The sequence below is a fragment of the Pistacia vera genome, unplaced genomic scaffold (genome assembly GCF_008641045.1).
Source record: "Pistacia vera cultivar Batoury unplaced genomic scaffold, PisVer_v2 Contig320, whole genome shotgun sequence".
NCBI lineage: Eukaryota > Viridiplantae > Streptophyta > Magnoliopsida > Sapindales > Anacardiaceae > Pistacia > Pistacia vera.
Genome location: NW_022196136.1, coordinates 2,630,247 through 2,918,604, shown reverse-complemented (window position 1 = coordinate 2,918,604; position 288,358 = coordinate 2,630,247). Strand labels below are relative to the sequence as shown.

Sequence of the window (288,358 nt, the reverse complement as noted above, 5' to 3'; positions counted from 1 at the left end):
CACGAGGCTAATCATGTCATGTGTTAATAAGCCGTTTTAGCCAAGTGTTGTTTATGTGTGAGGACAAGTGATAGCCGAGATGGGATCTGTTGACTTGGTATAGATTGATATCAAGTTCCTAGACAAATGTCAAGATGCATTGGAAAAGGGAAATCTCCGGCTAGGGTATATAAAATGATACCTGAAAGGTTGTTTCATGGTGACACGTTCCATATGTATTGATTGTCACTTTAATATAAAATTAAGATAAGGATTTTGACATACCATGAATCCATTTTCAATTAGGATTAGACAACATAAGGATTTGGTTATACAGTGCGTATGATTATAAAAGGGTTCATTGGAATATATCTTCATTGTGACTTAGGGGTTATGGAGCATTCTATGATATTAGGCCCATGGCTAGGCCATAGTGAACCTAAGAGGTCACATATAAAAACTAAGGAGAATGGAGAAATAGCCAAAGAGAGTTGATTATCCAAGGTTGGCTAGCACCTGCCAAGGGTAATAAAGTTATTTATATTATTATCCTTGAATTAGATTCAATGGAAGGTTATATTAGTTGTTATGAATAATATAAGAGTTAAATTGCTAATTGGAATTAAATAGAATTCCAATTCATAATTAATCATTTTCTTTTTATTAAATTGAATTTAACAATGGGTTCTAATTGTAAACATATGAACAATTTAAGGGTTAAATTGTTATGTAAACAATTTAAGAGTTAAATTGTTAATTGCGATTAAATGTTAATCCAATGTTTTTATTTAAAGAAGTTTAATAACTTCATAATAATTATGGAATTATTTACAACTCCAAAACAATTATAGAATTGTTTAAGGAAGTCCAAAACAATTATTGAATTGTTTACAAGGCTACATATATAAAGAAAATGATATATATATATATATATATATCAATTTTGAGATAGAGATCAAAAATTTCTAAGAACCCTAAATGTCTCTCTTGGCCTAATTCTTCTTTTACCTTAGTGTAAATACTCTTTTGTTTAATTTCTATTGAAATTAAAAGTCTCCAAGGTTGCTAAGGACTTAAGGTAAAAAGTTATACCTTACTTGTTTTCAATTTGATTGAAAATTTTTGCAAAATAAGAATATACATGTTATAGTATCACATGCATTATTCTGCATGCAGTCTATCTTTTGGTATCTTCATCATTACATACCACTGATGAACAAACACTAAATGTATTTGTTTTACCTACTGTCTCTATGTCCCCTGTTACTTCTCCAATCTTGTCCACAATTGCTCAGCAAGACTCAACAATGTTTAAGTGACCCACCTTAGTAGATCAGCTTACTGAGTTTTCCTCATCTAGTTCCACTTATCCTTTTGGGTCTACTTCTCCCAATCCCACTGATACTGTTCATATTATAGTTGATTTACCTCTTGATAACCAACCTTCTACACATACCTCATTGGATAAATCCCCTAATAATTTACATTTTACAGTCGAGCTACCATTTGATTCACAACCCCTAAACACTCGTCCCATGCTTACTAGGTCCAAAGCTAAACTTCATAGTTCTATGTTAGTTACCTCTACAAATTCCCTTTCTCACCTTGACTCAAGTGAACCAGTAACTTTATCTAAAGCATTTTCCCATCCATCCTGGAAAGCTGCTATGAAAAGTGAATTCACTGCCTTGCTCTCTAAGAACACTTGGGAACTTGTTCCAGTTGAGTCCCACATGAATGTAGTTGGTTGCAAGCGGGTTTTTAGAATCAAACACAACACAGATGGTTCTATTCAAAGATTTAAAGCTAGATTAGTTGTTAAAGGCTTCCAACAAAACCCCGGGAGTTGATTATCTTGAGACTTTTAGTCTTATCATCAAGTCCTCTACAATTAGGTTCTCCTAAGTGTAGCTATTACCTATGGATGGGATATTCAACAAGTAGATGTCAACAATGCCTTCTTGAATGGAGAACTTAGTGAAACAGCTAACATGACTCAGCCTATAGGGTTTGTTAATCATAAAAATCCCCTTCATGTTTACAAACTGGTCAAGGCACTATATGGCCTTAAACAGGCTCCAAGGGCTTGGTTTGAGAATCTCAAATTGCTTTTTTGAAGTGGGGTTTTGTAACTTCTGTGGCAAATTCTAGTTTGTTCATCTACATACATAATGATCAAGTTCTTTATGTAGTTGTCTATAGGTAGTAGACCAAGACATATTGCACAAATTAAATATTGAGTTTGCTTTGAAAACCTTGGGTTCCCTTAAATATTTTCTGGGTTTTGAGGTGTATAAAACTGATTTAGGCATTCATATGAGTCAAGAAAAATATGCTTGAGATCTGTTAGTTAAGATTGGAATGATGGATTCCAAGTCATGTTCTACTCCTATGGCTTTAGGTAACAAGCTGACATTTGAGGACAGAGACTTATTTGACAAACCATCACTTTATAGAAGCACAATTGGGGCTTTGTAGTATTTGACATTGTCAAGACTTGATATTGTGTACTCTGTAAACAAATTGAGCCAATTTCTCAAAGCTCCTACTCAACTACACAGGCAAGCCTACAAAAGACTTCTTAGATACCTCAAAGGCACCACAAATTTGGAGTCAATTCAATAAAGTTCACAGATTCAATCTGGAATGCTTCACTGATGCTGAATGGGCAAGAAGTATACAGGTTAGTGTTAGTAAACGATCCATTGAGGCAGCGGAAAACAAAAATTAATAACAATACGGATCGTTACCATAGAACCAAGATCAGGGTACAGTTTTACTGTAATAGCCGTTTTCTACTCAAATACTCACAAAACATGTACATAATAAAATACATATAAGGTAATAAAAAAGGTTGGGCCCAAATTTTTCTTTTATTAAACATATATATGTACATAATTATTCTTTTCACAAACATTGTAACATGTACAAAACATCAAAAAATAAGATGGACAGTGTAGCCATTTCCCTTCGCTTGCCGACGCCCATCCGACCATGTCCTCACCTAGATCCTGCAAAACATGAAAAACAACGGGGTGAGCACAACTAATGCTCAGTAAGTAAATCCTCTACTCATCTATCCCCGTAACTTTTTCTCTCTAATTCTTTCCTTACAATTCTCATTTATTCTCTCTTTATACTTCTCACTATTTTCTCTTTCTCATAACTCTTTTTACTAACTCTCTCTAGTAGTCACGGCCTCATCTTACCGGAGGCACGGCCNTTGAAATAAATAATAATAAATGAAGGGACTGGTGCCACCCAAGTGACCCAACCGAGCTACTGCTATTCCCGATAATTTTGCTCGTCCTTCCTTTTCCTATGTCTAAATATATTTTGGGGCATTTGGTTTAAAAATGTTAGATTATTGAGAATGTTAGCTTATTAGAAAGATAGATTATCCTAAAAGATTATTAAAAATCTTTAAGAAAATATATTTAGTTAGTTAGTGGGTATGTTATATTAATATGGTTGGTTATGAGGAATAAATTAGTGGGTATATTATTTAAATTACTAAATTATCCCCTTTACAAATATTAATATAATATTATTTTTATTATTAATTTTTGAATAATTTCTTTTAACTCCCAATATTTCAGGTTTAGTTAAAACACCCCTGCTTATATAAAACTTTAATTTATTACAAAATCACCCCCACCTTCGCCTGCTGCCACCACAGACCACCGCCGGAAGTCTCTGAAAGTCCCCATCAGCAACTCATCGTGACCAAGAGGCTTCAATATGACCGTTTCCAGCCATATTGATGGTAAAAAACGGCCATATCAGGCCAGATCTAGACGAGATCTGGCCGTTAACGGCCATATCTGGCCTAATATGGCCGAAAACGGCCATATCGATGACTCTCGGAGCCTCCCACCGAAACTCGTTCTTTTTTAGGGACTCTGACGAGTTTTTGGAGGCGGTCCGTGGTGGTTGGCCGCTGTAGGCGGTGGTGGCTGGGTGGCAGTGGTGGTGGTGGCTGAGTGGCAGTGGTCTATAATTGTTTTAAATACAAGGACATTATTGTCCAAAATTTTAGTTAGACAAGGGTAAAATTGAAATAGGATATTAATGTAAATTTATTTTAAAATGAGGGCATTATTGTCCAAAATTTTCATTAATAAGGGATAAAATTGTAACAAAAAAGGATAACCTTGGTAATCTCAGAATACCTAAGAAAATCGAGGTAATCAGATTACCTCCAATATTACCAATAGTAACTACTATTGGTATCTGAAGATTACTGGAATCTTATATTACTTGACAATCAAACGTGGTAATCAAGTAATATAAGATGACATTACCCCAATAATATGATATTACTGCCCACCAAACGCCCCTTAGGTTATATCCATTTGTTCGGTTGGTGGATACATTACCTTGTTCCAATTCTTATTCGTTTACTTTGTATAACTAGAAACACTTTATTTTATTAGACAGAACAGTATATAATTTATTTATTGACGTTTAAACACATATAATCGAATCAGTAATCTTAATTTTAAAAATTTAAAATTTAAAACATTAAAAGTCCAGTTGTTGAAATTAAAAAATTAAAAAGAAACATATGAGTCTTCCATTGAGAATCCAATATCGCTTCCTCCATGCGGAATTCCGACGATTTAGAGCTCACACCTGCACCCCAAAGCCTTTGGAAGAAAAGAAATCAGCTCGTAAACCTTATTATAAGACCCACTAGTGTTAATTAATACGAAGCGAGTGATAATCACTTTGAAGAATCGAAGCCATCCACAACATCCGGCATTATTTTAGCCTTACTCCTGAGTCTTAATAGACCAAACTGATCATGCCTCACAAACATGCTTAAAACTCAGAAAATAATGGAAAAAAAAAGACCCACAAATCTATCTTATGCAATTTTGGTTTTGACGGGTTTGGTGGTGAGGTGCGGGTTAAGGTTGCGCGGGGGTGGGACTGTGAAGCAGCAGAAGACCTGCTGAGTTTTGTTGAGGTGGGGGTTGGGTTTGGGGGGGGGGCGGGGTGCTCCTGGGGTATGGGTTATTTTTATATTCCTTATCTAATCTAAATTCATTTTATAACTTCAAATGTTCTAATTTTTTTTTTTTTTTTTTTAAATTCTGATTTTAAATTCCTTTAGTTATGTAAAGAATGATTTGCTCATTATTTTAAGCTCTTGGAGTTAATAAGAGTAATGTTTCTACCATAAAAACTCTCTCTTCAAACCTTGACGTGAAAACTAGAATTAGTCAGTCAATAATTTATGGGGTGAGACTCAGGTGAGATCCATTACGATTGACAATATGAGTTGCACGTCGAGATGTGAGATAAAGTATTCAGAAAAAGGTTATGAGTGTAGTTTGATTAGTAAGGGTGCTGTTTGAGAGGAAGTAGTGAAGAAATTAGAAAAAACATGAGGGAAAGTACTTGAGGATTCTAAAATGGGTGTGGTGTTAATTTGAGAAAATGAAACCTCAGGGGAGGGGTACTTGATAATAAGCCCAATTTATTTAAAATTAAAAAATTAAAATAACTTAATTTCAGATAAAAAATAATAAAAAATTAAAATTTTTAGGTCATTAAAAATGATAGAAAATAATTTTAAAATATTATTAAATTCTCGGATTATACTAACTACTTTGTATTTTAGTAAGGAGGTGTTTGTCTGAGCTTATGAAAAGTAGCTTATAGCAACAAATTACTTATAAGCGAAATTAATTATAAGCATTTGAAATTTTTAAATAATTACGTGTTTGGCTTAAAGTAATAGAAGGTGACTTGATAAGTAATGACATGTTTGGTAAATGTGGATTATAAGTACATTTATTAAAAATTACTAAAAAAGGTACGACATTTTAAACATGGCATACCTAGGAATTTTTAAATTAAATAAGGATAATGTGGTAATATACTTGTCAAACTAGCTATAAGCAAAGTGCTTATTAAGCTAAAAAAAACAAAGTTACCTCCCCCCCAACTTAGTTTGTTAGCTTATAAGCTCAACTTATAGCTAGAAAAAATTCTAACCAAATAGGTCAGCTTAATTTAGAGCTTATTTTATAAGTAAGTTTGACCAGCTTATAAGTTTAGGACACAACACTCCTAAACCTGGTACCAGGTCGTGAAAACCGTATTGATGACGTTTTCTAGTAAGTGTCCAAGTGCCAAAACAGCCAAAAGGGCGTGGAGGGAGCTTCCAAGGCCCCGAATCCAGTTGGGACCAGGAAGGAAACTTCTTGCCAACATGACTCGCCTTCGTCAAACAAACTTTATTATTTTAATGTCTATTATTACTTACTTAACCCTTTCCCAACTTAAATACAATTCAACTTCTCTCTTCCGTTTTCAATTCATTATTTCCTCTTTCAATTCAATTCCCAAATTAACCATGAGTTCCAAGATCTTGAAGACGGGGTTGTACGCCGACAAAATGCTTCAATTCAAAGCAAAAAAAGCCCAAACACAACAACTCCAAGACCATTCTCACGCGGTGGCGCTGCAATTTTCCGTATCAACACGCTGTTTCCTCCTTCTCTCGCCTCGTTAATTCCCTCGGAACCCCCAAAGATACCTCGATTGCGTGCTTAAATGTGGAGCTGTTTCCACTTAATATGCTTCCTTTCTGGTTTCTCTTCGGGGTGTCTTTTTTTTTTTTTTTTTGTCTTTTAACGTAGCATGGGGGTTTTTTGTATTCGGGTTCCGTTCTTGTGGCTGAATTCTTTGAGTAGGGACGTAAATTAGAGCGTTTGTGGTACTACAACATCCTTAATCTTTAATTTCACATTTTGGTTTGCTGTTTGTTTTAATTCATTAAATAGATGGAATAAGCTATTTTTTCTGCATTGCATGAACAGGAAAATTTTCAGTTGCTTTATTCTAGAGGTACATAGGCAGAAAATGTGCATTATGTTCATTTTAGACTTTAATATGAATTGGTTGGTGCGGCACAGACAAGGCTACATATTGGGGAAGCTGGTAAAAAAGGACACTTCAACTAAACTTTAAGCAAGCGAGTGAAGCCGATCAAAAACGTGGAAGTCAGGTAAGTGAACATGCAGTATTTATTTCTTATATGTGAAGAAATGGAGGAAATGTTGTAGAGATGGATATGAAACTGAGTAAATACTGTGGACGGCAATTTATGTCATAAAAATTACAGACTTAAAATAAACATGAGCAGAAAAAATTGCTCCGCCTCCTTGCTATGAGTTCCAACTAATGTAACTTTTAAAGACCTAACTTATTACTAATATGTTTATATACAATAATACTCTGACATTCCTTAGTAAGAGCCTTCCTTCATCATAAACTTCAGAATGGCGGAACTCTCCATTTTCATCTTAGTCAAAAGACCCATTTAGAACTTTTCCAGTTCCTATTTAATCATGAGATGTGACTTTCTTCTTTTCTTCGTCTCATGGGCAAATTGCCTGAGTAAGATAGAGTCACTTCTCATTGATTTATCACTTCTTGTAATGTTGAAAATGAAACAAATGTGTGATTTATGTCCAAGCACTGAAATTCTCTCATTAAATTGCAGCCATTAAGAAGATGGCTGCTAAGCTTGCAAAAGATTTACAATCAGTCTTAAAGAATTTCAGAAGGCTCAAAGGATTGAGCTGAGAGGGAAACTACCTACACACTATGTTTCCAAAGAAGTTTCCCATCAGGTAATTACGGCCTCTGTTACTGGGTTATCTGTTTGGTAATGGACTTTGGACCATTTTTAGTTAGCCCTAGAGGCTGCCACCACTTTTGGGACATGGTTAAGTATATAAGAGGACAAATGAATTTTTTAAAAAGAATAAAACTGAACTAGAAGTTTAAAAGATGAAAACCTTGGCACAGTAAGAGTTAAGTGTTGGAAATTGATAACTTTTTGAAATTTAAATAAATAAACGTTGATGTGCTGATTATGAATGTCTTACTTAAAAAAAAAAAAAAAAGAAAAAAAAATGGAAGTGTATTAGGATACTTGTTTTCTAGGAAAGAATGAAGGTGTTTTAAATTCAGAAAATTTTGTAATTGTGAACTTGGAATGATTTAGAATGAAAGTTGGGATGAACTATTAAAAGAGTAATAATATTGCTTCTCTACAGTATATCCTTTATTTAAATAAAAAAAGAAGTCAGATTTGTGGCATATAAATTGATAGATTCCACAATAGCAGAACTGGCTACAAATGTAGTGCTTAACAGTCACATGCGTGTCATGTATATAATGTTACTAATAGGGAGTTGTATGTAAAATCTCTTTCGTCTATAGTTCCTTCATGTCGCATGGAGGAGTCTAGTTTTTCCTAGCATGTACTGTGAGAGTGTTGCTTCAGCATCTGAATGGATGGTTTAGTACGCTCAACAGTTACCGCGTGGCAGATAGTGAGTTGGAAAAAAAATTGTGTTAATGATCAGAGGGAGGTTCTTCAGTCTCATATGGTTTTTCCTTAATTAACTTGCATACTGCAATCTCCAACTCAGTAAAGATTTGAAGTATAAACACAGTACTTATACCTGCACCAAAACTAATAACACACATATAATGCTGTTGCATATTGGGCGTGCTCGTGGCTTACAAACCCTTAGACTCACAAGAATGCCCATTGATCCAAACTTGTGCTGGACAATGGCACATTGCCACTGAGGCTGACGCCAGTATAAATTCAGCTGCTGAACTTGTACATACATGTATGTAAAATGAATTCCCATATATTCTAGAGTTACTATTGTACTTTATGTATTATTTTATTATTCATATGTACAGCTACATCCCCAGGCCAGGGATAAGTTATCAAGGAAAATCGACACGCAAGTCCTTCTTCTGAATCAAAAGTAGCCCAATGTTCAACTTCATTATTTTGGTGATGGCAGTTTTACATTCACAAAACGGGGTATACAGAGTTGCTCTGACAACATATGGATGTTCTGCTAGTGTGGCAAGAACATAAAAGTTCTGTCTCAGAATGTCCTTACACGAATAGAGGTGATAAATGCAAATTTTTCCACAGTGTAAAATGAATATGGTATAAGGTTAACTTCACTGTTTCATTGATTACTACCGATGATATTCAACTGTTGGGTTGCTGAGATGGAGTTTGGCTCTGTTTACTTCAGAAATAAGCTGCCATGTCTATATAACATTTAGGTGTGGAGGAATCCGGATATTATATGATCTTCTTTGTTACCGTCATTTTGGGTTTTCTGGCATCCTAGCCAAGAAATCTAAAGCCAAAAGTTTTGTATGGCTTTCCCCAATCGGAATGAGAAGATCTTAAAAGAAGCAAATCTCGAATGCTTACTTGGGATCACTGTCCAACTGTGAGCGTTCATATGAGAATCCCTTTTTCAAAATCAAGTCGTTTTATTGTGTAGCCAAACTTTAGGAAATAAAGCAAGTGTATTTGTTCCGCAGCCTTCTTTCTCCTTCAATCTCTTAATTTAGACTGTTTAAAATGTTGCATTAAGGAAGCACTCTTTGTAAGTTGATTACTAGTCCATCTCATACCTCAATATAAATGCATCAACTAAAAACATTTTTGTTTGGTGCATTATAGATGAAAAGGAATCTTTCCTCACTGTGTACATCCTTGTACCTAATATTCTTCGTAGACAGAAGTGCTACTACTGGACAATGCGAGTTGTATACAATGAAGCCATTATTGAAGAGAGGAAGCAAGGAATAAAGAGATTCAGCGACAGATTGGTGAGGTAAATGAATATTCAAGATTTACCCTGCTTGTACTGAGCAAGGAGTTATTTATCGGTGGAGTTTAGTGTCTCCCAATATTATTTATTTTAACTAATCTCTTGATTTCATGAAAAATTTTTTCAACTCTCGTCATCCAAAGATAAAACACGGTGTTTTTTTCAGATGACATTAGTTCGTAATCATTGAGAGAGCTCTCGCTCCCGAACGGTGTGCAGGTACTTCAACTTGTGAAGGCATCAAGATCAGAAGTCTAAGTTCATCTATCGGTAAATTGATGTGGTATCGATTTTGTTTTTCAGTTTACATGTATGAGAAGTAGTAAGTGCCTAGAATTGTTGCCTTAAGTTTTGGCTGTTACTGTTTTAATTAATCGTATTCGTGGTGGAAAAATAGAGAGGCATCTTGGCTTATACAACAATGGAATGTCGAAATCTTTGGTTAGTAATTGAGCCAGGACAAATCTGGCATCTCTATTCTTTTATTAAATATGCTTCAACTCCACGGTGCTTTCCGCAAAGAACATCAAATCTACATTGAGCCTAGCAGTTTGTGTTTTGAACTTTTGTTATATTGTGTTCTTGAAACTTCTATGTTACTTAATGCAAACTACTCCATTGGTTCTTGAACAAGTTCGGGTTCAGATGTCAAATATAGATTCTATTGTCAATTTGAAGTTCTTTCTGTTCCAGTTTTTTTTGATAATAGAATTTATATTAGAGTTTATGACTGCTTTCTTAATTTGTTTTTAACTTTCCTTCTCCTTTTCATTATGTTCTTAGAAGATGAATTTGATATAGATATATTTATTCATGCAGAGTTGCTGCTGCTAGTGATTTTTGGGATCATTTTGCTTATTGAATCATAATTGTCGTCCGCTAAGTTCACAAGAGTTGATTCAAACGCATAGCCTTCTTGCATTCCCAGCAGTTTCCTTTTACAACCTCCGGCCATCCTGCTTAATCCAAGGCAGCTGGATATGTTCAATCAGATGGCATATAAGCTAGTTATTGTACATAAGAAAAGCTGAATATGGTAAAGTAATTTGTTCAGATGGTACTCAATCCTCATTACAGTGCTTTAAACCAAATCATGTAAATGATTTCCTCTTATTGACATCAATAAATTTGGAAATTCTGCGTCTTATTACTTTAGAAGGAGGATGGATTTGGTCGTGCGCATTAGCTGCCTTTTTGTTTTTTTTTTTTTTTTTTTTTTTTCTTTTTCTTAAGGTCTCATCAAGGTTCTGGTTTATTTGTATGCTGGGTTTTGCTCTCTGGAACTGCCACATATTTCTAAAATCTAGAATCTGGAACATCACCAATAAAGATTGTGGGAGTAATACATTGAAACTTTGCTTGTATTAATTGAACCCAAGTGAACAGGTGCAAATAGGATAGAGTGAGACCCAGGTGGATGTGTGGTGATGTCTGGTATACGCTATTTGGTTTTGAGAAAATAGTGGATTTAATTTTTAAAATTTTTTAATTACAAGTTATTATTATTAGTTATTTTTTTAATATTTCAAATGATAAATACAATGTTGCACCAAAAATAACCAAAGAGATGCTATAAAATTATTTTAACATAATATCTTTAGTTTAATTTTTGATTGTCTAATATCAAGAATCAATTATTAACATCAAAAAAACAATTCTCAGACATGCATGAAAAAATATAAACATCTTCCACTAAAAGGAAAGTCTAGGTTTTAGATGAATAGAATTTATTTTCTTTTTGTTTTCTTGCTTTAGTAGTAAAATAACAAACAAAAGATTTATATATAAACATTAGTTACCACATAACCATTTAAACAACTAAGTCTGAAATAAGTTCAAGTTCTCATACACAACTCTGATTAATTAAAGTAATGTTTACACATACAAAACTTCATTTCCAAACTATACTTTGATAGAGGTGTGCAGGAAATTAGGATAGATCCGGAAAAAGCGTGAACCTAAGGTTTATAGTTCTGGTTTCCACGTCGGAACCAGCCCACACAGAGTCAATTACGGTTCCCTATTAGGTGAAACCGATTACTATACGGTTTCGGTACCGATTCGAAAATGTTAGGAACTAAAACAGACTAGGTGGAAACCCGGTTTAGGAACCGAGGTCAAATGAATTATATAATTATGGTTATGAATAAGAAATTAGGTTTTGCAAGTTGGGGGAAAAAAAATTGCAATTAGATTGCTCAGTCTTCCCTCTTCGAATTAGTTGCTGCACATCTTCTATTCGAAATTACTTCTTGATTCGCTCTCAAATCCTTGACAGACTGCAGGGTGCACAGTGACTGAACGAAGCATTCCAATTTTCTTTGGAATCGCTTGCTTGTTGTCAATGAAGGAATTTGCACCTTCTTCTCCACTGTCATAGCAACTACGGTGTGTGTATCGACTGATTAAAGGATTAATCGGTAGAGCGAATTCTATGAGATTGGCGTGCCATAGCGAGTTTCTTGAAACCAGTCATGCCTGTCTATTTTGGACGAGCAAGGCTTGATTTTAAAAATGTGAGTTGTTTTTTGAAGTGTTTTTGCTTCTAGGCTGTTTCAAAACTTCGAGATTTTATTGAAAACTCGGGCTTGTCTTATTGGAAGAAAGATGTGATTTGAAACGGAAGTTGGAAAAGTTTTTCAAATGAACTCTCTGCCAAGTAGAAAGGTCTTGCGTATAAGCATCAGGAATAAGTGAAAGTTTTGTGTGTATAAAGCGATTCAGCAATTGACTTTTCCCAGATACCCGAAACCAAAATCAAAAACCTATGATTCAAAGTACCGACTCCAAGTAGTTTAGGAACCCAACCGACCGGTTCACTTTGACATATCATCTATGTAATATCTTAATTTAAAGTTATTCAATATATTAAAACACGATCAATTTTTACGGATATATTTGAATAAAACATTTATTCATTAATTAAAAATATAAATAAAGAGTTATTTACAAGAATTCTTTATAAGATAAATGAGAACAAAGGATACATCAGGATGGTTTATAAAATATTTAATATACAGCGAAAGGAATTTAGAAATACAGGAGGGATGTTATCCAGATTTCAGATAAATCGTCTGGGAATTTGGATTTCCTAAGAAAGTTTAAACATTCCAAAACATCCTGGTTTTTTATTTTTCGCTTTTCTAAATTTTTGTATGGCGAACGACTTACACCTATCAAAGTTGACAACACGATAATTGATACCCAAAAGATTTCAAACGATAAACATATACCTTTTATTAGTGAAAAAGACTAGAATGCCCTTTGAAAAATATTTTAGTCTATTTTTTTAATTACTTAGACCCCTTAAGTTTATTAATTTCATCAAATACCCAGAAAAAAGTTTAAAAATTAATAAAAACACTCTATCCACCTATACTTACCAGATTCCGAGGCCAATGGTCGGTGGTGGTAGCCAAACTTTGTCACAACGGTCTACGCCACACCGTAAATGGCTGATAATCACCGACTGGCCTTTTACGACAAGATCATATGGATCTAGCGGAAAAGGCCAGATTGACGTGAAAAGACCAGATCTGGCAAGAAAGTGACGACCAAAGAAATGGCCGCGTTGACTGTCAACGAAGCAAATCTTGGCCATCGTTGACAGAAACGACAGCCAAATCTAGCCGTTAGATCGACCTTTTCCGGCCATATCCGTGGTGGATCTAACCGAAAAAGGCCATATCACGCCTACCGCCAGATCCGACAATCTGTGGTGCAACGCAATTTTCCGACCAGATTCCGACGGTGGTGGCTAGAATCTGACACTGCAGGGGTGGATGGGGTGTTTTGTCATTTACAAATGTTATGATTAGGGTATTAGTTAAATTAGCAAACCTAGGGAGTTTTTTTTAATATTAAAAAACTAAATATCAAACTTAAGGGCATTCTAGCCTTTTCACCATTAGCAATGTAATTGTCGTTTTAAAACCTTTGGGTACTGTCGTTTTGCCAAATTTGGGTAGGTGTATGTTCGTTTCCCCTTTTTTTTTTAAGTAAAATGGCATGAAACAAAAGCTTGAGAAACACGCTGACTTTTGTGCCGGTAAAGTTTCTAGCAAAGTTACAAAAAATTGTGCATTTGTTACACCAAAAACAAGCCATCAACAAACAAAATAAAGTATATTTGTGCCATCAAGATTCATACATCACTCAACCAACTTGCCTATCCTAAGCACAAGTCTTTTTCGAAAGAAATTTTTGGCAGTTAGTCACAAGTTCTAGACTAAGAATTCTCATAGCCTTAAAACATTCGATCTGGAGATTTTAGGGACAAAATATGCCAAATAGGTTTCCCTAGGAGAGTAAGAAAGATGAACCATTGATCTTTCACCTTCACAAATGAAAACTCAACGCCACATTCCAAACAATTAGAAGGGAATTGAATACTTTCTTTTCCAATCCTAAGTTCAGAACAAAGTCTCAACCTATGTACCGAGCAGTCCTGTTTCTCCATCTAGGTATTAGCTCACTTTCAACATTCCTTTTCATACTATCTACAACTTACTATGGCAGTGGTTCTTGTAGGTAACTCCATGCCAATATCTAACAAGGTTATGATCCATATAATCTTCCACGATGTCCCTGAAACAAGCTTCTTACAGGTTAAAGACCTTAAGGCAGGGAAACACTATACTATGCCCCTTCAACTGAAACAAATAATTCATGTGTTGCTCTCTGAAAAATTCATTTCATTTTACACTCTACAAAACCTATAAATCCCCGGACCTTTCTTTGAGTTCACGAGTTCTGCACAGGGCACAAATAAGCCTACCTACAACCTTAAACTCCTGGCATCTTGGTTGAAATCAGTATGATCCTAATTTTTTCTCTTATAATCGATCCTAATTCTGTGTCTCAATAACATGTTTTCTCTGCCACAAGCTATGGTTTAAGCCACATCCAAAACACTTTAGCAAAATACGCTGTTAGCTAATTTTTATCTCAGGTCCATCAACAACCATCCCCCTCATGAGAAAAATATATATACAGCAGACGACAAGTATGTGACCCCATTATATATCATACGCATATGTTATTTAACTGTCCCAGACCAGGACTCACAAGTAACTTATTAAGAACATATATAAGGGCAAAAAAGTGTTTCATAAACTTCAAGGACATCTCTCTTTCGAAAAAAGCTCAAGTGCCCACACGGTGGAGAATATCAACCTCTGCAAGAACCAGATAAACATACAAAATCGGAAACTCAAAAAATATACTCTTCTAATTATATTTTTGTAATAAATATATTTTTTGATATTTGGATTCAGGGTTTAGAATTCAGCATAATGTATGTCCACTAATAACAGGACAGAAAAAACAATCCTAAATAAACCAGGGTAAGAATACAGACACTGCATTAAGTATATCAGAAAGAAAAAGAAAATCAAACGTGTTTTCATTCACTGTGCTCATAATTTCTTTGGAACAATTGAGAAAATATTTGTGTAGATAATTTTTTGTGTTATGAAGTAAAGCAGTAAACAGGTATACAACATATGCGAAGGTGGGCAAGATATAAAGTAGCCCTAATGTGGGACAACTTTCTCACAAAGAGGAGCACCAAGCAAGTGACAGAGCGAAGAAGAAAAAGATGTGAAAATCTTAACTAAAGGCTGCAAACGTGGAAGCCTGGCAGAACTCTAATTATTTCCTGATAGTGGTATAGTAGGGGTGGGGATGAGGTCATATCAAACATATTATTGTAAAGGCGAGATGAACGTTACCTCAGAACAGCTTGAGACATATATACATTTCGTAAGACATCAGAGCCTTCTACCCTCAGATGCAAGAAGACCCATCGCTCAGTTAGATGATTCAAATGTTGAATCTTATCCCATCCATTCTCTGCCGACTGTAGTTCTCGCTCATGGTCATGCCAGCTTCCAATGAGCTTGAAATTATTCATCCGTGGTCTCCTGTAGTGGGCTGCTGTAAGAAATTGTCCCAAAAACAGAATCAATATCCGTGAGGCTTAGAGATCCCATCTGGCAAATGTCTCCATCTTGATCAGGGGAGAAAGACATCAGCTTCTACAGGCATTGAAGCATACAAAACAGCTGCAATTGGATCCATATTTTCTGCACTCCCATTCTCGCACATTACAAAAATTCACATCAGGGATCCAATAGTGCTTTCTGGTACAATTCCTGGTAATTGAGAGTTACGCAAAGTTGCATCTTCCCTAGCACTGTGCATTCATTTCTCGAATTTTATCCACCTGACACGATCTGTTGCCAACACAAGGGGGACCTTGTGATCTCAGACATGGCAGAAGATGGGCAACTGACAGGAAATTTGACTCAGCTGACATTAAGACTGCCAGAAGTGGGTGGAACTCAGCAAGTGTTACTCCTGATATTTACTAGAGGAGCTCTACTGTCCAAAGTATTAGCAGAAGCAACATTATCAATCAGGAAAGACCCAAGGTTGTCATGGATGGTCAAGCCTAGAAGATGCATTCATCTTCGAGATCTGGTGCAGCATGGCTTTGGCTGCTCATTCATTGAAGGCGGAACTTGATAATTGTCCATTAGGGGCATTATATGCACCAGCACATTTTCTTCATCCTCTCTAGGAAGTTCTCTTTTTGTTCGCACCAGAAATGCGCTCGTTGCGTCATTCTGCTGCTGTACAAGTGGCTTAAGAAGCCTGGGCTGTGCATGGCCTTTGCGAGAAAAGAATCAATTGTTGCTGACGCTGCTCCATCCATCACCTGTACACGCTGCCCCCACAGTTTGCAACTGACGATCCGTAGCTTGTGCTGTCTGCCCAACCTAACAAGTTCTGCATAAGAATATTCTTGGCCTGCTTAAGGATTTCAAACTCTTCCTCAAGCCCATATTTCCCTACTCAACACATGCCCCAACTGTGGAGTCTGAAGTTGAGCTGGTTGTTGACCATGACCTTGAGCTGATTTTCGCCGGAATATTCTTCAAGAGATGCTTCTGGCCCCTTAAAAAGCCCTCATTTGCAAATTCATACGATCTGGGTCAACCTTCTAAAACCCTAATTAACCAAATCATGAAAAAGATTTTAATAAAGGCTTATACAGTCATGATGAAGTTACAAATAATATTTGCCCAAAAAAGAAAAAAAAAAAGTCACCACTGTAGACACACATTTTAATGATTCACTACTTTTTTTTTTTTTTTTTTTTTCCTTTTATTCAGTTTTCTTTGGATGGTCAAACCCAACACATACCTGGAACCAACTAGAGACTAAATCACAAGGCATATATCTAAACCTGCAGATAATACACCATAGTGACTCAAGTACATTTCAAGCACAACGAAACAAAAACAAATAAAAGAAAAAAAAGGTCAGAAACTCCTATCTATCATTTAGCATTGACAATCATTACCTCGCTATAGGCAAGGCTAAACTCAAATAACAAGCCATACAGCGCTTGAATAATGTTAGATGAATGAACAGCTATATTCGTCAACTGACGAGCATTTTCAGATGTACAGCAAGAGAAAGTATGGAAAGACGGACCCCTTTCAAGCAACCCCAGCTTCGCAAGTTCATGTGGGGAAAGTGCAAATGTGCCTGCAGATTTCGTGACTGTTTCTTAGTAAGCATGAAATATCTAATATAAGGTGCATTACTTTGAGATGCAATCTCCTTTGTCCTTCATGTGATATACAATAAGACAATGCGAGCACAAACTATCTTCAAATCAATTCTCAGTGCTGGTAAAAACTGAATGTGTTTCTACAATTTTAGTTTGTTTTATGGGAAATGAAAAAACAACAAACCATCTTTATTATGACTCATCTTCCTATCAGAGTGGCAGTAAAACTTGTACAGACCATCAAAATAGCACTTAAGGACAACATAAAATATCCATATATCAGCAACTGGTGCAAGAAACACTCATAAGCATGCAATAGCATGTCTGGAAAAATAAAAAAAAAAAGTAAAACAAAGCAATAAGCAGCATGTCAAACGGAATAAATTAATAAATAAAAAATGAAAGTAATTAGATATGTATAAACAGACACAAAAATTCGAGAAGCAACAAGCAACAATTCCTATTAAAATTATTAATGAAAACTATATTGATGAAAAACCTTACCCAATAGAGAATAATATCCCCATAAAATCCTGGAGCAAATCCATGAATCTTACCACATCAAAGAGGCTTTTTGGTCTAGGACAAAGTGTCCTTAGAAGCTTTCAGAATCTCTCTAAATACCAGTCTTGTTTAAGAAAGTTATCAATCAGACCTGTTTTGATTCTTTACTATTTTTTAATTATTTTAGAATGCCACTGAGTCTTACTGAGTCTCGTTAATTACATGGAATTTAATTTGGCTTTACATAGATTAATGTACAGTTTTCTCATGTGAATCCTTATTCTCGTAAACTGTAGGAGCCCTAGTACTAATAGGATGAGCAAGACACAATCCATAATATTTCTATGACTGATTTAGCATACTGAGGCTCTCAGAGAGTGATTTCTTCCTTAATCTTTTTCTTCCCAAAATATAAAACTTACGTTGTTGAAAATACTTATTGTTACTATGCTACCATTCATCTCTCAAGACTAAACATTACACATCAACTCAAAATCCATAGTTTTCGAAGTACCCAAATAGAATTATTTAGATAATTACCACATCAAACTGCTAATTTTAATGATATAAAATTCGGGGCAAGCACACAAATATTCACACACAACTCGTACAGGATTCAAGCATAATCTTCGCAATACAACAGTTCACAAAGCAACTACAAAATTTCAATCAGCAGCAATCAAGATATGACATTATGCTATCTAACACTGATTAGAACCTAAAAACCATTCCCTCGCAAAGCATTTATTGTCCACCGTAATTGGAAAACATATGAATCTTATAAAGAGGACAAGAAAGAGGAGAGAGATAGAGCAAGAGCAAGAAGAAAAAAGGAGATAAGGGAAGAGAATCAAATCCTGCATAGAATTCAGAATATTCTTCCATAGTAGTGACTAACGAGAGTTTCCAAGGATGCAAAAGAAGTATGATCACAAGGAAAAGCAGAATGATAATATATAGTATTCAGAAATAATAGATGCAAAATGAAAACAGGAGTGAAAAAAACAAATATGGATGAGACATCAGAGTGCTCCTTCAAGGACCATTCTTCAGCAACACCAACACTAGCCATGATTATTTCATTTTTGATTTTATGTATCACTAAGAAAAACTGAAACAGAGCTATGCTACGAGAATAGATAGGACAAGACCAACACTAGCTGCATATTTGATGAACAGTAACAAATAACTTAGGAAAACTCACAATTCAGTACTTAAAACAACCATAACGATAAAAAATCTCAGCTCCCTGTCATCAAATCAGCCGCCAGCGTGTACAAAGAATTGAAACTCATGCTCATATGAGATCACCACTAAAAAAAGAAAAAGCTCTTTACATAAAATATATAATAACACTTTATACACACAAGACGATCCTGTCACTTAACCTAATAAGTTATCTACTAATACAGATCAAATCCAACCAATCCACACAAATTTCCCAATTCTTTAACCCTTTTTCGCAGCATTTCATTAAAATTGATTCAAATTCAGGACTAGATCATTAATATATATTTAGCATCACTTACAATTCAATCCAAACACAAATTCACTTCACAAAGAATTCAAAGAATCACCGAACGCAATCAAATAAATAAAAGAACAAGAAAGAGAGCGATACCCATAAGTATTAAGCTGGCGGACGAAGCTGGAGAAGTTACTGTGCTTGAAATACTTCGGCAAGAGGTCCCTCGAAAAACTCAGCGACTTTCCAAACAATGAAACTGTTATTACACTACTCACGAACGTGTCATCTGTGGAGGAGTCCTCCACAGGTCGTAGATTTTGCTAAGAAACGGCGGCAGCGAATTCCCATTTGAGATGGAGGCCATTTGAGAAATCACCGATGAATTGAATGGATTGTATGAAATTTGTGTGTATTTAAATAAAAGAAAGAAAGCAAGAAGAAACTGGGGGGGAGTGAAAGGGGTTTTAGATTTGGAAGAGAAAGAAAGAAAGGGAAGGGAAGGGAAGAGGAAAAGAGAAGTAACAGTGGCACGTAGTGAGAATTTTTTTTTTTTTCGGGCCAACCCGGCGGGTTGGCCGTTGGCAACAGCCAACCCGCCAGTAACCCGCCGGGTTGCGGGCCTCTTGCAAAGAGGACAAATCAGCAACCCGGCGGGCCGCCGGGTTACCATTGTGTAACCCGGCCCGCCCGAGGGTTGCTGGCGGGTTGGGCTCAACCAATGGCGGGCCGGTTTGAGCCCTCTTTTTTACGGGCCGGGTTAGGGTTAGCCCGCCTAACCCGGCCCATTATTTCCACCTCTACTCAAGCATCACTCTCTTGCATTCATTTGTAAACCTCTAAGAGTATTGCTCTTATTGTGTGTTTAAGCCTAGTTTAAGAGGCAATCTTTCTCAAACTTTTATTCAAACACTTTGTGGGCAAAATTCTATAGATCTAGAGGTGAAATCCTATCAAACATTGTAAGAAGCGAAATCCTATCAAACTAATGTAAATGGCGAAATCCGATTCTAGTGGAACTTCAAGGAGGTTGCCTTGAAGAAGTTGATGTAAGAGGCTTGTGGATAGAGCTCCGAACCACTATAAATCTCTAAACATTTCTTCTCTCTTAACTCATTTATTATTCCATTGTATTTATACTTGAAGAATTATTATTATTTGCACTCAATTCATTGCTTCATTTATAACTCTCTCTCATTTATTGCTTAACATTGCTCAGCCTCATTGTTTAACACCATTCTCATTTATTGTCTATCTTTGTGGTGTTGTTTGTTCATAAGTTGTTTAGGCTGGTCAAAGTTTTTATTCCGCAATTATTTTTATAGTTTCCTATTCACCCCTTCCTTCCTTCCCCTCCCCCACCCCCGGTCTAGGAATATTTTCCATGTAGGGTTTTACATAATATATTTCACATGGAAATTTAAAATAATAATAATAATGATATATTGTCAATGATAATAATAAAATAATAGTTATATAATTAAAAATAAATTATTATTATTATTATTATTATTATTATATATAATGTCAATACAAATTTATATTAATTAAAAAAATTATTTTGATTTTCGATGTAAAACATTTAATTATTTCTAACAAATTTAGTTTACTTTTCATTTTTCGATAATTTCTTTGTTTTCTTTAATTTTTTTCTTAATTGGATCAAATTTAACATATATAATAGTTTTCTTTCTTGATAGAACCTTGAGCGTTAAAAAAATCATAATAAATTTTATGTTACAATAATACATTTTTCTAAAAATTGAAGGTTTTTTATTTATTATTTTAAATACTTAGAAATTAAAGGTTTTTATTTAGGGTTTTAAATACTTAAAAGAGATATTGAAAACATATTAAAATGTTCTGGAAAAAAACACTAAAATTTAAAAAAATTTGAAAAAAGTGTGAAATATCAAAAAATATTTATATAATTAATAAAAAAAAAAATATATATATATATATATTTTATAAATAAATACTTTTCAATAATTGAATTAAATAATCTATGATTATGGAACATTTCCAAAACACTTTTTTTTTTTTAATTAAATCAAATTACAGTTTGACCCTCCTAGCAGTTAGTTTTAACGGCCAACACTAACAGTAGGGGAGGTGTTTGTGTAATATGTCATACTTTTGGGCCCAATAACTGCCGCGGATACTTCAAGGGAGGTAAATAGTTTAAACCCCAGANATGGTTACTCTCTCTCCCCTTCAATTACAACCATGTGGAAGTGATGAACGATTATGGTTGAATCCTACGCGAAAGTATTTTACTGTAAATTGATATTCGAATCATCGCTAACCATCTTTGGCTATTCTGTAAGTTTCTTTTGGAAAACCCTAATACTTTGTTTTCAATCCATCGTGTGACATTCTTGGGGATTTCCTTCAAAGATTTTGACACTACCTTTCGGTGTTTCAACTTCTTCTCTAGCGTTCTTCTGACTACCTTTGCAAAGGTAAGTGCACCATTCTTCTTCCTAACCTTCTTATGGACTTTATCTTTGTTATGCTTGCTTGCATTAGTAGATTTATGCTCGGTAGTTATATCAAGGCTAGGAAAATTATTTGGTTGGCTAGAAGTGTAGTGTAGGTTCAGGGTTTTTACCTAGGGTTTCCTTTGACATTTGTCATTCATGTCTCAAATGTCTAGGAACTTGTTGGAAACAGTAGAAGAGATGGCTCACTTTGACAAAGTCAAGATTGACCCATGGACAAGGAGGTTGAGCAAGTTGAGCCCTTATCAATAATGTATTGGTTGGGACCAGTTGAAGGGGATTTAGCCCAAGTCATGGAGCAATACGGGATCTCCACCCTATTACGCCATAATTTAGGTCTCTCACCTCAGCAACCTCCTATTGCATGGGGTACAATAGTTGAACCAATTTCAAGGTGTGGGGTATCCATTCCTTTGCACTCCCTTATCGAGGCAGTGCTACATCACTTTGATGTAACACCCTTTCAGCTAACTCCCAACTCATATAGATATATGATTGGGATGTATATTGCTTTCTAGGAGGGTGGTCTGGGCGAGCTCTTAGTCAACAAGCTTGTCAATGTATATTACTTGAAGAAAGGCAGCGATCTCACCTATTATTTGTCCAAGAGATGAAAAAATATATAGTTCGAGTACCAAAAAAAGTTAGCAAGTGGGATTCCAACTATTTCTTCTTTGAATACGAAGGAGATGGTTCCTTCCGAGAAGTTAATAGGGTTTGCTTTTCATTTCTTTATTGTTGCTTAGCAGTGCTTGAACTGTTTGTCTAATGAGTTTTTTTTCCCTTTGCACTAACAAAGATCAACCTTTTGTGCCCCTATCATCTTAGGAGCACATATTTGACTTTAGCTCGCTCCCTAAGCATCTTCGTGACACGACTAGGTTGATTTCAATTTAGAACTTGCCGAAGTATAAATTATTTGTACCTTCTACCAGTAAAGACTGCTCGCACTTTGTTTATAGCTAGCTAACAAGCTTCTCTTTTTCCTTTTCTAATCAGAGGTCCTTTGCAATTTTGCAAGAATGTCTGATTTCCCAACAAGACCAAAGAGGGCTCCCAAAGAGACGTCGTCGGGCCCAATGGCTAAGAAGCTCGCACCCTTGATTGCTAAGAAGATTGTTTCCATTGCAACAATTTTTGGGAGTGTTGTAGCCATTCCTAGCCCTCTTATTTCACCCAAACAACCACGCTAAAAACACGTAGTGGTGAAGCGGCCTTTCAAGACCGTGAAGGAGTCTTCTTTGACCATTTAGAAGAAGCAAAAATAGTAGGATCCTCCTACTAGGAGAGAGGTCATCCCCAAGATATTAAAGGTCACCTCTAAGAGCCCCCTTCCACCCTAAGGCGAGGGGTTACGATGAGGTTCTCCAGGACAAGATTTTGGAGCTCCCCAACTGAGTTTCTATTGGGACAGCAATGCTGAATGAGTGCATCTTAGAAGAGGAGTGTGACAAACTCAAGTCACTACCTCGAGCGAGTTTACTACAACAAGTCACTAACTTGCATGCTTGGGTAAACATCTTTTCTCCGCCCTCATTGCTCGCCATAATACAAGTCTAACGTCTCTCATCTTTAATGCAGTGTTTTTTCGGTCTCTCCATGCTCTACCATGATGGAATTCCAGCTCTTTTAAAGGTGGAAAAAAATGAAGAATGTATTACCTAGCTTGAGAAAGAGCTTGTTGGGGCAAGGTAGGACTTCGACAATCTGAAGGCGAAGTTTGGTGAGGAAGCCAAGTCATAGGAGGCTCGCTTGTAAGGATGAGCATAATACCCACTCCCGTAGGGACCCGTCTCGAATCGCACAGAGTTTCCCCGAATTATTCGGGGTTTGGGTCGAGCTTAGGCCGAAAATTGATCCCCGAATTCAGGACGGGATTGGTCTTGCCCTGCCCCGCCTTGTTATATATATATATGTATATATATTGTTAGAGTAGATGCCCTAGAGCCAATCAATTATTGTAGAATTGACTCTTTGAAATAATGTTCATTAATCAATAATAAAAGGCATTTTATTCTATATAGTGTAAATCATTATTATTGCAATATGTATTGATATATGTCCTTAGAATGGTAGAACCGTGACGAGGGTATCAAGTGTTTCAAATCTTGATAGTGAGAACCTTATGAGCACATATGGTGGTCATTCTAGAAACGTCCATAGTCCTAGTATTATTCTGAAGTAAGAGCACAGATAATACGGTAAGGCTATCGTAGTGTTGAACGACCTTGTCGAAAAACAGTAATTGATCTCACTTGTCAAGGTTGTTTGGTGACAACCTGGTATAACACATGGGTACTTGCTGTAGGCAAATATACCGCAGCAAGTTCACTGGACTGACCCACTAGAGTATTCCATATGGATGGTAACCCTAGTGTCTATGGAATAAATCCTCTAACGAATAGTGATACATGTGATCCTTAGACTTGAGATCACCGGAGTGCCTTGTGCACCGATTGGTGCAGTTTGACACTAGTCTAACACAGTTCCATTCAGAGCTATCAATACGGTGGTGATTGGCTGCATCAAGGAGTGTATCAAGACTATGATAGATTGACAGAGGATTCATCACTCCTGGGTATGGGAGAAGTTATCTCACGGCGCAATTCAGTATATGACGATGACACTAAAACTGTGGCCACAGTGGGATTGAGTTGTTGCTCTATCCAGATTATAATACGGGTCATTGGTCCAGAAACTGAATATATAATATCGAGAGTAACCGAAGGTTGACACTATTTCTATGCCTTCGTCTCGTCGAGATAACGTATGATGAAAGGATCGAATTGTACGGTAACCATATCGTTGACAGGTAGCTACTTTGCTGAATCCGAATCTATCGGGTGGCCATGATGCCTTGCTAGGGGCCAATCTTGGTCTGTGTATTAGTGAGACGATTAATTGGTGTTAATCGTGATACGTACATTGCCGATATATGAGAGCCTATGGTCACACACATAGAAGATAATTTAGACTCATAAGAAAGATGACGTTTTCATCTTTTTAGGCGAAGGGTATTTTAGTAATTTTACAGTGCAATTAAATTTGCTGAGGTCTAGCCTTTATTTAATTTATTAGAAAAATTAAATAAGTGAAATTACGTTTAAATATGTGTTCGCATATATTAATTAAATCATCATATTGTTAATGTTAATATATATAGATTAAATATATATTATTGATTTTAATTGAGATATGATGAAATAAATAATATCTAATTGGGAGTGTTTGGTAACATGGGTGTTTGGTTGGAGCCCAGTCCATTCCATATAAGAATAGGGCATTAAAATAACACTATAAAGAAATATTTTAGTTGGAAAATTAGAGAGACTTTTCATTCATTCATTCTTTCATTGAAAAGGAGAATACACAGCCCAAAACACACTCTTTCTCACGCAAGTTTTGCTTTTGCAAAGAACAAAGTTCTTCTTTGATTTTTTCTTCTTGTTTCTTAAGGCTAAAGAGGATCTAGTAAATCCCTTCTAGTTCCTTGCGATTGTCTTTGTGTGGACTCGTCGTTTGATCCTCCACTTGGATCGGTAGCAAAACACGTTCAGAGACAACTGGAGGAGCCTCCAAACGTGCGTACGTTTCTTAAACCTTGAACTGATTTTCTGCAGATTTGATATTTTTTGTATAAGCTGTGATTTTTGTACCCGATCTTGGTTCTAAGGACCGATCCATGTAGTTTATGTTTTTGTTTTTCGCTACGTAACGGGTTGTTCACTAACATGTATATATATATATATATATATATATAAAATCGGTCCTTGAATCGGGGACAAGATTGGTCTTACCCTGCCTTACCCCTCCCGATGAACCACAAACACCCCCCCCCCCCCCCCCCCCATTATATATATATATATATATTTCACAATTTAATCCTTTATTAATTTTAATAGTTGAAAATCAATAATCAATCAATGAAGCCCTAAATTATACAAAAACAAATTATAATTGTGTGAGTATTTTATGAAACCATATACAAATAGGTAATAAATAAAACTAGATTAAATATAATAAATCATTATAAATATTTGTAATACATAATAAATATGTTTTATAATGTATAATTTGTTATATATATATATATATATATATAAATAAATAATTTTAACAATTTAATACTATATTAATTTTAATAGCTGAAAATCAATCAATGAAGCCCTAAATTATACAAGAACAAATTATAATTGTGTGAATATTTTATGAAATCATATACAAATAGGTAATAAATAAAACTAGATTAAATATAATAAATCGTTATAAATATTTGTAATACATAATAAATATGTTATATAATGTATAATTTGATATATATATATGTGTGTGTGTGTGTGTGTGAATGCTATAAAACAAAAGTTATACATTAGACATTAGACATTATATATTATACATTATATATGTTATATATGTACAATGTATATAACATATACATGTTATATATTATACATAATATGTTATTATCTATAATAATATGTTAATACATAATATATATGTTATCTATGTATAATGTATCATTTAATAAATCATTATAAATTTTTTTTGGTTCCTCATTGAAGCATTATTTCAATTCCATTACTTAATTGCCCTTGTTATATTATAGTAGCTATTTATTTAGAATTTATTATAATATATATGGTAGTTATTTATTTAGAATTTATTATAATATATATGTATCATGTATCATGTGCAATACATTATGTATAATGTTATGCATTATTTAGAATATTAATGAGACATTATAATATATATGGCATAATTTAGAATTTATTATAATATATTATATATTATACATAATATGCTATTGTCCGTAATCATAATATCATATATTCATATGTTAATAGTTGTTACTTAATACAGTAATACATAATACTATACTGTTAATATATAATATATTTACAGATATGTATAAATATAATGTATTATAATTATAATTTTGATTCATTATAATAAATCATTATAATTTTTTTTAATCATTATAAATTAAAAAATATATAATGTAAAACACCCGAAAAGGGAATTCGGGGAATCCCCTAATTCCCTGTTTGAGGATTGGGCTTAATTCAGGGATTCCCTAAATTCCCTATTCGGGCTACGGGCTGGGACTGGGGAATCCCCTTGGGCTTTTAGGCCGGGGCCGGAGACAGGGGTCCTCGGCCCCGCCTTGGCCTGTGCTCATCCCTACTCGCTTGGCTAAGAGGGATCAATCGCTCTTCAACATTACCAAAAAATGTACGAAAGAAAAGTTGGAGAGGCAAAGATCTGACAAGCTACAAGAGGAGATTAATGAGGCACTGGTGCTCCACCAGCAAAAGGCACAAGACTACACGGTCAAGTTGAAGATATGAAAAAATGAGTTGGCCAGGTCGAAGGCCTGTATGGACCGAACTTGGGAGGAGTTCAAGGATATAAAGAAAAAGCTCGAGTTGGAGAAGGGCAAGCTAGAGGAAAAGCTTGTGGAAACTGCCTATGAAGTCGAGTTGAGACTTATGACAGGACATTGAAGGCTGTTAAGGCCTTGTGGACTCGGTATCCCAACCTCGACTACTTCTTCTTCCTTAGGACTATTTGGAGGAAATAGAGAAGTGAAAAAGAAAAGCTACTACTAGCTCTATCCCTCTAATCTCAGTCCTTTTGGAGTCGGTCTCTGTTGAGGTCATTATTGACCCTGCTCCTCATCTTGCAAGCATTGAGAAGCCTGTTGCTAAGCCTTCCCCCCAACCTTCAAGCATCGAGAAGCCCCCTACTGAGAGCTATTCGAGCTTGTTAATGATTTCTTTCTTGTATATATATATATTTTTTATGATGTACAGAACCCTCTTTTGAAATGAATATATAATCTTCATTTTTTGAAATAAGCGAATAACCTTTCGTTTTTCTTTTGTCGTCTTTGAATGTTTGTTAATGCTAGTTGTGAATGTTGCTTGTGTGTGCGTTGACTGAGTTATGTTGATCTCAAGTTTTTAATACATCACTACTCTTAAAAGTCTTAGGTTGTCACTTTCTTGTATCTGGGTACGAGTTTTGACTGAGTCGTCTTTCTCGCAGCTTCTTGTGACTTATGATGAGCAATTACCTCGAAGCATAACTCTTGAGTTATGACCTTATTTGTCTCTCAAGTAGCCTTACTTGGAGTTAGGGCGTGAAGCTCTTCGCAGGATGTCGTCTAGTTTCAATCAAGCGCCTTTCTCGAGACTTAACCACCAAAGTTAGGTTTTAAAAGCTTTTCTTAAGGAACTATAGTTGAGTTATGGTTCACTAAGAGCTCATCTCGTGCCACCTATTGTCAAGTTATGAGGCTGTCCCTTGGAGTTCGAGTTATAACGATGTTATTTTATCAAGGAACAATCCTCGAGTTATAACTGGATTGCCTTCTCGAACCATTAAACTTTGAGTTGTAGTGGTATCTTTTTCTCAGTCGTGGTGCGGTCGTTTTCCCAAAGTTTGATCTTCATGTTGTAGTGTGATTCCTTTTCTCAAAGCGTCATCGTTGAGTTATGAAACGTTAAGCTAGACTTCACACTCAATTTACAAACATTTTCAAATAAACCTTACTCATCAAAGTTAACAAGTCTATATCTACTACTTCACTGATTCTAGACAAGCTCTACTCTCTCAACCACTATGGTTTGGGGTCGTTTCTCTTTTAAGGCGATTTTAATCGCTTGGTTGTAGCATTCTCTAGAATTTTGTTGCGACCCTTCAACTACTTCAACCCCATTCTCAAAAGATTGTCTGGATGACGTTAATCACATCATGGGATCCTTCTTGCTGCTCTCTTTGACCATCCTGCTCTTGATGAGCTCACGACCTATCCACATAATCTTTCAAGTGACCCTTTCTAATAAAGTCTTCCATTGTATTCTTCAGAGCTCAACAATCATTGGTATCATGACCGATGTCTCTATGATATATGTAGTACTTCTTGGGGTCACACCTCAGGCTTTGGGAGTAGCCTGCCACTTTCTAACATTGCAAGTGTTAGTGTAGGTACCCTAGAGCCAATCAATTACTGTAATATTAACTCTTTGTAAGTCATGTTTATAATTAATAAAAGACATTTTTCTATATTGTGTAAATTGTATTTAATTATATATTGTGATGTATGTCATTAAAATGGTAGAACTGTGACGAAGGTATTGAGTGTTTCAAATCCCGATAGTGAGGACCCTATGATCACATATGGTACTCATTCTAGAAATGTTTGTAGCCCCAATATTGTTTTGACCATGGACCCATATAATGTAGTAAGACTATCTTAGTGTTGAACGACCCTACCAAAGGGCAGTGACTAATCTCACTTGTCAAGGTTGTTTGGCAACAACCTGATGCAACACATGGGTGCTTGCTATATGCAAGTTCACTGGATTGACCTGCCAGAGGATTCCATATAGATGGTAACTCCAATGTCTATGGAATAAATCATTTAACAGATGGTGGTGCATGTGATCCTTAGACTTGAGATTATTGGAGTGCTTTGTACACTAATCAATATAGTTTGACACTAGCCCAAATAGTCTTATTCAGGGCTATCAGAACAGTAGTGATTGGCTACATCAGGAAGTATATTGAGACTATGGTGGATCAACATAGGATTCATCACTCCCGGGTATAGGAGAAGTTATCTCACTATGCAGTTCAGTTATATTGGCAATGACAATAAATCAGTGGCGACCATGAGATTGAGTTGTCGCTCAATCCAATTTATTATTCTGGTTGTTGGTCTAATAACTGAATACCAATATATCAAAGATGATATCTAAGGTTGACACTACTTCTATACATTAGCCTTGATGGGATAACAAATGATGAAATGATTCGATTGCACAGTAACCATACTGTTGACAAGTAGCAGTTCTTCATTGAATCTCTATCTATTGGGTGACCATGATGGCTTATTAGAGGCCAATCTTGGTCTGTGAACAGTGTAGAGAGCCTACGGGTCACACACTAAGTGTTGGAGTAGGTGTCCTAGAGCCAATCAATTATTGTAGAATTGACTCTTTGTAATAAAAAACTTGATCTATTTAACAAACCAAGTCAAGGTGGGTGATTTTGGAATTTTTAGTGAGAGGGGTATTTTGGTCTTTTTGGACCCAAGGGTATTTGGTAATTTTGTTGTGCAATTAAGTAAATGTAAAATATTTACTTAATTATAGGTTGTTGCTCTACCTATTTATTTAAGAAACAGAATACAAAAATTACATATATTAATTAATTCAAATACTTAATTAAATTCTATTCCTACTTGGAATAGTGTTATAAGTGTGCATATATAACACACTTATGTTTAGAGAATTGTACGATATTAATTGTGGAAAAATTAATTGAGAGCTAACCCTAGACGACCTCTTTTCTAAAATTCCCAAAATCCAAATCAAAACTGATTTAGCAATCAATTGCATCTGCGTTTCTTGGGTGCCTTTGTGTGGATTCGTTGTGCAACTCTATTCTTGAGTTATTTGCCAAGAGATTCAATTTGGTAAAGCCTCCAACATTGATGAATCTGAAACCTGTATGGTTTTAATTGTTCTGTTGATGTATAAACACATATAATCAGCACCGATTCAGAGATTAAAAGAAATAATTGAAAATTTTTATTTTCTGTTGTGTTATTCAATTATTTCCTTACAGCGAGACATGATCAAGGGTGCGATCAAAGGGGTAACTCGCCATATCTAGGGAGTAATGTCGAAGTTTTTCTTTACTCTCTCATACTCTCCCTGTGCTTTGTGCACTGCCTTTTCAAGGACTGGTGCTTATCCTTTTCACCTCGGTCTCGGTTGTCCCTCTTTTCTCTTCATCTCAAACATGGGCTCTGCTTGAATTCCTGATGTCGCATGCTTTAAGGCGGCTAGTTAGTTCTCAACTCGCAAATGTTTCTTGCCACTTTGTAGAAGTGAGGTAGAGACAACACTGTCCTCAACTTGAATTCTTTCCACATGTTGATTGAGGATAGACTTTGGCGATGAGGATCGTACGAATCGACTCATGTGGGCATTGGCGACTTAACTCTTTTCTCGGTTGAACCTCTCCAAGTAAGATCTTAAAGTCTCGCTCTTTTCCTATTGGATGATGTTTAGGTAGTTTAGAGGCATGGAAAATTGCCTACTTGCTTGGAAGTTTTGGAGGAACAGTGTGGCAAGCTATTTCCATGACACCATCTTTTCGCTCCCTCAATTAGTGTGACGGCCTCACACGACACTTCAATGAGATTTGAGACCTGATGCAGCTCTATCAAGTCGTTTAATGCATCCAAGTGATCTTGAGGATCATATCTCCTATTAAAATTTAGAGGGAGGGGTGCTGAAAGAGGGTATCCTTTATGCCCCTCGTATTGCTCATCTTGGTGGCCTCGAAGGCCTTCAAGAATTTGCTGCAACTGATCCAGCTGACTAGTTGTTGGGACTCCACTTTCTACTCTTACGGCAGACTCATTATGAGCTTGTGATGCATTTAACCGAGTACAAAGATCTTTGCTCAGTGCAGGTTGATCCCTCTTCCTGATTCGATCAAACACACTCACGTAATCATCGTTGTGTGAGGTTGTTGTGTATGGAAGCTTGGGTTGTATGTGGGGTCTGCCGAGGATGGAGAGTTTACCTTTTCTTGGTGTGAGGTGCGCTAGTTATAGGCGGACTCTGGGAGTTAACCCTTTCTTGGTGCAAGGTATGACTGCCGCTCTAGTTATAGGCGTCTTTCTATCAATCTTCTTCCGACACCTTGCCCTGGCGCCTTGGAGGATTTTGCTCCTTTCTTCTCCTCGAGATTTTCTTGCTGATCAAACCAAAACTCTCAGTTGGTGTTGCGATGCGAGGTGACCAAGGTGGGTCATCTCTCACTCCCTGAGTTATGTTCTACTGATTTGGGGGTATTGCCCCTTGCAAAGTGACCATCTGTTGTTGCAAGGTTTGGACCGTTGTGACCAATGCTCTAATCATATCCATCATTTGTGGATTGGCTAGTGGAGAGGTTGAAGGCCTTGGAAGATTTGGATTTGGCAGAACTGCTGGATTTTTCGGCAGAAAAGTCGACATCTCCTTATTGATGGCTCTAAGATTGTCAGTGTCGACATGACTAATTTCGGTCCTACTCTTTGATCTAGTTGTGCTAGCCATGATTGATATTGCCTTATTTCTCAGGGAGTAGAACTGGATCTACTAGAAAAACACAAAGAGCTTTTGCGGGGGCCCTCCTTTTAGCACCAAAACATTGATGCAAAAAATCACACCAATTAGAGCTACGTGATTAACAATGTTAGAGCCACATAGGATGTGTGCGTAATCCTGATGGATTAGCGATGGAATGATATGATAACAAATGTGAAGTAATTAACATAAAGTAACAAAGAACAAGAAGGACATTTTAAAGTGGTTCGACTGCTTATCATAAGAAACCTCATCTACTCTTATGTTATTGAGTATGGGATTTCAGCGATCTGATTTACAAAGAGCTATCTGGTTGATTTTCTCTTTTTCGAGTTATTTCTCTTGGATCCCCTCAAAACAAATTATAATTGGGTTTATATAGTATCCTTTCCAAGGTTGAGTCGGAGATAAACTCAAATTCGATAAAATGGGAAGTTGCATGATCTTCGGCCTTGAATATGAGATTTATATCACGAAATATTTGCATGCCAACTAGAGATTTATTTGCTTCGGATTTCTCGCACAACAATCTCAAATAAAATAATAAATTATATGTTCTCTAATATTTCATGCTAGACTAAATTAAACTCAATAATTTAGCTATGATTAATAGTCTGATTAAAACATGTTAGATTTAATAGTCTTAACACATTTCGGCCATGTTTGTCCTTATTATTTTTCATCAGTAGTTATGATTTTAGGTTATTTATGTTTTTCAATAAGAAGCTTGATATTTTGGGATCTAGAATTAGTGATATGACTACACAAGGGAATTACTATTATTTATTAAATAAAATTTTATATGATTAAGTGTTTATTTTAAAATAGCCAATTATAATATTGACAAAGTAAAAAGAGAGAACATAAATGTATTGAGCAAAGAATGCCATTAAACTGATGCATGAATGATGTGATACAATTTAGGGATGACAATTTGGTTGAAGGGCATGTGAACCCCAAAGGAATCAAATCCTTTTCGTCAAGGTTTGGTTTTGAACTAGTAGGATCCACTACAAAGGAAGTAAAGGTATCACGAGTTTAGGTTCGAAAATGAGATTTATGATATATTGAGTCATTCCAATAAAAAAGATTAATACAATTACAACGTCAACTAAAATAAAAACTTTAGTTTGTTATTAGTGGGATCGTAACTAGACCCATTGACTGAAATAGATAAATCTGAATGGGATGGGTTTGGTATTATATTAGCGGGAATGAGGAAGGTTAGGTATCATATTAGTAGGACTTGATTTTGTAGTATTGAATTAATACAAGATACGACCAATTGTCATCCTTGTACAATTGTTCTACGAGAGACTTTTTCGTGTTCACAAAAGTAATATATATTCATAAAATAATAAAATTTATACAATACTTGACGATGTAGCTACGACTTGAATTGATATTTGATATGGGTAAAGATGTACGCATACATTCTTTTTTTCTATTTTATGAATTTTGTTTTCAATAAGGTAAGGTAATTTGCACCAAATAAAAAATATTTTTTATTTTTATGTTAAATATACCTATTAGTAAGTTTGAAAATTAGATTCTTATTTCACATTTTCATAATTCCAACATAAACTTAGTAGACCACTTCTTAATTTGAATAGAAAAATATAATGGGAATTGGAAACAAAAACTTTTGTTTCCGTTCATAAAAAAAATCAATTATAAAATTTTAGTATGTACTTAACCTGTGAAATACATTTTTAGTATGTGTCAGAATTTATTATGCTAACAAATAAAGCAAAAAAAAACTAAATAATAGCCCAAATAAAAGTCGAACGGGTAAAGCTCTATCCAAAGAAACCTCTTGTTATCTTTCATGGAACTTCTTGTTATATATATATATATATTGGTAACCGGATGTCTGACTCAGTTTATACACCTCAACTTCTTATTTTATTGATATGATTCATTAAAGAAAATTGTTAATTAAGTGATATCTCGTATTTTATAGATTGGGATGATTATAACTTCACAGGTTATTATCATGTAAAAGGAATGAACCATAGACTAGAATTGAACAATGTGGGATTTCTTAGATTAGCAGTTTGATTTTTAAACTTAGTTGTTATCTAGTTGAGGATTATTCTCTATAAATTCTACAATGCCATATAAATTTTATTAAGAAAATAAATCATAAATTCTTCCTGGTTTCATAGTATCAGAGACAGCCCTTCTTTAGCCATAAATATTAATGGTTAAAACAGTCATGACCGACACCGGCGGTAACTTATCGTCTATTAATTCATCATCTAGATAGACATACATCTAGTCCACTTCGGTTCAAGGCAGCAAAGAATGACAAACATTCCCTTCATATCACAATGCATAAACTGAATAGGAAAAATTACCTTCAGTGGTCTTAGACTTTGAAGTTAGTGATCCGTGGATGAGGAAAATTGGGTACTTGACTAGTTCAATCAAAGCCCCAAAAGAAGATGTCCAAGCTAACAAACGTGGGATGTTGAGAACAACACAATGGTGGCATGGTTGATAAATTCAATGGAAAAAGAAATCAGCCAACTTGATTTGTTTCTTCCTACTACAACAAAGGACGTACTCAAATTTAGTAAACTCAACACGCGTTTGAAAGGTACTATGTTTGTGACTTAATATTATAATTTGTTGACTAAATTGTGGCAAGAACTTGACCAATCTATGAGGCAAATTTGAGTTGTCTTGACGATAATGTCAACTATAATAAAAAAAAGTTGTTTATAAGTTTCTTGCAACGCTAACTAAGGAGCTAGACGAAGTGAGATGCAGAGTTTTGGGGATAAAACCTCTACCTTCCATACATGAGGTGTTCGCTTAAGTTAGAAAGGAAGAAAGTACAAGAAAAGTAATGATGGGAGACCCAATAACTCATCGACACACTCGGAGCCTTTTGCACTCGTGTTTAAGTGTATGGAAAATCAGAACAATTCTAATGGAGAACAAAGAATGTTGAAAAGAGGAGAAAAAGTTTAGTGTGAATTTTGTCATCGCCCAAGGCACATCAAAGCTACTTGTTGGAGGCTACATGAATAGCCCCCGAATTGGAACCCTAATAGATCTACTTAGTGATGGACCCAGAATTTTTGCCGAGGAGGGGCCTCTGTGGCTCCGCCATTGTTTGTTAAACAACTAGCAAAAAATTTAAAAAACTCAATAAACCTTAAGCAAAAGAAATAATATAATATCAATAATCTGAAAGAAAATAATGCAACAATACAATACTTTACCACTTGAATAAATTTATGAGAAGCAAAACCTTGAGTAAATTATGTTGAAAATAACATTCAATTCATGAGGAAACATAAAAAAAAATTTACGTGGAAAAACCTCTTCAATTAAATAGAGCGAAAGACCACAGGAATCTAATGATCCACTTAAATTTAATATAATTAAAAGAGTTTACAACAATCACAATCCACCAAAAATGTTCTACACAAATTTCTTATTTCTCCTCTTTTTTTTTTTTTTTGAAAGATTATAATATAAATTTTCATGATTTTGATCAGGCCTAATTTAAGCTAAAGTCAACCAAAACTTAAATTAAGTCAACGTTGTCTTGACTTTTAATATGAATTAATTAAAAAAGGAAAAATTTTCTTAGTATAAACATAGATAATATCTCAAACTTCTTTAATAATTTTGAGCAACTAAACGGTGACGTTTGAAATATAGGAAAGTGGTGGGTGAAGGGCGAAGAATAACGTTCAGTAAAATATAGTTAAGATTTAATTTGATAAAGCAAAAACATTATTAAACACAAAACACAAAACAAACTCACAAGATCCATGCATTTGTCCATCAAATTAGAATAAAAAGCCTCCAAAAAATAAGCACGATTCAACCCTAAAATAAACTAATATGAAATGAGCAATACACATACTTAAAATTGAGAAAACGGAAAACGAAGTTAATTGTGACACCTTAATGAGTGAAAGTTTCAACAATTTCAATCTTCAAAAGTTTTAAGAACCAATAGCATAAAGAAAGTAAAAGAGAGAATGAAAGAATAAATAATTTTAGGGATAAAATCATAAAAAACATATGGACGTAAAAAAGAGTGAAGAGAGTTTTAAAACTTTTAATAAGATATAGGTGTGGAATATATATATTAATAGCAAGTTTTTTATGAGTTTGGATATATGTATAATATTTTTTATTTTTTTTTAATTTAAAGATAAGTCTAGATATATAATTATTAATAGATTTTTTTTATGGGAATGGGACTATATAAATAATTTTTTTTTTTAAAATGTGGCCTACCCTCCAAGGGGCTGGTTCCGCCCCTGGATCTGATGATTAGTCAGGTTAATTCTAATTCCCTAGTCCTTCTTGTTCAGTTTCCCAAATTGGTCATTCCTTTATAACTTTACATGCAAATTTCGAGACAAAGAGACGTTGGGTTATAGACTCAAGTGCCTTAAGTCACATAGTAACTCAGATGTGTTTGTGTTGCACAGCCCATGTTATGGTAATCTTAGAGTCAAAATAGATGATGGTTCTCTGTCAACTGTTGCTAAAAAATGAAAAGTTCAGATTTCAAAAAACTTTGATGAAAAGTTCAGATGATGGTTCTCCATGTTTGAAGTCTTTCCTGTAATCTCTTATCTATTAGCAAGCTAACAAAAGAATTGAATCATGTGGCTAAATTTTCTTTTTCAAATTGAGAATTTCAATATTCACTCTTAGGGAGGATGATTGGCAATGTTCAGGGAAAAAAAGGGTTTTATTGCTTTGATGATGGAGAAATCGAGAATAAATAGTTCTAGCACCTAGTTGTAATTTTGTTTTTGCTTCTAGTCGTAATATCCTGACCTACTATCAAGATATTTTTTGCCTTCGGCCTAGACCTGCACCACTTTGTTTTTGGGCTTCATGCACACATCAATCACCCAAAATGCGGCTTGACAGCTTAGGTACTCATAAGATATTTAGCTAGCCTTCATTTAACCTTCCCAAGGGAGACGAGGTATCACAATTCACCTTTTTTGGATGCAGCATCCTCGTTAGCATCTCTGGCTAATCTAGACCATGCATACATTTTCAGTTGGGCTTTGCTTTGATATCTACTGAAACACGCCGACCCATTGTTGAGATATTATCTTCATATTTGTCACAATTAGGAATTTATAGAAGAATTTGGATAAGAGAATTCAGTAGGCAAATGAATACTTTAACGTTAAAATAAAATTTAAAGATGTCTGAATATATTCGCACATAATAATATTTGGAATGAATATGGAATTTGAAGATTGTAACCTTTGCTGTGATACAAATGGTACCATTGTCAAGATATTGTCCTCAAATTTGTCTTTTACCCATCTCAAATAGTGGGGTTTAGAGTGCATCCCATTTGTTCAAGGTTTGATGAGCTTTGATGTAAAGGAAAAATTAATGCTAACTAAGACTTGTGCTTTTCAAATAAACATATATATGTAAACATATACATAAACTAAGCTATTTGAATTTTTTGACCATTTTTAATCCAAGCTTCTCCATCTTCCCTCTTTAGATAATCCTTGCTAGAGAAAGTCTATCTTGCATACTAAATATACACTTAAGAAAGAGTCATTTGTCCAAATGCTTGTTATCATCAAAGCAAGGGCATTATGACTCATTGAGTCAACAAAGGAAAATAAAAAAAAATGAATTGAATAATTACTCTAAAAGCTTTAAAAAAAAAAAAAAATTTATATTAGCAATGCAATTCAATTGAGTATGACTGTATGAGAAGTTTCAATTGTGAGACTAAAGCCTGAATTTATGATTGTTGAGATAGATTTGTGAATTTTATTTGTCAATATGTGACATATACGAGTCAAATAAGTTGAATTATACAGAGATATAAAGTCTTGAAATTCTAAGTGATGATAATGTAACCTTTATTAAAGTTTTTAGTGATACTATCAAAAATATTTTATAACATAATGATGGTCCTCATCAAAGTTATTTAAGAATGTGTTTCAAACTAGATAGATAGGCCAAAAATTAAAATTACAATATTTAGTTTTATCAACAGAGAACCAGCCTAGGGCAATAGAAAAAGTCCCTATGTCTAAGATGAAGACTCAGATGGGGGACAATAATGGTTTCCACGTTGTTTCTCGAAAGGGCAAAGTAACATCATCTTTTGGGTCCAACGAGGGTCCGAAAGCCTTTAATAGGTCCAGACCTACTAATAAGATTAACAAAAAGAAGCTCCCTACCGCTCACCTTGATGGGGCATCTACTTTTTCTAGACCCAAAAAAATTTCCCACCCCTCAAAAGGTTAACTTTGGTCGAGACCTAAGAGGCATGACGGGAGTGAGTATGGAGAATTCCTTTCTTTTGCTTTACTTCGATCTCGAAGGAGGTAGAGGAGATGGAGACAGAAGGTGAGGCAGATTAAGAATGCTCGGTTGGACTTTAGAACAAAGGGATTGATGAAGAAGGGAATACAAAGAATTGAGTGTTCCTATGAAAAAGGACGACCGTTCGTCAGGCAGTGGTTGAGGACCACTTAGGCTTTTGTTGTCTAAGCCTTTTTGTAAAGGCTAGTGTCGTGTTTGGTTGTGGGCTCTTTTTGACCTTTTAGCCTTTTGTGTTGAGCCTAGGTGTGTTTTTGTTTTGTTTCTCTCCTTGGGCTTGTTCAAGGTTGTTGTTGTGCTTTCTGATTCTTCTTGGGCTTCGCCAAAGTGTTTTGTGTTTTTTCTCTCTTGGGCTTGTCCAAGATGGAAAAAAATTACCCAACCACCACTGCCAGTGACTAGCGGCGGCGATAGAATGGCACATAACTGGTCGGATCTGGTCAATTGTACACCTCTAAAGCTGTTTTCAACCATGGATCTATGATCCACGGTCAGAAATAGCTAGATCTGACCTTTCATAACTAGATCAATGACCATTTCACAACCAAATATGTGACTGTGAAACAACCACAGATCTATTCGTGAAACAACAACCTTTTCACATCCAAAGATCTGACATTTCACGACTAGATCTTTACTGTTGACACCACCAGCGGTGGTGGCAGGTTCTTGGTAATGGCTTGGGGTAGGTGGGAGTGTTTTTGTTAAGTTTTAAATTTTTTTGTTGGTGGGGTGTTTTAGTTAAATTTGAAATGTAGGGGGTTAAAAGAAGTTATTCAAAAAATAATAAAAATAATATTATATTAATATTTAAAAAAGAGTGCAATTTAATAATTTATATAATATACTCACAAATTTATTACTCTCAATCAAATATATTAAAATAACATACTTACTAATTTATTCGAATCAACCAAACACATTTCTCTACATATTCTCAGTAATATTCTTTAAGGTAATTTATCTTTCTATTAATATAACATTCTCAGTAATATAACATTTTTTGAGCTAAACACACCCTAATAAATTTCATTAACAATTGCTAATAACAAAATTGAACCTTATTCCAAATATAAATACTTTTAACCAAACCATGTATGAGCACTTATCTTGTTATTGTTAGGATTAATTGACCACGACTTTTTCATTCCATAACAATTTTAACAATAAAAAAAGAAAAAAACCTATAAAAGAAAATTAATATTGTTACAAAAGCTAATTATAGTAGACTCCTTAAAAGTTTGAAACAGGCAAACAACTTTGTAATCAATATAACATGTATAAATTAATTCGCACACCAAGTAATACAATCTCATATTTGAAGATGGTTTACAAAAGAAGTCCTTATGGGGTGTTACTTTGTTGCTTACTTCTTTCAGTCCTTTTTAGATGACATGCGAGGTCTTGGAGGCCAAAGCTTCGGAGGAGTATGATGACCTGGAAATGTGTAAACAAGATTGTGAAAGAAAGCACCTAGGGTTTGATTGTGCTAAACAGTGCTTATTCTTAATTTGGAAATAGCCTTCTCGTTGTACAAATTTTGAATTCATTTATTATTTTATTATTTGAAAGTGTTTATACAATTATGAGTCTGTTTGACTAAACTTATGAAAATTATCTTATAAATAATTAGTGTTTATAAAGTAATTTAAACTTATAAGCATTTGAAATTGATAAATAGTTAACATGTTTAATAAAATATTGCTTATAAGTACATTTTATTATTAAAATGACTAAAAAAGGGTATTACATTCTTTTATCTAATAATAAATTATATTAACTTAATTTTTTACTATAATATTATCAAAATATATTTCGATCATATTACAATATAATTTAATGTTAAAATTAAATAAACAAATACTTTATAGAGACAAATATATTTATTAAAAATTTATATGAATAATTTTTAGATTCTTTATATAAAATAAACTAATGAACAAATATAATGAATTATAATTATATTCAAAAAAATAAAGTTTCAAGCAAAATATTAAATAGGGGTAATGTGGTAATATATTTAATCAAAATAGATTATAAACACAGTACTTATAAGCCAAAAAATAAAAAAATAGATTCCCCCAACTATATATATATATTTTTTTTTTGTGTATAAATTCAAAAAAGTTATAAACAAATATGGTAGCTTGATTTATAACTTATAAACTAGTTTGATTAGTTTATAAACTCCGACAAACATCTCCTGTATCTCATATTTTATGTGTCTTTTTAATGTTATGTTTCAAATCAATAAAGTATAATAAAATTAAATTCAAGCATAAATTTTTCTCATCAAAAATTGTGTTTTATATATGGTAATTGTTATTCTTTCTCTTGTTTTCAATAAAGCACCAGGTGTCAAAACTCATGTTAAAAAATTAATTGGGTTCCAAGTAGGTGAAACCATGGTATTTGCAGGTTTATAAATACAACCATATACAAACTCTGGGCATCCAATATTTTTCCTTACTCAAAATTGTTAATGAGAGTTTGTAAGCATTTCAAATTGTACCAAGATTTTTGCACATCATTACCAACCTTGCAACGATTTCAAAATCCTGTTTAAGACTTTATATAGGCTTAAGATATCACTGACCTAAAGTTCTTTATCAAATTCGAAATAAAGCTTGGTTGCAAAAGACATCGATCCCGTTCTTGAAGAGCAAACATCCCGATCATTTTTCAAAATCCCAATCACTATTCTACACATTATAGATTATATATGACGTGTTAATTTTATTAATGTACATATATAAGACTTTGAAAACTTTGCTAATCATGGATATGTAACAAGTGTTTGTTTCATTTAAATAGAGTTGTTGGATGGTTATGTGTTTTATCATGTTCGATAGTTTAGAAAATCATACCATCATCATAGCATGACTTTATCGTAGTTATAATAATTTCATTTTATAAGCATATCAATTACAAAGATACAAATACAATATATAATGGGTAGGTAATAAGTCTCATGTGATCAGAAAGTTATTATGCCCTAAACAGGGAAAATGAGCAGGAATAAGAAAGCCTCCTTCAATGAGATTTCTCTAAAATAAAAAGAAAAAAGCACAACATCCAAGGGTAACTCTAATTTTGGCAAGTCTACTTTGAAAATATTTATCTAAAAGATTCTTTTTTCCTTCAATATTAATTTAAAATTTACTTCAAAGAATCCAAATTCACGAGAGATATTGAACTAACTTGAGCATTGGTGAGAAAACCCACCTATTGGCCAGAGCAAGAGTCTCAACCCATACTTCAAACACATCGAACTATCAAAACACGTTTGACTTCAGATCCCAGAAAAATGGAAGTAAAAAATAAGCATGGCCATAGTCAAGTGAAAATCCACCATATATTATGTCATACTTTAATTGTATTTATGTCTATATTATTTTTTAACATGCTATGTTATGGCACTCAAAATGCATAATATGGGCATAAAACAATTTTATAACAGAACATTTAGCTTATTTCAATGTTTTGGGAAACTTCTTTGATGTGCCAACGATAATTATGTGATAACTGTAAGTGTAACCCATTATTATTATAATCTCCCACGCCAGTTATTTGTAACTTTCCATCAGTTATTTTGTGGTAACCACCCTTTATATAAATTCTTCTTCTTTGATAGATAAAAAGATATATAGAGCGTAAAAACTTTACGTTAACAAAAATTACACATATAGAGAAACAAGGTCACTAGTCTATAAGAAAGTTTGTGATTTTCTATTGATATATGGAATAAGAGCTTGGATAAATTAGAATTGATCCCAAGCGTCTCTTACAGTATTTGGAAATTGATTGCTATGGCTGGAGGTATATTCTTAGGCTTTCGCTTTTGATTTATTAAATTGATGATATATTGCTTACATTTGGTATTAGAGCAATATCTCTAGTGTGGTATTCATTTCCTTACAATTTAATTAATGCATATACATATGCCACGTTTTCCAATGTTTGATTGAAATTGGGATGAATTCTATTTTGAATACAATGATTACGTATATTAATTTGGGTTCTGATTAGCAATTTTGGAATTATGTATTAAAACCTTCTACTAGTTTGTTGCAAATCTGCGATTGATTTGTGCATAATCTGGGTTGATGTGCCATATAATTGTATAATTCCAAATATATTAGTTCTGGTTAATCCAAATTTATTTTTGGGAATATTTTTTTTGACAAATATAATTGGAGAATTAAATTCTTTGTGAAATTATGAGAAAAATGGCTTTTGAATCGTAAAAAACAGAGTTAAAATGACTGATTTATTGCATTTTGGAGTATTGGGTTGGTCGGGTATCTAATTGCAGACCCGACTGGAGGTTGAAGACTACTAGAGCTGAGAAAAACGACACGTCCGTTTATTGAAGTATTGAAAACGACATGTCGTTTATGATAAAAAAATAAAAATTCGAATCTGATCGTTCCAGGACTTTAACCTATGACGTACTCACCTACACATTAAGTGGTTAACCCACTGAGCCGCACAGGCCAATTAATGTTTTGTCATTTTTTGACAAAAGGCTGTGTTATCACTTCTGGGCTGAATGTTTAAGCTAAATTTCTTAAACATTCATATTGTTAAAACTCTGTTGTTGAGAATCGAACCGGGGTCTCCTGGATAAAAAGTCGTGTTTGTTTGGTTATTTGAAATAGTATTTTTGGAATATTATTGGTAGGTAGAGTTTGGTGATTATTATGAGGTAGAATTTAAAAATTAACAAAAAAAAAAAAAATCCCTAGGTTTGCTAATTTAAATAAACACCCTAATATATACAATTTTTGTAAAATGATAAAAAAACACCCTCACCCACCCACGGTTACCAGATTCTGACCACTATCGTCGGAATCTGGTGTTATGACACACGATCGATCGGATCTGGCTGGTTGTGTGCTGATCTGGCATTTTTCGGTCAAATCCACCACAGATCTGGTTGGAAAAGACCAGCTCTATGACCAGATTTGGTCGTCATTGATTGGCGTATTACTAGCCATTTTTGGTCGGTAATGCGCTGTTGTGATAGATTCTGGCCACCATTGATGGTGGTTGCTGGAATCTAGCAATTGGGGGTGAGTGGGGGCTTTTTTTTTTTTGTCAATTTATAAATTTTTTGGTTGGGGTGTTTTTGTCAATTAAGAAACCTAAGGGGTTTAAAAAGTTTTTTAATTTAAGATATGATTTTGAAAATAGGAAAACAAATGTGCATTTGTATTTGGAATAGGGACAAGATAGTGGTGAAATAATGAAATATATGCAGCCAACCTCCTGACCGCTGGACTCAATTCATTATGCCACTTTGTTTTGCATTTTAAGCCTATTTCTCCGGTTTTCTTTATTTAGGATTCTTATGCATAATTAATTTTCTATGCATATTTTAGTTTTCGTAAATATAAAGAATTCATAATTGACATTATGATTAGTCATTAATTTTGATGTCATACTTAAGTTTACATTTGAGTAATTAACAAATAGCCACAACATTCTTATTCATAAAAATGTTTAGGGACATTATGTATAGTCACATAAAGTTAATGACATCAATAATTGTAATTAAGCATGAAAATATAATAATTTAGTCCCACAGGGTAATTGTTATATCTAAATGTTTAATTAGTATGGGATAGAATTTTTAAAAAAAAAAAAAAATAATAATCTAGTTGCCCACAGGTCTAGAACTTTATTTTAAGAATAAAATGCTAGTCCCATCATAAAGTAATTTAAATCACTTATATGTTATAAGCTATGCCCATAGGAACGATTATAATGACATGTTGATTTAATTGTTTGGATTAATTTACGTGGGTAAATAATCCATATTTGGCTTCATTGCATGTTTTAGTAAGCTTGCAGTTTATTTTGCAGTTGTTCAAACTTTTTCTAGCTGTACCGAATTTTGATTTCTCTCATATTACTCCTCTGAGTGGTGATAACTATGTTCTTTGGAAGGAGAAACTCTCCTGACATTAGGGTGCATGGACCTTTGTTTGACACTTTGGATGGATGAACTATCAAAGACCACGAAATTAAGCACCTAATATGAGAACAAAATCATATGATCTTTGGGAGCTGAATCACTCGAGTTTGATGTTTATTAGGTCTTGTATTGGGAAAAGTATTCGTGGATCAATCCCTGATTGTGCTAAAGCAAAAGAATATGTCAAATTTGTATAGGATCAATTGAGACTTTTGATAAGGTATTAGTAAGCACCTTGATGACAAAAAAATGTGTTCCATGAAATTTGATGGCAACAAAGGTGTGCGCAAGCACATCATGCAGATACGAGACATAGCCGCTTGACAGAAATTGTTGGAGATTGAGATGTCTATGTCATTTCTGGTTCACTTCATCTTTAACTCACTCCCGTTTAAATATGGACCTTTCAAGATCTCTTACAACACACATAAGGATTAATGGTCAATTAATGAACTCTTGACCATGTGTGTACTAGAGGAAGGGAGGTTGAATCAAGAAAGGATCGAAAGTGCACATTTGGCGACTCATGGCAAGAAACAATCCATGAAAGGGAAAGGAAAAACACCACTTAATTAATCAAGTTAATAAGGGCGATGTTAAATGCTTCTTTTGCAAGAATAAGTGACATATAAAAAGTCTTGTCCCAAATTCAAGCATTGGCTTGAAAGTAAAGTTAATCTCATCTCTTTAGTATGTTTCGAATCTAATATGGTTCATGTTTCTCATAACACTTAGTGGATTGATTCTGGTTCTACAATCCATGTTGCCAATACTATGCATGACTTTTTAGACCAAAGGAAACCGATGAACATTATGGTTTTAGTTTCAATTTTGCTAGTACTTCCATTGATTTGTATAATGACAATGTTCTTGTTGGGAATGGTATTTTGGATGATGGGTTATTTAAACTTCATTTAAATTCTACCCTTCATTATAACCTTACAAATGTACATGGTAATAATGTTGGCATTAAGCTTGGTGTTATAAATGAGAAATCCTCCATATTGTGGCATAGGAGATTAGGTCATATCTCCATTAATAGAATTAAGAGATTGGTAAATAATGGAATCCTTGAGATTCTTGACTTTACTAATTTTGGTACTTGTGTGGATTGCATTAAAGGAAAGCAAACTAAAAAGTCCAATAAAGGTGCTAGGAGGACTTCTAATTTTTAGGATTATACATATTGATATTTCAAGTCCTTACGAAACGTGCTTTAATGGTAAGAAATATTCCATTACTTGATTAATGGCTATACACGATATATGTATCGTTTTTTGCTTTATGATATAGGTGAAGCACTAGATGCTTTTAAAGTCTATAAAGCGGAAGTAGAGAAACAATTGGGCAAATGAATTAAGATCACGAGGTCAGATAGAGGTGGTAAATATTATGGAAGGTACACTACAAAAGGGATAATTGCAAGGTCCATTTGTGAGGTTTCTTGAAGAAAAAGGTATTGTGGCATAATACACAATGCCAGGCTCATCATCTCAAAATGGTGTGCCTAAAAGAAGAAACCGAACATTGATGGACATGGTGAGGAGTATGATTAGTAACTCCAATTTCCTGTTGTCTTTGTGGAGTGAAGCTCTAAAATCTACGACATATGTACTAAATAAGGTTCCAACCTAGGTGGTTCACAAAACACTGTTTGAATTATGGAAACGTTGAAAACCTAGTTGAAGACATGTACATGTATGGGGCTAGTTGTAGTTAGGGTCTACAATCCACATGACGCAAAGTTAGACTGAAAAAAAAAAAAAAAATTAGTCAGTGGATATTTCATTGGCTATAAAGAAAATTCTAAGGGATACAAATTTTACTGTCCATCTTGTGCAACGAGAATCTTGGAATCTAAGAATGCGAGGTTTCTTAAGAATGAGGAGATTAGTGGAAGTAGCCAACCTCAAAACTTTGGTTGGGTTCTTAATAATAATCAAGATTTGATAACTCAGGAACAACCAATAATTGAAAAACCACATCATCATGAGGATATTCCTATAGATCTAGTTACTCACCACTCTCTAGTTGACGATGTTGATGTAACATCGAGAAGATCTTCAAGAGTTAGAAAACTTGCAATTTCTTTGGATTATGTTGTGTACTTGCAAGACTATGACATGGATATTGGTGCTGAAAATGAACCTATTACATGCTACGAATGGATATAAATCCACATTATGCCATGAAGGATGACTTGGATTCCTCGGCTAATAACCAAGTCTGGGATCTTGTTGAATTGCCTAAAGGGGGGAAAATTCCATTAGGTGTAAATGCATCTTTAAAACCAAATGATACTTTTTAGGGAATATTAAAAGATATAAGATAAGACTTGTCGCCAAAGGATTCACTCAACAAGAAGGAATTGATTATTATGATACCTTCTCTCCTATTTCAAAGAAGGATTCATTTCGAATAATCATGGCATAGGTGGCTCATTTGGATATGGAGCTACATTAAATGGATGTGAAAACGACATTCCTCACTAGAGATGTAGAGAAAGAGGTTTACATGAAACTACCAGAATGTTTCATTTTAGAGGGGAACAAACACTTGGTTTGTAGGCTTAAGAAACCTATATATATGGGCTATAACAAGCCTCCCGTCAATGGTATTTAAAATTCCATAATGTCATTTCTTCATTTGGTTTTACGGAGAATATTATAGATCAATGTATATACCATAAGGTCAATGGGAGCAAAATAATTTTCTTAGTCCTATATGTAGATGATATCCTATTGCTTTAGGTGATTCGGGCTTACTTCATGAGGTTAAACGGTATCTCTCAAAACAATTTGATATGAAAGATATGGGAGAAGCTTCATTTGTCATAGGTATAAAGATTGAGAGAGACAAATCCCGAGGAACATTAGGATTGTCTTAAGAAGCCTATACAATAAAGTTTTAGAGAGATTTCATATGAAGGATTGTTCATCTAGTGTTGAACCTATTGTCAAAGGTGACAAATTCAGTTTGGAACAAATCCCAAGAAATAATTTAGAGCGAACAAATGAAAAACGTTCCTTACTACCATTGGGAGTTTAATGTATGCTCGGGTTTGCACAAAAAAACCTGAAATTGCATATGCAGTTAGAATGTTGGGTAGATATCAAAGTAACCTAGGTTTGGACCATTGGAGAGCTGCAAAGAAAGTCATGCAATACGTTCAAGGGACTAAGGACTACAAGCTTACATATAGTCGTTCTAATCATTTAGAAGTATTGAATATTCAAAAATTGACTTTGTTGGTTGCCCTGACTCCAGAAAGTCAACATCAGTATATGTCTTCTTATTAGCAGGAACGACCATTTCTTGGAGAAGTGCAAAACAATTTTTGGTTGTTACTTCTACCACTGAAACAAAGTTTGTATCATGTTTTGAAACAACATCACAAGTTATATGGTTGAGGAGTATTATTTTTGGGCTTGGAGTTGTTGACTCAATTGCCAAGCCATTGAGGTTTTACTGCGATAATTCCGCTATAGTGTTTTTGGCCAAGAACAATAAAAGCGAAGTCGTAGTAAAAATGTCAAAATTAAGTATTTAGTTATTCGAGAACATGTCAAAGCAATCAATGTGGTTATTAAGCACATCTGTAATAGACTGATGATTGTTGATTAGTGGACAAAAGGTTTACCACCTATTGCTTATAAGGGACATGTTGAGCATATGGGACTTAGTTATATTGTGTAGTTTTTATGTAACTGAGATACCCTTTATGTTTGTATCACATTTCGTTGATCTGAAAGACTCCATGAATTTCATACTTGTCTTCTCTTATTTAGTTGTATACATAAAGGTTTGGAGAATGAAAATGTAGGTTTGCAGAATGAAAATGTATGTTTGAACTTCAGTTGTTGACGTTGAATGAGCATTTGGAATTTCATTCACAAAGTTGTTTACCACATATGGTTCTCACTCAAAAGAGAAAGTTGTATTGTAATACATGGAAGGTAATACTTGCTCTAAAGGACTTACCACCACGATGCATGCAATTTAAACTCTTTCATTTGGGTGTAAGGATATTATATCTATGGGAAATTTTGAGGATGTATCAATATTGAATTGGTACATATTCGGTGTCGAATTGGCCAAGTGGGAGAATGTAAGTGTGGCCCATTATTATTTTAATCTCCCACGCCAGTTACTTGTAACTTCCCATGAGTTATTTTGTGGTAACTACCCTTTCTATAAACTATTTTTCTTTGATAGATAAGAAAATATATAGAACGTAAAAACTTAATGTTAACCAAAATTACACACATAGGGAAACAAGGTCACTGGTCTACAAGAAAGTCTCTGATTCTCCATCGATACATGGAATAAGAGCTTGGATAGACTAGAACTGATCCTAATTGTCTCTTACAGTATTTGGAAATTGATTTCTATGGCTAGAGGTATGTTCTTGGGCTTCGGCTTTTGATTTATTAAATTGATGATATATTGCTTACAATAACACCCAAATTATTGGCTTTAATACTTGATGAACCAACCATTGATTTGTCAACGTGAGAACTAAAGAGGAAATTGTTAAAATGTAATGGCTTAAACATATGAGATAGGTTTATATATTATGTTTACAATCAATTAAGTTTTTACTAGGAAATTCCATCAAATTATAATAATGTAATGGCATCTATATATGGTCAAAATCATTACATAGGCTTGAACTGTCTTAAAAATGGAAAATTAATCAAATGTTCATCATATATTTCCTAAGATTAATATTTTGCTCTGAATAAGATAATTTATCTGTAAGTGTGAAGACTGAAACGGTGCCGTGTTACTTAAACTAATACGCTGTCGTTTCAAGAATGAATATGGACCATCAGTTTTCAAGAGATCTAATGGCTAAGCTCAGTCCATCCTGGTCAACGCTATATAAGCCAATTTTTCTCTTCAGTCTTACACGCATTCTATTCAATTGTTATTGTGTCAGGTTTGCTCTGCTAGGGTTCGTAATTTGTTCTGAAATCGTGAGCTTGTGTAACTGGTTGAGTGATTAGTTTGTCATTCAGGTTGAGGGGTTTTGTCTCTCGGTGTGCTAGGATTCTTTGGGTTAGTCTCCTAGGCTATTAGTTACCAGGTTGAGTGATTTCGGGTTTTCTTGGATCTTTTGATCTTGTGTTAGTAATATGTAAACTGATTAACAATTAGTGCAGTGAGCTTCGTCGTTCCGGAGCTCAACGTGGACGTGGCCTTCCTAATCTTGGAAAGGTGAACCACAGTAAAATTGTGGTGTTCTTGATCTTTTGTGGATGTGTGTGTTATTGATTATAATATGTGCTTTTAGGAGTGTGTTATTACAACAGTGGTATCAGAGCTTTTCACTTAGAGCCTATAGTGAGTTTGAGATCCGAATTTGAGAAAATTAAAATTCTAGGGTTTCATCGAAATTGGGGGTTTTCTAAAATTTCGAGTTCTAGGGTTCTTAAGAGTCTATAGGTTTTCTCCAAACCATAAATAATCAAGAAACGACACCGGTTTCTGATTATGAGCACCATGAGTTCAACCCGCATGGAAATTGCGCAGTACAACGGAAAAATGTACTTCAATTCTTCGAAGAAGAAGATGAACGCTCTACTTTCGCACAATAAAGTAGGGATTGCACTGGAAAAGGATGCAGAAAAGTGGCCAGCGGATAAGTTAAAAAGAAAGGCAGAAATAGACGAGGAGGCATACAACTTAATCGTGATGAACTTGGCAGACAACGTGATGAGGAAAGTAAACTGATTGGAGGCTCCAATCGCACTCTGGGGTAAACTTGAAACTCTGTATGCCTTACAAACAGCACCAAATCTTGCTTTCTCAAGGGGTGTACTTTTTTCATATAGAATGGACAGTAGTAAGTCAATAGAAGATAATATTGATGAATTCTTGAAAATGACTATAATCCTAAAGGGCACTGACCAAGAATTAGGTGAAACGAGTTTAGCAATGATCCTGCTAAACTCATTGACAGAGGACTATCGAGTAGTTAAGAACGCTTTACAGTATTCTGGCACTGTCCCTAGTGTAGATCTTATAGTATTAGGACTAAAGGCTAGGGAGTTAGAATTGAAGGTTCAGAAAAGAAGTGGCAATAATCTGTTTGTAAACGGAAAAAATTGATCTAGGTAGTTCCTCTAATGGCATGCAAAGAAACACTTGGTCTAAGGCTAAAAAGAAAGGAAAAGGGGCTAACAAGAAAGGGGAGACTAGAAAATGTTTTTACTGTAATAGGCTACGTCATTTAAAAAAGAATTGCTATGATTGGATTAGGAACCAAAAATCAGTGAACACTGAGAGCAATGTTGCCTGTGCTGATAAAAATATTACTGATCCAGAAGTTCTCACTGTGTCTAGGACAGATCAAACTCATGACTGGGTATTAGACTTAGGATGCTCCTTCCATATGAGCCCTAACAGAGATTGGTTTCAGGACTTTAGGGGTGGTGAATATGAAACTGTCTATATGGGTAACAATAACACTTGTAGAGTGTTAGGATTAGGTAATATAACCCTAAAGTTGGATGATGGAAAAATTGTTGTGTTATCAAATGTTAGGTACATTCCTGAACTAAAAAGGAGCCTAATAGCCCTAGGTACCCTAGATGAGTCAAGCTGTAGCTATAAGGCTGAAAGGGGTTGTATAAATATGTTTAAGAATAACCATATTGTTCTAAGGGGGTTGAAGAAGAATGGGCTATACCTTTTGTGTGGCAGTTATTACCCTGAGAATGGGAATAGTGCCCTGGTCTCCACAAATCTGAATGATACTGATAAGTGGCATTTAAGGTTAGGACACATGAGTGAAAAGGGTATGAGTATTCTTAGACAACAAGGGTTATTTGGTAAAGATAAAATAACAACCCTAGATTTCTGTGAAACTTGTGTTTTAGGAAAACAACATAGAGGTAGTTTCACCAAAGGTATACACTTATCTAAAAACTGTTTAGACTATCTCCATGCTGACCTTTGGGGGCTTGAAAGGATTAGATCTCATGGAGGGAATTCATATTTCCTTTCAATTGTTGATGACTTCAGTAGAAAGGTTTGGGTATACCTACTGAAGTCCAAAGATGAGGCTTTGTCTAAGTTTAAAATATGGAAAACACTTGTGGAAAATCAAATTGATAGAAGAGTGAAAACCTTAAGAACAGACAATGGTTTGGAGTTCTGCAATATGGAGTTTGATAATTACTGTAGGGATCAAGGTATAAAACCCCTCAGCAAAATGGAGTTGCTGAGAGAATGAACTGAACCTTGTTAGAGAAAGTCATGTGTCTCCTGTTCACCTCAGGTCTCCCAAAAACTTTTTGGGGGAAGCTTTAACCACAGCTGCCTACTTAATAAACAGAAGCCCAAATAGCTCCATAGGTTTCAACTGTCCAGAGTCAAAACAGTCTAGAAGAGAATTAAACCTTAGTCACCTAAGAGTGTTTGGATGTGCAACATATGCACACACTAGTGATGGGAAATTAGAGCCCTGGTCCATAAAGTGTATACTTTTAGGATACCAAGAGGGCACTAAAGGTTACAGATTGTGGGATAGGACTGCACCAGGGGTTAAGATCATTATTAGCAGAGATGTGATTTTTAATGAAGGGGATTTCCCCTGCAAGTTTGCTAATGTTGATGCAGGTTCTCTAAGTAAAAATGTAACACAACCAGACCATCTAGACACTAGACCAATTGAGGTGGAGGCAACCATCAGGCAACCAGAGGATACCTAGACTGAAGAGGATCCTGCACCAGAAGAAGGAATAATACCTGATGAACTTGACCAAAATGAGGATGAGACAGAGGAGGCCCAAGGTCTCTTGCTGGATGATCTGCAGGATTACCAACTGGCAAGAGACAGGACCAGGAGAGACATAAGGCCACCAGCAAGATACTCATTTGCAGAGCTGGTTTATACAGCCTTACTAGCAGGAACTGAAATACTGAGGACAGAACCAGAGTCATACTCAGAAGCAATCACCTCAAAGGACAAACATAAATGGTGGCAAGCAATGACAGAGGAAATGAATTCTTTACAGGTAAATGGGACATGGCCCCTGGTTCCTAAACCTAAAAATAAGAAAATTATTCAGTGTAAATGGTTGTATAAGATTAAAGAAGGTGTAGATACTAATGAACCACTTAGATACAAAGCTAGATTGGTGGCCAAGGGGTTCACCCAAAGGGAGGGCATAAACTTCAATGAAGTCTTCTCTCCCGTAGTTAAGTATAAAACTATTAGAATGATGCCGTCTGTTATAGCTCACCAAGACCTAGAGTTAGAGCAACTTGATGTGACAACAACATTTCTTCATGGGGATTTAGAAGAACAAATTTACATGGCCTAACCAGTAGGTTTTGTAGACTGTCTTAGACCAGACCGTGTATGCAGACTACATAAGTCCTTGTATGGACTTAAACAGTCACCCAGACAGTGGTATAAAAGGTTTGATACCTTTATACTTAACCTAGGATTCACTAGGAGCAAATATGATAACTGTTTTTACTTTGCCTTGAAAGATGCCATGCCTATTTACTTGTTGTTTTATGTAGATGATATGCTCCTGATTAGTAAATCAAAATAAAAAATAACTGAACTAAAGTCTAGACTCAGTTCTGAATTTGATATGAAAGACCTAGGAGTGGCTAAGAAAATACTGGGAATGATGATAGACAGAGACAGAACCAGGAATACCCTAAAAGTTCATCAAACACCATATCCAAACTTGGAATGTCTAATTGTAAGCCTGTAACAATGCCTCTTGCTAACCATTTTATTTTGTCTAAGTCTCAATGTCCTAAGAATTCTGCTGAAACCATAAAAATGGAGATTGTCCCTTATTCAAATGTGATAGGGCCTATGATGTATGCAATGATTAGCACCAGACCAGATTTAGCTTTTTCAATTTCTTTATTGAGTAGGTTCATGTCAAATCCAGGAAGTGATCACTGGATTGCATTGAAATGGGTACTCAGATATATAAACTATACTGCATGTATAGGTTTAGAGTATTGTAAAAGAACATCTACACTTGATCTTGTGGGGTTTGTGGATTCAGACTTTGCAGGTAACAGGGATCGCAGGAAGTCAACCACTACATACTGCTTCACCCTTGGAGGGAACTGCATCAACTAGAAATCACAACTCCAGCCTCTAGTTGTCCTATCAACGACTGAAGCAAAGTATGTGGCACTGGCAGATGGTTTCAAGGAGGCTATATGGATGCAAGGATTATTGACAGAAACTGAATTAACTGACAACAAAGTGACTATCTTCTCAGACAGTCAAAGTGCTATACTGTTAAGTAAAAATCCTATCTACCATGAGAGAACAAAACATGTGGACGTGAGATTTCACTTCATCAGAGATCTAATTACCAGAGGGCAGATTGAGTTAAAGAAGGTTCCCACTAAAGAGAATCCATCAGATATGGGAACAAAAATTGTCAGTCTAGCCAAGTTCAAGCACTGCATGAACTTTCTATTCCTGAAGTAATCAGAGTACCAATAGAGCTATGAGGGAATCCGATGAGGCAGACTGCACTAAAAGGAAATCAGTAAGAGAGTTGGCTTCATTTCTTCAAGGTGGAGATTGTAAGTGTGAAGACTGAAATGGTGCCGTGTTACTCAAACTAATATGCTGTCGTTTCAAGAATGAATTTGGACCATCAGTTTTCAAGAGATCCAACGGCTGAGCTCAGTCCATCTTGGTCAATGCTATATAAGCCAATTTTTCTCTTCAGTCTTACACGCATTCTATTCAATTGTTATTGTGTTGGGTTTGCTCTGCTAGGGTTCGTAATTTGTTCTAAAATCGTGAGCTTGTGTAACTGGTTGAGTGATTAGTTTGTCATTCAGGTTGAGGGGTTTTGTCTCTTGGTGTGCTGGGATTCTTTGGGTTAGTCTCCTAGGCTATTAGTTACCAGGTTGAGTGATTTCGGGTTTTCTTGGATTTTTTGATCTTGTGTCTGTAATATGTAAACTGATTAACAATTAGTGCAGTGAGCTTCGTCGTTTCCGAAGCTCAACGTGGATGTAGCCTTCCCAATCTTGGAAAGGTGAACCACGATAAAATTGTGGTGTTCTTGATCTTTTGTGGATGTGTGTTATTGATTATAATCTATGCCTTTAGGAGTGTGTTATTACAACATTATCATCTGGCAAAATGCAATAACATATGATCTTCCACATTGCAATGTCATTTGACCATAACCACACAAAAAAAGAAAGGCATTAAGAAAATAGATAGAATATTTCTTTTATAAGACTTGGCCAAATCCAGGCACTACATGTTTGATAAAGAAAAATTATTTATGTTTTTATTGATTGTTAAATCTTTATATTTAAATACATACTTTCTTGTAAATATGTATAATATAAAAATTAATTCAAACAAAATTATATTCACTAAGGATACAAAAATAATAAAAATAATAATGATATCAATTTAAAACAATACATAAAAATAAACTTATAGAATAATACAATGTCAAATTCTAGGATCAAGGTGACAAGAATTGAGAGAATTTCTTTTTATGAACTTAAACCTAAAAAAGATTAACTTTTAAATAAGAGATAAATATTAATAAGCTTGATATACATTAGTATTATTTCAATCAGTTTTAAAAGAAGTTAATATATATATATATATATATATTTTTTTTTTTTTTTGGAGAAACGAATTATTGTATATTCATTTATCTTAAGAGATAATGATAATAATTGATAAGTTTGAAGACTTTAATTGAATTGAATTTCAAATAAAATAGGTTACTGAAAAAAGAAGTTATTGAAGATAAATTTGACTTTAAAATATTAATTAGACTAATAATAATGTCATGTAATTTAACTAAACAACACCTTAATTAATAAAAGGTCTTTAATTTTAATAAAAAAATATTTTATAAAATTTTCAGCAAGGATTATTTTGTTAGAAATATTTTAATTCACATAAGGTGGTCCACGGTTGTTTTGAAATAACTAAATTGGCTAAGGGGCATGATGATTATTTACCTTTGATGGAGAGGTTATTTCAGTTAATAAAATAACTCCAGTTTGATAGTTAATAAAACTGCTATATAAAAGGGGTCTTCTCTCTCTATTCCTTATGTAAGTTTTCTTTATCCATCAAAAGAAATAAGCAATTGATTGAAAGGGAAAAAAAGGAGAGATACATTGCCTTCTTTCACATCATCAATAAATTTAATCATGGAACCAGGTATGTATAATAAATAGTGAAAATTCGTTATGTTTTAGATACTAGGATTTATGTTTATGCAATTTAGGGCATAGAAATATAATTATATTATTGATTCTTTGCCATTGATGAAATTGCTAATAAGTTTTATATGTGGTATTAGAGCGAATACAGGTTTAGAAATTGATGTATTTTCCATTAAGTTGATTTTTTATATATTAGGGTTCTTATGGTAAAAAGAAATTAGATTAGGTTTGGAAATTGACAAATGAGAGGGCTATCAAATTATATTGGGTTTGTAAATCTCTTAAGTCGGGTTCAATTATTTCTAGATATTTGGGTCAAATATTGACCGACATAATAACACTGTTCCTTTAGTTGATCCAGCCCATTTTTTAAAGCCTATTTTTTTAGTTTATAAAACCTAGAGATGACAATGGGCCCAATATTTTCGGGTACCCGGTCCAAAAAGGTTGAGCTTTACCCGATGTTTGCGGGCTTGGGCCTTGACCTGTTTTCAAGGCCCGACCTTGGGTACGAGCCGGGCTTGGGTATATCTTTAGGCTTGGCCTGGCTTGACAATTTTAGTATTAATTATACTAAATTACCCTTATACTATATATTTAATTACAAGATTATCTTATATATATAAAATCATCTTTCCCAAACCCTACATGGATGGATGGATGCACTTTGTGGAAAGTTATTTATATATTTGGTGAGTATTCAAATTAAAAATTGTTTCTAGAATTAAAAATATATATAAAAAAAATGAAATTTGTTAATATTTAAAAATTCACATTATAAAAATGGATGGGCTTAGGCCGGGCTTGAGGTTACAAAAAGCCCGTCGGGCTAGGCTTGGGCTTTACCTGTCATACTAGTGACGAGCTTGGGCCGAGCTTAGGCCTTTGTCATGAGGTCAGGCTTGGGCTTGGGCCAAGGGGCATCCGGTCCCGGCCCAACCCATTGCCATCACTAAGAAAACCCAAATAAAGAAGCCTAAGCCTATTTATTAAGTGAGCCATAAAAGAAGCCCAAGTCCTATTTATTAGGCGAGCCTAATTCAACCCAAACCCATTAAGAATAACCCATAAAAGCGCAACCCGTTTAGTATAAATGGGTTAACTAGATCTGGCCAAATGGAGCAACCCAACCCGGTTACGGTCCGAAAAATAAACATGCCAGTCAATAGTTCAAACTGATCAATGGGTCAAATCGGTTCAGACCATTGATTAAACTGGTCAAAGGGTCAAAATGGGCTAACTGGCGCATCACACATGCGAGGGCTCGTGGTAGCTTGTGATGGTGCATGGCAGCACATGTAGCAGTGCATGACAGCACGTGTGGTCACGTGAAAGATGTGTATAGGTTTCTAAAGTATAAGTTTCTTTAGAGAAAGATAGAATGTCCACTTAGGATATGATTATAGTTATTATTTAAGTTTGATAACTATACTACATTTAATTTGTTAATCACCAAATTGGCCAAATTAGAATGATTATTCCATAGATATCAAACTAAGCTAAATTCAATTACTCATGATAGTTAGATGCTTTGTTGAGATGACATGATATATTGGACATGAGTAATTTGAAGTTCATAAATTATAAGGTAGTTAAGGAATGCCCAAAGGAAGATTAGTTAATCCTATATTTATGAACATAACTAAGGTTAATTAATGTACTTGATTGGGTGTGATTAATATATCCAAAGACAACGAACATGTCTAACGAAAGTACATTTGATTACCAATTAAGAAAAGTGCATCAATTAAGTTTAATTATCGTATATTGTTATATCTCACAAATGAGATTTTCAAAATACATTTATGTTTTAATATTAATGAATTTTAATATCTAAATCTAAAATTATGTATTAGGTATAAAACTTAAAGCATTAATGTGTAAGTGTAATTTTGTTTTTGCAACATCTACTCTTGATGCCTTATTTGTTGTTAAGTTTAATGGGTTCAATTGTAATGAGTGGAGTGAGCAAGTCGAGTATTACTTGGGTGTTCAAAATCTCGACCTTGCACTCATGGCAGAGAATCCAACTGATCTCACTAAGAACAACACTGATACGGAGAGGTCTTTCCATAAAGAATAGGAGAGATCGAATAGATTGAGCCAGAAATTTTTACGGATGACAGTGGTGAGTGAAATTAAGACTTTATTTCTTGCCATAGAATATGCTAGGTAATTTATGAGATTAGCCAAAGAGACTTCTTAGTCTGAGGCTACTGACAAGTCACATATTGGGGTATTAATGAGTAGGCTGACCACCATGAAATACGATAGTTCTCTTAGCATGTATAATCATGTGACTGAGATGTCAAATATAACAGCAAGAATTAGAAACATGGGAATGTCTATGGACGATAGCTTCCTTGTTCAGTTTGTCATTAACTCTTTACCTCCCCAATTTAGTCCATTTCAAATTAACTATAATACAATTAAAGGTAAATGGAATATGACTGAACTTCAAATTAAGCTAGTACAAGTAGAGGAAAGATAGTACAAGTAGAGGAAGGATTGAAAAAACAAGGAGTTTATTTAGTTAGTATCATGGCTCGTATGGAGTTAAGAAGAAATCCAACAGGAAGTGTGGAAAGGGCAAAAGGCCACTAAAGATTAATGAGTCTTCTACCAAAATCCATAAGAAGGATAGACTAAAGAGAAGTGTCATTTCTACAAGAAAGTTGGACATTATAAAGGGATTACCTAAAACATAAGGAATGGTTTGAAAAGAAAGGTAAGCTTAGTGCTTTTGTATGTTTCGAATCATATTTATCAGAAGTTCTTTATAATACTCGATGGATTGATTTTAGATGTACCACTCATATTTCTAATACTATGTAGGGATTTCTTATGACCCAGACCATAAGTAATAGTGAAAGATTTGTATACATAGGAAATCGGGTCAAAGCATGAGCATAAACCATTGGAACCTATCATTTAATTTTAAGTACTGGACAACATTTAGATTTGTTTAATACTCTTTGTAAAGTTTTATTGTCGACTTATAAACTTTGTGTGCGTTTTTGTTTTTAAGCACAGTTGTGAATTCTTTGTTGGTTTGCACATGTGGTAATATCCTGTGAATGTGCATACATATTCTCTATTTTCTTTAATGTGAATGAACAGAATATGTGGACACATTTCTCTTATGTGCAAACATTTCGTTTCCCAGTACAGGTGGCACTTTTCTTTCTTGATTATCAAGTTTTATTTTATGCATGATATTTGCATTGCCTTGTCTCTTTATAGGTGTCACTCTTTCAAAAGAGTGATCCAAGGATCCTTATTGAAAAGTGGCTTGTACAGTAGAGATGAATTTGTGCAAGGCTTTATAAGATTATCTTCTTCCTTGCTGTTTCTTTCAGACCTGATATTCTTAACTTCCATTGTTGCTCTAAAATTTTCAGAGTGCCTTTTTTAGGTTCTCTTTGTGATTTATCTTTATCAATCACTTTGTTGATCTTTAAGTGTAGGAACTTGGTTCCTCATTGTTTGTGAGCTTAAAGAGAGTTAAGCCAAGGAGTTGAAGGGAAGCTTCAACCATCAAAGCTTAAGGGGAGCTCAAGCTGTCCAGGAGGATTCTTGAAGAAAGCTGATCGTGATAGAACCTTGAAGCAATCGGAGGGTGAAGTTTAGTGTATCGCAGAATAAGAATTTTTACTTTGTTGTATCTAAATTCAACTCTAGATTGTTTTGTAATGGTTTGTTTTATAGTGGATTAGCTTCGATCTGGACCAGGTCCATGGATGTAAGCTAAAAATGTTTTCAGTCGAACCATGTATCTCCTTGTTTGCTTTATGTTTATGCTCATGGTTGATTGATATTTTGGTTGCTTTATGATCATTAAACAAATTTGTTTAACCCCCATCAATAACCACGTGTGCACCAGCGTGCGGTTGTTGTGTGTTTTGCACATGACAGTCACCTATTGCCGTGCGTGGAAGAGGGGATGGTTATGTGTTTCAACACGTGGCCTTGGCCATCACCCATCAGGGTGTTCAGGGGTTGTGTGCTAAGGCACATTACCACTACCCCTAACAGCCACGGTTGAAAAACACTGGACTGCTATCACATTTACTGTAATGCTGTTGTGTATGGTGGCTGCCTTAGGCCAATCGTAATCGCAAACGGCCCAGCCTTGTCGGCTATGTGTTTACCCATGTAGCCTTGACCTTCATTTTTTATTTTCACACATGTGTTTGACATCTTGTGCGTTTTTTCGCTCAACTATCCTATTCTAGGCAACTTGTGATTTTCCTCCAGGGAAATTGCTCTCATTTACACTACAATGCTTATTTTTGAGCTATTCAAAATCTCACATGTTACTACATGTGTGAGGATCGCTTCATTAGTTTTTGGACTACTGAAGCATGGGGTTTTAGTCTATTTACAATTAGTAGATGCTGGTGTGTGTTAATTCACCGCAGGTTTGTAAATAGGTCATAATTGATTCAATAGTGAGTCAATTGCTCACGGTTTGCACTTGTGGATTGTTAACATGTTGGCACATTTTTAGCAAGTCTTTATCGCTACTGCCCATATGTGGCGACGCACATAAAACTACTATTTCAGGCAGCTTATGCATTAGTGTAGGTGGGCTTCATTTTGGGCTATTTTGGGCATTGTTGCACATAGATGTTGGTCTAGAATTTAATATAATTGTTGTTTCATATTATAATCATTCTGGAGGCCCAACAACAAGGGACTAAACTAAAATGTTTACAACTTGTTGGGTTTAAACACAACAAGGTATAACATCAAGGGGTAAATGGATAAAAAATTGTTGTTTTTGATTGATTGTTATATGCATATTCTTGAGATGAAATTGCATGGTGTTTGTTGCATTTGCCTTTAGACCTAGTTACATTTGAGGATTGTGATTTCAATTTAAGTAAGGCATGCGTGCCTTGCCTTTCTTTTAATCTCTTGTATTTCTCTCTCATCTTACTCACTTAGAATGTAAATCGAGGTTTCTCTTTATTGATGTAAAGTTAAATTAGAGTTTATTTTAATTTTATGTAATGATTGAGGAGAAGAAGCATCAGATTGAAGAAGACAGGTTTTTAAATTGAAAGTCCTCTTGTAATTTAACTACCTAGGTTGATAACCAAATTCCTAGGGGCTCAGGGAATTTGGTTTAGTAAAGGAAATGCACCAACACATTTATCTTTATTGCTTACTTGGCATGCTAAAGTTGAATGTTATGGATATAACATGTTAATAAAGCTAATAAAATGATGAGACCAAAAGAGCAAAACCAAAAACCCTCATAAAGGATATTAAGTCTATGATTAATGCCTTCCAACATCATGGGCTTAGTCAAACCATAGATCGTCGTAACCTTTTCGATTAATGAAGGGTATGCGTCTATCAATGGGAGGCTAAGTTGCATTGGAGTTTTTCCTCAATGATGTTGGGTAAGACTTAACTTGTAGTTTGGCTTTTCAATCAATGAAGGTTGAAAATGTACTAGAGGTACACGTAGAGAAGTGCAATTTTACAATGCACTGGATGATATGTAGTATCTACTCTATGGATCCAAGAGTTGCACTTGAGGTCAATGGTCAGTGCCATTGAATTGTGTAATTGGTTGGTTTGCCCAATTTATATTTGAGGATTAGTGGTTGGTGCCATTAGCTAGTACAAATTGAGTTTGTGGCCTACCTAAATCAACCCCCTTTTAACTTGATTCGATCAATAAAGGTTCAAAATGGAATTGATAGGATCTTGGCCCACTAGGAAGACCAACAAGCCTTCCAAGTTTAATAGTGAGGGCTATTAGAACTTGAGTAAAATAGTAGGAGCGTTTAATTAATTAAAAGACCTTGATTAATTAAATTATAACATGATATTAACTCACTTAATTTTGCACTTGTAGAATCAAAATTGACAACTCCACTTTAACATTGCGATTGATCATCGAAAAGTAAAACAGGCTAGATGGTAATAATATTTCAAACTGGTATAGGAATCTCTGGATTGTACTTGAGTCTGAAAGTAAATTATATACCATCAACATGCTCTATTCCAAGATTCTGGTGTTGACATCTCCCAGGGATAGCCAAATAGATGAGAGTGCTGAAGTTGGCCCTCACGTACTTAAGTACATTGAGAGGGTTGAGACTTTGGGTTTTGGTTTGGATAGTGACTTAGTCTTGAAGTACTTACTCGATTCTTATTCTCAATTCATATATAACATGAACATGAGTGAGAGGATTCTCCCTGAGCTCCTAACTAAGACTACGGAGCAGGAAATTAAAAGGTCTGAACTAGTGTTTCTAGTCAATGCTAGCACTGGTGAAAGGAAGGGTAAAGGCAAGGATAAGGTTGAAGCTAAATCCAAGCCCAAACCCTAGTCCCTAGATACTTTGAAGTACGCGGGAGATGTCAGCAAGGAAAGGAAGGCAGTTTGCTTCTATAATGGCAGGCCTAGCCATTGGAAAAGACACTGCAAGACCTTCCAAGCAAATAGGAAAAAGAATGTTGTTACTTCTTCTAAAGGTATGTTCATGATTGATATAAACTTATCTCCTAGCACATCTTAGGTCATTTACACTGGATATGCATCTCACATTTGTACTAATGTGTAGGAACTACAACAAAGTAGATCACTTAACTAAGGGTAGGTAAACCTATGCGTTGGGAACGTAGCTAGAGTTGTTGCTTTAGGTGTATGTGTTTATCAGTTATCTTTGCCTTCGAGCCTTATCTTGGAATTTATGGATTGTTATTATGTACCTTCCATTTCAAAGAATATTATTTCTATGTCCGCTTTGGACAGTTTTGGATATCATTTTGATATATCTAACAGATTGTTGTCTTTTAGTTTGAATGGTATTCATTATGGACATGCTAGATTACATAATGGTTTATAAGTTTTAGATATGGATAAAGGGATATTCAATCTTGAAAATGAGAAAGCCAAGCATAGCAATCTTAACCAAACATTCATTTGGCACTGTAGGGTAGGTCATGTTAATCAAACGCACATAACAAAACTCTATAAGGACGGAGTCTTAGACCCATTTGATTTTCAATATTATGAGGTATGCGAGTTATGCCTTTTAGGCAAGATGACCAGGTCGCCTTTCACTAGCAACAGTGAAAGATCTATAGAACTGTTAGGGATCATCCATAGTGGCATATGTGGTCCAATGACAATTCATGCAAGAGAAGGATATTCTTACTTCATAATATTTACTAATGATTACAATAGATATAGATATGTCTATTTGATGAGAAATAAGTCTGAATCGTTTGACAAGTTCAAAAAGCTCTAGAATGAAGTACATAACAAGCTTGGTACTAGTATTAAAGTCTTTCGGTTAGACTGAAGAAGTGAATACTTAAGCTTGGAGTTTGGTGGATACCTTAAGAAATGTGGGATAGTATCACAACTCACACCTCCGTAAACACCTCAACACAATGGAGTATTAGAGAAGAGGAATCGAACTTTACTTGACATGGTTCGTTCGATGATGAGTTTTTCTTATCTACTCGCAACATTCTGGGGTTATGCCTTGGAGACTGCGATTCACACACTGAACCGTGTGCTACCCAAATCAATGGATAAGACTCTATATGAACTATGGAATGGGCAAAAGCCCAAGTTATCTTATTTGAGAATTTGGTGTTGTAGTGCTTATGTCAAGAAATTGACGTTAAAAACTTGCCCCAAAATCTGACAAATGTATATTTGTGGGATATCTTAGGGAAACCGTGGGATACTATTTCTAGAAGAGCGAAAGGTTTTTGTAGCTTGATTTGGGGTATTCTTGGAAAAGGAATTTATCCAAAGTAGTACAAGAGAGTAGAAAGTTCGAACTTAGTGAAGTTTTGACTCCACAAGATACGGCTGATGAGGAACAGGCAGATGTACCACCAGAAATGGAGGAACATCAGGAGGAGGAAACTTTACAGATTGTGGAAGAAAATGAACCACCTCAGATTACACAAGAGCTACGTGGGTCTAGCAGAGTATGTCGTGAGCCCGTGAGTTATGGTTTTCTCGTGACTTAGCACGATGACGGGGTAGTTTATCAGGATGATGAACCTCACACTTATGATAATGCTGTATCGAATCAAAACTCTGCTAAATGGCTTGAGACCATGAAATCCGAAATGGACTCCATGTACCAAAACCAAGTACGGACATTAGAGGATTTACCTCAAAGGATAACACCCATAGGATGTAAATGGGTCTTCAAGAAGAAGACAGGCATGGAAGGTAACGTGCATACCTATAAGGCACGGTTGGTTGCCAGAGGTTTCAAACAAAAGCATGGCATAGACTATGATGAAACCTTCTTGTTAGTAGCAATGCTGAAGTTTATTTGCATGATGCTTGCAATAGCTGCATACCATGATTATGAGATTTTGCAAATGGATATCAAAACTACTTTTCTAAACGGAAACCTTGAAGAGGATGTCTATATGACACAACCTGATGGTTTCGTTCTTGAAGGACAAGCAAGGAAGGTATGCAAGTTGCAAAGGTCCATATATGGACTTAAGCAAGCACCAAAGAGCTGGTACATTTGTTTTGACGAAGCCATTAAGGAATTTAGTTTCATAAAAAATGGAGATGAGCCTTATGTGTATAAGAAGTTCAGTGGGAGCATAGTGGCAGTCCTAGTATTATATGTCGATGACATATTACTAATTGGGAATGATATACCAAACTTGCAAACAGTTGGTTATCCAAGTGCTTCTCCATGAAAGACTTAGGGGAAGCAGTCTACATCCTTGGTATCAAGATTTAGGGAGATAGATCACATAGGTTGCTTGGCCTAAGTCAGAGTACATAAATTGACGAAGTATTGAAGAGATTCAGTATAAGGGATTCTTCCATATGTCACATGGTGTTTATCTCTCGAAGGACATATGTCCAAACTCATCTGAGGAGAGAGATAAGATGAACAGGATACCATATGAATATGCTATTGGATCCATCATGCATGCCATGTTATGTACTCGAATTGATGTCTCATATGCTTTAAGAATTTGTAGAAGATATCAGTCGGATCCAGGTGAGCGTCACTGGATAACAGTCAAGAATATTCTTAAGTACTTAAAGAGGACTAATGATCTGTTCTTTGTTTATGGAGGAGAGGATGAACTCATTGTAAGGGGATATAGTGATACCAGTTTTCAAATTGATAGAGATAATTTTCGATCACAATCAAGTTTTGTCTTTTGTCTCAATGGAGGTGCAGTGAGCCAGAAAAGCTCAAAGTAGAGTATTGTAGCTTATTTTGCAATCGAGGCTGAGTACGTTGCATTGTCAAATACAACCAAAGAGGCGGTTTGGATCAAGAAGTCCATTACTAAACTTGGTGTGTTCCAAGTATGTTGATCCAGTACAAATATTCCGTGATAACAATCGGGTCATTGCTCAGGCCAAGGAGCCAAGTCTCATCAAAGATCCAAACACATTCTTAGACGCTCCTACTTGATCAGGGAAATTGTTTAGAAGGGAGATGTGCAAATAAGCGAAGTACTTATCGATGAGAACATCTCAGATCTACTTACGAAATGCCTTTATTTCTCTTCTCATTTTCTTTTGGAAACCTTTTTGAGAAAGCACTAGGACTAGACTAATCAGAATTGTTTTTCACAAAGGGTTGTTTACCTTTTCTAACTGCATTTGGTTTTTTCATGTTCTTCCTAAAAAATTTGGCAAAGTTTTTTGTGAGCAATGCAAATTTGTCTTCATTCACATCATTAACATCAACATTTTTAAAAACACTAGAATCAACCTCATGTTTAAGTGTAAGACCTTTACCTGATTTTTGTTTATCCTACCTTTTCAGATTTAGCTCATATGTTTGTAGTGATCCAATCAGCTCCAATGCATCCATATCTCGACATTCTACAATGGAAGTCATCTTCGACAAAAACCTCTTGGGCAGTGAGCACAAAACTTTCTTGACAAGTTCAACATTAGTATAAACTTTTCCCAAGGCATAACATTCTTTAGAAACATCACAAATTCTACCATGAAAATAAGTAATGGTTTCATCATCATGCATAGTCATATTTTCAAAATTAGTGACTAATCTCCTAACTCTTGTTTTCTTAACCACACAAGTTCCCTCATTTTTAACTTGAAGCTTGTCATATGAATCTGTAGCTATCTCACAATTTGCAATAATTTTCATTTGATTAACATTCATAGCATTAAAGATAGCATGTATAGCTTTGGAGTTAAAGTTTGCAAGCTCAAGTTCATTTTTGGTCCACTCATCTATGGGTTTAGGCTTAGGCACATCATCCTCAATAACTACAGGGGCTTTCCAACCATGAACAACCAAGATCAGACCCTTTCATCAGTGGATTTAAAAAACACATGCATTATGGGTTTCCAATAAGGGTAGTTAGGACCTTCTAACTTGGGTGGTTTATTAGTAGACCCTCATTCACTAAAGAAAATCATCTTAAACCAAACCATAAGCAAAACACAACCAAGAAGCAAATAAAAAAGGGCAGGATCATAATCAGATTCAAACACAAGCAAAAACAGAATAGACTGAAACAATGCACAAACATAATCAAAACAGATTGGATCTATTTAAATAACTCTTTAGAATATGCTCGGATACCAATTGAAAGTTTGTTTAACATGCTCATTAAACAATGTGGAATAGGTTAGATTATGTTCATTTTTGGTTTGGAATGATGGCCAGTCGACGTAAACAATATCAAGCATCCAAACAACATAATGTAAAGCACACAAAAGGATTTTTACATGGTTCAGCTAAAAACCATTTCAGCCTATACCCATGGGACCAAGTCCAGCTCAATCAAATCCACTAGCATCAAGAAAATATGTCAATACAAGATAGAAATCAAATACATCAAAAAGTAAACATCCCTGTTCACAAATTTAACTTCACTCTCTTGGTTGAACAAATGTCCAGCCATGATCTGATTGGGTCCAAGCTACCTCTTGGATGGCACAAGCTCCACTCGAACTTGGACAGCTAAAATCACGTTTTAGCTTAATAGCTTGAACTTCCTTCAAGCTTCACCGATGGAACCACATTCCAACAAATACTTAAAAGCAAGATAAACTCGTCAAAATGTTTGAGCAATGAACAATAAAGGAATCTAATTGAATGGACAAACTTTGTAAGAATTTCAAGGAAGAAAACAATGGAATATTCAGGTTCAAAGAGCAGGGAAGAAGATGATGAAAATATATAATCCTTGCTCAACCAATCTCAGCAGTACACATAGCCGACAATTTCTTGCAACCTTTGTTGGACCACTTACAATTTCTAACAACCTTTGCTGGACCACTTTAGGACAAATAGGCACCTATAAAGTGACCTTTCATGCAAGTTTCATGAATGAAAAATATCTTAACCTGCAAGGAAAAAATGACACCTGTACTAAGAGATCTTATCAATAAAATGTTTACACAACCAAGGAAATATGCACACATATTTGCAGTATATTAAGCCATGTGTAAACTATAGACATAATTGTGCTAAAACCACTAATGTGTAGACATCAGAATAAATGTGCACACATACTTCATGAGTTGACAAAAACTCTTACAGTGGAGTAACAAAATTGTTACAAAATTTTGTACAAAATTAGATATTAAAATTTTGGTTTCCTCGAATTTCTCATTATACATAGTTACATTCTTTTATTTCTTATCATAATATTACTTTCTACAAGATAGCTATTTAGTGAAATTTTAGTATTTTGGCTTTCGCTTCATTAATTGAATTTATCATCAGACTTCACATCTTCAATAATTTTTTTTTTTCATAAAAGATATTAAGAAAATGAAATGGGATTCTTGCATGGCATAAAATCACTATGTTCAAGTAGTTGGAGTATGCATAATGCATTTAGATTGTGAGAGAAATATTTTCACTTTATTGTTTGTAGATTCATTTTTATTTGCACTCCTATTATATTTAACCCCCAAACTTCTTGATATAATAAAACCCAAATATTTATATAATAAAATAAATCAAGATACCAAAAAAGGCACTTTAAGAAATTTTGATAGGTTATTGTGGCCCTTTTTTTTTTTTTAATAAAAGAATTCGAAAATCAATCTCATTATTGTTATGCTTTCTTCTCTAATGCATATAGAGTTATAAACTTATACAAACGATTTTAAATTGGTGTAAATTTCTTACGAAATTCTCCATTGTTGCCTTATTTAATGTTTATCTTCACAATAACAATCGGTGAAAATAGTAATAAAAAGTATTTATAAAAAACCTTGTTAAATAAATTGAGTTATTAAATTAAAAAAAGTTATCATATTATGAAAATAATTATCTCTATAATTACGAATTATAGGCCATTTTTTTATGTAATTCAATTTTATAAAGGTAAATAGTGTACTTACAATTTTTGTAATTAAATACTCTCAACAATAGTTAGAAAAATATAATCACTAGAGAGACCAACGAAATAACTAAAGAGTCCTTGTCATACTTGTCATATAATAGACAAGTGAGGACATATAAGTCATTTAATAAAAAATATTGCTTTATAAAACAAGCTAGAGGAGCACGTGGCATTATGAGATATATCATCAAAATTTATATCATTTTAAAATTTGAATTGATACAACTCATCACTATAAGAAATATATTATATTGTGACAAAGTTAATTTTATCAAAAGCTATTTCATCATAAGTAATATATTTATTATGACAAAATAAAAAATATCACATTAAGTATGACAAAGAGAATATATAGTGACTTAAAAAAATTGTCATAATATTTTGGCACAATAAAGAAATCCATAAGAAATATATTGAAGAAAAATAATTTTATCATAATATTTCATTACAAATTTTTGGCCCTTAGGTAAATTGTTTATTATGACAAACATATTTTGTCATAAACTATTTTAGTCACTATATTTAATTATACATGCTATAACTATAAATTATTTTGTCACAAAAGAATTTATTTATTGTTACAAAAAAAAAAAAAAAAAAATTTGTCATAATATATGCTGAAATGAAGGTATTAATGACAAAATGTTTGAGTCAAAATTTAAACGCCGAGATAAATTGTTTATCATGACAAACCATATTTGTCATCAAAAACTTTAGTCTCTATATTTAGTAATACATGCTATAATTACAAACTAATTTGTCACAAAAGAATTATTTATCATTACAAAAAAAAAAAAAAAAAAATTATCATTTATAAATGTTAAAATCAAGGTATTAGTAAGAAAATATTTGACTCAAATTAAATGTGATATTTTGTGACAAAAATTTGTTAAAAAAACATAATTAATATGCGTACAACTATTTGTCATTCCTCTCAAGTTTTTAGCAATAACATATATGTCATTTAAAAAAAAAAATCATTAATAATTTTAGCATACATGTCACTTAAAAAAAAAAACTCATTAACATATAGGATCGGGTACAAGGTCATGGGCTAGGAAATTTAGTTGGGATCGGGGGGTGATTAGGGGCGGGTCAGGTTTTGCTATATCTAGCTAGATCAAATAAATCCATTCTAAATCAAATTACCAACAAATTAGCGATGAAAAAATAATTTGTTTGTAAAATAGTAGCAAAAAATTTCAATCCGTTGCAAATATTATGTACCATTTTCGGCTTTCATGATAAAAGAATACAAATAAAATTTGAACTGAATACAAATATTTACATTTTCGGCTTTAATGTTATACACTTAATATTTAGATCACATGTTAAATATTAATGTCTGTATTGCACATTCACGTTAAAGATGAAATTAAAAAAATAAATCGATTAATCCATAGTATATTCCGAAATTAAAGACGAGGGTTTCTTCAATCAATTGCAAAATATTCATTACAATCAAATTGAAATAAAATACAAATTATACAATCAAGTTTACCCCCACCAAACGATTAGGAAGTATCCATACAATCAAATGTAAAATATTAAAACTCACCATCATCCTCATCCTCATCATCTTCGTCATCTTCATCATCTTCGTTCTCACCATCATCATCTTGTTCGTCATTAGTATCATCGCAACAGTCAAGAATAGTATCATCTCCTCCATCAATAGAATCTTTTTTATCACTAGAATCTTTTTCACTGGAATCATCCTTATCTCTAGAAACTCCATTGTTGGAACCATCATAAGATTTATCAGTTTTATTTTTCTTTCGAACTGATTTCTTGTTTGGAAGGACAATGCTAACATCAATTTCTTGTGGGAGTATCTTCATCAATTTGTTCAATCTCCTTAACATCATTTACCTCATACTGTTGATATGGCTCATTATTAAAAATCAACCCTTCATCTCTCTTTTGATTTTTTGGAACATTGGATATATTCCTAGGACATACTTTTTGAACAATTTTCCAACTACTTTCATTCTTTGTATCACTAATACAAAAAACTTGGTCTGCTTGAGTAGCCAGCACAAAAGGATCATTTATGTACCATTTTCGGCTTGTATTAATACTTACTAATTAGCCATATGCCCTCATTCCATTTTGTTTATCAATACACCATAAAAATAATTTTCTTTGGAATTATGGTCTCCTATGGCCACAACTCCACTATTTTGAGTGCGACGATTCTTATCATGCTCAACTGTGTGAAATCTAATTCCATTAACTATAATGCCACTATACCATGCAACACGAATATCAGGGCCTAACCCTAATACATATAACCGATATTGTGATCCAATTAAGCCATTTGCATTCAAGTGTGTCACCTAAAAAAACAATAATAAAGCAATATGAATATTTATTAGGTATTAAAAATTAATAGTTAAGAAAACATATAATATACTTACATGTTGCTTGAACCAAGATGGAAATTCAGCTTCATTCTTTGTTGCATATTAATCAAACTTTGCTTTTGAATTTCTTCCTTATGCAAATTGTATGTATAACAACAAATTAGCTATATATTAAATGAAAAAGAATATTTATATAAATGAGCTAGTGAAAGCATATTATATATTAAAAATACTTACTTTAAATAGACTTCTATCTCTTCACAGTTATAAAGTATATACCATTGAATTTTATTGAAATCAGATGAAGACAACACTTCATACAAGGGAGCGCCAAAAGTTCTTGCCCTTTGTGAAAAAATTGAAAAGCCATTATCTATATCCATTTGAGGCCCATCATAATTTCTTTCTAAACTATTGTCTTTAGCTTCAACTCCACGTAAGTACATTGAACAAAAATTAATTTTTTCTTTAGTAATATATGTCTCATTGATAGAACCCTTTGGATGAGCTTTGTTGCGCATAAAATCTTTTAAAGTACACAAAAACCTATTCAAAATCATAATATCATTAAGAAGAATGAATATTTATATACATACATATAAGAAATAAATAAAATAGAATTTTTTAAATTACCTTTCAATGAAGTACATCCAACAATAATGAACCGGTCCACCTAATTCAACTTCACGTGGTAGATGAATAGGCAAATGCATCATAATCACAAAAAATGAGGAAGGGTATATCATTTCAAGCTTACACAATATTAATACTATATCAGTCTGCAACTTATTTAACATGGCTGTGTCTAATGTCTTTGAACATAACTCCTTAAAAAAACAACTTAACTCAGACAATAAATTATATAGATCCTTCTTTAAATAACCATGCGTAGTAGGTGCAAATAGCCTTTGTATAAATACATGATAATCATGGCTTTTCATACCTGATATTTTACACTCATTAACATTTACACATCGCGATAGATTTGACGCATACCCATCAGGTAATTTAATTGATTTTAACCATTCAGAAAATTCTTTCTTTTCAGCTAATGACAAAGTGTAGCTTGCAGACGGCATCAAAATTTTTTCCCCATTTTGTATTAAATGCAACTCCTTCTTTATACCCATTGCTTCCAAATCCATACGAGCTTTGGAATTATCTTTGGTTTTTCCTTCCATGTTCATCATCGTCCCCAAAATATTTTCACCTATATTTTTTTCTATGTGCATCACATCCAATTAAATTGTGGTGCAATTTCAATGTTTTCCAGTAAGGCAATTCAAAAATATACTTTTCTTTGTCCAATTCAATTCCTGTTCTGTACGTTTACGTTTCCTTGTATCAGAAGATTTCCCAAATTTTACATCTGGAATATTAGCTAATTGTCTTAATATATCATCTCCTGATAACTCTTCAGGTTTTGACTGAAACTCTATCTTATCGTCAAACTTTTTACTTTTTCTCCACAGATGTTGTTTATCCAAGTATCTACGATGACCCATGTAACATTGTTTATTCCCATTCTTCAAAGTAAAAGAGCATGTCCACTTATTACAAATTGGACAAGCTAATTTTCCCTTTGTACTCTAGCCGGATAGCATTCCATATGTAGGAAAGTCATTTATGGTCCATAGGAGTGCAGTATACAATTGAAATTTGTCACCAGTATATGCATCATATGTTTCCACACCCTTTCCCACAATTCTTTCAACTCTTTTATTAATGGCTTCAAATACATGTCAATATTATTACCAGGAGAATCCTTAGTAGGAATAAGTACTGTTAAATACAAAAAAGGGTCTTTCATGCATTTCCAAGGTGGCAAATTATAAGGCAGCAAAACAACTGGCCACATACTATAGTTAATGCTCATATTGCCGAATGGGTTAAATCCATCACTAGAAAGACCAAGTCATACATTGCGAGGATCTCAAGCAAACCAATAATTTGTTTAGATTTACCAAATATTTCCTGAATATATTGTAATCTCCTAATTTTGTTAGTTTTAGGATACTCATAATTATTTGATATCCCATAATCTCCTAATTATGTCGGTATATTGTAATTGACATAATTAGGAGATTACATAGATTGTATTCTACCTACCTATAACTATGAGTGTAAATCAATGAATTGAATTATCCAATTTTTCCCATNTAGCTGAGTTCGTCTTTCTAGATAGATATAAAGAAACTAAATATATATAATTAATAAGGAAATGAAGAGAACACTAGTTCGAATCTTACTATCCTTATTTTAACAAAAAAATGGTTTTTAAACCTTTGGTCTTTTTTTATTTTTTTTTAAATCCGTTTCATTGATATTTAGCAGCTCCACCAATGATCTTTGCATGTTATTTACTCTTAATTTGGAAAAAGAAAGAAAAAACCCACTTTAGCATATTAGAATATATCCTAATCCAATAAAAATTCAATGATAATCAATGGTTTAGGCTTCTTATATAGACTTACATCTTATCCCAATTCATAATCCTAAAATGATTGTAATAGTATAATATAATGAGTAATATTCATAACCATAGCTAGCAATACTTAATCCTAATACTACTCCAACTTATAATAATAACTCTAGACTTATAAAACTTGACTAAATTAATTAATATCAGAAAAAACCCTACAACCAATATTTTACTATACAGACAGTTGTCTCGTCCTCTTTGGAACACTTTCATTCTTTTAGGTTGTCATGTACTAAAATATATATAGTATATGATCATATGAAATTAGAATATTAGGTAAATTATGTAATTCAAGCTACCCTTGAGGTGAGTGTTTGATATGTAGTTTAGTTAATACTCTACTTTATTTAATGTGCTATTTCTAATTTATTGCAATTAGGACTTCAATTGAATATTTGATTTAAACTTCTAATTTTATGGGACGAGTGAGAATATATATACATGTAAATGATGAATATATATTAGCTTAACATTATAACAAAAAAAAATCAATTATAAGATTTATAGTTATGTCAAATAATAATATATATTTATATATTAAAGATAGACAATTTTGTTTTTTTTATAAGCATAAGTAATTGAGTAATTAAACAGATATAAAAACCTAAAAAAAAACTTAATTGATAAGTATATATTGTTAAATCAATCTAATACAATAAGCATATATAAACTAAGTGGAAAAAAAAAATCTATAATGCAAATGTAAAAAGAGAATATGCATATATTCCTCCATAACATAGAAACTATCACGGACAGGAGGCTCTTTCCCACGAGACAAAATTTGACAACTAATTAGAATTAATCACGAGAGAGACATAACATATATTCCTCCATGTTATATTTAATAATATTAATAATATGATAATTAGTTTGATCTCTGTATGGATACGTTTGTCTTTTACTACAGTAATAATGCACGAATAATTATAATTAATGGATAAGCTAAAGCCATGAAGAAACCAAAATCGTAGAAGAATGAGGTTAAATGTCCTTGTTACATGATTAATTAATTAAATAAACAAGAAATTCTCATTCTCTAAGTTCTTTCTTTTATTGATTAATTAGATTAATTAAATTATTAACTGACGCATAAGGGTATCTTGTTCCATCTCGATCTGCCAAGAATTATGGGAAATTCCAAATTATTAACTGTCCATGTTAATTATTTATTAATGTGATTAATGGAATAATTAATATTTATATTAATGTAGATATTCACTATGTTCAACACAATGTCCGTATGCACATCGATTTGGCAATAATAAACTGAGAAAAAGGTACCCGCTTGCCTTAATTTTTTCTTTACTTTCAAATTGTAAAGAATTACCTAATTGAATAAGAGAATTTCGCAGTGTTCTATAAGTACTATTAATTAATAATAATTAATTAATTAATATCACAATTGAGGCTTAAGTTGCTAGGTTAAGTATGAATTAAAGTAATTATAAATATGCGTACCCTAACCTAAGACTTGTCCCAAGTAGGGATGACGTTGTGTATAGCGCGCATTTTTTTTTTTTTTTTTTTTCAAGGCATGTCCTGTAATAAGATATTCTTGTCTTTGTGTTCCTTTGCTTACTCATTTACTCTTATCTCCTATCATTTATGTGCTTAAGATAGAAAACACAATAAGAGATTAGGTTCTTAATCTATTAGTCTTGTATTTTTGTTCTTATCTAAGAATTTGTCTTGAGGTAGGATGACCAGTTTGTATATTATTTATCTCTTTTAATGTTACTACTTATATACCAAATAATAATAAAGTTGGTTGTAAATTAATAATCACACAAATTTTTAAATTCAAAACTTTAGGGTCCGTTTGGCTTATTATTTATTTTCATATTCTTAAACTGATTTTCTCAATAGTGTTTGACTTATTTTAAATAATATCTTAATATTAAATAATATCTTAATATTTAAGGCACTAAACTGATTTGGTTGCAGCCACTTTTATAATTACACCATCAATTCTAATCAATATAAACACAATAATTAAGCTAACTTTGAACACGTGGCGGTCTGTCATTGATGGAATATTACTTAATCCATGGATAAAGCAAGAATTAACTCTCACACGTGTAAATTTTCTGGTAGCAAGCTTTTTGACCATCATTTATTTTAAGTAACTCTTTGTGTACTTCGCTTTCCGCAACTTGAAGTCAAAGTAAGAAAAAATAAACAAAGTCAATGCACGTGATTTGATTTGATTCTCTAAATCTATATATTAAAAGCGGGGATTTATTAGATATTGATATATACAATTGCAAGTTGAATTTTCCATTTCTCTAAAATTTAGTAAAAATTTTGGAGGCAATTTATCAGGAGGCGGTAATTTTATTTTTTAATTTCCTCTTGAATATATAAAAATTAAAGCTTTATATTATTTTTAAATAGTTTTCCTGTTTTAAACAACTTTTCTATTTTAATTCAATTGTATATATACAATTAAAATTCTAAACAATATTTAAGTATCCTTCCTATTTTAAATATCTTTCTTAAGTCAATTATATATATACCATTAAAAATTGAATTCTATTCTTAAACATATTTCCTATTTTAAATATATTTCTTAATTACCTCTTTACTAACCTTTCATCTTCTTCTTTTGTTTTTTTTGTTTTTTTTTATCTCACTATTGTCCCTCAAAAGTCAAAACTCTCAACTGTTAACTCACATTTTTCTTTTTCTCTCTGTCTTTTCTGTCTTTATAAAACTTATAAATTTGAGAACCAACTACTTCTTTTTGCTTTTACTAGGAACACCTCAACATCCTTCTCAATGAAACTTCTCTGTAAGTCTCTCTTTGCTCCACTTTTATCATTTCTCTTAATGCAAATATTGCTTTTTTTTTTTTTTGTTTTATCGTCTTTTCTCACCTCATCTTCAATCCCTCTTATTTTATTCTTTGATTAATAATGTCGTTTCTCTCTGATTGGGGATATTTAAGTATATATTTAAAGAATGAATAATCTATTTGCCTCTTTTACTAATCTTTTACCTTTTTTTTTTTTCTTCTATTTCAGCATTGTTGTCAATCTTTCTTCATTATACAAACAATCATAGCACCTGGTCGTAAGAAGAAAACTACTTTACCATCGAACATTCATCCTAAACAAATTGAGTCGAACTCAATAAGATTATCTCCAAGAATAACAAAAGGTGCATTGAACTCAAAAAGAGTATCTCCAAGAATATCAAACGGCATCTCACCACCCACATCAACTGAGATTGATGATTTGACCCTTACACCAAATGAACCTATGAGATCTGAATCATTAAATACTAGAGGTAGATTGTTTGTTTTTTGTTTTTTTTGTTAATTCTAATAGTTCATTTTTCTTATTATTTGTATATTAATTTATGTGAAGTTTAAAATTAAATCAATAATTTTTAATTAATTTCATAAAATATAGGAGCAAATGGAACTACATGATCCCCCCTAATAGAGGCCGATCATTCATGTACACTAGATGACTTGGCAACAACTAACAATGAAGGTACACTTTTTATTTATATTTATTTTTGAATATATAAATCATCATTTGTAATTTATTAATTTTTGTTTAATAAATTTCTTTAATTTATGATTTATTAATCATTACAGCTTTCTACAACGATGAAAAGAGGTCGAGGTGTGGCTAGAGGATTTGAAGTTAAGAAACGACTTAAAGAGGGCCAAAAAATTGGAGGAATTATAATTAAACAAGGAGCACATATACCCGTTGGTCCAACTGAAAAAATATTTAAAATGGAAGTAGGTATTATCACTCGATTGTATGCACCAATGTTTAAACTTCATTGGAAAAATTTGGCTGATAGAGATAAGAAATCCCTTTGGGGCAAACTTGAGGTGAGATATGTCAATTTTTTTTTATTTTTCTTAAAAAATAATTATTAGTAGAGATTTTTATATTATATAATAACTAATTTTTATATAAAATATTTGTAGAGTGAATTTAATATATCTAAAAGTGATCCACTTACAAAGAGTGTAGTTGAGAAAGTCATGACAAAGCGTTTGCAACATATAAATATCATTGTCATATACATTATAACTTGTATTCTTCACCTGAGGAGGCTCGTGCAAATCCACCAAATCACATGAAATTAAAAGATTGGGGTAAATTATGTGATCATTTTGAAAGTGAAGAATTTAAAGTAAAAAATTGTTTTTAATTATAATCGTTAATAAAAGTATTCTACAGTACTTTAAAGTGCACACAATATAATTATTAAATTAAATCTTATGTATAGTCTCAAAGCACAGCAAACACAAGCAATCGCGGGAAGGTGAAAATTCCACATACCACAGGCTCAAAGTCATATTGTCAGCGATTGTATGAAATGGTATGATTAATTGCTTACTGTACTTTTAATTGCCCATGCATTTATTTTTGTTATTTATAATTGGTGACATAGGGACTAGAGAATGAGGCTGCTTATTATCATAACTTTAGCTTTGGATATATTTGTAAATACACGTTAAATTGTTTTTGTTTGGTTTGACATGATTTTTCAGATGGGCATCCACCAATAGTACTTAAATTTAAAATTTGTGATTGTAAAACATAAATTTATATATCTATATAATATATTTATTATTGTATTTAATTTTATATTGAATTTCAATAATTATAATTTAAATGTCAATTTTAAATATAGGAAAATATAGAGAGATCTGTAGATGAAAATTTGGAAAAACATGTAGAAGAAAGGGATGAGGAATCTATTGAAATGAAGGTTTACTATGAAACACATCGAAAGAATGATGACACATGGATCCACCCACAAGCCCAAGAAAATTATGTAAGTAATTTTAGACTTAACTATTTTTTTTTTTTATATAGATTATTTTTAGGCTCTCTTCAATAATTATAGAGTAGTTATAAATGATTATTATTATCGTTTTTTTTTTTTTTTTTTTTTTTTTTTTTTTTGGTTTAATAGGAGCAAATGAAAGTAATTCACTCACAAGCGATGAGAAGGGGTATTGATATGACTGGACTGAAATTTTAGAGAAAGTTTTGGGAGTAACCAAAATAGAAGTTCAAAATTAGAGGCTCTTTTACATGCTAAAAAATCGAATTCGAACAACGAAAGTGTCAATTGAAGGAGCAAATACAAGATCACATAAGCAAATAAATCAAAATCAACACAATCAATCTTTACAAGAATCTCATGAACCTCATTCAAAGGTTGATGAATTGATAAGCCAACAAAAGTGACGAGATGGTTCTATTCCCCCGAAAGTAAGATCATTACTTATTAATAGGTCTAAATAATTTTTTAGTTTTCTTCTTCATGTACTTTTTGATATAATAAACGTAATAAAGAAAATTATGTTAATTAAAAGCCTTTCTAGTAATTAATGTAATATATATAGAGGTTATTGTTTTTTTTTTTTCTCCTTCTCTCCTATATATTCCTACGACCTTTTTTTTTTTTTTTTTTTTTTTTTTTTTTTTTTTGTTTTGCAGAATGAGAAATGATAAAGAAGGGACCATCAACACATTAATGCTTTCATATTTATATCAATAAAATAGCTGTAGTAGACTGTCTTTAGCTTTTATGTGTTAAACGTATTAAAATTAAATGTTGTTGACTTTATATTTTTAATAAATTTTTCCTTGATATAATTTCATCTTAAGTTAAAAGTGATATATGGATTCATAGTTTTGTAATGATAATAGTTGTATGTTCCATTGTGGGGAAAAAAAAAAAAGGTCATATTTATAATTTTATTTATTAAATGTGAAATGTATATATAAATTGTCAGATTAAATTGATATAAAATAACTTTTGTTACTTTTTTAAATTGTTGACAAGATATTTTTGTCACTTTTAATATTAACAAAAAATTATATAAGGTTTCAAAATTTAATGACTTAATTTTGTCACTACACTTTTCATGTTTTTGACAAAAATATTTCGGTCGCTATTAACAAAATTTGATAAATATATTTATCACATTTTAATTTCCCCATAATTTATTTTTTTTCACTTGAATTTTTTTCACAAAAAAGATTCGTCACATTTTAGAAGCACAGACATGATATTTTATCATTATTGAGATGTCAAAAATATTTGTCACGCTTATATTATTTTGACAATAAAAATCTGTCATGTAAAAATATTTGTATCAAAACTTATTTGTCTGCTATTAAATTATTTACAAATTATTTTTGTCCACTATATAAGTTTGACAAATAATATTGTCGTATAAACAAACATGTGACGAAATAAATGTTGTCACAATAAAGTCAATAACAAATAAATTTCTGTCACTATTAAAATTATGACCAAATAATTTAGTCACCATTCACAATTTTGACAAAATCAATTTTGTTATAATATATGATTTTTTCACCATAAAGCTTATCATTTGGTCTTTAAATGTAAATCAATTGTGACAAAATATTACTTGTAGGAAAAATAAAAATTGTTTTCTATTGTTACAAACAATTTATCATAATAAACTAGTTTTAAGTGATAAATTATTATTGTCACAATAAATAATTAGGTTATGGTGATCAAACGCTCTTTCGTCACTATACACTTAAGAGTACGAGTTTAATGTAACCAACCTGATGACCAATATAATTCCTCACATTAAAGAAATGGTCACAATTTGACATTTATAGTGACAAATTATTTTGTTGTGAGAAGCCTAAATTCTTGTAGTGCCAGATAGCACTACAAATGTACCAATAATTATCACACTTTTCACACATAATTTTGGTCTAGGATAAGTGGAAAAAGTTAACAAAATTCCTCAAATTTGGAAACTTGCATCTAAATTCTAGCCATGATGTAAACCAAAAAAATACAATTTTTCTTTTACCTTGAAAAAAAAAGGCTTCAATTGGACTAAAGTAGAAATCAACATGTAGGAACTATAATTTAGGGTAGTACGCAAATCAAAGTTTTAAATTGGGAGATGAGAACTATATTAGTTGCAATAACAACGTGAGGTGTTGAATGTATACCCAACAGAAAATACAATAGTTTTTTTTTTAAGTTTCAATAGTATGTGTAAATTTGTTAATAAATTACTTAACAATAAAATACTTAGCTAAAATATAAGAAAAAGAATTTTGTTAAGTGATCACTTGTTTTATTGACTAAACACATTAGTTGTTTGTATCCAGTAATCATCTAAAGAGAATTTTAGTAAAATGTAATCAAGACATCTGTTCTTATAGCCAACCAAACAGATTAATTAGTAATACAAGTAATCTTCCAAAAGGCATTCTAGTAAAAGGCCATTTTAGAACATCTATTATTACTGTCAACCAAACACATTAATTATTAATACATCCCAATTGAATCAAGCACATTAATAATTTAAACCCAGTAATCTACAAAGTAATCTATCTTTCTAGTAATCTTATTACTAAGATAAAAAAACATTATATGATCCAAACGCCCCCTAAAAACTAAATGCTACTTCTCTCTTCTTCTCTTAATGAAACTCCGCGCATTTGCTTCCTCTTCTTTCTCACATGGTATTTTTGTGATGTTTTATTAACTACAATTTCGATATGTCATTTGTATCGAGTCTGCTTTATCATTCTTATCGGTTTACAAATATGGGAGTGTTGTTATCCTCAACATCTTATAATCTGGTTTATTCGAATTAGCCAAACTCAACCAAGAGAATATACACTAATATAATTTTAATAATAATTTTTCTTCTCAATTTTCAACAAAATTTTTAATTTTTATTATACTTTTTTATTCGATTAAATAATATTGATAGTGTTTACATAAAAACTAGTTATTATTTACATTTTCTTTCCTCTTCTTTGTTTATTTATTTATTTTGTATAAAATAACATCAACCAAGAGAACAGGGAAAGAAAGGTAAATTACAATCGCTCTCATGTAATTTACCTTTTTTATACGCTTATATACTTATATTAACATGACTACTCAACTGTAAATATAGGTGAAGCATGTCAAATCATTTTAATTGTAATGTCTTTATATGATATCATTTTATTTACTTTCTTGATGTATGTTTTTTGTTGGAATCTCATACTGACTAGGCACGCTTAAGCCTACTGGTTTACAAGAGGGGGTTATCCTCTCATTCAACAAAGTCTTATTAGGTGAGGAGTCAGACCCACTGCAAATTCTATTAGTTTTCACTTGCGGGCGTGATCGCTAACACTTCCATTATTTTGTCCCTCACTTTTTGGGCATATGGATGCATCAATTAGATCACAAAGGTACGTATAAGCACTCATGCATGGCTAATGTTCTCATGTTTGACAGCGACGCAGGAGAAGATTACTGCAAAGTGTGACAACAGTGATAAAAGGCCTAAGCATTTGGACTTGGAGCATGATCAAGGTATGGATGCTGACAGTGAAGGGGAGATAGGGGACATAGATGTAGACTCTGATTCTAATTCTATGATGGGCTTTATCAAATGAGGAGTTGGCTCAATTGTGTTGAGATTTCTAGAATATTTTGTAATCTCTTATTTTTTTCAGTATTAGGATACTCTTGATATTATGTAATCTCCTAATTATGTCAGTATATTGTATAATCTGTAACTGAACTAATTAGGAGATTCAATGGATTGTATTCTACCTATATAAGGACTGTAACTATGTATTGAAAAATCAAGGAATTAAAACATACAGTTCTTCAATTAAACATGGTATCAGAGCCACTCTCTGATCTAAAAAATTGCTCATTGTAGAGCTACCACCGTTAAACATCCGACGAGTAGTCATTCATCGTGTCATCAATCCAAGAAGGAGAAAACGACATCAACCAATCAACCCAAACACCAATCCAACCACACCACCATTGCCATTTCCTCTCAATACCACCGATTTATCCCGAACGAAAATACCAACCATCAAATCCATCCGCAACAATGCAACAAACTTGCCACCCACCAAGCAACTCTCATTACTAAGCCACACACACAACTAATCATTATCAGTCACCATAAACCACCATCACAAAAAATCAAATACCAAGAAAAAAAAATTCAACTGCAAATCAACCAAGCTGCCACCAATCCACCATCAAACCCATAACTCTACTCTCAAATCCTAGTTGATTTCCTCAAATCTGAACCAGATCAACTACCACCACAAGTGTTTTCAACCATCAAACCCAATTGAAAAACCAATCAAAAATCCATGCCCGAAGCCACCGTCACCACCGAATTCCAAATGTCACCGGTAGAAGCCCAAAGCCGAAACTCTGTACCTCCGACGCCTATGTCATCGATTGTCGCCACCATCTCCGATTGCTGCTAACATCATCGATTTGCCATCACCAACTCTAATCTGTTGCGGGTGACTTTGATCTGTTGCTAAACAGCTGTTGTTGTGACTGATCTGCCACTGAAGACTCCGATCTGCCACCAATTTGTTGCTGCCGTTGTCTCATTTTGCATCAAAAATCGATTTAGTCCAAAGAAAAGAGTTTGTGTTTCAACCTCTCTCGTTTTTTTTTTTTTTTTTTTTTTTTTTTTTTTTTTAATCCTTAAAAAAGAAGAGTGAAAGATAGTCCAAAAAAAAAGTGAAAAAAAAAAAGGAGTCAAAATAGTCAAAGTTAAAAAAAAAAGTTTAAAATAGTCAAAGTCAAAGTAAAAAAAATGATATGTAGAGAAATCCTACGCAAGAACCCGGTTCCAAATTTCAGCGAAACTTCAGCTATGGTAACTCAGAATAAGAGTCAGCATGCACAGATGAAACCCGGTAAGCTCAATAATAACAAGAAGAGAAGTTATATTGCTGTTGTTATGGAAAAGAAAGAAGATGCCAAACAATCTTCATCATTTGTAATGTTGATAAGTCTTTACATATGTGTACATATGTTTCTAATAGTACATGGATAATTGATTCTGGTGATACCGATCATATGACATCTGATTCTAGGCATGTTTCTACTACCAATGGTAAGTCCACTCGAGTCATTGGGGAAGGATCATTAACCCTCAAAAATACTTTACACTTAGATTTTGTGTTAGTTGTTCTATCCCTAAATTATAACTTGTTGCCAGTCTCCAAAATAACCAAAGCTTTATCTTGTGTGGTAATTTTTTGGCTTGACTTTTGTGAGTTTAAAAACATTCAAACAAAGCAGACGATTTGTTATGGTGTTAAGCGGGAGCAATTATATTACTTGGATTTAGAGTCAAAAAATTCTACTTTGTTAAAGTAGGCTTTGACAGTAGATTACTCAAAAAGGGATAAATAGAAATCTGACAACTGGTTATGGCATCGACGCCTCGGACATGCTTCATTTGGTTACGTAAAGAAACTTTTTCCAAGTTCGTTTAAAAAAAATGATATCAATAACTTTTGCTGTGACATTTGTGAACTATCAAAAAGCCATCGAGTCCCATTTCCAACAACATTCAACAAAAGTCCAAGTCCTTTTATGCTTATACATTCAGATGTCTAGGGGTCATCACAAGTTACTACTTTAGGTGGATCTCGTTGGTTTGTTACTTTTATTAATGACTGTACAAGGATGACTTGGGTATGTCTAATAAAATCTAAAAGGGTGGTTAATTTGCTCTTTCAGAGATTTCACAAAATGGTTTGTATGCAATATAATGCACAGGTTCAGGTCCTCCAAAGTGAAAATGGGGAGAATATCAAAGTTTGGATCTTCAACAGTCCTTGGCAACACATGGTATCATTCATCAGACTACTTGTCCCAACACACCCCACCAAAATAGTGTTGCTGAGTAAAAAAATCGGCACTTATTGGATGTCGTTCGTGCCTCATTAATAAAAGCTCACATGTTGTTATCTTTTTGGGGAGAAGTACTTACTTCTGCAGCCTACCTAATCAATCAGGTACCCTTCAGTTCTATTAGGTTTGAGACACCTTTTCAGGCTCTTGGTAAAGTAGTGAATACTTCAGTAGTCCTGAACTTACCGTCTCATGTTTTTGGCTGTATTGCCTTTGTTCACCTCCATAAACATCAATGCAACAAGTTGTCCCCTTGTGTTTTGAAATGTGTTTTCATTGGGTATGGTGTTCATCAAAAGGGGTATCGATGTTATCATCCTCCAACTCAACAAACATTTGTGACGATGGATATTGTTTTTCATGAAGAATTGATGTATTTTTCTTCTAAGTTTGAACTTTATGGGGAATATTGTCAAGAAGAAATTCATACTCTTGATTATGTTGTTCAAGATGTGGGAGACCATGAGTCACAAACTAGCCATATTGTTTGACAAGAAGATGAAGTAGATGATGAAAATGTGGAGGTGGTATCAAACCCGTCCGTAGAAGCTTCTCAGTCTAAGTCTCTCATTCTTAGTATGTCACAACCATCATTTATTGAGAATGTTCATGATTTAGAGTCTGAACCAACTGAGTCTGAACCAATTAGGAAACAATTACCACCACGTAGTACTAGAGGGATTCCTAAACCAATATATGAACTAGAGTTATCTAGTAAGGTCAAATACCCCATGAGTCATTATGTGTCTAACCATCATCTGTCAGAATTGAATATGTCATTTGTGAATCAATTATCTACTGTATCTATTCCTAACAGTGTGTAAGAAGCCTTATGTGATCCAAAATGGAAAGTTGCCTTGAATGAGGAAATGAAATCATTATAGAAGAATGAGACTTAGGAACTTGTTGATTGTCCACTAGGAAAGTAGACTGTTGGATGGCGATGGGTTTACACTATGAAGTATAAAGCTGATGGTATAATTGAGAGATTCAAAGCCAGACTAGTAGCAAAAGGGTACACTCAAACCCATGGGATAGACTATACAGAGACATTTGCACCTGTAGCTAAAATCAACATGGTATGTGTTTTATTATCTTTAGCTGCAAACCTTGATTGACCATTACAACAATTCGATGTGAATAATGCTTTCCTACATGGAGAATTATCAGAAGAGATATATATGGATCCTCCACCAGGGTGTATTTCACAAAAAAAAAAAAAAGCACAACCAAACAATATGTAAGTTAAAGAAATCTCTACATGGTTTGAAGCAATCTTTGAAGGCATGGTTTGGGAGGTTTACAAAAGCTATGAAGTTTTTTGGCTACCATTTGACAGGCTATTCGCAAGTGTACGAAATCGTGCAAGTAGTAAAACTCAAGTAAACGAGTGTCGAATCCCAAGGGAACTACCTACCAAGTACCAAACTATTATATTCTATTTCTATTTGATTAAACTGAAGTTTAAGAATGAATTTAATGAAAAAGTAAATAAACTAAAAACTAAGTACTAAATAAAGGCAGAATTTGTAAACACTTTGAAGTTAAAATCAATATGACTAAACCTATGGCATAGATTTCATACCAATTTAATCCTATGCATTAACATCTGTTGTTAACCTAATTAAGTGTATTCTAAAAGCCAAATCCCCTATTATTCCACTAACTCTCTCTCGAGCAATTAACAAATTAACCATTAAACAACAACTCAAGATATCTCTAAATTGGAGTTAGGAGCTAAGAGATCATTAAGCTCTATGGAATTTACCAGAGCCTCACAGATCGCGGTAACCTATCTCTAGCGTTCGCTCAATCTATGGTTTTATTACCTAAGACAAATCAGGTTTCATCTCTCGATCTCAACCTAACCCTTGATATCATTCAACCCTCGGGCCCTTGAGAATTGAAAGCATTATGCACAGTAATAAAACTTAGAATTATAAACTCAATAAGAATTAACAACAATTCAAGTCAACACATATTCATAAATCAGGCTACATCTTAGCCCTAGAAAAGAGAATTAGTTCATAATGAAAATAACAAAATCCATCATTCTGTTCAATGACATCAGTTCAAGAAAGAAAAAGATAAAAACTTCTCTAATCGGTGAACGAGAGCTCTCAGGATCCCGATCTCCAATTTGATAGCCGTCTCCTTCTTCCTCCAAAAGTCCCCTTTAATTTATTAAAAACTCTCTTTTATATCCCTAGGGTTCTTGGTTGTGCTTAGGAAAAAGATTAGAAAACTTACCCCATTCAGATTCGAATTAGGGTAATGAATTAACACAAACCCGTGACCCATCGCTGCGGTGGTCAGAATGGTCGCCGTGGCGATCGTTCCTTCTGTCCAAAGCATCCATAAACTTCAGAATTAGATGAAGTCATAAACATAAACATTGTAGCTCTCTGAATAAGCTTTCCAACGCCACCAGAATCGTCAAATTCTGACTTCTACAGCTCAAGTTATGACAGGAACATCGAGGCATACTCATGATGAAGAATTTCCAGATTTTCCGTAACATCTTCGACGTACCACAACTCGCTCATTTCGACCCTGATTCTTGTGCCGTTTATTCCTATGCATCGTGAATCCTATTGACATCATTCTTTTCCCTTCAACAACCTGTTTGAGCCTGAAAACACCCAACATGCACCCGTGATCCCATAAATGGTATTTATGAAAGAAATAATCCAAATTCCACACTTTAAACACATTTTTCCATAAATAAACCAATTAAATCACTAACAAAATATCAACATTCAAGCTCTTATCACCATTAAAGCAATTCAGATCACACATTGTTCCTAAAGAAACAACAAGTGAAGATCACTGCACTTATTGTATATGTGGATGATATGGTAGTCACTAGAAATGATCTAGAAGAAAGAAAGACTCTACAAAAGTACTTGTTAGAAGAATTCGAAATGAAAGACTTAGGTTCTTTGAAATATTTTATTGGAATCGAAGTGTCTCAATCTAACAAAGGTATCTTTCTATCACAAAGAGAGTATACCTTAGATGTTTTGCAGGAAACTGGTATGTCAGCATGTCAACTAGTAGATACACCAATTGAAGAAGGTTTGAAATTATGTATCAAGGCTGATCAAGTACCTGTTGACAAAGAGAGATATCAAAGACTTGTGGGAAGTCTGATATACTTGTCACACACTAGGCCAGATTTTTCCTATGCATTGATTATAGTTAGTTAGTTCATGCATAACCCTGGAGAACAACATATGAATGTTGTCATGTGCATTTTGAGATACTTAAAACATGCTCCTTGGAAACGTATCCTATTTACCAAAAATACGGATTACCAAAATGTGAATGCATATACTGATACTGATTGGGCGGGAGCAGTGGATGATAGGTGATCTACTTTGGGTTATTTCACTTTTGTAGGAGGTAATCTAGTCACATGGAAAAGCAAAAAATAGAATGTTGTGGCATGCTCAAGCATTGAAGCAGAATTTAGGGGAATGGCAGTTGGGATTTGTAAAGCTTTGTGGCTACGATTTCTCTTGCAAGATTTGGGCTATCAACCTAATCAACCAATCCGGTTATATTGTGACAATAAAGAAGCATGTGATGTTGCTCACAATCCAATTCAACATGATCGTACAAAACATTTTGAAGTAGATAGATTTTTCGTCAAAGAAAAATTGGATAAAAATATTATTGAATTGCCCAAGATTCGATCAAAAGATCAATTGGCCGACATTCTTACCAAGGCTGTCTCTAAACGTATATTCTCACAAGTTTTAGACAAGTTGGGCATGAGTGACATCTACGCACCAACTTGAGAAAGAGTGTTGAGATTTCCAGAATATTTTGTAATCTCCTATTTTTGTCAGTATTAGGATACTCTTGATATTATGTAATCTCTTAATTATGTCAGTATATTGTATAATCTATAACTGACATAATTAGGAGATTCAATGGATTGTATTCTACCTATATAAGGATTGTAACTTTGTATTGAAAAATCAATGAATTGAAACATACAATTCTTCAATTAAACAAATTGAACCAATGGAAGAAACTGATATGGGAGGAGGTTTGGGGAATCATCTGATTGTTGCCCCTTCTCTTGATTAATATAGCCTCTTGGATTATTAGGGGACTTAACCAACCCTCTAAGTAGAAAGAGGTTCATGTTTTCATTAGGGAGAGACAACTTGTTTTGTGTGCAATTATGGAAACTAGAGTCGCGCCTGCGAATACTAAGAGTATCTTTGATGGAGGTTTCAGGAGATGGCATTGGTTTTCTAATAATGACCAGAGTGTGCGTGGGTGTAGAGGATTGTTCGCAATCATCCAGTTTCTTCTTATTTAGGGGAAGGATTAATTACCTATGGCTTAAGGGAGGTGTCAGATGGATTCTGGAGGAGGGGGAGAATTGTTGTTTTTTCATTTTTTTTTTCTTTGTTGCCTTTATTTGCTCATAAGGAGTGGGGTTGGAAAATTGTTTTTCTCTGAATTAATCACCTTACCCTTGAAGCTTGTTGTCCTTGGTCAATGGAGCAGACCCCACACTCTTCATGACAACTCTTTTTCTGGATGGATATAAGTTTTTTAAAGTGAGCAGTGTATTGATGTGTACAGCCAGCTAATGAAACATTGTTTGGATGGGCAGTCTTTGGTGCTTTTTTTTTTTTTTTTTTTTATTTGTCTTAAGATTATTCTGTTGTGTTGGGAGGGAATGTTTTTCAGTTTATGGAAGATGGGTGTTGCTGGCAGCTATATCAAAATTGAAGGAAGTGAAAATTTGCTGCTAGGTTAGGTGGATCTAGTGTTGGGTCTCTTGCAAGTCCAAGGCTAGGCAAGACATAGGAAAACTTGATTTGTTCATTTAGATTGAAGGAGATTCCCCTTTCCTAGGCTGTATTTGTTTCATTGTTCTTTATAATCATCATTTTATCCAAAAAAAAAAAAAAAAATTGTTCTCCTGATTTTTTATTTCAATACAATTTTTTGGCAGGAACTAATAGTACAACAACATTAGAATAAACGATGGTAGAGGTATGAAAAATCCAAGGGTCGTAAAGAAAGTCCAAGAAATGGTTAGAAGCCCAGGGAAACAGAAATGACTGATAAATATGAATGATATTGAACAGATGAATTAACAACTAGAAAGTAAAAAATTGTCATCAAAGAAACAAACTCTGATCGAGGTTATATGTACCTACTTCTCTCCACAAGAATTATCAGCTACTATCATATTGGGAGGGTACAATATGTGTTTTGGCTAGGGGTGTTCAAAAAAATGCAAAAACCGAACCGAAAAACCGGTTAACCGAAAAAACGGTTCGGTTATGATTCGAAAAATTCAAAAAACCGAATTTTTGGTTCGGTTATCGATTCAGGAGAAATTAGAAACGGTTAACCGAAAACCGGTTTTTCACATATATATATACATATTATATTAAATAAATAAATAATAACCTAAACTAAAATAAATCCCTAATTCACTCAATCTAAAATCCCAACCCAAATTTTTTTTCTTAGTTCCCAATGTATTGTCTATATTGACGTCTGATGTTGTTTTAAGGCATGTTCAATAAGTACTCTTTCTAGTACATGTATTTAACACACATAACTCATCTAATCCTTTTTAATCAAGCCAGAATTTGGAAAAATATAAAATATGGGTAAAACTACTGTACTGCGTAAGCTAAAGATGAGTTGTTATTAGGGGTGAAAATTGAGTCGAGCCGCTCGCGAGCTCCTTGAACTCAGCTCAATGTTAGTAGAGTCAAGTTTGAGTTTGAGTAGTTAATCGAGTCGAGTTCGATCACAATAAAACTCGACTCGATATGTTCGCGATTATTTCCAAGCTCGATGGTTAAGTTGATAGTTTTTTAAGTAATAGGGGTCATATGTAATTTAAAAGTTATAAAATTTGCAAATCCACCCCTATTAAATGAGCTCTTCGAACTCGACTAAAACTTGAAAAAAACTCGATTATACGAACTCGATTTCCAGTTTCAAGTACTGAGTTTGAGTTTGAACTTGATTTCTCAAGCTCGAACTCAAACTCGGTACTGTAGTGATCGAGTCGAGTTCGATTCACCAAATACTCGACTCAACTCGACTCGATTTCACCCCTACGAAGGAATAGTTGTTACTCTTAGGAGCAGAAGAAAAATAAAAAGAAGTGAGTCGTTGGTTTTAGGAGCAGAAGGAATTTACCTCCCTCTCCACCCAGGTTACCAATATCAACAATCTTCACCATCTAGGCAGGCTTGCCCACCACTCTCTTCGAGACCTCTCCCATAAGTATGGCCTTTTGATGATGCTGCAATTAAATAATTAATGAAATATATTATAAATATAAACATAAGAAAATTATCTAGAATGTTACTTATTTATATTATAAGAGTTTAATTACCTATGAACTTAATTATTTTAATTTTACTCCCTTAAAAGCTTTTTTGTAGTTTATAAAATGTTATAATTTGCTATTTTATTTTATATTTTTATTATTTCTATCTTTTCTCTGTTTCCTTCCCAATTAGTAAATCACACTGAAATAGATTTAGTTAGTGTCATTTATAAGATAATTGATTATACATGTTAGGTTAAACAATTTAGTTATTTAAATGTCAACATCACATTAATTATAAAATAATGAGATAAATAACTTCTCCGTAATTAATATAGTGCTGACACATAAACAATCACATCAATAAGGATATAAAATTAAGATCTCAACTTTGTATATATAGCATTATTATAAATTCATTTGTTACATGTTGTATAATTTATTCAAATTTAGTCAATAGACTTTTATATTAAAATCAAATTATATATATAGAATGCTATATATAGTAAAATCAATATGTCATTTTTAAGAGAAGTATATAATAAAATTGAGTTAACGATTCTTTCCCACCCACCTACAGTTAACTTTAATTAAGAATGACAAAATGGTAAATTCAAAAGACAGTCAAAGGGTAATTATGTCATTTTATCCCTATATATAAACTTAGGAAAAAAACCAAAAGCCCTAAATCAAAACCCTTTTACCTTTCTTCCCCACCCCAAAATCCTCCACCCTAAAAGTCAAACCTAGAGTCAACTTCTCCATGCCATAGCCCTTCTCCTCAATCGGTCAATACCCAAATCCCAACAGTCCGTGCTTTATGCCACAACCTTTCTCCTCAATTGGTAAAAACAGAGGATGGTGATTGGACCTTGCGACAATTGGAAGAAGAAGAAGAGAGGTTGGCTACGCGTGAGAGAGAAACAGTTGGCATAGATCTTACCACGTCGATTTGGCCGGTGTGATTTGGGTTGAATTGCATCGACCGAATCAATTTCGGCCAATTGGTGTGATTTTGTTGGTGTTTTTCTGTTGGTTTAGATAAGGGTGATGATGTTGTGTGTTGATTTGGATAAGGGTGAAGATTGTGTGTGAGAAAATCATGGTGAGAAGGGTGGGTGCGATTTCAACTGATTCGCACACGGCCAAGTGCGATTCTGACCAATAATTTTAAAATTTGGGTATGGACTTGGATTTGAGTTCAAATAATAGAGAGTATTTTCGTCTTTACATTGATTATACCATGTCAATTAACAGTTCTTAACGGTGGGGGTGGGAAAGTGTCTTTTTAAAACTTTCTGGGTGAGAAAGTGTCTTTAGGGCAAACATTGGGTGGGATACTTTAATAAAATTTATCAGAATAGACTGCATGAAACACATAGTAAAATTGCATAAAGCACATAGTAAAATACAAAAGTTAGGTATGCTACTATCTCAACCTCAAACTTCTAAGGAGATCATGAGATTGGTTGAAGACGAAGAGGGAACTTCTTATGAACCACTATCCTATATACCTCACTCATGCCAAGGCTTGCCCAACAGCAATCTTCCAGTCAAACCAATATAAGAGGTTGGCAATCATATATTCAGCTGTAGCAAGCACAAAAGATAATCCAGGGCAACCTCTTCTTCTGGCACCAAACAGGATGAACTCGAACTGTAGCCCTTTCAGATCAATCAGGTTGTTCTTGTTGAAGAATGATTCAAAGTTTGACTTGGTCTTTTGGTTTGTTAGTAGTGGTCCATATTTTTCTAGTTCTGTCAGTCAAATAAAGGGTCTGATATTATGGCTAGAATCTCGTTAGTGGCTGTAGTGGTTGAGTAAATCTCTGCTAATTTGTTTTTAGTTGTAAGCCTACATATAGGCACTTTCAGTTCAATAAATATAAGTACGCTTCAATTTTCTACATGTCTTTTTATTATCTTCTTTGCTGCAACTTCTTAAATAAATACTCTACTCTAAATTCCCAACATTTTTGGTATCCGAGCCGTGAGCATTGAGTGAGTAGAGAGAGATAAACACGTGAGTTGAGTGAAACACCTAAGAGACTATGGCTGGCAATGGAAATGCAATGAGTTCTGCACAACCACTCATTTACAGGAAAATGCTATGAATATTGGAGTATCAGAATGAAGACTCTACTCACCTCTCAAGATCTTTGGGACTTGGTAGAAAACAGGTATGATGATCCTGATAATGAAACCAGATTGAAGGACAACAAAAGAAGGATTCCAAGGCATTAGCAATCATCCAACAAGCTGTCCATGATAGTGTTTTCTCAAGAATTGCAGCAAAAACTACATTGAAGCAAGCTTGGTCAAATTTGCAGAAGGAGTTCCAAGATGATTCAAAAGTAAAGATGGTGAGACTATAATCTCTCCGTTGTGACTTTGAAACTCTGTATATGCCAAATGCAAAATCAGTGCAAGATTTTTTGTCTAGAGCAATGGCAATAGTTGGTCAAATGCGATCCTACGGAAAGATGATTTCTGATAAATAATTGTTGCAAAGGTATTAAGAAGTGTGACTCCAAAATTTGATCATGTAGTTGCCGCAATAAAAGAGTCAAAGGATTTGTCAATTTTTTCATTTGATGAACTAATGGGATCTTTGCAAACTTATGAGTTAAGAATCAATAGATCACTTGAAAAGAATGAAGAAAAGGCATTTCAAGTGAAAGAGGAAGCCACTAAAACTGGAGAAATTGAAAGTTCAACCAGTAGGGGCTATGGAAGAGGAGGATTCTGTGGCCGTGGTTGTGGCAGAGGAAGAGGTAGAAATCAATTTGACCAGCAATAAAGGTTGTCCAATGAGCAAAGAAGCTACAAGAACGGTATTTAATGTCATCATTGCAAGAAGTTTGGTCATATGAAAGTAGATTACTGGTACAAAGATCAACAAGTGAATTATGCAATAGAGAATTGTGAAGAAAGTAAGCTTTTTAAGGCCCATTTTGATACTAACTATGAGTCAAGTGATGTGTGGTTTGTAGATAACGGCTGTTGAAATCACATGATAGGCATGAAATCTATGTTCAAAGAGTTTGATGGGACACATAAGATGCAGGTCAAGCTTGGAAATGGTAAAGAAATTCAGGTTGAAGGGAAAGGTACAGTGGCAATCGAAACTAGCCATGGTAAAGTAAAATTGTTACACTATGTTCAGTTTGTACCTAATTTGGGATACAATTTATTAAGTGTTGGGCAACTAATGGCTGGTGGATATTCAGTCTCATTTGATGATGGTGCATGTGTTATTAAAGATAAGCAATCAGGGCAAACACTGATCAATGTTACATGACTTAAAAAAATTTGTTCCCACTAGAAGTCTCAAACGTGGGAATTTTGTTCTTACTGCTGGTGGAAAAGATGACTCAAAGCTATGACATCTACAATACATGCATCTAAACATCAAGGGCCTGGAATTGGTAGGTGGAAAAGGTATGGTTCTTGGACTTGACTTTATTGAATTATGTGAAGGATGCATCTATGGAAAGCAAACTAGAAAGTCGTTTCCAGTTGGAAAGGCTTGGAGGGCTTCAAGTTGTCTTGAATTGATATATGTTGATTTATGTGGGCCTATGGACACTAAATCTTTTGGTGGAAGTCGTTATTTTTTACTCTTTACTGATGATTATAGTCATATGAGTTGGGTTTATTTTTTGGAAAACAAGTCAGAAACATTTGAGAATTTTAGGCAATTCAAAGCTATGGTTGAGAAACAAAGTGGACTTTACATTAAAGTTCTCCGCACAGATAGAGGTGGTGAGTTCTTGTCCAAAGAATTCAACCATTTTTGTAAAGGAAATGGTATCCGTAGAGAGTTGACAACTCCTTACACTCCGAAGCAAAACGATGTCGTCGAGCGGAAGAATCGTACAGTTGTGGAGATAGCAAGAAACTTGTTACAAGCAAAGGGGCTTTCAAATCATTTTTGGGCAAAAGCTATGGCAACAATAGTCTATGTATTGAATCTTTCACCCACAAGAGCTATCTTGAATCAAACTCCATATGAAGCTTGTGACAAGGGTTCCACAAGCGTATGAAATCGTGAAAGTAATATAGTTCAAGAGAACGGATGTCGAACCCTAGAACTAGCTACCAAGTACCAAGATAAACTATCCCATTACTATTTGATTAATCGAAAATTATAAGAATAGATAAACAAATTAAAACAACTAAAACTAAAAGAAAACAAATCACAAATCAAATAAAAGGTTGGTTGTAAAACAATTTGACTAAACCTAGGGCACATATTTTACACCTATTTAATCCTATGTATTGAGAATTATTGATAAAATTATTAAGCTTTTTCTACAGGCCAAACTCCCTAGAATTCTAATAATTTTCTCTCGAACAATTACAAGATTAACCTTTTATTACTAACCCAAGATATCTCTAAATTGAATTTAAGTCTTAAGAGATCATTATACTCTATGGAATTTATCAAAGCCTCACAGATCGCGGTAACCTATCTCTAGTGTTCGCTCAACCTATGGCTTTATTACATTAGACCAACTAGATATCATCTTTCGATCTCAACCTAGTCCATTAGATCAATCAACTCTCGATACCAAAAGATTTGAAGCATTAAGAATCATAATAAAACTTAGAAAAGAATGCTTAACAAATATTAACAATAATCAATCAACACATATTCATAAATTTGGGCTACATCTTATCCTGGAGACTTTATTTAGTTCATAATCAAATAAAAATAAACAACCCTTGTAAACATAAGTTCAAGAAAAAGATAAAAGAAAACTTCCCTAGATGATGAACCAAAACCCCAAGAGTTGTTGTTTTGATTTACAAATAGCGGCTAATCTCCTCTCTATCTTCTTTCCCTCTCTAAATAATAGCTAAAGACATCGATTTATAATGCTAGGGTTTTAGAATTGTGTTTACAACAATCCTAATTAGATTAGAACTCTTAAATCTAGAAAAATTCGTAATTACAAAAATCCAGATTTTTTTAGAAAATCATCGTCATGTCGCGACATGAGTTAATTGTGCTGCGGCATGCGTTGCATGTCTTCAATTCCATCTATCATTGTGTCGTGGCATGTGCACCCTTCGTCAATTCCATCTTTGTCATGAAATTTCTTGGCCACAGCATGACTAAACTTGTGTCGTGGCACACAAAGATGCTCTTTTTCTTGTGTCGTGGCATGCTCTTTTCTTGTGTCATATTTATGAATATGACTAAACATACGAATTGTATATCTCTTTATTAGCTTTCCAATACTTCAAGAATCATCCCCAAAAAAAGGTCTACAACTCCAGATATCATTGAAAAGCCGAGGCATGCTCAATACATAAACAATTTTCCAGATTTTGCAATTAATCTTCAAAACATCATAACTTCTTCGTTTTAACTCTGAATCTCAAACCGCTTGCTTCCAGTTGTCACAAATTCCATCGCTAGCATAATTCTTCATCCGAATATTATTTTTAAGTATTTATAACCTGAAAACACACAAAACATACCTGCGATCCTAGAAAAGACATGTATGAAATAATTAAGTCAAATCACACAACTTGAACCAAATTTCCCACAAATAATACCAATAAACCACTAAGTAAAAGGGTATTTTCAAGCACTTATCCGCTTGGCATTAAAAAAAAACCATATGTAAGTCACCTAAGAGTCTTTCGTTGTATTGCCTATGCTTTGGTAAACTCTAAAATTCGTCATAAACTTGATGAAAATTTTGAAAATTGCATTTTCGTTGGTTATTGTACACAATCCAAAGCATACTAGTTATATAACCCTCTTAGTGACAAGATAATAATAAGCAGGGATATAGTATTTGATGAAGATGCAAGCTGGGATTTGCATGGAAGTGATGAGAAGGTGCAAAAACATATTCCAATACACAATGGGGCCTCTCCAAATGAAAGTCAAGAGCCAACTCCTACCGTGTCACCAAGTTCATCATCCACAACCTTGAGCCAAAACTCTACATTCACCTCCAAAGAGTTTTCAAATGAGACACCACCAAGAAAGATTAGATCAGTGAATGACATATATGAATCTTGTCAATTTGCTCTTGTTGTTTCAAATCGTATAACTTATGAAGAAGCAGCAACAAAGGAAGAATGGCAACGAGCAATGAAGGAAGAGTTGATAGCAATCCAAAAGAATGAAACATGGGAGATGGTGGACATACCTGAAGTAAAAAATGCAATTGGCTTGAAGTGGGTATTCAGAACTAAATATCATGTAGATGGAAGTATACAAAAGCACAAAGCTAGGCTTGTGGCGAATGGATATGCTCAACAATATGGCATTGATTTCGAAGAGACTTTTTCTCCAGTAGCTAGTTTTGAAACTGTGAGAACTGTCTTAGCCTTGGCTACACAATTACATTGTCATGTTTATCAGTTTGAAGTCAAATCTACGTTTTTGAATGGAAGTTTACAAGAAGAAGTTTATGTAGCTCAACCTGAAGGTTTCATAGCTGAAGGCAAAGAAGCAAAGGTATACAAGCTACGAAAGGCATTGTATGGATTGAAGCAGGCTCCACGGGCATGGTATAGTAAAATTGATAGATATTTCCAGCAAAGTGGGTTCAAAAGGAGTGAGAATGAGCTCACTCTTTACTTAAAAAAGAAAGGTAAAAATGATTTCATCATAGTGTGTCTTTATGTTGATGATATCATTTACACAGGCTTTTCTAACTCCCTTGTGGCTGAGTTTAAATCACACATGATGAATAAGTTTGAAATGTCAGATATGGGTTTACTAAATTATTTTCTTAGCCTTGAGGTACAAGAAGCAGAAGATGGAATTTTTATTTCATAGAGAAAATATGCCAAGGATCTTCTCAATAAATTTGGTATGCTCAATTGCAAATCTGCAGCTACACCTGTGAACATTAATGAGAAATTGCAGCTTAAAGATGGGGTGGAAATGGTTGATGCTAAAAGTTTTAGAAGTTTAGTTGGAGGCTTAATTTATCTAACCCACACTTGGCCCGATATTGCATTTTCTATTGGTATGATTTCCAGGTTTATGCAACATCCTTCAAAGCAACATTTTGGAGCAACAAAGCGGGTCTTGCGTTACATCACAGGAACTATGGATTATGGAATTTAGTATTCAAAAGTTCCTAATTTCGGATTATGTGGGTTCACTAACAGCAATTAGGTGAGTTTGTTAGATGATAGGCGGAGTATTTCAGCAATTGTTTTCAGTCTTGGATTAGTATTGATCACTTGGAGCCCAAAGAAACAAGCCAAAACCGCATTGTCTTCTTCAGAAGCAGAATAAGTTGCAACAACCTCAACAGCTTGTCAAGCTGTTTGGTTAAGAAGAATATTAGCAAAACTTCATCAAAAGCAAGAAGGAGCAACGAAAATATTCTGACAACAAAGCAACAATCTCCATGACAAAAAATATAGTTTTTCATGGCAAAATAAAGCATATTGATATTCATTTCCATTTCATCCGAGATTTAGTTGTGAAGGAGGAGATAGCTTTGAAGTATTGTAATACAAATGATCAATTGACAGATATACTTACAAAGCCTCTGCTAAGAGAGAAATTTGTTTACTTTAGATTTCAGCTTGGAGTTTACAACTTTGAATCACGGGGGAGTGTTGAAGAATGATTCAAAGTTTGACTTGGTCTTTTAGTTTGTTAGTAGTGGTTCATATTTTTTTAGTTCTGTTAGTCAGATAAAGGGTCTGACATATATTGTGGCTAAAATCCCGTTAGTGGCTATAGTGGTTGAGTAAATCTCTGCTAATTTGTTTTTAGTTGCAAGCCTACATATATATAGGCCAATTTTCTGCATTTCTTTTTATTATCTACTTTGCTGCAACTTCTTAATTAAATACTCTGCTCTAAATTCCCAACAATTCTCAAACCTCTCCGGTAAAAACTCTTCTGCCTTGTCCCATATTTTGGGGTCTTTTTGAATCGTTCATACACTAACTAACACTCTTGCTTTGGGAGGAATATCATATCCTCCCAATTTGGCACAACCTGAAGTTGCTTTGGGTGCATGTGATCTCATAGCTTCTCTGATAACACATTTCAAGTACTCCAACTGATTGATATCTTTCACATCTATCTTCGATTTCTTTCCCACTACACTTCTAACCTCATGTTGTGCTTTCTTCATTTTATTCAGATTTTTCAAAAGTTCAGCCATTGCCCATTCTATTGTTGTTGCAGTAGTATCAGTTCCTCCCACAAACATGTCCTGAAATTTAACAACATGAAAATAAAACTTTAACTGCCAGTGCGTGTGTATATTGTGTGCAATAGAGAGAAGAGAGAGAAATACCACAAGAATTGCTTTAAGGAGCTCTATCTGAAGATCACCATCCTTTTGAAGTTGAAGGAGAATATCAACAAAAGCTTGTCTATCAGACGGTATCATCACTATTTAACGTCCTATGCTCTTCAATCACTTGATTAAGGAAAGCATAGAATTTTGTAAATGTTGATTTGAGACGACCAATCCAACCTGTAAGAACATCTATCCAAGCCAAAGAAGGAAATATATCTCCAAAACTAAATGCCATAAAATCAACCATAAACCTCCTCAATAATTCTCCAAACTTGTTGGTATTCTTCAACAGCTCTTCGACCCAAAACTCATCTAGACACTGTATTGTTATGGGTCCTGTCTACCCATTTTTGAGCTGACTAATTATGAGCTGTCACATCGGAAATTGTAAGAGAAGGTTGTGAGATAAGGTTGTGAGATAAGGTTGTGGACCTAACATTGTCACATCGGAGATTGTAAGAGAAGGTTGTGAGATAAGGTTATGGACCTAACATTACTCTAAAAGAAAATATTTGGAGTAGATTTTTTGAGCTTGTTTGAGAATACAATATCATGGGTTTTGATCATTTTCTTGGCCATTTGCGCTGATGAAAAGACGAGTTGAAATTTGGCCCAATTGCAACATCATCAAATGGCCATACTCAAGGTGGACCAAACCCTTCCGAGGCCTACCCTCAAATTTTTTTTCAAAAAAAAAAACCAATTTTTTTCTATGGAAAATTCTTCCCCAGAATCTCGCCTTATCCTTTGGAAATCTACTCGTCTTTACTAATTTGACTATTATGTCCTCCCCCTTTCCCAATTTAGTCCATATAATATATCGCAGAAACCACTATTAATTGTGATTTTTAATTTTATGGCCGAGCTTTACTGTTATTTCATCTATACTTACTTTTTTGTCTTTCATCCCTTTACTTAATTAATTACTTATGAGATGTCAATTCCCTCTATTAATAAAATATTTCATGTTGCAACCCCTTTTTAATAGAAATAAAAGTTAATAATTTATAAAATTATAAACTAATAATCTACTTAATAATTATCATTATCTTTCCCTGACTTGAATAAATTTCAAATCATTATGTTATACTTTTTTCACAAATCTATCCTCTAATTAATGACAATGACGTAACATAATTAAAAAAAATAATAATGAGATTATAATTGAATTTGAATCATTCATTGAACTTTGACCATGACAATCTAGTGTTAAGAGCAAACATAATTGTTTACTATTTAATTTTTTAAAGAACTTAATCATATAAAATATTACTTAAAAAGTGCATATACCTCAACTCATTTTTCCATTCGGCCCTTGCTTCTTCCCTTCCAATTTCATCAAAAAATTTCATAAGACATCAATAACATCAATTGGTAAGAGAAGAATTTGAATTGAAAGCAATTTAGGTCAAGATTTAGGGTTTAGGGTTTTTTGCTTTCTTCACATTGAAAAGGTTTTTTCACATAAAAATTTTCTTTGTGAATTGAATGTTATTTTCAACACATCAAGGTTTTGCTTCTCATTAATTTATTCAAGTAGAAAAGTATTGTGTTATTGCATTATTTCTTTTCAGCTTCTTGATATTGTATTATTTTCTTTGCTCAAGGTTTGGTGGTTTTTTTTAAGTTTTCTCTAGTTGATTAGTAAACAATGGCAGAGCCTTGGAGGCCCCCCTTCGGCAAAAATCATGGGTCCACCATTGGCCATACTTGTGGGAAAGGTCTTAAAGACAGTGGTGAGAAAACTTGCCGAGTTGGTGAAGATTACCAACTATTGGTAACTTGGGTGGATGGAGGTAAGTTGAGTTTGGTACATCCTTTGTTCTTGAGCAAAAACAGAAGGAAAAAGAAAACAGGGAGAAATAATAGATTATAGGGAGTGGCTTGCTACAATTGTTCGAGAAAATTTAGCTGCGCAGCCATCTCAAGTTTCCATTTAACAAAATGGCCTTGAAAATGTTTTTCATTTTTTTTTAATTTAGAGAAGTTGACATGGCATAGTTAGGATTCATTAAACAAGTAAAATGGGTTAAAATGAAAAGATTAAAACATATGTGGGCCGAATCATAAATAATGAAAGTTTTTAAAATTTAAAATTTACAAAACAAGCCCCACCTATTCACCTCGCCTAATCGAAATTCATTAGGACAAAAAGCGATTTCTTGAACCAAAGGGAGACACTGCGATTTCCGATCGAACCTGCAAATTTCCATACCATATTCAATCCTAAAATCAATTTCTTAAACCCTAAACGGAATACAATCGCAATTTTTGATGATATAGTCGCGATTTTCGATCGATTTCTTGAACCCTAAATGGAATCTGTGCGATTTCTGATGATACAGTCCACATTTCCAATCGAAACTACAAATTTTGACACCAAATCCAATCCAAAACCATGACTGACACTCACAATGAGGAGGAAAACCCAACGCCACTTCGAATCCTAGATTCCGTTGGCGCAAGCAGTTCAATGGCTGCTTCGGTGGATCATCCAATCAGTAAAGGTGGTCCACAGGTAGAGGAGACGACGGCGGCACGACAACAGAGAGAAGAATCGCAAAATGGTTTTGAAGAGGAGGAGTCAGGCGAGGAGGAGGAGTCCGGCGAGAATTCAGGCCAGGAGGAGTCTTTCGAGGAGGAGGCCGACGAGAATGCAGGCGACGAGGAGGCCGGCGAAGAAAGGGTACGTATTTGTTTTGGGAGTATTGCTTTGTACTATCGCTTAAGCGATCATTTGTATCGCTAAAGCGATTAATCTCTTTTACTCATGGTCGCTTAAGCGATACAAAAGATCGCTTAAGCAATTTCAGATCGCTTAAGCGATCGATTCAGTTTACTTTTGGTCGCTTAAGCAATTTCAGATCGCTTAAGCAATCTTGTCCGAGGCAGAATCATCTTAGATATAAGATCGCTTAAGCGATCCTTTGTATCGCTTAAGAGATTCTTTCAGGTTACTTGTGGTCGCTTAAGTGATTTTAGATCGCTTAAGAGATCTTGCAGGAGGCAGAGTCAAGATCTCTTAAACTATTTGAAATTGCTTAAGCGACCACAGAGGTAATTTTTTGTTACTGATATTTTGTTTATTAGTTGTTTTGGTTTATTTTTGTTGCTGACATTTTGTTTATATCGATTATGCAGATTGTGCGGACCGTAAACTATAGAGACTATGAGTTGAAGTTTGTAAGCAATAAAGTACCCTACTTCCCTGCAAGGGTGACGGTCAGGTCGAGTTGGGATGTTTTTGACAGAATAAAGGATATTTTAGCTGGAATGAGGCATGGTGCAAGAGATTTCGAAGACACTTGTTTCGGTCAGTTTTTAAGAATCGAAACAAATTGGAAAAAGGCGTTTTAGGGGCAGTGAGTGCATTACATGTTGCTACACTTAGTCAAATGCAATAAAAATAAAGAAATGTGGTTCGTGGTGGACAGAAAGCCACTACGTTTTGGGATGATGGAATATGCCTTGGTGACGGGCTTAAGATGTGGGAAATTGCCAGATAAGCCAGAGGCAGACACAATAAGGAAGAGTCCGGGAGCCATAAGGTTTCGTAAGAAGGTTTTGCAGGGGGCAAAGTCTATTACAAGACACGTTTTAGAGAAGAGGCTAGAAACAGTTTGGTTTAATGATGGAGAGAAGATAAAAGTGTGCTTGGTATTGTTTTTACATTCGATCTTATTGGTTGGTGACTCAACAAAAACTGTTGAGAATGATTGATTGTTGTTTGCAAGTGACTTGGAGTTCTTTAATTCTTGTCCGTGGGGACGGATATCACTTGAGCGAACCATCAAGAGCTTGAAAAAACCAGAAATGGCGTTAAAACGGTACCAATGGGTCGGGAAGGATAAACCAAGCACGTACAATTTGTTTAGCTTCCCATAGGCAATGCAAATAAATATTAATAGCTTTTTGTTATATTTTTTGTAATATATGTGTTTGAATTATGATATGGACTGTTTTTTTACAATGTATGCTTGGATGTATGAGCCATCCCTATCTTCGCTAAGGCGGAGGGGAGGAGTAATAGTTTGGATGTGCAACAACAATTTCCTAGGATATTGCGGTGGCATGTCGAGAGGTGTACCCATTGGGATTACGACCAAATAGACATTGAGATTGAAGCGGCTGGGGTAAGATTAAAGGATTAAGCTTTTGAATATGCAGTTGCTTTAAAATGTCGCTTCAATCTGATTGATTTTGTTTCTTATTTCAGTGAGTCGTCTGTCCCTTTCTCACCGCTATTAGGGATGAAGCGGAAAAGGACTATGTCACATCTTTCAAAGCATTGGAGGATGAAAGGGATGAACGGATAAACCGCCTGATATGGGACCTAAAAGGGGTCATGCATATGACGGCAGTTTCAGGGCCACTACTTGACCATGTGGTTGATGCCGAAGATGATGAAGCTCCAATCGGCGGGAGGCCCGAGAGGAGGAGAAGAAGGAGGAAGAGGTTCGTATGCCTCAACAAACCGATACAACAAGTACCGCTTTACCGAGACATCGACGTCAGGAGAATGAGGTGGTTGACCTCATAAACGGCCTATTTGAGAGTGTTACAATAGCCGTTTATAACAGGTTTGATAAGATAGAAGAGCGCATGAAAAAAGTGGAGGAGAAAGTGGATAAGCTGGCAGAGAAAATTGGTACAGTGAATAAGGAAGTTGGTGGAGAATTAAAGGCGGTTGAAGTGCAAACTGGGCTGAAAAGAGAGAGCCGAAATAGCAAGTTTGTCAAATCACCTTACATGGTAGTGACATAGGTAAAGAAGAGGAAAATTAAGAAACAAATGGAGAAAAAACAAGAAATGGAGGAGGTTAAGGAGGTTGGTGGAGAAAGTGGGACAATGATAATGGAGGACGGCGAGGTGGGAGGCGAAAATGGACTCAAATGTCGATTTGTATAGGCCAATAGAGGAAAAGAAAAAACTCTTTTATGCCTATTACAATGAATCAGAAAGTAATGCCCATATAAAGTGTAAGATAAGGCATTATCCCCGGGAATGGTTTGAAAAGTTGTTGACGATGGGCACGTGGCTTGAGGACTCAGTGAGTTATTTTCGCTTAATTTTCTTTATTTTTGCCTATGTTTTCCATACTTATCTTATTGTTTTTATTTGATGCAGCACATCGATGAGATATTGGCACTGATGAGGCTACGACAGACTAGTGATAGTGATCTATTGTATCCCGACTGTGCCATCACCGATGTGGCATTTGGCCAAACGCTTGTTTCGACATATCGCACTTTAATTAAAAATGCAATTGGTAGAGGTGTAGCAAAACGAGCGAAGCGAAAAAGATTGGCCCTAGAACAGTTGGACTGCATCCCTGATGATTTTCAGTTTGATGACAGGATTATGCAGTATGTACGGGGGGAAAAGGTCCAAATATGGCCACGGTTGGGCCTTTGTTAAAAGAGTCTACTGCATTATCCTCGTCAGAGAGATGCACTGGATAGCAGTTGTCGCGCATTTAAAGGACGGGTTGCTGAAGATCCTTGACTGCAACCCAACTATTTGTCGAGACAAGCAGTTGGAGATCGAGTTGGAGCCACTGTCCAGGTTGTTCCCGCAGCTGTTGCATGACAGCAGGATGTTTGGGCACTTCGGTGATCAAGTACTAACCGGAAAGTGGCCACTTAAGCACTCTACCGTCCCAGTAAATGAGTCGAAGTAAATTTTGTATAAAACTAACTTACATAATACAATTGTTCTATAAGTTTATTCTAATGCTAATGTCTTCTTCCTATTGTAGTGCTGAATGTGGGGCATATGCCCTAAAATTTCTTTAGTTCAACATGACCAACACCCCGATGGACGAGTTGAATGACGAAACAATGAGTAACTATCGGCAGCATTGGGTTGTTGAGTGCTTCTATGGGCATATGGATCCGTTTTGAGTGACTAGAACCCAATCAAAAGGTATGAAAGTTGGACTTTGAATTTTGTAGTTTATGTGATGTTGATGTTGATACTTGGGTTGTGGTGCTGATGCTACAGGTGGCATGCTTATATGGAGCTTTACTGAAAGAGACGGACTTAGTGAACTTCTCAATCTCGCACTCTGTAACTTTTTTACTTTTTTTTTAAATTTACAAAAGCTGACGTGTCTGCAGGTGTGTGTCGGATAATTTTACAGGTTCCTGGCAAACAATGAGAGGAAACTTCTCGAAGGCTAGTTGGCAAGAGGAGGCATCTGCAATAAAGGCTGCTGGGAAGGCATGGTACCAAGTAATGATCTCAAACAGGTTCCAGGCAAACAGAATTCGAAAACTTCTCAAAGGCTGGTTGGCAAGAAGAGGCATCTGCAATCAAGGCTGCTGGGAAGGCATGGTACCAAACAATGATCTCAGACAGGTTNGGGAAGGCATGGTACCAAACAATGATCTCAGACAGGTTCCTGGCAAACAGAATTTGAAAACTTCTCAAAGGCTGGTTGGCAGGAGGAGGCATCTGCAATCAAGGCTACTGGCAAGGCATGGTACCAAACAATGATCTCAGACAGGTTCCTGGCAAACAGAATTTGAAAACTTCTCAAAGGCTGGTTGGCAGGAGGAGGCATCTGCAATCAAGGCTACTGGCAAGGCATGGCACCAAATAATGATCTCAGACAGTGATTATACAGAATTCGAAAACTTATTAGAGGCTAGTTGGCAGGTCACAGGAAGGAAATGAGAATGTATGGAAGGGAAATGGTACGAAAAATGATACTTGGAATTGGGTGCTTCTTTGCAATTGTTTGGGTGGAGGAAATTTTATTACAATTAGAACTAGAGTTAAATGTCTTAGGAATTATTATGTTTTGGCACTATTATGGATGATTTTAAGTTTAAACTTTCAATTACATTGATGTCTTTAAACTTTCAATTACATTGATGTCTTTAAACTTTCAACTACATTGATGTCTTTTATATTTTGAGTTGTGATGAATTAGATTGATATAAATTACTTAATGTTCCGATACAAATTCTTTTCGGATTTGGGAGGGAAATGAGTGAGGTAGAAATATATCCCAATCATAGACATTTCGAAATTAATTAACTTAAAGATAGCCATGGTACCAAACAATTACGTATATGAGCGACCACATATATCTCTTAAACGACCAAGAGTTTTCCACAAATGATCGCTTAAACGATCTAAAATCGCTTAAACGACCAAGAGTTATTTTACGAAGAATCGCTTAAGCGATTCATAAGATCGCTTAAGCGATCATACATCTAGGCAGATGTTGATTCTGCCTCGGTAAAGATCGCTTAAGCGACCAAGAGTCTTTCCGAAGAATCGCTTACGCGATACAAACGGATCGCTTAAGCGATCATAGATCTGGGCAGAAGATTCTGCCTGGAAAAAGATCGCTTAAGCGATCTGAAATCGCTCAGATCGCTTAAGCGACCAAGAGTAAAAGCCAGGAATCGCTTAAGCGATAGGTAAAGATCGCTTAAGCGATCATAGATCTAGGCAGATATTGATTCTACCTCGGTAAAGATCACTTAAGCGATCTGAAATCGCTTAAGCGACTAAGAGTAAAAGCCAGGAATCGCTTAAGCGATAGGTAAGGATCGCTTAAGCGATCATAGATCTGGGCAAATGTTGATTCTGCCTCGGTAAAGATCGCTTAAGTGATCTGAAATCGCTTAAGCGACCAAGAGTCTTTCCAAGAATCGCTTACGCGATACAAAGGGATCGCTTAACTGATCCGGGCAGATGATGTTTCTGCCGCGAACAAGATCGCTTAAGCAACCAAGAGTAAAAGCAAAAAATCGCTTAAGCGATACAAACAGATTGCTTAAGCGATTATAGGTCTGGGCAGATGATTCTGTCTCAGTAATGATCGCTTAAGCGATTTCAGATTGCTTAAGCGATTGTCCGTGTATTCTTTGCTCATAATCGCTTAAGCGATCGTAAATCACTTAAGCGACCAAGTGTAAAAGGTTAGGATTGCTTAAGCGATATCATAAATAACACTGGATCTCTTAAGCGACTAAGTCTAAATACACAGGATCGCTTAAGCGATATAGAAAATCGCTTAAGCGATCCTGTGTATTCAGATTTTATTTATTATATTTCAGAAGATCGGTTAAGCGATTAACGCTATCTTAAACATATAAGGTGTATGATTCGTTCTCAGTAGAACATGACCGTTATTGTATTTTAATTAAACATATAGTTCTTTTACGTCAATATGAAATATATAAGGTGTAGGATGTTTACGTCTATGCTAAACATATAGGGTTTACGATTCGTTCAATGGACCATGACCATTATTATATTTATATTAAACATATAGTTCTTTTTGTTTTGCATAAACAAAGAAAGAGCGAGAAGTACCTCATGAAGTTTGAAGGGTTTAAGAGAACTAGGTAACCATGCTAGGTTAACATCTTTATTTTCTGAGAAAAGAAGAAGAATATATGTTCACTAAGCTTGCGTGGTTACCTTCAACCCTTCAAACTTCATGAGGTACTTCTCGCTCTTTCTTTGTTGTAAACAAAAAAAAAAAAAAAAAAAAAAAAAAAAAAAAGAACTAAATGTTTAATATAAATATAATAACTGCCATGGTCCACTAAACGAATCGTACACCTTATATGTTTAAGATGACATTAATCGCTTAACCGATCTTCTGAAATACAATAAATAAAATCCGAATACACAGGATCGCTTAAGCCATTTACGATTCGTTCAGTGGACCATGACCGTTATTATATTTTTATTAAACATATAGTTCTTGTACGTCTATATCAAACATATATGGTGTATAATGTTTACGTCTATATTAAATATATAGGGTGTACGATTCGTTCAGTAAAACTTGACCGTTATTATATTTTAATTAAACATATAATTCTTTTACGTCTATATTAAACATATACGATGCAGAATGTTTACGTCTGTATTAAACATATGTCCATAAACTTGGAAAAGAAATATGGCAGTAAATTACCCTTAATCACTTAGGCGATCCCATCTATTTAGCTTTCGTCACTTAAGAAGGTTACAACAGTTGTGCTGAAAACCTTATTGTGATAACAGGAGCCATTGTTAATAGTCTAAAAGTTTCTGAAAAATTCTGGCAATCTCTTGGTCTACAGAGTGCAGAGCATATTATTACAGAGTTCAATTTTATATATCAGTTAAGCGATCCTATATACATAAGTCATGATTTGCTTAAGTGATATCTCGCATCGCTTTAGCGATCATGCCTAATTTCCTTTGTATTGTACAATAATCTTTCCCGTCTATTTGTTTAATTATTTAGTAAATATTAGTTTATTTTTTAATTACTTTTAGACCCCTTAAGTTTATTAATTTCATAAAAACCGGCAGGAAAAATTTTAAAATTTAACAAAAACAACACCACCTACCCACCACCGCCGGAATCTGGCCAGAAAACGGCGTTACGACGTAGACCTATCGGATCTAGCTCGTAGGGCGTTGATATGGCCTTTTTCGGTCACATCGACTGCGGATCTGACTAGAAAAGGCTAGATCTATGGCCAGATCTGGCCGTCGACGGAGATTTGGCCATTGTTAATCGACAACGACGACCATTTCTTTGGCCGTCTATAACGGCCAAATCTAGCATTTTCCAGCCAGATCCACAGTGGATCTGGCCGAAAAAGGCCACATCGGTGAATTACCGGCTAGTTCCGGTCATTTGTAGGCCGTGGCGACAAATTTCGGCTACCACGGATGGTGGTTGCCGGAATCTGACAAGTATGGGTGGGTGGAGGTGTTTTTGTTAATTTTTAAACTTTTTCCTAGGGGTATTTATGAAATTCATAAACTTAAGGGGTCTTAATTAATTAAAAAAATATACTTGAATCCTATAACCATATGCTCTATAGTCTGTAGACCATGAGAGTACCAGAATTTTTCAAAACTTTTTCACTTAACAACGGCTCCTATTATCACAATAAGGTTTCCAGCATAACTGCTGTAACCTTCTTAAGCAATCGCCTGCTAAATAGATGGGATCGCTTAATTGATTAAGGGTAATTTACTACCATATTTCTTTTCCAAGTTTATGGACATATGTTTAATATAGACGTAAATATTCTACACCATATATGTTTGATATAGACGTACAAGAACTATATGTTTAATTAAAATATAATAACGGTCAATTCCACTGAACGAATCGTACACCCTATATGTTCAGAGTTCGAGCAAGAAAATGGTTTCAGAGTTGAGATACGGATAAAGAAGAAGACGGTTAAATTTTCACTTGGTCGATTAACCGATCTACGATCGCTTAAGCGATCATGTGATGGGCAGAATCAATATCTGCCTAGGTGCATGATCGCTTAAGCGATCCGTGATATCGCTTAAGCGATTCTTCTCTTTTTCACTTGGTCGATTAAGCGATCATGTGATAGGCAGAATCAATATCTGCCCAGGTGCATGATCGCTTAAGCGATTCTTCTCTTTTTCGCTTGGTCAATTAAGCGATCATGTGATGGGCAAAATCAATCTGCCCAGGTGCATAATTGCTTAAGCGATCCGTGATATCCCTTAAGCGATTCTTCTCTTTTTCACTTGGTCGATTAAGCGATCATGTGATGGGCAGAATCAATCTGCCTAGGTGCATGATCGCTTAAGCGATCCGTGATATCCCTTAAGCGATTCTTCTCATTTCACTTGGTCGATTAAGCGATCTAGCCATCATGTGATGGGCAGAATCATATCTGCCCAAGTGCCACGACGCCTAAGCGATCCGTGATATCTTAGGCAATACATACTTTTTCATCTTTTCTCCTGATTTTTGACCAATTAAATTTACAACACATATTAATTTCATACTTTCTCCTCAATTTGCAACCTAATTCCAAACTAAAATCACCAACCAACAATATTTAGGCCATGTAACAAGAATACTAAATATAAAGAATTATTTATTCAAGGTAACAATAAAATTGAAAACATCAATAATTGAAAACAATAACTCACAACGGTTGGCCTTGGAACTCCCTGAATTTCATCCTTCTTCGATCAATTTTCAGGATTGCATGTGATTACTTCTGACAACTGCTTCTCTTGTGGCCAGGTTGCTTGCAAATTGAAACTTATTCATCTTTCGAGGAACTCAGAGGCTGATGGAATGCGCTTAACTCTTTTTCCCTTGCTGTCTTCTGAATGGCGGATGGATGATAATGTCAGCCAACTCTGGCGACACTACCCACTGCTCTTGGGGTATGGATATATCGTTTCTGAATAAGCTAGCATGTAGTGATTTGCCATATACAGAGGGGAGCAAAGTTCCATGAAATTTGAACTAAAATTCGGCTTCCGTTAGTGTTTCAGTGCGCTAGTGCATGAGGACAAGGTAAACATGAATGTCAAGCACTTTACAGCTACAAGTTTTACTAACAAGATTAACTAGGGCATCGGACCATAGTCGCGCACAGTGAACTCTTGAGAATTAAGAAGATAGACAAACAATGCATTTGACAGTTCCATACGTTCTTGCAATAATTTTTCAGCTGACGGAACAAGGGTTATAGTAAAATTATCTGACTCCGTACGACGCTCATGGAACCACCATGACAATGTCCTCTGGATTGCATCAAAAAGTGCAACTATTGGAAACTCTCTTTCTTTAGCAACTTCGAATTTATGGACTCGGCTATGTTCGTGGTCAGACATCAAACTTTTTCCAGGAAAGTAAGCTCTACTCCATCGCTCAAACCAACATCATGCTCAAGATACTTAGCAACTCTATCATCCTTGATTCGGATTTGCTAGAAATGCTCCTCAAACTCATCAACCCGATAGATAAGTTTTGCTGCCATGTAGTATGCCTGAAGAAGGCCACACACTTAAACTTTGTTTTATGTTCTCACCAAAGTGCCTCATACAGAATCGTGATATGCTTGAGGGAAATAGTGGCAATTCACTTCTTTATAGAGTTGTGCCTATCAGAATTATGCACAACTCGTCACTGTCAGGCACTATGTACGTAATTGCTGAAAAAACCAAGTCCACGACTTGTCATTCTCAAAGTCAACCACAACCATGCAAGAGGATATGTGTGATTCTTGCTGTCCTATGCAATGGCCACCAACAATGTCATCAACAGCCAATACCTTTCTCATGTTTACAAAACCCCTTTATAGCAGAACCGTAAGCAACAAAAAAATATTTAAACATCATATTCCTGTTCCACTTCAAAGTCGTCTTGCTACTTCGTTTGTCAACCCAAGCATATAATGATACGCTTCTAATACTGCGTACCCGTGCTCTGTTGTGCCACAAAATCTTATGCACGTTATCTCCCTTTCCAGCATTTCCAGTAACTAACAATACATCCCAACTCTGTGCGCACAAGTCTCTGAATCTCTTTAGGAGATGGACATTTCCCTTCAATGAACTGACTTTTGACAAATTGTCCAATAACATCAGCGGAGGCTTGTCGATGCTCACCTGAAATATGTCTCAAACCACATGTGTGCTACAGGTAATGTACTAAGAATAAATTTTTCGGACTCACCAACTTCTACATAAACCCGCACTTGAACTTTCGGTCAGACATGCAACCGTCACAACCAATGAATTTGACTTTTTGGTGATGAACTTAAAATTACCTCTCACCGCAACAAGTTTTAGCTTCCCACACTTCCTCTTTGTTGTCAAATAAATACCCTATGCGCAACTCTGATCCATCCGTAAAAACATAGTGTTCAACTACTACCTGCAATTGCCCCCTCTGAACCTGCAAAAACGACCATAGGTTCTCTTCCCCACAAACTACACCCTCTGCATAATTTTTATTTAAAGGAATCTTACATCTACGGGAACATGTACGGGGTCCTCCTCCTCAACATTTTCATTCTACCGCCCATGACCAACCTCTTCTACAGTGTCCTCCTCACCACCCAATTCACCATCTACTCTTGATTTTTCAACTAACAAATCATGCCCTCATGTTCAAATTAAAACGAGGCAAATCTCCGCCAACTTCCTGTTATCCCCTCCTTAGAACCAACTTCCAACGGTTTTCCTATAAAGAAAACCTTAAAATGCCTCGAACCATTATCGGCCACATCAATCATATATAACTTCACTTTCATCCGACTTAATATAGTAGGAGGTACCTTATAATGTTTAGGAACTCTGCTTAAAACATACTTCACAACTATATCACTACGTAAGCAACTCAACACCCCTTCTAATTATTTCATCAATCAACTCATCAAAACTAACCTCTGTGCTCACAGCAATTGGTATAATTCTTTGCTTTCCCAATCCACTTCCACCTACTTTCTTCCTCCACCCACTACCAAAATATTCAACACCCAAAACAACTTGTCCCATGTCTAATAATAGCCAACTACCTATAATGCAAGAAAAAAATATTCTTAACTATGTACAAGGGTTGAAATATTTTAAAAAGCATCTGCACAGTCGCTTGACAGATCTGCCGTATCGCTTAGTGATCTGGTATATCGTTTATTGGATCGCTTAAACGATTAATGGATCGCTTAAGCGATCCAGTGTAAATAGGCATGATCGCTTAAGCGATATTATGTCATTTACTGATCGCTAAGCGATCTGCTGCTATACACCAGACTTTAGACGCTTAAGCGATCTTTACAAACCTACCAATCGCTTAAGCGATCTATCTGCTGCATACCAGACGTACCAGACGCTTAAGCAACCATCATAACCAGAACACATTTTCAGTCATCTCCACCTACAATCGGTGCTACCACCCAGCTACCCACAATGCAAGAAAATTTTTAACAAATTCCACTCCTTTCAACGTTCATTACATCAAACACAACCCAACAACTTAAACAACTAAATCAAAATCATAACTCAAACCCAATCCATCATTAAATCTTTGTAAATCAAAAGGGGATACACATAGCTGGATCGCTTTTCAGCAGGAGGAGGAGGAGAAGGAGGAGGAGGATCTGTGTTGGAGAAGAGTTAATGGCGGAGGAATACGTTAAAGTGGCAGGAGGAAGAGGAAGAAGGTGTTTGGGTTGTTTTGCAAGATTTTCGACTCTTTGGAGACTTATTATAATTTTTAAAGATTACCCAATTATTCATTAATCCTAATTAACCCCTAATCATGTTTAATTAAGCTTAATCAAAACAAAGCCATTTAGTTAAAATTTACAAACTCTATAGCCTTTTAATTAAATTTTGTTTAATGGTCTTTTAATAAAATGCCCCAATTGTTCCCACACAGACTGTGGATCATTTTTCCCTCTTTAATTTGTGCTGGAACTCTCTCATTCCTTTGCTCTTATAGCAAATTATCTACTGTATACTTTGTACTAAAACATTGGCTGCTTAACTAGTAAATTAAAACCAATTTGTCAACTATACTTGCAAGTGGGTTAAGAAACAACAAAATTGGAGAATAATGCAGGATTTGAATCCTCTATTAATCTATTCTTATTCTTTCAAGGATTTAAAGAGATGTGAGAGTTAATTATTCAATGGTTGTGATTAATTATTTCAATTTTTTTTCTTTCAAATGGTCGACGGCTTTAAAATATTGTTGACATGATTATCAAAGATGCCATGAAAGATCACTACCGACAATTCCATTAGCAGAAGAAAAAAAAAAAGACTTTAAATAATTATAATTGAGGTGTGCGTGGTAGATATATTTGCTCAACAGCAATATGCCGGTCAATTGTTTTTCTCCAAATAAGCATGAGCTGGATGATAAACGATCCTGCTTCTACAGATAAAGTTTATTTTTAATATTAATTTAACCTTACATGCAACTTGATCAAAATCATAACTATACGAATTTTGTTTATATATCTATCATATTTCAATCTTTAAAACTAAAAGCTTATTGAATTGCAAGCTGCCATTCTTCTTCATTTTTTTTTTAAATTATTATATATATGTTTTATGTTTATTAACCCTCATCCACCCATCCAACTTCCAGAACACTATAGATGACAAGACTTTAGGTTATCTTGAAGTCTTATTATCTCTAATTATTTGAACAATTAGGTGTATTGGGTGTTCAATTATTTGTTTCTTGTTATCTCTAACTATTTGTTTTCGGGTTCAATTATTTAATATTGACATTCTCCAAACTCTTGGATATTTTCATACCAAAATCTCAAATTTCACAAACCAATTGGTCTTTCGGCTCCCACAAACTTCCTGAATTGACATAAAAAAATTACATAAAAAAAGCACTTCATGTTTTTTCTTTGTTTTTTTTTTGTTACAAAAAATTACATAAAAAAAGCACTTCATGTTGTTATTTAATATAGGGTTTAATGAAATAACAAAGTTCTTTGGAAACTTCAGAAGTAACGAAAATCTCTCTATTGTTAGTTTGCTGTTAGTGTACGGTTAGAGTTTATAACATGATAGGTGATTGAATTTTTACTTAATTACCCCTTTGCCATTAAATTACATAACCTGTCTACTACTTTAACTAGCCAGCTGTTTTATTTGCTGAATATGGCGCTTTGTCTCTATGGAGAATAAGGTCCAAGTTATAAGAGCTCTTAGATCGAAGCATAAGAGAACCGAACAAATTCAAAGAGAAAACCATGGCTCTAGGTTATTTGTTTGATCAATGGCGGAAAAATTTGTATACAACTCTTTTCTTTCCTATCTTATATTCTCTTCTTTTTCTTATCATTTCCCTTCTGTATTATTTTGTTAAGCTCAATAGAAGTTTGAAACAACTAAATTTACCTCCATCACCACCAAAGCTACCAATAATAGGAAATTTACATCAGCTAGGCACTCTACCTCACCGCTCTCTGCAAAATCTATCTCAGAAACATGGTTCTCTAATGTTGTTACACTTCGGCTCTGCTCCAACTCTCATTGTTTCATCTGCAGAAACCGCGAGAGAGTTACTGAAGACTCATGATGCTGTCCTCATAGAACGACCTAGAACAAGGGCTGCTCGTGTTCTCTTCAATGGATGCAGTGACATAGCTTTTTCTCCATACGGTGATTATTGGAGAGAAGTCAAAAGGATTTGTGTTCTTAAACTTTTGAGCAAAAGAAGAGTGCTAGAATTTCATTCTGAGATGGAAGAAGAAGTTGCAGATATGGTTGGGAAGATTCGGGTTTCATGTCTCAATGGGGCTTCCATTAATTTTCGTGAGATGCTAGTTACTGTATCTAGCAATATAATTTCAAGATCTGTTCTTGGTCAAATATATTTAGGGGAAGAAAGTAATAAAAGCTTTGGAGAGTTATCAAGGAAGGCAATGGATCTAATAGGTGCTTTTTGTTTTGAAGATATGATTCCAGCATTGGGATGGATGGATGTTCTAACTGGTTTAGTCGCAAATTTGAAAAGAACTTCGAAAGAATTGGATAATTTTCTTGATCAAGTGATTGAAGAACGTCAAGTTTTGAGCATTGAAGACCGCGAGGATCATTATAAGAAAGCTCTTGTTGATATTCTTCTGCATCTTCAACAGGATGATGACATGCTAGACTTCAACCTCACTCGACAAAACATCAAAGCAATCTTACTGGTATCTCTCTCTCATTATCATAAATAAAATTTCACATACACATGCAGCTAAACTATAAAATTCTCGTTGATTTACAGGACATGTTCACCGGAGGAACTGATACTATTTCAGCAACCATAGAATGGGCAATGGCAGAACTAATTAAAAATCATAGTTTGATGAAGAAAGCCCAAGGAGAGGTAAGAAGAGTCATCAAAGATAAAGCAAGGATCGATTTTATGGACATTGCTCAAATGGAGTATATAAAATTTATCATCAAAGAGACCTTGAGGTTACATGCTCCAGCTCTGATTTTTAGAGAAACATCAGCTAGTATTAAAATGAATGGCTATGACATTCCTCCCAAAACAAGAGTGTTGATCAACACGTGGGCTATTCAAAGGGATCCGAAATTATGGGACAGGGCCGAGGAGTTTCTTCCCGAAAGGTTTGAAAATGACCAGGTTGATTATTTCGGAGGCCAAGACTTCCAATTTATAGCATTTGGTAGTGGGAGAAGGAGTTGCCCAGGAACATCATTTGCAACTGCAGAAGCTGAATATGTGTTGGCAAATTTGTTGAATTGGTTTGATTGGGAATTACCAAGTGGCCAAAATGGGGAGAACTTAGACATGAGTGACATTTTTTCATCAGTTTTGCGTAAGAAACTGCCTGTTTCTCTTGTAGGAACATTGCATCATTAAATGTAAGCAGTCTGCAAATCTCCCTTTTTGTATTTATTTATTAGTGAAGTCACCAAGAAGATTAAAATTTTCTCCCATGATCTTATGGAAAACTTCTGTAGGTAGATAATGATCTTAGATTAAAAGAAGAGTAAACGACTTTTTCCCACCCAAATACAAATAGTGACTCAATTGACACTTTACTAACCATATACTTTTAAAATATCATTTTACTATTCAAATTTATATTCCGTTTTCGATTCTGGTGTCGTTACGACTCTACACCATCACTATTTTCTTTCTCAGTCATCACTCATCAATCAAAACCCCTCAAAACATACTTCTGCCGACTCCACCAATCGCTAGCAATCAAGCGATTAGAGTTTACGCAACCGCTCCTCTCAAGTCAAATTCTGATCGATTCCAACCACAAAAATCCAACATTTCACTATTAAAAGACTCATCAGTCTCCCCTCTTCAAAATCCCTAATAGCTTAGGCCGAATTTACTCTCTATTCGCTTTCAGAATATAAATTTGAATAACAAAATATTATTTTAAAAGTTTATGAATAAAAAAATGTCTTTAAACCATTACTTAGGTGGAAAAAATAGTTAACTCTTAAAAGTGAGATAAGGCCTAAGGTTTTCTTTATGGCACTTCCTAAATAAGCGCCTAGATTTGATAGAGCTGGTCCAACCTGGGTAATATTTTAAAATTATTAATCATGCTTAGGCTATCTTGATATAATCGGGATTTTGTTGGGTGTCTGCTGATTACACAACAATCCCATGTGTTTAATCTAATAAAAAAACATGTATTAGACTAGGATCCTAGAAAAAATGAATCGGTCGACACTTCTCTTCCTTAATTAATTACTGGGCCCAAAGACAATAAACATATTCCCAGGCAGTGATTCAGTAATTGCGGATTAATATAAGGAAGAATTGATCAGTAATGAAACGATAACAAATTCCACTCCTTTCAACGTTCATTACATCAAACACAACCCAACAACTTAAACAACTAAATCAAAATCATAACTCAAACCCAATCCATCATTAAATCTTTGTAAATCAAAAGGGGATACACATAGCTGGATCGCTTTTCAGCAGGAGGAGGAGGAGAAGGAGGAGGAGGATCTGTGTTGGAGAAGAGTTAATGGCGGAGGAATACGTTAAAGTGGCAGGAGGAAGAGGAAGAAGGTGTTTGGGTTTTTTGCAAGATTTTCGACTCTTTGGAGACTTATTATAATTTTTAAAGATTACCCAATTATTCATTAATCCTAATTAACCCCTAATCATGTTTAATTAAGCTTAATCAAAACAAAGCCATTTAGTTAAAATTTACAAACTCTATAGCCTTTTAATTAAATTTTGTATTAAATGGTCTTTTAATAAAATGCCCCAATTGTTCCCACACAGACTGTGGATACATTTTTCCCTCTTTAATTTGTGCTGGAACTCTCTCATTCCTTTGCTCTTATAGCAAATTATCTACTGTATACTTTGTACCTAAAACATTGGCTGCTTAACTAGTAAATTAAAACCAATTTGTCAACTATACTTGCAAGTGGGTTAAGAAACAACAAAATTGGAGAATAATGCAGGATTTGAATCCTCTATTAATCTATTTCTTATTCTTTCAAGGATTTAAAGAGATGTGAGAGTTAATATATTCAATGGTTGTGATTAATTATTTCAATTTTTTTTCTTTCAAATGGTCGACGGCTTTAAATATTGTTGACATGATTATCAAAGATGCCATGAAAGATCACTACCGACAATTCCATTAGCAGAAGAAAAAAAAAAAGACTTTAAATAATTAAATGAGGTGTGCGTGGTAGATATATTTGCTCAACAGCAATATGCCGGTCAATTGTTTTTCTCCAAATAAGCAGAGCTGGATGATAAACGATCGCTTCTACAGATAAAGTTTATTTTTAATATTAATTTAACCTTACATGCAACTTGATCAAATCATAACTATACGAATTTTGTTATATATCTATCATATTTCAATCTTTAAAACTAAAAGCTTATTGAATTGCAAGTTGCTATTCTTCTTCATTTTTTTTAATTATTATATATATGTTTTTAGTTTATTAACCCTCATCCACCCATCCAACTTCCAGAACTACAAATGACAAGACTTTAGGTTATCTTGAAGTCTATTATCTCTAATATTTGAACAATTAGGTGTATTGGGTGTTCAATTCTTTGTTTCTGTTATCTCTAACTATTTGTTTTCGGGTTCAATTATTTAATATTGACATTCTCCAAACTCTTGGATATTTTCATACCAAAATCTCAAATTTCACAAACCAATTGGTCTTTCGGCTCCCACAAACTTCCTGAATTGACATAAAAAAATTACATAAAAAAGCACTTCATGTTTTTTCTTTGTTTTTTTTTGTTACAAAAAATTCATAAAAAAAGCACTTCATGTTGTTATTTAATATAGGGTTTAATGAAATAACAAAGTTTGGAAACTTTAGAAATAACGAAAATCTCTCTATTGTTAGTTTGTGTTAGTGTACGGTTAGAGTTTATAACATGATAGGTGATTGAATTTTACTTAATTACCCTTTGCCATTAAATTACATAACCTGTTCTACTACTTTAACTAGCCAGCTGTTTTATTTGCTCAATATGGCGCTTTGTCTCTGGAGAATAAGGTCTAAGTTAAGAGATCTTAGATCGAAGCATAAGAGAACCGAACAAATTCAAAGAGAAAACCATGGCTCTAGGTTATTTGTTTGATCATGGCGGAAAAATTTGTATACAACTCTTTTCTTTCCATCTTAATTATAAACAAAAAAATATTTAAACATCATATTCCTGTTCCACTTCAAAGTCGTCTTGCTACCTTCGTTTGTCAACTCAAGCATATAATGATACGCTTCTAATACTGCGTACCCGTGCTCTGTTGTGCCCCTCACAAAATCTTATGCACGTTATCTCCCTTTCCAGCATTTCCAGTAACTAACAATACATCCCAACTCTGTGCGCACAAGTCTCTGAATCTCTTTAGGAGATGGACATTTCCCTTCAATGAACTGACTTTTGACAAATTGTCCAATAACATCAGCGGAGGCTTGTCGATGCTCACCTGAAATATGTCTCAAACCACATGTGTGCTCACAGGTATATGTACTAAGAATAAATTTTTCGGACTTCACCAACCTTCTACAATAAACCCGCCACTTGAACTTTCGGTCACGACATGCAACCGTCACAACCAATGAATTTGACTTTTTGGTGATGAACTTAAAATTACCTCTCACCGCAACAAGTTTTAGCTTCCTCACCACTTCCTCTTTGTTGTCAAATAAATACCCTATGCGCAACTCTGATCCATCCGTAAAAACATGAGCTGCTTCACTACTACCTGCAATTGCCCCCTCTGAACCTGCATAAACGACCATAGTGTTCTCTTCCTCACAAACTACACCTTCTGCATAATTTTTATTTAAAGGAATCTCTACATCTACGGGAACATGTACGGGGTCCTCCTCCTCAACATTTTCATTCTACCGCCCATGACCAACCTCTTCTACAGTGTCCTCCTCACCACCCAATTCACCATCTACTCTTGATTTTTCAACTAACAAATCAATGCCCTCATAGTTCAAATTAAAACGAGGCAAATCTCCGCCAACTTCCTCGTTATCCCCTTCCTTAGAACCAACTTCCAACGGTTTTCCTATAAAAGAAACCCTTAAAATCTGCCTCGAACCATTATCGGCCACATCAATCATATATAACTTCACTTTCATCCGACTTTAATATAGTAGGAGGTACCTTATAATGTTTAGGAACTCTGCTTAAAACATACTTCACAACTATATCACTACGTAAGCAACTCAAATCACCTCTTCTAATTATTTCATCAATCAACTCATCAAAACTAACCTCTGTGCTCACAGCAATTGGTATAACTTCTTTGCTCTTCCCAATCCACTTCCACCTACTTTCTTCCTCCACCCACTCACCAAAATATTCAACACCCAAAACAACTTGTCCCATGTCTAATAATAGCCAACTACCTATAATGCAAGAAAAAAAATATTCTTAACTAATGTACTAAGGGTTGAAATATTTTAAAAAGCATCTGCACAGTCGCTTGACAGATCTGCCGTATCGCTTAAGTGATCTGGTATATCGTTTATTGGATCGCTTAAACGATATAATGGATCGCTTAAGCGATCCAGTGTAAATAGGCATGATCGCTTAAGCGATATTATGTCATTTACTGATCGCTTAAGCGATCTGCTGCTATACACCAGACTTTTAGTAGATCGCTTAAGCGATCTTATACCACATACCTAATCGCTTAAGCGATCTATCTGCTGCATTACCAGACGTACCAGATCGCTTAAGCAATCCATCATATCCAGAACACATTTTCAGTCATCTCCACCTACAATCGGTGCTACCACCCCCAGCTACCCACAATGCAAGAAAATTTTTAAACAAAATTCCACTCCTTTCAACGTTCATTACTCAACCCCAACCAACACACTTAAAAACAACTACATCAAATCATAACTCAACCCAACCAGCTTAAATCTTTGTGTAAATCAAAAGGGGAAATACACAGAGCTGTCGCTTTTTTCAAGCAGAGGAGGAGTAAAGGAGAGGAGGATCGGTTTTTGGAGAAGATGTGTAATGGCGAGTGAATACGTAAGGTGGCAGGAGGAAGAGGAGAAGGTGTTTGGGTTTGTTGCAAGATTTTTCGACTCTTTGGAGACTTTATTATCATTTTAAAGATGCCCATTAATTCCTAATCCTAATTAACCCCCTAATCAGTTTTAATTAAGCTTTAATCAAAAACAAAGCCATTTATTTAAAATTTACAAACTCTAAAGCCCTTTTAATTAATTTTTAGTTAACTGGTCTTTTAATAATGCCATTGTCCCACACAGACTGTGGATACATTTGTCCCTCTTTAATTTGTGCTTGGAACTCCCTCATTCCTTTGCTCTTATATCAACTTAACTTACTGTTACTTTGTACCTAAACCATTGCTGCTTAACTATTAAATATAAAACCAATTTGTTCAACTATACTGCAGTGGGTTAAGAAACAAACAAATTGGAGCACTACTGCTGATTTGATCCTCTATTAATCTTTTTTCTTATTCTTGCAAGGTTTAGAGATGTGAGAGTATAATTTAATTCATGTTGTGATTAATTATTTCATTTTTTTCTTTCAAATGGTTCGAACGCTTAAAATATTGTTGACATTATACACAGATTCCATGACGAATCACTAACCGACAATTCCATTTAGCAGAAAAAAAAAAAGACATTTAACTAATTATATGAGGGTGCGTGTAGATATATTTGCTCAACCCGCAATATGCACAGTCATTGTTTTTCTCCAAATAAGCATGATCTGGATGATAAACGAGCCTCTTCATACAGATAAAGTTTATTTTATATTAATTATTTTAACCTTACATGCACCTGTGTATCACAAATCATAATATACGACCTTTGTATATAGTCCTATTTCAATCATTGAAAACTAAAGCTTATTGAATTGCAACGGCTATTTTCTTCAATTGTCTTTTTAATTATTTATTAAAATTATTAAATCATGTGTTTATGTTTATTAACCCTCATACCATCCATCCACTTCCAGACCTACGAGACACAGACTTAGGGTTATTTGAAGTCTTATTATCTCTAATTCATTTGAACCAGTGTTGTAGGGTGTTCAATTTCTTGTTTCTTGTATCTTAACTATTGTTTTCGGGGTTCAATTATGAAATTGACATCTCTCCAACTCTTGGATATTTTCATACCAAAAATCTAAATTTCACAACAATGTGGTCTTTAGGCTCCCCAAACCTCCTGAATTGCGAAACTTACCTAAGCCTTCTTTTTTTTGTTTTTTTGTTACAAAAAATTACTATAAAAAAAGCACTTATGTTGTTTTAATATAGGGTTTAACTGACATACCAAGGTTCTTTGAAAACTTCAGAAGTATAAATAACGAAAATTCCTCTATGTTAGTGTTCGTGTTGGAGTTGAGTATACATGATAGGTTGATTTACTTAATTACCCCTTTGCCATTAAATTACATAACCTGTCTACTACTTTTAACTAGCCAGCTGTTTTATTTGCTCAATATGGCGCTTTGTCTCTATGAGAATAAGGTCTAAGTTAGTAGAGCTCTAAGCGAAGCATATGAGAACCGAACAAATTCAAAGAGGAAAACCATGGCTCTAGTTATTTGTTTGATCAATGGCGGAAAAAATTGTATACAACTCTTTTCTTCTCTATCTTATATTCCTGCTTTTTTCTTATCATTTCCCTTCGGTATTATTTTGTTAAGCTCATAGAAGTTTGAAACAACTAAATTACCTCCATCACCACCAAGCTACCAATAATAGGAAATTTACATCAGCTAGCACCTACCTCACCGCTCTCTGCAAAAATCTATCTCAGAAAACATGGTTCTCTAATGTTGTACACTTCGGCCTCTGCTCCAACTCATTGTTTTCTCTGCAGAAACCGCGAGAGAGTTACTGGACTCATGATGCGTCCTCAAGAACGACCTAGAACAAGGGGCTGCTCGTGTTCTCTTCAATGATGGCAGTGACATAGCTTTTTCCTCCATACGGTGATTATTGAGAGAAGTCAAAGGATTTGTGTTCTTAAACTTTGACAAAGAAGAGTGCTAGAATTTCATTCTGAGATGGAAGAAGAAGCAGATATGGTTGGGAAGATTCGGTTTCAATGTCTCAGTGGGGCTTCCATTAATTTCGTGAGATGCTAGTTACTGTATCTAGCAATATAATTTCAAGATCTGTTCTTGGTCAAATATATTTGGGAAGAAAGTAATAAAAGCTTTGGAGAGTTATCAAGGAAGGCAATGGTATCTATAGTGCTCTTTGTTTGAAGATATGATCCAGCATTGGGATGGATGGATGTTCTAACTGGTTAGTCGCAAATTGAAAAGAACTTCGAAAGAATTGGATAATTTCTTGATCAATGATCTGAAGAACGTCAAGTTTTGAGCATTGAAGACCAGCGAATCATTATAAGAAAGCTCTTGTTGATATTCTTCTATCTTCAACAGGATGATGACATGCTAGACTTCAACCTCACTCGACAAAACATCAAAGCAATCTTACTGGTATCTCCTCTCATTATCATAAAATAAAATTTCACATACACATGCCAGCTAAACTATAAAATTCTCGTTGATTTACAGGACATGTTCACCGAGAACTGATACTATTCAGCACCATAGAGGGCAATCATACTATTAAAAATCATAGTTTGATGAAGAAAGCCCAAGGAGAGGTAAGAAGAGTATCATCAAAGATAAGCAAGGATCGATTTTTGGACATTGCTCAAATGAGTATAAAATTTTACATCAAAGAGACCTTGAGATACATGCTCCAGCTCTGATTTTAGAGAACCATCAGCTAGTAATTAAAATGAGATGGCTATGACATTCCTCCCAAAACAAGAGTGTTGATCAACACGTGGGCTATTCAAGGGATCCGAAATTATGGGACAGGGCCGAGAGTTTTCTTCCGAAGGGTTGAAAATGACATGTGATTATTTCGGAGCCAAGACTTCCAATTTATCATTTGGTAGTGGGAAGGAGTTGCCCGGACATCATTTGCAACTGCAGAAGCTGAATATGTGTTGGCAAATTTGTTGATTGGTTTGATTGGGAATTACCAAGTGGCCAAAATGGGGAGAATTAGACATGATGACATTTTTTCATCAGTTTTGCGTAAGAAACTGCCTGTATCTCTTGTAGTGAACTTGCATCTAATGTAGCAGCTCTGCAAATCTCCCTTTTTTGTATTTATTTATTAGTGAAGTCATCCCAAGAAGATTTAAAATTTCTCCCATGATCTTATGGAAAACTTCTGTATAGATTAATGATCTTATAAAAGAGAGTAAACGACTTTTTACACCCCAATACAAATAGTGACTCAATTGACACTTTACTAACCATAAACTTTAAAATATCACTATTAATCAAATTTATATTCGTTTTCGATTCTCGGTCTACGACCACACCATACTATTTTCTTTCTCATATCACTCATCTAATCAAAACCCCTCAAACATCTTCTGCCGACTCCACCAATCGCTAGCAATCAAGCGATGAGTTTACGAACACCTCCTCTCAATCAATTCTCATTTCAAACCACAAAATCAACATTCACTATTAAAGACTATCATCGTCTCCCTCTTCAAAATCCCTAATAGCTTAGCGAATTTACTCTCTATTTCGCTTCAGAATATAATTTTGAATAAAAAATTTTTTAAAAGTTTATAAATAAATAAGTGTCACAAACCATTATGGGTGGAAAAAAATATTAACTCTAAAAGGTAGATAAGGCCTAAGGGTTTTCTTTATGGCACTCCTAAATAAGCGCTAGATTTGATAGAGCTGGCCAACCTGGGTAATATTTTAAAATTATTAATCATGCTTAGGCTCTTGATATAATCGGGATTTTGTTGGGTGTCTGACTGATTACACAACAATCCCATGTGTTTAATCTAATAAAAAAACATGTATCAATTAGGAGCCTAGAAAAATGAATCGGTCGACACTTCTCTTCCATTTAATTACTGGGCCCAAAGACAATAACACATATCCCAGGCAGTGATTCATTATGCGGATTAATATAAGGAAGATTGATCAGTAATGAAACGAGTCAAGCTACAGCCTAGTGGCTAGTAGCCTGGCAAAACCAGGCGATGGATTGGGTCGGGGTCTTGTCAATACAGATATGGGTCTCACGATACGGTCTAATCGGGTAATTTATTCGTTCCAGATATTAGACTTGTACCTTATCCTGGTACGATAGATCTATGGATACCCTTTTTTCTTCACTCATTTTTTTTTATAGTTTTACCCCTAACAGTTTTCAATTATGATATTACATTCGGAAATTCCACGTTTTAATTTTACCAAAATTTACAGTGAGTTCTTTTAGTTGCCTTGAAAAAATCACCAGTATCCAAATTTCATCAAGCAGTCAGTTTAAATTTTGACATTAAATTAAAAACTCAAAAGCACACACAAACACTTCGCACTAAAAAGGGTATGTTTATTCATATGATAGGAGATAATTTATACCCTTAATTATTCATGTTTTTGAGTTTAAATCCAGCAATCTCCATTCTCCAAAAACCCCCTTAATTAGCAGTCAACCATGATTAATTAACTTATATTTTCTCTTCTTTGGACACACAACAATCTAGTGAATAAATTGCGTATTATCTCATAGGCAAGTCACCAATCAGTCGATCACAAAAGCAAGAGTCACAATTTCAAAGGCAATTAAAGTCAGCTTTTCACATCACAGAGCCCAAAGGCAATTAATAAGGCAAGTAAAGTTCAAACTTTATTCCCTTTCGGACTCTTATGTCAAACCCAAACGAGGGAAACACAAGCACTGTGCTTGCTCGTGCTGGGTGGTGGTGGTGGTGGTACTCCCGGAGACAGAGACACTTTGGCAACAGTCCATGGAAGTTGTTTTAGTGACAAAACCAGAGAAAAGAAAAAGAAAAAGACTTTGGGTTGAGGAACACAGGGTCAGTGGGTGAGTCAGGAGTGAGAGAGTGAAGAGTGAGAGACGAGAGTGAGTGAGTTACCATACCTTGGATAAGCGGGATTGATTTGCGTGTAGAGAGTGATACTGTCGACGATCTACTGGAGTTGTGTTAAAGAAAAGATCTACATTTGCAGATGATTTTGGTGAGAGGAGTTGCGTTAGAGACGAATGAAGATCAGAAGAAGACGGCTAGGAGAGTGAATGAGTTAGGGATTTGGAAATGAAGAACAAAAGAAGACTAGTCTAGGGTGAGAAACGTGATAACAAAGTTACAAAAGGGAATTTTCTTTTTTTAAGGGTACCCTGGTTAACCCGTAACCCGTTTGACATAGGGTGCCAGAGTACAATTTCATGGACTCGTACCCTTATATAATTTTCTCAGGTTGGGTCGACCCGCGGTCTAGACCCGTTTTGCCAGGTCCAGTGGTAGTGCCAACTTGAGCTATAATTTTGAGAGATTTCACACAAAGTTATCTAATAGTTAATTTTATAAGTGTCCAATATTTCAAAAAATATTGGCTTTGTAAAACTGAAGATATGCATAACAAATATTCTAATTAAAATCGAATTAATACATCTTTATTATATAATAGTTGTAACACATATTATATAAGGGACTAACATAAATAAAGAAGAACACAAAAGCTCGGATCTTCTTTTTCTTTTCCTGAGAACTCATTTTAATCCGTACAAAACATTGCAAAGAGGGTTTAGTGCTCCGCCAAAATCAGACCGTATCACAAGTATGAGCATGTGACATGTCCATAGTACATTGTAGTTATACAATTATTTTGCTCATCAATTCACCATCTCTCTCTCATTTTTTAATGAAGAGAGAATGGTCAACCTCCACCACCCTTGTATAAATTCCATCTATGACTAGTTAATCTTAGGGAGAACGGCAATTTGCCCCCAAGGTTTGGCCTAATTCATTTCCCACTCGAAAAGTTACAAAAAGACATTTTCTCACCCACCGTTCAGATCCATTAGTAAAATATGTTAACTAACATGTTATAATCAATGTAAAAATGGAAATACCCTTTATTATTTTAATTCAAATCCAAATTCATATCCAAAGTGAAAACAGTTGATCAGAATCGCATCCAACGATTCCGACTAAATCGCATCTAGCTAGGTGCAAATCAGTCGGAATCACACCCAGCCTTCTCACCACAATCTTCTCAAACAAATTAGTACACAAAATCTGCTCTCTTATCCAAATCAACACACAACATCATCACCTTTATCTAAACCAATAGAAAAACACCAACAAAATCACACCATTAATCCACCCCTACGAATCGTCATGTTCTTCATCGGTTCTTAGAGCTCCACCCTACTAGCCTCCATATTTTTTACAGTAGCCAGACCCCTAAAGGACTTCCATTGACCTCAACTTGGTACACATTTTGGCTCCATGCTCAACAATTGGCCAAGATCGCATTCAGCCAAATCGACGTAGATCTAGGGCGGATTTGGTGTGATTATGTTTTCACCATTCTCCGATCCCATCAATTTCCGCAACAATTCAATACACAAAACACAACTCATTATCCCAAATAACAACAATCTAACACTAAATTCGGGTTTGAATTCGGTTGGATGCAATTCGACCGGAATCGCATTTGGCCAGGTACGATTGGACCTGAATTGCATCTGGTTGGGTGTGATTTCAGCCAAATCACACTAGGCTGATTGCGACTTCGGCCAATTGATGAGGGTGGAGGATTTTGGGCCGGTGGGGTGGGGAAGAAAAGTAAAAGGGTTTGAATTTAGGGTTTTTTTTTTTTTTTTTTTTAAGTTTGTATATGGGGGATAAAATGACAAAAGTACCGTTTTACTGTTTTTTGAGTTTATCATTTTATCCTTCTTCAATTAAAGTTAACAGATAGATCTGAACGATGGGTGGAAAAGTGTCTTTTTGAAACTTTTCAGTGGGACAATGACTTAGGCCAAACCTTGGGCGGGAAATTGTCGTTCTCTCCTAATCTTGCTATCATCTGGTGTATCTTTTTCTAGTCTTTCACTATAACACATAAATTAAAAAAAATAATAATAATGAGATTATATCATTTGAATCATTCATTGACCTTTGACCATGACAATCTAGTGTTAAGACAAACATAATTGTTGACTATTTAATTTTTTAAAGAACTTAATCATATAAACATTACTTAAAAAGTGCATATACCTCAACTCATTTTCCGTTCGCCCTTGCTTCTTCCCTTCCAATTTCATCAAAAATTTCATAAGACATCAATTGGTAAGAGAAGAATTTTCACAATGAAGAGGTTTTTTCACTTAAAAATTTTTCTTGTGAATTAATGTTATTTTCAACACATCAAGGTTTTGCTTCTCGTTATTTATTCAAGGTAGAATGTATTGTGTTATTACATTATTTCTTTTCAACTTCTTGATATTATATTATTTTCTTTGCTCAAAGTTGTGGTTTTTTTTAAGTTTTCACTAGTTGATTGGTAAACAATACAGAGCCTTGGAGGCCCCCTTGGGCAAAAATCACGGGTCCGCCATTGCCATACTTGTGGGAAATGTCTTGAAGAGAGTGGTGAGAAAACTTGCCGAGTTGGTGAAGATTACCAACTATTGGTAACTTGGGTGGAGATGGAGGTAAGTTGAGTTTGGTACATCCTTTGTTCTTGAGCAAAACAGAAGGAAAGGAAAACTGAGAGAAATAAGAGATTTAGGGATGGCTTGCCACAATTGTTCCCACACTTGACTGTGGATACATTTTTCCCTCTTTAATTGGTGCTTGGAACTCATCATTCCTTTGCTCTTATAGCAAATTATCTACTGTATACTTGTACCTAAAACATTGGCTGCTTAACTAGTAATATAAAACCAATTTTTTTTGTCAACTTACTTTCAATTGGTTAAGACACATAAATTGGAGCAATAATGCAGGATTTGAATCCTCTATTATCTATTTTTTCTTATTCTTTCAAGGTTTAAGAGATGTGAGAGTTATATTATTCAATGGTTGTGATTATTATTTCATTTTTTTTTCTGCAAATGGTCGACGGCTTTAAAATATTGTTATATGATTATCAAAGATGCCATGAAAGATCACTACCGACAATTCCATTAGCAGAAAAAAAAAAAAAAAAAAAAGGACTTTAAATAATTATAATTGAGGTGTGCGTGGTATTATTTTCTCAACAATAATATCCGGTTAATTGTTTTTCTCAATAAGCTGAGCTGGATGATAAACGATCCTGCTTCTACAGAAGTTTATTTTTAATATTAATTTAACCTTACATGCAACTTGATCAACATCATAACTATACGAATTATATATATATCATATTTCAATCCTTAAAACTAAAAGCTTATTGAATTGCAGCTGCCATTCTTCTTCATTTTTTTTTTTAAATTATTATATATATGTTTTAATGTTTATTAACCCTCATCCACCCATCCAACTTCCAGAACACTATAGATGACAAGACTTTAGGTTATCTTGAAGTCTTATTATCTCAATTATTTGAACAATTAGGTGTATTGGGTGTTCAATTATTTTTTCTTGTTTATCTCTAACTATTTGTTTTCGGGTTCAATTATTTATATTACATTCTCCAAACTCTTGGATATTTTCATACCAAAATCTAAAATTTCACAAACCAATTGTTCTTCGGCTCCCACAAACTTCCTGAATTGGCGCTCTTTTTTGGTTACAAAAATTACTAAAAAAAGCACTTCATGTTGGTATTTAATATAGGTTTAATGAAATACAAAGTTCTTTGGAAACTCAGAAGTAACGAAATCTCTCTATGTTAGTGTACGGTTAGAGTTTTAACATGATAGGTGATTACTTAATTACCCCTTTGCCGTTAAATTACATAACTGTCTACTCTTTAACTAGCCAGCTGTTTTATTTGCTGAATATGGCGCTTTGTCTCTATGGAGAATAAGGTCCAAGTTATAAGAGCTCTTAGATCGAAGCATATGAGAACCGGACAATTCAAAGAGAAAACCATGGCTCTAGGTTATTTGTTTGATCAATGGCGGAAAAATTTGTATACAACTCTTTTCTTCCTATCTTATATCTCTTCTTTTTCTTATCATTCCCTTCTGTATTATTTGTTAAGCTCAATAGAATTTTTGAAAACAACTAAATTTACCTCCATCACCACCAAAGCTACCAATAATAGGAAATTTACAATCAGCTAGGCATCTACCACCTCACCGCTCTCTGCAAAATCTATCTCAGAAACATGTTTCTCTATGTTGTACACTTCGCGCTCTGCTCCAACTCTCATTGTTTCATCTGCAGAAACCGCGAGAGAGTTACTGAAGACTCATGATGCTGTCCTCATAGAACGCACCTAGAACAGGGCTGCTCGTGTTTCTCTTCAATGGATGCAGTGACATAGCTTTTTCTCCATACGGTGATTATTGGAGAGAGTCAAAAGGATTTGTGTTCTTAACTTTTGAGCAAAAGAAGAGTGCTAGAATTTCATTCTGAGATGGAAGAAGAAGTTGCAGATATGGTTGGGAAGATTCGGTTTCATGTCTCAATGGGCTTCCATTAATTTTCGTGAGATGCTAGTTACTGTATCTAGCAATATAATTTCAAGATCTTTTCTTGTCAAATATATTTAGGGAAGAAAGTAATAAAAGCTTTGGAGAGTTATCAAGGAAGGCAATGGATCTAATAGGTGCTTTTGTTTTGAAATATATTCCAGCATTGGGATGGATGGATGTTCTAACTGGTTTAGTCGCAAATTTGAAAGAACTTCGAAGAATTGGATAATTTTCTTGATCAGTGATTAAGAACGTCAAGTTTTGAGCATTGAAGACCGCGAGGATCATTATAGAAAGCTCTTGTTGATATTCTTCTGCATCTTCAACAGGATGATGACATGCTAGACTTCAACCTCACTCGACAAACATCAAAGCAATCTTACTGGTATCTCTCTCTCATTATCAAATAAAATTTCACATACACATGCAGCTAAACTATAAATTCTCGTTGATTTACGGACATGTTCACCGGAGGAACTGATACTATTTCAGCAACCCATAGATGGGCAATGGCAGAACTAATTAAAATCATAGTTTGATGAAGAAGCCCAAGGAGAGGAAGAGAGTCATCAAAGATAAAGCAGATCGATTTTATGGACATTGCTCAAATGGAGTATAAAAATTATCATCAAAGAACCTTGAGGTTACATCTCCAGCCTGATTTTTAGAGAAACATCAGCTAGTATTAAAATGATGGCTATGACATTCCTCCCAAAACAGAGTGTTGATCAACACGTGGGCTATTCAAGGGATCCGAAATTATGGGACAGGGCCGAGGAGTTTCTCCCGAAGGTTTTGAAATGACCAGGTTGTATTATTTCGGAGGCCAAGACTTCCAATTTATAGCATTTGTAGTGGAAAGGAGTTGCCCAGGAACATCATTGCAACTGCAGAAGCTGATATGTGTTGGCAATTTGTTGATTGGTTTGATTGGGAATTACCAAGTGGCCAAATGGGGAGAACTTAGACATGACTGAACTTTTTTTTCATCAGTTTTGCGTAAGAAACTGCCTGTATCTCTTGTAGGAACATTGCAATCATTAATGTAAGCAGTCTGCAAATCTCCCTTTTTGTATTTATTTATTAGTGAAGTCACAAAGAATATTAAATTTCTCCCATGATCTTATGGAAAACTTCTGTAGGTAGATAAATCTTAGATTAAAAGAAGAGTAAACGACTTTTTCCCACCCAATACAAATAGTGACTCAATTGACACTTTACTAACCATAACTTTAAAATATCACTTATTATTCAAATTTATATTCGTTTTCGATTCTGATATCCTTACGACCCCACACCACTACTATTTTCTTTCTCAATCATCACTCATCAAAACCCCTCAAAACATACTTCTGCCGCCTCCACCAATAGCTAGCAATCAAGCGATTAGAGTTTACACCTCTCCTCCCAAATCAAATTCCGATCAATTTCAACTACAAAATCTAACATTTCACCATCAAAAGACTTATCAGTCTCTCCTCTTCAAAATCCCTAATAGCTTAGGTCGAATTTACTCTCTATTTGCTTTCAGAATATAAATTTGAGTAAAAATATTATTTTAAAGTTTATGAATAAAAAAAATGTCTTTAAACCATTACTTGGTGAAAAATAGTGTTAACTCTTAAAAGTGAGATAAGGCCTAAGGTTTTCTTTATGGCACTTCCTAAATAAGCGCCTAGATTTGATAGAGCTGGCCAACCTGGGTAATTTTAAAATTATTAATCATGCTTAGGCTATCTTGATATAATCGGGATTTGTTGGGTGTCTGCTGATTACCACACTCCCATGTGTAATCTAATAAAAAAACGTATTAACTAGGATCCTAGAAAAAATGAATCGGTCGACACTTCTCTTCCTTAATTAATTATGGATTCTGGGCCCAAAGACAATAAACATATTCCCAGGCAGTGTTCAGTAAATTGCGGATTAATATAAGGAAGAATTGATCAGTAATGAAACGAGTGTCAAGCTACAGCCAGTGGCTACTAGCTAGTGCCAACTTGAGCATATAAATTTTGAGAGATTATTCAACAAAGCTATCTTAGATTAATTTTTTAATGTCCAATATTTCAAAAAATATTGGCTTGTAAAACTGACAGATATGGCATACAAATAATTCTAATTAAAATCGAAATTAATACATCTTTATTATATAATAGTTGTAAACATATTATATAAAGGGATTAAAAATAAACAAAAGAGAACACAAGGCTGATGTTCTTTTTCTTTTCCTGAGAACTCATTTTAATCCGGTACAAAACATTGCAAAGAGGCTTAGTGCTCTGCCAAAAGAGACACGTATCACAAAGAAGGCCGAGCGACTTGTGCATACCAAAGTTTACCGTAACGACAAGTTGATATCTAAAAGGTTTTAAAATAGATAAATAGGTACCTTCCGTCATGTTCTGTTAGTGATTTTTTGTTTATTAATAGTAAAGACTAAAACGCCCTTCAAGTTTCAATTTTAGTTTTTTATAAATTTAAAATTTTAAAAAACCTCCTAGGTTTTGCTAATTTATTAAACACCCCCATATATAAAAAAGTTTTTAAATAACAAAAACACCCCCACCACCCCCAGTGCCAGATTCCGGCCACCATCGCCTGAATCTGGCCGAAAACTGCATTACGACTTGCCGCTCTGGCCTTTTCCGGTCAGATCCGCCCAGATCTGGCCGGAAAAGGCAAGATCTGGCCGTCGAAGTAGCAGCCAGATCTGGCCTTTTCCGGCCAGATCCGTGGCTGATCGGTCGTCGACGCCGCAGATGGAGTTTTTGCGGTCGGTCGACGGCAGGATCTGCCATAGATCTAGCCTTTTCCAGCCAGATCAGCCACAGATTTGGCCGGAAAAGGCCAGATCGACCTTTACACAGAATCCACCGACGGGTCTGTGTCGTAACGCAACTTTTCGGCCAGATTCCGGCGTGGTGGCCGGAATCTGGCACTGCGGTGGGGGGTGTTTTTGTTATTTTACAAATTTTTATATATCTGGGGTTATTTTTAAATTTGTAAACTTTAGGGGTTTTTAGAAATTTTAATTTATAAAAAATAAAATTCAAACTTTTAAGGCATTTTAGTCTTTTCACTACTAATAAACAATAATAAACAGAAATCACTAACAGAACAATACGGAAAGTACCTATTTGTCATTTTAAACCTTTTAGTACCAACTATCGTTATGATAAACCTTGGGTATGTTAAGTCGTTCTCCTCCACAAACTAATAAGCATGTGGACATGTTCTAGTAGTATTTTAGTTATGTATATGAGAAAAATAAATCAGTTTGACAAAATAAATGAAAAGTGAAAAATTTAACAAAATGAATTAGACATTAGTGATTCTTCCTCTGCCCAGCAAATTAATGAAAAGTTAAAGTAATTCGCCTGGCATATTTAAATATTCTAAACTAGATTTTATCATTTTCAATTTTGAACATTGATTCAGCTTCAAAGTGAAATTATGATTTCAATTTATTTGAATATGAATTTAAGACAATCAGACCTTTAGAACGGCAGCCCAACAAATTTTTGTAAAAAAAATTGAATTAAAAACAAAAAAATTTAGCTTATTTGGACATGGCTCGCGAGCCGGCTCGAAATCGGCTCGATAAGCTGGCTCGCGAGCCGGCTCGAAATAGGCAAAATCTAATGCCGAGCCGAGCCGAGCCACAAAATTTCTGGCTCGGCTCGGCTCGGCTCGGCTCGGTCTCGGCTCGTTTAATTCTCTTATCTTACGAGCCGAGCTCGTTAAGCCGAAAACTCAGCTCGGCTCGGCTCGATAACACTCCTAGTTGTGATGGAGGAGATAGCTTTGAAGTATTGTAACACAAATGATCAATTGACAGATATACTTACAAAGCCTCTGCCAAGAGAGAAATTTGTTTACTTCAAATTTCAGCTTGGAGTTTACAACTTTGAATCACGGGGGAGTGTTGAAGAATGACTCAAAGTTTGAATTGGTCTTTTAGTTTGTTAGTAGTAGTTCGTATTTTTTTAGTACTGTTAGTCAAATAAAGGGTCTGATATTGTGGCTAAAATCCCGTTAGTGGCTATAGTGGTTGAGTAAATCTCTGCTAATTTGTTTTTAGTTGTATGCCTATATATATAGGCACTTTCGGTTAAGTAAATATAAGTAAGCTTCAATTTTCTGCATTTCTTTTTATTATCTACTTTGCTGCAACTTCTTAATTAAATACTCTGCTCTAAATTCCCAACAATTCTCAAACCTCTCCGGTAAAAACTCTTCTGCCTTGTCTCATATTCTAGGGTCTTTTTGAATCGTTCATACACCGACTAACACTCTTGTTTTGGGAGGAATATCATATCCTCCCAATTTGGCACAACCCGAAGTTTCTCGAGGAACCAGGAAAGGAACCGGTGCATGTAATCTCACAGCTTCTCTGATAACACATTTCAAGTACTCCAACTGATTGATATCTTTCACATCTATCTTCGATTTCTTTCCCACTACACTTCTAACCTCATGTTGTGCTTTCTTCATTTTATTCGGATTTTTCAAAAGTTCAGCCATCGCCCATTCTATTGTTGTTGCAGTAGTATCAGTTCCTCCCACAAACATGTCCTGAAATTTAACAACATGAAAATAAAACTTCAACCGCCAGTGCGTGTGTCTATTAATTGTGTGCAATAGAGAGAAGAGAGAGAAATACCACAAGAATTGCTTTAAGGAGCTCTATCTGAAGATCACCATCCTTTTGAAGTTGAAGGAGAATATCAACAAAAGCTTGTCTATCAGACGGGGTATCATCACTATTTAACATCGTATGCTCTTCAATCACTTGATTAAGGAAAGCATAGAATTTTGTAAATGTTGATTTGAGACGACCAATCTAACCTGTAAGAACATCTATCCAAGCCAAAGAAGGAAATATATCTCCAAAACTAAATGCCATAAAATCAACCTTAAACCTCCTCAATAATTCTCCAAACTTCTTGGTATTCTTCAACCCAAAACTCATCTAGACACTATATTGTTATGGGTCCTGTCTACTCATTTCACACTGATCAATTATGGACTGTTCCATCAGAATTGTGAGAAAAGATTATGAGATTGAGTTGTGAACCTAACATTACTCTAAAAGAAAATATTTGGAGTAGATTTTCTAAGCCTGCTTGAGAATACAATATCATGGGTTTTGATCATTTCCTTGGCCATTTGCGCTGATGAAAAGACGAGTTGAAATCTGGCCCAATTGCAACATCATCTAACGGCCATACTCAGGGGCGGACCAAGCCCTTTCGAGTCCTACCCTCAAATTTTTTTCAAAAAAAAAAAAAAAAAAAACCAATTTTTTTCTATAGAAAATTCTTCCCTAGAATCTCTCCTTATCCTTTGAAAATCTACTTGTCTTTACTAATTTGACTATTATGTCCTCTCCCTTTTCCAATTTAGTCCATATAATATACCACAGAAACCGCTATTAATTGTGATTTTTAATTTTACGGCCTAGTCTTATTGTCATTACATATATACTTACTTTTCTATCTTTCATCCCTCTACCTAATTAATTACTTATGAGATATCAATTTTCTCTACTAATAAAAGATTTCATGCTGTAACCCCTTTTTAATAAAAATAAAAGTTAATAATTTATAAAATTATAAACTAATAATCTACTTAATAATTATCATTATCTTTCCCTGATTTTAATAAATTTCAAATCATTATGTTATACTTTTTTCACATATCTATCATCTAATTAATGACAATGATATAACATAATTAAAAAAATAATAATAATGAGATTATAATTCAATTTGAATCATTCATTGACCTTTGACCATGACAATCTAGTGTTAAGAGCAAACATAATTGTTGACTATTTAATTTTTTAAAGAACTTAATCATATAAAACATTACTTAAAAAGTGCATATACCTCAACTCATTTTTCCGTTCGGCCCTTGCTTCTTCCCTTCCAATTTCATCAAAAAATTTCATAAGACATCAATTGGTAAGAGAAGAATTTTCACAATGAAGAGGTTTTTTCACTTAAAAATTTTTCTTGTGAATTGAATGTTATTTTCAACACATCAAGGTTTTGCTTCTCGTTAATTTATTCAAGTAGGAATGTATTGTGTTATTACATTATTTCTTTTCAACTTCTTGATATTATATTATTTTCTTTGCTCAAAGTTTTGTGGTTTTTTTTAAGTTTTCACTAGTTGATTGGTAAACAATAACAGAGCCTTGGAGGCCCCCTTTGGCAAAAATCACGGGTCCGCCATTGGCCATACTTGTGGGAAATGTCTTGAAGAGAGTGGTGAGAAAACTTGCCGAGTTGGTGAAGATTACCAACTATTGGTAACTTGGGTGGAGATGGAGGTAAGTTGAGTTTGGTACATCCTTTGTTCTTGAGCAAAAACAGAAGGAAAAAGGAAAACTGAGAGAAATAAGAGATTGTAGGGAGTGGCTTGCCACAATTGTTCCCACACTTGACTGTGGATACATTTTTCCCTCTTTAATTTGTGCTTGGAACTCTCTCATTCCTTTGCTCTTATAGCAAATTATCTACTGTATACTTTGTACCTAAAACATTGGCTGCTTAACTAGTAAATATAAAACCAATTTTTTTTGTCAACTTTACTTTCAATTGGGTTAAGAAACAATAAATTGGAGCAATAATGCAGGATTTGAATCCTCTATTAATCTATTTTCTTATTCTTTCAAGGATTTAAAGAGATGTGAGAGTTATATTATTCAATGGTTGTGATTAATTATTTCAATTTTTTTTTCTTGCAAATGGTCGACGGCTTTAAAATATTGTTGATATGATTATCAAAGATGCCATGAAAGATCACTACCGACAATTCCATTAGCAGAAAAAAAAAAAAAAAAAAAAAAGGACTTTAAATAATTATAATTGAGGTGTGCGTGTGGAGATATATTTGCTCAACAATAATAGCCGGTTAATTGTTTTCTCCAAATAAGCTGAGCTGGATGATAAAAGATCTGCTTCTACAGATAAAGTTTATTTTAATATTAATTAACCTTACATGCAACTGATCAACATCATAAACTACGATTAATTATATCATATTTCAATCCTTAAAACTAAAGCTTATTGAATTGCAAGCTGCCATTCTTCTTCATTTTTTTTTTAAATTTATATATATGTTTTAGTTTATTAACCTCATCCACCCATCCAACTTCCAGAACACTATGGACAAGACTTTAGGTTATCTTGAAGTCTATTATCTCTAATTATTTGAACAATTAGGTGTATTGGGTGTTCAATTATTTGTTTCTTGTTATCTCTATAACATTGTTTTCGGGTTCAATTATTTAAATTGACATTCTCAAACTCTTGGTATTTCATACCAAAATCTAAATTTCACAAACCAATTGGTCTTTCGGCTCCCACAAACTTCCTGAATTGGGCTCTTTTTTGGTTACAAAAAATACTTAAAAAAAGCACTTCATTGTTGGTATTTATAGGGTTTAATGAAATAACAAAGTTCTTTGGAAACTCAGAGTAACGAAAATCTCTATTGTTAGTGGTACGGTTAGAGTTTATAACGATAGGTGATTACTTAATTACCCCTTTGCCGTTAAATTACTAAAACTGTCTATCTTTAACTAGCCAGCTGTTTTATTGCTGAATATGGCGCTTTGTCTCTATGGAGAATAAGGTCCAAGTTATAAGAGCTCTTAGATCGAAGCATATGAGAACCGGACAAATTCAAAGAGAAAACACAGGCTCTAGGTTATTTGTTTGATCAATGGCGGAAAAATTTGTATACAACTCTTTTCTTTCCTATCTTATTCTCTTCTTTTTCTTATCATTCCTTCTGTATTATTTTGTTAAGCTCAATAGAAGTTTGAAACAACTAAATTTACTATCACCACCAAAGCTACCCATAATAGGAAATTACCTCAGCTAGGCACTCTACCTCACCGCTCTCTGCAAAATTATCTCAGAAACATGGTCTTCTAATGTGTTACACTTCGGCTCTGCTCCAACTCTCATTGTTCATCTGCAGAAACCGCGAGAGAGTTACTGAAGACTCATGATGCTGTCCTCATAGAACGACTAGAACAGGGCTGCTCGTGTTCTCTTCAAGGATGCGTGACATAGCTTTTTTCCATACGGTGATTATTGGAGAGAAGTCAAAAGGATTTGTGTTCTTAAACTTTGAGCAAAAGAAGAGTGCTAGAATTTCATTCTGAGATGGAAGAAGAATAGTTGCAGATATGGTTGGGAAGATTCGGTTTCATGTCTCAATGGGGCTTCCATTAATTTTCGTGAGATGCTGTTACTGTATCTAGCAATATAATCAAGATCTGTTCTTGGTCAAATATATTAGGGGAAGAAAGTAATAAAAGCTTTGGAGAGTTATCAAGGAAGGCAATGGATCTAATAGGTGCTTTTTGTTTTGAAGATATGATTCCAGCATTGGGATGGATGGATGTTCTAACTGGTTTAGTCGCAAATTTGAAAAGAACTTCGAAAGAATTGGATAATTTTCTTGATCAAGTGATTGAAGAAACGTCAAGTTTTGAGCATTGAAGACCGCGAGGATCATTATAAGAAAGCCTTGTTGATATTTTCTGCATCTTAACAGGATGATGACATGTAGACTTCAACCTCACTCGACAAAACATCAAAGCAATCTTACTGGTATCTCTCTCTCATTATCATAATAAAATTTCACATACACATGCAGCTAAACTATAAAATTCTCGTTGATTTACAGGACATGTTCACCGGAGGAACTGATACTATTTCAGCAACCATAGAATGGGCAATGGCAGAACAATAAAAATAAGTTTGATGAAGAAGCCCAAGGAGAGGTAAGAAGAGTCATCAAAGATAAAGCAAGGATCGATTTTATGGACATTGCTCAAATGGAGTATATAATTTTCATCAAAGAGACCTGAGGTTCATGCTCCAGCTCTGATTTTTAGAGAAACATCAGCTAGTATTAAAATGAATGGCTATGACATTCCTCCAAAACAAGAGTGTTGATCAACACGTGGGCTATTCAAAGGGATCCGAAATTATGGGACAGGGCCGAGGAGTTTTCCCGAAAGGTTTGAAAATGACCAGGTTGATTATTTCGGAGGCCAAGACTTCCAATTATAGCATTTGGTAGTGGAGAAGGAGTTGCCCAGAGAACATCATGAACTGCAGAAGCTGAATAGTGTTGGCAAATTTGTTGAATTGGTTTGATTGGAATACCAAGTGGCCAAAATGGGGAGAACTAGACATGACTGACATTTTTCATCAGTTTTGCGTAAGAAACTGCCTGTATCTCTTGTAGGAACATTGCATCATTAAATGTAAGCAGTCTGCAAATCTCCTTTTTGTATTTATTATTAGTGAAGTCACAAAGAGATTAAAATTTTCTCCCATGATCTTATGGAAAACTTCTGTAGGTAGATAATGATCTTAGATTAAAAGAAGAGTAAACGAATTTTCCCACCCAAATACAAATAGTGACTCAATTGACACTTTACTAACACATATACTTTTAAAAATCACTTTATTATTCAAATTTATATTCGTTTTCGATTTGATATCCTACGACCCCACACCACTACTATTTCTTTCTCAATCATCAATCATCAAAACCCTCAAAACATACTTCTGCCGACACCAATAGCTAGCAATCAAGCGATTAGAGTTTACGTAACCTCTTCCCAAATCAAATTCGATCAATTTCAAACTACAAAAATTAACATTTCACATCAAAAGACTTATCAGTCTCTCCCTTCAAAATCCCTAATAGCTTAGGTCGAATTTATCTCTATTTGCTTTCAGAATAAATTGAGTAATAAAATATTATTTTAAAAGTTTATGAATAAAAAAATGTCTTTAACCATTACTTAGGTGAAAAAATAGTTAACTCTTAAAAGTAGATAAGGCCTAAGGTTTTCTTATGGCACTTCCTAAATAAGCGCCTAGATTGATAGAGCTGGTCCAAAGGGTAATATTTTAAAATTATAATCATGCTTAGGCTATCTTGTATAAATCGGGATTTTGTTGGGTGTTCTGCTGATTACACAACAATCCCATGTGTTTAATCTAATAAAAAAATGTATTAGACTAGGATCCTAGAAAAAATGAATCGGTCGACACATTCTCTTCCTAATTAATTACTGGCCCAAAGACAATAAACATATTCCCAGGCAGTGATTCAGTAATGCGGATTAATATAAGGAAGAATGATCAGTAATGAAACGAGGTCAAGCTACAGCCTAGTGGCTACTAGCTAGTGCCAACTTGAGCATATAAATTTTGAGAGATTATTCAACAGAAGCTATCTTAGAAGTTAATTTTTTAAATGTCCAATAATTTCAAAAATATTGGCTTTGTAAAACTGACAGATGCATAACAAATAATTCTAATTAAAACGAATTAATACATCTTTATTATATAATAGTTGTAAACAATATATATAAGGGATTAAAAATAAACAAAAGAAGAAACACAAGGCTTGGATGTCTTTTCTTTTCCTGAGAAATCATTTATACGGTACCAAACATTGCAAAGAGGGCTTAGTGCTCTGCCAAAAGAAGACACGTATCACAAGTAAGGCCGAGCGACTTGTGCATACCAAAGTTTACCGTAACGACAAGTTGATATCTAAGGTTTTAAAATGATAAATATGGTACCTTCCGTCATGTTCTGTTAGTGATTTTTGTTTATTATAGTGAAAAGACTAAAACGCCTTCAAGTTTCAATTTTAGTTTTTTATAAATTAAAAATTTCTAAAAAACTCCTAGGTTTGCTAATTTATAAACACCCCCATATAAAAAAGTTTGTTAAATACAAAAACACCCCCACCACCCCCAGTGCAGATTCCGGCCACCATCGCCTGAATCTGGCCGGAAAACTGCATTACGACGTGCCGCTCGGGCTTTTCCGGTCAGATCCGCCACAGATCTGGCCGGAAAAGGCAAGATCTGGCGTCGAAGTAGCAGCCAGATGGCCTTTCCGGCCAGATCCTGGCTGATCTGGTCGTCGACGCCGCAGAGATGAGTTTTGCGGGTCGACGGCCAGATCTAGCCATAGATCTAGCCTTTTCCAGCCAGATCAGCCACAGATTTGGCCGGGAAAGGCCAGATCGACGCTTACGACACAGATCCGACGGGTCTGTGTCGTAACGCAACTTTTCGGCCAGATTCCGGCGGTGGTGGCCGGAATCTGGCACTTGCGGGTGGGGGGGTGTTTTGTGTATTTACAAAATTTTTATATATGGGGTATTTAGTTAAATTTGTAAACTTAGGGGGTTTTTTAGAAATTTTTAAATTTAAAAAAATAAAATTCAACTCTTTAAGGGCATTTTAGTCTTTCACTACTAATAAACTAATAAAACAGAAATCACTAACAGAACATGACGGAAAGTACCTATTTGTCATTTTAAAACCTTTTAGGTACCCACTTATCGTTATGATAAACCTTGGGTATGTGTAAGTCGTTCTCTCCACAAAATAAAAGAGCATGTGACATGTGTCTATTAGTATATTGTAGTTATAAAATTATTTGATTATCAATTCACCATCTCTCATTTTTTAATGAAGAGAGAATGGTCAACCTCCACCACCCTGTTAAATTCCATCTAGACTAGTTAATCTTAGGGAGAACGACAATTTCCCCCCAAGGTTTGGCTAATTCATTTCCCACTCGAAAAGTTACAAAAAGACATTTTCTCACCACCGTTCAGATCCATTAGTAAAATATGTTAACTAACATGTTATAATCAATGTAAAAATGGAAATACCCTTTATTATTTAATTCAAATCCAAATTCATATCCAAAGTGAAAACAGTTGATCAGAATCGCATCCAACGATTCCGACTAAATCGCATCTAGCTAGGTGCAAATCAGTCGGAATCACACCCAGCCTTCTCACCACAATCTTCTCAAACAAATTAGTACACAAAATCTGCTCTCTTATCCAAATCAACACACAACATCATCACCTTTATCAACCCATAGAAAAACACCAACAAAATCACCCCATTAATCCCACCCTAAGAATCGTCATGTTCTTCATCGGTTTAGAGCCCACCCTACTAGTCCATATTTTTTACAGTAGCCAGACCCCTAAAGGACTTCCATTGACCTCAACTTGGTACACATTTGGCTCCATGCTCAACAATTGGCCAAGATCGCATTCAGCCAAATCGACGTAGATCTAGGGCGGATTTGTGTGATTATGTTTTCACCATTCTCGATCCCATCAATTTCCGACAATTCAATACACAAAACACAACTCATTATCCCAAATAACAACAATAAACACTAGATTCAGGTTTGAATCGGTTGGATCCAATTCAATCGGAATCGCATTTGGCCAAGTACGATTGGACCTGAATTGCATCTGGTTGGTGTGATTTCAGCCAAATCACACTAGGCTGATTGCGACTTCGGCCAATTGATGAGGGTGGAGGATTTTGGGCCAATGGGGGTGGGGAAGAAAAGTAAAAGGGTTTGAATTTAGGGTTTTTTTTTTTTTTTTTTTAAGTTTGTATATGGGGATAAAATGACAAAAGTACCGTTTTACTGTTTTTTGAGTTTATCATTTTATCCTTCTTCAATTAAAGTTAACAGATAGATCTGAACGATGGGTGGAAAAGTGGCTTTTTGAAAACTTTCAGTGGACAATGACTTACGCCAAAACTTGGGCGGGAAATTGTCGTTCTCTCCTAATCTTGCTATCATCTGGTGTATCTTTTTCTAGTCTTTCAAACATTTGATATGCGAGATTTTATTCCTTTCAATCTCTCTCATTCTGTGGGAGTTTGCTTAGAGATTCAAAAGTATCCAATTTATTCAATTAATATCTTGTTTATCATGTCAACTCCTGCATTCAATTTCTTCAATATTGATTACGAGCTAGACTGTATAACAACTGTTAAGTACGATAAAATATAACTCCTGCATTCAATTTCTTCATATTCACTAAAGGTGCAGTTATAATTAATATCATTCTGGAAACTATTCAGATCTGAAAAAGGATGGATCAGTTGATTTTGTTGCATCAATGGTGGCAAGAATTGAACCAAACAACTCCATTGAGTACCATCCTCACATCTCTTATTGTTTTCTCATTCTTCCTTCTTTATCTGTTTAACCTCATCAGAAGTAAAGGATTGAATTTCCCTCCTTCGCCACCAAAGCTACCGATAATAGGCAATCTTCACCAGATTGGCGCACGCCTCCACCACTCTCTCCGAAATCTCTCAGAGAAGTATGGTCCAATCATGCTCTTACACTTGGGCCACTCCCCAGTTCTTATAGTTTCATCTGCAGAGATAGCTAAAGAGATCTTTTTAAAGACCCATGATGCTTTTCTATACAGGCCTCAATCGAGAGCTGCCAGAGCTCTCTTCTATGGATGTTGTGACATAGCATTTTGTCCCTTTGGTGATTACTGGAGACGAGTGAGGAAGATTTGCGTTGAAGAACTGTTGAACCAAAGTAGGGTGCAGGCTTTTCAGTTAGTGAGAGAAGTAGAAGTTGTAAACATGGTGGAGAAAATTCGACTTGTAAGTCTCACTGGAGATGCGGTTAATTTTACTCAGATGTTTGCTACTATATCGAAGAATATTATTATCAGATCTGCTATTGGTCGAGTATATGAAGAAGAAAATAGTAAGAGTTTCTCTGAACTGTCCAGAAGTGCAATGGACCTTTTAGGATATTTTTGCTTTGAAGATCTGTTTCCGATTTTAGGGTGGATGGATAATCTAACCGGCTTAACTGCAAAGTTGAAAACAACTTCGGGAGAGATATGTAAATTTCTTGATCAAGTGATCGAAAAACGTGAGGCTTTGAAGAGCAGTGATGACAAATCTGATGAGAAAGACTTGTTGGATATTCTTCTTCATCTACAGAAGGATGGAAATCTTGACAATAACCTCACTCGGGAAAACATTAAAGCAATATTATTGGTAAGTATTTCTCAAAAACAATTATCTCAGGACTTATACACAGACACTTGTTCACCTATATATGACTCTGTTTTAATTTGTTTATTCCAGGACATGTTTGTTGGAGCTACTGATAATACAGCAACAACATTGGAATGGGCGATGGCAGAGCTTGTGAAAAATCCTAGCGTGATGAGCAAAACGCAAGAGGAGGTAAGAAGAGTGGTGGGAAAAAAATCCAAAGTAGAAGAAAATGACGTTAATCAAATGGTATACTTAAAATGGGTTGTCAAAGAGACCATGAGATTGCATGTTCCAGCTATGATTACTCGGGCAACGATTGCAAGTACTAAACTGGAAGGGTATGATATTCCTCCCAAAGCAATTGTGTTAATCAATGCCTGGGCAATTCAAAGGGATCCCAAATTGTGGGACAGACCTGAAGAGTTTGTCCCTGAGAGATTTGCAAATGTTTCAGTTGATTTTACCGGCCAACACAGTCAATTCATTCCATTTGGAGCTGGGCGAAGGAGCTGTCCTGGGATTTCATTAGCAACCGCAGAAACAGAGTTTGTGTTAGCCAATCTGCTATACTGGTTTGATTGGGAGTTACCTGATGGCACAAGAGGAGAAGATCTGGACATGAGTGATGTTTATGTGCTACTAATTCGCAGGAAAGTACCTCTTCGTCTTGTACCAGTAACTCCTCCTTAATCTGTAAGTGATCTGATTTCTCAGATTACCTTTTGTTATTAGTGCTCTCTCTCTTTTCTCATACTTCCCCATAAACTGTTTCTTTATCTAGAGAGGAATCAAATAAAAAAGGACCATCTTATATCTTGTCTATTTTGAGCATCAAGATGATTTTCACACTGCGGACAATGACAAAACTCTTGGGAGAGTTTTCAAAATCCCTGATGATAGCTAGTGGATTTTTCCTTGGTTCAGTGCTTCTTGTAATCTAAATTATATACTATTAATGCCTGTTATATATAAATAATATGAAACCAAGAAGCATGTGAGTTTGTGCACAATTGCTTAATAAACATGCGAGAAGTAAACCGATGAGATCATTGAACCAAATCACTTACATCTTTGGACATTGTTTTTTCAATGTTATCCTCCTTTCTTTTTCATCTCTACACATTTCTGTATTTACTTTTAAGTAATGCTATGCTTACTCACAATCTTACTAACCATCTTACTATCTTGATAAATATAACGGCATAGTATGGGTACTATACTCACAATCTTACTAACCATCTTACAATCCTAGAAAATATAACAGCATAATACGGGTACCATACGCATACTACCCGTACTATGCCGTTATATTTATCAAGATAGTAAGATGGTTAGTAAGATTGTGAGTAAGCATAGTTTTATTGTTTACTTTTACGTTCAATACAAGTGCTCAATGCCTTCACAATATACTCCAATGGAAGTACAATTCTCCATTTTGTCTAATATGCTTTAACGTGACATTTATGTCTAATATTACCACTGTCTTCATATGATGTCTGTTAAATATATATATATAATTAATCAATCTTGTTGATATGAAAATTCGTATCAATATGAGAGAATCAATTGATCTTGATGAAATCGGAACAGATATATACGTGATTAATGAAAATCAACAATACAATAAGAGAATGCATAAAGTAAATAACACAAATGAATTTTTAAAATTGTTTAGCAAGTTAGAACTTGAATCTACATCTACTTTTATCTTATTGCTTTATAAAGCTTACAATAACAAGTATCTTATGTCTAATGAAACTTGCTAACCCATCTCTCATCGTTTGAGAGAGTTTTGATACAAGTTGTGATAAAAAGAAAGAGAGATAAGTTTCAGCTTGCAATCAGAGTTGATTTGCAATCCCGTGATCTTTGTGATTAAGCACTGAGATTACGTTACCTATCCCTTTCGAAATATCCAAGATTGAAACTTATCTCTGATATCGTTGAACAACTGGGTCGAGCTTACTTTGAATCGAACTGATTCTGAGTCAATTAATCCTAGATCAAACTACCTCTCTAGAAGCTTCAAGCTCTATGACAAAATCACACACAAGTCTAATATAAATAGCAATGCTATAGTTATCGAAAAAAATACACCGAATTCACGCACCAACATGCATGGTACTATCTTCTTTTCTTAAAGAAAATTTTATAATTAATAAACGATGATGGTATCACATATATGAGGATACATGAATTTAGTATATTTTTTCCAATAACGGTATCATTTTTCCTAATATAAATCATCCGCATAAATTAAAACTTCCATGCCTCGTAAAATAACCTCTCGTACATAATAAAAAAATAAAAAATAAAAGTTTTGTTGTAGGGTTTGGGCTGTAGCCGCGCGAACGCAGGCTCCCCTGACACAAATTATGACGTACACTCTCCCACTTGGGGAGATGTTAGGCCGGCGCACCCACGACGTGCAATGTGGGCCGCCTGCCTAGGCTACGAGCCTTTCTGATAACTCGTAAACCCCGCCCAGGTAAGTACGTTAACCATTATAATCCGTTCCTTTTATTTATTCTCCGCCCCTTTTCCCAGTTTATTATTTTTCCATGTGGGACTATTTTTTCCAACTCAAACCCTCGTTCATGGTTAAATCCTTATTTGAGCAAAAGGGAAAAAAAGTAAGATGGATTAAGTACTGAATTTTAGTAGTTCANTCCCCTGACACAAATTATGACGTACACTCTCCCACTCGGGGAGATGTTAGGCCGGCGCACCCACGACGTGCAATGTGGGCCGCCTGCCTAGGCTACGAGCCTTTCTGATAACTCGTAAACCCCGCCCAGGTAAGTATGTTAACCATTATAATCCGTTCCTTTTATTTATTCTCCGCCCCTTTTCCCAGTTTATTATTTTTCCATGTGGGACTATTTTTTCCAACTCAAACCCTCGTTCATGGTTAAATCCTTATTTGAGCAAAAGGGAAAAAAAGTAAGATGGATTAAGTACTGAATTTTAGTAGTTCAAACTACAAACTGATAGAAATGGACTGCATTGACCCACTGTATCTTGTACAAGTGATCTAAGATCGACAGAGCAGCATGAGGTTATAGATCTAAGTTAGATATTTTCACCTCAAAATATCCATTCGCAGGATATTTACGAATCCACATCATTTTTCCAAGTGGAATATAACCTCTCTCACACACTTGTTTCTTTGACTTATTACTGATCCTTCACATTCAAGATCTCAGTAGCAGCTTGTTATTAGTGATTTAGTGCTCTGTCTCTTTTCTCATACTTCCCCATAAACTGTTTCTTTATTTAGAGAGGAATCAAATAAAAAAGGACCATCTTATGTCTTGTTTATTTTGAGTATCAAGATGATTTTCCACACTGCGGACAATGTAAAAACTCTTGGGAGAGTTACTCTTCAAAATCCCGGATGATAGCTAGTATGTTTTTAACTTAGTTCAATGCTTCTTGTAAACTAAATTATATACCTGTTATCTATAAATCATATGAAACCAAGAATCATGTGAGAGTTTGTGCATAATTGCTTTATAAACATGCGAGAAGTAGACCAATGAGATCATTGAACCAAATCACCTACATCTTTGGACAATGGTGATAAGAGCTGGATAACACAATTTTTTTTTTCAATATTATCCTCCTTTCCTTTTCATCTCTGCGCATTTCTGTATTTACTTTTAAGTTCAATGCAAGTGCACAATGCTCCATTAACTGCCTTCACAATACACTCCAATGGAAGTGCAATTCTCCATTCTCCTACTTTCATCTTTTCTTGTAATTTGTCTTATTGATTGTGACCAATCAAATTAATGCATTCTTGTGCCTTTCTTTTGAGCTTTTGGGCTCTTTTTTGCCGATAACTTTACTATTGCTAAAACTTGAAATGTGAAAAACCCAACTTAGGTTTATGTAGATATACAGTTAAGCTCTATTAACTATTTGGTTAACAAGAATGATTAAGCAATTATACGCACGGAAATTAAAGCAATTGCATGTCTTTTATTCTCTGCTACTTTTATCTGCCAGGGAGGTTCAGGTTGAATCCAATTCGACAGAGTCCACCCCATTGATTAATGCATATATATTAAAGATGGGATGAAAAGATATATGGTTCATCATTATGGGAAGCAAGAATTCCAATGCCACATTAACTACTATAGTATGTACAATTTGCTGAAATTGGCATCAGATTACTGTTGAAATTTGCTCAAAAATGAAAAACTAATACACATCATACAATTCTTGAAAGAGCCTTCAGAACATCATTCATAGTGGGTCTGTGATAAGGGTCCTTCTGAATACAAGCCTTGGCCAAGAGGGTCAAACACATAGCCTCTCCTAATTGATAATCACCCTCCAAAGTTGGATCCAAGAATTTCTTCAACTCATCCACGGACCCAGAAGAGTTTTCAAACCTTGCATCTACCAAAAAATTGACAGAATCCTTCAACAATATTCCCTCCACATTAACCTCTTTAGCTGATAATAACTCAAGCAAAACAACTCCATATGCAAATACATCCACCTTGAGGGAAGCCATCCCATCACTGAGATACTCAGGTGCCAGATATCCTTTTGTACCCACCACCACTGATTCATTCCAGTTAGTCTCTTCCTTCTCATTGTTCCTAATTAAAGGTTTTGCCAATCTGAATCCAGAAATCTTTGCCCTCCAATCCATGGTTATTAGAACATTTCTGCTATTTATGTTTCGATGAACATAAGCAGGTTTAGTGCAGTAGTGTATGTAATGAATAGCCACTGCCAGATCAAAAGCAATCTGCATTCTTTTAACCCAAGTGAGCTGCCTAGACATCTTAGCATTTGACAAGCAGTCCCTCAAGCTACCATTCTCTGCAAACTCGAACACTAAATATGGTGTGCTCCCATAGCAGCATCCCTCGAGCCTTATCACATTTAGATGGTTGATCTTTGTCAATATGCTTATGACATGGCGAGCAGAATCTTCTGAACTCATATGCTCTATCACCACGTTCGAACCATCTATCCTTCCCCTGTATACTGCTTTGCCAATCACAGAAGCCTCATTGAAATCCTCAGTTGCAATCCTGAGCTCTTCTAAGCTAAAATTTACCAACGAATGCTTTAATTTGGAGACTCCAATAAGAAAATCAGGTGAGAGATTTGATGACACTGAACTTCTAGGAGATAAAGGTTGGAAATTCCTAGGATGATTCTTTCTTTGGATGCATATAAATGCACAACAAGCTATAATCATTAGAACAACTGCCGCAGCAAGACCTACTCCAAAAAATATTTGTATATGCAATGTAGTTTTTTTTGCACTGGGTGTAACTTTCCTTAGCGGAATTACTTCTCTAGGACTGGGAGCTGGATCATCATTATGGGGCTGGATATCCAGGTTCACAAAGGGAATATCCTTTGTCGGAATGAGTAATGTTGATCCAGGATAAATGGTATCAAATGATCCTAATTTATTAGCCTCCCATATCATTGTTTCAGGCACTCCAAATTTAGTGGCTATTAAACCCGTGCCATCATCCTCTATAACAGGATATGTGACTAGGTATTCTACACCTTTTCTTCCATCATTTTCAGTAGGACAAGCACATCGGACAGGCACCTTGACGGTAGATTGATGAGGACCTCTTGGGTTCTCGTCGGCAAGACTTTGTGCTTTCACCAGCCCTTCAAAAACTCCACAGGCAACTGAAGCAAATGAATCAGAGGTAGAAATGTTGTAATTGACAATGGCTTGAGAGAACCGGCCGGCGCAATAGCATTTGATGGGAATGATGATCTCTCGACCGAGCGTTATGTTGTTGGAATCAGCTTCAGTCATTTTGTTGATGTCAAGGAGTTTGTCAAGGCTCAGTTGAAAGAGAGATGACATGGAAGACAGTGACTGGAAATTCTTTTGGGCTCTGTACACTATATAAGTATGACAAGGTGATTTGGAGCTACAAAGGTAATTGGACCCAGAAACTTGTGATTCTGAGCTGCAGTCAGATTTATCATACGATTGTTGAGAGTGAATCATTTTAACAAGGAAAATTAGAGAGCAGAAACAAATGAATTTAGGGAGAGAAACCATGATGACAGGAGTGTTATGTGATAATGTGAAGCTGATCTAAAGAACTAGCAAATAGATGAAGTAAAATGTTTGAACGAGTCGAGAGAGGGAAACTTGTTATGAAAGAAACCAATGGGAGGCCGCTTGGCCGGCCTGTCAATTTTGATATTCATTGCATTCACAATTCACTGTTGTTGGACTGCAGCATCTTGATTTGTAGTGAAATTAATATCTCTAAGATATATATACTTTGTCGTCAACTATTCCTTTCCATTGGACTTTGATACACATATTCCAGAAAACTCTGACTAGCATAAATTAATTTCTAGTAAGAAAGCTTGAAGTTTCTTTAATGGTTTATTTATTATCTTAATATCAGTCTTGTTTGTAAGACTTGGTATAATTGTATGTGTTACTGTAGTTTCTTCAACTCATGGATTTTTCATTATTTAAATAAGACTTTTCGTACCATGTGCCCTAAGGGTATATGCGAAGCATACTAGAAAATAAAAAATTTACTTATATCAATACATGATAATTTATCATGTATAATATATTTACTTTTTTGTCTTCTTAAGAAAACCCTTTAAATAATGTCTCTGACAAAGCATGTGCAAGGGAGGAACAATTTGAGATCCATTATATATTTGGTGTACATCAATATGCTGAATTCTTGCACCAATAGAGACAAACTTGATGAATTGATCAAATTTAAAGTTGGTGACTTTTATGATGTTTTCACTGGTTAGAATCCAACATGTAATGTCTCTTTCTGAGGTTAAATTAAACATCAAAGCATCAAGATGATTTTCCACACTGCGGACAATGTCAAAACTCTTGGGAGAGTTACTCTTCAAAATCCCGGATGATAGCTAGTATGTTTTTTCCTTAGTTCAATGCTTCTTGTAAACTAAATTATATACCTGTTATCTATAAATCATATGAAACCAAGAATCATGTGAGAGTTTGTGCATAATTGCTTTATAAACATGCGAGAAGTAGACCAATGAGATCATTGAACCAAATCACCTACATCTTTGGACAATGGTGATAAGAGCTGGGTAACACAATTTTTTTTTTCAATATTATCCTCCTTTCCTTTTCATCTCTGCGCATTTCTGTATTTACTTTTAAGTTCAATGCAAGTGCACAATGCTCCATTAACTGCCTTCACAATACACTCCAATGGAAGTGCAATTCTCCATTCTCCTACTTTCATCTTTTCTTGTAATTTGTCTTATTGATTGTGACCAATCAAATTAATGCATTCTTGTGCCTTTCTTTTGAGCTTTTGGGCTCTTTTTTGCCGATAACTTTACTATTGCTAAAACTTGAAATGTGAAAAACCCAACTTAGGTTTATGTAGATATACAGTTAAGCTCTATTAACTATTTGGTTAACAAGAATGATTAAGCAATTATACGCACGGAAATTAAAGCAATTGCATGTCTTTTATTCTCTGCTACTTTTATCTGCCAGGGAGGTTCAGGTTGAATCCAATTCGACAGAGTCCACCCCATTGATTAATGCATATATATTAAAGATGGGATGAAAAGATATATGGTTCATCATTATGGGAAGCAAGAATTCCAATGCCACATTAACTACTATAGTATGTACAATTTGCTGAAATTGGCATCAGATTACTGTTGAAATTTGCTCAAAAATGAAAAACTAATACACATCATACAATTCTTGAAAGAGCCTTCAGAACATCATTCATAGTGGGTCTGTGATAAGGGTCCTTCTGAATACAAGCCTTGGCCAAGAGGGTCAAACACATAGCCTCTCCTAATTGATAATCACCCTCCAAAGTTGGATCCAAGAATTTCTTCAACTCATCCACGGACCCAGAAGAGTTTTCAAACCTTGCATCTACCAAAAAATTGACAGAATCCTTCAACAATATTCCCTCCACATTAACCTCTTTAGCTGATAATAACTCAAGCAAAACAACTCCATATGCAAATACATCCACCTTGAGGGAAGCCATCCCATCACTGAGATACTCAGGTGCCAGATATCCTTTTGTACCCACCACCACTGATTCATTCCAGTTAGTCTCTTCCTTCTCATTGTTCCTAATTAAAGGTTTTGCCAATCTGAATCCAGAAATCTTTGCCCTCCAATCCATGGTTATTAGAACATTTCTGCTATTTATGTTTCGATGAACATAAGCAGGTTTAGTGCAGTAGTGTATGTAATGAATAGCCACTGCCAGATCAAAAGCAATCTGCATTCTTTTAACCCAAGTGAGCTGCCTAGACATCTTAGCATTTGACAAGCAGTCCCTCAAGCTACCATTCTCTGCAAACTCGAACACTAAATATGGTGTGCTCCCATAGCAGCATCCCTCGAGCCTTATCACATTTAGATGGTTGATCTTTGTCAATATGCTTATGACATGGCGAGCAGAATCTTCTGAACTCATATGCTCTATCACCACGTTCGAACCATCTATCCTTCCCCTGTATACTGCTTTGCCAATCACAGAAGCCTCATTGAAATCCTCAGTTGCAATCCTGAGCTCTTCTAAGCTAAAATTTACCAACGAATGCTTTAATTTGGAGACTCCAATAAGAAAATCAGGTGAGAGATTTGATGACACTGAACTTCTAGGAGATAAAGGTTGGAAATTCCTAGGATGATTCTTTCTTTGGATGCATATAAATGCACAACAAGCTATAATCATTAGAACAACTGCCGCAGCAAGACCTACTCCAAAAAATATTTGTATATGCAATGTAGTTTTTTTTGCACTGGGTGTAACTTTCCTTAGCGGAATTACTTCTCTAGGACTGGGAGCTGGATCATCATTATGGGGCTGGATATCCAGGTTCACAAAGGGAATATCCTTTGTCGGAATGAGTAATGTTGATCCAGGATAAATGGTATCAAATGATCCTAATTTATTAGCCTCCCATATCATTGTTTCAGGCACTCCAAATTTAGTGGCTATTAAACCCGTGCCATCATCCTCTATAACAGGATATGTGACTAGGTATTCTACACCTTTTCTTCCATCATTTTCAGTAGGACAAGCACATCGGACAGGCACCTTGACGGTAGATTGATGAGGACCTCTTGGGTTCTCGTCGGCAAGACTTTGTGCTTTCACCAGCCCTTCAAAAACTCCACAGGCAACTGAAGCAAATGAATCAGAGGTAGAAATGTTGTAATTGACAATGGCTTGAGAGAACCGGCCGGCGCAATAGCATTTGATGGGAATGATGATCTCTCGACCGAGCGTTATGTTGTTGGAATCAGCTTCAGTCATTTTGTTGATGTCAAGGAGTTTGTCAAGGCTCAGTTGAAAGAGAGATGACATGGAAGACAGTGACTGGAAATTCTTTTGGGCTCTGTACACTATATAAGTATGACAAGGTGATTTGGAGCTACAAAGGTAATTGGACCCAGAAACTTGTGATTCTGAGCTGCAGTCAGATTTATCATACGATTGTTGAGAGTGAATCATTTTAACAAGGAAAATTAGAGAGCAGAAACAAATGAATTTAGGGAGAGAAACCATGATGACAGGAGTGTTATGTGATAATGTGAAGCTGATCTAAAGAACTAGCAAATAGATGAAGTAAAATGTTTGAACGAGTCGAGAGAGGGAAACTTGTTATGAAAGAAACCAATGGGAGGCCGCTTGGCCGGCCTGTCAATTTTGATATTCATTGCATTCACAATTCACTGTTGTTGGACTGCAGCATCTTGATTTGTAGTGAAATTAATATCTCTAAGATATATATACTTTGTCGTCAACTATTCCTTTCCATTGGACTTTGATACACATATTCCAGAAAACTCTGACTAGCATAAATTAATTTCTAGTAAGAAAGCTTGAAGTTTCTTTAATGGTTTATTTATTATCTTAATATCAGTCTTGTTTGTAAGACTTGGTATAATTGTATGTGTTACTGTAGTTTCTTCAACTCATGGATTTTTCATTATTTAAATAAGACTTTTCGTACCATGTGCCCTAAGGGTATATGCGAAGCATACTAGAAAATAAAAAATTTACTTATATCAATACATGATAATTTATCATGTATAATATATTTACTTTTTTGTCTTCTTAAGACAACCCTTTAAATAATGTCTCTGACAAAGCATGTGCAATGAAGGAACAATTTGAGATCCATTATATATTTGGTGTACATCAATATGCTGAATTCTTGCACCAATAGAGACAAACTTGATGAATTGATCAAATTTAAAGTTGGTGACTTTTATGATGTTTTCACTGGTTAGAATCCAACATGTAATGTCTCTTTCTGAGGTTAAATTAAACAATATTGAATGACAATTTGACATTGGATTCGAGGAGCAAGCACCTTGTGGAATGAAGGGTTCAAACTTCCCTTAGTCTGACCTTGTTCAGGGAAAGTGAAAGCATAATGGGTATTGTAAAAGTCACAGAGAAGCCTTCACTTTCATTGCATATTCAAAGGATAAACAGCAGGGCAAATACTTCAAAACAACACTCTGAGTCTTGGACCTTTTCAATTATTGTAATATTCAATGCCAGTAGTTTTATATTATGTTTTTAGCACCCATTATATCACGTAACCAATTCCAATTGTAATTGTAAAAATCATCTAATCTCATCATCTTTGTTAAAGTAATATGCACCAACATTTTGCACAAACTAATTCATGACCTTCTTTATCTGACTTCAGAAATGTTTCATTCTAGTTCTATCTTTCATGAGATTTTGTTCATTTGTTATTGTACCTTCATACTAGCATATGCTAATTCTTCTGTTTCTGGCTCATATTGGGTCAGAACTCCATCTTCATGTACAGACCAGTCCAGGTTTGATTTTTGAGGAATGTACTTGCAAATATTATGCTCTGGCCTGGCAAATAAAAAGTTATTTGCTGCTATGGGAATTCTGAAATAGCATATACTAAGTTACAATCTATGTATTCCCCTTTGTTCAAACAAAACAGAACGATATATCCTGCAAAAGTTTTGTCGACATTAGTAACCACCCTGCACTTGGTTTGATCATAAATTAGAATTTTCAGAATATGCTTGATTTCCCATTTAATTTATGAAAATTAATATAATTTGGTCAGTTAAACTGCCATAGGGAATTAAAAGTGATATTAAATGTGTAGAATAAATGGGCTCTGGTCCGCTCATGGTGGTTGAGTAGTTGAATTCTTTTAATGATAACTGTATGTCCACTGGACCACTGCCCAGGAAATGTATCAAGTCCTAAACCATTAGAATTGAATATTCATGGCATCATTCTAACTCCCAATAATTTGTTTTGACTGGGTATGATATGAAGAATCCAAATCAATCTTGAACAACTTTTCATTTGCACTTTCTGGGAAAGATAAAGAAAAAACGTTGAGGCATTTCAATAAAGAAGGGAAGTGGTCCCCTGGTGCATGAATGACTTCTGTACACAAGCAACTGATGGGAAGACTTTTCTTCATTTTCCTGGAATTTGCATTTGCATCTCATTTTCTAGGCGCCACATGAAAGCATTAATCAAAAGAAAAAGAAATTATAAAGGAAAACATGACCCATTAGTTAACAATATAAGCAAATACCAACAACTTCTAACTTTAACGAAATACATATGATAAAATGGGTGATTTTTTTTAGTTTAAATAGGAAGACCCATCAAGACCAAGGACGAGAGAGTAAGATTGAAAGACGTATATTAGGTGGGGCTTTGAGAAGTGGGAATTAGAAGAGGCTTCCTTTAATATGGTTCTATATGCTAGCTGCTGGCAAGGCAATGGGTGGCTTATAAGTCATTATCATTTATATATGGGTAGATAATATTTTAACTAAACACTTTCCAATCATTAGTTTCTCGTGTCATACAAATAGATGTGGGTTCACACAATTACTTTTATGTGGCCTTTTTGCTTTTTCTTTTCTTTTAAAATACTTGTAGGTAATCAATTCAAATGGTTAAAATCTGGTCATAAACCAAATAGTTATCTTTTGACTTTGATGCAACATCAATGTGAAAAAGGGAAATTTATATGGTCTTAAGACTTATAAGAGATAGTGATACAATACAAATGGACTTAATCTATGTAACAAAATTGATCAATGATAAGAGAGTAAGATTAAAAGAAATAAATTAGGTGGGCTTTTAACCGAGTTTTGAATAGTGAGAGTTGAAAAAAGGCTTCTTTTTAGTTGGCTTTGTATTGGTGATAAGAGGTAATGTAATGTTCATTATCATTTATAAAATGAGTGGATAATATTTTAACCCACCCGGGACTCCTGACGCCGCACAAGTGGATGTGGGCTAACCTCTTCACAACCCAATCTTCACTTCTCCTGTGTTTTTCACACAACGTGACGTCTCGACTTTGATGCAGCTTCAACGTAAAAAGAAAGGAAATAAACTCCGCCATCAGTTTAGTCAAATAAAGAGAGAAGAAAAAGGGGGCTGGTGGGCCTGCAGATGTTCACCTGAAACACAAACGAAATTTGCAACTACCAAAGTGTTGGGCTTATTTGTGTTTTGTCTTGGCTCGAAACATCCATTCTGTGAACATTTTCGCGCGGAGGTTCGTTTTTATAATACAATATATATATATCGGTTAGTTGACTCAGCTTCTACACCTTTTATTAACAAACGGCCCTTCTTTCTCTGCCATTATATCCATATATTAACCTTCCTGAAATTGCCCGCATTTCGAGACCACTAACTTCACCCCTCCCTCGCTCCTTGCTTATACTTCAACGCATACTCTCTCTCTCTGCAAGTTTCTTTAGCCATGGAAACTATTGCTTCTCCTTCTTCTACGACTTCACTTTTTCTCTCCTCAAACAACCCTAATAGCCTTCATTCCAAAACACTCTTTTTCAACCTGTACAAAACCAACCAACCAAAATCTTTTCCCTTCTCTAAATCAGTCAAATGCATTCAATCTCCTGAACCCACTTCTAAAAACTCTACTCTTTCGTCTTTCTCCTGCGGGGCTCTCACTTTCTCTCCCGCGGAAACCGCCGATATTTTGCCACGGAAGCTCCATCATTTGATCACCGAGTTCCAATCTTTACCCGAACCTATCGACCGGGTCAAGCGTCTTCTTCACTACTCAAGCCTCTTGCCTTCTCTCCCGGACTCTTCCCGGGTCGACTCGAACCGTGTCATGGGCTGCACGGCCCAGGTCTGGCTCGAGGCTACGCTAGATAAAGATGACAAAATGAGATTTAGAGCTGATAGTGATTCGGAGATTAGCAGGGGGTTTTGTCACTGTTTGGTTTCGGTTTTTGATGGGGCGGCCCCTGAGGAGGTGTTGAGAGTGAAGACGGAGGATTTGGCGGCGTTGAATGTGGGGTTAGTTGGTGGGGAGAGGTCGAGGGTGAACACATGGCATAATGTTTTGATTAGCATGCAGAAAAGGACTAAACTTTTGGTGGCGGAGAGAGAAGGAAAGGCGCTGTTTGAGCCTTTTCCGTCTTTGGTTGTGACCAAAGATGGTGTTCAAGCCAAAGGTAGCTATGCTGAAGCCCAGGTTAGCATCTTTGTTTCTTCAATCTTATTGAATATATTTGTATAATTTTAATTGAAGTTTTGATAATACATGATTTGTGTAGTGATTTTCTGTTGATGTGTTAATTGCCTCCAGCATCGGTGTATTTTATAGATTGTTATAAGAAGAAAACTTCAACTTCAAATACTTGTGGTCTTAACTGGTCTTTTAGCTTTAGAAAATACTGTTCGATGGACCAGTGGTATCTTCAGTCCCATTAGTTCATAAGTATATGTTGAGTTATGGGAGATTTGGAATTTTTTTTTCTAATATTATTAATTATAAACTTCTAAGTTCACTGTTATCCTCCTCAATGACAAGAATCTGGTTTTCATGTTGCTGATTACTTTTAATACTGATAATTCCCATGGAATTTGGTAAATCATGCATATCTAAAAGTAACGCTTTCAATTTTTTTTATTTTTTTTAAGCTTTTTACTGGAAATCTTAAATTATACTTTATTGTAAGGTTCCCATCATTATCTTCTCGATAAATAACAATATGCATTAAATTGTAAACGTACTGATGTATGAAATCAAGAATTATGAGACATAACAATTGGTTCTAGTCTTGGCAAGCAAGGGCCATTTTTGTTCACCATAGGTGTTTAGACAAACATACGGGTGCTATGCTTTTCTTGGGGGCAAGATTAGAATCTCAATTGATTTAAGTAATATTGTTTTCCAATCGCATTATTTTCTCATATTAATTTATTGGCTGAATTAAAATCCTAAGTTCCATTCTAGCTTGATTGCAGTCTAGATATTTGTTCCCCGATGAGTCTAAGGTTGAAGAACTTGTCAACGTGCTAAAGGAGAAGAAAATTGGCATTGCTGCTCATTTTTACATGGACCCTGAAGTCCAAGGTGTCTTAACTGCTGCACAGAAGTATTGGCCCCACATTCATATATCTGATTCATTGGTCATGGCTGATACGGCGGTGAAGATGGCCAAAGCTGGATGCCAATTCATAACAGTTCTAGGTGTAGATTTCATGTCAGAAAACGTGCGTGCAATTCTTGATCAGGCTGGCTTTCAAGATGTACGTGTACTTTTTGTTCATAACTCTTATTTTTTATTTAGCACTTTGTCTCTTCATTATAAACTGAATTAATATGATGAATATTTAAAATTGTCTTGAAGTCATGAATATTTAAAATTGTCTTGAAGTCAATGTGTCAACTGTATGCAAACTTTTGTTTTTGGAAATCAGCATTCCCATCACAAGGCCACTGGTTTTACTGTATGAATAGCATCACACCAGTAGAATATGGGACATACAAGGAAACGTTAGAGCTTCAAGATGTTAGGCCTGCTTGCACATGACCGACCTTGGGTACAACCTCTGAAGAAAAGGATGATACTCATACTTTTTTGAAGCCTTTACTCATTCAAGCTTGAAAGATAAACCTTTTAGATTATATTACTGATAATAATTTTGTTCTTGATCTAGTCCCTTGCAATTCCAACTTTGCATCTTGTGAATATTTTTATGATCGGACAGTTAAGATGCTAGAAGGATAATACTTCTATTCATCTTGATTCATGTTGACTCTTGCATGAAATAGATGAAATTTTGTCTTTTTACCAGAGTTAAATTTATGGAGGGGGTGCCACACTACTTAAGCGATTCTTGTTTTTTTGTTTATTGGTGGTTTTTCTATGCAGGTTGGTGTTTATAGGATGTCAGACGAGCGCATTGGTTGTTCTCTGGCAGATGCTGCAGCTACTCCTGCTTATATGAATTACCTTGAGGCTGCTTCTAGTTCTCCTCCTTCTTTGCATGTTGTCTACATAAATACTTCACTGGAGACAAAAGCTTATGCTCATGAACTTGTGCCTACAATTACCTGTACTTCTTCCAATGTTGTGCAAACTATTTTGCAGGTTGGTATCATGATTCATTTACTTGATGCATGCTGTAATGCTCTGATTTATGTTTTCACTAGTGATATCCAGTGTCAAATGCTTTTAGGAAAGTGCTATCTGCCGTACAAGTAATTTCTTTTTCCTACAGGCATTTGCTCAGATTCCAGATTTGAACATATGGTATGGGCCTGATTCTTACATGGGTGCAAATATTGCAAAGATATTCCAACAGATGACCCTCATGAGTGATGAAGAGATTGCTGAAATCCATCCAAAACACAATAGAGACTCAATTAGATCATTGTTATCTCGCCTGCATTATTATCAGGTAAAAATTATCTTTTTGGTCCTCGAGGAATAAAGATGTAGCTTGTTTGAATGGCATACATTACATTGTACCACGTATGCTTTGGTATTATCAGTTTAATGCCTCCATGGAAGCTTGGCTTTGCGTTTATTTGGTTACTGATTTATTACTTTATTCAGAATCCCAAAATATTTCCCCTGGTTATCAGGTTATTTTGAGGTTATTTTATGTAAACGTATTATTGAATAGTGCCTGATTGACAAAAAAAAATATATCTGCCTGATAGAATTACAAACATGATGATCTCCCTTGTATTTTTTTGTCAATATGTCCTTCACCTATAGTCTATAATTGGTGGTTCTCTGTGTATTGGGATGTTCCCTGATGGTTTATATTCTTTAGGAGGCTTAGATGTTTCATGATTTTACGTATATGTGTAAGCGAAATTTTCATAGAATGTTTACTTTGGTCTAATATGTTTCTCCTGCCTCCAGAAGATGGCATCTATAACATTGTATTTATATCAAGTGCAACACATTTTACCTTATGTTTTTGAAACATTGTCAAACTTAACTAGCTAACCATAAATTTCCCCTTTCTGTTATTTCCTCATGCTTTTCAAGACTTGAGCCTTGGCAGAGCTGCATTCTTTTATTTGTCTGACCTTATGACATTTTCACATCAGGATGGTACATGTGTTGTACATCATCTTTTTGGACATGAAGTTGTGGAAAAGATCAATGAAATGTACTGTGATGCATTCTTAACTGCACATCTTGAAGTCCCTGGAGAAATGTTCTCTTTGGCAATGGAAGCAAAGAAAAGAGGAATGGGGGTGGTCGGTTCCACTCAGAATATTTTAGATTTCATAAAACACAGGGTTCAAGAAGCATTAGATAGAGATGTCAATGACCATCTCCAGTTTGTGTTGGGAACAGAGACAGGAATGGTGACTTCAATTGTTGCAGCAGTTCGCAATTTGTTGGGCTCTGAAAACTCCTCTTCAGGGGAAGCAAAAATTAATGTCGAAATTGTCTTTCCTGTTTCATCAGACTCGATGACAAGAACATCAACTAGTTCATCTCCAAGCCTAAAATCGGTCAATTTGGGTGATGTCATTTTACCTGTTATACCTGGAGTTGCTAGTGGAGAGGGGTGTTCTATTCATGGTGGCTGTGCATCCTGTCCTTACATGAAGGTGAGTCTGTCCTCTCATTTATTAGCTCATTCTCTGCACATATTTCATCACTCTCATCCTATGGTTTAATTAAAGAATCAATGTTGTGTGCTGCATGCTTCCAACTCCTGCATCCACTTGGAGACTTGAAAATTCCATGGTATTGACACACCATATTGAAGTTGATTACCAGTTAAAGGAACAAAACAAAATTTGATTGTATATATGAAAGTTGTTATTTTACAAGCATGTTTAATGAGGCCTCTGAATTGGTATTTACTGATTACCTAACAGATGAATTCTCTCACCTCACTATTGAAAATCTGCCACCAATTGCCTGATGAGAACAATAACCTTAAGGCGTTTGAAGCAGAGCGATTCAAGTTGCAAACCCCTCTAGGAAAATCAATTGCAGATGTCGGGTGTGAGCCAATATTACACATGAGACACTTCCAGGTTAATACTTTAGAGAATTTCAGTACTCCCCTTGATTCTTTACGTTGCAGTGAGGTTGATGGGCTTTCAGATTCAACTTTATTTTGTTAACTTTTGCAGGGTAAGAAAGAATTGCCGGAGAAGCTTGTGAATCAGGTTCTTCATCCATATGGCAATGGGAGGTCAATGTCAAGTTGAGAAAATTTGTACCTTAAATTTATTGTAAGGCAAGCACTGGCATACTGAAAGTTTGAAGAAGGAAATTCTGGTATGTGGAAGGAGAAGCCGTTGCCTTCACCGACTTTCCTGTCTTTCTGTGGAGCTAGTCCGGTTTTGCTAATGTGTTGACAAGGAGGGATTCTGAAAATGAAGCTATTTTATGAAAGGATTTTTTTGTAGAATTCAAAGTTTTGAACAGCTTATTGGTTAATCTTGATTTGTTTACAGAGTAGTTGAGTCAGTGTTAGGCTTAATAGGAAATGAAATGAAAGTTGAATTTCATTTTACAGTTATTTATGTTGTAGTAACTGTATAGTGTCTGAAACTAACGTATGCCTTCTCTTTGATTAATTCTACTCATTCCAACTCTCAAATTATAATATACCTTTGACCTTCAACTACCCAATGTTTCTTTTCAACATTATATTTATATAAAATGGCAACGTATTCCATTTCAAGCCCAAAGGAGAAACCACGCTAAGTTATTTGTATGCCGACTTCACTGCCACGCTTCTAAAGTCAAAACCATAGAAGAAGTAAATTATTGGACCAATAATGAGATGTTGCGTGTTAATATAAAACAGAAGCAGTCCACGTGTCTATTAACTAGGTCGGTGTTCTACTGATTTCCATGTTTCCCACCACACATCACATGAATCACGTTCTTACTATTTTATTTAATTTCTAACCCACAACCAACTACCTCGACATCGTCTCCATTTAGCCTTCCAGAAAACGACGTCGTGGCATCTAACTTTTTTCCCCCTGTATCCCTGGTATCGTTAAGATGCGAAAGTAGTACGTTCTCGTGGACAAACGTAGAAGACGGGGAGCTTTTAACTTGATCATCATCGTAAGTACATAAATCCCCTTCTCTCTGAATTTATCTTTTATTTATTCTTTGTTAACTTCTATTGTTACACCATTTTATAATTACTTTCGAAATTTTATTTCCTGTAATGTTGTTTTCTTTTTTTGGTTGCTAGTTGCTACTCTATGGAACTGATGCGATTTTGCTTTTACCATATATTTCGTAATTTAGATTTGATCTTGTAGTGGTGTCTCGAATAGTGCTTGCACTTACAGATTAGTTTCTTATTTTAATTGCCTTATTTATTTGCTTTTTCAATTTTTAGTTTTAGTTTTACCATGACGACCAACATCAGTTTTATTGGCATATTTGTGGAAAGGATTAATGTAATTTGGGTTAACGAACACATTAGTTGTAGCTTAAAACTCTGTTCTCTCTTTTAGTTCATTCAGCAAATTCACTGAATAGTTCTGCTTTAGGTAGTCTCTAAACAAAAAGGTAATTATTTTTAATGACTTCACATCATAGATGTGGTGAGTAATATCATTCATTAGTTTTCTCATGGTTTTGGACAAGGGACTTTGTAGTGATAATGCAATCACTTTCCTCAGTTGGTGTACAATGTGGCAATTCCTCAGTAGGTGAATAGTTGTAGTGCATATTGACATTATTTTTGCCTGCTTAGCTTATTATGATCTCTCTGCGCCATATAATTCTTCTTTTGTTCTAAATTCTTATATTTTAGGACTTCAGAAGGAATTCCACAAAGCATAATATGGTTGAAGATTTTGTAAGATGTAATAGGGCGTGATTATGGACAGAATAGTTTGATGAGGTTGTATTGTTGTGTTCGGTAAAAACAGAGGAAGTAAGAAGAATTTAATATATTACCCAAACAAATGGGTCTTAGTTTTCAACTTTCTTCATGTTGTGAACTACACTATTATTTTGTTCAAATGCTCATAATTATGGGCTTGTTAGCATGGCTAGTGACTGGTGAAGTCTTTTTCCTATATAGAATTACTGTTCCCTAACAATATGTCACTTTCATCATTTAACTGAGAAGATGCTAACAAGTTTCTTCGAGTAGCCATTAGAGAAAGCAAAAGCACTGAGGCTAGAAATAGTTGAAAATTCTGGTTATTCATGTTTATATCGCTTTGGTTTTTGTCTCTGCTGCAGATGAGAACATGGTTGCTGGCTGTGGGTTGAATAATTGATTTTATTATTACATTTTGAGCTCTCATGTAAATAGATTACTTTACACAACTGTTATTAAAAGTGTACTTCATCTTTTGATTATGATGCTTGGACTGCTGGGGCTAATAACAGTTTTCAATGTTGTTTGGCTGGAAAGGTACTACTCATATTATGGCCTCTGCAAATGGAGTGGCAAGTTTGCAAGGGAAGAGACCTCTTTTTTCCTTTGGGGTCATTGCTGATGTCCAGTATGCTGATATTCCTGATGGTCACTCATTCATTGGCATTCCTAGGTATTATCGCCACAGTCTTCTTGTTTTGCAAAGAGCAGTTCAAAAATGGAACAACCATCAGAAGATTAAATTTGTTATGAATTTTGGGGATATTGTTGATGGGCATTGTCCCAAAGACCAATCTATTGATGTTGTGAAGGAAGTTGTCAATGAATTTGAGAAGTTCAATGGCCCTGTCTATCACATGATTGGTAATCACTGCTTATACAATCTTCCCCGTGACAAATTACTTCCATTACTGAATATTCCAAGTATTGATGGATGCGCATACTATGATTTTTCACCAATTCCAGAATACAGATTTGTTGTACTTGATGGTTATGATATTAGTGCAATCGGTTGGCCTCAAGATCATCCAAATACATTGGAAGCACTAAAAATTCTTAGGGAGAAAAACCCAAATACAGAGAAGAACAGCCCAGATGGACTGGTGGGCATGGATAGAAGATTCCTTATGTACAATGGAGCTGTTGGGAAAGAACAGTTGGAATGGCTAGATGGAGTACTTCAAGATGCAACAAAGTTAAAACAGAAAGTAGTGGTCTGTTGCCATCTGCCTCTGGATCCAGGTTTCACATCCCGAGAAGCAATTCTCTGGAATTATGATGAAGTAATGGATGTGATACACTGTTACAATTGTGTGAAAGTTTGCCTAGCAGGCCATGATCACCAAGGAGGCCATTCAGTTGATTCCCATGGGATACACCATCGAGTCCTTGAAGCTGCCCTCGAGTGTCCTCCTGGTACAGATGCATTTGGATACATTGATGTTTATGAAAACAGGTTATCACTTGTTGGTACAGATCAGTTGCAGAGCACAGATATGTGTTTTAATCCATAAGTGGACTTCACAAAATATTATTTTAGTAGCAAGTATCCTACAGCTCATTCTTTAATGGAAGTTGTGTAGAATAAACATCAATCTTTAACCATAATTATCAACAGGTAAACACAATTTTCACAAGTGCTTATAATAAAGTGGTATCTATGGTAGTGGTTTGTGTGATGAGTCGCTTTGTGGTGTCTTTATTCCTGCCAAAAGAGGTAAAAATGTGACTGCTGGAATTTCTTAGCATGCTGAAATTCAAACAAAAACTATTATGACTTATTGTGCATTTGTTAGCAGTGAGATATCTTCAGCTTCTGTATTTCTGTCATGCTGCTATGCATGTTTCACTGGTTATTCCTGTATTTCAGTGCTTTTCTTCCCTCGGTTAAGCATGCTTTCTGTTTGGACTTCGAATGTGAAGTTGTTGGGTTAAAAATGTATATTACTTGTTCTTTCTGAAGTAATAAAAACATTCCATTTATTACAGACTCCTAAGGAGCAAATTTGTAGAGGCTATGGATTTGAGCTACTATGCACAACTGACTTTAAATTTTAATCTCAGGAAATTGAATATCCACACAGCAACTTAAGCTTTTATGTGAACACATGATTGCGCAGCCACCACTAATTAGATTTCATCATGTCGCTGGAGTGCTTGTTGTTGAATCTTTACCAAAGCCATGGATAGATGTTGGTTTTTCTGTGTGTTAAAATAGATGTTGGTTTTTCTGTGTGTTAAACTTCTTCTATAGTTGGCAAAATCATAGGACAGATCACAAATTCACACAATTGCTCTTGTAAAAGACAATGACCAGTTTAATTGTGTCAATAAATTGTTGAATGGGTGAGGATGCTAAAGGTGAACATGCCCATCTGGTATCTGAAATTTTCAATTCAGTGTAAGATTAGTAAAGTCAATGCACTTTTGTCCTAACCTGTTCTCTCTTTGCTTCCCTCCTCTCTTGCAGGTGCAGCTATTATTTCGTTCTTCATTTCTGATGTGCGGGGAAAATTGTTGAAAAATTGGGAAGGTTCGATAATTTATTTAAAGAATTCAGGTTTAGGTGGAGGAGTTGATGGCAATTGGAAGCAACATAGTTGACCAAATATGAATACATCAAAGCTGAATATCTTCTACCTAGATCCAACTACTCCAATTTATATACTGCATTTATCCGTACACGGTACACATATTACTTGTACTACCATTTAAGAAAACACCAGGATCTTTCCCGTACAAATCTTTTTACTTTTTTTTTTTTGCCGACATGACACGGTTGATGACTTCTCCTTCTTGTCAAGTACTAGTAATGCCTGTTTTTATTGCATGAACTCGTTATGTCATATGCTCATATACCTACTAATATCGGATTAATCACCACGTCTAATATCAAGAAAATTAAGATATGCCCCTAAACTCGGTAGCCCCATAGTTATAGAGGACCAACCTTCAACCGTAATTTGTAAATTTGAAGTACACTGTCGCATAAGTTCATTGACTCTGATACGTAACTCTTAACCTAGGATGATACATATAATTTAACATCAAATGATCAATTTATATGTACTTTAACTAATTTTTTAAAATTTTAGAATCATAAATCGAATAAGAGTTTCAGTAATCACTCTTATTAATGTCTAAGGGAACTTAAACTTAAAGATTTATAAAACTTTTTTTTACTTTTTTATCATTAAGGGTCTAAACTCCTTTTTATTTTTTTACCATCAAATCACCTGTGGTTAACATGAAATGAATTGTTTGTTTATTAGCTGGTGTGAACTCCACCCCAATATCTAAAACATTGATGGTGAAAAGTTTTTTGACTTTATTTTGTATAGATGAGTTTGTACGAAAAGTTTATATATATATATATATATATTATTCGTATTTTATTTTTCAAGACGTCTGGTATTTGTTTACTAGCTGCGCACTTGAATGCCACATGCGTGATGCACCAACATGTATACAATGAATTCAGACCTCTAATGATACCATAATAAAATTCAGGTCAATGGATCACTCACAGCTCATATTGATAAGATTCTTCTTAAATTAATCTCATTTCTTTCTCAACAATTAATCTACACTGAATTTTGCAGTATTTTAAGCTTATCTGACTTCTGAGCACCATCATCCTCAACTATCCAAATATTTGATAACCAAAAATGTTGACCAAACATTTATGAGTAATGTTATAGACACCAAAATTTTATACCAAATTTTGTACCGAAGATAGCAATCAATCAGACGCGATTACGCTGAAGTCTTTCGTAAATAAACGGTTATCCAACATTTATGGACGCTCGTCCATATTTAATGGACTCCCGTTCATATTATATAGACAAGTGTTTCCAAAAAAATTTAAAAGAAAAATAATGGATGTCTGTCTATTTACTATGGACGAGTGTCCATATAAGATGGACGACTGTCCAAAAAATTTTACATTCAATGGACAGGCATCCCTTTTAGATGGACGTCTATCTATTGTTTAATTTAAAAAAATTTACATTGAATTTTTGTCTCAATCCAAAAATAAATATCGCTATCTTCATTCATTTTTTTGTCAATATTCAAAGTAATTGGGCAAGCTTCATTAAATTTTTGTCCATACCAAAATTTTAGTTTAATAAAAAAATTTCTTTAAAATTTTCAATTAGAATGTTTAAAAATTTAAACCTCTCAAAATAGGTTTCATTTCTCTCTTAATTTGCATTTTGTTTATAAATGAAAAAAAAATTAAAAATTAAAAAAAAATATATTTGAGAATGGACGCCAGTCCACTCATTTGGATGGCCTTCCATTTTGGATGGTCGTCCATTGTATATATGGACGACCATCCAAAATCCAAATGAGTGGATTGGCGTCCATACTTTTACTTAAAATCAATTTTTTTTTCTTTTATTTCATCTCAAAATTTTATACTTTAAAAATGAATATTTCATTTGAAATTATATAGATGCCCATCGATAGTAAACCATTGATAGTAAAAGAACTCCCATCCATAATATATGGACGGGAGTCCATAACTATGGACAGGACTGTCCTCATAAGAGGATTGGCATTCATAAACAATTTAGGCCAAATTTTTTTAGTTTAAACTATGAACGGGAGTCCATTCTAGGTGTACAACCGTCCATATTATATGGACGAGAGTCCATTTCAAATGAACGACCGTCCAATAACAATGGACGATTGTCCATATTTGATGAACGACTGTTTATTCGCAGAATATTTGTTAACGTGATATATGGCTCGTCTGATTCAGTGGACATGTCGTTCAGTGTAAAAATTCGGTACAAAACGCCGGTGTCTATAACATTTTTCAACATTTATATATCCCAAAAGAGTTTTCCTTCACTTTCTTAAGAAACAAACAAAGATGGTAATTAGTTACTCAACTTTCCCAATTCCCATACATCAACTTCAAAGCTCCTCCCCATTTCCTAACAAGTCCACTTTATTAGACACTAGGATCTCATCTCAACCGTCCAATTCAGCTCCAAACCCACAAAAAGTGGCCCCGTTTGCCATGCACGGTGGAGATATACACTCTATGGTCCAGTAAACGTAAATATAACATAAAAACACTGAAAGAAACATGCAATTCAAGCTATAATACTATAACATGATTGTAACTTTGTGGGCTCTGAATTCTCTTCACTTCTGTTGGGTCGTCTTTCCCTTTCTCTTCTCGATGAAAAAGAAAAAGGCTAAGGACACAACCGAGAAAGCACTGAAGCAAACCGACGCAATATCCAGTGACACGTGGCGTCCTGAGATTGCCTGGACTTCAAAAAGGTTGGTCGTCTTTTGATCGTTAGTGCTCTGACCATATGCCACCTCATGACCGTCAGCATTGAAAGCATAGGCGCGTACGAAGTACGTGGCAGTAGGCACGTCCCGCTCAATGATCCAGTCCAAGGTTTGGAGTGATTTGTTGTATGGTCTTTCAACTAACTTGAACTGACAAGTCTTGTCTTTGTTTAGATGGTCTTCGGTTTTCCTCCACGCGCGATCTTTCTGGCTGATGGGGGCGTAGCATAACGTAACCTCGATGGTCTTGTAGTCGGAGTCAGTCCCAGCTGGGAGGCTCTGGTTCAGCCCCCATGTCACTGTGATTTTGTCTTCACCACTTTGCAGAACTGCATAGTTTTAAGAATCAGTACTGAACCAAGTATCTATACAATAAAAAGAAGTGCGAAATTCAGGAAACCAAACTGAAGAGATTGTGGAGCAAATTCTTTTTATGGCAGACTTTATGTATGGCTATGTGAATAATACTTGTGATAACATAAATTTGCATAAAGGGATCAGCTTTAATGACCATATTTTCCATTAAGATGATTTGAGCAACAAGAATCTAGTAATCATTCTTCAGGTATGAAATTGACTTTGAGAAGCCCCTGGCCTAGATATGCCTTTCAAGCATTGATTTTCTTCAAAGGGTTAAAAGAAAACTAAAACTTTAGAAAGAGTTCATCCCGATATAAGAAGAAATAAATAAACCATGTACAACATAAGGAAGATGCGTATAAAATTAAATGGAAAAAGAGAAAGATGGGGTGTTTAAGTTACCTCCTTGTTTAGTTGAAGTAGTGACCTGAAGAGTCTTTTTCAGAGAAGAGAAGAGGACAGCTCCATAACATGCTTGTATCAGACAAGAAAGAACAAGTGAAGCCAAGAGAATCCCACGAGTTGCCATTGGTAATCTGCCCTCAAAGTTCTAACTTTCAATAAAACCGCCAAAAGTTAGGAAAAGTAGAGTTTATGATCCCAAAAGTACTAATTGCTGATGACGATACAGAAGTCCCTTGGCTCCTCTATATACAAGAGTCAAAGAGATAAAAAAAAGAAATTTAAAGTTGATATTAATTTTATAATTGCTTCGGCTGCTGTTGGCAGAACAAGTCAATGCCCCAAAGCACTGGCTACTACCTTTCTTAGAATTTGAAGAGATTCTTGAAGAATATGATATAAAATATTAATATTGATACTCATAACACGGCCCTTCACCATGTTAAAGAGGTGGGATCCTCAAATATTTGTGGTAAGACAGGGTGTTGGATGTACATGTTTGGGGTTTAGTTTATTGATTGACTTTGTGGGAATCGATATTCTTTTAGATGCGGGGAACTTAGAAGATTTTTTTTTAAGTTCTTTTGTCCCCTAATGCTTAAGAAAGAGCAAGCTAACAAACAGTACCACATGAAAACTATGAAATGAGAAGAGATTTCAGCTGTACAATTAAGGAAAAGCCATACTATAGTATGAAAGGAAATCTTTAATTAAATATCAACAAGTTCTTGTTGTCAATTATTCATGAATCTTCCTCATTCTATGAAAAGATTTTAACAAGTTGGCCTCATCATTTAAGACCGGGAGAGGAAATTTTCCTGAGTTTGCCATGGTATCTTTATTCTAGTTTATATATATTGCAGTGCAGCACTTGTAGTTCCGTACTCTGTGAGGTCATATAAATGATTAAATATATATAATTATTTAAGTTAAATGAAAACATCACGCACAAAGTCAACGATACCGGAGGATTAGCCGATTAGGATTAGGAAGCTGTGTGGGTGCGTCAGTCACACTTAACAACTATATTCTACATGTCAGCAGGTTTGAGTATGCAAGTGGAGGGGCGTTTCTCAGTGTGTGTTGTGTGTAACCCAGTATTTAGTATGTACTCATCACATGTTGCTGTAGTGGGTAAGAAATTTTTTGCACTTGGTTGAGGAATCAGTATTATATTCTTTCACATCAAGGATATTTTGTGTACATATCTCCCCAGAAACAAATTGGAACTTGAAAGACACATTTATATCATTTAATACATAACGTCCACATTGGTAACCAATCTGAAGTTTAGTCCCCAGCTCTGGTATTCGATACCGCATTTCATCCTGTAACATGTTGATGCAAATATATCTTAACAGTTTCATATCAGACGTATTGATGCAGCAAATGGTATTTGTTAAATAACTAAACTGGACTGTTGTCTGCTCCCATCCATGCCTTCTGCCTCCAGGATGCCTTTCATAGATTTCATTCATGAGTTCTACAGCCACCTATGACACCTGACCACTTCTTTAACATGCAGACAAGTCTGACATTGCTTTTCGGGTCCTGAAGTTTTTATCTTCAGTATATGTCCAGCCCAAATTCATATCAACCTGACATTAGATTTTACTCTACAGTATATGCTGCAAATGGTGTTGATACAAATAAGTCTGAATTCTATGCTAAACACAACTATTTTGATAAAGAGCCATTCGGCTCATTGTGTTGAGTGAGGATAATATGTAGTGTGTGAACGAAATAGAGACAACAATAGGAACAAAATATAATAGTAAAACAAAACAAACAGTAAATAAAGAAAATAATACGCGCGATTTACCCTGGTTCACCCAATGTGGACTACATCCAGTTGAGTCAATATTATTGCAATATGTCTCACCTCTCTCGTTTACAATGAATGAATTACTCTCTCACCCATAACAAGAGAAAAGTATGTTTATATATTAGGTTTAAGAGATTAAACCTAGTTTTACAAGGATTCTTATTCCTAAGCTCAACCCAAAAAGGAATTAATAACTTAAAAGAAATCCTACAGCGGTTATACATGGAGAAGCCCAAAACCGCCTACGGGCTCGGGGACGCTGCCCGAGCAGCGGGACCCTCGAGTGCGTCTCCGTTACCTATTAATGCTGAAGTAGTCGACAACTCCAACAGTGTGGCATTATGCCGGTATATTTGATAGTAAAAATGTAAGAAAAAATGCAGTTCTTCAACCTCGTGTATATTTTGATAGAAAAAATGTAAGAAAAACCAGCCCAAGTAATCAAAAGTTTTGAACCCCAAACTGTTCTCACAGTCAACCATGTAACTTGTAATTGAACAGGTATTATCAAAACAGACAATCTGACATCCCATTCATATATGGAAAAAAACAAAATTAAGTTAAGAAAGTGAATTTTTTATTCCAGAAAAATGAAATGTTTATCAATGAATTGATACATAGGGATTGACGGCTGCCGGAGAACCTAATGAGGGGGGCTGCTTTGGGTGGCGCAATGAGAAGTAGTCAAGTGAGCTGACTGGCCGACTGGTCAAGTCAATACGTATATACACATCAGAAAAGGTTATCATATCGACACAATTTTTTATTTCTGTCATCTAACAGATTATGAACGAGCTAGCTAGAGTCCCTTTGGACTAATTTATATCAATCTTTAGCGTAGTGCTGGAGCTTGATTAGCTTAATTACAAGACAAATAGCATATTTTGAATCTAAGAATTTATTCATGAATGGTTTATTCCTTATAAGCTTATAAATTTGACCTCAGCCATGTATCTTATATAATATATAGTTTATTTGTAAAGTTCACAATGTACTTTTCAGAACTCTGGAACGTCCGAAACGAGGACGATGAAAACGCGGTTACGGCCAGCTTGTGGACTCCTCAAACAACTGCTGCATATATGTTTTGTTATTATGAATTCCAACCATTTGGTTGGTTCGATGGAGAACAAAATTTAAACAGTCGACAGATAAAACACAAACAAAAAGACACCACCGGATGCCGGCCAACATTCTTTCTTTGCCTCTCTATATCCTACTGATATTACCAATGTCAATGTATTAAATCAATATACTCCGGAGTCTACATTGCTCGATCGTGCATGACCCTCTTTCTCTTCTTAAAAGTTAAGGCTAAAATCTCAACCAAAACATGGCCCAACCAACCCTCGTCTCCAGAGGATCCATTACTCTTCAGAAGAAAATGGTAGACAATCGGCGTAAAATGGAAAATAATAATGTACCAGACCTCACTGACTTTATGAACGACATGTTCTTTGGGACGGTTGACAATGACAAGAAAGCCTATAACTTGACAGGTGGTGGTGGTCGTCCTTTGATGGACGAGGAAGACGATTTTGATGATAAATATCAACAAGTTCTTGTTGTCAATTATTCATGAATCTTCCTCATTCTATGAAAAGATTTTAACAAGTTGGCCTCATCATTTAAGACCGGGAGAGGAAATATTCCTGAGTTTGCCATGGTATCTTTATTCTAGTTTATATATATTGCAGTGCAGTACTTGTAGTTCCGTACTCTGTAAGGTCATATAAATGATTAAATATATATAATTATTTAAGTTAAATGAAAACATCACGCACAAAGTCAACGATACCGGAGGATTAGCCGATTAGGATTAGGAAGCTGTGTGGGTGCGTCAGTCACACTTAACAACTATATTCTACATGTCAGCAGGTTTGAGTATGCAAGTGGAGAGGCGTTTCTCAGTGTGTGTTGTGTGTAACCCAGTATTTAGTATGTGCTCATCACATGTTGCCGTAGTGGGTAAGAAATTTTTTGCACTTGGTTGAGGAATCAGTATTATATTCTTTCACATCAAGGATATTTTCTGTACATATCTCCCCAGAAACAAATTGGAACTTGAAAGACACATTTATATCATTTAATACATAACGTCCACATTGGTAACCAATCTGAAGTTTAGTCCCCAGCTCTGGTATTCGATACCGCATTTCATCCTGTGACATGTTGATGCAAATATATCTTAACAGTTTCATATCAGACGTATTGATGCAGCAAATGGTATTTGTTAAATAACTAAACTGGACTGTTGTTTGCTCCCCTCCATGCCTTCTGCCTCCAGGATGCCTTTCATAGATTTCATTCATGAGTTCTACAGCCACCTATGACACCTGACCACTTCTTTAACACGCAGACAAGTCTGACATTGCTTTTCGGGTCCTGAAGTTTTTATCTTCAGTATATGTCCAGCCCAAATTCATATCAACCTGACATTAGATTTTACTCTACAGTATATGCTGCAAATGGTGTTGATACAAATAAGTCTGAATTCTATGCTAAACACAACTATTTTGATAAAGAGCCATTCGGCTCATTGTGTTGAGTGAGGATAATATGTAGTGTGTGAACGAAATAGAGACAACAATAGGAACAAAATATAATAGTAAAACAAAACAAACAGTAAATAAAGAAAATAATACGCGCGATTTACCCTGGTTCACCCAATGTGGACTACATCCAGTTGAGTCAATATTATTGCAATATGTCTCACCTCTCTCGTTTACAATGAATGAATTACTCTCTCACCCATAACAAGAGAAAAGTATGTTTATATATTAGGTTTAAGAGATTAAACCTAGTTTTACAAGGATTCTTATTCCTAAGCTCAACCCAAAAAGGAATTAATAACTTAAAAGAAATCCTACAGCGGTTATACATGGAGAAGCCCAAAACCGCCTACGGGCTCGGGGACGCTGCCCGAGCAGCGGGACCCTCGAGTGCGTCTCCGTTACCTATTAATGCTGAAGTAGTCGACAACTCCAACAGTGTGGCATTATGCCGGTATATTTGATAGTAAAAATGTAAGAAAAAATGCAGTTCTTCAACCTCGTGTATATTTTGATAGAAAAAATGTAAGAAAAACCAGCCCAAGTAATCAAAAGTTTTGAACCCCAAACTGTTCTCACAGTCAACCATGTAACTTGTAATTGAACAGGTATTATCAAAACAGACAATCTGACATCCCATTCATATATGGAAAAAAACAAAATTAAGTTAAGAAAGTGAATTTTTTATTCCAGAAAAATGAAATGTTGATCAATGAATTGATACATAGGGATTGACGGCTGCCGGAGAACCTAATGAGGGGGGCTGCTTTGGGTGGCGCGATGAGAAGTAGTCAAGTGAGCTGACTGGCCGACTGGTCAAGTCAATACGTATATACACATCAGAAAAGGTTATCACATCGACACAATTTTTTATTTCTGTCATCTAACAGATTATGAACGAGCTAGCTAGAGTCCCTTTGGACTAATTTATGTCAATCTTTAGCGTAGTACTGGAGCTTGATTAGCTTAATTACAAGACAAATAGCATATTTTGAATCTAAGAATTTATTCATGAATGGTTTATTCCTTATAAGCTTATAAATTTGACCTCAGACATTTATCTTATATAATATATAGTTTATTTGTAAAGTTCACAATGTACTTTTCAGAACTCTGGAACGTCCGAAACGAGGACGACGAAAACGCGGTTACGGCCAGCTTGTGGACTCCTCAAACAACTGCTGCATATATGTTTTGTTATTATGAATTCCAACCATTTGGTTGGTTCGATGGAGAACAAAATTTAAACAGTCGACAGATAAAACACAAACAAAAAGACACCACCGGATGCCGGCCAACATTCTTTCTTTGCCTCTCTATATCTTACTGATATTACCAATGTCATCCGGAGTCTACATTACTCGATCGTGCATGACCCTCTTTCTCTTCTTAAAAGTTAAGGCTAAAATCTCAACCAAAACATGGCCCAATCAACCCTCGTCTCCAAAGGATCCATTACTCTTCAGAAGAAAATGGTAGACGATCGGCGTAAAATGGAAAATAATAATGTACCAGACCTCACTGACTTTATGAACGACATGTTCTTTGGGGCGGTTGACAATGACAAGAAAGCCTATAACTTGACAGGTGGTGGTGGTCGTCCTTTGATGGACGAGGAAGACGATTTTGATGATAGCACTAGAAGCAACAGTAGCAGGTTAACACAAGAGTGGCTAGAAGAGGCAAAACGTATGGTGGCCTCTTCTCCATCTCGAAGTGAATCACCTTCGCGACTCGTCGGGTCGCCAAGGTTTGCAGCCGCACAAGCCAGGCTATCGGTCTCATCAATTGATCGTAGGGACCCTCTTTCTAGGTCTGCCAGAAGGTACACGATTGCGTTAGTAATTGAATTTACGTAACGAATTTCACAAAGAGTTGCACCATTGGCAATTTGAGCCATCTTGTTTGATTTTGAAGCACTTTTTTGTTTTTTTTTTTTTTATGGGAATAGGCACAGGGCAGGGGAGGGATTCAGTGGACAAATTCTAAGCAAATCAGAAAAACACGCCCGCAACAAGTCACTCACTTTAGACACCTCAACGACTCTCTCCTCGGAGTCAGAGCAATCCCCTGCTGATGCAGTCCACAAATGGTTCTCCAACATCCTCAATCCATCCAGTCCCACTTCAACACCTTCCTCCCCCACTTCCCCTACAAACCTTTCCCATGATCCAACGGCAATCTTTCTGCCACCTCGGCAGTCAACTCCCAGAAGATCCCGCTTCAAAACCGACAACTCTGCACCTCACCCACAAGGAACCCCAGTCCCTTCCCGCCGAACTTTCAAAACCTCTTCAGGTCCATTAACTGAGCCAACACCAAACTTACTTTCTCTACCAAAAAACATTATTGAGTCTGCTCCAAGGAGATCAATATCATCATCATTGCCATTGGATCGCCCCCTTTCACCACCCAAGAATCTAGTAGAGTCAGCTCACCGCCGCTCTGTATCAAGGTCTACTTGCTTTGTGGAGAAAGGAGTGCCGATAAGCAATGAAAATGGGTGGTCTAAGGAAGAGGAGAAAAGCAGAGACCTTAGCCTTAATGGATTCCTTAAAGAACAGAGAATCAAGATTGAGAAGATTTTGAATAGAGAATCTGATTACAAGGCCAAGATCGTGCTTCCAGGACCTTCAAACAGTTAAGTGTGATGCAAACTTAATTATTGATTAGAATCATAAAAATGTACATTACAAAGCAAAGATCGTCCTGTTTGCCCTGGTTGAAGTTCTAAATAAGTTTTAATTGAATGTGTGAGATTGATGGAATGCAGGTACAAGTTCGATGGTGGCAGCAATATGCTATGCATGGTTGTTGGAAAATCGGTTGAGAAAGAATAAGGGATCAGAAAGTAATGCAGAGAAGTACGTGGTGGTGCCTGTGATGAATGTAAGGAGAGGGAAAATGTGGAAGCATCAACAGACTGCTTGGCTCTTTCACCATGTTGGCCTCCATGCTACCTCATTGCTCTTTGCTGACGAGGTACTTCCAGATTATTGTTTGTATTAAGATTAACAACTTTGCCTTAAATAATTTATACTGTTTATATATTTGGTATCACACAACAATTTGAATTTTGTTACTATTACTTGGGATCAGATTGATCTAGAGAGTCTAATGATGACCGGAAAATTGAACATTGTCGTGGTTGGGCAAGATGTCCTCAGAACTAATGGCGAGGTTGGTACCTGTTATTGGCCAATTGTATTAACTTTTGAAGTAGAGAAAATTTTTTTGATCTATTCATGGTAATGTTATGAGAATACATAAATAATTCTCTATATTAAACATGGTTCCTTACTTATACAGGCTGGATCTCAGTGCACCATTCTTACAGATAATTATTGTGAAGATGCATATGATTTACTTCAAACACCAATGTTGAAAACGAGTTTGGTAAATTCCATCAACTTTCTTGTAAATCAATTCCATTCTTTCTCTTGACCAACCAAAAAGAACCAGCTTCAGGTTTAGCATTCTTACTGGGTTTCCTCTATCACAGCTTGCGGGTATCCTTTTAGACACACAAAATTTGGATATAGCTTCTCCATTGTCTATGACAAGAGATGCAGAGGCGGTTCAGTTACTATTGGTTGGCTCAGCCCCAAATTACAGAAACGCTGTTTACGATCAATGTATGCTTATTTTTCTGCTTCTTGGCACAGCCTTTGGTAAAAAAAATTAAGCTGTTTATGCATAATATATAATTTAAGATTCCCATTTCTTTTTTAGTAACAGTGATGCAAGACCAAAGGGATAACTCATTTCTTGAAGCTTTGAGTTACAACTATGGGAAGTCACCTGTTGAGAGTAAGTTTTTCGTGATGGCATAATGGAGTTTTAGTTAGCTGAACTTTGACAGTATGACAAGATCTTGTCATGAAACTAGAACTTATTTTACTTGTTTATTACAACGTTGAACTTACAATCAACTTCTATTTCTCCTTTGACAATGTCTTAAACCCGAATTAAAACTTGTACCATTGCTTTTGCCTTGCCTGTATTTTTACTCTGCCAATATGCCTTTAAGCGCTGTTGTCTTACTCAGTTTGAATACTTTTTCATGCACTTGATGATAGACGGGCTAGAAACAAAAGCACAATTGGAGGACAGGGTTCCAGAGAGGAGGTCAACCTCTACCTCTAAAAGTGAAGCTACCACAAAAATTTTGCATAAAAGTCCCAATGGTGTGACAAATGCTAAAAATAACAAAACTTCATCAAGTCCGGGTAATGCTTCGTTCCTACCTTTGATTGCGAAAATTTACATTGGAAAACTTCATTTTGCATGTAAATCTTGGTAAATTTACTGGTGCTAACTTTTGAACACATGTTTTTCTTTTAATCTGCTATCCTCATTTTAATAATTTAATTCATCTTATGACTCCAAATATATCTTAATTTCAATCTTACAGCTAAGCCTAATTCATTACCGGCAAAAGCTACTGCTACACCACCACCACCTCCTCGCGGAAAAAACGGGTTTTTCTTGGCAAAATGGTTTGGTTTTGGATCAAAATAAAGACAAAGCTTACTGTAAATTTTCCCAAAATTATTGTGAGATATATTTAATGCCACTACCAAATTCATTTCCTGGGAAGCATCGATCGATGTGGATTCAACAAATCAGTGAGATGAGTACTGAAATTAACCATTATTTTTTAATCCTTGTGTTCAAGATATTTCTTGGTTGCATAGTATTTCAGGGACGATTAAATCAGGTCAGAGGCTGAATAGTGAATACAACCCAGATTCAAAGATTTATGACACTATGCTTGACCCGTGCAGTCATTGAAGCATCTCTAGTTTCTTTACTGAAGCATCAGAAGAAATGACCTTCAATTATTAAGTCTACCACACGTCTACACTGTAGCAAATTTTCTTCCATTTTTTCTTTAATGAATGTCAGAGTCTCTTTAATGGTATCCCTATTATTGCACCGACAATATAAGAATAATTAAAGGAACTTTCAATGTACCTAGATACTTGTTTGGTAATAAATCTTTGACTGAAGATTAGAGACATGAGATTAGAAATTAGATTAATAGCTGACAATAACATTAACAAAGCAATCAAAGAAAGATGTTAACCGAATTTCATGTGCAGAGTTAGTGATTTCATCATCTTCAGTCATCTGGTTACGAAACTATTGTCAACTTTTTGTGTATATAAAAATGTAGAAATCATACTCGTATTGGTATATATAAATGTGAAAGAAAGTAAGCTCATTTATCAAGAGTGGATCGAGAGAGAGAGGAAAAATTAATGGAGAATTTTGTTAAAAACAGACGGAGATGCGTATAGAGATGGAATTATTGGGCATGTAGATGATACAATCTGTCTTGTCCAATTAGGCCCACTTGTTGAATCCCAGCTGTAGAGACCTTCTATTCCCTTTCCTCTTTGTCCCCACTTCTTCTTTCTTCATCTCCCAATCATCTTGCCTCTTTCTTCAACCAATCTACATCCTCATCGATCCATATTGCCTACCCCATAGCCTTATTCTTTCCTTCTTGTTGTTGTTATTGTTGTTGTTGTTGATGATGATGAATTGATGAAGATTTTACAACATTGGGGATTATATGTTCCTCTCATCATTCAACCTTCCAGGCATAGAGAAATAAGGAAAACTCAGATGACCCACCTTCTATTGAATCACAACTTCCTGCCTGAGAAGACAATGGTGTTGATGTGAACGATGACAATGGCGGCGAAGAAGATGTACTTGATAGAGAAGAAAGAGACGATGATGATGACATAATTGGCTTAAATATAAACAAGGCATGTCTTAAACCTGGACTAAATAGCCAGTCATGGACATCCCAATACACTTCCACTCTTGCTTTATTCACATGAACAGACTCGTTACCTCTAAATTTCCAGTGAAGATGCTTGACGTGAATCACCAAATGCCCATCAATCCTTATCTCCATTTCTGGCTCAACTCCTCCACCCGAAGAAATATTACCATTGCTCGTATTTCCAGTACTATTTATTGTTCTATTCTTGCATTCAATTGAGATCTCATGAAACCTACCTTTCTCATGGAATTTTACCTTCGTGGAGAATTTCTTCTTGCCAAATATGTGTTCCTTTCTTGAAACCATAACTGGATCAATAAGAGCAGGCCTACACCCAGTTTTTCTATATGCATCTTTCTTCAGATCACCAAGTAAGAGCACAACCTCTTCATCACAAACAACTGCAACATAGTAATCCGAGATGGGCTCAGTTTCGCCATTGAATTTGGCTGCCTTGAGGTCCCAAAATATATCAACTGCTTTACCGTCAACTACAAACCGCTTGGAGCCTTGTTTCCTCCAAAAATACCATGGCTTCAGCTCAACTTTGCAGGTGCAATACTGCTTCTCTCCTTTCTCTCCTTCTACTGATACCGAAAGGCCATGAAGTAGCAAGTTTTTGCACCATGTGATGGTGATCAAACGACACTGATCGGCGATCTTTGTCCGATAAACTGACATGAAAACACTCTGACCAGACCTTGTTATCGCGGCGGGATCATCAGTGAACTTCTCCCCTGATGAAAAGCAAGCAGGAATGCCAATTTGGTCTTGCATGAATCTTGACATAGATTATTACTGAATATCGATCAGTTTTTAGAACTAGTAACTGGGCAAAGCCCAAATTGGAGGAAGAAGAAGCAAAAAAAAAGAGTCAGAGAGAAGTGAATGAATGTAAATGATAATAAAAACATAAAGAAAAGGGATCTTACTCACAACTCACAAGATGTATTGAGTAACAGAAGCTGCCAGAGGTGTTTTTGGCAGCATTTCAAGGGATTAAAGAAATATTTCCAAACTGGCAAATAGATGGCAGTAAGTGAGAGTGAGTGTAGAACAAATGCTTAACTGGATTTATATTTTATAATTTGCTTTTCTTCATCACTTTATAACTAATTGAATTTTCTTTTAAAAAAGACAACTTTATTGAATCCGAGGTGGTTTTGCTTCCGTCAAAACTTAAAATACTCATTTCCATGCATGGTTAAAAGCGGATCAACCCATTTTCACCAGATTTGAAGTATAGAATTCTACGTACATACATAGATATGATGACCAGTCAAAATTATAAAACAATTTGAGATCTTTTGTTTTTGTTTTCCAATGTGGGTCTTCAAAGATTTTTTACTATCTGATAAAATAAAAATAAATAAATAAATAAATAAAGTTCAAAGATGTGCAGGAGCAGGGAGTGGTAGTTGCAGAAAATCTGAGGAATCTACGGTTACAGGCTGTAGATCTGGTCCATCTCTGCCATTTCAGTTCATAACTCGGAGACTTTGACCGTCTTTAAGTGCTAAATTAAAACATCTTTCAAGACTGGGTTAAATCAAGTAAAAAAATTAGATTGGTAAAGCTAAAGCGGTAATGAAAATGAAAGAAATGATGTTGCATGCCACTCAAGGCGGCTATTTACAAGAAGCCGAGGTGTTGGTTTTCGTACAAAAGAAAAAGGAAGTTCAACAAGAATGATAGAAGATTAAGGAGGTTCACCGTCCATGGAAAATTGTTTGGAATGGAGGACAGCTAATTGATTTAACTGTTTACTCAGAATGACTAAACACATCCCCTCACCTCACCAACCATAACCAACTTAATGATTTTACATAACCAACTATTATTTGGTTTAATCCCTCACATTTCATCATACCCAACTTTTTCCCTTTACCTAATACTCATAACTGCAGTTGTTTTAGAATTTTAGATAATATTTTTGAAAAAGGTAAGAGTTAGGTAACGAAATAAGATTTAAAAATTAATAAAATTACCTCTTAGATTTGTTAATTTATTAAATACACCTGTAATAAAAATATTAAAAATTATAAAAACACTCCTATCCACCCATTAAATATCAGTAGTCGACCAGCACCACCAAAGGGTGGTCGGAGTCGCCGTATAGAAGCACGAGCGATTGGATTTGGTCGGTCATACGTTGAGATAGCCTTTTTCAACCAAATCCACCATGAATTTGGTCGAAAAATGCTAGATCTACGGTTAGATCTAGCTATTGACGACTAGATTTGATCGCGTTTGGTCGTCAACGACTAGCTACGACCAAAGCTCTGGCCTGTTCCAATCGGATCCACGGTGGATCTGATTGAAAAAGGATATATCAGTGCACTACTGGCCAGATCCAGCCGGTAGTGTGCCATTATACTAGATTCTGGCCACCTCTCGACGGTAGTGGCCAGAATCTAGCAAATGTGGATAAGTGGGGGTATTTTTGTCAATTTCTGAACTTTTTTTTGAGGGTGTTTAGTTAAATTAACGAACTTAAGGGGTTTAAAATAATTAAACAAAATATAATAATATTTGCATAATATGTAAATAAATGTGTATTTTGTAAATGATAAGAATAGGATGGGGAAAATATAGAGAAACAAATGCACCCATATCTCTAATATTTTCATTTTTAAATTTATAATAATTTACTTAATTAATATAATTTGAGTCAGTTTGTGCATACTTCGGGTAATCCTTAAGGGCCATTAAACCCCTTAAAAGGTAATGTTACAAGATCAGTTTCAAATGTTATAATTGACCTTAAGATTCAAACCCAAAATATTAATAAAACGAGGAAACCTTACCCTTCAAAACTATTGATGAGTTCAAAACACTTATAAATTGAATGTACATGGGCCGGCGTGTGGTACCCAATGCAAAGCCCATTAAATCCTAATTTAAAGTTGGTTGCTTCTGTCTTCCAAACTCTGAGGTTTTTAATGGATACTCCTGAAGTCCTGAGGTTTAATGAGAGAACAGTAGATCCACATGTCTCATAATAGAAGACTTGCATCATTGTAATTGATTTACATTTGTGAAAAGTAACTATTATAGATTCTGTGTCCGAATTAACTTTTCACGAATGTCAGTCTGTAAGGGAGTCTTTGTTTCATTCTGAAACCACAAGGGTGTAAGCGTTTTATTCTGAAACCTGTAGGTCTTCTTGTTCTCTCACTAAACCTGAGGGGTTTCAATACAAACCTCTTCTTATCATAATCATGAAACCCCAGTTTCGATTTGAGGGTTTTTGATTTGGGGGGCGAAAATACCCATCGTATCTCCGATCGAAGCTATTACTGTAAGCAAATCAAATTGTTTGTTAATCCTTTTTCTTTTAATTACAAAGTTTTCTCAGGAACCAAACAGAGTTGAGAGTACAACTGTTTTCTTGTGAAGTGCAGCCTCAGTGTTAAAATGCAGGCTTTTCGTGGGAGTATCCGGCTGGTTCAAAGGCATAACTTCACGAAAGGATTCGCTTCGTCCAACTTTATGGGTCATCCATTCGATTCTTTGAAGAATTCCTTTCTGCGATCGCTCCACGAGTTCGCTTCTTGCTCTCAGGTCGCATTATTTTACTTTCGCTTTATTTTTATCCAAATGTAATGCTCAATGGGAGAGAAGCTTTCATCTCTACTTAGAATTAAGTATTTAAGAATGGCTTAGTTTCGTAATATAAGACCTATATTATGTTTTTCAAATGACTCTTCTGTTACAAAAAGTGTATTCAGTACATAGTTAAATAGGTGTGAATTAGTTTAGTGAGTTTTGTTTCGGTAAAGATTGTTAGTTTAGGATTTTCTGCTTTTGCACGTGTTTGTGAGTATTTTAGGATTGAATCGGACCTTGTTGAATCAAGGAATATGTTTATCATGAAGACAAAAGAGTATAACACTCGTCAAGGTTCTTCAGCAGGTAAAATTTTGCTCCCAAACTGAGTCATTGACATCGCTCAACTATTATGGTAGAAGTACTAGGGCTGGATTGTTTCAACAAGGGATAATGGAGTCAACTTTCGCTAGCAGGTGCCTTACTACGATGGGAAATTCTGATGCATCAGCTTCACAAGACTTTTCTGCTGCTCCCCGCATCAAATTTAAGAGGCTTGATAAAACTGCTAGGCACATAATGCAGGCACGTGTCTTTTCATTGCAAATGCTTACATTAATAAGATTAGATTTGATCATTGTATTGTTTGATGTCTTTACAGATTTTGGATAAGGAAGCAGTGGAGGAAGTGAAGGGACAGAGAGAGATACCTGATATAAAGCCTGGTTATATCGTGCAATTTAAAGTGGTACCATATGTTTTCATTGCTGAAATATTTCTTGTTGATTTTGTAGAGTAAGATAGGGGAGTGGGTGCATTATTGAAGGATTCAAGTTAAATTGTTCTGTTATAATTCATGGTGTGAACAGGAAGTCCCTGAGAATAAGAGACGTGTTTCGGTCTTAAAGGGCATTGTTATAGCAAGGCGTAATGCTGGTCCAAATACTACATTTAGAATAAGGAGGTTGGTAGCTGGTGTTGGAGTTGAATCTCTCTACCCGCTGTAAGTAAAATTGGCATTTTCTGTCTTATAAACAAAATATGGCCCCATGGTATGTTAGATTTGCTGCCCTAAACTGGAAGAGAAGTGTCTCTTCTCTCTTGTGGATGGACTGTTTGTAGTGAAATTGCCTAAACACCATGATACTTTCTTAGTATGATTTTATATATTCCTAAAAATTAAGTTTCATTTATATGTGTCGAATTGATTAGGTACTTGTTGGGCTTTTTAAATGTGTATGGTCATAAAAGATTTTAAGTATCAAATGAGCATTAATCTGAATGAAATGCTGGCAAAAATGCCTTTTGCCATGATATTGTGTTGAAACTGTATGTTGTTATTTTTGGAAGACAAAATATTATGCATTGGTCTAGTAGTAAGTGAATCTATAAGGGCATATGATTTAAAGATTCTATACACTTAGGCATGATTTAATTTACCTATGAAAAAACCAAGATTTTGATATTTATGAAATTTATTCCTTGTAATCTTTTAGGTTTCTATCTGAAGTTCCATGATTATTAACAGTATGGTTTCACTTTATTGAAATTTCTTTCTCATTCACTTTGATTGAATTCATATTCTAGTCCAAAGATTCATATTGTTTGAAATGTTAGATCTTATAATACATGAATATATACAAGAAAAGTACATGTTGACCCAAAGGATGTCGATGCCACCTATTATTAAGAAATGTTGCTACAAATAAACTAATGTATGCGAACTTAGATGTGACACTTAATTAATGGAAGAGTTGATAAAAATAGTCAAGTTAAAGAATGAGACAGAATGATATGACAAAAAAGAGTTTGAATCTGTATTATTACTCTTAATTAAGATACCGTTAGACCCTCTGGTTTACCAAACAAGAATGGAAATCAAACTCAATGCAAAAGAGATCATGTTATCTACATCTTCCCAGGCTTTGGAAAAGAGCTAAGGAGTATATACTTGTACTGCAAGAGCATTGGATAGTGATTTACTGGAAAATATATTTTTTTTTCTCCATTACTTGTGTCTGATGCTGAATTGTATGTGAAACTGAATGTGACAGCAAAATTAGCCATAAAACGGTATTTAACTTCATAGGTAGTAATTAGCTAAGATACTTGAAATGAATTTGTTAGATTCAATTTCTTGTTTATATTTGTGCATCTGTGGATTTCGTCCAAATTTTTAGTGTAGGTTGTGTGGAATTTGCACCTTTGGGATTATATTGGAATAATGCTTTCAGTCTTGTGCATGATGACCAAATAAGTTAGTGGTGGATGACAGGTACTCGCCTAACATAAAGGAGATAAAAGTGTTGGACAAGAAGAAAGTGAGGAGGGCCAAGCTTTACTATCTCAGGGACAGGATGAATCCTCTTAAGAAGTAGTTGGAAGCTTTATGAGTGGGAAAATAACTGTTAGGTCCTTGAGAAAGATGGTGGGGTTGTATGGCCTTGGCAAGAAACGTTTTGAAGTATTTGTATATCCATTTTTCCCTTTTTTCTTATTTAAGGGAAAGTTTTTTGGATTTTTGTTTATTGCCCGAGTCTAGAAGAGGCGAGGATTTCAGATTTCCAGTGGGATATGCAGCAGGCTTCCAGAACCGTTAGATTTTTCGTTCTACAACTATCTGATTTCATAAAGGATGTACATTGTATGGCATGGCTTCTTGTTTGATTAATGTATCCATTAAAATTATTATTATTATTATTATTATTTTTATTTTTTTGTTTGAGATCATACATTTAAAATGTGCAATGTGTTAGGGACAAGAGGTTTCTACCAATGATTAGGAATGTCCAACCCGGCTAGTTAAACTAGTTCAACCGTGACCTAGAGCCTTCACCAAGTCGAGTTACAAATTTTATTATTCATTCAAAACCCTAGAAATTAGGACATCAATCCGTGAATATTAAAAAATGGAGTGTTAGGGCTTTTGAAGAGGAATCGTTGGTATGTGGAATGGTGGCAACGGCATTGATTTCCGATGAGTAAATCGACTAAAAATTGCAAACCAATGTCACTAGAAAAAGCTTGTTGTCGTTGGCGACTGGGGAGGTGAACAGGGAAGGAGTAAGATAGGTTTTTGTTAGGAGGCTGAGGGGAGTGTTTTTGTGGTGATGGGGATTGTTGTCGTTGTTGAAAATAGGCCATATTTGTTGATGCCTACGATGGTGTGTGGGGTGTTTATGCAAGATTTCAAACTTATAGGAACTTATATATAGAGTTTTTAGGAGTATTTTTGTTAGATTTCAAATCTTTGGACACTCCGGGTAAACCACCCAACCCGATGGCCTGGGCGGGTCACTGCACGGGTTGGGTTTCTAATCACTTATTTCTACCATGAATAAGTGAATATCATAACATGTTTGTCTTGGATTTATTTTAGGCGGAATAACATTTTTGAGACCAAACAGGGATGACAATGGGAGGATTGGGGCGGCTTAAAATTCAAACCAATTCAACCCATAAAAATTTTGTCCAAACCAACCCAACCCATTATCTAGAGCTTGATAAGGGGTTATCAAATTCTAATTTTCTTTAATATAAATTTTCTATATAATTTAATTAATTCAAATATATATATATATATAGTAATTACTTTTTCAACTATAAAATTATTTCTGATATAATAAAGATTATGCATATTAATAACTAATTTAAAAAAAAAAGTCCATAGGGGATCGTAGGATTACTGTAGTTATTAGTATTGTCATGGAGTCATGCATATCGAGTAACACCACTCACATGGAGATGCTTAGAACTAGGAGATTTATAACCTAAACCCTTCAATAACATGTCTTCCTAATTTATAGAGTCTTACATTGAATTTAAAAAGTCTTTGACATAAATGGCAATCCATGAGTTGGAAAGGATAAAGACAGTGATCCTACCTTAATCCAAAAAAGTAATATTAAAGGTCACAGTTCAATAATGATACATGTAAATACTTCTCTCACGACATTATGTAGATATAATAAAAAGAATATTTACACCATTAATTAGTATGTTAAGTGAATATTTAAAAGATGGAAATATTTTCTCATTTAATAGGGTGTGCTCCCTAAAATCCAAATACACCAATAAGATACAAAATGTTAACTTGAGCCAAACACCTTTGTTGGGGCTTTGTTAACGCTTGTTTGTTTACTTTGTAGATGTCAAAGCTCCATTTCTTTAATAATAATGATGGTCAACTATAATAATATAAGATTGGAATTGGTTAATTAGGTGGAAGACTGGAAGGTTTCAATCTGATAATTGCAAACCCTTTCAACTACCCACCCAATTTCTTCTTGCTTCATTATTATATTACTTTGTTTTCTTATTGATTTTAAATGCATTTAATTACACGTTAAAATCTATAGTCTCTAGAAGAGTTTACAATATGAATATGAATTCAGCAATAAGAAATGAATAAATTATAATCTCCCATCCCACGTTCGCACATGAAAAACAAATCTGAGCTTTACGCACAGTTTTAAATAAGTTTCCAATTCCAAGTTAGTGGGTTTGCTGATTTTCTCAGCCCTTTAATTTAAACGCTTCTCTTTGAAGAGACAACTTTTCTTTCTTTCTAAACCTCTCCTTTTCTTTCAGATTCATCTTTTCTTTCCCCATTTGACTTCCCTTTTGGCGGCTTTTCTTAGACGATAATGCCACTGGATTCCTCTTCTGAACAAGACCAGGACGATTCTGATTCTGAGTTCGTTGAAGTTGATCCCACTGGTCGTTACGGTCGGGTCTGTCTTTTCTCTCTTTCCTTTTCCTTTTATTTCATTTTCCCTTCTTTATTTTTTTATTAAATTAAATGGGTGGTTCTGTTTTTGTTATTTTCATCTGATTTTTGCAGTATAAAGAGGTTTTAGGAAGAGGGGCTTTCAAAAAAGTGTATCCTTTACTCAATTCTTTTCTTTTAGTTGTGAGTTTATATTCAATGGAACAAAGTAGTTGCTTTACAGTGTTTATTGAATAATGTTTATGTGACTTCCTTGATCAAGTTGTCGTAATTTAGATATAGAGCATTTGACGAATTGGAAGGAATTGAAGTAGCATGGAATCAGGTTAAGGTTGCTGATCTATTACGTAATTCTGAGGATTTGGACCGTCTTTATTCAGAAGTTCGTTTGCTTAAGACTTTGAAACACAAGAATATTATTAAATTTTATAATTCCTGGGTTGATGCTAAAAATGAGAGTATCAATTTTATTACTGAGATTTTCACTTCCGGAAATCTGCGCCAGTAAGTTCTAGTAATTCTGCTTCAGTATCAAATTTTGTTCTGAGATTTTCATATTCTACTTTGTATTTTTTAATGGTTCATATTTGGATATTGTGTAGGTATAGAAAGAAACATAAACATGTTGATCTAAGGGCATTGAAGAAGTGGTCTAGGCAGATTTTAGAAGGTCTTTCTTATCTTCACAGTCATGACCCGCCAATTATTCATCGAGATCTCAAGTGTGATAATATTTTTGTGAATGGAAATCAAGGTGAAGTGAAAATTGGTGATTTGGGACTAGCTGCCATCCTTCAACAGGCACGTTCGGCTCATAGTGTTATTGGTAAGAATTTGGTGCATAGATAGTACGCTTATACAGTTTTGCAATGAAATCTGTTATGGGGCTTAGGTGAATTTGATGTTGAAATTTATTTTAGGCACGCCAGAATTTATGGCGCCAGAGCTCTATGAGGAGGAATACAATGAACTTGTGGATATATATGCCTTTGGCATGTGCTTGCTGGAGTTAGTGACCTTTGAGTACCCATATTTTGAATGCACCAATGCTGCTCAAATATATAAGAAAGTGACATCAGTATGTCTTTCTTAATCTTTGGCTCACTCAAAATTATCATGCACTTGCTATCTTTTCAATTCATGCGTTACATATGCACTATGACAAGCTAATTTAAGTACCTCTGTTTGTGTACTTTGGGTAAATTTACAATTGAAATTCAGTATGATTCTTGTAGACGCTCAGGGTTCCATCAATTTCCATGCAACAGTATTGTCTTGATGGTTTACGGTTGTGGTCTTTAATCTCAAATTCATGCATTAAATCATTAATATACATTAGTATCCTGAAATCTGGTGTATGCTGAAGGATTTCTGGGTTATTAAATATATTTCTGATAATAAATGAATCAGTTGCTATTTAGTTTTTTATGTTTTCCCTTTCTTGAGTTGAGATAGTTGAGATACTTTCTAGTCTTTTAGTAGTTATGATAGTTTGAACATTTTACTCCTTAAAGTAACAGGATTCCCTAGATCATATAGCTCCTTTGACTGTCTAAAAGTAATAGGATTCCCTAGATCATATAGCTCCTTTGACTATCAAAATTTGTCTGGACAACAATTGAATCAAGCTCCTTAGAACCAATAAGATTTCTTTCGATTCATCCTTGGAGTTATACCTCATTCAAATTTTTTTTTGATTCCTAACCCTTTGTTGAGAAATCAGATTCTAGACCTCTCTTTTTTGTTCTATGCACTGGTGCCAGCCATAACAATTGCTTGAACAACCAGTGGTTGCTGGTGCTTTAGATATTTCCTGGACTATTTGAATTCTTTTCTCATCAATATAAGAGGAGTTGCAAAGATGGAGTACAATATTGCACCTCCTAGATTTTCAATTTTTTTTTTTAATATATATGCCTATTTTTTTTTTGTTAATTTACTCCAAATTCAATGTTTTAATACCTCTTTTTCCTTTTCTATATATATTTTTTTGACAATACAATTTCTTAATTTTCATTTACAACATTCCTCAAGGTGATTGTGATGAATACCTCCCTTCACACACAATCCCAGACTCAACCTGCACTTTCTCACACACACACAAATCCACACAGCAGCAAGCAATATAACAGTAGCAAACCAATATATTCTCAATAGAGGATGAAGTGAAATGAGAATATAATTCATGTAATATTCCTGAAAGTACCAGAAACAAATGAACCATGAAAAAAAGACAGACTGGTCTTCGAGGGCCAACACCTCCCAGGACACACATCCACACCAAAAATCAGAATATCCTCCCACACTCTCACGCTCTCTTTTTATCTGACACCAAATCCTAACTAATTCCACCTGTCTATAGCACCAAATACACCTTTTGTCCTTTCTTAGCCCTACGTCTATACTTAATTGAAATATTGGGCCTGGATCCATCATCAACCCCTGGCCCCCCAAGAAGTGCCACCTTGTCCTCAAGGTGAAAATAGGGGAACTAGTGTGTGTCGAGTCATAGGCTTCCCATGTGTTGTCACAAGGTGGTAAATTTTCCATTTAATCACACCTCATATTGTCATTAGTAACCGACGCATTGAAACACTTGTTCAGGTTCCACTTTTAGCACCATATTACTGTCAATAAGGTCGGGAAGGGGAAGTGTATTAACGGGTAAGATGACAACCTGCTTCACTAGGACAATGGAACGTTATGAATTTGGGCTGTCGAAGGCACTTAATTTGTAGGCGAAGGGCCTATCTTCTCGTGATCCAAAGGTCCAAAGACCTTGGGACTAAGTTCTCATTGGCTCTCTAGCGAAGGATTTTGCTCGATATGGTTGTAGCTCAAATAAACCCACTCCCCATTCAAAACTAACCTCCCTCCTCTTTCCATCCGCATGAGCTTTCATAATGTTTTGTGCCTTTCCAGATTCAGTTTTAGTTCCTCTAAGATCAGATTGTTGTTCTGTCATTAATTTGTCCACAGCCTCTACCACAGAACCATGTTCTGAAACTTAAGAAGGCAGGTGGGTCCCACCGTACAAAGCCGAAAAGGGGACATTGCAGCTGATCGATTATATGATAGTGTTGAACCAATATCTCCCAGTCAAGCCATTTTGGCCACTGTTTCGGTTGTTGCCCCACAAACATCGCAAGTACGTCTCAACACACGATTTACAACCGTCGGTCGGCTGATTAGGATGGTAGAGGTGCTCATATCAGCTGAATCCCAGATTGCTTGAACAATTCCTTCCAGAAAACACTCATAAAGATGTGGTCCTGGCGATATATTGTGCGGGGAAACCCATGTAACGACCACGTTTGAGATAAAGAGTGACTATTTCTTGGGTGTAAAAGGGTCGAAAAGTGAAGAAAGGACTATACTTGGTAAGCCAATCCACTACCACTAGTACGGTGTCAACCCGATTAACTTTCGGAACGCCACAATGAAATCCATCGACACATCCTCCCAAACTTGAGATGGTACAGGTAGTGCCTGCATAAACCGCGGACGAAGATTGTCAACTTGTTTGTGTGACATGTTGGGCAGTCCGAACATACTTCTGAATTCGCTTTCATTCCATCCCAATATACTACTTATGAAGCCTTTTGTAAGTCAGAAAAATCCAAAAGACCTCCATAGGTGAATGGAATTCTTGAAGAAGCAACCTGACTTGGGGGCAAGACTGGGCAGAACACGTTCATCAAGTAAAGTTGGTGTCCGAGGACCATGTTCCGATGGCTGTGCGGATCATTATCAAATCTTGATAAATCTTGGGGATTTTATCATCTTTTGGACCATATCTTCTAGCTGGCCTGTTAGCAAAGTAGCAAGGATAGGGCATTGTACTCGACCAACTCTTCCTTCCTTGACAGGGCATCAGCAGCCTTATTCTCTACTCCCAACTTGTACTGAATTTCGAAATCAAGGCCTAGAAGCTTGATGGTCCACCTTTTTGCTCTCTCCTTGTAACCTCTGACCGTTAAGTAATGAGGCTCTGTTGATCGGTTCGGATGATGAGATGACGACCGAGAGGGAGTGTTTCCATTTTTGGACGGCAAAGACAATAGCCATCAATTCCCGTTCATAAAAGACTTTAACCGGGATCGAGGGGAGAGACCTTGGCTGATGAATGCTATTGGTCTACCATCCTGCATCAATACCGCCCCAATTCCTTGCCCAGATGCATTAGTTTCGATAATAAATTCCTTAGAGAAATCCGGCATAGCGGAACCGGTAGTGTAGTCATCACCTGTTTCAACTCATCAAGGCAGATTGCAGCTTCGAACCAGGAAAACGCATTCTTGCGAAGGAGATCAGTTAAGGTTTTGCCGAAAACCATACCCTTATCCTAAGAACCCTTGTAGTGCCTTAATATCTTTCGATCGGCCAAGCCAAAATACATTCAATCTTGATGGGTCTACACAACACCTTGAGCTGAAATGATGTGTCCCAAGTAATCCAGCTAGACCTGCGCAAATGTGCATTTCTTTCGGTTAACCACCAGCCATGTTCCCTAAAATCAAAGGGACTTCTAAGTGACCAAGTGATCTTCCATATCGCACTATAGACCAAGATTCATCAAAAAGACAAGGATGAACCGTTTGAGATAGGCTTGATATGTCATTCATGAGGTTGGAAAGTAAACGGGGCATTGGATAGGTCGAATGGATCACAAGAAACCGTAATGACCCTCATGCGTTCTAAAGGTTGTCTTGGGGGTATCCTTTTCTCTCACTCTATCTGTGATACCAGACTTGAGATAAGCTTAGAAAAAATTGAGGCTCCCCCAACTTATCAAATAACTCATCCACCTGAGGAATGGGGAATTTATCAGAATAGTGATCTTTTTTAAGCCCTGTAATCAACACAAAAGCGCCACCCCCATCTTTTTGCGCACTAGTAAGACTGGACTGGAAAAGGACTCTTGCTTGGCTTAATGATTTCGGATGCCGACATCTCCTAGCAATGTTCTCATCTCGTTCTTCAAGTAGTAGGGTTAGGGGTGTGCAAATCCGATATCCGATCCGAATATGGCATTTTCTGATCGATCCGAATTTTCGGATCAGACTATACTCTGATCCGAATCCGATCCAAATTATGCGGATATCCGGATTACGGATATCCGATTATTTGAATCAGTAACCGAATATTCGAATGTGATCCGAATTTAACAATTTTCTTTTAAAATCAAATAATTCTAGAAATAAAATTGAATTTAAATTCCCTTACAATTACATGATAAAGTATCTAAAAAAATTAACATGAAGCACAAAACATTTACTTATGTTGTCCAAACATTTAATTCTTTGAATGTGTTTCATATGAGCTTTATGTACACAACATTTTGCTTGGTCTGGAACTTGTAGCTGATACAACTCCACATTTTCAATTACTCCTTCGGAGCACCTCGACCCAGAAACGTGAGAACCTATGGCCACGAACCAAACCCATAGTAAGAACATCTGCAGATCATCCCTTAGAAAACGAAATATTCAGATTTTACAGAAAATGAAATAAAAATGTTACTGTTAATTTTTTTTCCGCTATTTAATCCAGGCCTTATTCCAAGCCCTCAGAAACAGAGGACATAACAATTCATAGATGAATATATATATGAGAGAAAGCAATGTCATTTTTGAACTATCATCAGTTCTATCATAACAGTTGGAGAAAGTACAGAACAAAAGCCAGATGATGGCAAAGATGTTGATTAGTAGACATAACCATACGGTCAAACTACTTCATTTTGCTGCTTCGAGAGAAAAAATAGAAATGGCAATGACAAACAAGAATCAAACCTCATTTGCCTCCACTCAACTTGTTCCTATCTCACTATCTCAGCAGTCAGCACTTCACCTTTCGGTGAAGCAAGCAAGCAATGCATCTCAAACAAACCAAATTAAAACATTTTCAGTTTCTCATAATATTCCTTTTCCACTTTTCTATCACCAACCATGCTTCCTTCCACAATAAACAAAGCCAGGAAAATTCTCCAGTGGATTAGATTTAGGGGTCAAACTACAATACTCAGATACTTTTTTCGGTGATAAAGATTAAATTATAAAAACAAAGTTTTATTGTAGTCAAATTTGTAGATTCAATATTTATTGTAGGCTCCGGGATATATGACGTGAACAAAATTCAGCAACTCTAAATTCTAAAGAAATTAACTTACGATCGATTTGGGGCTTCAATCGTCAAAGAGACTGAGATCTGACAGAGTTGAGCGAGAGACACTGGTCGTTGTGCGTGTTCGAGCGAAAGAGACTGAGAGAGTTGAGCGAGAGAGAGTGACTGAGTGAGAGATTGAGCTGAGATCTGGTCTGAGAGTTTGAGTGATTGTGAGGTCTGTGCGACTGTGCGTGACTACGTGTTCTAGCGAGGCAGCGGCCAGCGAGAGCCGAGAGAGACTGAGACTCTGAGAGTGAGAGAGACAGAGAGTGTGTGAGGTCTGTGCTGTGCGTGACTGCGTCTGCGTGTTGCCGTGTTCCAGCGAGAGAGACTGAGAGTGAGAGACAGTGAGAGATAGGCTTCCGACTTCTGAGTTCCGGCGAGAGCCGAGAGAGACTGAGACGAGTGAGAGAGACAGAGTTGAGTAATTGAATTTGAGTTAATTGTGACATTGTGTTAGACACAGGGTTATTGACTTATTGTTAGTTGTTACACTCAAAAGTCAAAACGACGTAGTTTTGTAAAATCTGGATCGGATTCGGATATTCGAATTTTTAACATTTCCGATCCGAATATTCGGATTTTTTAAAATAACGATCTGTATCCGATCCGAATTTTCGGATATCCGATTTTTATGGATCGGATACCGGATATCGGATTTTTTTGCATAGCCCTAGTAGGGGTACCGGTAGGGCCTGATATTGGGAGGTTTACTTCCTGGTAACAGCCTAATGGCGTGATCGTGCCCCCTGTTTGGCGGTAGTCCTAGACCTCCTGGTGTAGGCTCAAACACATCTTCCTGATAGCGGAGTAGCTCTTGAAGTCTACTATCCTCACTGGACTCATGCTTTGGCCGCACCTGTAGGGTCCCAAACTCAATCAGATACCCCATGCCCTCAGTCCGTAGTGTTTTTATCATCCCCTTGAGTGAAACCAGGGTCTTGCCAATGAAGGGTCCCCCTGTAGAGTAACCATTTCTCCTTCCCTGTTGAATTTCATCACCAAATTTTTCCAATTGGTGGTGGTTTCTCCAAGTGTCTCCAGTTAAGCAACACCCAAAATCACATCCGCACTACTCATAACAAAGGGAAAGAAATATTGGACGATGGTAATACCTTGTAATGATAGATGGACCTCCTTGCATTCTCCCCAGCACATGATGTTGTAGCCGTCCCCCACCCTTACCCCAAACAGCTTAGTCTGCTCTATAAGAATCTTCAGCTCCTCAACTAACTCTTGGTTGATGAAATTATGTGAAGCCCCGTTGTCTACCAACACTATAACTTCCCTACCATTAATTTCCCCTTTTAGCTTCAATGTTTTAAGGCCATTAATCCCCACCACCGAGCTAATTGACAACTCAACCTCCTTTCGTGGATTGCTTTCAGGTGGGTCAACCTCTATCGAATCTTCCTCTTCCTCTGTCGCTTTTTCTTCAACCAATAACACCTGAAATTGCTTATCCCCACACTTGTGCCCCGGAGAATATTTAGCATCACATCGGAAGCAAAGCCCCTTTTCCCTTTTCCTTTGAATTTCCGTCTCTATCAACCTTCTACATGGGAGATCTCGCACAAACGCTGACTTGGGATTGTTGGAAGACGTTGACCCTGCGCTAGAATTATTCTCGGTGAAGTTTCTGCGTACAGAGTTGCTGGAGTTTAAATTGGGTGAGCTGTTTTGATTTAAAGGTAAGGTGGGCTGGGTTGTTTTTGGGTAATCTGTGAACTTGGGCTGATTTGTGAGGGCACGCTGCCCAGGTCCAAATGAATTAGTTGCGGGCTGGTTAGTGGGTTTTCCTTGGCGGCCCAAACCCATACTGGCTTCTTCCAAAACCATATTTCTCTCCTTCACTCTTTGGGCCAACAAAATGACTTGGTTCAAGGCATTGGGTTGGGTCAACAAGTTGGGTTGCTAGAGCTTTATCTCAGCTTTGATCTCAAGTTTCAGACCATTGAGAAAATTAGCGGTGAGCACGTCTTCTCTCTCGCCGACTGCCAAGGCGGCCTCTTCCTCAAATCGCTGACGATAATCCAACACAGTCCTGATTTGCTTTGTCGCCATTTTATCTCCAAATGACTAATCTCTTGGGTGCTGCTAAATCTCTGGAGTAGAGCAACCTTGAATGTCGGCCAAGTCACCGTTAGATTCCTTGTTTCAGTCCACTGGTACCAATGAAGGGTTTCCCCCTCCATACACAATGTTGTTGAGTGCACCATATGCTCCTCCGCTATCTGGTTAACTGAGAAATAGCGCTCTACTCGAAAAATCCAGCCATAAGGATCTTCGTCGAAGAATATTGGCAGCTCAAGTTTCTGACCACCCCAATCTCTTCGATTCCCTCCAACGCCGCCGTAAAAACCACCATCTCCCAGATGTTCGTTTCCTTGGTGGTTCACCCTGTTATGTGGATCCCCCGTTCCAGAGTGGTTGCCCTCCTCCAGCATCACTTGTCTCCTGTGAGTTTCTCCTTCTTCATCTTTTCTTTGCATCCAGTTCTGCATTCCAACCATCATCTTCCTCATGGCATTAAGAGTCTCTGTCAGCCTTTTTATATCCCGTTGGACCACCATGACCTTTTTCTCCACATTATCGACTCTACTCTCCATCCTTGTATTGACCATGCCCCCATGAGCGCCTGCTCTAATACCAAGCTGATGAATATCTCCCTTTCACACACAACCCCAGACTCAAACCTGCACTTTCTCACAACAACACACACAAATGCACACAGCAGCAAGCCAATATAACAGTAGCAAACCAATATATTCTCAATACAGGAATGAAGTGAAATGAGAATAATAATTCATGTAATATTCCTGAAAGTAGCAAAAACAAATGAAACCAAATGAAAAAAAGAGACAGACTGGTCTTTGAGGGCCAGCATCTCCCAAGACACATCCACACCAAAAATCAGAATATCCTCCCACACTCTCACGCTCTCTTTTTATCTGACACCAAATCCTAACTAACCTTGCCACCTGTCTATAGCACCAAATTACAACTTTTGTCCCTTCCTAGGCCTATGTCTATACTTAATTGAAATATTGGGCCTGGATCCATCAGATTACTACCATAAACAATTGTTGAAGTTCAAACATGATGCATTTTAAGAGTTGGTTTTTCTTTCTATTTCTCAAACTTTTTAGCTAATTTCCTATGCAGATTACCATCATAAAACTATCTCACATTTATTGTTAATTACTTAATTTTTAATACATTCTCTAAAAATGGGTTGTGAAACATTTTACTTTCTTTTCTCAAACAGTTTTACTAAAGTTTTACATTAATATATAACGCTCATTACTGACATCTTATGTTAAAAAGAATAAAACACAACTCAAATATTTTTTCAGTTTGTAACTCCTATAATTTGTTTATCATTTCACTATTATTCGAAAAAAAGTTGCATAACATACAAATGAATATTAACTATTTAGAATTTGTTATTTTAATAAAAAAAAATTATTGTTTGAATTTGCCCATCCTATAGCAAATGCCTGACTATGTCTATGGGTAGTTAGGTATAGGATTGTGAATGCTGCCTAAATTTGGGATAATGTTTAGGGCTTATCACTGGTTAGTCAAGATTCTACTTTTTGCTCATAGTTCCATCTTGCATTCCTTCTTTATGTGTTGTTGCCATTTCCATAAGCAGTATTTCTTTTCATTCTGAGAAAGTTCGACATATGTGCTCTTTTGCAAACCATACCTGAAGCAGAAGTGAGCAAACTTTTGGAAAACTGTTATAATAATCTTCTGGTCTATAAAAACTTCAATCCTTTCAGCCAGTTATTTTTTGTTTCTACCTCAAAAAGGAGAGAATCTTTATCTGTTTATGAGGTAACTGATCACATAAACAAAATGCTAAAGTCACTGGTCTTAGCTGGCTTGGATTGAGTTCTAAAATTTTTTCCTAGTTGAATCAGGGGTAATGCTTTATAGTTTTTATAATTGGCAGAACTTTTTAAAGGTAAAATAGTTTTGAAATCTTTAAAATCTTGTAATGGATCAAGATTGACAGAAAATGGAACGTTAGGAAGTTCTAGATATCTAAATATGGTGTCTTGTACTCTTATCCTTATCTTCATTTCTTCATTCATTTTTTCATGTACCACAGCTTGAAGGTCACTTGTAGATTCGAAGTTGACTTCTTAATCATTGCTGTGATTTTTTTTTTCTTGGTAGGGAATAAAGCCAGCATCATTGGTAAAAGTGACAGATCCCGGTGTTCGAGCATTTATAGAAAAATGCATTGCAGAAGTCTCTGACCGGTTACCTGCCAAGGAACTTTTGGGAGATCCCTTTCTCCAACCAGATGAGGAAAATGAGAGTACAGGTCGTTCTTTACAAGCCAAAATTCATCATTCAGGTAATGTTGAAATTATGATGCTGCTATGGAGCACAAAGGCATTTAGGTTTTGGCCCTTACATATTTCATGAATATTTGCAGCTGGGAGTTCTAGTCAGGTAAAAGTTGGTGGAAATGCCCATTATCCTCCGGCTGAGACAAGTAGGGACTTTACAGTGCAAGGTCACAGGAGGGACAATTACACTATTTTTCTTAAACTGCGAATAGCAGATTTCACAGGTTCTTTCTCACTCTCACTGTGCAAGTGTGTGCTTATTATCAGTTTACTTATCTTGATATCAAGAAAATTATTTGTCTGTTAGCATTCATAAATTTCCAGCTGAAAGTCGTTTGTATGGTGCAGGTCATTTTCGCAATATTCACTTCCCATTTGATATTGCAGCAGACACAGCAAATTCTGTTGCTAGTGAAATGGTTAATGAGTTGAATCTGACAGATCAAGATGTCTCAACAATTGCTGCAATGATCGAGTCAGAAATTCGGACTCATATTCCAGATTGGGAACCTAGAGAAGTTTCTGGGGATAGTCTTTCTGAAGAGGTTGCAAATTTTGACAGATGTTCCCTTAAAACCAAGGATGACACTTCTCCTGTGACAAATGAGCCAATCCCGTCTTTTGGTGGCCTTCGATTGGAGAGATTGCCATCAGGTCATAAGTACTGGTCTGACTCGCCCAAGGCAGTGAGTAAAAACTCTCAAGGCATGTCTGTTACATTAAACCTGCCATATTTGGCTGTCAACCATGAAGAAAGATTGACTGAAAATGATGAAAGAACTCCTAATAGCAAAAGAGATGGTCACAGTCCAAATGGTGATGCATCGCTTGAACAGCTGGAGGTTGAAATTTTGTCTTGCAAAAATGAGAATGTTGAAGAAAAAGAAGATGGTGGGATCTCTGATTTGCAATCAGAAGATGTCAAGAAAATTGTTGAGGGACTCAAGCATCTACTGCTAAAGCAGCAAAAGGAGGTAGACGAGTTAAAGAGGAAGCATGAGTTAGCTGTATCAGAGTTTCTGAAGGAACTCTCCAGAGAAATTCGTCAAAAGGTTTTAGATGAATGTCAGCTGAAGATTCCTGAATATAGGCTGGACTGTGAGACACTGTTACATTGAACCAATTTGCAAATGCTAGCCCTGTTGTATCATTGGAAGTGTTTCCGTCGCACGTCTGTTACTTGGAAATAAATGGTAATATCATACATCTTATATAAACACTGAAGGTATTTCAGGAAGCTCAAACATTTTTACTCATGACAATTAAGTTTGGCAGTATGAGTAGCAGTACCTGGTGCCTTGAGAACAGGTTCTACTAAAGAGGAATATATGCTTGGAACGCCAATTTATAGCCTGGTTCGAACATTGTTGAAAAAGAAACCCAGCTTGTCTTTGAGAGTTGACTTGTTGAATGTCAAAAGAACCACACCTAATTTTATTTTCCACGAATCTGCAGTGCTGCTGGGGGGTGAGATTGCTCTGGACTTTTGTGTAGTAAGGTGAGTTAAGAATTATTGTACACTTGTACATATAGTTTATACGCAAGTCTAGCCGTTTCAGATTACTGTCAGTTGAAATGCAAACGTGTTTCAATTTTTGGGTGACTCGTTTGTGTTGTGATAAGGATGAAGATTCACTGAAAGTTAAATTGTTTTTGTTGCATGCTTGCCGAATGTCTGTTTGGCAGTTATGTTGTTCATAATAAAATGGAATAATTGGTTCAGAGTAAGTATGGAGGTTGGAATTTGAAGGGTACCACAATCCATAACTTGTTTGTTATTTATTTTTAGCCAAGTTGTTGGCTCTTAGGTTTGATTTAGGGTATCTAAACGTTTTTCGGTTGTTTCATATGCCTAAAAGCTTGCTTACCATAGAATGTTTTACCAAATAAAATTGATTTGAAATAGATAGTGAAAAAAGGCTCTGTAATGCAGTTGTTGGGTTGGATTTGCTGGAAGACAGACTTCTTTTCGCTTTGTCGATGTAATATATAAAACTGCGAGTTGAGAGATTGAAACGAGGTAATAATTTCAAGTGGATTGAATTAAAATCATAAGAAAACTTATGGTGGAATTGAAGACCAAGTTTGGCTGAAATTAGAGAACTTAAATGAACTACGCGGCACAAGGAGAGGTTGGGTTGGTGGTGGATCACTAATACAAATGGTACCCATCTCACTTCACTCCCCCATTAAACCATGCATAAGTAACTTTCCAATAAGCCTCAACCCCAATCCCATTTAATAGGAGCCTCATGTATTAGAGACAGAAGACCACCTCTCTCAATTCAGTAGAGTATATTGAAAAAGATGGAATTTTGGCCAATGGATTGGTGAACACGTGTCAACGTATGAGTAGAGTTGCATAGACTACTCATGAGACCCAAAGTAAGAGCTTGTGAATTGGTATATCCCATCCATCCCTCAAAACACTGGGGCAGGAGTGGATAGAACTCATATGAGGCCCTCTTTTGTCTTGGCAGACCAATAGATAACACTCCAAATCTTCTTTGCCCTTCCATTTTCATCCCCTTTCTCAAACCCTCATTTTCTTCTTCTTTTTCAACTCTGTTTCTCTAACACTTCAATGGCAATCTCTGCCTCAGCAGCAACCACTGTATCCTCCACTGCTCCAAAACCCTCTTACCCTTACGCCTCTCCTTCTAACTCTCTACCCACCACCGCCCCTTTCCGTACAAAACTAATCCCAACCCCCCTCTCCTCTTCCTTCCTTCCCCCTTTCCCCACTACCACCTCCTCTTCTACAACCACCACCACACGCCACCGTTCCTTCGTCGTCCGTGCTGCTCGTGGTAAATTCGAGCGGAAGAAACCCCATGTCAACATTGGTACTATCGGCCATGTCGACCATGGCAAGACCACTCTCACCGCCGCTTTAACCATGGCCTTAGCCGCTTTGGGTAACAGTGCCCCCAAAAAATACGATGAAATCGATGCTGCCCCCGAGGAACGTGCGCGTGGTATCACCATCAATACCGCAACGGTGGAGTACGAGACGGAGAACCGCCATTATGCCCACGTGGACTGCCCCGGACACGCTGATTACGTGAAGAACATGATTACGGGTGCCGCCCAGATGGACGGTGCGATTTTGGTGGTGTCTGGTGCTGATGGTCCCATGCCTCAGACCAAAGAACATATTTTGTTGGCGAAGCAAGTGGGTGTGCCTAATATGGTTGTGTTTTTGAACAAGCAGGACCAAGTTGATGATGAAGAGCTCTTGCAGCTTGTGGATTTGGAGGTTCGTGAGTTGCTTTCTTCTTATGAATTTCCTGGTGATGATGTACCTATTATTTCTGGTTCTGCGCTTTTAGCCTTAGAGGCTTTGATGGCTAATCCTGCTATTAAGAGAGGAGAGAATCAATGGGTTGATAAGATTTATGAACTTATGGATTCTGTAGATAGCTATATTCCTATCCCGCAAAGACAAACTGATTTACCCTTTTTGTTAGCCATTGAAGATGTGTTTTCTATCACTGGTCGCGGTACTGTGGCCACTGGCCGTGTTGAGAGGGGTAAAGTTAAGGTGGGAGAAACATTTGAAATTGTTGGGTTGAAAGAAACTAGAAACACTACTGTAACTGGGGTTGAAATGTTTCAGAAGATTCTTGATGAGGCAATGGCCGGGGACAATGTAGGTTTGTTGCTTAGGGGTGTTCAGAAGGCTGATATTCAGAGAGGAATGGTGCTGGCTAAGCCAGGAACAATTACCCCACATACTAAGTTTTCTGCCATTGTCTATGTGTTGAAGAAGGAAGAGGGTGGTAGGCACTCACCATTCTTCGCAGGTTATAGACCTCAATTTTACATGAGGACTACTGATGTGACTGGGAAAGTCACTTCTATTATGAACGATAAGGACGAGGAGTCTAAGATGGTTATGCCCGGTGACCGTGTCAAGATGGTTGTGGAGCTCATTGTGCCTGTGGCTTGTGAGCAAGGAATGAGATTTGCTATCAGAGAAGGAGGCAAGACTGTCGGAGCAGGTGTAATTCAGTCTATAATTGAGTGATACTTAGAAGCTTTGTAGTGGGTGGAATGATCTACGCTTATGAGTGGTGTTGAACTTTATATTCTCAAGTTTATGCAATTAGTTTCACCATTGTAGGAACTTCTCGAATCGAATGTCATATTATTTGCAGTTTTGTTCTTATTTCGCACTGAACTCATGTTTAGTCTAGTTAGATAATGTTCATGTGATAATTCACTTCGCTGTTTTGTTTTTTTCTCCCTCAATTGCTTTAGCTATTGTCGAGTTACTTGTGACCAAAATTTCTAGATAAAACTGTTTAAAAATGAAAAAATTAGGGTTTTGAGATTGGTTGATTTGTATATCCTCTCTAGCAACTTGCAATTGTCAGTATGTTGTGAGTCACAGATTTAATGTTTGTGTTGTTGTGGGCATCTTAATTCTTTGTTTCACTTTCTTGTGAATGCAATTTTATATCATCTTGGTGATTTAAACTTATCATATTAATCATACTTGCTTTCATCATAGTAATCTTCCTTCGGACAGGACCACATTGAGTATGCTCTCCACTAAAGTAAAGATCAGAGAAATGAAAATGCAAGAGAGATGACTACTTTAGTTATCACTATATCTAACCTTGTTTAGTTAGGTTTACCATAGATTTGTGGGATGTGGGAATTGCATAAGGTTTGAGTTTATTAGGAACTATATAAAGTTTTGGATATCATTATATTTGTAATATGGGTGTTCTTATCTCCACCGACATACTCAGTCTGCAAATTTGCCTTTGTACCAAGAAAGCTTCGCACTCTGGACTCTTGGCTCGTGTCTCTACAATCATCCATACCCTTGGTTCATATTTATTTGCTTTTTTTCAATTAATCTATTGATTGAACCTTAATAAGGATCTCTTTTTTGGTCACTGTGACAAAAGCCTTCTTTGCCACTGGATCCAAGTAATTATCTTCACTCTTCTCAACCACGCCAAGCAGTGAAAATATTACCTGAGATACAACTGAGTTTGTCATTTTCATAGCGATTAATTTAATAAACATATTTTATCTGATCATCATTCCTCAGCATCAACCAGGAAAAGAAGGGGTAAGCTCCTGGCTACCTCTGTATCTTAATTCCAAAATATTCCCGATTGATGAAATTTGTGAACGGTAAATAACTAGGAGATTTAACTAGCTTTAAGATCATAAGACTTTATTTTCTTAACCGGATATAATTTAGCCAACAAGCTACAAATACATAAGACTTAATACATTCATAGGCCATCATTCCCAGAAATACACCCCGGGAACACCTCATATAGAAACTGCTTCACTTCCTAAAAACTTAGCGCTCATTGATACGGTGCCATTGGTAATGGGTAACCGAAGACCGGTCTACTATGTATCATCTGGAAAACCTTGAGAATACACTAACTCAGAACACGGTTGACAGGATCAACTGTTGAATGAATGTTGCTCTCTGCCTTCTCTCTTCAATCTCCTCTTCATGAACTTCATCTGGAAATGTTGGTTCCCTGCAAGTAGATTGAATGGAAATACATATTTTATAATAAAATTACCACGTCTGAAATTCAAATATAAAACATAATAGCAATATAAATATCTGGTTTATATTTATTTAAGTTCATTAATATCTATAAATTAATGGTTGCATTTCAGTTAGCAACTAAAAGGTAAAAGATGTGACCAGAAAATAAACTAACAAGGAAGAAGGATACCTTTTCAAATCAGAAGCTACTGAGACCTCGTCAGAAGAATCATCTTGCTGTGTAATTTTATTGTCAGAAAGGGGTGCATTGCAAAGAAATTTTGATAGCAGTGGATCTGATACAGATTCATGAGCATTTCCTCTACCAGTTACCGAATATCCAAGAAATGAGCTTAATTCCTTGCCAAGCATTGCTGAACCACCATTCCACAAACCAGATTTTTGAAATCTTTTCCTGCGCTGCAAAACATAAAGGCATTGTTGTCCTTCAAATTCAAAGCACCTAAATATGCTCAAAGAAGTCATAAGGATGCATCAAATTCCATAACAAGATCAAAAACAAAGAAAAAATACCTTTAACAAACTAGCATGCTGCACAATGAAATGTTCAGTGGCATCTTTTCCAAGATTTGCTGCACACAGAGGACAGACCTAAACATCCAAAACAAGCAGCCACCAAATTCAATTCAGTTTCAATAATTAGACCAAACAAATCACATGAAGTATTGCAGGACATCCAATTATGATGACATCAGTATGAATATTTCACATTTCCCAGGAGCGGCTTCATGGAATCCAAAGGAGATATTTGGACTTACACCAATAAACTATTTATGACAGTCAAGAAGTCAAATCTTAATAAGTGATCACCAATTAAGAAGGAAATGTATATATGTTTACAAATCTTCATACACGTGATAAAGCATCAGATAAAGATAATCACATACTGCATTTTTCAAGTCAAAGCAATGTTCTTCCTGCAGATGGCTACAGACCAAATGTACTTCAATATCAACATAACAGAAGGGACATGGGAAGCAAGCTTTTGCATCATCGTCACCTTCTGAATCATCCACTAGTGAGTGATTATCTGTTCAACATATAAAACAATAAGAAATAAACTTTTTATTTATAATATATTCAAAAACTTAGCACCAACAAGCTATACACCCAAACTTTGCAACATGGTTTGAACAATGTAAACATCTCAATCCATATTTCAAAAAGCCATCATCCCAGCGATGAAAATGAAGGAAAAAGAAAAGAGAGACTAATAATGATATGACATATATAGAGAATATAGAAAATAGCGAAGGATCAATCATTTTGGGAGAATGAGTCTCCTTTAAGGCTTAAACCTCTTAAGGGTTTTATAGATTGTTGGCAAAAAATTTATTTCGAGTGGAAGAAGTCAACGATATACAGTTAATATATTGTTTAGCTCTGATTGAAGGTAAAAACACCTTACAAATCAAGGGATTTCAATACAGAGTGACCTAGATAAATTTTTGGACAGGCATTGACCAGTCCTCTAGATCCTGCAGCATCCCTAAACAGCAGATCCAATGCTAGGCTATACATTAAAAATTAGGACTCTTCAGTATAATGCCTTGTGATCATGTTGTGAAATCACTTAAGAAAAGCAATATTTGATGATTTAAAATGTAAAATCTTTAATTGCAACAACGGAAAGCTGAAGAAAAGTTGGTAGGCAACCACAAGGTCCACAACACAACTTATGGAAATTAAAATTTTAGTACCTATGAGCAACACGAGTATATCCATTGTTATTCTAAAATTTCTATACATTTATCACCTTATCCAGGAAATCTCCAATAGCAATAGATATCTATAATATTCTAAAACAGACTTTTTGGCACTTTTAAAAACATGCTTTAATCAAAACATTTCACCATCACCTTTAAAATTCAGTTCATCATCTTCACCTTCATTTACCTTAGATGGAGCCATTGATTTGGATCATATTTCCTCCAAAAACCGCAACTTAAGCGCCCTTAGTTTATCTAAAGATTTATCAATCACACCCAACAATCTGTCATATCATTTCCCCTAATCATTGATGTCATTTGACATATTGACTGGCTTAGTTTATCAATATTACTGAATAATTAACCTCCAAGAAGTAAAACTTCTAAAATCTTCCCAGCTAATTGAAGGGTCTTATCAAGTTTTTACAAAGCCTCTCGACAACCCTATTTTCCAAGAGTTAAAACGCATATAATAAATGAAATTCTTCTATGATTCTGTAGAATTGACTATAAGATTCTCTAATATTAACTAACCTAAGCATAGAGTTGCATCTCGCTTCCATAAAACGATCAAAGCACAAAGTACATAAGTAAAATAAAATGAGAAAAAAAAAAACTTTTTTTTCCAAAATCCGTGCCAAGAGTTCAAGCGACTAAAGCATCCGAAACTCAAGCTACAACCTAGTACAAACTCTTGTTTCGAAAGCTTAAACAAAATCAAACTTAAAACTCTTCGGAACCAATTCTCTTACAAACACTAGATACTACTTCCAAGTTGCAGGAAAAAGAAAAAGTGTAAAAACAGTATCCAAAAAACACAAAGTACCAGAGTTGAGGCGAGAAGCTTGGACAGCAGAGAAGTGCTTAGCAGAGTGGACTCTAGAGGCCCAAGAGTCAATGTCCATGATGATATCAGCTTCCAGATGATTAAGTCAGGTTGAAACGGCGGTAGAGCGTGAGATTCCGGTGACAGAAGAATGAGGAAGAGGAAGTGAAGGTGTTAAAATGGTGCTGCTTGTAAGTCTTATTATACGATTATATCCATCTGATGTCGTCAAAAGCTTTCCTGACACACAAAAGCTACTTTGTAGATGGATGACACGTGGCTTCTTCTTTTCACTCCTTTTTTTATTTATATTATTTTATTAATGTTTAATTTTGTATTTCTATTTTGGGTTATGAAATTGGAAAGTTAGCTTGGGTTTACGTGGCTCATTGCCTTAATTTAATCATAATTTTAAGCAATATAATTGACCACTCTCACTCTTGGAAAAACGTTTAGAATGTCGTTTAAATACTTCGTTACTACAACTAACCAATACATTACACCACTTATAACCATTTTAATATCATTTGAACATGATTAGTAATCATTAATTTAAAAAAATTGTGACAATAATGTATTGATTTTGGTAACTGGGTTGACTGAGTCAACTTCTGTGTACCTCAATTTATACTTGAAATTTATTGAACACTCTACAAACTTAAAGAAAAAATAATATGCATGTTTGATACATTATTTAAAATATGATATTTTGAAAAACTATTCTGAATAGGATATGATAGTATTAAATCAAATATAATAAGATTATGAGAATGTGTTTAATGTATTTTTAGAAAATATTTTCTAAAAATATTTAAATTATTTTTTAACACCCTATATTTGTTAATTTAGCTAAACACCCCCCCTTTCTCAATAAAAAGTTATAAATTAACAAAAACATTCACATCTACCTAACCGACTGCTTGCAGCCGGCCACCATTGCCGGACAATGGCTGGCAATCACCGGAATGGTGCACAACCGCTTAGATCTTGCCGGTCGTGCGTCGATCTAGCCTTTTTCGACCAGATGCACTGTGTATTTGGCCGAAAACGGCCAAACTGGCGCACGATCAACTAGATCCGACCGATGGTGAGTTGTTTCGAATCCAGTAGCCAACAGTGGTTGCTAGCGGCCGATAGTGGCTTGGGTGTGTGAGGGTGTTTTTGTTCTTTATAAACTTCTATGTACAAGGTAATTGTATGTTTTGATTAAATAGAATGAGATTGGATTTTGAATTGGAGGATGTGAATATTAAACAAACAAATTTTTACTGTTTACATTAAATAGGATAGTAGAAATTGTTTTAAAATCATACCAAACGGGGGGGGGGGGGGGGGGGGAATATGTATTGATTGAAATGATATAAATGACGTGATATGCATTTGATAAAATATATATTTGAAGTATAAATATCATAAAATTATGTAAAAATAAAACACCTTTTTAATTTCTTTTGTATAAAAAATTTCATTCTATTTTTTGTTTAATTTAAAATTTTATTGATATTTAATTGTAAATTTCTTTTAGCTTATTTATCAATTTATTTATATTTTACCACTTTTATTGTGGTCGGATAACAAATCTTTTAGCCACTAAGGTTAACTATACTTAGGAGATCTTTGTATTTGAGTTGCAAGAAATGTACCTATCACATAATTTGTACAATTACATTAGTCTATTGGGTTTGTAGGGTGTTCCATGGCTTGAGGATTAGGCAAGCTCTAATGTGGTTCTAGATACCCCAATTACCTAAAAAAATATATATATTATATGTATTTTGTTTTGTTTTTATGTGAATTTTGAGTATGATTTGTGTAAAAAGGTGTTGCATGGTGAGTAAGAATGGAGTGATTGTGAGTTGAAAAGGGGGAATTTGGTGTCAAATCTGATGAGCTATCAGTTACACATAGATAAAGATGGTAAAATGAAACATTGAACAATAGAAAAGGAGCAAATAGAGACAGACAAGGACAACCTAATTAACATTAAAAATACACAATAAGCATGAATAAGGCAAAGGCAACACCATAGACAAAAAGTTGCTTTAATCTCAACAATGGAATATCAACTACGTATTACACCGACAAATAACTTAAAACATTATCAGAAACCACTGAAACACTTTACCCTCCTGACTAGACTTATCATAAACATGAATCACTAATGCAAAAAGAATGTGCCATTTCTTTATGGATCATGGGCGCTTAAGCTTTACAGCCTTTGGGCTCTACATCCATTTATTTGTTAGATAATCGAGGCCCAATTCAAAAAAGCATAAATTAGTGCCTCTATTGGCTGTCTGTCTACTATCACCCCTTAAAACATAGTTTGAAGAAACAAGGAGCATGCTTTTGCATGGTCCTCACACAGTTGATCTCATCAAGATCGCTCTGGCAGAGGCAGAGGCAGAGCGCTATAATTCATATATCCATTTAAATACTGAGCTTTTATGGGTATGAACCATGTTAAAGATTGAAGACAAAGCTTTATATTTCTGAAAAAGAAAATGTGACATCTTGGGTCCATTACAGAGGGATCGAAATGAAGAAGGAAACAATAAGACCTCACTGCCACGAGTATTTCGATGACAGTTGTGCCCAAACAGCAACTTTTTTTTTAAGTTATAATATGGATAGTTTATGATTAAGTTATTAAAAGGAATGAAGAAAGTGATGATTACCATCAACGAAGCTTTTTATTATGTTTATATCATACTGGATCTCACTGCTTTAACCTGCCCAACAATCTGTAGGCACAATGCAAACTTTTTGTCAATCTTTAACTTTTCTTCATGATTAAAGATAGCAAAAAGAATATAATGTTATTATATACTACTCATCATAATTATATATGTCAAATGTCAGCAACAATCTTTAGGTTTTATGTTGAATTCGAGTTGGTAGTTATGAAGCTAAAGAAATATCTTTAATTATAGCATCAAGAGATCGAGCCAAGTAAATACGATATCTCTTAAGAATACAGTAGGGTTTATATATATATACACTCCATAATAAGAGTATGTTTAAAGAGGAGGTTATTTTCTCTCATCGCCAGGGAGTAAAAATGAAGCAAACAAACAAATGGTCATGCCCTTGATTTATTTCTCTTGACATGCATACATGTTCTGATCCAAGTATCATTCCTACTTTAGACTTGGTTTGTTGATAGATATATATTGATTTCCAGTTGCCCATTCATGTTTAGATTATCTGCTTTTATTGAAGATGCACGTGGATTTTCTATGAAAATTTAGGTTTGATATATGTTCTCAACTTGGAACTAATCATCAACCAGATGCTTTATTACATATGAGAAGTGAGATTGAAGTATCTTAATGCATTCCCATATTCCTATATGTATTTATTTCTCTAGTTATAACCAATAACCCAGATGCTTTATTATTTCCAAACAGTGTGCATACAATACAAGGTGACTGGACGATTTCTAATTGTTCATGTTTTCTAATAAGAAGAAAAGATGAAAGTCAAAAGAAGAGAGAAAATAAAAAAAATCGTACAATAAACTAGATGGAGTGCCTATAAGTTATAATAACATAAAACTTTTTATTACATCAAGCAGCAATTGCAGGCTCTACTTACATTCTGTTATCTGACTCATTCATCAACACTAGCTTCCTCTGAGATCTGACAAACTACACCAACACTCATACAAACGAATAAAGACACACAACTCTAAATCTTAGAAAACATAATTAACAAAACAGATATGGCTATATGTTAAAACTTCAGAATTAAAACAAATCTCAAGAAATACAGTAATCGGACCAGAAGGCTTGATTCCCCTTGCACGGATGCATGATATATTATCCTTTCATGCTTATATAAGTCTGTCTTGATAAGATCTCTAGCTAGCTAGCTTTCTTCAAGTGGCTGCTACGATGGCCACCCGCTTCATGAAAATGAAAGAGCAGCCTAAACGGCCTCTTTGGAGTACTCAAAATAAACACACCTGTTGCCATAAAGTTGAGCGTCGCAACCATGGTGTTGAGAAGAGGAAGAAAGTGACTTAAATTAACGAGTAAGGGTATGGGAATGAAACTTAATAGACAGACAGCGGACACGCCTTCCCTCATATATATTGAGGAAATGAAGAGATACGTGTAGCAGTAGAAAGAAATAGGAAAATGAGCTTTAATTCTGGGAAGGGATAGGTGTAAAATTGTGGTAATGCACAGTACGCAGCATAGTGTGTGTGGAGACGCTAATCTTATATTCCCGCGCGCGCATGCACGTTTCTCTTTAATGGTGCAGAGGCGGCACGTTTCCACAAGGAAAAAGAAAGGTAAGAAAGAGATGGACAAAGACAATGGAGATGTTTTGTTGAGGGTGCAACATATTTTGAAGGCAAAGCATGGTGTCCTAAAGTTGGGACTCCTTTTATAACCCAACTAAAGGATCTTGAAATACAATACAGGCCTTTGAAAATTTTGGCTCTTTTGTTTTTAGTCGGTTGTGTCAAGAAGTATAATAATTTTTTTAGCACTACCAGCTGCTTTGCATATGTTGCCATGAGCTTTGTGGGGCATTCCTTTTTTGCGAGTTTGGGATCCCTTCCACCCACTATGGATACTTGTAATATATGTTTTTCTATTATAAGGGGAAAATTATGCTACCCACATGGATCAAAGTCAATTCTATGTATTATTTTAAGCTAGCTCTGTATAGTGTATTCCTTATATAGTACTGTATATTGATTCTTGAATGCAATTACATAAATCTAAGTTCTGATCAAAATCTGAATAAAGGCGAGCAACAACATATCTGATCCTGAAAATCTCTGTTTTTCTTGAAAGTATTACATACAACACCTAGCGCCTAGGGCCTCTAAACTCCGGCAATCAAACGGATTGGAGTTTCCCAGAAGAGGAAAACTACAAGTTTTTCAATCAAACGGCCACCGACTGAATTTCTCCAGGGTCAATCACACTGTAAGGTTTTCTTGCTTCACTCAGAGAGAAAACTATATCTTTGACTTAAATCGGTAGTAACCTAAAGATAACTAACACGTGTAGGGGAAAAAACAGAGCTGGTCCACCTGGCTCTCAGCTCAGGGCACGTTAAAAAAGGAGATTGTGGGGGCTGGGGTAAAGTTTATAACGATCGAAACTTCGCGTGGAAGACAATCATGGTGGGACCCCCCAAATTACGGTGGCTAAAGTAGAACCGTCTCTCTGTTGTTTGTTTTTACAGTTTGAAAGCTGAGTTGGTTAATTTACGGAAGAAAGTGAGTTCTTTTTAGGGAGAACAACATTTTCCCACCCAAAATTTGGCGAAACAACTTTTTCCACCCTTAAGTTTCAAAATGACACTTTCCCACCCTTTGTTAGGTTCGGTTATGTTTTCTATTAATATTTTACTGAAAAGGTAAAAATACCCTTAAATATTTAACTTTATAAATCTTTTATTATTTTTTAATTAGCCAAAAAGTCAAAAAAGAAAAAATAGTTAACCCCATCTAAAAAATTAAAAGTAATTCTATAGAATTGTTTAAAGTCAATTGCCTTAATATTTATTTATTTATTTATAATCACTATTATTCAATAATCTACTAAATTTCTGATGTTTTTCATAATATAATATTTTTCATTTTTACTAATTAACATAGAAAATTAATATTTCTGATTAATTAAATAAACAAAAGAAAAAAAGATATATTTACACTTGAACTAATAAATAATCGAGTAAAGACTTTGACTTAACTAAATTTTGATTCATAGTAAACTAATTAAGAAATAAACTATTTTAGGGTATTTTCATCTTTTTAGTTAAATATTAACAGAAAATATTAATAGAATCTAACGAAAGGTGAGAAAGTGTCATTTTGAAATTTGACTGTAAGGGTGAGCGGTTCTGGGTACCCTCCATTTTTCGGAGGAACCAAAACCAGAACCGGACGGTGCAGGTTTCCAAAAAAAGGAATCAGAACCGGAACCGCACAGTGCAGGTTCTTCAATTCAAGGAACCAGAACCTAAAATGCAGGTTCTGGTTCCTTTCCAGGGTACCTTATAAAAAAAATTACCCCCTATTAGTTTAAAAAATGATAAAAATACCTTAAAAATTTACAAATACACCCCTAACAAATATACTATTTGGGTTTAGGGTTTAATTATAATGTAATATTATAATTAATTAAACTGTTAATCGTTTAATTAAGTATTGTAATATTGTTTATAGTAGAGTTTTGTTTTTATGTGAATTTTGAGTATGATTTGTGTAAAAAGGTGTTGCATGGTGAGTAAGAATGGAGTGATTGTGAGTTGAAAAGGGGGAATTTGGTGTCAAATCTAATGAGCTATCAGTTACACATAGATAAAGATGGTAAAATGAAACATTGAACAATAGAAAAGGAGCAAATAGAGACAGACAAGGACAACCTAATTAACATTAAAAATACACAATAAGCATGAATAAGGCAAAGGCAACACCATAGACAAAAAGTTGCTTTAATCTCAACAATGGAATATCAACTACGTATTACACCGACAAATAACTTAAAACATTATCAGAAACCACTGAAACACTTTACCCTCCTGACTAGACTTATCATAAACATGAATCACTAATGCAAAAAGAATGTGCCATTTCTTTATGGATCATGGGCGCTTAAGCTTTACAGCCTTTGGGCTCTACATCCATTTATTTGTTAGATAATCGAGGCCCAATTCAAAAAAGCATAAATTAGTGCCTCTATTGGCTGTCTGTCTACTATCACCCCTTAAAACATAGTTTGAAGAAACAAGGAGCATGCTTTTGCATGGTCCTCACACAGTTGATCTCATCAAGATCGCTCTGGCAGAGGCAGAGGCAGAGCGCTATAATTCATATATCCATTTAAATACTGAGCTTTTATGGGTATGAACCATGTTAAAGATTGAAGACAAAGCTTTATATTTCTGAAAAAGAAAATGTGACATCTTGGGTCCATTACAGAGGGATCGAAATGAAGAAGGAAACAATAAGACCTCACTGCCACGAGTATTTCGATGACAGTTGTGCCCAAACAGCAACTTTTTTTTTAAGTTATAATATGGATAGTTTATGATTAAGTTATTAAAAGGAATGAAGAAAGTGATGATTACCATCAACGAAGCTTTTTATTATGTTTATATCATACTGGATCTCACTGCTTTAACCTGCCCAACAATCTGTAGGCACAATGCAAACTTTTTGTCAATCTTTAACTTTTCTTCATGATTAAAGATAGCAAAAAGAATATAATGTTATTATATACTACTCATCATAATTATATATGTCAAATGTCAGCAACAATCTTTAGGTTTTATGTTGAATTCGAGTTGGTAGTTATGAAGCTAAAGAAATATCTTTAATTATAGCATCAAGAGATCGAGCCAAGTAAATACGATATCTCTTAAGAATACAGTAGGGTTTATATATATATACACTCCATAATAAGAGTATGTTTAAAGAGGAGGTTATTTTCTCTCATCGCCAGGGAGTAAAAATGAAGCAAACAAACAAATGGTCATGCCCTTGATTTATTTCTCTTGACATGCATACATGTTCTGATCCAAGTATCATTCCTACTTTAGACTTGGTTTGTTGATAGATATATATTGATTTCCAGTTGCCCATTCATGTTTAGATTATCTGCTTTTATTGAAGATGCACGTGGATTTTCTATGAAAATTTAGGTTTGATATATGTTCTCAACTTGGAACTAATCATCAACCAGATGCTTTATTACATATGAGAAGTGAGATTGAAGTATCTTAATGCATTCCCATATTCCTATATGTATTTATTTCTCTAGTTATAACCAATAACCCAGATGCTTTATTATTTCCAAACAGTGTGCATACAATACAAGGTGACTGGACGATTTCTAATTGTTCATGTTTTCTAATAAGAAGAAAAGATGAAAGTCAAAAGAAGAGAGAAAATAAAAAAAATCGTACAATAAACTAGATGGAGTGCCTATAAGTTATAATAACATAAAACTTTTTATTACATCAAGCAGCAATTGCAGGCTCTACTTACATTCTGTTATCTGACTCATTCATCAACACTAGCTTCCTCTGAGATCTGACAAACTACACCAACACTCATACAAACGAATAAAGACACACAACTCTAAATCTTAGAAAACATAATTAACAAAACAGATATGGCTATATGTTAAAACTTCAGAATTAAAACAAATCTCAAGAAATACAGTAATCGGACCAGAAGGCTTGATTCCCCTTGCACGGATGCATGATATATTATCCTTTCATGCTTATATAAGTCTGTCTTGATAAGATCTCTAGCTAGCTAGCTTTCTTCAAGTGGCTGCTACGATGGCCACCCGCTTCATGAAAATGAAAGAGCAGCCTAAACGGCCTCTTTGGAGTACTCAAAATAAACACACCTGTTGCCATAAAGTTGAGCGTCGCAACCATGGTGTTGAGAAGAGGAAGAAAGTGACTTAAATTAACGAGTAAGGGTATGGGAATGAAACTTAATAGACAGACAGCGGACACGCCTTCCCTCATATATATTGAGGAAATGAAGAGATACGTGTAGCAGTAGAAAGAAATAGGAAAATGAGCTTTAATTCTGGGAAGGGATAGGTGTAAAATTGTGGTAATGCACAGTACGCAGCATAGTGTGTGTGGAGACGCTAATCTTATATTCCCGCGCGCGCATGCACGTTTCTCTTTAATGGTGCAGAGGCGGCACGTTTCCACAAGGAAAAAGAAAGGTAAGAAAGAGATGGACAAAGACAATGGAGATGTTTTGTTGAGGGTGCAACATATTTTGAAGGCAAAGCATGGTGTCCTAAAGTTGGGACTCCTTTTATAACCCAACTAAAGGATCTTGAAATACAATACAGGCCTTTGAAAATTTTGGCTCTTTTGTTTTTAGTCGGTTGTGTCAAGAAGTATAATAATTTTTTTAGCACTACCAGCTGCTTTGCATATGTTGCCATGAGCTTTGTGGGGCATTCCTTTTTTGCGAGTTTGGGATCCCTTCCACCCACTATGGATACTTGTAATATATGTTTTTCTATTATAAGGGGAAAATTATGCTACCCACATGGATCAAAGTCAATTCTATGTATTATTTTAAGCTAGCTCTGTATAGTGTATTCCTTATATAGTACTGTATATTGATTCTTGAATGCAATTACATAAATCTAAGTTCTGATCAAAATCTGAATAAAGGCGAGCAACAACATATCTGATCCTGAAAATCTCTGTTTGTCTTGAAAGTATTACATACAACACCTAGCGCCTAGGGCCTCTAAACTCCGGCAATCAAACGGATTGGAGTTTCCCAGAAGAGGAAAACTACAAGTTTTTCAATCAAACGGCCACCGACTGAATTTCTCCAGGGTCAATCACACTGTAAGGTTTTCTTGCTTCACTCAGAGAGAAAACTATATCTTTGACTTAAATCGGTAGTAACCTAAAGATAACTAACACGTGTAGGGGAAAAAACAGAGCTGGTCCACCTGGCTCTCAGCTCAGGGCACGTTAAAAAAGGAGATTGTGGGGGCTGGGGTAAAGTTTATAACGATCGAAACTTCGCGTGGAAGACAATCATGGTGGGACCCCCCAAATTACGGTGGCTAAAGTAGAACCGTCTCTCTGTTGTTTGTTTTTACAGTTTGAAAGCTGAGTTGGTTAATTTCCGGAAGAAAGTGACTTCTTTTTAGGGAGAACAACATTTTCCCACCCAAGGTTTGGCGAAATAACTCTTTTCCATCCTTCAAGTTTCAAAATGACACTTTCCCACCCTTTATTAGGTTCGGTTATATTTTCTATTAATATTTTACTAAAAAGGCAAAAATACCCTTAAATATTTAACTTTATAAATCTTTTATTATTTTTTAATTAGCCAAAAAGTTAAAAAAAGAAAAAATAGTTAGCCCCATTTAAAAAATTAAGAGTAATTCTATAGAATTGTTTAAAGTCAATTGCCTTAATATTTATTTATTTATAATCTCATTACTATTATTCAATAATCTACTAAATTTATGATGTTTTTCATAATATAATGTTTTTCATTTTTACTAATTAACATATAAAATTAATATTTCTAATTAATTAAATAAACAAAAGAAAAAAAAAATCTTTACACTTGAACTAATAAATAATCGAGTAAAGACTTTAACTTAACTAAATTTTGATTTATAGTAAACTAATTAAGAAATAAACTATTTTAGGGTATTTTCATCTTTTTAATTAAATATTAATAGAAAACATTAACAGTATCTAACGAAGGGTGAGAAAGTGTCATTTTGAAACTTGACGGATGGAAAAGTGTCGTTTTGCCAAACCTTGGGTGAGAAAATGTCGTTCTCCCTTCTTTTTACTGTGATGTGTAGTTTTTAAGTTTAATTGGGGGTTATAATGTTATTTTCCAAAATTTAAGAGGTGGATAGTAATTTTACGAATTCGGCCCGGATCCCTATTCGGACTAGACCCGAAATTTAGCGGGTTTCATGGTTGAGAACTGCAGATTATGGCAAGGGTTAAACCCTTGAAAACCCCTAAATCGCACAGCTTTTTCATTTGTAACATCTTGCGCCTCAAAAGCAGCCATGAATCGATCAAAGGCAATCTTCGCATCTCTTAGACTCGCCAACTCGCTCCTCTCGACTCGCCTTTCTTCAAATCGGCCTCTATTTACTCGGGTGACTCACTTCTCTGACCTTTACTCATTTAATCTCTCAAATCAATCATACACTTCACATTTTCTCAATGATACCCATCAAAGGCTAGCTTTTTCCACAAATGCAAACTCTATTGTAGAGCTCATTTTAGTATATGAGTGGTCTGACGAATTAGAGAACAAGTTAGACGAATTAAATCCAAAAATGTCCCATGAAAGTGTTATCTATGTTTTAAAGAAACTTAATAAAGACCCAGAAAAAGTATCGGCTTTCTTCAATTGGGTTTGTAATAAAAACGGATTTAGACCAAGTTCTTCTGTTTATAGTATGATGCTTATGATATTAGTAAACAACGAGTCAATGAAGCAGTTTTGGATCATTCTAAAGAAAATGAAAGAACAGAAGTTTTATATTGATGAAGAAACTTATAAATCTATTTTAGGGGTTCTAAAGAAGGCTAAGATGGATAGTGATGTGGTGGCTTTGAACCATTTTCATGATAGGATGGTTCAGGAGAATGCTGCGGTTGGTGTTGTGAAGAAAGTGGCCAATGTTGTGTTAGGGATGCATTGGTGTGACAAGGTAGAGAAAGAATTGGAGGACATGAAAATTGAGTTGTCGGATGATTTTGTTATAAGTGTTCTGAGAGAACTTAGAAATTACCCTTTGAAAGCTTTGAGCTTTTTTAATTGGGTCGGTGAGTATTCAGGTTCTGAACATAATACCATAATGTATAATGCTATTTTAAGGGTTCTTGCTCGGTATGATTCAAAGGAGGAATTTTGGAGTGTTGTTGAGGTAATGAAGAATGTGGGGCATGAGATGGACATAGACACTTACATAAAGATTTCAAGACAGTTCCACAAATGTAAGATGACGGAGGATGCGGTGAAACTTTTTGAGCTTATGATGGATGGCCCATATAAGCTTTCAGTTCAAGAATGTAGTTTGCTTTTACGGATTATTTCAACAGTTGAGAACCCTGATTTTGCTTTGGTGTTTAGAGTTGCAAAGAAATATGAGGCAACAGGGAATTTTCTTTCTAAGCCTGTTTATGATGGGATTCATAGGTCTTTGACAAGTGTGGGAAGGTTTGATGAAGCAGAGAAGATCGTGAAGGTTATGAAAAATGCGGGATATGAGCCTGACAACGTCACATACAGCCAACTGGTCTTTGGACTTTGTAAAGCAAGGAGGTTTGAAGAAGCCTGTAAGGTGCTGGATGAAATGGAAGAAAATGGTTGTATTCCTGACATCAAGACTTGGACCATTTTGATCAAAGGGCATTGCATTGCTAACGAAGTTGACCAGGCATTAATGTGTTTTGCAAAGATGGTGGAGAAAAATATTGATGCTGATGCTGATCTGTTGGAAGTCTTGATAAATGGTTTCCTTGGTCAAAAAAGGGTAAAAGGTGCTTATGAATTGCTTGTTGGGATGGTAGAAAACGCCCGTATAAGACCCTGGCAATCTACATATAAAATTCTTATAGAAAAGCTTTTGGGGGTGAGTAAACTTGAAGAAGCAATGAACCTTCTACGATTAATGAAGAAACAGAACCACCCACCTTTCCCCGAGCCCTTTGTTCAATATATATCAAAGTTTGGGACTGTGGAAGATGCTTCAGAATTTTTTAAGGCATTGACTGTGAAGGAATTTCCATCCGCTTCTGCCTATCTTCATGTTTTCAAATCCTTCTTTAATGAAGGTAGACATTCCGAGGCCAAAGATCTGCTATATAAGTGCCCTCATCATATTCGCAAAGATTCTAGAATCTCTGAACTTTTTGGTTCTCTGTAAGAGTGGCAAAGTTGCTGTCCATTCTGGGAAGGAATCATTTAATGTTTAAAATCTAGTTTCATACTATGCAATCAAGCAGGTACGTTTATTTCTACAAGAATGGCTCATTAGTTTTGGATCTGATGTGTTTGGCTTAAGTAAGCCAGTTGTAAGAAGATTCTGAGTAGTCTTTGCTAGAATTTCATTAGGAACATGAATAGCACTGCCAGTCGGTGGTATGTGGGCTTCAGGAATTTAAGCATTTAATTTCAGTGCGATATATTTCCTCTTTTTGAACGTTCCTTATTATAAAATACTATGTAGTTTAGTATCAACTTGTAAGTTGTAACAGCTATTGAGGTCATATCCTAGATTTGATAATTTTTTAATCAAACTTATTTGTGATTTTGTTCTTGTCACTCTTTATGCTTTCGAGCTTCTGTAATTTGTTGGGTATAGAAGTGTGTATTTCTATAATCATGTTAAAATGTATAGTCCTATTTTCTGTTAATTTGGTAGATAACTAGTTAGTAGAACTTCATTCTCTGATAAGCAATAGATTTAAAATTGCTATTCAACTTATGGTAAAATTGATTCTCAGCTCCATAAAAATTGATACAAACGTATTGTGGCATTTTTCTTGAGTGCAAAACCAGATATGAAGCTCGCATCTGTACTGTTTCTGTGTATCAGATAACTAGATTCTCAGTTTGTGAAAACAAAAAGAACTGGACGTCCTTTGTCATTCGATAGTCCCACCCACCAACAGCTTAAGGGTTCAGGAATCACGCACCCAGCCATTAACTGAGCCTATTGGACTCAGCCAACTGGGCGTCGCCATTCATAGCAAAGCCCGTAATTCCAGACATTTGGTGGACTAGACAAACCCAGGCTCAAGTATGAGCCGCTGTAGGGCAAAAGTAGCTTCTGGCCCTGTTATCTCATTTTGAGTTATGATCACCATAACCGGCTCTGCCAACAAACAGGATGCCTCATTCAGAAAATATTGATATGTGACAACTGCAAAGGACGGAATTTTATTTTATTTTTTTATATTATTTTACATTAAAGCGGCAAACACATCTTTTACATGGAGTTAAAATAAGTTCAGTCAGGTAGCTCAGAACACTCCCTTCTTGCTGTATCAATCATTGTAAGCAAGAACTTGCTAGGGTCACAACCGTAAGGGTCAGCAAGAGCCGCATGTGCCAAAAATGGAAGTTTCCTTAATGATCTTCCACTCAACCCCTATAGAGGAATATATTAACAATCATAATTGAGTAAAAATCACTTCATGTTCTCAGAGTGCAGAATTGTTAAGCATTGAAAGATTTTGTAACTTACTTCACATGCTTCTGCAGCTTCAAGCAATTGCTTACACTGGTGCAATAGTGTTTGATCCTCTTGCATCTCAGGCTTGTTCAATTTCTCTCTTGTAGCGGCAAAATTTGGAAGCATGAAGTGCGCAGAATCCTAAAGAAATTCCAATTTCATTAGAAACTAAATGAATTGAGCCATTCCGTGTTTGCATAGACACACAGAGACAATGTTAACGCTTCAAAAACATGGTTTTGTTTTCATCTGTCGTGCAAAAGGTGAGGAGCCTTCACCTGAAATTTTGATACAATTCCTGTTCGTATAAGTTCCTGCAAGGAGGACCTTAAAATTTCATATCGAGCTTGAAGAGTTGGAGGACCGACATATGCTTTGATATCAGCCCGATCAACAAATGCGATATCTGAAACCCAAAAATTGGTAAATCTATACAGTAGCAGCGAGGCCCACAATCACCATAAAAAAGTGCAACAAGTGGAATTGAGGCAAAAAAAAGTCTCTTTCGCATTAGTATGCATTGCTTTAAATAGAATTTGCTACATGTAAATTATATCTAGACTTACCAATGGCAGCGGTTATGTTTGATGTAGTCAGAATTATCACATTTGATGATGATTTCAGTTTGTCCATCTGAGTTAGTAGTGCATTTACAACCTGAGATGCATGTTTTTAAGTGCAATAGCCTTAAAAGATGAGTCATCATACTCTTAATGGCATGATAAGGAAAGATATCAGGATATAGTTTGGAGGGGACAACAGTGCAGTACCCGAATAGAATCTGAAGGTTCAGAACCAGACAAAGCAGCCTTTCTAGCAGCAGCAAGGCTTTCAACTTCATCTGAGCATTACCATATATAATCAAATAAATAAAAGTTAGAAGAATGCTAGATGATAATTTAAAAAATAAGAAGAAATTCTTTAGGATTATTCTCACCAATCAAAACAAATACTAGATTGTTTTCTTCCTCCACCATTTCTTGAATTTTTTGGAAAAGCTTTGCAACCTAAAATCAGTAACTACACTAGGTGAAAACCTAGTAGCACATACACAAAAATGCAAACTCAAGACCACCATTCACAGATAGAAACTTCTGAAGTATTTAAAAAACACAAGAATTTTACATGATAGGGAAAACTTCAAAGGTCAGTGGGTTAACAACATCTAGTAGGCACCACAAGGTGAAGATGATAACACCAAAGTTCATAGAAACCTTGATGATATCTAGGTTGAAACAAGATTATGGGTAGGAATTTCAAACCAAACTTTCCAAGGTACAATAATCATATTACAAGAGATGGAAGTGATTTGCCAGGGTTATGGACAATGATTACATACCAACTTCCCACTTTCAGAAAACCATTTGCTGAACAAAGAATGTGCATTAACTTCAACCAACTGGGACTGTGGATATCTGAATGAAGAAGTATAAACCAAATAAAACATAATCAGTCTGGATTTTATCAGATGCACTAAACTTGGTAAAGACAAAAAAATTAACAAACCTGGAGCTAAATCTAATGGAGAGCTTTTGAGCCAATGCTTTACATAAGGATGTTTTCCCAGTACCAGGAGGTCCATGTAAAAGGACAATTCTGCAGACAAATAAAAGATTAAACAAGAAATAACTATAACAAGTGCCATTTTAAGGGAAAATAAAAACATTCTTTGTTTATCTTTAAAATGTTGCATCAAAGATTTACTGGTGGTGAGACAAAAGACATGAAAATGCAACACACACGCACACACACAGAGAATAAATAAATAAACCTTACTACATCCAAAAGAAATAATTAGGAACCTTGTTCACTAAAGCCAAACATAGAATCTAATTACAAGTATAGCACCCATATTTCGCTTCTTCTCATCCCACACTTGGAAAACTTAGAATAGAAGAAATCAGCCAGATGTTCCTTACCGATTCCATGTGACAAGAAAAGGATCAACACCCTTCTCAGTAAATAGCAATGCAGTTGCTGCATAGCGCAATAACCTTTGCTTGAGACCAGATTCATATATCAAGCTGCAAGAATAAATTAGCGAGTCAGTTCAACAATAGGATAAAATTATAAAGAAGAATAAGCGATGAAAATACCTTTCCCACATCCCATCAAATTCCTTGGCAGGAAGAATCCATTCATTGAAGCTAGAAGGTTGACCATCCCCACTAAGTTCCTCGCATGGTCCTTCCTCACTAAGCTGATAAAACAACACTCAAAAGATTAATTTTTTTGTTCACAATATGATAATATCCGATCAACAGTCAAACAACTCTTCTGTTGAAGTTTAATGATGTTTTACATATTAAAAGAAAAATACACAGATGAAATTACCTGAAAGACATGAACAATGGGTTTGACTTGCCAGAATAGAAGAATATCATGGTTCTTCACCCATTCATCTACTAAATTAACAAACTCATGCATCAGAAATGCAGTGAATTGAAAGCTCTTCACCAATGATTATTTCCTATTTTGTGAACTGAAACAGTTTATTTAATTTCTGATCCAAATAAATACAGTGATCATACCAGTGTCACAAACACAGATTCTTTGTACATTTTCCATCAGAAAGGGATCATCAACTGGTACAGGGATCGGTCCATCTATATAGCTTAAACTCCTCTTTTCAAGCATTCTAACAGAAACATGAACAATCAAACTCTTGAAACCCTATTATCTACAATTCAAACAAAAGAAAAATACATAATGCCCGAACAATATATAATAAAATTCTTACCTTTCAACAGCTAACCTGACATCATCTATGCGAGCAGTGCTTGAGGGCTTCAAACAAACTTCGACTGAAGGAAAGAATTAGTAAGAAGGTGATTAGTTGAAATCGAAGCTAAACTAACCAAAAAATAGAAAATTCAGTACCAGAGACGAGAAATTTGTCTTGGTTGAGAAGGGGGGAAGAAGATGGGTCAGCGACGGCGTTTAGTTCCGAGATCTTGGCGTCTGAGGAGTTTTGAGCGGTGATTTCCATGGGAGTGCTCATTTTGCGTAGGAATTTCTGATGTGCGAATTATAATGTAGACTGTATCAAAGAGGATTGGGTACTGTGTCAAACCCTAGCGACTTAGAAATTGGGGTTTTTATTTGAAAATGGGCGGGAATTATCGTTTGCCCTTTTGGGCTCCGGCTCGGGTTATTTTTAAAATGTGGATTCCTATTTTATAAATTCATTTCGTATTCTTTTGAAAATATTGAAATTATTAAAAAAAAAAAAATGATTTAGATAATGTATATACTTTCTGACAATGAAAACTTGTTCCCTGCAATACCAAAAAGCATTTGGTCACCGTTTTAGTTGTTTTTAGGTTACTCATCTGCCATTGTTACTTGATTTGACCTTATATTTCATTTTTGATCCTTTAGTTTATTTTACAAACTTTAAATTACCAGAATGATATCTTGACTTGATACAGGTTAAATTTATTTAAATTAAAGAGTAAAAGATTTTTTCAAACGAAAATAAAGAATACAACTAGATTTCTTATCCAAACGAAGAGGATTAACTTTATGGAATTAAAGTGGTTATAATTTTTTTCATTTTTCAGAAAAAGTAATCCAAAATTGATACTCTCTCATCTCATGGTAATGGTATAACCATTAAAACCTGTGGTAAAATGAAAATGATACGTCAGTAATGATCAGGATAGCTCAGCTAGTAGAGCAAAGGATTGAAAATCCTCGTGTCACTAGTTCAAATCTGGTTCCTAGCATATGATTAATTTGTATGAGTATCTATTATCCAAATTAATAAGTGATATGGATTAACATACATATTCATTAGATATACATATTCATTAATAGTATAGATCCTGATAGATGCATACTTATCCATATAGCTAGGTGTAAGGAAATAGAACTCCTTTTTTTGTAGAGAGGCATTTTTTTAGCAACCTTCTATAACCCTAGCATTCTAAGGCTTCTACGATAATGTCAACACCTTTTTGAGTCTCGGTAGAGGCAAATTGAGAAAGAAAAATGTTTATGAGATTGTGGTGGGAGAGGAAGTTTAAGCTAATTAAAGGTAGAAAAATTAGGTTTTGTGTTACGTTGCTCCTCTTTCGGTTTGTGTTTTACAAATGAAGCTTTAGGGTGTGTTTGGTTAGGGTAATAGAATATTACTGAGATAATGTCATCTTATATTACTTGATTACCACATTCAGTTATCAAGTAATATAAGATTTCGATAATCTTTCAATATCAATAATAGTTAATATTGGTAATATGATTACATCAATTTTTTTAGGTATTTTAAGATTACTTGGTAATCTTATTTTTATTACAATTTTACCCCTTATTAATAAAATTTTAGTACAATAATGCATTTGTTTTAAAAACAATTTACAAAAATAACAATTAACTATTTATCCTTATATACAAAGTTTTTAGGATATAAATACCCCTAGAATTTAAAAAAATTACCCAAGGGTGGTGGCTGGACTTGGCCATAGTCCAGCCACCACTGCCGGTGACAACAGAATGGCGCATGGCCGGTCAGATTTGGCCGGTCGTACGCTGCTAAGGCTATTTTCGGCCATGGATTTGTGATTCATGGCTAAAAATAGCAGGCCAGATCTGGCCGGTCGTATGCTGCTAAGGCTATTTTTGGCCATGGATTTGTGATTCATGGCTAGAAATAGCCAGCTAGATCTGGCCGGTGGTACGCTACTAAGGCTATTTTCGGTCATGGATCTGTGATTCATGGCTAGAAATAGCCAGATCTGAACTTTCACAACCAGATCTTTAGTCTTTTTACAACCTTTCCATAAAAGGCCAGATATGTGATCGTGAAACATCCGTCATTTCACAACCAGATCTCCATTGTCGTTGCCATTGGCAGTGGCTTGGGGTGGGTGGGAGTGTTTTTGTTAAGTTTTAAACCTTTGTTGTTGTTGGGGTCTTTTAGTAAATCTAAAATGTAAGGGGTTAAAAGTGATTATTTAAAAAATAATATTATATTAATATTTAAAAAGAGAGCAATTTAGTAATTAATATAACATACCTACCAATTTATTCCTCTTAACCAAACGTATTAATATAACATATCAATCAATTTATTCAAAGTAACCAAACACATTTCCTTAAACATTACCCATAATCTTTAAAATAATATATATTTCTATTAACATAACATTCCCAATAATACAACATTTCTTGAATCAATCACACCCTCGACTGTTTCCCTATATTATAATCTTGGCCAAAAGTAAATAAGTTGTCTGTCATGTCACTTGAACTGACATAAGAGCATCTGCAATTGTGCTCCTTATTTTAAAGAGCATATTTCATATAAATAAAGAGCATATTCATTAATTTCTAAATATAAAAAACAAAATCTTTATTCAAATCCAATGAACTTTTTAAATTTAATGAAAATGTTATTTATTTTTAAGAAAAAGACTTAATATGAGAGGGAATTAATAAATAAAATGCATAGAAACTTGTACTTTATTAATTAAAATTAGGATAGAGAGTGAAATTTAACTCTCTAAATGTGAAGAGTCAAACTCGCTCTTTAATTTATATTTAAAGGATAAAAAGTCTGTTGGACTCTTATTTTTATAGATAAACTCTTTATAATAAAGAGTTTGAGTCATATAAAAAGTCAATTGGAGATGTTGTAACAATAATTTTTTTTTAAGCGGGCTCTTGTTCAACCAAATTAGGCCTACATAGATATGATTGATTTTGGGTATACCATAATTAATCTAAAATATCACAATGTATTTATATAATCTATATAGACTATATTTGATCTTATTTTGGTCTATATGCAAATATTTTGTTTGTTACCGAGTTTGTAATTTTTTTTTTAAATTTATTTTACTAGTTAAGTATAGTAATATTTCAATAATTATATGAATTTATTTTTTGAATTTTAAATTTTTTAAAACTATGAATAATTGTTAAATACAACAAACCGATCAAATTTACATTTTAATCCAAACCAAATACCCATAGTTAATTTAACAACAACTAAATACAGTACTTTTTAGGGCTATTTAATGTATATTTAAATTTATGTACAACATTTTTAGTAATTTTATAATAAACTATCTGATAATACCCAAATAAAAATACTTGGGAAAGGATAAGATAATGAATTGTGTTGGAATAATGTAGGAAAATAATTAACATCCACAAAAATGAGTGAAAACAAAAATTCCTCTACTGAAAACCCATACGCCATACAACACCAATTTGACTGTGAGGCTCTAATTTGCCAAAGATAACATGGCCCCGACACAACTTCCCTGGACAAAAACCTCACCATGAAGAAAAAGCTTAAGCTTGAAGATGATCAAAAAGAGCTTGAAATCATCAAGGCTGTGGCGCAAGCCTGGCACGCCCATTCTGGTGGTTCTAGACCCACCAATGAGTTTGACGCTCATCGACGAAATTTTAGAACTCAGCCCTCAAGATTCAAGCTAGAAGCAATCAACAAGTCGTCATTGCCGCCTAAGGACACCAGTAGGAGTGCAAATTGGGATTTCAGGCAATCACTGTGGGACTCGTACGAGCTCGTGACTGTGTCCAAAAAGTTAGAGGTGGGGCTAGTTTTAGATTATCCTTTTTCTGGGTTAAATGATCCTGTTCAGGTCCCTAGGAGGCGCAGAGAGAGTAAGAATAGCCTTAGAAATTTATTTAATCGTTTATCTTCCAGGAGATTCCATGATGCTCAAGCTCCTGTTACTTATGAAGATGATACTCAATTTTGATTTGTGCAAATGTAACCTTTACGATTGTTTTTATGTTTGTTCTATTTTCAAGTAAAGATGACGACATTTTTCCTCCCATATTTATCAATTATGGAGGATGGAACCTCATAATGTTTCTTGACAGTGGCTAATATGTTCTTTTTTTTTTTTTCCCTCTTTAAATCATAGCAGTGTTTTGCTATTAAAAACAGCACTTTATCAACCAATTTTACCACGAGAAGATCAGGTTGCACAATTGCATTCAAAATTTGATTCACCAAATTTACTTTCAAGAAGAACCCTTTCAAGCTGTCAGCATGTGATTTAGTAGAAAGTTATAACTGCCTCCAGAAAATGACTAAAAAGCTTGGGTAAAATGAAGAAGACCAAACCTCTGATTCATTTAATCCTGCTTATCAAACATATATTTCACCATTCTGTTTGAAGTGCTATTCCAGTCATTATACAGTTTGTTGATCAAAGGAGGTGAAATTAAGGGGATAGAACATTAGCAGTACTAAAGGCATATTTGAGAACAATCAAATAGACTAAGGAGGCAAGCACCAAGTATTATAATCAATTATTTGCTCACAAAATCAAAAACACTGGAATTAAGAATGACCACCTTATAAGCCCACATGTTCTATACATAAAATGCATTCAATTTAACCATGCAGCATAGCTAAATAGCATTAATAAAACAAACTTTGCTAACACATCATAGACAGGTCATTTATTTAAGGGTATTGGTAACACTAAAGAGGTACTTGGCCTAATGCAGTTTGAAGCTCTTCCATTTGCACAATTCAAATCCCTTGCGTTTCTTCTGGATGAAACCATCAGCTTCAGTCTCAATGGTTTCTTGTTGAACTTCACAGTTCTCATCTGATATGTTACTATCAACAATCTCAGCATGGTCGCTCAGTTGAACCTTCTTGTTAGCCTTTGGGGAAGACTTCTTGCTCTTGGGCGGCTGTTGTTGTTCTTCTTCTCCAGAAGTGTAATTATTCTTGAAGGCCTTGTGGACATTAGGGTACTGGGGGTACTGGGGGACATCGGTGAGAACACTAGGCATTTTCTCAATTCTTGATATGTGAGCATGATAATCTGGGGATGTCTTATCCCAACCATACTGCTGGTTGGGAGCATAGCCATAGCTCCTCTGCATTGCTATGGCTCCCTTCTCAACTACAAGATAAGAAGTAATGAAAAGGAACAATTTATAGACGAACCACACATTTTCCTTTATTCTCAGAAGATAAGGGGTGAATCAAATTCTCCTTTTGTCAATATCAAACACTAATTCAGTCACAACTATGCAAGGAACGTGATGCTTTAAACAATTGGGCGAGAGTCTATCATGGTGGATCTTGGAATCAGTTTTTTCCATCTTGATAATGAATATCACTACCTTTGTTGGATGCTCAATGCCGATATCAAGAATCAAAATAATTCTACGCAAATAGTAGCAGAGCAGCAATCCGGTCTCACTAGCTATCCAAAGACTTCCTGAAAAAAGAATCTGGTGATAACTTTGTGATTAAAAATATCAGTTGATGTAAGCTTCACACCGTCGGCACTCAAGCCTGCCAATAAAGAAAGAAGATACCATTTCACATCACCTGGGAAAAGGCTCTGGAGCTACACTATATAATACTACTTACTAACACAACTTTTTGAATTTTTAACTTCCTTGGAAAATTTACACAAACGTTTAACTATAATTTTCTCTTTCCCGACTCTTCACTCACTGAACTAAGTTTTACTCAGGCTTAACCATTTTATCTTCATCTGAAACTGAAACTGAAACTGAAAGAAAGAAAGGGGTCGATTGTTTTCTTGTTTAACATAAGATTCTCTACCAAGTGGAAGATCTCCAAATAAAAAATGAACACTTTCTCCCGCCTTCTTTTTAGAGGATTCCTAGAATACTTAATAATTAATTAGTTTAAGGAATGAAGATATAACAAAAACGCGTGTATGTTTCGAAACGAGTGGATAAAAATCATGATAAGAAGTAAAAAATCATGCTTTTTATCTTAGAAAAAATCCTGTGCTTACTGAATAATACAGTGGAAAACGCCTTAAATCTGAAGACACACCCTTTTGCCTTAGAATCGTTTTGTATATCAAGTGCAAAGCCTTCTTATAAACATTTCCCTTTGCACCTTACATACTCTGCTTCCTCACATTTCAGAAACTAACCCAAACAAAATGGCCTTTACACTTCATTACTTTCCCGCCAAAACAATAACAGCCATAACTACCATCACCCAGTTCCCTGAAAACCCTAAAACCCTTATCCTAAAACAATGCAAAACTACCAAAGACTTAAAACAAATCCACGCCCACTTAATAAAAACCCGTCTCCTTTTCAACCCCACCACCACCGAGAACCTTCTGGAATCTGCCGCCATACTCACTCCCGCCAGCTCCATGGACTATGCACTGTCCATTTTCCACAAAATTAAAGAACCTGATTCATCAGCTTATAACATCATGATCAGGGCCTTCACACTGAAGCAGTACCCTCAAGAAGCCGTGAATTTGTTCAAAAACATGTATGAAAACTCGGTACAACCTGATCACTTCACTTTCTCTGGTACATTAAAAGCTTGCTCCAGGTTAAGAGCATTGAAAGAAGGTGAAGAGATTCACGCCCAGATTGTGAAATCTGGGTTTGAGTTCAATGAATTAGTTTGTAATACTTTGATACATATGTATGCTAATTGTGGAAAAATAAAGTTTGCGCGTAAGGTGTTTGATGGAATGTCTCCTAAGGATGTTTTTACATGGAATTCAATGTTGTCGGGGTATGTTAAGAGTGAGTATTGGATGGAGACTGTAAATTTATTTAACGAAATGCGTGATTTGGGTGTTCGGTTTCATGAGGTTACATTGATTAGTGTTTTGACGGCTTGTGGAAGACTAGGTGATATCGAATTAGGAGAGTGGATTAGTGAGTATATAGAATTAAATGGGCTTAAAGGGAGTGTTAATTTAGTGACATCAGTTGTTGATATGTACGCAAAATGTGGTTATGTTGCCAAAGCCAGGAGATTGTTTGATCAGATGGATAGGAGAGATGTTGTTGCATGGAGTGCCATGATTTCCGGATATAGCCAAGCAAGGCAATGCAAGGAGGCACTTGATGTTTTTCATGATATGCAAATTGCAAATGTGGAGCCTAACGAGGTTACTATGGTCAGTGTACTTTCTTGCTGTGCTGTTCTTGGAGCTGTAGAAACTGGTAAATGGGTTCACCTTTATGTAAAGAAGAAAAAAATGGAGCTTACTGTTACCCTTGGAACTGCGCTAATTGATTTTTATGCAAAGAGTGGGCTTATAGAGGACGCGATTGAAATGTTTAAGCAGATGCCTGTGGAGAACGTCTTCACCTGGACTGTGCTAATTCAAGGCCTTGCTAATAATGGACAAGGAATAAGGGCTCTTGAGTTTTACCATTTGATGCGAGAAAAGAATATTGAGCCAAATGATGTGACTTTCATTGCCGTTCTTTCTGCTTGTTGTCATGTGGGAATGGTTGATGAGGGTCGGGGATTTTTTGTCAGTATGAGCAGAGACTTGGGTATTGAACCAAGGATGGAACACTATGGTTGCATGGTAGACATTCTTGGTCGAGCTGGGATGATTGAAGAGGCATATCAGTTCATAAAGAACATGCCCATTCAACCCAATGCTGTCATATGGAGAACATTGTTGGCTTCATGCAGAGTTCATAAAAATGTTGAAGTTGGAGAGCAATCATTGAAGAAACTAGTTCTATTGGAACCCATGCATAGTGGAGATTACATACTTCTATCCAATATTTATGCATCAGTGGGTAGATGGGAGGACGCGATGAGGGTAAGGAATGAGATGAGAGAGAAGGGAATAAAGAAGACACCTGGTTGTAGCTTGATTGAATTGGACGGAGAGATTTATGAATTCTTTGCTGAAGATAATGTGTGTTCACATTCTAAGGAGATATATAAAGCAGCTGAAAACATGATCAAAAAGATAAAATCAGCTGGCTACATACCCAACAAGGCAGATGCAAGACTAGATGCTGAAGAAGACGACAAGGAAGCTGCAGTAGCTCACCATAGTGAGAAATTGGCTATTGCCTTCGGTCTTATCAAAACTCCTCCGGGAACTACAATCAGAATTTCGAAGAATCTTCGAGTGTGTACAGATTGCCACAATGCAACAAAGATAATATCAAAGGTATTTAATAGAGAAATTATAGTTAGGGATCGGAATCGATTTCATCATTTTAAAGAGGGATTTTGTTCCTGCAATGACTACTGGTAAATGCACATTCTAGTTATGTCAGTAAACCATGCATATTTAGTTTAGCCCTCTGATATGAGAATAATATATTTTTAGTAGACGACATAGACAAAGTGAGCTGCACAATCTCAAGTCTGAGCATGTGTTGATACATTTTCAGATGCTCAATTCCGTAAATAATAAGCAGTATATTTTTGTAGACATTAAAAAGATTATCAATGCAGCAATAGTACTGTCTCTCAGTATGTTTTCATTTTCATGTTGGTCATTAGATCTGTTCCATGAATAAAATCAATCTCCTCTTTTGAATTTCCCAATCATCCTTGTCAAAGTAAGGACCATAATTTTCAATCAATCTCTCAACTTTTTCACCATAATGAATTTCCAATGTCCAGGAAGTGTACAGTGATTTAGATCATTAAGATCAAGCATGAACCAGGAATAAATGAGGCAATGTGTTATTACATACTTCTTACAAAGGGTTGCAGCTGGAAAAACCCCGTATCAAGTTACTTCCAGTTCTCCCTCTCATTTTCTTACCATGAATTTGGGTTGAATTTCCATCATTTTGCAAGTTACAATCAAACGTCATAACTAAACCAATCTCAAGCTTCTAATTCACGATAATAAGCTATATGAGTCAAAACTATGATCCTATTAAGTTAAAAAATTTAGCAACGACAGTATCAAGCCGACATAATGCAGCATTTTCATCTTGGCTTCAACTAAAATGTAAGATATTAATTTGAACTTTTGAGATGTTATCAAAATGTACCCAGTGGACTACAGCCCTAGTGTTTCCTGCGCTCCCTGCAGGTATTCTTTTACCCCCAGGATGAACAATAGTTCCTCATAACTATTTATCACTACAGGGTTAATAGCACTGGTTGAAGCAGAAAAAGAAACTTTTCGGCTTGTTTTCCATATTAGCTTTAGGAGTTTCTCCAGTGTCATCACGTACTGCCATCAATGAGCTTGTACCGGGAGATTCTGGTGGCAATATTGTGTTCTCAGCGGTGAAAATTCGAGGGGGAATCGCAGGCTCAGGTGGAGCAATTGTAGAAAGATAATTCAGAAGCATGTGGATTATTTGACTGAAATTAGGCCGAGCATTCGGGTCCTCCTTCCAGCATGAAGTTAGAATGATAGCCAATTCCTCGGGGAGGTTCTCTGCACTAGGCCTCACATTCTGAACCAGCAAAAACCCTCTCATATTAACACTTGCATTAGCAGAACCATGAAGGCATCCGAGAGTAACAAATGTATGAAAATATTTTATATAAGAACTACTTGAATACTGCATGAACAGAGAACAGATTATTACTTTGAAAGCGGCTGCATATGCTGCCTGGAGATTTGACATGCCTTCAAATGGCAGTTTGTTGTGCAAAAGTTCCCACAACACAATTGCAAAGCTATAGGCATCCACCTTATGGTTGTAATGCTTTTTTTCTCCCTGCCTTAACGTCACGGTACTGTATAACTGCCACCAAACAGAAGACAAATTGAGCATTACTTGTGATATAGTTGAAAGAAGAAGAAAGAGATAAGTTCTTGTTAGAAAAGAAAGAAAACCTCGGGGGCCATCCAGCGGTATGTCCCAGTTTCAGCAGTCATCATCTCAGTTAATGACTCTTCTCTTGCTAAGCCAAAATCTGCTAGTTTAACTGTTTTGTGGTCTGCTGTCAACAGTAAGTTTTCTGCATAAAATTTAAATATGAGTTCAAAACAAAACAAAAAACATTTCACTAAAAAAATATAAAACCACTGTAAAAAATAAAACAAAGAAAGGAACAAATTGAGCATTTTGCCCCTGTTTTAAACCTAGCTTTTTGTTTTTTATATTTTATTTTGTATTTTGGATAAAATAACAGAGAGCCTGGCTAAACTGTTCTAACCTAGTACTCTCTTTTAATTTTCAAGGAAAAGATGTATAATTTATTTCAAGCAATGATCTCAACAAACAGTTCATAAGTATTTTCCGAGTAACTCAACCAAATACTTGATGAAGTAGTACTGTGTTTGGCATGAATGAAGGAGAATTTATCACTGTTTCCAATTGAATGGATTCAATCAAAAGCTGAGATGTGATCTTTTAAATTTTGTTTGATAGATAACAAATCCAATTTCATGAAAGTTCAAGGTACCCACCAACTTTACTTCATCAGTGCTGATCATTAATTTCCATTGAACACATCATTAAAACCTTGCACCCAAAAGTCAACAGACTTGACCATACTTAATTAAGCCATATAATTAGATGATAACATGGTTAACTTGTAATAAGTAGTTGATTTTCTCGAACTCAAGGTCTTTAAAATGAGATATGTGGGAGAGTACAGTATTCTCACTTTTAAAGATCACCCTGGGGGACAGTGTGATGAGATAATGTGCCTTCCAATAATTTGAGACTTTCACTTACCTAGTCACACATTCAAAATTCAAAGACAAAGAGAAATAAGAGTGATTACCAGGTTTCAGATCACGATGTATGATTCCATGAGAATGCAAGCATTCCATTGCACGAGCAATATCAAGAGCAAAACCAATCGCAACACGCGCGTCTAAGCTCCTCGGCCTCATGTTCAGCAAGTATTTACGTAATGTCCCTCCCAATAACAGCTCAGTAACTATCACCATTACAGGCTCTTTACAGGCACCAATGAACTGTTGACAAACAAGAATTCAGCATTCAACATTGATCGCCTATCAATTGTATTTTTTACTGCAACTATAATTAACAAGAGATAAGAAGGATGACTATCCTAAGAGCCATGAAATCAAATCCAACCTTCACTAAATTTTTATGTTGGACTCTGGATAACATTGAAACCTCTCTTGCGAACCGCGCTTCTCGCTTAGCAATTTCCTCCGGAGTTTCTCCTTTATGGACAATTTTAACAGCGACAGTCTGGTTTTTATATCTGAAGGGAACACAACAAACTTAGTGAGATAACTGCAACACTACCCAGACACCAAGCTGTCAGTCTTAGTGTCCTCAGAAGTCAGATCTCTTGAAGCGCTTCAACCAGCTTCCATTGACAATAGTCAAACTTTAAATACAAATCTTTTCATTTTCAACAAAATGGAGGATTTTAGTTTTATAGATATGCAAAACCAATCAAAATTCCCAGAAAAGCCATCTCTGTGAATAAAAATCACGAAGACTACCAGTTGTAAAACACAAAAAGGGTACGGAGTTTCTGATTTTGTCCGAAACAGATCAAAACTTGCAAATTTAAACCCAGAAATAAGGTGGTAAAGTTGTCACTAGTGAAACCAAATAATGAAAGAAGAAAAACCATAATCTGAGACTTACTTTCCCTCGTACACTTTGGCATAAGCTCCCTCACCAATCCTTGGTCCAACAAAAAGATGTTTGGGATCAATTAGCCATTTTGCATCCAAATTGAACTCGTCAGCAGAGTAAAACCTACTCCCAGATTCCATACTTCTAAAACAAGAAACAATTTAACATCTACATATATGTATCTACACTAACAAAGAAAATGGAGTTGCCTTGAGGCATGTATGGTAAAAATCACACATGAGAGCAAAAAAAGAAAGCATTGAAAAGCTCATTCAGGCAGTGTATGGATAAGCTGACAAGAAAAACAGAAGTAAACATGACATGCTCTGTTGATAACCACATCTCAAGAATGAGAGGCAGAGATGTAAACTCATAGTTAGATGGGTAAAATGTCCAAGAGGAGGCAAAGGTAGGGAAGTCCACATGCAGTGTAAAGAGACAGAGTGACAAGAAAAACCAAAGAAAGCAAGAAAGAAAGCTCAAACCCCAAAAGAAATAAATAGAAAAATCATGGGGAAAAGAGAAGAATCCTCATAAAGGGGAGCACTGAAGAGAACCAATCAACAAAAGTATCAAGCGAGGAGGAAATAATATTTTAAAGAGAAAATGTAGAAGACATTAAGAAGGCAAAAAAAAAAAAAAAAAAGAGAAGATGGGTAGTAGATGGATTATAGAGTTATAAATAATGTTGAAGAGCACAGAGGTTGAGTGTCGATGTATAGACAGAATCATGGAAGGGATTGAGTTGAGTTAGAGAGAAGGAAAAAAGAAGAGATATTTATGAATAATGTAATAAAGACAGTGGGAGCCATAAACTAATGAAAAGCACACTATGCATATTAGTTTAGCCCTCTGATATGAGAAATAATATATTTTTAGTAGACGACATAGACAAATGAGCTGCACAATCTCAAGTCTGAGCTGCGTTGATACATTTTTAGATGCTCAATCCGTAAATAATAAGCAGTAATTTTTGTAGACATTAAATAGATTATCAATGCAGCAATAGTACTGTCTCTCAGTATGTTTTCATTTTCATGTTGGTCATTAGATCTGTTCCATGAATAAAATCAATCTCCTCTTTGAATTTCCCCATCATCCTTGTCAAAGTAAGGACCATAATTTTCAATCAATCTTAACTTTTTCACCTAATGAATTTCCAATGTCCAGGAAGTGTACAGTGATTTAGTCATTAAGATCAAGCATGAACCAGGAATAAATGAGGCAATGTGTTATTACAACTTCTTACAAAGGGTTGCAGCTGGAAAAACCCCGATCAAGTTACTTCCAGTTCCCCTCTCATTTTCTTACCATGAATTTGGGTTGAATTTCCATCATTTTGCAAGTTACAATCAAACGTCATAACTAAACCAATCTCAAGCTTCTAATTCACGATAATAAGCTATATGAGTCAAAACTATGATCTATTAAGTTAAAAAATTTAGCAACGACAGTATCAAGTAGACATAATGCAGCATTTTCATCTTGGCTTCAACTAAAATGTAAGATATTAATTTGAACTTTTGAGATGTTATCAAAATGTACCCAGTGGACTACAGCCTAGTGTTTCCTGCGCTCCCTGCAGGTATTCTTTACCCCAGGATGAACAATAGTTCCTCATAACTATTTATCACTACAGGGTTAATAGCACTGGTTGAAGCAGAAAAAGAAACTTTTCGGCTTGTTTTCCATATTAGCTTTAGGAGTTTCTCCAGTGTCATCACGTACTGCCATCAATGAGCTTGTACCGGGAGATTCTGGTGGCAATATTGTGTTCTCAGCGGTGAAAATTCGAGGGGGAATCGCAGGCTCAGGTGGAGCAATTGTAGAAAGATAATTAAGAAGCATGTGGATTATTTGACATGAAATTAGGCCGAGCATTGGGTCCTCCTTCCAGCATGAAGGTAGAATGATAGCCAATTCCTGGGAGGTCTCTGCACTAGGCCTCACATTCTGAACCAGCAAAAACCCTCTCATATTAACACTTGCATTAGCAGAAACATGAAGACACCGAGAGTAACTAATGTATGAAAATATTTTTATAAGAACTACTTGAATACTGCATGAACGAGAAACAGATTATTACTTTGAAAGCGGCTGCATATGCTGCCTGGAGATTTGACATGCCTTCAAATGGCAGTTGTTGTGCAAAAGTTCCCACAAACAATTGCAAAGGTATAGGCATCCACCTTATGGTTGTAATGCTTTTTTTCTCCCTGCTTAACGTCACGGGACTGTATAACTGCCACCAAACAGAAGCAATTAGCAGACTTATTGTGATATAGTTAAAGAAGAAGAAGAAGAGATAAGTTCTTGTTAGAAAAAAGAAAACCTCGGGGGCCATCCAGCGGTATGTCCCAGTTTCAGCAGTCATCATCTCTGTTAATGACTCTTCTCTTGGAAGATCTCCAAATAAAAAATGAACACTTTCTCCCGCCTTCTTTTTAGAGGATTCCTAGAATACTTAATAATTAATTAGTTTAAGGAATGAAGATATAACAAAAACGCGTGTATGTTTCGAAACGAGTGGATAAAAATCATGATAAGAAGTAAAAAATCATGCTTTTTATCTTAGAAAAAATCCTGTGCTTACTGAATAATTCAGTGGAAAACGCCTTAAATCTGAAGACACTCCCTTTTGCCTTTAGAATCGTTTTGTATATCAAGTGCAAAGCCTTCTTATAAACATTTCCCTTTGCACCTTACATACTCTGCTTCCTCACATTTCAGAAACTAACCCAAACAAAATGGCCTTTACACTTCATTACTTTCCCGCCAAAACAATAACAGCCATAACTACCATCACCCAGTTCCCTGAAAACCCTAAAACCCTTATCCTAAAACAATGCAAAACTACCAAAGACTTAAAACAAATCCACGCCCACTTAATAAAAACCCGTCTCCTTTTCAACCCCACCACCACCGAGAACCTTCTGGAATCTGCCGCCATACTCACTCCCGCCAGCTCCATGGACTATGCACTGTCCATTTTCCACAAAATTAAAGAACCTGATTCATCAGCTTATAACATCATGATCAGGGCCTTCACACTGAAGCAGTACCCTCAAGAAGCCGTGAATTTGTTCAAAAACATGTATGAAAACTCGGTACAACCTGATCACTTCACTTTCTCTGGTACATTAAAAGCTTGCTCCAGGTTAAGAGCATTGAAAGAAGGTGAAGAGATTCACGCCCAGATTGTGAAATCTGGGTTTGAGTTCAATGAATTAGTTTGTAATACTTTGATACATATGTATGCTAATTGTGGAAAAATAAAGTTTGCGCGTAAGGTGTTTGATGGAATGTCTCCTAAGGATGTTTTTACATGGAATTCAATGTTGTCGGGGTATGTTAAGAGTGAGTATTGGATGGAGACTGTAAATTTATTTAACGAAATGCGTGATTTGGGTGTTCGGTTTCATGAGGTTACATTGATTAGTGTTTTGACGGCTTGTGGAAGACTAGGTGATATCGAATTAGGAGAGTGGATTAGTGAGTATATAGAATTAAATGGGCTTAAAGGGAGTGTTAATTTAGTGACATCAGTTGTTGATATGTACGCAAAATGTGGTTATGTTGCCAAAGCCAGGAGATTGTTTGATCAGATGGATAGGAGAGATGTTGTTGCATGGAGTGCCATGATTTCCGGATATAGCCAAGCAAGGCAATGCAAGGAGGCACTTGATGTTTTTCATGATATGCAAATTGCAAATGTGGAGCCTAACGAGGTTACTATGGTCAGTGTACTTTCTTGCTGTGCTGTTCTTGGAGCTGTAGAAACTGGTAAATGGGTTCACCTTTATGTAAAGAAGAAAAAAATGGAGCTTACTGTTACCCTTGGAACTGCGCTAATTGATTTTTATGCAAAGAGTGGGCTTATAGAGGACGCGATTGAAATGTTTAAGCAGATGCCTGTGGAGAACGTCTTCACCTGGACTGTGCTAATTCAAGGCCTTGCTAATAATGGACAAGGAATAAGGGCTCTTGAGTTTTACCATTTGATGCGAGAAAAGAATATTGAGCCAAATGATGTGACTTTCATTGCCGTTCTTTCTGCTTGTTGTCATGTGGGAATGGTTGATGAGGGTCGGGGATTTTTTGTCAGTATGAGCAGAGACTTGGGTATTGAACCAAGGATGGAACACTATGGTTGCATGGTAGACATTCTTGGTCGAGCTGGGATGATTGAAGAGGCATATCAGTTCATAAAGAACATGCCCATCCAACCCAATGCTGTCATATGGAGAACATTGTTGGCTTCATGCAGAGTTCATAAAAATGTTGAAGTTGGAGAGCAATCATTGAAGAAACTAGTTCTATTGGAACCCATGCATAGTGGAGATTACATACTTCTATCCAATATTTATGCATCAGTGGGTAGATGGGAGGACGCGATGAGGGTAAGGAATGAGATGAGAGAGAAGGGAATAAAGAAGACACCTGGTTGTAGCTTGATTGAATTGGACGGAGAGATTTATGAATTCTTTGCTGAAGATAATGTGTGTTCACATTCTAAGGAGATATATAAAGCAGCTGAAAACATGATCAAAAAGATAAAATCAGCTGGCTACATACCCAACAAGGCAGATGCAAGACTAGATGCTGAAGAAGACGACAAGGAAGCTGCAGTAGCTCACCATAGTGAGAAATTGGCTATTGCCTTCGGTCTTATCAAAACTCCTCCGGGAACTACAATCAGAATTTCGAAGAATCTTCGAGTGTGTACAGATTGCCACAATGCAACAAAGATAATATCAAAGGTATTTAATAGAGAAATTATAGTTAGGGATCGGAATCGATTTCATCATTTTAAAGAGGGATTTTGTTCCTGCAATGACTACTGGTAAATGCACATTCTAGTTATGTCAGTAAACCATGCATATTTAGTTTAGCCCTCTGATATGAGAATAATATATTTTTAGTAGACGACATAGACAAAGTGAGCTGCACAATCTCAAGTCTGAGCATGTGTTGATACATTTTCAGATGCTCAATTCCGTAAATAATAAGCAGTATATTTTTGTAGACATTAAAAAGATTATCAATGCAGCAATAGTACTGTCTCTCAGTATGTTTTCATTTTCATGTTGGTCATTAGATCTGTTCCATGAATAAAATCAATCTCCTCTTTTGAATTTCCCAATCATCCTTGTCAAAGTAAGGACCATAATTTTCAATCAATCTCTCAACTTTTTCACCATAATGAATTTCCAATGTCCAGGAAGTGTACAGTGATTTAGATCATTAAGATCAAGCATGAACCAGGAATAAATGAGGCAATGTGTTATTACATACTTCTTACAAAGGGTTGCAGCTGGAAAAACCCCGTATCAAGTTACTTCCAGTTCTCCCTCTCATTTTCTTACCATGAATTTGGGTTGAATTTCCATCATTTTGCAAGTTACAATCAAACGTCATAACTAAACCAATCTCAAGCTTCTAATTCACGATAATAAGCTATATGAGTCAAAACTATGATCCTATTAAGTTAAAAAATTTAGCAACGACAGTATCAAGCCGACATAATGCAGCATTTTCATCTTGGCTTCAACTAAAATGTAAGATATTAATTTGAACTTTTGAGATGTTATCAAAATGTACCCAGTGGACTACAGCCCTAGTGTTTCCTGCGCTCCCTGCAGGTATTCTTTTACCCCCAGGATGAACAATAGTTCCTCATAACTATTTATCACTACAGGGTTAATAGCACTGGTTGAAGCAGAAAAAGAAACTTTTCGGCTTGTTTTCCATATTAGCTTTAGGAGTTTCTCCAGTGTCATCACGTACTGCCATCAATGAGCTTGTACCGGGAGATTCTGGTGGCAATATTGTGTTCTCAGCGGTGAAAATTCGAGGGGGAATCGCAGGCTCAGGTGGAGCAATTGTAGAAAGATAATTCAGAAGCATGTGGATTATTTGACTGAAATTAGGCCGAGCATTCGGGTCCTCCTTCCAGCATGAAGTTAGAATGATAGCCAATTCCTCGGGGAGGTTCTCTGCACTAGGCCTCACATTCTGAACCAGCAAAAACCCTCTCATATTAACACTTGCATTAGCAGAACCATGAAGGCATCCGAGAGTAACAAATGTATGAAAATATTTTATATAAGAACTACTTGAATACTGCATGAACAGAGAACAGATTATTACTTTGAAAGCGGCTGCATATGCTGCCTGGAGATTTGACATGCCTTCAAATGGCAGTTTGTTGTGCAAAAGTTCCCACAACACAATTGCAAAGCTATAGGCATCCACCTTATGGTTGTAATGCTTTTTTTCTCCCTGCCTTAACGTCACGGTACTGTATAACTGCCACCAAACAGAAGTCAAATTGAGCATTACTTGTGATATAGTTGAAAGAAGAAGAAAGAGATAAGTTCTTGTTAGAAAAGAAAGAAAACCTCGGGGGCCATCCAGCGGTATGTCCCAGTTTCAGCAGTCATCATCTCTGTTAATGACTCTTCTCTTGCTAAGCCAAAATCTGCCAGTTTAACTGTTTTGTGGTCTGCTGTCAACAGTAAGTTTTCTGCATAAAATTTAAATATGAGTTCAAAACAAAACAAAAAACATTTCACTAAAAAAATATAAAACCACTGTAAAAAATAAAACAAAGAAAGGAACAAATTGAGCATTTTGCCCCTGTTTTAAACCTAGCTTTTTGTTTTTTATATTTTATTTTGTATTTTGGATAAAATAACAGAGAGCCTGGCTAAACTGTTCTAACCTAGTACTCTCTTTTAATTTTCAAGGAAAAGATGTATAATTTATTTCAAGCAATGATCTCAACAAACAGTTCATAAGTATTTTCCGAGTAACTCAACCAAATACTTGATGAAGTAGTACTGTGTTTGGCATGAATGAAGGAGAATTTATCACTGTTTCCAATTGAATGGATTCAATCAAAAGCTGAGATGTGATCTTTTAAATTTTGTTTGATAGATAACAAATCCAATTTCATGAAAGTTCAAGGTACCCACCAACTTTACTTCATCAGTGCTGATCATTAATTTCCATTGAACACATCATTAAAACCTTGCACCCAAAAGTCAACAGACTTGACCATACTTAATTAAGCCATATAATTAGATGATAACATGGTTAACTTGTAATAAGTAGTTGATTTTCTCGAACTCAAGGTCTTTAAAATGAGATATGTGGGAGAGTACAGTATTCTCACTTTTAAAGATCACCCTGGGGGACAGTGTGATGAGATAATGTGCCTTCCAATAATTTGAGACTTTCACTTACCTAGTCACACATTCAAAATTCAAAGACAAAGAGAAATAAGAGTGATTACCAGGTTTCAGATCACGATGTATGATTCCATGAGAATGCAAGCATTCCATTGCACGAGCAATATCAAGAGCAAAACCAATCGCAACACGCGCGTCTAAGCTCCTCGGCCTCATGTTCAGCAAGTATTTACGTAATGTCCCTCCCAATAACAGCTCAGTAACTATCACCATTACAGGCTCTTTACAGGCACCAATGAACTGTTGACAAACAAGAATTCAGCATTCAACATTGATCGCCTATCAATTGTATTTTTTACTGCAACTATAATTAACAAGAGATAAGAAGGATGACTATCCTAAGAGCCATGAAATCAAATCCAACCTTCACTAAATTTTTATGTTGGACTCTGGATAACATTGAAACCTCTCTTGCGAACCGCGCTTCTCGCTTAGCAATTTCCTCCGGAGTTTCTCCTTTATGGACAATTTTAACAGCGACAGTCTGGTTTTTATATCTGAAGGGAACACAACAAACTTAGTGAGATAACTGCAACACTACCCAGACACCAAGCTGTCAGTCTTAGTGTCCTCAGAAGTCAGATCTCTTGAAGCGCTTCAACCAGCTTCCATTGACAATAGTCAAACTTTAAATACAAATCTTTTCATTTTCAACAAAATGGAGGATTTTAGTTTTATAGATATGCAAAACCAATCAAAATTCCCAGAAAAGCCATCTCTGTGAATAAAAATCACGAAGACTACCAGTTGTAAAACACAAAAAGGGTACGGAGTTTCTGATTTTGTCCGAAACAGATCAAAACTTGCAAATTTAAACCCAGAAATAAGGTGGTAAAGTTGTCACTAGTGAAACCAAATAATGAAAGAAGAAAAACCATAATCTGAGACTTACTTTCCCTCGTACACTTTGGCATAAGCTCCCTCACCAATCCTTGGTCCAACAAAAAGATGTTTGGGATCAATTAGCCATTTTGCATCCAAATTGAACTCGTCAGCAGAGTAAAACCTACTCCCAGATTCCATACTTCTAAAACAAGAAACAATTTAACATCTACATATATGTATCTACACTAACAAAGAAAATGGAGTTGCCTTGAGGCATGTATGGTAAAAATCACACATGAGAGCAAAAAAAGAAAGCATTGAAAAGCTCATTCAGGCAGTGTATGGATAAGCTGACAAGAAAAACAGAAGTAAACATGACATGCTCTGTTGATAACCACATCTCAAGAATGAGAGGCAGAGATGTAAACTCATAGTTAGATGGGTAAAATGTCCAAGAGGAGGCAAAGGTAGGGAAGTCCACATGCAGTGTAAAGAGACAGAGTGACAAGAAAAACCAAAGAAAGCAAGAAAGAAAGCTCAAACCCCAAAAGAAATAAATAGAAAAATCATGGGGAAAAGAGAAGAATCCTCATAAAGGGGAGCACTGAAGAGAACCAATCAACAAAAGTATCAAGTGAGGAGGAAATAATATTTTAAAGAGAAAATGTAGAAGACATTAAGAAGGCCCAAAAAAAAAAAAAAGAAGGTGGGTAGTAGATGGATTATAGAGTTATAAATAATGTTGAAGAGCACAGAGGTTGAGTGTCGATGTATAGACAGAATCATGGAAGGGATTGAGTTGAGTTAGAGAGAAGGAAAAAAGAAGAGATATTTATGAATAATGTAATAAAGACAGTGGGAGCCATAAACTAATGAAAAGCACATGGAAACTGATCTTGTCAAATATGTGGACAACCCATTCTCACTCAATTACAAAATTTACAGATTGCCTATTAACCTATCTCTCTCTCAGCTTCATCTCTTACATGACATATTTCATTGATGACCATCTTCACTCTACTAAAAACATACACATTTGAGAGAGGCAGTCCTTCCAGCCGTTCATTTTAACATTACTTGTAACATTGTGTTGATGCTTGATTTTTTACACCAACTATTTACACGTGTGAAGTGCTAGACGGACTTAGAAATCACACGTGCAATATGAGTGCAAAATGAGAGATAGAGCAGGTAATAATTTTTAAAGTGGTTTGGATGATCTAAGGCAAATCTTACATCCACTGTGGTTATATTAATGGTTGATAACAATCAGGTCTCATTCGACAAGTTGAATTATAATAGAGAAGATAAATGAATGTAAAGAGAGAGAGAGGAAGAGAGAGTATGCGTTTTAAGTGGTGGAAGAGCCAATCCTATAAAATAGAGGAGAGCCCTCTATTTATAGTTGTAGGATTCAAGCTGGTAATCATGATTCTGCGTGCAGATAGATGTAGTACAATTCCTAACCCCTTTTCCATTGGTTGTCTGTACGAGAGATATCTTTAAATCGCATATGGTTTCAACAGATAGGCAATTCTCAGCCACTCATAGGCTTGGCATTCACCTGTCTTATTGATGATAACTTCACCCCTCTCGTCCTTGCGGGACGTGACTACATCTAGACAACAGAAAACCTTTCCAAATTCTGATTGATTTCTGCTGATGCGTGCTTACGGCAGCACTGGTTCTTGGGCATAAGACATTGAAAATTAGGTAAGAGACGAGCTCATGTTTTTTAGTATGAGCAATGGCCCTCTGCGGCTTGTGTAGTGTAATTAACACTTAAAAAGCTGCTTATCTATAGTCAAATATGAATAAAATAAAAAGTGATTAGGTAAAAGAGAATGCGACTGTCCCATATTATATTGAATTTTGAGCCTATAAAATTGTTTTAAGTATATAACCTAATAAAATAATTTTTTAGTCCGTGATACACTGATACCTCTCGGGTCTATTACATTATAATAAGGTCAAGGTCTAAAACAAAAAAACAATTAGGAAAATTACTGTGAATTAATTAACTAAAGACTGAACAGTGAACAGAACACCATTAAATTAAGCTACTCTAGCTTAACCAATAAGTTTCATAGCCGACAATTTGTGGCGTGGTACGAACCCTGCACAACCATAAGCATTGATATTACTAATTTCTAATTTAAAAGAAAAAAAAAAAAATTATCAACTCAACATCGACCTTGACATCGACAAGAAATATATAAACATGCACTGAAACATAAAAGTTATATATATATATATATATTTACCAAGTTAATTAGGTCCAAAATACCAAACAACATTAAAGAACATTAAGTCCGAGAAGTTCACTGGGAATTCTATCATCTAAATGCATAACATGTTCGTTATATTTATTGATAATATTTACTACTTAACACAGCTTAAAGAGTCTTCTTCAGCTCAGCCTTCTCCCCAGTCAGAAGATCCATCACAACACGCTTGATACTTCCATTGTTCTTCTTGAGCAGCCTCTTGTTCATTTCTTCATCACAGAATCCCTGCAACCACAATCAAACCTACATTTCACTCAAATCTATTTCAACTCCAAGACAGAGCAACTTCAAACCACTTAGGATAAAAATGACAGTAAGGACTAGTAATAATAAAAGGGAAAACAAGGCAATCCTACAATTCATCACAGTTTTTAAGTATAACTCACCATCTCCTGCAACTCAAGCATTGGATCCCACTCCGAAACACCACAGAGATCATCCACAGATTGCTCCAAGTCGTACTCGTTCTTCCTCAAGATCTCCTTGTTTAAATCAATCTGCTTGAAGCCCATCTCCTCAAGCTCCTTGAGCAGAGTCTGCTCAACAGCATCTTTATCACTGATCTCCTCAGATAATGTTGGCACACTTGCAAGAGGGGTTGATGAATAAGAGGCCTCAGCTAGGTCCGCATCAGTGAGATCAATAATGGGATATGACACAGATGATGGAGCCTGTGGAGGTGGCAAAGCAGAAGCTGATCGACCATCACCAACCAGCAAGCTATCATTTATAGGGAAATTCTCCTCCTTTGACTGTTCATCAACCACTGGTTTTACTGGTTCAATGACTGGGTAAGAGTTGCTAGGCCCCTGCAAACCTCCATCCACAATGGGCTGAACATTCATATCTATAATTTCAGGGTTTTTGTGCCAATTGCTCTCAGGAGGCAAATTCAAGTTCAAGCCTTGAAAGCTAACACCATTGCCATCCTTCAGAGACCCATCAACCTGTAAGGAAGAATAAGAAATTACAATAAGGTATTCAATTTAACTTCATATCATTTAAACAGAGATGAAGATGCTTCTTAAGTGCCAGCAATACCTGGATAAGAACCCACACACGTTGCCCAAATTTCAAACCGGAAGGTGACGCCACCCTCCAGTAGGAGATATAACGACCAGGCAACTCAGGTGCAGTAAAATCAACTGATATCTCAAGCTCATCTTCCACAGGCAAACCATCAGCAGGAACCTGCAATAAATTGAAAATATTACAAAAACCTATTCCAATGCTGAGAAATTGTTTCAATTGATAGCAAAGGGACTAGACAACATTTCCAGAATGCAAAAAATTAAAAATTCCTACCTTTATATCAACTGAAACTGCATCACTAAACCTATCTCCCCCAATCCACATGAGTTGTGTTCCCTGGGGCCACACTTGAGTACCATTATTGCGCATCCGCCATATCTTAGTGAATGGAGTGGATGGGGCCATTGTAGTCCCATCCGACACATTGACATCCATAATGAACCGACTGTCTAACTTTGGCCCACCTTCCTTGATTCCAAAACCTCTCAGGATATGAGGTGGTGTTGGGATATGAGGTGGTGTTGGGATACCATTATGTGGTGTTGTGGGAATACCACACCCATAATTCTGTCTCTACAAAATCATAGGGGAAAAAAAAAAAAAACTCAAATCAAAAATAAATACAAGAGAAGAATTGAGTAAAGAAATAGATTCACTGAATATACATACATGATCATATGACCCTTTGAAAGGTCTTGGAAGTCGATAATATAAAGGCTTATCCAATCGAATGTAATCATTCTCATTGCCCATTGCCGCGAAGCAGACACTGCACAGATCATAATCATCTTTCCTGTAAAAGCATAACAAAGATTAACATACATACAGAACTTTCATTACAAACCAATAATCAACCTTTAAACATATTTCTTACACTTTTGACTTGAATCGAGGTCCAGTAATGGGATGAACACCACAACCATCACATTGGATGCCCCTATGGAACGTACCAACCATGGCATTGCGAATCATGTTCAACTGACTAATGCGACGGTGCCGATAAGTACCAGTTGAGTCGTTTACAACAGGAGTTCCACTAAATGGACACTCATTAGAAGCATTACCACCCAAACACATGGCATGGGGTTGATCCACGTCAGAAGGCCTTGTTGTATCAGCTGAACTTATTGGTGCAACAGAAACAGCAGACTTGCCACTGTCTTGACTGCCGATATTCTTTGTCTCATTCCTATCAAAGGTAGCTAGAATATCAGAGACATTTGCCGCAAAGCTCACATTTGAGCTTCCAGAGGGAACTGAACCAATCTGTGGGATCGTATTCAGGTTAACAGCAGGTGCCCATACTCCTACCGGATTTCCAACATCACACTCTTGGCTACTTATAGCATTGAGGTCTACGGGGGTTGAATTTGGCAATACTTCTCTCAGGCCACCACCCCTTGGTGCATTTGGATCTTTAGGAACTGAAGAAGCTACATCGCTTTCAGATGCCTTAGTCTGTCCACTTGACTCTGCATCTGCTTGAGACTGGGAAACTTGATTCAGCTGAGGAATACCCAGCTTCAAAAAGCACTCAGCAAGATCTGCAAAAATTGGACTTGAGGATGCAGCCTTTGAAGCAAAATCAACAGATAGCTTTGACAGTGTTTCAAGCAGCGGCTCTGGCACCGATTTCAATACTTCAGCAACCTTATTGTTAATGTCAGGTAATGGATGCTGGGCTCGAGGGGATCTCAAGGGAGTAGAACTTCCACCTGATCTTGTAATAGCTTTCCCTGATTTTTCATTCTTCAGCTGTACATCAATTCTCAAGAATTTGAGACGTTGCTTCATCACATCAAGCATGTCATTGTCATCAACAAGAGTTACTATGTCACCATCTTCATCAATGTATGTCAGCCTAAGATCAGCATCAGGAGGAAAATTAAAAAGACCTATGATCTTCGCCCTTAATCCATCAATATCAAGATCCATCTTCTCATTTTCGTCAACGCTAACATTAAAGCGCCTAAGTGTATCTCCATATTTAACCTGTAGAGAGTTCACCAAAAGCTTAATCTTAATCACACAGGGACAATTATCAGCTATGTATGCAAGAGTACATATGAGCACCAAAGAAAGAAATAGGAAGCATATCAGGATACCACATCTAGCATGCAGAACAAAAATATTGAAACAATTTAAGTAGACCAGTGAATAAGCAAGGAGGCATATCATCAAATATATGCACAAGAACTGTTAAAATAATATTATTATTTCACTCTTCAAAAAGTTGCAAAACCATGGAGACTTGAGGCATTGTCCATGTCACCATCCAAAATAGAAAAGTGGAAAACATTAGACATGCAATCAGTGCTTTGCACGGTTATGGGTTACCCATCCTTCGGAGAAAGCTATTTGCCTTCATTTAATTCAAAGCTTAAGAAATTAAGAGAATAAGATATTTGCCTAATTCAAAGCTTAAGAAATTAAGAGAAAAAGATATTTGCCTTCGTTTAATTCAATGCTTAAGAAATTAAGAGAATACAACTGCAGTACTTTACTCTTGTGAAAATTTCAAGCATTATTGCATTTGCATTTCAGTTTACAATTAATTCATCTTGCACCCCTTTTTCTCTTTATAGAAGAGAGCATATTTTAGATAGCAGTTTTACAGCAGAAGTGATCACATATAAAATACCGAACACACTAAAAATTTTCTAATATCAAATAATTCAATTAACCTAACAAGAGTTTATCAGCAAAAAGAAAATAATAAATAATAATAATAATTTCTCACTCAAACATGATCGATATAATTTAATCATCAAAGCATAATAATATTAAGGCTTTAGAAGAGCTAAACGGAGATATCCATCGGTCAGAGCATCTCCACCAGAGAAATTAAAAGTCGATAAAAATAACATCACGCCCATTCCAATTACACAGTAAAATAAATTCTCTACACCCAGAAACATGAACCACCCAAATAAATTTAATTTAATTTTCAAAATCAATCAGACAAAAAGGTGAACTACAATCGAAAACCTAAAACTCATAAATTTAAATAAAAGAACCCAAAAATCGAACCTTGATAACCATAGTAGACTCCATCGCCACAGAAACTTAGAAGTCTCTTCTCGCGAACCAGACAGTAAATAAAACCAAACCAAACCAGCTTTCTAAAATAAATACAAAAAAACCCTAACCCTAATTAACCTCAATCAGAGTTCGATCAAAAGTTAAATTGATGAAACATTCAAACTTGAAATCGGAATAGATTAAAAAGAGATATTGGATTTAGATAGCGAAACCCGATTTTAGCGCTCTCTCTCACACACTCAAAACAAAAATATAAAATAAAATTATGTGAAAATTTTGCCCAGTGCATTCGTGTGCGGTACTATTTTATATAGGGATTTTTGGGTTTGGGTTTGGCTTTGGATTTGGCTTTGGCTTAGCCGATAAGAAAGACGTTTTATTTTCTTCTTCCCAAAGAAAGAGAACTTGTGCGAGAAGGGGCCGAATAATTGATCACTTTTTATAATCTACATGCACGACCATCGTAAGTAGTTTTATGTCACGGGTTTTGGCTGACTTGGATCAATAATGTTTTGCCACGTTATATGATGTAGATTTGGTTTGGTGGAGTTTGACACGGGTAATTATAATGTTGATGGGAATCCAATGGTTGAAAATTATAGGAGTTCTAGTACAGCCTTTACACGTGATTCAACTTATCTAGATATCTATAAAAAAGAAAATTTTCAAAAACTTACCCCAAGTTTAGTGAGACATCAAGAACCACCTAAACGGTTGTGAAACTAACAATGATCTACCGATCTTTGGTCATCAAACTTTAACATTTGCAATGTATAATGAAAGTTATCTTGGAGAAATTAATGAAGATGTTTGTTTCATGTTTTAGTAGTGTAGTGTCATTAAATTACTTAAAGTTGAAGTGTTAATTTTGGGTGTTAGAGAACCATTGTCAAATCCAATTATAAATGCTGACAATAAATAAGGTAATGGTAAGGAAGAAGATGTCTTTGAAGCTTTGGCTTGTTGACACTAACTACTATTACATTCTAAATTGTTCCTCTTGGAGCTTCTAACTTTTGGACATAAGAAATTCACAATTTCTAACCCCAAGGGGTTGTTCATGTGGTTAATAAGTTTTGTTGATGTCACTTATCACATTTGTGATTTACTTTGGAACATTGGGTTTGTAAGATACTCAATAGGTCCTAGGAAAACTGGCTTGAACACCCCGATCAATAAAAAAAAAAAAAAATCACAATTTCTAGGTAGTTTATTTTTTTGTTGGGTAAGCAAGCTTTCAATAGAAAATGGAAAAGAATGTACAGAAAGGCCTACAACAGGCAGCCAACTTACCTCAGGACAAACCCCTAGGTTAAGACAAAAAACAATAGCCTAGACAATACTAAAAGCTACACAAAATCTCGATCAACCATGGGACATCCTACCACTAGACAAACCCTAGGTTAGGACAAAAAATAATAGCCTATACAAGACCAAGACAAAAAGGATGTCTTTACCTACCATAGGACAAGCCTTGGGTTAGGAGAGAAAAACAAAACAAACACTGAAAAGCAAGAAAATCACCAATTCTTGCCTCGGGACAAGCCTTGGGCTAGGAATAGACAAGAACTGAACAAAAGCTAAAAAAAGCCCAATAAAGAAAAAAAAACCACAAAACACCACCCCTCTTGTTTATCTATCTTAATTAAGAAATTAAGATAGGAAACAAGAAAGGAAATCACCAAAAACCAACTCCATAGTCACCCACTAAAGAAAGCCGAGAGTCCTATAGCCTACCTAGACACCTGCGCCTGCGAGAGAGGGGCCAGAGAGGCTTACTATTTGTAGGCATAGGCCCAACATCGTATCTATGACTTTTGTCGCTCATCACTCAGAAATATTAACTTGAACCACCTCCCTATGGCCTGCCTTAACCATCCTGTCAGATTTTGAGATTGAAGGTGGCAAAAGGGACAGAAGACTGCCGAAGAATGCCTACAAGAAAGCTTGATAAAGAGGGCAGAAATGAAGGTCAAAGAATATCAAGCAAAGAGAGAAATTTGTATTTATATTGTGTATTCTGTAATGTGTACATTGGCCAATTTATAGTGGCTTTGAATACAATAAGGAGAGGAAATAATACTGTAAAGGAAAAACAATAAACTCTTAATTACAAAATATTACAATCAATCAAATCAATGACTGCTTGATTCCAGTATGGATATCCTCAACATTCCATATTTCATCACTCCCCCTCAAGTTGGTGGTTTGTAGATATCGAAAACCCCAAGCTTGCGTAATAAATAAGAATGTTGACGACTACACAAAGGCTTTGTGAATATGTCCGCTGGTTGTTCTGATGTTCGTATGTGCCTAGTCCTGATAATCCCTTCCTAAATTTTCTCCCTGACAAAATGACAGTCAATTTCTATGTGTTTAGTTCTTTCATGGAAAACTAGATTTGTCGCGATATCAATAGCAACTTTGTTATCGCAGTACAGAGTGACTGGTTTTCCTGTTTTTACTCCCAAGTCTTTGACTAATCCAAGAATCTAGACAATCTCACAAGTTGTTTTTGCCATTGCTCTATATTCTGCTTCAGCTGAAGAAAGTGATATTGTTGTTTGCCTTTTTGTTTTCCATGATATAAGAGATCCTCTAATTTTAATGCAAAATCCTATAAGAGACTTTCTGCCTTTCTGGTCATAGGACAAGTACCCCAATCTGAATCGTAGTAAGCTGTGATGTCGAAATTCCCATCTCGAGGTAAGAGAAGTCCTAATCCAGGATATCCTTTTAAACATTTAAGTACCTTGATTGCTGCGTCCATATGGGATTGTTTGGGTTGATGCATGAATTGACTTAGTATGAGGACTGCATAACTTATGTCAGGCCTTGTCATGGTGAGATAGATAAGTCCTCCTACGAGTCTCTGGTAGGGAGATGGATCTTGTAACAGAGGGTCAGTTTCTATAGAGGCTGTCTCACAGTCATATTATTGTGATGTGAGTTTGATGTTTTGTTCCACAGGAATGATGCTGGGTTTGCATGCTGATAAACTAGAGTCGGATACAAGTTCTAAAACATATTCCTGTTGACTTAGAGAAATACCTGCGGGGATCGTGCAGTCTCAATGCTCAAGAAATATTTTGGTTCCCCCAGATCTTTTATACGGAAATGTTTGTTGAGATGTTCTTTTAGGGTGCGAATGCTACTCTCATCGTTCCCAGTGATTAAGATATCATCAACATAAATAATAAGAGCAATGACAGTGGTACCTTTGTGCCATGTGAAGAGAGAGTAATCATGCTTGGATTGAGTGAATCCCATATTAGTTAGAGCCTCTGTGAATTTTGCGTTCCATTGACATGATGCTTGCTTCAAACCATATAAGGACTTGCGTAGACGACATACCATATTCTCCCCCTGTCTACGAAGTCCGGGAGGAAGGTCCATATAAGTTTCTTCATGAAGATCTCCGTGGAGAAAGGCATTATGGACATCTATTTGGTGAAGGGACTAATCACGGATGGCAGCAATGGACAAGAAGGTCTGAACAGTAACATGCTTGGCTACTGGAGAAAATGTGTCTTGGTAATCAAAACCTTCTCTCTGGGTGAAACCTTTGGCAACGAGACAAGCCTTGTAACGCTCAATGGAGCCATCAGCACGGTGCTTGACCTTGTAAACCCATTTGCAACCAATGGGTTTCCTATGAGAGGGACGAGGAACAAGATCCCAGGTGTGATTCTGAGAGAAGGCATTGACTCATCGGCCATGGCCTGACGCCAATGTGAATGGGAAACAGCTTCAGAGTAACATGATGGTTCCTGGTGTGCAGAAATCTGACTAATGCAAATCCTGTGGGCAGGGGACAGTCGATCATAAGTAACATAGTTGGAAGTAGGGTAAGTAGTACCTGTGGTAGGTTGGAGGGTAGGACAAACATAGTCATCTGTCCAAACAGGTGGGTGAGTGACCCTTGTGGAACGTCTCTGAGGAGGGGCAGGAACAATGGGTGTATTGTCCAATGGAGGTGGACCAGGAAACTGGTTCGCTGGAGATGAAGTAGGAGAAGGACCAAGAAGTTGTGTCTCTGCAGAAACTGGTTCAGAGGTGGATTGGGAGGGTCCCATGTTTAGAACGGGTTGCATGGTATAATAGGGGTTGGACAAGTCTGTTGTGGAAGTATCTTCGAAAAAAATGGAAGACTGTTGGGAGTCGTCAGAGGGGGACCTGTCTAAAAAAGGAAAATAATCTTCATGAAAAACCACATCCTTAGAAACCAGGAAGTTCTCTGCGGTGAGATCATATAGGTGATAACCTTTCTGATGCATTAGGTAACCCATAAAAACACAGGGAATAGCCCGAGGAGAAAATTTATCATTCCCCCTTAAATTTGTAGAGTAACATAGACACCCAAATACTCGGAGATGACCAACTGTAGGTGGTTTACCAAAAAGTACCTCATAAAGTGTCTTACCATCTAGAGTCCGACTCGGCATTCTATTGATCAGGTAGGTGGCCGTGACCACACATTCGCCCCAAAGGGTAGTAGGGATGTTGGCTTGGTGTTTAAGGGCACGGGCGACCTCTAAAAGATGTCGATGTTTTCGTTCAACTATGTCATTCTGTTGAGGGGTATAGACACAGGAGCTTTCATGGATAATACCAAGAGAGGAAAAAAGTTTCGAACATTGGGTGTTGAAAAAATCTATAGCATTATCTGTCCGGACTCGTTGAACTGAAACATCAAATTGGGTTTTGACCATGGACAAGAAATGTCTGATATGAGTGAGTGTTTGGGTTTTAGAGTGCATGAGGTAGACCTAGGTTCCCCGAGAGTAATCATCTACAATGGTAAGAAAATATCTAGAGCCATTATGATTGGCTGTGTGATATGGACCCCATATGTCCATATGAATTAAGGAAAAGGTACGGTTTGTGGAAGGCATGTGGAAAATTTTGTGCGGGACTGTTTTGCGAAAGGGCAAATGAGACAATTAGGTTGTGGCATAGATGCACTATGACCCAGGCGTTGATGCAAAATAAAAGAAGTTTTATTAATGTTAAAAAAACTGTTACAAGACATTGAAGTTTTAGCATCAGGAGCACCTATCCAATAATAAAGGCCTTGGTGAACTTTACCCGAGCCCATCGGTTTCCCAGTCAAACGGTCTTGAAATTCACATTTGTTAGGAAAAAATTTTAAGAGACAGACATTATCTTGATAAAGTTTCGAAACAGAGATGAGATTGAACCGGAAAATAGGAACAAAGAAGACATTATGAAGAATTAAATGTTTATTTAGACGAACAGTTCCTAATTGGGTAGCTGGTGCATGTGTCCCATTTGGCATGCGGACTGATGTGTAGGGTATGGGAAATATTTTTGAAAAATGCTTGGGATCGCAAACAATGTGGTCACTGGCCCCTTAATCAATTATCCAAAAATTTTCTTTTGTAATATTGGAACAAAAGGATATACCTGCATAGGATGTGGAATTGGGCTGCAGACTTTGATTGAGCAGTTGCAGAATCTGATGATATTGTTCTTGGCTAAACATAGGGACCATAGCGGTACTCTCAGCATTGACAAGGTGACTTACTTGATTGGTGGTGGCAAATCCAGACAGTTGATTTTGGTTGTGGCCATGGAGTTTCCAACAAGTGTCTCTTGTGTGGTTCCTCCGTTTGCAAAAATCGCAATAACGATTTTTGTTGGACTTGAATGACCCTTGGGAAGAATTAAAATTTGTGAAGTGGGCCGGATTACTACCTGAGTTTGGGCCAGCTGCAAAAATGTGGCTATTTCTGGAGTTTGGGTTGGGAACCAAATTTGGACCCAAACGGTTATTAAGCCCAGTTGGACTTGAGCCGTTGGAGGAGGGGATCATATCTGGGCCGTTGACTCCCCCATATAAATTATTGTGTTCACTAGCATTGTACCCTAGCCTCCCTTTGTCATCTCCAGTGTTCGTTTCAGATGGTCCATTCTGCCGCCGTTGGGCATGGACAGCAAAGGCAGCTGCTTCAATTCTGGATTAGGAGTCAGACGAAGCCGATCTCTGGCTTTCGTCTTGTACGGCCAGTTGATAGGTGCGCCGGAGAGATGGCACAGGGGACGTAGCCAATATCTGCGTTCGAAAAGCCAGAAAACTGTCATTTAAACCAAATAGAAATTGTATTAACCAGTTTTGGTCTTTCAGGTGTCTGATCTAGTGAAGAATCGCGGATGGCCCTTCAATCGGTTCTTCAACAGCATCGAGCTCATTCCAAATCGCTGAAAGGCGATTGAAATAAACCGTGACTGGAAGACTGTGTTGTTTGATTTCCAAGAGGTTTTTACGCAAAGTAAAAAGCTTTGCTAGATCGAGTTGGCTGTACATCTCTAGGATGTTCGTCCATATCTCATGAGCATTTTCTATTTGAGGCAAGCCGACAGCAATCTCCTGGGTCAGGGAGTTGCTGATCCAGGCACGAACGAGGGTGTTGCATCGAATCCAATGATGGATTAGATGCTATTCAGTGGGTTGGAGAAGGGTTCCATCGATGAACCCTTCTTTGTTTTTTGTTACTAGAGCACGCCGGAAATCTCTGGCCCAAGTGGCGTAGTTTTGAGATTCGGCCAACGGCTGTTTGACGAGTATGAGTTCAGATCCATCGAAAACCAACGAGAAAAGGGCATCCCCTGGTTCCGGTCGGCCGGTGGCAACTGGAAGAATTTGGAAAACCGGGTAGGGATTTTAACCCGTCGGGTTAGGGCTTTGACCCATAAACCCGAATGGGAATGGGCCGGGTTGAAAATTGGATCCGGGTTGTTGGTTGGGCTCTAGTGGAGGATTTGGACCAGTGTGGGTGTTTGGGCCCGGTGGAGGATTTGGACCAGTGTGGGTGTTTAGGCCTAGTGGAGTTTGGTTGTGTGGGCCTTCATTTGGGGCTATGGATGCTGAGTCTGGTATTGTGGTTGGGTCCATTTGTGATGTTAAAAAAAAAAACTAATTCTATTGCCTTGTTTTGCAGGTTTAGGAAAACAATGGTTTGGAGAGGATTGTAGCGGAAGCAAAGGTTTGCTCTGATACCATGTCAGATTTTGAGATTGAAGGTGGCAAAAGGGACAGAAGACTGCCGAAGACTGCCGACAAGAAAGCTTGATAAAGAGGGCAGAAATGAAGGTCAAAGAATATCAAGCAAAGAGAGAAATTTGTATTTATATTGTGTATTATGTAATGTGTATATTAGCCAATTTATACAGTGGCTTTGAATACAATAAGGAAAGGAAATAATACTGGAAAGGAAAAACAATAAACTCTTAATTACAAAATATTACAATCAATCAAATCAATGACTGCTTGATTCCAGCATGGATATCCTCAGCATTCCATATTTCATCACACCCTAGTCTATCCTTGCCACCAGAGCTTATGATTGTTGTAGTTTATGTCGTTTGTTCATCTTTTGGTTGATTTGGAACTATTTTGGATACATTTCCTTATCATATAACTTATCTAAATTTAGATTTAAATAATAAATATTAATATATGTTTTTATAATACAACGAAAATACTTATTTTAAAGCTTTATAGTGTGATTGCTAGTGGAGTTACTTGTCATTAAAATGTCATACTTATGGGCAATAGATTGTTTGTGTGTGACTTAAAATTGGCAAAAAATTAATTTTGATGAATTTAAAAGAGATGATGAAAATAATGTATATAGAATAAAAGAGTGGTTGAGAATTGCAACAAGCCGTTAGAGCAACAACTATAAGTCTATATCCACTTATGAATGAAAAATATAAATAAATAATACATTTAGAATAAGTAATTATAAATTAAAATAAAGTAACACGTATACCTATGGTGAAAAAAAGTCTTTTAAATTCACTTCCACAGTCAACGTGATCTTCTCAGTGACACAACCCAACTATAAGGGCTTCTTAATAATTTTCACACAGATCTTGGGTCTGAGAATTTTTTTCCCAATTTTTCTTAAAAAAAAAAAAAAAAAAAAAAAAACATAATGTAATACAAATACCACATATTATATATGAAAAATGATAGAGTTACCGAAAGGTACACACCGAATTTGTGCATCGAATGACGTGATAAAATCTTGACCGTTGATTAATATTAACTTATAATGAATTAATTGTCAAGATTTTGTCACGTCATTTGATACATACCTTTCGGTAACTGTAACATTACCCATTATATATACTCTTCCTACTTAAAATTTTATCAATAATTAATTTATTTTTTAAGCTAATTCATACATGATAAATGAGCGTTCAAGTCTTTCTAATGATAAAATATAGATTTTTTTTTTTTTTTTTATTGAAATGATAGAATTAGCGTCTCTTAAAAACTGAAGAACAAATTTCTTTAGAAAACTCAGGTTTTAATTTTTTTTAATATTTAAATAATCCACAATAACTTTATACAATCTTATAGAAACTTAAATTTGGGTTATTAAACGAGATTGGGTACCAACAATTTACGTATTGATATAAATAAATAGTATATTCCAGTGAATAACGTTTTTGACCAATTTAATAATACAATTCTATTTGGTTGGAATACTAGTATACTACAAGGACTATGATTGAAAAAAAAAAAAAAAAAAAAGAGTTAAAAAATATATAATACGAAGCAAAAAATATTGGCTCTCTTTGAGACAATTTATTTGGATTCGCGAAGAATAGTAAGATTTGTTCAAGCACAACCTTTGATGAAGTAGAATGCAACATCAGTTGTGATCTTTCTTCCCTCTTGATCAAGAACTCGTCGTCGCTTTCCGGCGAAAGCCAGAAGCACCAAAACAGTGATCCAGGTGACCATGGTGGCACGCGCTGCAAGTATTAACAATGTGGCTGCACAAAAGACCACAACAGCTGGTAAACACAACGTATACAAGGTGGACCAGCCGCCGCTTGTGTTCTGCTGAGAATTATCTGAATAAAACAAGACCAAGTAGAAGGATACCAAGAGTGAAAAGAAAGATGTTGCTATGGTTGTTTTGGTTCCAAAGGCAGAGAGATTCATCAGTCTAAATTCAGAGAAGATGAGGAGGAAGAAGAAAAGAGATCAATGGTATAATTAATGAGGGTGTGATTAAATTATTGAGTTGATGAAGTTGAATGCTTGAGGAATGGAAGTGGAGGGCATGTGGTGCACATGGGGAAGTTGACGAAAAGGAGTAGCTAACTTTTAAGTAAATTTGATATGTTCAATAAGAATATGAGGTGTCTGCAGTGATCACACTGTAGTAAACATGATTTTCCATCATTCTATATTTTTATTTCCATAATATGATTCTTGCATTAACAACTTATTTAGAATGAAAAGAAAGTTGGGAAGTGCAGGCTTACCAGGGGAAGCAATAATTGGTACCAATTCATGAATGACAGAGAGGGGCCAACAGTGGGGGATAGGAATTTGGACTTTGCCAGGTATTTTTGGTCGTTAGTGTTAGAAAATAATGTTCAAAAGATTCCCCCATTACACCGTTATATCGATCACTACTCAACTACTTATGCTTTAGCAATTACTCTTCATCTTTTTTATATCGCATCACCACTTGTAACAGTAATTTATGAAGAACAACTACTTCTATAACAATGCATAAATTGTCCCTTCTGTAGACCAAATACTAACCCCAGTTCATTCTTGTAAATTCCCAACTCAAAAACCCATCACCGCAAGTCCTTATAACCAATCCAGCAGACAAAGTCAAAAGTTATGTTGAAGTGAATGCTTGAAACTATAACGTATTGGATATTAGTGGAACAATTTCGTTCTGGACAGCTTCAAGATGAATCCTGACCTTTGATCCAAAGACAATCCAACAAATGAGAATTCGCTACAAGTCAACTATATAAAAGAGAAAGTCTTCGTTCGCAAAACAGAGGGTTTTCTCACATCGAAAGAGTCTGTTCTGTATTCTTTGTACACAGTTAGGGTTCTTGTTATTTTGATTCTGATTTCTTGTGTAATCTGTGTAATCTTGACTGGTTTGGTGTAATCATTTGAGGAAAAAGCAATAGTGTTCTTAGTCTAGGGATTCCCGGGTTAGAGTATTCCTAGGGTCAGATTGCAGGTTTGAATCAGAGGTGTGTGAGTTGGGGTTTCTGGGCGTATTCGAATCTAGGACTGTAAGTGATTGAATTTATTAATCGTAGTGCAGCGAACTCCCCTTTTCCGGAGTTCATCGTGGATGTAGCTTGCTCAAAATAGAGCAAGTGAACCACGGTAAAGTTGTTGTTGTTTGTGTGTGTGCTTTCTTGATTCAGATTGGTTGTGTTGTGATTTGTTTCTTGGTTATTACATGACAGTGGTATCAGAGCCTTTATTCGTTAGGCAATAAACTTTGGGTGTCTGAATTAGGGTTTTCTCAGATCAAAGAAATTAGGGTTTCTCAATTTTGGGGGTTTCTCAAATCTAGGGTTTCTTGATCAAATTGAGGGTTCTTAGAGCTAATATCAGAGGTTAGCAGTCTAAATTACACCAAGGGTAAAACAAATTAGGGTTTCTGTTGGTTGTGTTGTAAAAAGTTAGATCTGTATCGAGTTCTTGTTTTCTTTGTTCCTAAACACAAAATCAAACACAGAACCATGACTAACACCACCACCCGAATGGAGATCTTCCAATATGATGGGAAGATTGATTTCGGGAGTTGGAAGAAAAAAATGAAAGCCCTACTTTCGCACAACAAAGTTGGCCTTGCACTGGAGAAGGATCCCAAGAAGTGGACTGAAGAAAAAGGAGGAGATTGACGAAGAAGCCTACAAGCTGATCATGATGAACCTATCAAATAGTATATTGAGAAAGGTTGATGGAATCGAAACCCTTCTAGGCTTATGGGGTAAGCTTGAATCCTTGTATGCTCTTCAATTTGCACCAAATTTAGCATTCCATAAGGATGCCCTGTTTTCATATAAGATGGATATCAATAAGACCATAGAGGAAAACTTGGATGAATTCCTAAAAATGACACTAAACTTAAAGGGAACAGACTAAGAATTAGGGGAAACTAGTTTGGCTATGATACTGTTAAATTCCCTAAATGATGACTACCAAGTAGTCAAAATTGCACTTCAGTACCCCGGTACTGTACTTAGTGTTGACTTGATAGTGGCATGTCTTAAGGCTAGGGAACTAGAATTAAATGTTCAAAAACGAAATGGAAGCAACCTGTTTGTAAGGGGAAAACCTGACAATTTTCAACCTGCTAAAGGAAATCATTCTATCTAGGGGTCCAAAAATAAGAAAAAGGGAAAGTGGAATAATAAGCATAAGACTGAGTCTAGAAAATGTTTTTTCTGTAACAAAACTGGCCATTTGAAAAAGAATTGTTTTGAGTGGCTTAAGAAACAAAAACAGGGAAACACAGAGAGCAACCTAGCCTCTACCACACACTTAGCAAAAGAAACAGAAGTTCTTATTGTTTCTGTTTCTGACAATACAAAAGAGTGGGTATTAGATTCTGGGTGCTCATTCCACATGAGCCCTAACAGGGAATGGTTTCAAGATTTTGAAGACTATGATAGGGAGACTGTATTCATGGGGAATAACAATGCATGTAGGGTGAAAGGTATAGGAAACATAACCCTTAGACTTTGTGGTGGGAAATTGATAAAACTCACTCATGTTAGGTTCATTCCTGAACTTAAAAGGAACCTTACATCCTTAGGAACCCTAGATGAGGCAGGGTGTTGTTATAGTGCCAAAAATGGGTGGCTGAATGTGTATAGGAACCAAAACCAAATTCTGAAAGGAGAAAAAAGGAATGGGTTATATATACTTTGTGGGGAGTATTGTTCTGATTGCTTAAATACAGCCTTAGTCACCTTAAACCTATTAGTTACTTAAAAATGGCACCTTAGGATGGGTCATATGAGCCAAATAGGGTTAGATATCATAAGCAACCTGGGTATGTTAGGAAAAGAGACTGTATCAACCCTGGAGTTCTGTGAGAACTGTGTCCTAGGCAAACAACACAGAGTTAGTTTCCAAAAAGGTACTCACCTGGCCAAAGGATACCTAGAGTATATACATTATGATCTGTGGGGGCCTGAGAGAGTGAGGTCACATGGGGGTAGCAGTTACTTTATGTTAATTGTGGATGATTTCAGTAGAAAAGTGTGGACTTACCCCCTAAGAACTAAGGATCAAGCCCTGTCCAAGTTTAAAGAGTGGAAATCCCTAATAGAAAACCAACTAGACAGGAAAGTAAAAGCTCTAAGGACTGACAATGGATTAGAGTACTGCAACACTGAATTTGATAAATTCTACAATGAGCAAGGAATTCTAAGACATAGAATAGTAAGGACAACTTCTTAGTAGAATGGGATAGTTGAGAGAATAAACAGGACTCTCCTAGAAAAAGTCAGATGTTTGCTATTCACCTCAGGATTACCTAACACTTTTTAGGGAGAGCTTCTATCCACAGCAGCCTACTTGATAAACAGAAGTCCCTTTACAACCATAAACTTTAGATGCCCTGAAGAAGTGTGGTATGGTAGAAAGCCTAGTTTAAATCACTTGAGAGTATTTGGGTGTGCAACCTATGCACACACAGTAGGGGGAAAACTAGATCCAAGGTCCACTAGGTGTATATTCCTAGGATACCAAGAGGGGACCAAGGGATATAGACTCTGGGACAAAGACTCACCAGGGGTAAAAATCATCATTTCAAGGGATGTAGTGTTTAATGAAGGGGTGTTCCCTTGCAAATCCACAAACCAAGACACAGGGAACCACACTTTACCTGATCAAATAAACCACTCAATAGAGACCACTTCAATTGGGGTGGAGCCTATGGGTCAGCAGGCTGGACCACCTCAATCTGATGATGAACAGGCACTAGAAATCCAACAAGGATCTGATGGTCTAGCACCTGAAGAGGAAGAAGCTGTAGTAGATGCATCAGAGCCACAACATGCCCAACTGGAGCACTACCAACTTGCAAGGGACAGAATCAGAAGAGAGGTAAGACCCCTTGCTAGATTCTCTTATGCTGAACTAATATACACTACCTTGCTTGCAGGTACAGAGGTTCAAAGAATAGAACCAGACTCATATGAAAAAGCAATGAAGTCCAAGGAAAAGGAAAAGTGGAAGGCAGCAATGGAAGAGGAAATGAGATCACTTGAGGTAAACAAAACCTGGTCCTTGGTCCCCAAACCAAAGGACCAGAAACTGATCCAATGTAAATGGTTGTTTAAAATAAAAGAGGGTATTTTAGCTACTGACCCACCTAGGTACAAAGCTAGGTTAGTTTCTAAGGGGTATACCCAATGGTAGGGAATAGACTTCAATGAAGTCTTTTCCCCGGTAGTCAAGTACAAGACCATTAGGCTAATGCTCTCCATAGTTGCCCATTACAACCTTGAGTTAGAACAAATGGACGTAACCACTGCCTTCTTACATGGTAACTTAGAAAAGGAAATTTACATGTGCCAACCCATAGGTTTTGTAGACTATAAAGCCCATGATCATGCATGCATCTTGCACAAATCACTGTATGGACTAAATAGTCCCCTATGCAGTGATGCAAGAGGTTTGACACCTTTATTCTAAGCATAGGGTTCACTAGGAGTAGATATGACAGTTGCTTTTATTTTAATTTGAATAAGGACCTGCCTGTTTATCTCTTACTGTATGTGGATGATATGTTGCTGGTGAGTAAGTCCAAGTCAAAAATAATTGAGCTAAAGGGAAAGCTTAAGTCAGAATTTGACATGAAGGATCTAGGAAATGCAAAAAGAATCCTAGGAATGGACATTACTAGAAACAAGAGCAAACATGAACTAAAAATTAGGCAACAATCATACTTGGAAAAACTGGTGTCTAAGTTTGGTATGGCAGACTCAAAACTGGTGCCTATGCCTCTTGCAAACCATTTTGTGTTAAAGAAAGGTCAATGCCCTAAAACTGAAACTGAATTAATAAAAATGGAATATGTCCCCTATGTGAATGTTGTTGGATCTGTGATGTATGTAATGATCAACACCAGACCAGAGCTGTCATTTGCCATCTCCCTACTGAGCCGATTTATGGCTAATCCAGGAAGTGAGCACTAGGCTGCTTTAAAGTGGGTATTGAGGTATATTAATGGTTCTTTGAATGTTGGATTAGATTTCTGTAATAGGCATGCTACACTTGACTTGGTTGGTTTTGTAGACTCTGACTTTGCAGGTGACAAAGATACAAGAAAATCCACCACTTCATATTACTTCACTCTTGGAGGAAATTGTATAAGCTGGAAGTCTCAGCTTCAGCCTATTGTAGCCCTCTCATCGACTGAAGCAGAATATATTGACATTGCCGATGTGTTTAAGGAAGCCTTATGGCTGCAAGGATTGTTAGCTGAAGCAAAGCTGACAGAGGGAAAGGTAACCATATATTCAGATAGCCAAAGCGCAATTCATTTGAGCAAGAACCCAGTTTATCATGAGCATACAAAGCATGTAGATCTCCGCTTCCATTTTGTCAGAGACTTAGTTACTCAAGGAGTAATCGATCTAAAGAAAGTATCTACTAAGGATAATCTAGCAGACATGGGAACCAAGATTGTCTCTCCTGCAAAGTTCAAGCACTGCTTGAACTTACTGCATGTGAGGTAATCTGTGAAGACTAGAACTATGAGGGAATTGGTTTGGGTTTGCTGCACTAGGGTGAGTTCAAGCATTCAAGGTGGATATTGTTGAAGTGAATGCTTGAAACAACAACGTACTGGATATTACTAGAACAGTGTCATTCTGGACAACTTCAAGATGAATCCTGACCTTTGATCCAAAGACAATCCAACAGATGAGAATTCGTTACAAGTCAACGATATAAAAGAGAAAGTCTTCGTTCGCAAAACAGAGGGTTTTCTCACATCAAAAGAGTTTGTTCTGTATTCTTTGTACACAGTTAGGGTTCTTGTTATTCTGATTCCGATTTCTTGTGTAATCTGTGTAATCTTGAGTGGTTTGGTGTAATCATTTGAGGAAAGAGCAATAGTGTTCTTAGTCTAGGGATTCCAGGGTTAGAGTATTCCTAGGGTCAGATTGCAGGTTTGAATCAGAGGTGTGTGAGTTGGGGTTTCTGGGCGTATTCGAATCTAGGACTGTAAGTAATTGAATCTATTAATCGTAGTGCAGCGAACTTCCCTTTTCCGGAGTTCAACGTGGATGTAGCTTGCTCAAAATAGAGCAAGTAGAGATTAATGCCTTCATGATGCCTTATCCGTTGGAATTGTGGAGGCAAACACTCTTTTCTTGGCCTTCTTCGCCTGGCACAAGCAGTTTTGCAGAAGAACAATTAGAGGAAATTAAACAATATGCATATTGATATACCATTTATGTGCTACTAATAAAAGAGATGATTAAGGCATTAGTTTACTTCTTCCTTCCAATTTGTGCGCATTGTAATGATTAAAAGCAAAAGAGCTTGTAGGCCACTCCCACATATGATTCCCATCCAAAGTCCCTGCAGAACCGGGAAATGGAATCAGCAACTCACGCATATGCTTTCCAAATATTAACTCAACTTCTTACCTTTCCTCCATATTGGAAGAAAAATGTTAGGCTTATAGCCGAAGGAAGGCCAACAAGGTAATATGCTACTAGATTTACATACACACAAATCTTCTGCCAACCACATCCTCTAGCAACCCCTACATGCATTATGGTTCAGAATAGTTAATTTTTCTGATACCAGGATTATATCATTAGCTTGAAGTAAAGCATGAGATACTAAACCTGTTATGCCTAAGAAAATAAAGGGCTGACGTGGGAAGAGTCACGTGAAGGGCGACCGGCTCCCGTTAATATTGATGAAGATTTATGCTTCAGCACGTTCATATTGACGTGAGCATGATGGTGAGTTGACTTAGGCTTATGGGCTCAGATGTTATTCGATTTGAGGTCTAAATCATTGTTTTAAAACCTGCCCAGCCCGGCCGGTTTAACCAGGACCGGAAGCTTCAACGGGATGGGTTTATGTTTTTCCTATTTAACCCAAACCCTAAGATTTGAGAGAATGATCGGTGAATAATTGCCGATCGGGATGTTAGGGCTTTTAAAGAGAAACTGTCGATGAATGCAATGGTGGTAACGACTTTGATTTTCATTGAGTAAATCGGCCGAAAATTGAACAAAACTGGTAGCGGCAACAATCGGCTTTTGCTGGCAATTTGCGAGACTAACGGGGGTGGGGTGAGATGGGTTTTGGTCGGGAGGAAGAGAAGAGTAATTTTTGGGTTATGGGGAGGGTTGTTGACGCCAGTGTCGATGAAATCTGGCCTGGAATGCTGACGCCGACATCAATGAGATTTGACCGAAATTAAACCTATTTCGACCAGATCTTGAGTATATTTCAAGGAGAATGGGCTTAAAGGACAATTGGGGTTGCATCTGGAGTCTCACTGCCGCCAACCAGTCGCTGACCGATTTGTATTTAAGATGTGTTTACTAAATTTCAAACTTATAGGGATATAATGTAATTTTTAAGGGTGTATTCATTGAATTTTAAAAGTTTTTGTCAATTAGTTTGACCACCGGTCAAACCGATCAATCTAAAACCCCACAAATTTGTCGGGTTTTACCCGGATTGGATTTTAAAACATTGGTCCAAATTTTAGTGGGTCCTAGAAAGTTTTTCCAGATACCACATGTAATAGCGTGAAAAAAAAGGCACAAGCTCGAACTTTGGGAATTTAAGTTTATTTATTGCTAAATACATTTAATACACGGAAAAACAGGAAAGCAAACTGAGCATAAAAGCCTATAATATATATAGCAACCAGTCAACCACCACATTATTTATTAAGATCCTGCAGATAAACAAAGATGGGTTCACACAAACTGATTGAGGTACTCATCCACGGTGGTGTACTTGACATCAGGATAAAGCGCTGTGGCTTCAACTCCAAACGATGGGTCAATCTCAAAGTTGGTATGGTCTCCCTTCACAAAGGCTGAGTGGTTGATAGATAATAGCACATTCACAGGAACCGGAGCTTCTGCAAACATATATGGTAAGAGAGGTCATCAGCAAAGTTAAACTTTGACATTCTTATAAGAAAGAAATCTGAGGTCTGATATTTTTTTCACTAACCTTGAATGTTTTTCAGAAGTTGCTCCTCGGATACTTAGACCCTTTCGAGGGTTTTGCCAATCTTTTTCTCCCACAGAGACACGAGATCGTTTAATGAGTAAATGTTGCCAGGAGGTCTTATGTAAAGGACTTTGTTCAAGGTTCTTGGATCATCCACTGCTCTGATGGTATAGGTTGCAATGTCATCTTCCTTGTTAAAAATTGCTGTGTAAAATCATAAGATGAAACTGGTTAGATTCATTTAACAATTTTTGCGATATAGTTAATTCATTATGCTAATGCTTGTAAATCCTGAGAAATATTTCTCATACAATTACAAAGCACAAACTTACTTTTACAGTACTCAAGTACTAATCAAATACTGTTGCATTCATAACATGATCCAAACTTCTAGAGCTCTCGCATATGTAGAATATATATTAGAAGTAAATGTATGAAAAAATTCCCACTGCTGATGTGATTAACTGTTACCTTTTGGATTTCCATCTCCTAAGATGACCACTTTATCCCTGGGGGGAGATGTGGCTCCAGGCTGTGCTAAAGAGGGAAGGAAGTAGCCAGAAAAGAAACTGTTTGCTACATAGGTGTATGGAATTCCTTCTTTCTCAACAGTGCGGCGGATGTTAGCCTTTATCCCAAATGCTGTTTTCGCTGGCTCGACAGCGTGAACACGATCAACATCATTGCCAAATTCTGAAGGAAAGAATCTCTGGATAGCATAACAATTTTTCAGAATTAACCAAGTCTTCGAGTTCAACAAAATTCCAATTAAATGCATTTATCCAATGAAGTTATACTACTAGTCATAAGTCAGCCTTATGAATCCAAGATTCAGATTAAATCAAGAGCTTTTAAGATATTCATGATTCTGAGTATATATATCTATGGTTCTGAACATTCACACACAAAAACTGAGAAGAAAAAGAATACTAAAATCTGCCCATTAGTTGCTAATGCTGTAGCTAATTTCTGCCATGGATAATACTGAATAGCACTCTGTAATTTATTTTCTCTTCTTTTTCATTCTTACCAAACAAACGTTCAAGCGAATAAGCCATCAATATAACCATATAGTTTAAGAAATGGAAAGAAGATCGATGAAGCAAATAGATTTAAACACAGATTAATTTACTGAAAAGCACTCTGTAATTTATTCTCTCTCCCTTTTCATTCTCACCAAACAAACCTTCAAGCGAACAAGCCATCACCCTGTAGTTTAAGAAATGGAAGAAAGATCGATGAAGCAGATAGAATGAAAACAGATTAATTTACCTTGACGTTTCCAGCTTCTTTAATGGCAGCGATAATCTTGTCTTGATCACCTAATAAAGCGTGACCTACCGTCGATATCACCACGTCCACTTGCTTAATCGCGTTCACCAAACTCTCGTGATTATATAAATCTCCCTGCATAAAACCAGATACAATAATATAAAATAAACAATAAAAAATTAGCATCTTAACAGTAAATTATTTGTTTATTAATTGTTAATTATTAAGCAGATTCCGATTCTGTTTTCCAAGACTTAATTCCGAAACCACGCGCCACTCATTGAAAAAAACCATTAAGAAAATCTCGATTTCCATATGATGCATCGCAGAAATTTCTCGGCAACCAAACNGACAATTAAATAAATATACAATTAATATAATATATTTGTCAATGAATGCCATTGACCTTTCCTTCTCAACAGACTGGAAATTAAAGTAACCTTTAGTGACTTAGAATAGAGGGTGTATAATCAAACTACAACAAATATAATTAAGCTCTAGTGTCTCAACAAGGGATTGGATAAATCCAATGATGGTGTAAAGCTCAGTCCACTCAAAAGTTAATTATACAACAAAGTTGCAAAACACACTTTCTCTCTCAAAAGACAAAACAGTGGAGACTAAACATAAACTTAACAGCATCAGTCATCAATTTTAACCTGTAATTACTTATTTGAAAAGTCGTCAGTTTTATTAACTTCCTTGGTATTTGTTTTTTTTTTCTTGGTTTACTAAAGATGCAAAATTGCAGTCTACATCTCACTTAGGCTTTGTACAAGTGGGAATGGTTAATGAATGGATAAGGAAAAGTAGGTCCAGCATTTGTAAAAGGAGGAAAATAACAAAATATCATAGCTGTTAAAGCACGAACTGACATCTTGACCCCATTAAACAAATAATTGTATAAAAATAGTGACTTTCAGCTAAAACAGAGAAAAATACAGAAGTCAAGAGCTGGAGTTTTCTGGAAAATATCAGTTCAGTTTATTAAGGGAGAGGGATGAGTGTACAGTATTTTATACAGAAGACTAACGGAAGATTAACAGTAACTTCTAACATCCTCCCTTAAAGCTAAACTGTGACAAGTCTCAACATATATAATAAAGTTGCAATTCACACTCTCTCTCAAAAAACAAAAGAATCCATCATCAAATTTTAAGCTCTTCAGTATATATAGTTAATGCGTAAATTAATTTAATCTTCCCTTGTTATCCACGCGGAGATTTATTTATTGCTGCTGATTTTGAAACAAACAATCATCGGAAAGACATAGAAAAAATCTAAATAACTGAATCAATCCACTCATCATATACGAGAGAAACTACATCAAGCACCGGAATACCAGCTCCAATCTCAATACTGTATATATAAACCTATCAGTCAACATATTTTATTAACAAATCTTAACGATGACTTTTCAGGTGAGTGTCTTTAAGGCCAAAACTTGAGTGCGTTTGTTTACTTTTCTGACTTTTTCTTTTCTCTTTTCAGACGCTGTCTCTTCACGTATGAAAACCTCTTTCCTCTCTGATATTCTCTCTCCTCTCTTACAAAAACATCTCTCTTTTCATCTAAGAACAAGTTTTATCTATTCTCTCTCTTTCTCTCATATTTTAAAAGATTAATATTACAGTTATCAACGGTTGTGTATCAATTTTGTACATCGAATGACGTAACATAATCATGATCGTTTATTTATTATTAGTTAATATTAATCAATAGTCAGGATTTTGCCACGTTATTCGGTGCATAAAATCAGTTCACACCAGTCAGTAACTGTAGCATTTTCCATTTCAAAAACCACCACGGATCCACCAACATCAACACCAATACCATCCCCTTTCGACTTACCTTCTACCACCGTCAAAATTGCCGTATTCTGATAAGAAGACATCTTATTCCTGCAAGATTTTACTTGAAAACAACATCGATAATATAAAATCTGAAGATATGTCAGTGCTGGTGGAGGGATGCTAGCTTGCTAAACAATTGCAATCGCTTCAATCTGAGGATGGTTGAAATGAGGGAAAAAAATGGAAAATGATAACAGAAGTGTGGGTGGAAATGTTGACGTACGCTGCAAACCTGTGTGATTGGAAAGATCATGGTTACCAACTTAGGAAAGTTGGAGAGCTGCTCACTCATGTTCGTCTTCTAATGACACATCTTTGTTTAAGTGTACAATACAGGAAAAAATGGGAGGAAAATTGAATAATTAGTTCACCCCTGAATGCAGAAATAAGTGCATGCTTCATTGCACTTGTACAAAAGCTTGTTGCATTTGATTGTTGAAATTTTAGTAGTGCCATGCTTTGTAGTTGTACAAAAGCTTGTTGGATTTGATGATTGAAATATTTTGTTCAGCTGTGATCTTACTTTATCTTGTCTCTATTTAATTTATCATATAATATTTTTATTTTCTTTTATGTAGCAATACATATCAAACCAGAAGGATAGAAATAGTATCATGTCGAAACCTAACCCTAACAGAATCTTCACCATCCAATAAAAAAAAAAAGGTCACAAAACTCTTCATCATATGCTTCCCTTAAATATTTTTTGTGAAGAAAATAGTTATGGAAAATTATTCCAGACACATTGAAATACTATAATAAAATATTTTACAAAATTCAAAGGTCATAAGTTCAAAACTCCATATTTCAACTGGATCAAAAAGAAAAATCAAAATTCTCGAAATATAAAGAAGATAAAAAGCGTTACGTACGGTAATAAAATTGACGCCGAGGCTCTTGAAATTCTCGATGATCTTGGATTTGTCAGGGTTAGAAAGAGTGGCCTCTCTAACGAGTACAAACGTCGGATGACTGGCTTTTGCGCTCGCTTCCACGATGAATTTTCCGATATATCCAGTCCCTCCGATCAACAGAATCTTGCTCTTCGTTGCCATAACTGAAATGCCCGTTTCAAACTCCGAAAGCCTTTCGTTTCTGTTCCGTTCACCGAGCAATGGACAACTTTTGTATCTTGAAAGACGAGTGAGACGGGTATTTATGGTGTACTGCCTGTAGTATGTAATTACCGAAGTGACATTAGCCCTTGATTAGTTTCCAAATCAGGTCTTAATTTTAATGATCGCCTGAAAGCGTCCAGATTCATTTCATTTTGTGTCCTGGTGCGACTGCTCATTTTTTTAGTGTTTTTGTTTTATTATCTTGCTAGGATTTTTGAAAAACATTCGAGGAAAGTAGTTATTACGAGAGGAGGGGGATTTAAAAATTAACAAAAATATGGTTGTTTTGTTAATTTACTTGAACATTTTTATAATAAAATATTAAAAATTAATGAAATCATATTTCTTGATTTGTTAATTTAGTTTAATATATTTATAATAAAATATTAAAAATTAACAAAAACATCTCATTTATCCATTAAATATCGATAGTTGGTTACCATCGTTAAAAGGTGGTTGACAGTCACCGTAATGGTACTGATCGATTGTGCATTGATATGATGATTTTTTTTATTAGATCCATCGTGGATCTAGTAGGAAAATACCAAATCTATAGCCAGATCTGGTCACGTTTAGTCGTCAGCGATGGCTAAAGATGTGATCGACGATGATAATATCTTAACCATTATTGACGATTAATGACCAGATCTTTGACTTTAGATTTGATCGAAAAGGTCATATCTACAATAGATCTAATTGAAAAAGACTAGATTGATACACTAGCGACCAGATCTAATCAATAGTGCATTATTACGTCAAATTTTGATTCTCTTCGTAGTGATCAGAATATAATAAATATGGATGAATGGAGACGGTTTTATCAATTTTTAATTTTTTTAATTAAATTAATAAATCTTTAAAAATAAAATAGAATAGAATTTTCATAAAAAGAAATGATGATATATATATTTTGGATTGGAAACTGTATATATTCTCTTACTTATTCAGCGTGATATCAGCATGATCATGTGCCTGTCTTTTGGTCTGGAATTAGAGCCAGGTTCATTTCTTCCTGTTTATATGCTTTTGAGGGTGCAAAGTTGGATGTGGACTCAGCTAGGTCACGAAGAAGCACGTCATTCTTGGAAAAGTTAGGTGGAGGTCTTTTCAGTTCAGCAGCAATTATTTCATGCCATGGAAATTGAGACAGTCTTTAGAATCATTATCGATCTTTAATATTGAAAAATGTTTTTCTTTCGAAGACCTGACTCTCTGATTTTTCTCTGTGGCTACAACCATTTACCATTTCTAACAACCATCAGCATCAACAAAGAACTATATAACATGAAAATTTCTTGGGTTTCATTTCATCACCCTGTTCTATGCCTGTGAGCTGGAGGGAGGAAGCCGGGAACCGGATCAGTCAGGTCTGTAGTTGGCCCTCAATGCATTATTTCGCATACGTATAGATGCCCACGAAAACCATTAAGGTAGGGAGACAGATTAATGCAATGACAATGGTTAGATTAACAGCAACTGCAAAACTGAAAACATTAGAAAGACTACAGGCAAAGGAACTAGACAAGAACTTGTATCGCGCTCTATGAACACACTGTTATGATTTAGCGCTACAACCAGGAAAAGTTTATAGACACAAAATTTGAATATAAAACCCCAAGCAGGGGACCTTTTTTTTCCCATGTTCTGTGTTGTTGAACCTCAAGCACTAGGACCAGTAATGTAGGAGCTCTTGGTGCATGTTCTGTATGATACCTTTGTTCTGGATCTTATCAATGGAACAAATGAGTCCACTCAGTCATGTTCAATGAATCATTAAAAGCAGCAACTCAGAAAAATGGATAGAATTCTTTGTAAAGCAAAAAGTTTAGACTTCAGACACAAAATTTGAATATAAAACACCAAGCAGGGGACTTTTTTTCCCATGTTCTGTGTTGTTGAACCTCAAGCACTAGGACCAGTAATGCAGGAGCTCTTGGTGCATGTTCTGTATCATACATTTGTTCTGGATCTTATCAATGGAACAAATGAATCCATTAGTCATGTTCAATGAATCATTAAAAGCAGCAACTCAGAAAAATGGATAGAATTCTTTGTAAAGCAAAAAGTTTAGACTTCAGACACAAAATTTGAAAATAAAACACCAAGCAGGGGACTTTTTTTTCCATGTTCTGTGTTGTTGAACCTCAAGCACTGGGACCAGTAATGTAGGAGCTCTTGGTGCATGTTCTGTATCATACCTTTGTTCTGGATCTTATCAATGGAACAAATAAGTCCATTCAGTCATCTTTAATAAATCATTAGAAACAGCAACTCAGAAAAATGGTTAGAGTTCGTTGTAAAGCAAGTAAATAATAGTCTCACAATAGGGTGTCTAAATGCTAACTGATTGTGGTGTATTTCAAGTGTGGATAGAGCTGTGTCCCATCCACTCCCCCAGAAGATTCAATATCAAAGTATGTGTGGTCTCCCTTTACAAAGATAGAATATATGAAAATCAGCTCCATGTTGTCTGGATATGGAGTCTCTGCAATGCAATGAGCAGCACATTCTTGGTATCGTCTCAAAGAAGAAAACAAAGGAGAAAATACACCCATCATGCATTCTATAGAAAGACAGCAAAAGCACTTTTTTCTAGTTTCTCATTGTTATACGGCCTTCTTATTACATATCACATTTAATCCCCTGCCCTAGAGAGTATCACAAAGGTGCAAGAGATGAACTTCTTAAATATTGCACTTTAGTTTTCTGTTCCCTTGGAATTCTCTCTAAGTTACCACGATAATAACTAGAAATACTTACAACATAAAGTAATGAATCTGTTATATTTGCCTCAACTTGTGACCAGTTCTGTAAAGAAAGAAATTGCTTATAATTTGTACCTAGATTCTGATTGACATTTTGGTTAAGTGGTTTAATTTAAGCATCATATTGTCATGCACAAAATTCCCAATTGATTTCAAGATGGTTTCTAAATACCTTGGTAGGTAAATTTCTGTTTACTCACCAATAAAAGAGTATCCTGTACAGTAATCCTACATAATATAGTCAAAATACCTTCAATTTTCTTAAGAAGTTCTTCTCCTGGTACATAAACCTTTTCGAGTTTCTTCCCAATCTTACTCTCCCAAGTCTCCACAAGCTCATTCATAGAGTAAACGTTTCCCACCGGCCTGAGATATAATACCTTATTCAATGTATGTGGATCATCCAGTGCACTAATTGTGAAAGCGGCAACATCAACGTCCTTCACAAAAACACCTGCACAGAAATGACAAGAAGAGTCAAAAAAATTTACCATACCCACTACTTACTCAAAATGTAACAAACTAACTTTCCCGGTAAATCAATATCAAGGAGTTCAGTCAAATCTTAATCAGCAAACCTTTTGTATTTCCATCCCCGAAAATTGTAACCTTGTCCCTTGGAGGAGTCTTTAGACCTGGCTGGACAAGGCATGGAAGTAAATAGGTCATGAATAGATTGCAGCAAATATAAGTGTAGGGAATGCCTTCAGCTTCTATGAGACGTCGAATCTCAGATCGACGTGAATAGAAGTTGTTGTCCATGCCGGAAATTCGAGTTTTGTCTGGATCCGCTCCAAATTCCGAAGGAATAAACCTCTGAAAAGATTAACATATATTAAATTATTAACAAATGAATGAGTCAATACTTGTATATGCAGACACAGAAATATAATACATATCAAGAGACAACAAAAGAACCATCTATTTTCTCATATAGTTTATTATATGTAAAGTTTTGGCATCATTCTAGAAAGTGAATGCCCCTAACTTCATTATAACCACCTTAATTGTAACAACTAATGAAGAAAACATGAACATGCAGAAGACCTCAACACAAAATTTTAGCATTTCATTTCTTTTTCATACTCAAACTTAAGAAAATTCTGAAATCAAAGCTATTATCTCCCAAAGAAACAGTTCTTTTNTGAAAGTTGAATGGTTTAATAAAATTAAGCATGATCATGATAAAATTAATACCAGGACGTCTTGATTAGTGAAGGACTAATACATCGGGTGCGTTTGGTTTAGTATTTTGGATAAGATTTTAGGGATAGTATTGGGTTATTGGATAGGGGAGTATTACGAGGTAAATTTTAAAAATTTGTGAAAAAGCCCTTAGGTTTACTAATTTAATTAAAGACCCTAACATATAAAATGACAAAAACACCCCCACCACCTGCAGTGCCAGATTCCGACCACCACCGTTGGAATCTGGCCGAAAAATTTCGTTACGGCACAGACTGGTCGGATCTGTGCCGTAACACGTCGTTATGGCCTTTTCCGACCAGATCTACTGTCTGTTATGGCCGTTGACGGCCGAAAAAGGTCAAACAACGGCCATCTTTGGCCATCGTTGACCGTCAAGGACGGCCATTTCTTTGGCCGTCGCTGATGGCCAGATCTGGCCTTTCCGGCCAGATCCGTGGTGGATCTGGTCGGAAAAGGCCACATCGGTGAACTTCTGGCCATTTCTGGTCGGAAGTTAGGCCATTGTACAGATTCCGGCTATCACCGACGGTGGTTGCCGGAATCTGACAAGTTGGGTTGATAGGGGTGTTTTTGTTAATTTTTAAACTTTTTTTTTCAGGGGGTATTTAGTGAAATTAATAACCTTATGGGGTCTAAAAGTTATTAAAAAATAGGGTAATATTTCTAGAATAATGTGTGAAACATTATTTGGAGAATAGGATCCAAAATATGGATAAAAATACTAAGCCAAACATGCAGAATCATTATTCTCTTCTCTAATCAAGATTTTCTGACATTAATTTTATCAAAGACCATACTCATATACAGTTAAATTCAATCTCATAAAACTTAAATAATATTTTACAATTCAATCATTTCTAGTCGGCAGGCAGGCCGTTGTACAGATTCTGGCTACCACCGACGGTGGTTTCCAGAATCTGACAAGTATGGGTCGCGGGAGTGTTTTTACTAATTTTAAACTTTTTTTTAGGGGGTATTTAATGAAATTAATAACCTTATAGGGTCTAAAAGTAATTAAAAAAATAGGGTAATATTTCTAGAATAATGTGCCAAACATTATTTGGAGAATAGGATTGGGAATATGGACAGAAATAATAAGCCAAACATGCCCTTAAATTTTTAAATCATGTATTGCGTATTAGGATACGCCTTTTTAAAAAAAATTAATAAAATAATCAAAATTTTCTAAAAATTAATATCATCCCCAAAATTAATTAAAGAATTTTATAGTATTATTGGGTTTAAATTATGGTAGTACATAATCAAAATTAAGAATTTATATTACTTCCTCTCAACCATTTATATCATTTCCAATATCAATATTAATATCTATATTTCAACTTGTATTATTATTATCATACAAAATGGGTAACATATGTTCCTCTCCACTTTTTCAATACAAAATGGGTAAATTTAGACAGGTTTTAGTGAACCGAGTTGCAGGGGCGGATCCAAAGTGTATTAAGGGTGGGCCATGGCCCACCCTCAATTTAAAGAAAAAATAATTAAATACATTATCTTATTTACTTTGACTTTGGCCCACCCTTAATTTTTATTGTAAAATATTAAAAAATTATGGCCCACTCTCAATTTTGGAACTGAAAGTCTTGGCCCACTCTCTCCTTTAGTACTAAAAAACTTGCTCACCGCCCACCTTCAATTTTTTAATGAAACGTGTGAAATTATAATCTTCCTCTACAGTTGCAATTTGCAAACCCTCAGCAAGTGTAAGTCAGTGCGGTGGTCGCTGGTGTCTTCCACAACTCCTGTGCTGGATTGGTCCTCTCCCTAATTCCTCTTCAACAAAATTCTATCAGTTAATTTTTCTCTGGTTAGTATTTTTTTCTTTGTGTATAGTGTTTTTTTGTTATTTGTGTGTATTAGTATAATAGCATTGTGCATTGAATTTTGTATTGAGAAAACTTTTAGGAAAAAAGGGGAAGTTTTTAGATTCTAATATTTTGTGATAGGTAAATGATTTCTTTGTGGTCCCAAAATTTGGAAGAAAAATAATATATAGACAATAGAAATAGAAATATAGATAGAATCAAGGAGGGTTTTATTTTTATGTATTGTTTAAATCTTTAAGACTTTAAGTTGATGATTAAAAAACTTTAAGTTGGAAAATTTAGAATTTCTATAGTTATTATAGAATGCAATGAGTGAGTTAATTTATTTCTTTGTATTTATATAATTTTATTTCTTTGTATTTAGATATGGAAAAATATTTTAAAAGAAAGTCAATTGCTGAGACAGCTCAATTTGTTTGGTGTCAATGATATGAAAACAAACAACCTTCAAAGAAAATTGCTTCGAAGTTGACTGGAAAATCTTCCTTTGATCCGGATTTCGAACAAGAATACGTTTTATCATCCTAATGTTCGAGACCAAGTCAGAATGCGTTATCTACAAAAGGGTCCTTGTCAACCTCGTAACCATAAGTTTCCCAAATCAAAATCTGGTGATCATGAACGGAGTTTCCAATGTTCTTGGTTTGACAAAATACTACTGGTTGGAATATAGTATGAGAATGATGCTGCATATTGTTTATGTTGTTATCTTTCAAACCGATATAGGTGAGCAAAGTGGGTGGTGATTCTTTTGTTCTTGATGGGTTTCGCAATTGGAAGAGACTTGAAAATTTTAAATATCATATTGGAGGTCCTAACAGCTATCATAATCAAGCTGTGAAAAATTGTCAAGCTTTGATGAAACAAAGCAGCATGAAGTACAATTATTAATAAGAAATAACTGACCAACAGCGGAGAAGATATCGTATCGGTTGAAAGGATCAATTTCTGCTAGTCGGTTTCTTCTTCGGCAAGGATTGCCTTTTCGTGGCCATGATGAGTCTGTAATTCAATGAATCGGGGAACTTTCTTGAACTTTTACACTATACAGCTGAGCAAAATGAAGATAAGATAGATAGTCGCATTGGAGAATGCTCCTGGACATGATAAATTGATTGCTCCTAGTATCCAAAAGATATAATCAATGCATTTGCAGTTGAAACCGTCAACAAACTAATAGTGATCTTGGAGATGCTTTTTTTTTCTATACTAGTTGATGAAGCTCGTGATATACACACAAGAGCAGATGGCAATTATCTTACGTTATGTAAATAAAAAAGGATGTGTGTGTTGAGTGTCTATTGAGCATTATGCATGTCACGGATACGACTGCTTTGTCACTAAAGATGGGAACGAATCATTGTTTCTAAATACAATTTGAGCATATCAAGATTACGTGGAACTGTTATGATGGTGCAAGTAATATGCAGGTCAGTTTAATGGGTTAAAAGACTTATATTGAGAGATAATGAATATTGCCTTCTATGTGCATTGTTTTGCTCACCAACTTCAATTAGCACTTGTAGCTGTGGCAAAAAAAAGATACAAATATTGAGAGACTTTTTTTGAAAGTTTCTGTGTGATAAATATTGTGGATGGTCACCTAGACGTAGGGATCTTCTTAATGAGAAACAAGCATTGAAGGTGAAAAAAGCTATTGAAAGGTGGGGCTTCAACAGGACAAGGTCTTAATCAAGTACTAGTCTTAAGCGACCAGGGGAAACACGGTGGGGCTCACATTAGGGACTTTATGAGCTTGATTAATTTTGTTTTATCTGTTATGAAGTGCTTGAGGATCTACTGAAAATTCTGATAATCGAGTTGAAGCAAGTGATTTGGTGGATTATATAATTCTTTTGGTTTTTGCTTTTAACCTGAATGATGAAAACATTTTGGGAATCACATTTGAACTCTCACAAGCATTGCAAAGGAAGGATCAAGATATTATAAAGCTATGTCTTTGGTTCACTTGTCAAAAAGAAGATTTTGTTGATAGAAATAACGGATGAGATAATCTACTGATGAAGTTTCTCATTTTTGCATTGCTCATAATATAGATATGCCAAATATGCAAGAGAAATTTGTTGCACGAGGGAGATCGCGGCGTAATGTTCAAGAGATGAAAATTTATTTCATTATCGGGTTGGAGTGTTCTATGCCATAAAGATTTGGAACTATCAGAGTTGAAGTCGTTTTAATGAAGGTAATACAAAATTACGTATTGCATGGCCTCCCTAAATCCAAGTGATTGTTTCAAGCATTTGATAAGGGAAAATTAGTTGTGTTGCTCAATTTTATCCACTTGAATTTCTTCTTACTGATTTATGGCACTTGAACTTCAACTTGATAATTACATTGATGATATGCGCCAAATAGTGATTTACGGAAACAAATGATATTATCAGTCTTGCTCAGAAAATGGTTGAAAAGAAGAAGCATCTTATTACTCATGGTATATTTGCCATCACATTGGCTTTAACCTTACCAGTTGCAACTGCAAGTGTAGAGAGGGCATTTTCTGCTATGAAAATTGTGAAAACTCATTACGTAATCGGATGGGAGATCAATCTTGAATGATAGTCTAATTCCATACGTTGAGAAAGATATTGTGACAGTGGTGATAAAGAGATGGTCATGCAACGATTCTCAATATGAAGCCCCGTCGAGGACCATAGTAAATGTAATTTTTTTTTTGTGACAATTGACTGGAAAAATAGAATACGAATGTTATTACAATTGATTTTATTGGCCCACCTAGAAGAAATTTCTGGATCGCCCCCCGCCGAGTTGGGTAACCAGGTTTTGATCCCATTTTTTGGACATTTGGTCCAAATTAATAAAATCGTATCAATTTATATCAAATATTTTAAGGATACGAACGGATACATTATAGGTAGGATATATATAACGTATCAAAAGTGATGATATACTTTCATACATATGTATGCGTTTGGTTTAATATTTTATCCCTATTCTGGATCCTTTCTCCCAATAGCGTTTGGTACAATATTCTAAAAATATTACCCTATTTTTTTAATTACATTTAACCCCATAAGGTTATTAATTCACTAAATACCCCCTGAAAAAAAAGGGTAAAATTAACAAAAACACCCCCATCAACCCAACTTGTCAGATTCCGGCAACCACCGTCGGTGATAGCCGGAATCTATACAACGGCCTAACTTCCGACCAGAAATGGCCGGAAGTTCACCGCTGTGGCCTTTTCCGGCCAGATCCACCACGGATCTGGCCGAAAAAGGCCAGATCTGGCCGTCGTTGACCGAAAACGACGGCCACATCTTTGGCCGTCGCTAACGGCCAAAGATGGCCCTCGTTTGGCCTTTTCCGGCCGTCGACGGCCATAACAGACCGTAGATCTGGCCTTTTCCGACCAGATCCACCATGGATCTGGCCGGAAAAGGCCATAACAACGTGTTACGGCACAGATCCGACAAGTCTGTGTCGTAACGAAATTTTTCGGCCAGATTCCGGCGGTGGTAGCCGGAATTTGACACTGCAGGTGGTGGGGGTGTTTTTGTCATTTTATATGTTAGGGTCTTTAGTTAAATTAGTAAACCTAAGGACTTTTTTATAAATTTTTAAAATTTACCTCGTAATACTCCCATATCCAATAACTCAATATTATCCCTAAAATCCTATCCAAAATACTAAACCAAACGCACCCATTATTATCAATTTGTATCGAATTGTATTATATAATATATAACAAGTATCATAAGATATTAATAACTAGAGAAAACTACGGAATAAAATATATCTTCGAAAATTAAACAACCAGTCAGGGAGGAAATCTAGAATTATAATGATGAAATATCTCTTGACTGATTCGGAAAAATAGAATTAAAAAAAAAAAGTAATATATCTAATCTCTGATTGGTTAGTTTCTTGGCTTTGCAAACACGTGGGACCCGTTGACTCGTGGAGCTACACGCCTCAGAAACAGAGGAAAGCAAAGAAGAGTTCTTTTTTTTTTTTTTTTTATTGGTGGCGGCGGCCACTCGTGGAAGGGAGAGACGAATGTTCGTTGTGTAGAGTTAGAGAGGAGGGGGTAGGGGGCCACTGGGCCAATGTATTTTAGCAAAAGTCCAAACCCAGTGGTGGTTGTGTAGATGTAACGTTGAAATAAGTGATTTGGATTAAACCATCATATTATATATTTTATGGTTTATGAATTGTGGTTTTTCTTTTAAGTTTTTATGTTTGATTAAACATACATTTTGAAAATTATTTGGCTTGTTAAGTACAAATTTGATAAATTGGGTCATATTTAAGTTGTTAAACTTATATTAAAAAGTAATTTCTGGATTTAATAGAATTCTTTTAGAAATCGAACAAAAATGATTATTAGGGTTTTTATTTATACGAACAGATGATTTTTTATTATTTTGCCAAAAATATGGAAGTCGACTGTAATAACATTTAGACAATATGAAGATGAAGGTAGAAAAATATCATATCATAAAGGATTAGAGTGAAAAGTCAACGTTTTGAAGACATCAAAATGCTAAACAAACTTACTAAAGTGAAGATAACAATTCCCAAACACTTTGAGAGTCCATCCTGAATCCTGAATGTTCACTAGTGCTCATTAAGAGACTAAACTTAACAAAATATCTAGTATAGTTAACAGCATCAATCATCAATTTTGTATAGTTAACTTAAGAGCATAAATATTTTATGTTGTGTCAATTTACTGATTTTGAAACAAGCAAAAAGGGGAAAGACTTAATAAGATTCCCAAATAACTGAATCAATCAACTCATTAAGAGAAACAATAAGAAGCATTGGAATACAAGCTTGAGTCTTGCAAAATCCATTGAGTGGTCTATCTCATCTCAATATTGGCCTTCTAAATTACTTAATAAATAGATATTGAGTACTTTATTAGAAGGCAAATTGAATTATTTATGAAGTCATAGATTAACTACTGTGAATATCAAAATATAATTAAGAACTTCTATTAGACTCAAGTGTTATTTATGCCAAACCTAAGGGATGAACGTGTAACTATACCATTGAACTTACACCTTTCATTTTATAATTGGATTTATATCTCGCTATTATACGTGTCCTTTCAAATCATTGACATGTCAATTGGAGTTGTGTAGTATGGTTTCAGTCTCTTTTAAATAATTCTTTTTAGTAGTACTAATCATACACCATTGGCACTAGAGTAATATTACACATGGTTTTAAACCCGACCTGAGAAGTGACCCGGTCAAGTCATTGGGTCGTCGGGTTGGCCGGTTTAACCGTCAGGTCAAACCATGATGTCATTATATTGATGTCAACGTGACAACATTATTTTGACATCAGCATAACACATAAAAAAATAATAAAAAAGCGGTTCAACCACTAGGTTGAATTGGTTGGACCAGCGGTTTGTAACAAAAAAAAAAAAAAAAAAAACGATCCAACCGCAATTCAAACTGGATTATTTAATATTTTTGGTTATTTAGTCGAACCGACCCGGCTCAATTATCGGTTCTCTATTCAACCGGTTGAACCAATCGGGCGTCAAGCCAGGTTTTGAAACCATGATACTACACACACAACCATTTTATATGAACTTTCTCTCACAAACTTATATGGCAAAAGATGATTGGATGATTTTAAATTTAAAATAAACTTTCACTCAATTATTTTTTGTCATATAAGTTTGTGAGATCATGAGAAAGTTGTATAAAAAGTTGTGGGTGTAGTATTCTTGTTTGCACTAAAATGCTTTGTATATCAAGTAATGCAGCGTTACTCTTCAATTAAAAAATCATTTATTGGTAAGATGCCTCCTTTTTTTTTTTTTTTAATTTTTTTTAATTTTTTAGCCAATGTGTCCAGACCAATTTACGTGCACTTTGACTAATCCTCAGGAGAGACTAGCGTAGCAATCCATTGCTAAGGTTCCCCACTTAAATCGTAGATGTTTAAATAAATAATCAAACCTACGACCGTACGTCTATCCACACCTCTTAACCCCTCTCTGAGATATAGGACAAAACTTGTGTTATATATTATATTTTTAGCAAGTTGGTTGGTCTCATAATTAGATATAACATTATATTTTGGAAGAAAACATTTTAATAAAAGATATTAAAAAATTCAAAGGAGTTTCCTCTATTTTTCTAACCTTGTTACTTCGTAAATATCAAGTTTCAGTTGGGTACAATTTATTCAAATATAGCTTATACGTTTTAATATATAACCATAAATCAAGTCAAATTTATAAAATAAAATAAGAATACTTCTGAGAAAAGATCTTATAGGATTTGAAGCTTCTCTCATAAACCATAAAATAGTCTATTAAAATTTTTATAAGCATCTTTGATCAAACAGCTTAAATAAGCTCTTTTGATTAATAGATAAGTCCAATCAAATGGATTCTAAAATAAAGACTTATAATAACTCAGTGTAACCCAATTCGAAAATAAGACCTCTTGTCCTCATCTCAAATATATTATATCAACAAACTATTTAGAAAATCATATCATAGGGTCTCATACCCAGAACGAATATATAATCAACCAATAGCGGACCCGCGTCGAAGAAAAAGCACACTCGAGCCCTACTAAAATTTGAAACTTCATTTTAGTCCTAAGTTTTTTAGTTCTATCACATTTGTGCCCCCTTAAGAAATTAATTTCCTTCCATTTTTTCTTTTACTAGCTCCTTAAATTTTGTCTTCTCAATAGGCATTTAAATATCGTGCTGTTTTAAAAAATCAAGGAAAGAAGAAGAGATAATGAACTCTAAAGGCTCTTTGTAAAGAAAGAAATCAAGCTTTTGTTTTTGAAGCAATGAACATGTTTTCCAATTCATGACTCAAATTTCCATCACCAACCTTAACACTTTACATCAACAAAGCATCAGAAATCAAAACATAACAAAAATAAATAAAAACAAGAAATTTCGTACAATAGTTTGCTTTCAAATTGAACAATGGAACCGGCGAAGGAAGATTGAAGAATTGTACAGCTGGACAGCGAGATGAAGTTAGCAGAGCTCCAGGGAGAAGGAGAGGCGGAGGCCCCACTAACGGAAGATCAAGGAGCCCCAGCTTTGGTGATCAAGTAGCACTTCTAATGGCACATCACCGGCAGCAATTGGTGTTGGGTTGGGCCTCACCTCATTCTCTCCCATATGGAGGTGAGTGGCCCAACAAATTAGGCCCAAAACGTAAGAGAGTGAGTGTTTTCCTCCAGTTGCTATCCTTTCCAGCCAGCCACTATCCAGCTTTGTACCACCATCGTGTATATGTTTGAGAGTGAGGCAAAAACAAGGAGAAACGGAGAAGAAATATGAGTTTTTGAGTCCGTGAACAGTGTATCATCAAATCGGGATCTGGTGCTCGTTTGCCGTCCGATCGTTCTGATTTTTGGATATGTTGTTCATGAGACACAACTCTACATTCTGAACGGTGGAGATTGAAATACGGGAATTGTAAGGCAGTCAATTGTGGGTAAACCCGAAACTGCAGTTTTTGTGTCTTTTGGGATTATTCTCTCCATAACCCCTGCACAATATCCACAAGTATTAACACAAAATTTTGTTAGGATTTTGGGTAAGACCACCGAATTAAGAAGCAGCAGGATACTTTCTTTGTCCATAAGGTATAAAAGCATTAACTAAAAACTCAACTTCTTTGTGCTTTTGACAGGAGGACACATTTCTGTTGTTCAATCACTATTGGAAGGGCTGCCTGGAAATTTTTTACCAACCTGCCATGTACAGGTATCAAACCACTCAATGTTTAAGCAGTCCAAACAAATCTTCAAACAATTTAAATATCACCAATACACAATGAAGAAAGAATCAAGCTGTTTATCCACTTTCAAAGCATCAAATTCACAATGAAGGAAAGCTAAAGCAGAACAATAAAGCTAAAAACAATCTGACCTCAACAAAGGGAATTTGAGCCGAAATAATGTCTCACAAACTACGTGATTTTATCGAAGTTTGACCCGAATCTTTTTTAGAACTTTGAATATACTGTAAATAATAAGTCCTCAAATGTTGAAAACGGAAATAGTAACTGCAGGACTGTTTTTTTTGAAACTATAAGTGAGTATATATTAATCGAAGAAAAAGAAATTTGAAGATAAAAAAAAAAAGAAATAAAACCATACAACTCAAAAGTAAATAAAAACAAGAAATTTCGTAAAATAGTTTGCTTTCAAATTGACAATGAACCGGTGAAGGAAGATTGAAGAAGTGTACAGCTGGAGAGCGAGATGAGGTTACCACCTTTAAACCCAGGTGCCATAGCAGAGCTCGAGAGAGAAGGAAGAGCAGAGGCCCTACTAACCGAAGATCAAGGAGCCCAGATTGGTGATTCTCCCACCGTGCTTTTTGGGGGAGGCCATCAACTTTTGCAACACAGGAAGTAGCACTTCTAGTTGGCACAACGTCAGTTGCAACTGGTGTTGGGTTGGCTTACCTCATTCTCTCCCTATGGAGGTGAGTAGTCCAACAAATTAGGCTCAAAAACTCCATCTTATCTTCATCTTCTTCATTGTCCAGCAGTCAAAAACGTGAGAGAGTGAGTGTTCTCCTCCAGTGGCTGTCCTTCCTAGCGAGCCATCATCCAGAGAGTGAGGCAAAAACAAGAGAAACGGAGAAGAAATATGAGATTTGAGTCTTGAACAGTGTACATCAAATCGTGATCTGGAGTTCGTTTGCCGTCCGTCATTCTGATTTTTGGATGGTTGTTCATGAGACACAACTCTGCATTCTGAACGGTGGAGATTGAGAATCAAAGCATTGCAAGTAATCCATTGGGGGTAAACATGAAACTGCAGTTTTTTGTTCTTTTGGGATTATTCTCTCCAAACTTAACCCTGCATAATTTCCACAAGTATTAACACAAAATTTTGTTAGGATTCTGATAAGACCACCAAATTACGAAGCAGCAGGATACTTCCTTTGTCCATAAAGTATAAAATGCATTAACTAAAAACTCAACTTCTTTGTGTTTGGACAGGAGGACACATTTCTGTTGCTCAAGCACTATTGGAAGAGCTGCCTGGAAATTTCTGACCAACCTGCCATGTACAGATATCAAACCACTAATGTTAAGCAGTCCAAACATCTTAAAACAATTAATATCACCAATACACATCAAGAAAGAATCAAGTTTTTTATCCACTTTCAAAGCATCAATTCACAACGAAGGAAACTAAAGCAGAACAATAAAGCTAAAAACAACTGACCTCAACAAAGGGAATTTGAGCCGAAATAATGTCTCACAACTAACGTGATTTTATCGAAGTTTGACCCAATCTTTTTTAGAACTTGATATACTTAAATATAAATCCCAAAATGTTGAAAACGGAAATAGTAACTGCAGGGACTGTTATTTTGAACTGTAAAGTGATGATAGTTCCGAAGAAAAAGAAATTTGAAGTAAAAAGAAATTTTTTTCATGATCATGATGTCATTAAATTCAAAAATTTGTAGCTTTTGTCTACTTAAGAATTCTTACCTTTTATGGTAGTGTTCAGCAACAATGACTACAAGTATATATTTTCTAAATTATATTATTGAGTATTCAAGTGTTACCAGGAATAACAAAATCCAGATAAAAGTAATTGCTCACTGATACTTACCAATTTCCTGTGAGTGTTGTATAGTAGTATTAAGGTCACCCCCAAATCCACTTCATGCATTTCATTCTCATAGAAAATGAGAGAATTTGGTGTGCTTAGACTCCTCCTCCAGAGATGTTTGTTCATATTAGGGCATTCTTTCACTTCTAATTTTTCCAAAATTGGGATTTGAATGTGTAATTCCCAAGCAGAAACTTGTGAGACTTTTTAAATTAGAAGTTTCAATGACTCCAATTTGTCAAAAACATTTCATCATTTTCTATATCTCCCTCATTGATTTACTCTGTCATCAGTCCACAATGGCATATGACATTTCTTTGAGTCGCACCAGACTTTTCGCTATTGAAGATGATACTAAGTTTATCAATCCATCGCAACACTGTACCCACATGTTGTTAGATCTCAAGGTCGTTGAAGAGGGCACTAGATTACCAAAGTGTGGCAACGAATACCATGTAGCATTTCAAGATTTTGAATAATTGAGTCCATATAAGTCTTGTTTCCAAATGTCCTTCAAATTAAAAATCACATACTCCAATTGTTTTATCTGTGTGAGCATCCCACACATTTCTCATCTTCTCCACATGAAAAAATTCTTTGTATGAACAGAATGCTAGCATCATTTTTTCAAGACTGTTAAATCCCTCAAGGACTTCCATTGGAAAGTGTGCTGAATCATCCTTGTGATATGAAGAACCTTCACTTTGGAAAACTGATGTTTGAAAACCGGTCTTGCCATATAGACGTGATTCCTCTCCACTTAGCGCGATCGATTCCGAATTGGATTTAACCTGAAGATCAATCATATAAACATATCAAATTAATATTCTCTTTAATATTTCACACGGTATGTAAATTTTTAATCGGAAGCAAGCAAAAAAATAATAATAATAATAATAATAATAAAATATATATAATCGAACGTAGCAAACTAGGTGTCATGCAAATATAGCAATTTACTATGTACCTTAATTATGTAATTTAATTTATGTCTAGCAAGCACCGAGCAAAGCCAGTGACAAGGCAATTAAGGAAATTGCCATAGGTCTCCTCTGAATTAGGACAGGACAAATTTAACGGTAATACAATGAATTTTTATTATTTATTATCTTCAATAAGTTTTTAAACTTCTATGTTTTCAATATTTATGAATTTCAGGTTAACTAAAGGTCTTCTATTGGACTAATTCATTGAGCTAAAACAAAAACAAAAAAAAACAAAAACCTATAAGATAGATATTAAACTAAATAATTTCGGATGATGTAACTCACACTTATTATATTATCACAGATAGCAATAACATTTCAATTTACTATTATCTAGAGCTGATAACTTTTCAATCCTGAATTATTACAATCCTAAGGTTTTTAGTCCCACTCAAAAGTGATAAAAATTCCACATCCACTCATTTATGGCTCCCCATTCACCTTAAAACACAGCGTTTCATTCCAAATGACAACACAACCATTTAGAAAATTGCTGAGGGCACCTAAGTAATTTAAGAGACAAACAACCCTCTTCTTCCTACAAATAAAGGTGAAAGCTCACTCAAATCCCTAACCGGCAGCCTTATTAGGTGAAATGAATCTACTTTTCCTCAAAATCTGTTGGTAGAGAAGAGAAGGTGCGGTGATGAAGGAGTAATTAATCTCGTTAATCATGAGATCTCCGCCGATGAGCGTTGACGACGTCGGAAGCAATCGGTCACAGAGCCCTCCTTCCGGTGAGTAGGGCTGTCAATCAATAAGGTTCACTCGCTTGTTGCGGGTTTCGAAAAAGGTGAATCCATGGCAGCTGAAGATGGATCGTTGCCGGGGCCGGTAATGGTGAGATTGTGGTTGTTGGCAACAAGGGGCAGCTTCATGGGCTGGAAAATGGGATGGGTGTGAATAGGGTTTGTGATTGAAGTTGGTTGTGATGGCTATGAATTTTGTGATCTTGTTAGGGTTTGGGTTGTGTGGGGTATTTTTTTGTGTAGATTAATGGTGCTGGGTGAGATTATCCGGGATGGATGTGATCTCTTTGCTGGATTTGTGGTTTGACAGCTTCTCCATGAAGCTGATTCAGAAAACTTTGCAGCAATGCATTAGAAGAAGCTCTATGGGACGGGTGGAAGAGTTTTGTAAATGGTATAGGAGGTTAAAAGGAAATTGCCATAGGTCTTCTCTGAGTTAGGACAAGACAAATTTAATGGTAATACAATGAATATTTATTATTTTCAATATATATTTTATTATTTATTATCTTCAATAAGTTTTTAAACTTTTATGTTTTCAATATTTATGAATTTTATTTACATTTAAATTTTAAAATTTAATATTTTTTTTAATTAATAAACTTTAATGATATTGTCAACGATTCAAGTTTGAAGGGGAATAAGAAAATCAAAGAAAAAATAGCTGTTAAAAGAATACATACCTCTTCTTTGTACATATGTTGTATAGTTGTATTAAGGTCACCTTCCCAACACCCTTCGCCTTTAACCCACTCTATTTGTTGAACTTTCAATAAACTTGGTGTGCTTAAGATTCCTCCAGAGAAAGACTTCATCTTGGGACAATCTTCCACAATTAATTCTTTCAAAGATGGGAAGTTCAATGTGTATTTCCCAGGGTAGAAGCATGTGAGACTGCTTAAATGGTTTAGTGACAACAACTTCAATTTGCTGAAAACAATTTCATCTTCTACTGCCACATCTTTCTCATTTGATACTATTTCTATCATCATCGAGAGTTCTATTTTCATTTCTCTCAGCTGTACCAAATGTTTTGCTACGGATGGCGTGACTATATTTATCAATCCGTAGCAGGAACTTACTTTCAAAACTGTTAAATTTTCGAAAGATGTCGAAGATGGTAGCACATTTATCATTTTGTCACAGGCAATTACTTCTAGAACTTCAAGATTTTGAAGAACAGCATCCAGTTTGAAGTCATTCCTCCACAAGTATTTCACATCAGAAAGGCTGCTCAACTCCAAACTTTTTATCTGTATCAATGTCTCCATACGTTTCTCATCCTCTCCACATGTGAATATTTCCTTGTACGAACCTTCTCTCAGTATGAGTTTTTCCAGATTATTCAATCTTTGAAGGATGCCAACGGGAATATTTGTATATCTATCACCTATGATCTCAACTGTACATCTGCTGAAGAAGTTTTCTGGAACTTGATGCTGCAATGTTTCCAAGTCGTCCACTCTGCTTAATGTTAATTCCTCCAAATTGGAGTTAATCTACAGATCAATTTGACAAAATCAAGTTGAAGTTGAAACTCTCTCAAACGATTCAACACATAAATATCAAGTAATCTATATATAAATGAGGAAAATATTTTGAATCAATGCATTGGTAAAGAAAAAAATTAAAGATATATTTATCTTTTATGTTAGTTTATTTAGAAAAATTAATGCATTGGTAAAGAAAATTTTAAAGATTTATTTTTTTAACAAGATAAATAATGTTAGTTTATTTAGAAAATAAATGCATTGGTAAAGAAAAAAATTAAAGATATATTTATTTAACAAGATAAATAATGTTAGTTTATTTAGAAAATTAATGAATTGGTAA

At 35.5% G+C, this 288,358-nt stretch overlaps 22 protein-coding genes, 2 non-coding genes and 3 pseudogenes across 34 annotated transcripts; 12 read left to right on the top strand and 15 right to left on the bottom strand.

Moving 5' to 3' along the window:
• Nucleotides 1-15,565: 15,565 nt before the first annotated feature.
• On the bottom strand, nt 15,566-19,577 carry LOC116136836 (annotated as a pseudogene).
• A 93,942-nt stretch (nt 19,578-113,519) lies between these two features.
• On the top strand, nt 113,520-115,150 carry LOC116137141 (cytochrome P450 71A1-like). Its single transcript, XM_031422828.1, has 2 exons — nt 113,520-114,467; nt 114,545-115,150. The coding sequence occupies exons 1-2, from the start codon at nt 113,520-113,522 to the stop codon at nt 115,148-115,150; spliced, it is 1,554 nt and encodes a 517-aa protein (XP_031278688.1).
• An 18,277-nt stretch (nt 115,151-133,427) lies between these two features.
• LOC116137140 lies at nt 133,428-134,244 on the bottom strand (annotated as a pseudogene).
• Nucleotides 134,245-142,005: 7,761 nt separating this feature from the next.
• Nucleotides 142,006-143,880, top strand: LOC116137139 (cytochrome P450 71A1-like). The gene is made up of 2 exons (XM_031422827.1): nt 142,006-143,187; nt 143,278-143,880. Exons 1-2 carry the CDS (start codon nt 142,252-142,254, stop codon nt 143,878-143,880), a joined length of 1,539 nt encoding a protein of 512 aa, XP_031278687.1. The 5' UTR covers nt 142,006-142,251.
• Nucleotides 143,881-145,526: 1,646 nt separating this feature from the next.
• On the bottom strand, nt 145,527-145,686 carry LOC116137194. Its single transcript, XR_004129120.1, has one exon. It is a non-coding gene; the product is annotated as a U1 spliceosomal RNA (small nuclear RNA).
• A 143-nt stretch (nt 145,687-145,829) lies between these two features.
• LOC116137206 lies at nt 145,830-145,996 on the bottom strand. Its single transcript, XR_004129131.1, has one exon. It is a non-coding gene; the product is annotated as a U1 spliceosomal RNA (small nuclear RNA).
• A 1,410-nt stretch (nt 145,997-147,406) lies between these two features.
• On the bottom strand, nt 147,407-149,197 carry LOC116137138 (lysM domain receptor-like kinase 4). Its single transcript, XM_031422826.1, has one exon. The coding sequence runs from the start codon at nt 149,195-149,197 to the stop codon at nt 147,407-147,409; it is 1,791 nt and encodes a 596-aa protein (XP_031278686.1).
• Nucleotides 149,198-150,914: 1,717 nt separating this feature from the next.
• Nucleotides 150,915-152,705, bottom strand: LOC116137136 (lysM domain receptor-like kinase 4). The gene has a single exon (XM_031422824.1). It carries the CDS (start codon nt 152,703-152,705, stop codon nt 150,915-150,917), a length of 1,791 nt encoding a protein of 596 aa, XP_031278684.1.
• Nucleotides 152,706-155,828: 3,123 nt separating this feature from the next.
• LOC116137189 (quinolinate synthase, chloroplastic) lies at nt 155,829-161,115 on the top strand. Its single transcript, XM_031422876.1, has 7 exons — nt 155,829-156,738; nt 157,515-157,799; nt 158,426-158,644; nt 158,775-158,954; nt 159,619-160,131; nt 160,405-160,566; nt 160,666-161,115. The coding sequence occupies exons 1-7, from the start codon at nt 155,995-155,997 to the stop codon at nt 160,741-160,743; spliced, it is 2,181 nt and encodes a 726-aa protein (XP_031278736.1). The 5' UTR covers nt 155,829-155,994; the 3' UTR covers nt 160,744-161,115.
• A 167-nt stretch (nt 161,116-161,282) lies between these two features.
• LOC116137190 (manganese-dependent ADP-ribose/CDP-alcohol diphosphatase) lies at nt 161,283-165,422 on the top strand. Of its 7 annotated transcripts, none has more exons than XR_004129119.1 (4): nt 161,283-161,617; nt 162,888-163,811; nt 164,460-164,756; nt 164,866-165,001. XR_004129119.1 is itself a non-coding variant. In XM_031422878.1 (3 exons), exons 2-3 carry the CDS (start codon nt 162,947-162,949, stop codon nt 164,997-164,999), a joined length of 999 nt encoding a protein of 332 aa, XP_031278738.1. In that variant the 5' UTR covers nt 161,283-161,617; nt 162,933-162,946; the 3' UTR covers nt 165,000-165,422. The 7 variants fall into 7 exon arrangements, 4 of the variants coding, with proteins under 4 accessions (XP_031278738.1, XP_031278737.1, XP_031278740.1 ...); XR_004129118.1 differs by having other exon boundaries at nt 162,888-164,013; XR_004129117.1 differs by lacking the exon at nt 164,460-164,756 and having other exon boundaries at nt 162,888-164,013.
• Nucleotides 165,423-167,547: 2,125 nt separating this feature from the next.
• LOC116137027 (high-affinity nitrate transporter 3.1-like) lies at nt 167,548-168,705 on the bottom strand. Its single transcript, XM_031422711.1, has 2 exons — nt 168,474-168,705; nt 167,548-168,040 (listed from the first exon to the last, which is right to left on the bottom strand). The coding sequence occupies exons 1-2, from the start codon at nt 168,598-168,600 to the stop codon at nt 167,556-167,558; spliced, it is 612 nt and encodes a 203-aa protein (XP_031278571.1). The 5' UTR covers nt 168,601-168,705; the 3' UTR covers nt 167,548-167,555.
• A 5,741-nt stretch (nt 168,706-174,446) lies between these two features.
• On the top strand, nt 174,447-177,785 carry LOC116137186. 2 transcript variants are annotated; one of them, XM_031422872.1, is made up of 9 exons: nt 174,447-174,675; nt 174,802-175,490; nt 175,624-175,832; nt 175,950-176,030; nt 176,160-176,246; nt 176,353-176,485; nt 176,589-176,660; nt 176,930-177,079; nt 177,265-177,785. In XM_031422872.1, exons 1-9 carry the CDS (start codon nt 174,458-174,460, stop codon nt 177,369-177,371), a joined length of 1,746 nt encoding a protein of 581 aa, XP_031278732.1. In that variant the 5' UTR covers nt 174,447-174,457; the 3' UTR covers nt 177,372-177,785. The 2 variants fall into 2 exon arrangements, with proteins under 2 accessions (XP_031278732.1, XP_031278731.1); XM_031422871.1 differs by having other exon boundaries at nt 176,583-176,660.
• Nucleotides 177,786-178,105: 320 nt separating this feature from the next.
• Nucleotides 178,106-179,857, bottom strand: LOC116137168. The gene is made up of 2 exons (XM_031422856.1): nt 179,594-179,857; nt 178,106-179,479 (listed from the first exon to the last, which is right to left on the bottom strand). The coding sequence occupies exon 2, from the start codon at nt 179,437-179,439 to the stop codon at nt 178,444-178,446; it is 996 nt and encodes a 331-aa protein (XP_031278716.1). The 5' UTR covers nt 179,440-179,479; nt 179,594-179,857; the 3' UTR covers nt 178,106-178,443.
• A 1,784-nt stretch (nt 179,858-181,641) lies between these two features.
• LOC116136884 (50S ribosomal protein L19-1, chloroplastic-like) lies at nt 181,642-184,911 on the top strand. 3 transcript variants are annotated; one of them, XM_031422545.1, is made up of 6 exons: nt 181,642-181,951; nt 182,055-182,214; nt 182,563-182,784; nt 182,861-182,947; nt 183,069-183,202; nt 184,475-184,911. In XM_031422545.1, exons 2-6 carry the CDS (start codon nt 182,068-182,070, stop codon nt 184,575-184,577), a joined length of 693 nt encoding a protein of 230 aa, XP_031278405.1. In that variant the 5' UTR covers nt 181,642-181,951; nt 182,055-182,067; the 3' UTR covers nt 184,578-184,911. The 3 variants fall into 3 exon arrangements, with proteins under 3 accessions (XP_031278405.1, XP_031278404.1, XP_031278406.1); XM_031422544.1 differs by having other exon boundaries at nt 182,050-182,214; XM_031422546.1 differs by having other exon boundaries at nt 181,643-181,951; nt 182,050-182,214; nt 182,566-182,784.
• Nucleotides 184,912-186,612: 1,701 nt separating this feature from the next.
• Nucleotides 186,613-199,191, top strand: LOC116137174 (probable serine/threonine-protein kinase WNK3). The gene is made up of 8 exons (XM_031422861.1): nt 186,613-186,932; nt 187,043-187,080; nt 187,205-187,432; nt 187,531-187,754; nt 187,849-188,006; nt 197,285-197,468; nt 197,550-197,687; nt 197,812-199,191. The coding sequence occupies exons 1-8, from the start codon at nt 186,846-186,848 to the stop codon at nt 198,579-198,581; spliced, it is 1,827 nt and encodes a 608-aa protein (XP_031278721.1). The 5' UTR covers nt 186,613-186,845; the 3' UTR covers nt 198,582-199,191.
• Nucleotides 199,192-199,897: 706 nt separating this feature from the next.
• LOC116137175 (elongation factor Tu, chloroplastic-like) lies at nt 199,898-201,592 on the top strand. Its single transcript, XM_031422862.1, has one exon. It carries the CDS (start codon nt 200,048-200,050, stop codon nt 201,491-201,493), a length of 1,446 nt encoding a protein of 481 aa, XP_031278722.1. The 5' UTR covers nt 199,898-200,047; the 3' UTR covers nt 201,494-201,592.
• Nucleotides 201,593-202,639: 1,047 nt separating this feature from the next.
• LOC116137040 (protein DEHYDRATION-INDUCED 19 homolog 6-like) lies at nt 202,640-205,762 on the bottom strand. Its single transcript, XM_031422724.1, has 5 exons — nt 205,553-205,762; nt 203,905-204,047; nt 203,531-203,608; nt 203,187-203,416; nt 202,640-202,982 (listed from the first exon to the last, which is right to left on the bottom strand). Exons 1-5 carry the CDS (start codon nt 205,629-205,631, stop codon nt 202,883-202,885), a joined length of 630 nt encoding a protein of 209 aa, XP_031278584.1. The 5' UTR covers nt 205,632-205,762; the 3' UTR covers nt 202,640-202,882.
• Nucleotides 205,763-216,041: 10,279 nt separating this feature from the next.
• On the top strand, nt 216,042-218,416 carry LOC116137192 (pentatricopeptide repeat-containing protein At3g48250, chloroplastic). Its single transcript, XM_031422882.1, has one exon. It carries the CDS (start codon nt 216,118-216,120, stop codon nt 217,987-217,989), a length of 1,872 nt encoding a protein of 623 aa, XP_031278742.1. The 5' UTR covers nt 216,042-216,117; the 3' UTR covers nt 217,990-218,416.
• A 474-nt stretch (nt 218,417-218,890) lies between these two features.
• LOC116137193 (pachytene checkpoint protein 2 homolog) lies at nt 218,891-222,355 on the bottom strand. Its single transcript, XM_031422883.1, has 14 exons — nt 222,181-222,355; nt 222,041-222,104; nt 221,832-221,938; nt 221,635-221,702; nt 221,397-221,500; nt 221,220-221,324; nt 220,807-220,896; nt 220,640-220,715; nt 220,238-220,307; nt 220,071-220,141; nt 219,867-219,957; nt 219,579-219,706; nt 219,313-219,441; nt 218,891-219,216 (listed from the first exon to the last, which is right to left on the bottom strand). Exons 1-14 carry the CDS (start codon nt 222,299-222,301, stop codon nt 219,076-219,078), a joined length of 1,365 nt encoding a protein of 454 aa, XP_031278743.1. The 5' UTR covers nt 222,302-222,355; the 3' UTR covers nt 218,891-219,075.
• A 3,100-nt stretch (nt 222,356-225,455) lies between these two features.
• Nucleotides 225,456-226,037, top strand: LOC116137191. Its single transcript, XM_031422881.1, has one exon. It carries the CDS (start codon nt 225,588-225,590, stop codon nt 226,032-226,034), a length of 447 nt encoding a protein of 148 aa, XP_031278741.1. The 5' UTR covers nt 225,456-225,587; the 3' UTR covers nt 226,035-226,037.
• Nucleotides 226,038-228,217: 2,180 nt separating this feature from the next.
• On the top strand, nt 228,218-230,541 carry LOC116137116 (pentatricopeptide repeat-containing protein At1g08070, chloroplastic-like). Its single transcript, XM_031422806.1, has one exon. It carries the CDS (start codon nt 228,228-228,230, stop codon nt 230,325-230,327), a length of 2,100 nt encoding a protein of 699 aa, XP_031278666.1. The 5' UTR covers nt 228,218-228,227; the 3' UTR covers nt 230,328-230,541.
• A 274-nt stretch (nt 230,542-230,815) lies between these two features.
• Nucleotides 230,816-234,198, bottom strand: LOC116137008 (serine/threonine-protein kinase STY13-like). Its single transcript, XM_031422689.1, has 6 exons — nt 233,626-234,198; nt 233,098-233,230; nt 232,778-232,973; nt 231,882-232,006; nt 231,631-231,789; nt 230,816-231,495 (listed from the first exon to the last, which is right to left on the bottom strand). The coding sequence occupies exons 1-6, from the start codon at nt 233,754-233,756 to the stop codon at nt 231,181-231,183; spliced, it is 1,059 nt and encodes a 352-aa protein (XP_031278549.1). The 5' UTR covers nt 233,757-234,198; the 3' UTR covers nt 230,816-231,180.
• A 1,021-nt stretch (nt 234,199-235,219) lies between these two features.
• On the bottom strand, nt 235,220-236,157 carry LOC116137134 (annotated as a pseudogene).
• Nucleotides 236,158-236,283: 126 nt separating this feature from the next.
• On the top strand, nt 236,284-238,677 carry LOC116137111 (pentatricopeptide repeat-containing protein At1g08070, chloroplastic-like). The gene has a single exon (XM_031422801.1). It carries the CDS (start codon nt 236,364-236,366, stop codon nt 238,461-238,463), a length of 2,100 nt encoding a protein of 699 aa, XP_031278661.1. The 5' UTR covers nt 236,284-236,363; the 3' UTR covers nt 238,464-238,677.
• Nucleotides 238,678-238,947: 270 nt separating this feature from the next.
• On the bottom strand, nt 238,948-242,500 carry LOC116137030 (serine/threonine-protein kinase STY13-like). The gene is made up of 6 exons (XM_031422714.1): nt 241,762-242,500; nt 241,234-241,366; nt 240,914-241,109; nt 240,018-240,142; nt 239,767-239,925; nt 238,948-239,631 (listed from the first exon to the last, which is right to left on the bottom strand). The coding sequence occupies exons 1-6, from the start codon at nt 241,890-241,892 to the stop codon at nt 239,317-239,319; spliced, it is 1,059 nt and encodes a 352-aa protein (XP_031278574.1). The 5' UTR covers nt 241,893-242,500; the 3' UTR covers nt 238,948-239,316.
• A 1,421-nt stretch (nt 242,501-243,921) lies between these two features.
• On the bottom strand, nt 243,922-248,406 carry LOC116136945 (protein JOKA2). Of its 2 annotated transcripts, none has more exons than XM_031422624.1 (7): nt 248,045-248,404; nt 245,889-247,006; nt 245,684-245,807; nt 245,288-245,587; nt 245,024-245,173; nt 244,369-244,929; nt 243,922-244,207 (listed from the first exon to the last, which is right to left on the bottom strand). In XM_031422624.1, the coding sequence occupies exons 1-7, from the start codon at nt 248,066-248,068 to the stop codon at nt 244,091-244,093; spliced, it is 2,394 nt and encodes a 797-aa protein (XP_031278484.1). In that variant the 5' UTR covers nt 248,069-248,404; the 3' UTR covers nt 243,922-244,090. The 2 variants fall into 2 exon arrangements, with proteins under 2 accessions (XP_031278484.1, XP_031278485.1); XM_031422625.1 differs by having other exon boundaries at nt 244,100-244,225; nt 248,045-248,406.
• Nucleotides 248,407-264,690: 16,284 nt separating this feature from the next.
• LOC116136982 (phenylcoumaran benzylic ether reductase Pyrc5-like) lies at nt 264,691-269,336 on the bottom strand. Its single transcript, XM_031422668.1, is given in 5 exon segments — nt 264,691-265,005; nt 265,101-265,304; nt 265,572-265,809; nt 266,373-266,507; nt 269,098-269,336. Coding segments are annotated over 5 exon segments (927 nt in total). The 5' UTR covers nt 269,281-269,336; the 3' UTR covers nt 264,691-264,838.
• Nucleotides 269,337-288,358: the final 19,022 nt, after the last annotated feature.

Excerpts from the sequence above, each read along its gene's own strand:
- LOC116137141 (XM_031422828.1), top strand. The coding sequence starts at position 113,520 with ATGGCTCTAGGTTATTTGTTTGATCAATGGCGGAAAAATTTGTATACA. Across the intron at positions 114,468-114,544 it reads ACATCAAAGCAATCTTACTG|GACATGTTCACCGGAGGAAC; the intron begins GTATCTCTCTCT and ends GTTGATTTACAG.
- LOC116137139 (XM_031422827.1), top strand. The coding sequence starts at position 142,252 with ATGGATCAGTTGATTTTGTTGCATCAATGGTGGCAAGAATTGAACCAA. Across the intron at positions 143,188-143,277 it reads ACATTAAAGCAATATTATTG|GACATGTTTGTTGGAGCTAC; the intron begins GTAAGTATTTCT and ends TGTTTATTCCAG.
- LOC116137138 (XM_031422826.1), bottom strand. The coding sequence starts at position 149,197 with ATGATTCACTCTCAACAATCGTATGATAAATCTGACTGCAGCTCAGAA.
- LOC116137136 (XM_031422824.1), bottom strand. The coding sequence starts at position 152,705 with ATGATTCACTCTCAACAATCGTATGATAAATCTGACTGCAGCTCAGAA.
- LOC116137189 (XM_031422876.1), top strand. The coding sequence starts at position 155,995 with ATGGAAACTATTGCTTCTCCTTCTTCTACGACTTCACTTTTTCTCTCC. Across the intron at positions 158,645-158,774 it reads TTGTGCAAACTATTTTGCAG|GCATTTGCTCAGATTCCAGA; the intron begins GTTGGTATCATG and ends TTTTTCCTACAG. Across the intron at positions 158,955-159,618 it reads CTCGCCTGCATTATTATCAG|GATGGTACATGTGTTGTACA; the intron begins GTAAAAATTATC and ends TTTTCACATCAG.
- LOC116137190 (XM_031422877.1), top strand. The coding sequence starts at position 162,914 with ATGTTGTTTGGCTGGAAAGGTACTACTCATATTATGGCCTCTGCAAAT. Across the intron at positions 163,812-164,865 it reads TGCCCTCGAGTGTCCTCCTG|GTGCAGCTATTATTTCGTTC; the intron begins GTACAGATGCAT and ends CCTCTCTTGCAG.
- LOC116137027 (XM_031422711.1), bottom strand. The coding sequence starts at position 168,600 with ATGGCAACTCGTGGGATTCTCTTGGCTTCACTTGTTCTTTCTTGTCTG. Across the intron at positions 168,041-168,473 it reads TACTTCAACTAAACAAGGAG|TTCTGCAAAGTGGTGAAGAC; the intron begins GTAACTTAAACA and ends AAAACTATGCAG.
- LOC116137186 (XM_031422871.1), top strand. The coding sequence starts at position 174,458 with ATGGACGAGGAAGACGATTTTGATGATAGCACTAGAAGCAACAGTAGC. Across the intron at positions 175,833-175,949 it reads CATTGCTCTTTGCTGACGAG|ATTGATCTAGAGAGTCTAAT; the intron begins GTACTTCCAGAT and ends ACTTGGGATCAG. Across the intron at positions 176,661-176,929 it reads TGGGAAGTCACCTGTTGAGA|ACGGGCTAGAAACAAAAGCA; the intron begins GTAAGTTTTTCG and ends ACTTGATGATAG.
- LOC116137168 (XM_031422856.1), bottom strand. The coding sequence starts at position 179,439 with ATGTCAAGATTCATGCAAGACCAAATTGGCATTCCTGCTTGCTTTTCA.
- LOC116136884 (XM_031422545.1), top strand. The coding sequence starts at position 182,068 with ATGCAGGCTTTTCGTGGGAGTATCCGGCTGGTTCAAAGGCATAACTTC. Across the intron at positions 182,215-182,562 it reads AGTTCGCTTCTTGCTCTCAG|CAGGTAAAATTTTGCTCCCA; the intron begins GTCGCATTATTT and ends AAGGTTCTTCAG. Across the intron at positions 182,948-183,068 it reads ATATCGTGCAATTTAAAGTG|GAAGTCCCTGAGAATAAGAG; the intron begins GTACCATATGTT and ends TGGTGTGAACAG.
- LOC116137174 (XM_031422861.1), top strand. The coding sequence starts at position 186,846 with ATGCCACTGGATTCCTCTTCTGAACAAGACCAGGACGATTCTGATTCT. Across the intron at positions 187,433-187,530 it reads ACTTCCGGAAATCTGCGCCA|GTATAGAAAGAAACATAAAC; the intron begins GTAAGTTCTAGT and ends GATATTGTGTAG. Across the intron at positions 187,755-187,848 it reads TTCGGCTCATAGTGTTATTG|GCACGCCAGAATTTATGGCG; the intron begins GTAAGAATTTGG and ends AATTTATTTTAG.
- LOC116137175 (XM_031422862.1), top strand. The coding sequence starts at position 200,048 with ATGGCAATCTCTGCCTCAGCAGCAACCACTGTATCCTCCACTGCTCCA.
- LOC116137040 (XM_031422724.1), bottom strand. The coding sequence starts at position 205,631 with ATGGACATTGACTCTTGGGCCTCTAGAGTCCACTCTGCTAAGCACTTC. Across the intron at positions 204,048-205,552 it reads AGCTTCTCGCCTCAACTCTG|ATAATCACTCACTAGTGGAT; the intron begins GTACTTTGTGTT and ends TATGTTGAACAG. Across the intron at positions 203,417-203,530 it reads AGCATGCTAGTTTGTTAAAG|CGCAGGAAAAGATTTCAAAA; the intron begins GTATTTTTTCTT and ends TATGTTTTGCAG.
- LOC116137192 (XM_031422882.1), top strand. The coding sequence starts at position 216,118 with ATGAATCGATCAAAGGCAATCTTCGCATCTCTTAGACTCGCCAACTCG.
- LOC116137193 (XM_031422883.1), bottom strand. The coding sequence starts at position 222,301 with ATGAGCACTCCCATGGAAATCACCGCTCAAAACTCCTCAGACGCCAAG. Across the intron at positions 221,501-221,634 it reads CCATTGTTCATGTCTTTCAG|CTTAGTGAGGAAGGACCATG; the intron begins GTAATTTCATCT and ends TTGTTTTATCAG. Across the intron at positions 220,308-220,639 it reads TTTCTGAAAGTGGGAAGTTG|GTTGCAAAGCTTTTCCAAAA; the intron begins GTATGTAATCAT and ends TACTGATTTTAG.
- LOC116137191 (XM_031422881.1), top strand. The coding sequence starts at position 225,588 with ATGAAGAAAAAGCTTAAGCTTGAAGATGATCAAAAAGAGCTTGAAATC.
- LOC116137116 (XM_031422806.1), top strand. The coding sequence starts at position 228,228 with ATGGCCTTTACACTTCATTACTTTCCCGCCAAAACAATAACAGCCATA.
- LOC116137008 (XM_031422689.1), bottom strand. The coding sequence starts at position 233,756 with ATGGAATCTGGGAGTAGGTTTTACTCTGCTGACGAGTTCAATTTGGAT. Across the intron at positions 233,231-233,625 it reads GCCAAAGTGTACGAGGGAAA|ATATAAAAACCAGACTGTCG; the intron begins GTAAGTCTCAGA and ends TGTTCCCTTCAG. Across the intron at positions 232,974-233,097 it reads AACATAAAAATTTAGTGAAG|TTCATTGGTGCCTGTAAAGA; the intron begins GTTGGATTTGAT and ends GTTTGTCAACAG.
- LOC116137111 (XM_031422801.1), top strand. The coding sequence starts at position 236,364 with ATGGCCTTTACACTTCATTACTTTCCCGCCAAAACAATAACAGCCATA.
- LOC116137030 (XM_031422714.1), bottom strand. The coding sequence starts at position 241,892 with ATGGAATCTGGGAGTAGGTTTTACTCTGCTGACGAGTTCAATTTGGAT. Across the intron at positions 240,143-240,913 it reads ACATCGTGATCTGAAACCTG|AAAACTTACTGTTGACAGCA; the intron begins GTAATCACTCTT and ends AATTTTATGCAG. Across the intron at positions 239,926-240,017 it reads ACCGCTGGATGGCCCCCGAG|TTATACAGTACCGTGACGTT; the intron begins GTTTTCTTTCTT and ends GTTTGGTGGCAG.
- LOC116136945 (XM_031422624.1), bottom strand. The coding sequence starts at position 248,068 with ATGGAGTCTACTATGGTTATCAAG. Across the intron at positions 247,007-248,044 it reads AGTCTACTATGGTTATCAAG|GTTAAATATGGAGATACACT; the intron begins GTTCGATTTTTG and ends AACTCTCTACAG. Across the intron at positions 245,174-245,287 it reads CAGTTTCAGTTGATATAAAG|GTTCCTGCTGATGGTTTGCC; the intron begins GTAGGAATTTTT and ends AATTTATTGCAG.